The sequence below is a fragment of the Desmodus rotundus genome, chromosome 12 (genome assembly GCF_022682495.2).
Source record: "Desmodus rotundus isolate HL8 chromosome 12, HLdesRot8A.1, whole genome shotgun sequence".
In the NCBI taxonomy this organism is placed as follows: domain Eukaryota; kingdom Metazoa; phylum Chordata; class Mammalia; order Chiroptera; family Phyllostomidae; genus Desmodus; species Desmodus rotundus.
Window position 1 is genome coordinate 99,236,350 of NC_071398.1, and position 282,820 is coordinate 99,519,169.

The 282,820-nt window shown below is 53.7% G+C and overlaps 5 protein-coding genes across 11 annotated transcripts; 3 read left to right on the forward strand and 2 right to left on the reverse strand.

Annotated features, from left to right (window-relative positions):
- Positions 1 to 13,700: 13,700 nt before the first annotated feature.
- On the forward strand, positions 13,701 to 22,076 carry CREG1 (cellular repressor of E1A stimulated genes 1). 2 transcript variants are annotated; one of them, XM_024579183.4, is made up of 4 exons: positions 13,702 to 14,115; positions 16,797 to 16,916; positions 18,573 to 18,757; positions 21,568 to 22,076. In XM_024579183.4, the coding sequence occupies exons 1-4, from the start codon at positions 13,762 to 13,764 to the stop codon at positions 21,569 to 21,571; spliced, it is 663 nt and encodes a 220-aa protein (XP_024434951.3). In that variant the 5' UTR covers positions 13,702 to 13,761; the 3' UTR covers positions 21,572 to 22,076. The 2 variants fall into 2 exon arrangements, with proteins under 2 accessions (XP_053771568.1, XP_024434951.3); XM_053915593.1 differs by lacking the exon at positions 21,568 to 22,076 and having other exon boundaries at positions 13,701 to 14,115; positions 18,573 to 18,761.
- Positions 22,077 to 30,320: 8,244 nt separating this feature from the next.
- CD247 (CD247 molecule) lies at positions 30,321 to 89,637 on the forward strand. Its single transcript, XM_024579315.4, has 8 exons — positions 30,321 to 30,534; positions 85,009 to 85,112; positions 86,103 to 86,159; positions 86,527 to 86,607; positions 87,485 to 87,517; positions 88,038 to 88,094; positions 88,516 to 88,557; positions 89,331 to 89,637. Exons 1-8 carry the CDS (start codon positions 30,477 to 30,479, stop codon positions 89,394 to 89,396), a joined length of 498 nt encoding a protein of 165 aa, XP_024435083.1. The 5' UTR covers positions 30,321 to 30,476; the 3' UTR covers positions 89,397 to 89,637.
- A 599-nt stretch (positions 89,638 to 90,236) lies between these two features.
- POU2F1 (POU class 2 homeobox 1) lies at positions 90,237 to 203,856 on the reverse strand. Of its 4 annotated transcripts, XM_053914585.1 has the most exons (17): positions 203,759 to 203,856; positions 139,997 to 140,062; positions 128,263 to 128,363; positions 125,733 to 125,786; positions 123,902 to 124,021; positions 121,765 to 121,953; positions 120,273 to 120,399; positions 119,205 to 119,299; positions 114,365 to 114,538; positions 111,116 to 111,257; positions 109,558 to 109,703; positions 108,548 to 108,727; positions 107,148 to 107,253; positions 105,054 to 105,408; positions 104,330 to 104,418; positions 91,395 to 91,531; positions 90,237 to 90,734 (listed from the first exon to the last, which is right to left on the reverse strand). In XM_053914585.1, exons 1-16 carry the CDS (start codon positions 203,817 to 203,819, stop codon positions 91,437 to 91,439), a joined length of 2,100 nt encoding a protein of 699 aa, XP_053770560.1. In that variant the 5' UTR covers positions 203,820 to 203,856; the 3' UTR covers positions 90,237 to 90,734; positions 91,395 to 91,436. The 4 variants fall into 4 exon arrangements, with proteins under 4 accessions (XP_053770560.1, XP_053770561.1, XP_053770558.1 ...); XM_053914586.1 differs by lacking the exon at positions 90,237 to 90,734 and having other exon boundaries at positions 91,464 to 91,541; XM_053914583.2 differs by lacking the exons at positions 90,237 to 90,734; positions 91,395 to 91,531 and adding an exon at positions 92,118 to 102,393.
- A 31,719-nt stretch (positions 203,857 to 235,575) lies between these two features.
- STYXL2 (serine/threonine/tyrosine interacting like 2) lies at positions 235,576 to 256,167 on the reverse strand. Of its 3 annotated transcripts, XM_045189965.2 has the most exons (7): positions 256,147 to 256,167; positions 253,561 to 253,680; positions 252,839 to 253,005; positions 243,309 to 243,403; positions 242,395 to 242,626; positions 240,439 to 240,656; positions 235,576 to 238,733 (listed from the first exon to the last, which is right to left on the reverse strand). In XM_045189965.2, exons 3-7 carry the CDS (start codon positions 252,946 to 252,948, stop codon positions 235,918 to 235,920), a joined length of 3,471 nt encoding a protein of 1,156 aa, XP_045045900.2. In that variant the 5' UTR covers positions 252,949 to 253,005; positions 253,561 to 253,680; positions 256,147 to 256,167; the 3' UTR covers positions 235,576 to 235,917. The 3 variants fall into 3 exon arrangements, with proteins under 3 accessions (XP_045045900.2, XP_024435206.2, XP_045045891.2); XM_024579438.3 differs by lacking the exon at positions 256,147 to 256,167 and having other exon boundaries at positions 252,839 to 252,964; positions 253,561 to 253,835; XM_045189956.2 differs by lacking the exon at positions 256,147 to 256,167 and having other exon boundaries at positions 253,561 to 253,835.
- Positions 256,168 to 256,581: 414 nt separating this feature from the next.
- GPA33 (glycoprotein A33) lies at positions 256,582 to 277,939 on the forward strand. Its single transcript, XM_024579552.3, has 7 exons — positions 256,582 to 256,898; positions 266,531 to 266,685; positions 267,248 to 267,464; positions 272,154 to 272,306; positions 275,826 to 275,945; positions 276,447 to 276,567; positions 276,961 to 277,939. Exons 1-7 carry the CDS (start codon positions 256,826 to 256,828, stop codon positions 277,070 to 277,072), a joined length of 951 nt encoding a protein of 316 aa, XP_024435320.3. The 5' UTR covers positions 256,582 to 256,825; the 3' UTR covers positions 277,073 to 277,939.
- The last annotated feature ends 4,881 nt before the right edge of the window (positions 277,940 to 282,820 follow it).

The following is a 282,820-nucleotide window of genomic DNA, read 5'->3' on the forward strand; positions in this document are numbered from 1 at the left end:
GAAACAGCAGATAGTATCTGCATGTTTGGAGATAATGGAACCGGAGCAGAGTTGCTTCTGGTTTGTAATTTTCTGTTTCTGTTTCCCTCATTGCACGTGGTGGGGGCTTTTAAACAGCAACAGAGGGACAGAGGTGGGCTGGGAATGAGCAGGGGAAAGGACGAGACAACCGCTTACCTGCAGAGACGCTGCAGGCAAAGGCGCCCAGGTGAGCGCTGGGATGCCGGGACCCACGCTACAGAGGTGCTTTCTAAAGGGCAAAGTCCCTCCACCATTCTTAGTTCCTGATTTGATTCCGATTCTCATCCGTCCCCCAGGGATGCGGGAGGGAACCCCTCATCTAGATGACACTAATCTAAAACCATCACGAAGAGAGCGAAGCACTAGATCTGACCTCACACAGCCCAGCTGGCGATGAGAGAAGGCTCGGATGGCCCCGGCGGAGGTCACGCAGGGGGGTGCTGGGGCAAGGGGGTGGCCCGGGTGGCAGCAGGGAGCGGGGTGGGTGGGGTGGGGTGGGGAAGGGGTTTGCATCTCATGGCTTGATAGATCTGAAAGCTAACATCCTGTTTTTCGGTGAAGTTGGGCACATGGGTAACAGAAAGCAGCCCCTGACCATGGCCAGCCTCAGGAAGTGAGGAAATGGGAGCCCAGCTCCCAAGCGGCTGTGCCTGCAAAGGCGGCCAGCCCCCCCCACCTCCCCCAACCCCCCGCACCAGGCCCCCTGCCCTCCCTCCACCCCAGTTCTGGAGCCCCAGGCCTCACCCCCTGCCCAGAGACTTATCAACAGGAAGTTCAGTAGCCAGAACACTCTGTCCCCTAGACATTATTGTTTTCTTTCTGCAGCTGTGCGCTCAAGGCTTCTCCAGTTCTCTCTAGCCCTGTGTCTGGGGTCTGTCTGTCTGTCTGTCTGTCTGGGGCTCCCTCTGCACCCACATACCACGTCACGCTTGCCACGGGGCCAGTGGGCCAGAAGGGGACTGTGGTCAGTGAGAAGGAAGCGGCGTGCTAAGAAAGCACTTCAGGACGGTCAGGTCAGCTGTAGCTGCCCCGAGGAGGGCCCCTGTGCCCTGGGTGACACTCGCTGCTGTCCTTCCTCGCCCTCTCCTCCCTGTGACCTCACATCAGTGACCGGGACTGGTCTTTCTGCCCCAGGCGGCCAGGGCGCCTGCTGGGCAGGTGCCTTGTTCTCACACGTTCTCTCTGAGGAAGCAGTAGGAAAAGGAATGAGTGGAGCGTCTCTCCTTCCTTTTAACCCAAGTCAGCTTCACACTTAGAAAACCAAGGCACAGCCCCTAAGGGCAGCTTGGCCCCACGCAGGGGGGTCTGTCCTTGTCTCTGCAGCTGGGACCCCCAGCTGCATTCACAGCCCGTGGCTCTGCCTTAGTCGCTTCTCCTTCCATCTCCTCTCATTCGAGTCTAGAAGGAAAAGGCCTCCAAACTTGGAGGCCTTGAGACTCTGCAGCCACGTGGGGCCTGGAAGGAAAGTGGTGGTCATTCTTTCTCCAAGTTCTTCTGCCTCAACAGGCTGGAGAACCGTGTCCCCCATTCCTGAGAGCAGCTGGCCCATCAAGGTCCCACGTGTGCACTGCCAGGGTTGGTTTCAAAGGCCACTTGAGGCGAAGGACTTACAGCACACGGTTTGGACAGGCTGTGCAAGCGACATGCTGGAGACCTGAGGCGGAGCTGGCAGACGGTGTGGTCCCACGTGTCTCCGTGAAGCCACCTCTAGAACACACACACACACACACACAGACTCCCGCTGCCCGTCAGTGATCCTGGGCTCCCATTTCAAACGCCTACTGGTGTCTGCCCAAATTTAACAGTTCAAAATTAATTCAAGAACCCTATATATTTTTTATTGATTTTAGAGAGAGGGAGGAAGGGAGGAGAGAAAGAGAGAGAGAGACAGAGAGAAACATTGATTTGTTGTTCATGTGTGCCCTGACCGAGGATCAAACCTGCAAGCTTGGCGAGTTGGGACGATGCTCTAACCAATTGAACTCCCCAGCCAAGACTGAAGAACTCTGTATTTTAAAGGTGAACTATATAAAGTGCACAGGAAACAGTGTACTCAACAACGGACAACTTAAAGCTTTTCCTCCAGGATCAGGAACAAGGCAAGCTTGCCCACTCTGGCCACATGTTTCCAACACAGTGCTGAAAATTCTAGCCAGGGCTCAGAGGCAAGAAAACGCAACACAAGACATCTAGACTGGAAAGGAAGAAGATTATCATTGCAGGGGAGATACCTGGTACCTAGAAAACCTAAAGATCCGCCCCCCAAACTCCGAGAACTACAAAATAACTGAAATGCAGCGAAGTTGTGGATACAAAGTCAACGCACAGAGAACAGTTGCATTTCTGGGCAGTGACAATGAAGAATCCGAGACGAGAATAAGACAACACCCTCACTTATGGTGGCATTGACGAGAATGAAATACTCCGGAGTAAATGTCACTGAGGAAGTGACAGACCTAAACACTGAACCCTACAGCACATCACTAAAAGAAACTAAAGCAGCCCTGGCAGGCATAGCTCAGTGGATTGAGTGCAGGCTGCGAACCAAAGGGTCACCAGTTCGATTCCCAGTCAGAGCACATGCCCTGTTTTGGGCCAGGTCCCCAGTAGGGGGCACCCTAGAGGCAACCACACATTGGTATTTCTCTCCCTCTCTTTCTCCTTCCCTTCCCCTCTCTCTAAAAAAACAATAATAAATAAAAAATTTAAAAAAAAACTAAAGAAGACACAAATAAGTGGAAAGACACTGGAAGGCTCACTACTGTAAAATGTCCATCCACCCAAAGTGCCTACAGAGTCAGCGCAACCCCTTGGAAGAAATCTCAATGGCATTTCTTTTCAGAAGTAGAAAAAAGTTCTAAAGTCCATATGAAATCTCTTGGGACCCCCAAATTGCCACACATACACAATCTTAAAAAAGAAGAACAAAGTTGGGGGCCTCGCACTTCCTTGATTCAACATGTTTAACAACGCTGCAGTAACCAAAACAGCGAGGTTCTGGCGTAAAGACAGACACACAGACAAACCAGTGGGGCAGAACAGAGCCAGGACACTGACCTCTGTGTGTGAGGTTGAATGGTCTTTGACAGGGTTGCGGGACCACCCCGTAGGGCAAGGACCTTCTCTTCAACAGTGTTTGGGAGCTGGGTACCATGTGCAAAGGACTGAAGTTAGACCTTAGCCTTGCACCACATACACAAAAATTAGCTCAGCCTCGGCTGGCGTGGCTCAGTGGATTGAACACCAGCCTTCGAATCCAAAGGGTCGCCTGTTCGATTCCCAGTCAGGGCACACGCCCGGGTTGCGGGCCAGGTCCCCAGTTAGGGGCACCCGAGAGGCAACCACACATTGATGTTGCTCTCTCCCTCTTTCTCCCTCCCTTCCCCTCTCTCTAAAAATAAATAAATAAAATCTTGAAAAACAATTAACTCAAGATGAATCAAAGACCTGACATAAGACTTAAATGATAAAACTCTTAGACTAAACCTGCCCCAACACCCATTGACAAGCAAATGGATAAAGACAACGTGTTACAAGTCTATCATGGAATACTACTCCGCCTTCAAAAAGGAAATCCTGTCCCATGCGACCTGTATGAACATCAAGGGCATCGTGCTGAGCAAAGTAAGCCAGCCATAAAAGGACGAACACCACATACTCCCTCTCTTACGTAGAATGAGTCGCCAGATTCATGGGAACAGGAAGTCGATGGGGTTGCAGGGCTGCGGGCAGGGGGAAGGAGCGTGCATTTTCACTTGGCAGGACAGAAACGTCCTAGCTACCTGTTACCCAACCACGCGCAGGCAGTTAACGCTCTCAGGCTGTGCACTTAGAAATGGTTACCAGGGGAATTTCATAGCATGTGTGTGTTTTCCCACAATTAAAACTAAAAAAGGGAGAAAAAAGTAAAAGGGCAAAACACTTGACTATGCCATACCCCCACTGGTACCTCTCCCCTGGGTTTACTTCAAAGCCCAAGCCTGTGACTTAGGGTGAAAATTTCCCAAGAAGCCTCTTTGGTATCAGCGGAGAGAGCGCGGGATGCTGAACAGGTCCAGGATGGAGCGAGCTCCGCAGCGGAGCACAGGTGAGCTCAGGCCGTTGTCCCAGGGATGCAACAGCCGCACCCCGTTCTCCTGGAGTGGAGCTGCTCCGCTCTCCGGGTAGTTTCCAATGTGGAGATGCTAAGATTGGAAACCACAAACTCGGGCTGCGGACTGGCGACAGGAGAGGCAGAAGCGCTTTATCTGACCCTCTGTGATCAGGGCTCGAGATGAACTGCTGAAACCACAGATGGAAGCCCCGTTTGAGGGGGTGAGGGTACGACAGCTTTCACAAGGAGGGTCTGATGGGTTGGGGGGCAGTGTGCTGTCCTGGGGTGGAAGGGGCATGGGGAGGGGGGTGTAAAGAGCAGAAGCAAGCTGAGCCCTGGGGGGGCCAAAGGGGGAGGCACACTTAGTCCCAGCGTCTTTCAAAGTGGGAAGTGAGACATCACACACCCGATAAGATACAGTAAGGAGCGCCCAGGGCCACCTGTGTTGTGATATTTGCAAAAATACAAAAATAGATCAATCCAAGCACAGAGTCTAATCAAGCCTCCCGTTCTAACTCCCAGTTTACGGGAAACACGGCCTACGGCCCCCGGATGACCTGTGCGGATTTAATCGGCAAAGCCTGGAATGTGGAAACTTTCCGGAGATCAAAGGAGCTGGTTTCTCCAACAAAGTGACATGAAAACCATAAAGAAAGAGAAAGAAGGAAGCGTTATAAATTTAAAGAGACCTAAGAGATGGATTGACACGGTTCAACCTGTGGGCCTTCAGACCCTTGAGCAAATGCTGAGGTTTTTGAGACCTGGGAAAACTGGATACACAGTTAGAGTAAATGTTAGGCTGCTGTACCAAAGAGACCCAAAATACAGTAGTTTACACTTAAATTTATTTCTGTCTCCCATACAGTTCCAGGTGAGTAGTTCAGAGGGGGTATATACCAGAATGGCTTCCTGAGCTCCCACCATTACATTCTGTATCCCTGGTGTCAGGAAGGAACAGCACATGCCTTCATTTTTTTTTAATCCTCACCTGAGTATATGTTCATTGATTTGAGAGAGAGAGAGAGAGACATGAACGTGAGAGAAACATCGATCAGCTGCCTCCCACATGCACCCTGACCAGGGATCGAACCCACAACTTTTTGGTGCATGGGATGATGCTCCAACCAACTGAGCCACATGGTCAGGGCTTGCCTTTGTTTTAACTGGCCTGGAAAAGTGCACACGTCTCCTGTTGGCCCACACAGAACAGCCTGAACAACGGCAGCTGCAAGGGAAGCTGGGAAATGTAGTTTATAGCTGAGTTGCCACAGGTGCAGTAAATACCTCTATTGCTAGAGAAAAAGAGAGTCGTATGAAGGAGAACAGAGAGCCACTGCCACACTCATTTGGGACACTCTTGTGTGAGTTCGAAGGCCATTTATGCTTTCTTGAAGAAGTCTGGGTTCAGAGTCACATTCCCTGGCCTTGAGCCAAAGCTGTGCCCCTTAGGTGTGCTTTTGGCAAGTGGCACAACTTCTCCGAACCTCAGTTTCCCCCTCTGCACAATTAGGTAACGATAGTTAGTCTGCCGGCCTCCCTGGGATCTGGGTAGGCCCGAACTTTGCCTTTGAGAGCCCAGCGGAGGCGGCAAGTTTAGCAGAAGTGTTTTTTTTTTTAAATTTAAATATTTTTTAATTTATTTTTAGAGAAAGGGAGGGAGAAAGAGGAAGAGAAATATCAATGTGTGGTTGCCTCTCACACGCCTCTAGCTGGGGACCTAGCCTGAAACCCAGGTATGTGCCCTGACTGGGAATCGAACTGGTGCTCCTTTGGTTCATAGGCCAGCGTTCAATCCACTGAGCCACACCAGCCAGGGCTGTTTTTACAATTTTTTTTTAGTATTGGGATCTCTTGGCTCTGATTCCCCAGCTCGGGTTAGGGTGAGGACCACCTGCCTGAAATTTCTCTGCATTGTACTTCTGCTCACAGGGAAAGACTGGGGGGAGTCCTACCTCTTCCCCTGTCAGCCTGCCTGATGTGACCAAGCTCCTGTCCCCGGGCTCCTTGGGGGGTGGGGGGTGTCACTGGCAACCCACCCACTTGATCTTTCTGCGTTCCAGCCCCATGATGCTGACAAAGGCCCTGAAACTTACTCCTCGCAAGGTGGGTTGGGTGGAGCCCAGGAGGGACTGGCAGGAAGGAAGCCGGCCAGCGGGCCCCAGTGATGCTGGTAGGTGCACTCAGCCGCACCCAGAGGCAGCAAGCCGCAGAAGGCGGCCAGGACGCCCTGTGCACCCAGGCTGAGCCCGTAAGGCCGTCTTCAGTGTGTGCTAGTTGTAGCAGAACCTGTTCGTGACCACCAGCTCTCTGCTCCTTAAGGGTGAGAGGAAGGAAGGAAGGAAGGAAGGAAGGAAGGAAGGAAGGAAGGAAGGAAGGAAGGAAATCTTTTCTCAGCATCTATTCTGCCACACAGACAACCCTCCAGCCCTAACCCCTCACCCAGCCTCACGGGCCGGTACTACGACTTCCTCACTGACAGGTGAGGAGCAGGAAGTTGGCCGATGACCTTGCTCAGCACCAAGCAGCCCGCAAGGAGGGGCCGCAAGATGGGAACCCGACCCCTCTGACGCTGCCTCTCTCTGATACCATGACTCCCTTTGTTATCGTTGAGCGTGGAAGGGCTGAGACCCCGTGTTCTGTCACCAGACCCTCTCCTCAGCACCTCCTCATGTCACGCGCACAGTAGGGGCTCAAGCACGTGAGCGGCGTTTCTCATCATTTTCTCTCTGGCAGGATGCAGCACCGTCCCTGACGTGGGAGACAGGTCACTACCATATTTACTGGATATACTTAAGTTGTTGGATTGATGTTTTGAAAAAGACTCAACAGTTTTTAAAAACCCACAGGAGCGGGAGCCCCTTGCAAAGCCTTCACAGGGCAGGGTCTTCACGGAGATAACACAAGTGAGAGAAATTGAAGGTGGAGGATTTCCAGATGCAACTGTTTGTGCCCCGCTCCCGGGCTGGCCCTGAGCAGGAGTAACCGATGGCCGGTGGCCGGTGTCCGAGCCACGGTCCCAGCCATGCATGGGCGGCAGGTGCAGGTGGCACCTTGGGCGGACATCCCCCAGAGGAGACAATTGCCCGGGAGGCACGAGCCTGGCGGCCGTCCATCCTGGCACCATCCATCCTGGCACGGGCCGGCTCCACGCCTCGTGTCTGAAAGTCCCTAGAAAGGCTGGTGTCCCCGTTGGGTAACGTGTCCTGCTTTTGAATTTCAAAAATACGGTTCCAGCAGGCGCGTGGACAGTGCCTTTTATTGCTTCCTGCTGGCGGTTCACTAGCCCGGGGCTGGGGTGTCCCAGGACAGCCTGTTCTACAGGGGAAAGCAGGGGTCCTCGGGCTTGGGGGTCTGGGCCAGGAAGCGGGCGAAGCTGCTGACACAGAAAGCCAGCAGGGGACGGTCAGGGCTGTGCCCCAGAAAAGACAAAGCAAGTGGGAACAGGAAGGAACGGGAGCAGAGGCAGAAATTGTGCTTTGCTTTTGCTGCTCACAGGAAGGAGGAGACCCACAGTCCCTTGTGACACCGGAAGAGGCATATTTGGGGAAGTGGGACCTCTCCCTGCAGAGCTGTTCGGCTTCAAGGCCACCCACGGGTGGCCTCAGGGCAGGCCAAGAGGCTCTTCTGTGGTTCTGGCTCTTTCCACACCGGGGCGGGGTCACCGCTGGGTGAGGGTGCTCCGTGCAATCCAGATCGGGCAAAGCAGACCGAGAGCCTGTTTGTGTTTGGGGCTCAGTCCTCTGAGGTTTCCCCCACCCCACATTCTTCTCCCCTTCAGATCCCAGTCCCTCAGGGGGTTCCTGAGGGCCCAGCTCTGAGCCAGCACTCCCGAGACTGAGATGGGGTGGGGTGGAGGCGGGGCTCACCCCGACTAAGAGGCAGCTCTGAAGCCTTGGGGTCAGCACCTTTTCCTCTGACCTCGGCTTCCTCATGGGCAGTTGGTGAGCAGAACAGAAAGACAGACTTGCAGGACGCTCCTAGCAGGCAGACTGGATGCTCTGTCGCCAGGTAACTCAGCTAGCCAACCGCACACTAAAAAGGCTTTAAAATGTTAGTTTTCCTCCATCCAGTAAAATCTTGTCTATTTCACACACCCCATCCATCCATCCATCCGTCCTTTTAAATGTATACTGGGCACCACTATGTGCTGGCATTGCTAAGTGTTTGTGGCTATTTATTGAGTCCCTACTGTGTGTCCCATGCTGTGTTAGATGCTTTAGAAAGAACATCGATGATACCCCTACGGTCCTATGAGACAATACCTTTTTTAGCAAGAATTTTTTAAAGATTTTATTTACTTATTTTTAGAGAGAGGGGAAGGGAGGGAGAAGGAGAGAGAGGGAAACATCAATGTGTGGTTGCCTCTCATGCAACCCCTACTGGGGACCTGGCCTGCAAGGAGGCATGTGCCCTTACTGGGAATTGAACTGGTGACCCTTTGGTTCGCAGGTCAGCACTCACTCCACTGAGCTACACCAGCCAGGCTGAGATGATACTTCTGTTTTGGATCAAGTTTAAGCATCTTACTCTAGGTCATATCTCCAATTCCAGGTCAGACTCCAAAACTGGGGTTTCCACTGGTTTTGTCCTGCAGAGATACATTGTTCTGGTCTCCCGGAGGTCCCAGCCTGTCGCCCTGTGGCCAGGCCAGCTTGCAGGCTTTGACACCTTTGTCGTCATTCATTTGGTACATCAGAGCATGTCCCATCCATTGCAGAAAGCCCACCCCCATTCAGGCCCCAGCCGGAGTCCCACAGAGCTTGCCCCAGTATTTCTGAGCCACCAACATTACAAACTGTAGGAACAGCACCCTCGTGTGTCAGCAGTGGGACTCACACCTGAACTCAGGAGAAAGGCACATTTTAAACCCCTGACTGCGGAAACACTGTAGTTTTGCTTCCTCTGTCTTTGAAACATGTGGGGAGAAGTGATGAAACGTGCCTCCAGCATCCTCTCCCCACACCCAGCTTAGTCACATGACGGGCAGCTGGGACTCAGGCCTGGCCATCGGCATAGTCCATCCCCTGCTTGGAGTAGAGCGGGGGGGGGGGGGGGGGGGGGGGGGGAGGGGGGGGGGCAGGGGACCGAGCCTGAGGACACAACAGGAGCCAGCCCAGCCAGGCCGGGGCTGGCAGAGGCTCCCTGGGGATGGTCAGTTACAACCACGCCGACGTCCCCTTCACTGCGTATGTTTCAGCATCGGTTCGAGTGGGAGTTTGCTGACCCCATGGCCCAGTGTCCTCACCGGTCACACCACCTAAAAGAATAGGAGCAAGTGGGGCTCCAGTGTCACCGCAGATGGCAGGAGCACCAGACAGGAATCAGGGGTCTGCTGCAGTGGCCCCCCTGCAGATGCCTCCGGAGGGGTCAGCGGAAGCGGCAGTCCCCCTGGAAAAGCCGGGGTGTCTGAGGGAGGCCCTGGCAGGGGGGCTCAGGCAGGACAAGGGGGAGATGGTGGACAGTGGGGTGCAGTAGTCACAGTGGGTCCAGTGGGCGTGCCCCACCCCCTCCTGCTCTGCCCCACCCTCTGTCTCCCCCTTCTCACTCTCTCTCTCTTACACACACATACACACACACACCCTGCCCTCCCCAATCAATGGCCAAAGGAAGATTTCTTCTACTCACGACGCTTCTGACACCAACTGAGGGTTGGTTTCCCACACCAGCCAGTTCCCTGCAGACGCTCCAGCTCCAGTGGGGTGTCCACAACCCAATTCTGACACCAACTAGTGGAGTTAGCACAGACCCTCCCCCAGGCTAGGGGCTCCCACAAAACTGCCCCCCACTTCCCATGCCAATCTAAAGGAATGGGTGCCCTGAGAACCCACACTTCTGTCCAGCTTGGCTCCCAATCAGGGCTGCCCGGAGCCCTCCCCCACCTGATGACTGGTTGCATCAGGTCAGGACTCAGAGACGCTTTCGTTTCTGGTTTATGATACAGGGTTCCCCTGAGGATGGAGAGGTACCGAGGACGAGGTCCAAGAGGCAGGAGGCTCTGTCCCCATGGGGTGGAGGGCGTGTCACCAAGCTTGTCAGTTTGGCTCCACAGGCCCTCGTTTTTGTTCCCGACGTGAGAGGCTGGCTTTTAGTCCGAGGTCTAGTTACATCGTTTCTTCAGCCTCACAGTTCACTTCCGTTTCCCCATGAATATCACTGAATCATTGAAACGCTAGGAAGACTCCACTTCTAAAGCTTAGTGCATATGTTTCTGTTGACAAGTATTTAATCCCCAATTGTCCATGTGTCCCTTTCTGTGCCAAGGATGCTCCAGGAATGTGGAAGCCGTGCCCTCCAGGTGCAGAGGGGTCAGCACTGTCCCCCAGGCCCCTGGACAGTGGCTGTTCGTCGGGCGTCAGTGTGCATGAAGCTCAGGGTGGCCAACAAATGGGCAGGTTTTCACGACTACTGTTTAGAGTCTGGGGACAGTTGAAGCAGGTGAGGGCTGATGATAAGGAACGTGCAGGAACCTGCCTGTGCTGAAGGCAAACTACCCCACACAGGCGTTTTCTCCCTCAAAACGAGGTACTCCTCCTCTGAGCTGCTGGGGGAACTCCCGGACACCTTGCAGTTATTTGTTTGTTTGTTTTTATTTTGCTTTGTTTTTACAGAGGTCCCAGTGGAAAGCATCCGCTCTCAGAAAGAGATTAAATGAAGCAATTGAAGTGGGAACAGAGTGAGGCGAACCCTGGCAGTCACCAACCTCGCAGCTGGGATCCCTGCGGATTGGCTACGTGTTCCCGGCGTTTTCTCATTTAATCCCCATAAAAGCCCTAGGAGGTGAGAGCTGGTATTTCACAACTTCTAATGATATGGAGCTCATCCTTTCCAAGTCACGCTTAAGTGGCTGACTCGAAAGACTCCAAATCCAGCTTCCTTAAATAAGAAAATTATTCATTTTTACAGAGAGGAAGGAAGAGAGAGAGAGAGAAACATCGCTTTGTTGTTCCGCTTATTAATGTATTCATTGGTTGATTCTTGCATGTGCCCTGACCAGGGTTCAAACCCACAACCTTGGTGTGCCAGGACGATGCTCCGACCAACGGAGCTACCTGGCCAGGGCCCAAAGTGCGCCCTCTCCACCACCCAGCAGCGTCCTGCTATTTGAAACATGCGTGCCTGCCGCAGGCAGAAAGTCCCCGAGCCACGGAAGACAGCCTGAGGACCATCAGCGGTTGGTGCAACCGTCCTGCTACCAGTCATTTTGTGCGCAGTGGATGCCTGCTGGACACCTGGGATGTGGACAAGTTCAAGTCAATGCTCCTGACCTCGATGACACCAGGGGTGGTAGGGACCCAGACAAACGAACGAGGGTCACACCACATGAAAGGGGAGCCTGCAAGGTGGGTTCTCAACCAGGACTGCACCCCGGTGAATGGAGAAGATCCTTATTCCTGGTGGGGACAGAGCTCAGTCCAGGTCGTTCAAACACAGACAGAAAGCCCAGGGGAGAAGCAGCAGGACCCGGAAGGCGGATGCATGCACTCCCGGCAGGCGAGGGGCTTCCCCCAATTCTCCAATGAAGAGGCCTTGCTAACTGAGAGCCAAAGCACCCCGTTGCTATTCTTGAGTGCCTCCATTCCCACTGTTGATTTTGTAAGAATTTCATCAGCTGTTTATTAAGCCAGGCAGTCATTCTGTAAGTATTCATTGAGTGCCTGCTCTATGTGTTGGGACATAGGACAGAGGTGGACAAGACAGACAACATTCCTGGTCTCCTGAAGGTCACGTTCCAGCCAGGGACTGAGTAGCAAGTCACTAAATAAATTCACACGGTGACCACACTGTGTGATGATTGCGGTGACAGAAACAGGCAGGGTGTCCATGGAGAGGAAGCCCCCTTAGAAAGGGTGACATCTGAGTGGAGATCCAGACTGGCAGGAGGCGGCCATATCTGTAGCTGAGGGAACAGCATTTGGGGCACAGGGAACAGCCAGTGCAAAGACAGACCCTGAGAGGAGGTGTTTCATGCTGGTTGAGGGGGGTGCAGTATAGACCCCAGTGTCCTGCTCCAATGCAGGAGACCAAGCCCCAGGCACCAGTTTGGCGATGCAGGTAAAAGGGGGCCATTGTGGGTTTGTACACCAGCACCAAGTGCTACAGCAATAAACAAAACAAGCACTTTTTTACCTGCTTGCAAAATAATGATTCACATTATTAAAACTTACAAAAGTCGCGTTAATAGACAAATTGAATATAGAGCCAGAGGAGGTGTCCAATCATCTAGCCCAACCAACTCCTCATTTTTGATGAGAAAACTGAGGCCCAAAAAGGTGACACGAAAACCCCGTAGCCACATAGTGGCCGCGGGGAGATTGGAACTCCGACTCGGCAACTATGGATCTCTCTTTCCTCAACAGGTGCAGGACGCACTGTTTGCCATTGGCAGCCACTCCCACTATTTGCATTAAGTATTTGTTTGGAAAATGATACACCTGATTTTCCTCCTCTTAAATTTCCCCCCCGTAGTTTCCCATCCAGCCTAAAGCCCTTCCAAACTCAGCTGTTAAAAAGGAAACCAACTTTGGGTAAGAGTGGTTCACACGTGTGACACCCAGGCCCCCCACTAAAGACTCTTGCCGGGGAACCTGGGAATCTTGGCTGCATTTAGGGAGCTAGTTTGAGACAGGAAGCAGAGACTTTGGCTCACCCACTTGTCTCCCACACTGCTCACCTGACTGGCCACCAGCTGCTGAGTGAAATGACTGCACCTCTGTCGCACTACAGCCTCCGAGGGCCGGCCAGAACCAGACTTACAAGCTGACAAACTCCGACAGGGACCCAACGGGCAGCATTCAGGGTGACAGCCACGAGGGGGACTTGAGGCCAGGCCCAAAAGGTTAGGATTCACTGTGAGGAGAGGGGACCACAGCTTAAGATGATAAAGGATGAGGTTCGGTGGGAGGAGCTCATTCACCCATTCCCAGAATATCAGAATGAGGAGGTACCCCTGAATGGAGGGGACCTTGTTGGGAAGAGCCAGCGGAAATACTACTTAGGTGGACTGAGAAGGATCAGTAAGGACAACTAAAACCATTGGCCCCCAAGCCTGATGACTGAACAGATCCCCGAATGGTTCCAATGAGTTTAAATTCGCGCACGGAAGGAACACAGAGGACTAACCATGCCTTGTAGGTCCTAAGTTTGCGGGCTTCTGCCCCTTACCCCTGGGACCCTTGCTGCACTTTGGTGCAGAGAGTGAAGGACACAGAAAAGGGGAACTTGTGCAGAAAATGCAGCATTTCCTCTGCGATGCCACAGACTCGTATCCAAAAGTATTCAAGGAAGGCGCCCGCGTGTGCGTGTGTGTGCGCGCGCGCGCGCGCAGAGGCTGGTCCCTTCCCAGAAGGATGACTTAGGCAAGTTGTTTAATTTCTCCGAGCCTCCGTTCCTCCTCGTGTCAAACAAAACAACGTCCCACTGAGGAGCGTTTCGCAATCCCTACAGATCCGCGGGTGGAGCTGCCCGCAGGCAGGCAGACCTGGCACGCAGGTTGCTTGGCGACCAAAAACCCGCCCCTCCGCCTCTGGCTCCGATTGGCTCTTCTAGGAAGGGGCGGGACCTGCCCCGCGGTGGGCGGGACCCGGGCGCACTGCTAACACTAGGCAGCTGGAGGTCGCGGGCCCCGGACTGTTGCCGGAGTCACCGCCATGGCCGGACCTGCCCGTGGGTCTGCGCGCCCGCTGCTCGCCGCCCTGCTGGCGCCCGTGCTGGTGGCGCTGCTGGTGGCACCGGCGCGGGGCCGGGGCGGCCGGGGCCACGGGGATTGGGACGCCGACGCGCTGTTGCCGCCGCTGCCGCCCCGCGAGGACGCGGCGCGCGTGGCCCGCTTCGTGACGCACTTCTCCGACTGGGGCGCGCTGGCCACCATCTCCACGCAGGAGGGGGTGCGCGGCCTGCCCTTCGCCGACGTCCTGTCGCTCAGCGACGGGCTCCCAGGCAAGGGCAGCGGCGTGCCCTACTTCTACCTGAGCCCCCTGCAGCAGTTGGCGGGCGACCTGCAGGTGAGCGTGGGGCACCCCAGCCTTTCCAGGGCCGCCGGCACCTGGCCGGGGGCGACTGTGCTCACGCCCCTGACTCTGCGCTTTCGCGCGGGCGGACGGGCTCTGCAGCGCCCCAAGTGGTGGGCAGCTGACTACGGGGAAGGCTTTACATGGAGGGCGTCGAGATCTTTGGGAATTTCAGCCCTTTGCGCGGCCTAAGGGGTGTTTTTCTTTCTGACCCCTCCTTTGAAGTGAGAGTTTTTCCCCTCTGCACCAAGAAGCTGTAGGGCGATTATTGCCATCTTTAGCCCCCGCGAGCACACTGGCTACCTCGGCAGGAGGCAGAACTGATGGGAAATCCATCTCCTCCTCTCCCTTGGCCCACCTTTTGTGGGCAGGGGCCAGGTTCACAGCTCTGCTGTCCCAAGAGACCTGTCTCAGACACTTTGGGAGGCCAGAGCCACACAGGGTCTGGGACTGAATCCCAATTGGGTGGAGGGTCTTTTTGACAAAGACCTGGGATTTGAGGTTACCTGGGAAGGTACAAACGTCACTGATGAGATACGGTGAAAGAGAAAGTGGTATTTGATTAAGCACCTGCTGTGCGCCAGGTGGACCGTCACTCTCCAGTCACCCTGTCTTTGCTGACCCTTTGAGGAGGTTTTCCTCTCCTCATCCGAAGGCCGAGGTAGGGCAAGGAACTTCCCCAACGCCAGTGGCCAACTGGAGTTTCACCCCAGTCCACCTGCCTTCAAAACTCAGGGCACAGACGGGCGGCTCAGAAACTGAGTATGTCAACCAGCCAGTTTTCTTTGGCTCACACAGAGTTCTGTTTTTATTATTATTATTGTTATTATTATTATTATTATTATTATTTGAGTTAGTCACCATCATTTAAAAATTGAGAGTTCAATTAAAAATCTAAGTTTGTAACTTCCTGAAAAATTGGAAGGCCTAGTGTTGGGGAAGGAACCACATTTTCTGACCAAAAACAGCAGCAGCTGCCTCCTCAGCCTAGGTGACCTGCCCGTTCACCGTTCACCGTCCTCCCCCGCCCAGCCCACTTGGCTCCCCGAGTGTGAGCTCGAAGCAGGCTCATTCCACCCGCCAGTGGGGCTCAGACTTGGCTGCAAATACACTTGCCTGGGGAGACTAAAAAATGCCATGCCAAGGCATTTTGTGGAAATACATTTTACTAAGCCTCTCCCCCAAACCCTTCCCTGATGCTTCCGATGGTGGGGGGAGGGGATTGAGAACCACCGTTCTACACGATGTACTTAAACTCAGAGGTGCAGGGACTCTGCTGTGACCAGTGGTTGGCAGGTGGGGCTCCAGCCCAGGTCTGACTCATCGGGGAAGAGACAGTAGGGAGAGCTCCACCCAGGACTTCTGGTCTCCAAGATGAGGTGAAGAGGTGTAGCCACATCAGAATCAGTCTGAGTCCATCCACTATCCAGTCGAGGTTGGCTTACAATTTCTACTTCTGCTCCCACTTCTGACCTCTGTCCACCCTGCCCACCAGCTCAACAAGAACCACTCACCCCCTCCCCTCAGAAAGCCCCTCCTTCAAGCAAATTGGGTTCCTCACTACTCTCGGTCATGTCTTGCACGGTCCCAGTTCTGTCTTCTTTCAGTCACAGGCCCCTCGACTTTAGAACCCTAGTTTTGGATACCTTAGAGGCTCCCTAGGCTTCCATATCGCTGCAGGCTATGCTGACAGCTATTGACACTGACCTTGAAAACCACTGAACTGTACGGGTCACTGGGCAATCCGTTATGTGCTGCCTTTTGATGTCTTCTGTGTTGTTGTTTTGCATTATTTAAATTTTATGTCTGACTTTCCAACCAGATTGTCAACTCACAGAAGGGAGAGACCTTGTCCCCGTGCCATGCCCCACTCTTTTTCTGCCTCTCCTGGGGGCCATGCCGAATAATGTGTTGACGGCAAGCACTTGGCTCCGTGGTTTCCAGGAGACCTCTTTCTGACTCACTGTTTGGACGGGTCACCGTAGCGTGGCAGAATCCCCCACCCGAGACCCTGGGAGTCTGAGGAGCCGAGCGGTCTCAAACGCCACGTGTGTAGTTTGCTGCGATCTGTCAGCAAGAGTGCCTTTGGTGAACCTGACTTCCGAATAAGAAAGAACTAGGAATGGTGCTTGCCTCACTCTCTGAGTGTAAGCTTTCTTCTCTCGGCGTTAGGGCGAGAAGGAACAGCTTATCCCGTTTTGAAATCCCGTGACCAGCTGGGCCGGCACAAGATAACCAGGAAGCGTGACTCAGCTGCTTTTCTTGCTGAGACTGTATCATTAGCTAGTGGAGCAACTGGTGTTTTCAGGCACTAGTTTCTGGTTAATGTCTAACCCTTGAGATATGTCCGCAAACGGATAGACCAGCCTTGTACTTGGGTGGTACTGTAATTATAATTCCTCTGGGGAATACAGGACAAGTAAAGAGTTGAAAAGGCGTTTAAAGAACTCTCACTTAGTTCATTTAAACCACGAATGCCCCTCCCCCTCTTTGGAGAGAGGGCCGAGATTATTCTCTATCCAAAGAGTCATTGCCCCAGTGGAAGGTGGTGTTTTATGACTCATTGTTTTATGGGAGACCGGTCAGGCTGGGGGACAGTGTGTACGGGACTTGTGAAATTGGCTACCTCTGCAGAGACAGTCTTTTACGAGGGGGTCTTTGTTTCCGCCCTGCAGGAGAGTCCATATGCCACGCTGACCATGTCTTTGGCCCAGACCAACTTCTGCAGGAAGCACGGGTATGACCCCCAAAGTCCCCTCTGCGCTCACGTCATCCTGGCCGGGACCGTAACCAAGGTGCGTGGTTACCTGCAGACACACCGACTGGCTGCAAAGGAGCACTGTCTTGCTAACTATGAGGGAAGAGACAATTTGGGGATAAAGTAAAACGGATTGGTGATTGAGATGCAGAATCAGAGTATGTTCTAATGTGTAAAGTAATTTCATAGGCAGTAAAAGATTTTTTAAAAATATTTATTTTTAGAGAGGGGGAGAAACATCAGTGTGTGGTTGCCACTCACACGCCCCCTACTGGGGACCTGGCCTGCAACCCACGCATGTGCCCTGACTGGAAATTGAACCGGCAACCCTTTGGTTTACAAGCTGGCACTCAACCACTGAGCCACACCAGCCGGGGCACAAGCAGTGAAAGTTGTGATCAGCTGCTTACCTATTGGTTTTCAACAAGACATTTGTGAGCAGAATGAACTATTTTTTTGAGGGCAAACAGAGCTAATAGCTATAAAGCCCCTAAGTAAAGAACAGCTGCCAACAAAAGCTTACTCCCTGGCCACTGTGTGCACTGGGCCACATTTGCCGGGTTGGGGTTCCCATCTCCCTATTGTGGTGGTGGCTTAGAGCAGAGAGCGCCCTCAGCAGGTTAGAAGGGGAGAATCCGTCGGTACAGTGAGTCCTGGGTGTGCATCTCCACAGTTTGGGGTGAGTGCTGCCAGGAAGAAGTTCAGTCAGACCTTGGGAAGGGCAGAGGGCAAGGTGTCCTGAGCCCCCAGCTGATGGTGAGCCAGCAGATTAGCTTCTTGATCTGTCAATCACAGTACCAAGGACAAGTTTGTTTATGGTCCCTAAGTTCTACCTGTTGGCATCTCTGCAGGTGCCCATCCTTCCCCAGCAGGGGGCAGCGAGGAGCCAATGGTCCTGACTTCTAAGTGTGTCTTCTAAAGGTTTCATGTCTGCCTCTCGTGTTTGACACGTGCTGGCCCTGGGACAACTGTGCTAATGGTGCAGGTCCCGAGCCTGGGGACACTTTGTTCTAGGACCTTGTGCCGGTTAGTCTGATGGCTCAGAATTACTGCTTAGCCCTGAAAACTGGGACTCGGGATGGTATCCACCTCCTCATGTCCGTTCTCGCCAGCTTCTGAAACCTCCCTCGTTGTCTGTGTTTGCCCAAGCTTCCTGTATCTCCTCCGGATTCCTTAAGTGTGTGGTCAGGATGTACAGTAGATCTTAAAAGTTCTCAACACAAAAACAAACAAAAGGAAAACACGAGGAAAACATTTTTTTTGGAAGTTCAAGTGGCGATGGATATTAACCAGACCTGCTGCGGGTGTTAACGGTTCCACGGTTTTTACAGGGGTGGGCAAAACAGGTTTGCAGTTGTGAGGGTGCGAGACAGAGTTTGTTTGTGTGTTGTTGTTATTATTTCTTAATTCTTCATTATTTATTAGGTACTGTGTTGCTTTCCATACAAACGACTGTAAGCCTACGTTTGCCCACCCCAGGACATGCCTCCGAGCATGGAGTTGTGGGAAACAAACACGATGTCATGATTACATAGTAACTGTTACAAAGTGAAAATGAAACAAAAGATCAAGATCTGTAACTAAGTCAACGCCGTAGGATTTGTATGTAGGACGCTAGAATCGCGCCCGGTTAGCAGACGAGAAAAGACAGTGTCCCCGCCGTGAGAACGCTCATCTCCCGTGTGTCCTTTAGGTGAACGAGACAGAAAGGGACGTGGCGAAGCAGGCGCTGTTCACCCGACACCCGGAGATGACTTCCTGGCCTTCCAGCCACAACTGGTTCTTTGCCAAGTTGAACATAACCAACATCTGGGTGCTGGACTACTTCGGCGGACCCAAAATAGTGACGCCCGAGGAGTATTATAATGTCACCTTCCAGTAAGTCCTCCTTATTGCGCAGCCCTGATCGGGTCCTTAAGCCAGGGGTGGGGGGTGACCACTTCAGGTGCCATGGACTCCTGCGACAGCATTTTTGAAATGCACACAGTGCGTAGCATAACAAAGGCGACTACTGTGTTGGAGCACATTCATCAAAATGTGCCTTGTGACCACGGTATAGTAACATGTGGCTCTTTAAGGAACACACTAACGAAGATGTCTCAGGGCTGTGAGGGCTGCCAGCAGGGTTTCGAGACATCTGCACCAGCCCTCCTGTGAGTCTGGCATTTGTCACAGATATGCCATCCACAGGTGGCTTCTCACCTCTGTTCACCGAAGGAAAGGATACGTTTCCACCAGAGCTCGGTGCCAGTGCAGCCTTGTTCCCCGCCCAAGTTCACAGATGCCCTGAATTCTCTCTGCAGTCTAGACGTCAGGCTGGGACCCACTTTCAGGCTGTGCCGCGAGGCTCTGCATGGAGCCCAGTTCTGACCTGTGACTCTCACGAGAATCAGGCACCTCGCACCGAATGACCTTCACCTGAGTCTGAGCATGTGACCCCCATCCCCAGCAGCCCCCATCCTGGGAGCACCTGTGGGGCAGAGTGGTTTACGCCCCCAGAAGTGGACAGCAGAGGGGAGGAGGCTGAGACCGCAGGGGCCTGAAGACAGCATTTCTGAAAGGGCGGGAAAGGAGGTGTGCCCAGAGCTTTGCAGTTCAGTCAGGGGTGCAGCGAAGGAACACGGGCACTGGTGCCTTCCCAGGTGACACAGGTAACTAACTCTGGCCTACCTGACATCCTCACAGCCTCCGGGATGGTGATGACCTCCCCAGCAGCAACAGTAACTGCACACGTGTGTTTGCTGAGCTTTGCTTAGCGTCTGGGTGCAGCCTGTGTGGCTGCTTCGTCTGTATCAGCCCACTGACCTCCCCCTGCACCGCAGTCCCCGCACTCAGTCACCAGTTCCTTGATGTCGGTGAGACAGGGCGCAGCCAATGAGTGGTGCTCAGGGCTTCCAGCTCAGGTCCCCCCTCCCTTGGTGGCTTGCCCGGCACAGCCTCCTCGCCATGGTGACGGCTGTTGGCAGAGGTGAGGGGGAGGATGTTGAGCCGGAATGGGAGGCAGAAGCTCACGTTTGGGCTTCCACTGCCAGCACTCCCGTCTCCAGGCCCTCGCCGACCTGCTCACTTCCCACCACGGCTGTAAATGTCTTCACAGCCAAGCTCAGCTTTTATGTTGCTTTAAAAAACAAAAACAAAAAAACAAAAACAACCCTAAACGTGGTCTAGGACAGTGCAGGGCACAGGGCAGGTGCTTTGTAAATACTGGCAGCTTGCCAGCCGGATGGTTTGAGACGGAGATTCTCAGCCTCCTATTTGAAGAAAGAACCCACGAGCATGAGCAGAAGGGCCACGGGCCAGTGGTTGTCTTTTGGGCTGGCAGAGCCACCTTATTTTATGGGGACACAGCGGTGGCAATTACATGACGGCCGGCACCAAATTACCAGGGAGGGCAGCCAGTAGGGTGACTGGCCCGCTCTTCAGGGTTAAAGCTGACTTTTACGGGACAGAACGCCCTCTGCAGTACAGTTATCTTTGTGTAAGTAACATGCCCGGGGGCAGCGCTTGCTGCAAGAACGAGATAAACACGTGTTTTCTCGTAAGTCTCCGTGCCGAGTGAGTGAGTAAGGTAAGCCCAAGGTCCCCACTTTATTGCCCTGGCAAGTGGGCCTTTTCTGCAGCTCAGAGATAAGATGGAGCCCTTTCTCCTCGTCCTTTGGACAAGGGGACCAGAGCCGACACCAGGGCGTGGACTCCCCTCCTCCACTGACCCAAGGCAGCACTCTGGAATTCCCGGGGAGTGGATGGTAACATCTGTTAGGGCCGAGGGCCTGCACATTCCCTGGTAACCCCTCCAGGGGCCTCTCGGAGCTTCCCCAGATGTCAGCCACCTTGAGGGCTCGCCCGCGTTAGATTTGGGGGATGTTCTCTCTCTAAATACCAGAGAGCCATTTACATCCAGGAATCTGTCACACTCAGAGGCGTCTGTTGCAAAGGCTTCAGCACAAACGCCCCTGGGCAGAGCAAACGAGGGCCTAAGGGAGTGTGCTTTGCCGCGCCGGCCTGCTGGGTCAAGTCCCCATGGGCGTATCTGCACAGGGAATCAGGTTTTAGGGTTTGCGGAAGTGTTTGCTGACATCCTTCCATAAGCGGATCTCACCTCCACTCCTGGTCGAGTCTCAGCACCAGGCCTGTCCCTGCTCCTCTGCACCCACCTGGCCCCTACTGAGGACGGAGGTAAGGAGAGGCCATGGACTACAAGCTTGCCTGGTCTCCTGTGCCTGTAGACAGAGTCTCTGGCAGCCGTGTCAAGGCTGCAACAGGAAAACGGGTCACGGCCTCCCCCCACCCCCGACGGTTTCAGCGTCACGGGGCGCTGGCTGATGGGGCTCTTTTGCTCTGATGTTCGGGACCCTTCTGGTCTTAGCTGTTTTTGCCTTTTAAACATTCAGATAGTCTGGAGTGAGAGAACCACACGGCCCGAATGCTGGGCACTCACCAACGCACCGGCATCATCCTTGGACCAGAGGGACGCTGGCTGCAGCGGGGGCTTCTCGGCTCATCGGTGGCAGACCCCAGGAGTCTTGGGCGATGCCGCTTCAGTACACGGAAGTGGCTGAAATTAACTCAGAAGCCTAAACTGTTAGACCAGGAGTTCCTCTAGTCCTTCCCTAGAGCGAAGTAACTTTTAGGATTTGTCAACTCAGTTTAATGAAATACCTCTTCTTTCTCTGTCTCTCCCTGCTCAGGTGAAGCAGAATTGGCCGACTGTAGCCACACAGGTGACGTTTTTGGGAAGTTTCAAACAGACTTGAAGGGCGTCGGGGTTCTCGGTGGACCGAGCCCCAGAAGATCCGCCCACTGGCTTTCCCCCGGGGGCTGGGGGGCTCGCTTGTTTGCAGAACCACGTTGCACTGGTGCTGGATTTCTTGGAAGATGAGGTTGCTAACTTTTGTAAATGTGAACGCGTAGTTTCGGTACCTAAACACACAGTTTCAGAAGACGAGATAAGATCCCTCCTGAAGAGGTGTGGCAGGAATCAAGCCCCTGAGCCTTCCTGTGGCTCAGAGACAGGACTCGATGCCGGCATTATGTTTGAAAACAGCAAAGAAATCCAGCAAACAGCTTCTGGCTAAGAAAAAAATGAGTTGCGTTACACTTGGCAAAATAGGCTTCCCGTTCGAAGCTCCCGTGGTTGAAAGCATTGTTTTAATGGTGTGAGTTGGATGCGTTTTTTAAACAGATGTTCATGCCCATGCCCTCTTGCCCAGGCCGCTACTGGGACACTCTGTGTCTTTATTTGACGCCAAACACCAGCTGATTCAGAGCTTCACGAGTCATTCGACTCTTCCCCTTTGGTGACCTGCTCACCACATCCTAAAATTGGGCCACGGCCCTGGCCGGGTGGATCAGTGGGTTGGGGCGCCATCCCCTACACCAAAAGCTGTGGGTTCAATCCCCAGTCAGGGCGCCTACGGGAGGCGGCCCATCAATGTTTCTTTCTCCCTCTCCCTCCCACTCTAAAATCAATGAACATGTGCTCAGGGTTAAAAAAGTTTTTAAACATATTTGTATTAGGTCAGATGCAGTTATCACAGAGGAAAGCCAACCCCTGCGTCCCAGCAGGTGGTACTGATCCAACCGGCTGAGTGTGTTCCCGTTATGTTCTGAAGGGCCACGAGAGGGCAGACTAGACCACTTTTTGGGCCATGCGAGTTCCTTTTCCAGCAGAGCTGGTCAAGTCCCTATACGTAACACTGTCGCTGGGGTTGGGGGTGCCTGGCCTCGATGAGATGACACCAGGGCAAAGGCAGCTCCTCGAGGATGGGAGGAGACACCAAGGCCCCCAAGTCACATGCACATCCTACAGAAGAGGGACAGAGCCCTGGCTGTCACCTGCAGGGGCATGAGTGTCTTGGAGGAGGACTGGCCTTGTCCCAAAGGGCCAGGCAGCTTCTCCCGAAGAAAAAATGGCCCTGGCTGGTGTGGCTCAGTGGACTGAGTGCCAGCCTGCAAACCAAAGGGTCAAGGGTTCGATCCCCATCAGGACACATGCCTGGGTTGCCAGCCAGGTCCCCAGTAGGGGGGCGCAGGAGAGGCAACTACACATTGATTTTCTCTCCCATTCTCCCTCCCTTCCCCTCTGTCCAAAAATAAATAAATAGATCCTTAAAAAAAAAAAGAAAGAGAGAAAATGCCAATAGAAGGAGGGGGTGACGGAGGAGCCTGGGGTTCCCGAGCCCAGCGGGCCGCATTTGGTGGAAACCATCTTGGCCTTGGATCTGTGCCAACTGCCCAAGGCCATTGTCTTTGCCAGACCACAGCCAATGATCACAGTGGGCCCTGTCTTCCAGTCCAGGGTCCTTGCAGGTCCGTGGTGGGGTGGAGAAAATCCTTCATGAAGCGGGGCGGGACTCGGCGAGACCCACGCAGAGACATCCTGTCTTGCTGCTGTGATGTCTCTGCTGTTAGAGCTGCGTCCCCCTTCTTAGTGATACTCAGACCGAAGACACAAAGCGGTCGAAGAGGGGACTACTTTCCTACAACCGGGCGCGTTTTCAGTTTTACTACTAAAACCAAAACCCAGCATTTTACTCCGTGTCGAGCTGGTAAGTCAGTATGTTTTAGGGAAATTCCAAATTGTCACTTCAGGCCTGGGCGCCCCGCACCTTGTCATCGACAGGACAATTCTAACTTACGTCCTTTGGGGAATTCAGGGAGGTGTACACCAACCAATGATACTTCACCTTTTTCCTAGTTTTCCCTTCGTATTTATAAGATGTGTGGGAAAGATGGAAAATACGACAAGTTTTAAAGATGTATAATCTCACCAGCCAGCGAAGCTGCTGACATTTTCACGGGTCTCCTTCCAATCTTTGCTTCGGAGAAGTGTTTCAACATCCTGACATTAGGTAATGAGATCGGGCTGCACGTCAAGTGTGCCCCAGGCTTCTTTTGCTTGTCACAAGCTGATGTCACTAGAAGCTGTCAGGGCGGCTTAGGGTGGCTGCAGAATATCTCATCGGACCGTCCTCTGCGTCCACCAAACGATGGCCTGCGTTAGCACCCTGGTGCTGGACACGGAAACGCTAGTCGAAGTCATTTAAGCAACAAGAGGAATTCACAGACCTTAAAATAATCCTTCAAGACTCGTCTTTCCCCCACTGCTGGGTCCTCTTTCTGCCACGTGGGCTGTGATTGCAGTGGAGAAGGGCAGCCTTCTGGCTGGGGGGTGGGGGGCTGTTTGTGAAGGGTCGCTCTCTCAGCAGTGAGGGCTCTCACAGGCCCAGCCCGGGTTTCATTCGGGTGCTGCCCTGAAGCTGGGGGTTCGGCTCAGCGGGTCAGAGCCACGGGGCCGAGGGCAGGGGGTGCTGGAGAAGCTCTGTTGACAGAGGGACCCTGGCCAGGCTGAGCCAAGTGCCGCCACCGCCCTGTCTGCTGCTTTAACATTTAAGTCCTTTCCAAGTTCTCCCTGTTGTGAGAGACGGGCGTGAAGTATTGGGTGGGCCAAACAGTCCACAAAATAAAAGACACACTGTTCATTTTCACCAATAACTTCATCGATTTGGGTATTTTGAGTATGTCAGCTTTTTCCTGCTACTGGCTTCTAGTGGGTAGAGGCTAGGGGTGCTGCTAAACATCTTCCAATGCCTAAGACAGCCCCACAGCAAAGAATTATCTGGCCAAAATGTCAACAGTACCAAGAAACTTCCCAAACCACTTTTGACACATTGGATCAGTCATAACACCTTTCTCCATACACCGCACAAATCTTGTTTTGCATTCCGGTTGTGTTTTTACCTTTCTTGAAATAATAAAGCATACTATGCCCAAAATGTTGCTTATTTTATTCCTTCTTCAATATTAAAATGGCTACACAAAAATTCACCAATTTTGATGAGTTTTTTAAAAATGCACGTTGATAGGACGGCTGTCACAAGGCAATCTAACAAAATTGTTAAGGATGAAACTGAAACAACTCAGCGCTATGAGAGACATCGTAGGAAATAACCAAACGGACTATTTGGCCAACACGATACTGTCAACATCTGCGTTTATTTCCCCAGAGGGATTCCCAGCAGCGGGACAGAGCTGCTGGCACACGTCACAAATGGCCCTGAGGAATTTCTGTCACTTAGTCCCGTGAGAGGGATGTGAGTGCTCGCCCAGTGCCCCGGACTTGACAGGTGAGGATGGGATTAACTTTAGGTTACTGGTGACTTTGGACACCTAAAAACCCAATACACACTAGCTGCTTTTCTTCCCTTTGCTTCAAATATCAGTGAGTAACCTACAATTTGAGTTTTCTCAAAAGTAAGAGTTATAGCCCTGGCCGGGTAGCTCAGCTGGTTAGAGCATCGTCCTGGTACATCCAGTTTCCAGGTTCGATCCCCAGTCAGGGCTCACACAAGAATCAACCAATGGCCCTGGCTGGTGTAGCTCAGTAGATTGAGTGCGGGCCTGTGAACCAAAGAGTCACTGGTTCGATTCCCAGTCAGGGCACATGCCTGGGTTGTAGGCCAGGTCCCCAATAGGGGGCACATGAGAGGCAACCACACATTGATGTTTCTCTCTCTCTCTTTCTCCTTCCCTTCCCCTCTCTCTGAAAATAAATAAAATCTTTAAAAAAAGACTCAATCAATGAATGAATAAGTGGAACGACAAACTGATGTTTCTCTCCCCTCCCCCCCATCTTTCTAAAGTCAATAAATAAAAAATGTAAAAGTGTTATTATTGCTGTGGGACTTAATTTTATAAAGTGTGCTCATACATTACTCTCCTCCTCCAGGCAGGAGGTCAGGGTCCCCAGATGGTCCCCAGATGCGGGGAGTTCACAGGTGGTGTGGCAGACCTGGTCCCTAACGCTGACTCTGTCTCCAAGAATCCAGGGACCACCAGAGAGCTGCTGGCCACACGCGGGGTCTTGGAAGAGAGGCCCGGCCCCTCCCATCCAAGATGTGTAGGGTAGATGGCGGAAAGGAAGTTTCTGGAACGGTGTTCACAGGGCCCCAGACCATGAGCAGCTCGGGGGGCAGCCCCAAGCAGGAGACAGGGAGCAGATGCTCCCCATGTCGTATGGCTCACCCAGGATTTCAGTGCTGGGAAGAGAGCCACCGCTGATGGACCGACAGCCTCACCGAGATGGAAGATCCAGCACAAGTGACGCGGTGGCGTCGGCAACACGACTCAAGAAGACACCCCTTGCTCCTGGCTCGCCCTCAGCAACGACGAGTTGGCATTCGTCTGGGGACAAAGTGCCTTTGTGGGACCCCTGGGCCCGGCACCCTAGGCCAAGGGGCTCAGGAGTACTCTTGGGCACTAGCTAGTGGGGTGATGAACACAGACCTCAGGCTCGACCCGACAGGGGCCCAAACCAGCTCCAGCCCTTCTCGGCCAGGGTCTGGGAGCCCCTGAGAGACCTTCACATCCATGCCCAGGTATCGGGTGTGGGGGAGGTGGGTGAAGTCCCAGCATCCCTCTGGGACAAGAGGTCAGAGCCAGGGTGCTTTGGAGCAGGAAGAGGAACAGCCCGAATTTCCTGCAGCGCCCTCATCTGAGGCACATGCACAGCTGAGGCCCAGAACACCCTTCCCAGACCTGGGCACACGACCTCTCCCACGGGGGTACGAGGCCAGGTGAGCCCTGGTTCCCCAGCCCGTGGATGAAGCTGAAGATGCTCACCCTCTCTCTCTCCACCAAGACCACTGAGTCGCCCGCTGCATGCCTGGGGGACCGGTGGAGACGCAAAGTGGCAGCCAGCACTCTAAGGGCATCGAAGGGGCGGGGTCATGAGCCCCTGGCGGGGAGGTCTTGTCTGTAAGTCCCTGACTGGCCCACGGGCACCCCAGCGCATTGCGCGCGAGGCCCCTCACACCTGGCTCCCCGGGCGCCCCCGATGGCTCGGGGACAGCGAGCAAACAGCCAGTGATCACACCCAGAAATCCCACCAAACCTGTGGGCCAAGGAGAGACCAAAACAAGGGTAGGTCAGAATGATTCTTTCACGAAGACTCACTTGTTTAAAGAACTGCGAGATTTCACGTGTCATACTGGTGTCTCATCACGTCCCTTTATGTTTGGTTGGCTCCCGGCCCCTGCCCTCGAGGGTGGCCTGATTTACTTTTCTGGAAGGTACTGCTGGCTGTCAGCTGAGCCAGCGAATCCAGGGGCTCAGGGCAGCAGCAGCAGCAAGCTCCACCGTGCAAATGCTTCTCACACCCTTCAGAGATTGTTAAAAGATGCTTGCGTGCTGATAAGAGTGATCCAATTTAGAAGAAAAAATAATAAAATTCCAGAGAAAACTTCTGGAACGATGTCCTTGGGAGGCAAGAAAGGATGGAACCCGGGGGAGGGGTGGGTCCAATATTTAGGCAAAGGAAAAGCCCATCGTTGACATTTTCATTTCGATGGATCTTACTATGAGGGATGCTGAGAACGTCCCATTCGTGCCAAAGCCATTCATTACTTCCTCTCCCTTGGATTTTCTGCTCATGCCCTTGGCCCAGTTTCCTGATTTGTTTTTATAGCTTCAGCATGAAACATTGGCTGCGATTGGATGATGTCTAGACGCCCTTGAAGTGTAAGAGAACGAAGCCCTTTGCCACAGCGCCCGGATTTCGCCTAAGCGGAATCTTTTGATGCGTAGCCCGCCTGGCTTCTTTCACTCGGTACAATGACTTTGAGATTCAGCCACGTTGCTGCGTTGCTGGTGGTTTATTCGTTTTTATGATTAAGCCTTAGTTTGTCGAATGGATACGCCAGCGCTTGCTTATCCTTGCCTCTGCTGATGCGTTACTTCGGTGGTTCCAGTTTGGGGTTCCTACAAACACAGCCGTTGTGGATGTTCACGAGGAGTCTGTCTGTGGACGTGTATTTCCTTTTGCCTTGGGTAGCTGCCTGGGAGGGGGATGGCTGGACCGTGCGCTCAACGTATGTCTAACTTCGCAAGAAACCGCCAAGCTGTTCTCCAAAGCGGCTGTCGTTTTCCATCCTCGTCATCGGTGCCTGAAAGTACCTGCACGGTCTGGCCAACCTTGGTGTGGCCAGTTGTCTCGTTTTAGCTGCATGGACAGCTGTGTGTTTTCCTTCGCGTTTCCTAATTCCTAGTGGTGCTCAGCATCTTCTCGTGGGATTTACCATCACTGGTTTATCATCTTTGGTAACTTTCTATTAAAATATTTTCCCCCTTTTCTCATTGAATTAATTATTACTAAGTTGAAAGAGTTCTTTGTATATTCTGGATGAATTCCTCTGTCTGGCAAGTGTATTTGCAAAAAACTTCTCTCTGTCTAGGGCTTGCTTTTTCATTTTCTTAATGGTATTTTCAACGAACAAAGTTTTTCATTTTGATACAGCCAACTCTATCAATTATTCTCTCTTATGTCTTGTGCTTCCTATGTTAGATCATAAGGATGTCCCCCCTGAGTTTTATTTCAGAAGATTTATAGTTTTACGCTTTGCATTTAGGCCTATGAACCATTTGGACTAACTTTTGTGTATGGTGTAAAATAAGCATTGACATTTGTTATCTTTTCCCGTACAGATACCAGTCGGTCTAGCGCCAGCGATTTAAAAGACTACCGCTTGTCCTTTAATTTTTCCTTGCGCCTTTATCAAAAACCGGTTGACAATACACGCTGGCGTCTGCAGGACCACACGTCCCAGGCGGTGACGGTGTCGCTTTGTAAGGTGTGATGTGGGGCTGTTTCACCCTCCTCGCTCTTGCCTCCGTTTCCCTGGCTGTTCTTTTGCTGGCGTGTTTTAGCATCATTTTTGTATGGAGGTTTACCTCCCGTAACATACAACGCACCATGTTAAAGTGGTTCCTGTTGTATTCACTACGCTACGCACCGTCCCCACGATCCGAATCTCCACATTTCCATCACTCCCCAAAGAAACTTCACACCTGTGCGCGTCGCTAACTTCATAAAATGTGGTCAGACAGCATGTGGTCTTCGGGTCCAGCTTCTTCCACTTCGTAGGATGTTTTCAAAGCTCGTCCATGTTGGAAGATGTAGCAATGCTTCCTTTTTCCCTTTTTATGGTGGAACCCTATTCCATTGTTTGGGGGGACTCCCTTCCTTGGTTGGTGGGTGTTTGGGTTGCTCCCAGTTTGGGGCTCTTAGGAATAATGCTGCCACCAACATTCGTATATGAGATTTAGGGGACATATGTTTTCTGTGCTCTTGGCTATATGCCTCGGAGTGGGGTTGCGGGGTTCCATGACAGCTCTGCTCAGGTGTTTGGGGAAATGCCAAACTGTTTCTAGGGGGCTCCACTGCTTCCCCTGCCCGCCAGCACCACCAGAGCGCCCATCTCTCCCTCCCTCGCCGACACCTGCCTTCTGCTTTGTGGGAGCCACTGTAGCATCTGAGTGGTAACAGTTGCTGTAGTTTTTATCTGCGTTTCCCTTACGGCTGACGCTGTTGAGCATCTTTTCCTGTGCTTGCCAGCTCTTCGTGCATCTTTGGAGAGATGTCTGTTCAGATCTTCGGCTGATTTTTTATTGGGTTACTTTTTTTTCCTGCTGAGTTGTAGGAGTTGCTTATGCGTTCTGAACACTACTTCCTTACCGGTGTGCGATCTGCAAGTATTGCCCCCGTCTGCTGACTGCCTTTCCAGCTTCTCGATAGGCGTCCTTTTTTCCAAAAGTTTTAAAATTTTTGATCAGTGTGTCCAATTTGTCAAGTCCAATTTGCCTATTTTTTCTTCGATTGTTGTCCTTTTGGTGTCTTAGCTGTTATTATGCATTACTTTTTTCAATGGTAACTTTGGAATCGCTTTCCCTTGTTCCAAAGCTTTTGCAGGTATTTTTAGAGGGGTGGATTGATTACTTTAGGGAGAATTGTGGTCTTTTTTAGGGGGAACTTTTTATCAAAGACCCGGCTGTCTTCCATTGTTCAGCAATGTTTTAAAGTTTGTTGCACACAGATTTTATACTTTCCATTAAGTTTATTCCCAGGTATTTATCGTTTTTATTATTGGGAACGACTCCAGTGCTTAACTGTCAACAAGTAACGGAAGGGTTTGACATTGTATTTCCAACTACCCTAAGGTTCAAATTCAGGTCAAGTTCAGGACTGCAGGCTCCGGTCTCCTCCATCAGTTTGCTTTACAGATCAGGACGCTGAGGTCTAGAGATGCTGCCGCCACACTCAAGGCCGCGCAGCCAGCGGGTAGCAGAGATGGCCTGGAAGCCTGGGCCATCTGTCTCTGCGTTCAGCCTCACTGAACCAGGGCTCTGCCGTCTCCCTGGCCCCCGTAAAACACCCGAGTCCAGGAACACGGCAAGTGCCCGGACACGTGCCGGGGGGCTTGCATTTGCCTCGGGACTTATGCCAGCAGTCCAGGTAGGCATTCGGCAAAACCGAGACCAAAACCAGGGGCGGGCAAAGGCGAAGGAGGCAGTGGTTAAGGGGGAAGAAAAGCAAACTGCAGGCAGGCAGGCAGGCAGGCACACACCCCAAACCCTCAAACCTCCAGAGCTTCCTGCCTGTGAGCCAAGTGGGGGTGTGAAGTCAGGCCTGCTGGCAGCCGCCCGCCTCGCAAAGGCCCCTCGTCCCCACTTCCTGAGGAGGCCGCGCAGAGCACAGCAGGCACACACTCCCTGTCTCGCCTTTCTCCCGACACGCTCGCTGGCCCCCCGGGGAAAGGACACCATGAAGTGGGAGGCGCTTGCCATCGCGACCCTCCTGCAGGCTCAGTTCCCGGGTACAGGTAAGGCTGCCGCAGCCATGGCGAGGGACTTTGCAAAACTCTCTGTGTCCGTGGCGGGGATGTGGGGGGGCCGCGGAGGGCTGGAGAGGGCCCAGTGTCTCCTCCGAACCTCGTCCTTCTACGATCAGTGGGCAGCCGAGCAGGGCAGGACCCGGCTCCGTGCTGCCGTCGGCATCTTCACGGCAACCGGGGCGTCAGTTCAGAGGCAGCAGCTCCAAAACACACTCACTCCAGGTGTGGACATTTCCAGTGATCAGAGGGGCGGGGGGGGACGAGGGGGGGACGAGGGTGGGCACCTGAGGTGGGCCCAGGGCTGGACAGAAGCTGGGCAGGATCACAAAATGTCAGCCAGGCCAGGTTTTGTGCTGCGACGTCGCTCTAGTTCCTGCGTCCCCTTTCACCCCCTTGCTGGCTCTGCTGCTCGGTCCCTCTCCTTCTTCCTTCGCCAACAGAGAAGAACATTTCACTCGTTGGTCAGGCAAGGTCATGGCTGTGGCCCTGGCCGACATGAAACGCCTCGATGGGCCAGGGACCAAGTGGGGTTCACGGAGGAGGGACGTGGCCTTCCAGAGTGGGGGGGTCCGTGTCTAGGCTCAGCTCCACACCCCACGACCGGCGCTACCCACTCTCACACAGGCAGCTCCTCACCTGAGGCCACAAAGCCAGACATGCTGCCGGAACACAGGGGGACAGAGGAGAGGATGTGACTTGTTATGCTAACGCCATGAGTGACAGACCAACCAACAAGAGCACTTACTCCTCGCCTCACTCCAGTTCATGGGAGGGAAGCTGTGCTAGCATCCTTTCACCCCCTGTGATGAGGAGGAGACAGGGTGGGCTGTCCTGGGGGGCTGGCGCCATGCATTTTACCAGGAACGGGACGAGCTGTGTTTGGATCTAAAGAAACAGGGAGGGGTGTCCCAAACGTCCTCCCACACCTCCCTGTGGGACGGGTTCGGTGACAGCAGTGGGAGGCAGGAGGCCATCGGCACTTCCGCTCCGTCCCGGGGACCCGGCGCTGGCCTGGCCCAGGGCCTGGGGTTCGAGGTCTGAGTGCGTGTGGGTTTCCTGCAACATCACGTCTCTGTTCGCAGAAAGGCCTGTCCGGGTAGGATTCGCACGGGGCTGTGGGGAGGCCGTCAGAGCCAGCCCGCAGCAGCCTGCAGCAGCCCTCCTGGCATGCAGGGGACAAGAGGACCCCGGTGCCTAGCAGCTGGGAAGTGACTGCCCAGCTGACGGCCGTGGATGCAGGCCCGGGGCCTCGGGCATGGGGGGAGCTATATCACTGTGTGGCCTTTCCTCACGGGTCCACTGAGGACAAGGTTGGGGCGAAGTGGGCTTAGAGGGGACAAAGAAAAGCTACTTGAGTGCTGGTGGCCTCTGAGTGCAGAGAATAAAACCCGCCCAGCAGACAAGCTGGGGCCACGGCATCTGGAACAGCAGGAACCATTCACATTCGTCTCTCCGTGTGGCCAGTGCACAGATGGAAATTTCTGCTCCTTGTAGACACAGCGCAGGGACACACGTTTTTCTGGGTCCTCAACCCACTGCCGTGAGGGGACGGAAAACTCTAAGGCCCAGGGCCCTGAGCGCCCCGTGCAGCCCTGCCACTCTCTGCAATTGGAGGGCAGGCTGCTGCTGGCGGAATTAGATGCCAGGTTCCTCTCTTTTCTTGCTCGGTGAAGTTACTCTCCCCAGACCCTTCACAACATCGACCTTTCTCTAAGCTGCTTCCATTCACATTCGCTTGGAAACGCCCGGGTCACTAGGGTCCAGGCAGAGAGTGACCCTGCGTGTCTACGTGAGGTCTCCCTGGGCTGCCAGGCAGTCACCGTCCCCAGGGCCTGAGGCTGGCGGCAACTGGGATGACGTGCGGACATCTGCCCGCAGAGCCCTCAGCTGCTCGGTGCCTCTAACTCCCCACCCCACAGCCGCCCTTGTCCTTTGCCAGGGGAGGACAGACAGCTGTGACACCAAGCCTCAGGAAACGCAGGCTCCCGGGCTTGTGACCGGCTCTGCTTTTGGCGGGGGGGCAGCTGGATGTGGTTGCTGGGGAGAGTCAGGCCAATGATAGCTCTGCCGCTGGCCTGGCTGTGCAACCTCAGGCCAGTTACTGAACCTCTCTGGGCCTCAGCTTCCCCGCCTCTAGAGGAGGAGAACTCTCACTGCAGAACCGTGGAATGAGATGTGACTGTGGCGTGCCTGATAACACGCTAGACAGCCCATCCATGGTCGCACCAATGATCACAATTGTTACCTCTTGGCCTGTTTCCTTGTTCTCCGTGCCTGGGAGCAGGAAACGGAGCCCCACACTGGGATGGCTAATCTGCTCTCCACTGTGTGGTGAGGCAGCTCGGGCACTTTCTCTGTCCCCTCTGGATTCTGAACGCGCCTCCAATGGCACAGGACGCTGGCGGGCTCCATCCTGGCCCAGCCGAGAGCCCGGGGCCACAGCTGCCGCCCATCCCGGGATGGCCTCCCGGTTTTGTTCTTTAAGACATTTCCTCTGTAGGGGATGCCTCCCACCCCCCACCCCCCCACCCCACCCCCCGCAGAGTGGGAACACGCCTGAGCAATGTGAGCTATCAGCAGTTAGTTAGGGGGTGGACAGGAGAGGCAAAGCCCACCTGGCCACCCCGGGTCAGGGTGGCCCCGAGATCCGAGGCCGTGGTTGGTATGCGTGGAGAGATCCAGGTGCAAACTTCCGGAACAGCAGGTCCCTGTCGAAACTTGGAGCTGGACGGGAGGGGCGCCTTTAAGCGACGCTGGGACAAGTGTTCCGTCGATGGCATTTTCACCAGTGGCTTATTTCCACCTCCAGTCCCCTGGCTCTGCTCGTGGAGGTGAGGGGTTTAGCTTTCTGAATGGCCGCTAGTGTATTTATTGTTACATCTTTCTCGTGTTTGCCTCTGTCTTTAAAAAATGGATTTGAATTTGTAGTGGATGCTCATTTTTACTGTCGAGCCCCCAGACGTGGCGTCCCGTGTTGTAGTAGTGGGAAGGTTCGGTCGCTCCGGGCATGGCCTGGCGTGAGACACGCCCGAACACACACTTGGGGCGTTCCAGCTCTCCCAAACCTCTTCACCTGCGGCTCCGCTGATCGGTCACGTAAACATGGGGGGCAGTGGAAAACAAACTTCTCTCTGCTTGTGCCGGGGCCAGTTCCTCTCCGCGCCAGTGTGATGGCAGGCAATCCGCTGGAGCAAACAGTCAGGCAGTTTGGTTAAAAAATAATGAAACCGCTCACTTGACCTGTTCGTTGAGACAAGAGGGTCACCTGAGTCACCACGGGTACTACGCAGCCATTTCTGCTGGCCTGGAAACCCGAGGACACGCTCCCTGAGGACGAAGCCACCCCAGTCTCGCTCCTCCGTGTGCCCCAGCCCTTAGCCCGGCACCTGGAGTGGATCCCCGAGCAGTACATGGAGGAAATCTAGACGTTTCCATTGAAACAACGTTCTAATGGTTCCCTCTGGGGGAGGGTAGATTGGAGTGGCATTATCTGGGCCTTCTCTCTAGAGGACATGGGATTAAGGTTTTTTACATGAGAAATTAGACTGGTGGGGGAGACACGGCGGTTTGTGTAAAGAGAAGTGATTTGAAGTAGTTGTAAGGATGGTTCGCAGCAGAATCCTACCGTTGCTAAAACATCCTGGGTGGATCCTGTGAAATCCCCTGCGTTCACTTATTTGGGACCTGCGGAAATGGTGATTTCATATGGTGCAATATCTCAAAAATAAATACGTGAGGAAAGATGCTCATTTTTCCGACGTGGCTTTAAAACAAGGGCTAAACAGAAAATAATGAAGGCTAGCCTCGGCGATAGGTAATGAACTAAAACGCGAGTGAAGGGAACCGAGGAGAAAAGTCAGAGTTTGTGGATTATAGTATGTATCACGTTATTTAGGTTGATCCAGTTGCCTAATTGCCTCAAAATATGGAAAAAAAAAAACCCCTCATATTCAGTTTGGTCTGGGTTACTAAATAAATGTTCCACATAGCGATTAGCTTTTTTTTTCTGTGTTAATTTGAAGTATTTTAACAAAAATACCATAAAATCCTTAGAGGAAGTTACAAAACCTTAAAAAGCCATACTCTTACCAGGCTAGCCTAATAGCTTTTTACTTTCACTTCTTTGCATTCCATTCCGATATTTTTTGACAACTGTATATATATCTTTATATAGTTGCTGCTTTAAAAATGGTTTCACGTGCTTGTTAAAAAATTCTATTATGACTTTTTTTCATGCTCGGACTTCCTGGTCGCTTTTAATTGCTCCGTAAATGTTCATAATTCATATATCGTGTTTCTCCACTATTTCCTTATCATTGGGCATTTGGGCTGGTTTCTAACTTTTGTTATTACAGCTAATCCTGCAAGAAAAGCTTTGTGTACGCAGCTTTAAAAATTTCTTCTCCGTTACTCCCGGGGCTAATTTCTCCAGGACTCACAACGGAAAGGTTGAAATCTAAGAACATTCTGCAGGGTAATTTTGGTCTTCAGAGGCAAACAATCCCATGGAGGAAAGAGAGGTTCTTTTCTTTCCTCTGTGCCCATCCAGGAGCACCTCTGTCCTCTCTGGAGCTGGGGGACCTGGGCCCAAGTCCTTGTTCATCCCTAGGCGGTCACTGCCACCTGTCACCACCCCCTCTTCAGAGCCTCTGTCGGGTGGTGGCCACACCGTGAGGCTCAGGACGTGCCTCCACACGGTGCTCGAAAAGCAGCATCCATGACCACACATGCCTCAGTTTCCCTCCCTGCAAGAGAGAAGCCCATCTCTTTCCCCATGCTGTAACGGAGAGCCCGGCCCTCACCTGCCCTCTTTTCCTCCCTTTGTCCCTCAGCTGCAGTGCGAGTGTGGTCAGAAATCTCCCTCCGGCCTGTAGTTTCCTCAGCTGGGAGGAGACAAAGGAGAGGGTTGAACGTCCCTTTCAGCCACCAGATGAACAGGGGATGGCAGAGGTTTAAAGGACATTCGCGCCCTAGCCCCCAGCCCTCCAGTACTGGTGCGCAGCCCAAGGAACCTGAGCCTCCTCCTTTCCCACAGTTCCCTGTATTTTTGTTTGTTTTTTTTTTTAAATCTGGATTTCCACCTGATCACAATGGTTTCCCAAGTGTCCAGCGAGAGCTGTTGTTGGGAAAGGCGCAAAGGCGAAGCTCACCTTTTCTGGCTTCTTCGCTATGTGCTTGCGCCGGCTGCAGACTCACTGAGGCCACCCGGGGACTCTTGGCGGATCTGGCTCGGAGAGAGGGCCCCTGCTGTCTGAAGCAGCCCACTCACCATGGCAGGAATGCTATCCGCTTTGCTAGCCTGTGAGGGTGTGTGCTGCTCAGCAAGGACTTCTCAGGCTCACGGGGGAGGAAATAAGTAGAAAGCCTTGGAACAAGGACAGGCACGGGGTGCCCGCCCGGTCCGGCCTGTTGTCCTCCCTGCACAGCCACAGTCTCTGTTTGCCAAGTGCTACCGACCCCTTCACGGACTGGGTCCTCGTGGCCGTCCCCTGGCGAGCAGCAGAAAGGTCGCAGGGGTCTCCTTTTGTCAGCAAAGGAAAGGGGCCCCTGAGGTCTGATGACGTCCCAGAGAGGGGAGCGCGGCCCCAAACCGGCCAGGGTGCGTGCTCCTGCAACCTCTGTGCCGACTCTCCACCCCGCCTGTCAGTTTGCAGTGTCACCCACCGGGTGACTGAACCCTGAAGCAGGCTTTTGAAGGTACTCCCCTCAGTAAGCAGAGCACTATTTTCCTCTCCATTTTTAAAGTAAGAAATGCTTACCTTGATGCTGAATACCCACACTGAATGTACCTTTTCTGCTGAGCATGAAATATTTGGTTGTTAACATAGAGTTGTTTTCTCTGGCACATTGTTACAGTTCGGAACTCAGGTTTCCCCTTAAATCTGGTGAAAACCCATGTTTTCGGTTTTTCTCTTCATAAATATGTCTATTTTGGAGCTTTTTCTGTTTGCTGTTCAACCTGTTTCCATAAGTAGGTACCCACTCCCACCACTTCCACTCTCTGCCTGGGTGGAAATCAAATGTGTCAATGAAAATGAATTCTACATCAGAGGCTCTGATCCTAAGTAATAGTCCGCGATCCATCTGTTCGACGGGAATGTGTCTTTGCCCAGTGCGGAAGGTTTTGCACACCTGAGGGTTTCCGAAAGAATGGCTCTGGGTTGGGATTTGGTTTTTATGCGCTCCCGGAGGAGCAGAGAACGGCCTCTGAAGGACAGGTGTCCACAATCACATCTCAGCGTTCCCGTCGATTTCAGCCTCGCGTCCACACGCAGCCGCCTGGGCTGAGCCCGGGGGGCGCAAACCCCAGGCTGTCGCCTGGAGCGAAGCAAGCCGAGATGGGAGATCTGACGCTGAGAAAATACAGGAAGCATTCGAGAGCCAGGCACAGGGTGGGGCAAAAGGAGGTGTACAGTTGTTCGTCCGGAAACTAATGCAATGATTAATCAAGAGTACAAGCATAAACCGTGTCCCGCACACTCGCAGCTGTAAACCTACTTTTGCCCCACCCTGTCTGTGACTGTCTGTGACTTAGTGCGACCACTCCTGGAGCTGGCTGGGGTGGCGGCCTGGGGAAGGGGGATGCTCAGGGGTTTCGTGGGACATCGGTAGGGACGCTGGCCTGTTTGTAGGGACACCACCTTCGTGAGACCTTGGGGCTGGGGGATGACTGGCATGTCAACTGACACCCCATGAGAGTCGAACAAACCCCTTGGTGTCTATGGCCTTAGACTCTAGAATGTCCACTGTGTGTTGCCACATTGGCCACTCGCACCCCGTGGCACCGTGCTGGCTCTGAGACGTGACCTGAGCGGCTGTCCTGAGGTAGCACGTCCTTTGTCCTGGAGGAAGGCAGCGCATCCAGGGGTCCAGTCTTGGGAAGAGCCGGTGCTCAGCCTGTCTCGTGGGTTCCAGCTCAGGGTGGGTGCTGGCAAAGAGGTGTGTCAGTGTGTGTTTGCCTGTGTGCTCTGGCGGGTGTGCAGGTGTCTGTGCACTGGTGTGCGTGTTTGGTGTGCTCTGCTGTGTGTGCGTGTTCCATGTGCTCTGCTGTGTGTGCGTGTTTGGTGTGCTCTGCGTGTGCATGCACTGGTGTGCCTGTGTGCCATGGGACACATCCAGCACCTGCAGGCATGTGTTTCTGTGTGCACTGGTGAGTGTCTGCGTGTGTGTCACAGGAGGTTGGTGGCAGCAGCTGGCTCTAGAGTCGGAAGGCCAGACGCTGCTTCAACTCAGAGCCGGCGACCTGGGTAAGGTGCACAGTGGGGCTGAGGTGTCACCGGGCACCTTCCAGGGACTCTGTGAGGAAGGGAGGCAGGAAAACCTCTGTCCAAATCCCAACCTCCAGCGCCCAGGGAGATGGGTACACCTTTCTCCCAGCTGCAGAGGCGGGAGGCCCAACCCCCTCAGAGTCCCCCACACCTCAAGTGAGCTGGGTCCTCCCTTCTTTGCATCTTCCTTCCTCCCAGTCCCCTCTACGTAAGATCTGACCCTGTCCCCACCTCCCTGCTGTGGAAACCCTGCCCACCCCTCCGACTCAGGCCCAGATGTGTGGGGACGTCCCGGGCCACTGTTGACACTGTCAGCAGAGGTTAGGTGACACAAGACAGTGGAAAATTATTGTTCTCGGAATTCAGGCCTAAACCCCAATGCAGACAGTTCCCGAAGGGGGGCCTTTTTCTGATGGGGCCCAGCTGGAACGCAAGCAGCCTTGGGAACCCTCACCCATCAGCAGAAAATGTTACCGGCCCCCCAAGTCCCCACAGCGGCCGGCCTGTGAGTTTTGACTGACTTAGACAGAATGCACTGGGCACATTTCCTGCTCTCTGCCCTCAGAACAGACCAGCAAGCAATCTGCTCTCACGGCTCCTGGTGACCTACTTTGGCCATGGACTTGGTACGGCCAGACCGAGAGTTATTTTTAATATCTAATTATTCAGAGCACGCGGTCAGCCGCTCGATTTACCAATGAGTAAATATTAATCCAGCACTGCCGTGAGCCCCACGTCCAACACCCCGTTCTGCCGCAGGTCGGCCACCCGGCCCCTGGACCAGGCCAGCATCTTGGACGTCACGTGATCGAGCGCCCATAAAGTCACGGAAATCCTCCCTGGTCCTGTAGGTCGCATTCTTGGGTTTTATGAAAAAGTCTTGGTTTGCCCAGAGGCTTGCTTCTCTGTGGTCTGGTTTAATTTTCATCATTTTTGGAGCCTGTGCTAATTTCCACGCTGGGTTTAGTAGCAAAGGAGTGTGTAACAGGAGAAAACCACCCAGCACTGTCTTGGGTTAGGCTAGAGAGAGGCAGAAATCCGCCCCCCGCCCTTTGATTTCCTCAGATTAAACAGAAATTTTTGTCTTTTCTCCCACTTAACTCTGGACGCTTCAAAGCCCGGACCTCTATGAAATACACAAATGCTTTCTGGACAAAATGAATCTTGTCCGTTTTCTTTGGACTGTGATGGGAACAATAAAGATGGAGCCACAAAAGGTTGGCAAAGAGGATTATTCTTTTTCTTTCTATTAAGTGTGGAGGCTTCAAAAGAGCGGCTCAGAAAGTTAAATAATTGCGCAGCTCATCCACCCATCTCCCCGCTGACCCGGCCTGTGAAATCCTCTTTGAAAACGTGGCCGGCCCCCACCTGCCCATGGCAGACACTTGTATTGTTCTGCGTTCCCATCCACGATTCCACCGGGGCAGGGCGGCAGCTCGGAAGCAAATTCCTCCCCTTTGAACAGAGCGCCTCATCGGAATCGCTCCTCGGGGTGACAAGGGGGCTGCGCCTGATTTTCAAAGCTTTGTAATCTCATCTTGGAGAGGGCGCTACTTGGCAACCAGAAGTGGACCGCGAACACGGTTATAATCCAAAGGGACCTGCAGGGAGGACGCGGAAGGGGCAATTCGGAGAGCAGTTTTTGATGTGTATGGCCATGTTTGGACATGGTTGGTTTGGAAGGAAAGCACCTCTGCTAGTTTCTAGCCGTGGCTCTAAACGCAGAGTCTCAGGCTTCAAGCTGCCAGAGTCCTGGTTTGGTTTCAGGCCGCAGATTCCCCAGAAAATTCCCGCCAGCCATTTCGGTGAGCACAGAATGGGTCCTCTGTGCTGAGAGATAAAGAGAGGATTTGGCTATTCTGGCATTTTTAAGGTGGGGTTGAACATTTCCTGGCAGCTTTCGAGCCTGGAGTGATTTCAACTAAAAAAAAAAAAGAAGAAGAAAAAAAATCTAACCTCCAAATTAGCAAGCGTCTCAAATGCAGCGTGGAGCCGCCACCCCAGGGGGATGGGGCTGTGTGCTGGCCCTCTCTATGGTCCTGAGGACCCCCCGCAGGGGTCCCTCAACCCCGAGCTCTTCCTCCATCAAGTCCAGCCCTGCGTCTTCAGCTCTCCCTCCCGTCACCTCTGTTCCTGGTCTTTGAAGATTTTAAAAAAGTCCTTTCAGAGGGAACATACCAGTCACATTTAATGGGCTTTGGAGTTGTGCAAATTCAAAATAATACAATATAATAACACGGTCCCAATCCATGTGCCCTATTTAAAATTCAGTGGTTGTTATTTCACACTCCTTCCTGGGACACACTAGCCTGGAATGTGCCAAGTCCTTGGAAACGCACCTCTTGGGCCGTGCGATGGGCGGGCTGGTCGTTGCCCTCGGCTGCGGTGCCCCCCGATTAGCTTGGGTGGGTGCTGGGGGTACTGCCAGTGAATTTTACCTCCAGCGACAAGAACAGGAAGCAGAGCCCCTCTGGGGGGATTTTCTCTGGTCGAAGCGGGGCTGGCCCCACATGGCAGAGTCACACACTACTGGAGCTGGAAAGGATACCCAGCTCCAAATCCCGCCTCCAGATTTTACCAGCGACAGAGCGCTGGTCCCAGAACCCAGTCAACCCACCGAATGTCACAAAGCAAGCAGGTGGCAGAGTCAGCACTTGAGCTCAGGACTGTGGATTCTTGCTGCAGCCATCTGTCCCCTGACTACCAGGCCACCCGGTTGTAAGTGACACTTCCTGAGCTGGCCCCCTGGGTCTCAGGGGCACGTGAGGAGGCCTTGAGTTGAAATGGTGACCACAGCTCGCACGGGCGGCTGGGCCGTGTTAGCTCAGCCTGCCCGCGAGGCCCGGAGGTGGCAGACCGGCCACAGCCCCGAGCAGAAAATACTCGTGTGCTTAAAAAGGTGTTAAATCATTTAGAATGCAAGAATTTGTGTTCTAACTTGGCGGTTTTCAGGAGGCACTGGATTTTCATAGAACGGACAGACACAGTTATTTTTTTCTGAAAGAGAGATAAGCCCAGATTTTCTTGTCGCTTGTTCATAGGCAGATGGCCGCCCCCGGCGCAGGCAGCAGTGGCTCCTAGGATTTGGGAGGATTTCCTTTTAAAACCTTTCTGTGATAGGACTCCCCCGCCTTGCGGGCTGTCCCTAAGTCCATGGCATCGCTGACTTGTCTGCCGAGCCTGTCCAGGGCCATCGTGACCACAGGGACAGTGACCTGCCGATCCAAGGCCCTTGCAGCCGAACGTGCCTCTGATAACAACAAGGCATCTGCTGGGTTCACCTCGTTGGGGAGAGAGGGCTGAGGCGGTGAGAGGAAATCAGGAATTTCCCTCTGTTCCGATGATACGGGGCGCTGGCAGAAACATCATCAGCAACAGGCGCTAGACTCAGCGTGCGGCCCCGCTTCATTCCCCCCGACAGGTTTTCTGGGCGGGGGCCCAGGGGCTGTGCTTGGAGAAGTTGAATTTTTGCAGGCTGGTGGACATGTCTGACCAGCCTGGGCAGTGACGGTTGCCACTTGTTCAGAGGAGTTTGCTCTGAATGCTGTGACATGCAGGTGGGGACCTGAGGCCCAGGGGTACAGGCCAGCCGGAACCAGAGCTGGGCTTTGACCCCCGCAGCCTGGCCCCCACCATGAACCTCATTGTTTCTGGGTCGGAGTAAGAGGCTGACATTGGTCATAAACTTGGGAAAGGGGTTAAGGTGTGTCTGCCACATGGAGAAGGAGGGAGGGGGTGGCAAAGGGCAGATCTGGTGGAGGGGGCAGGGTCTCACCTCTGAAAACCAGGAAACACTGGCTAGGGTTCCTGGGACCCCCACCCCATCCCTGGATTTCACCCCCCACCCTCAGGGGGGTTCTGGGATGGGAAGCCCAGGGCATCTCCCACCTACAGCCCTTGGCACTGACACGGGGCCCTGTGCCCCTCCAGGCCTGGTTCTGACCTGCCTCCAGGGCCGGCCGCCCACGGGAGCCGCCCTTCCCTGTCCAAAGGAGCTGACTCCCACAGGACCCATTCAGTGCCGCTGATAACCAAGACACTGGTCCCAGCTTTGTTCTGCAAGGTGGGGACACCATGCTGCAAACGGGGGGACGGGCCTTTCGGGACACTGTGTAAGGAAGGTTTGTTTGCTGGCCCTCTCTATGGGGGAGGCAGGGCTTCTCAGGACCATCTCCCCCTTGCAAAGCTGTGCGACGTGGTTCGGTCCTGGCTGGCATGTGTTTGTGTTTTCAGAAAACACCTATCCAATGGCCCGCAGAACCCGGGGTGAGGAAGGGGCCCAGTGGAGAACTGTACGGAGTGGGTCGAAATGGAAAAGGCCTCACCGGGGGTTCTAAGAAGGCAGCTGGAGGCGTGACCGGGTGCATCATGGGGGACAGATTAGAATGAGCGGCAGTTCAGGCGAAGAGGAGGGGAGGACACCCAGGAAGGGGAAGCTCTGCGGGCAGAGGCCCGGCAGCCGCATGCGCACGCAGGCACCAGTGATGGCCTTCTGAGCCATCACTGGCCTTTTCAGCGGCTCTCACGTCCTTCTCTTGTCTCCATGGATGTCAGGGTGGACACACGATTGGGGGTTCCCTTAGGGGCGCTGACGGGCAGGAATGCCCCCCTAAACAGAGGGATCAATGATACCTCACCCTTCTCAGGTTACCCATCTGTCACTCTCTGCCACCAAACCTCCCCACGGCCTGGGGAAGACGCGGCGTGGCCTCTCTGGCGGAGACCTCAGGGAGCTCTGTCCCCGTGGTCTGCCTTCCAGCTGCCCCCCTAGGGAGGCCTGGCTCTGGCCTTGTGGCCAGCTCTGCCCTGCATACCTGCAGGCTGGACGTGCGGGGCCGGGGACACCAGGGGCAGAGTTTGAGAGCAGCTCTGTGCACCCCCCAGGCAGCCTACCCCTCGAGTGTGGAGCACCTGGCTCGCACAGTTCCTTGGAATTTGCCTGCACAAGGCGGGGCCCGGGGTAACTGGCTGGTAATGGTCCTTACGGACTTTCTCCCGTTTCTGCTACTCTCCCTGGTGTTCACTGTCACCAGTAACAACCTCCCACTGAGTGGGAGGCTTGAAAAGAGATCATTACTCGCTTTCTCTCTGGAGGCTGGAAGTCCAGGATTGAGGGGGCTGGTTCCTGCTGCAGGAGAATCTGCTCTGGGCCTCTGCTCGGCCTCTGGGGGTTTGCCTGGCTCCTTGGACCAGGTTTCCTGCAGAAACTGTGATTTGAGTCAACACGTGAATTTGTTACCTAAGAACGCACTTCTCCACGTTTCCTCCTGCCATCTGGCAAAGCTGCTTCGACAGTGGCTCAGTCGGCTTGTTTTATACGCCGCCAGTCCCCATGACGTGGGTCGGTGACGGACGGGGAGAGACGTGTTAACAGAAGTAAATGCACAGGGGGCTTTGCTACTCGGCATCACTGGGGGAGGGATGCTTCCAGCTGAGGCAGGGACAACATCACCCAGAGCCCTGGTGACGACTGAGGCCCAGCCGTGACTACAGGCCTGGGCCCAGGCTGTGGGCTTGCTGAGCCAGTCCTGTCCCCTCCCTGCCCACACAAGGTGGAATAAGTATGTCATCAGGGAGGGGCCGCCCAGCCCGGGAACACCAGGGTTCCCCTTCACAAAAACATCGCCAGCACATCCTGTGATCTCGAAATGAGTCTGAACAGGCGATGTGAGCAGCAGGGCTGGTTCTGGATTCTAGATGGTTCCCCTGCCTCCTCAGAGCCCCCTCCCCTGCTCCAGCTGGCCCAGGAGGTCTGCCCTGGTGGAGGGACCCTGTGGCGGGGGGCGGGGGAAGCCGAGTGGCAGCTGCTGGCCCCTCCTGCCTTCTGCAGGTCCTCTAGGCTGGCGAGGAGGAAAAGTCGGTTTCCAGGTCACAGCTGCCAGGGGCCCCAGCAGGGAGGAGGGGTGGTCCCAGCACTGGGTTGAAAGTTTCACACGGGTTCCCCTTGGGAAGAGCCATGAGGAAAGGCCGCTGCCCTCTGGACCTTTCTGGGGTCAGTGAGCATTCGGGAAACTGGATGAGGGCCCAGCTGGGGCTTGCAGAGAAAGACTGTGTGGGGTCATCTGCGTTATGAATAAAATTTAATTCCAGTGGGGCCTGCTTGTTTACAAACAGGTGTATAGTTGGGACTAGGGATGACCTCGATTTTCTCTGCCGTTGCAAGGGGTGTGTGTGTGTGTGTGTGTGTGTGAGAGAGAGAGAGAGAGAGAGAGAGAGAGAGGAAGGGAGGCAGGGTGGGACAGGAAGGTGTACTAGGAGGGTGTTCCTGGGGAAGAATATAATTTCCACGACTCCTTTGCTCACTCGGCTGAGCTCTGCCCGTGGTTGAGGGAGGTTGCGTTGACCCGCAGGGACACTGCGTTTGTCCCACAGTGAGAAAATGGCCCCTTCTTTTGGGGGAAGGGCCATCTGGGGTTTCCACATCCGAGTCTCTCCTCTGGGCGACCAGGGTGCCCCGACCACATGTCTCCCCATGGGGCTCTCAGGCAGACCTGACTCAGGCCCTTGCCCGGGACACGGGGGCCCTGCCAAGCCCCGTGCAGCCAGCACCACTGATGTCTGGTGGCCGCAGGCTGCCTGCCAACACGGGACACTCTGAACTGTCCGAGGAGCGAGCGGTTAGTCCTAGGAAAGCCCTGTCCTCAGGCCACTCCTGTCCCCGTCTGCCTGGCCATGGGTCACGTGGGAAGCTTGTCTCTCAGGCCCTCCTCTACCAGCCCTGTATGGTGCAGCCCCCGCCTCTCCTGCTCTGCCTTCAGGGCCCACCCCAGCCCTCAGTGATCCCCCCAACGGAGCCACTCACCGCCTGCCCCTCTCAGCGGATGGTGAGAACAGGGGTCCCGGCGTCACACTTGCTGGGCTCCCGTCCCACCCTCAGTGCCTCAGACCACAGAGAGGAACTGTGGGGCTGGGCTCTCCCCAGTGTCACGCGGGTGGACACCCACTGCTCAGACGTCTGAGGAGGGTGGGCCTGGTGCCCAGCGCGGCAGTGCCTGGTGGGCACGGGCTCACGGGGCCGCTGTGTCCACTACCACAGATGGCCAGCTCACGCCCCTCCCGGCTCTTGTCCCGTTAAATGACTTTCTGTGAAGTTGCACTCTGCTTCTCCCTGGGAAGCTTCCGGAGGCAAGGGCCCTGCCGGCTGTTTCTTGCTGCTGTTTCTTGTGCTCTCTCCGTGCCTGAATTATTTGCCACTGGGGGCCTGGCTGGGGAGCTCAGTGAGTTATAGCATCGTCCCGATACCCCCAGGTTGTGGGTTCGATCCCCGGTCAGGGCACACACAAGAAGCAACCAACAAATGCATCGATAAGTGGAACAATAAACTGGTGTCTCTCCCTCTCCCCCTCCTCCCTCTCCCACTTTTCTTCCTCTAGACCAGGGGCGTCAACCTCAGGTTCCCCGGGGGCCGCATCAGCCTCACAGTTGCCTTCAATGGGCCGAATGTAATTTTAGGACCGTATAAATGTAACTACTCCTTAACAGTTAAGCAAGAGCTCGGCGCTGCCGCTGGGTAGAAACAAGGTGCCGGGCCCGATAAAACAAGGTGGAGGGTCGGATTTTTTATTAATAAATAAAAAATTTTTTAAAGTAAGTGTTCCCCACTGGGCTCCCTCTGGTGAAACCCCCGGGGTTAGCAGGGGTCAGCACGCTTTTTCTCCGAAGGCCCAGACAGTAAGCATCTTAGTCTCACAGGCCAGGCGTCCTCTTTTGCGACTACCCAGCTGTGCTGATGCGGCTTGGAAACGGCCATGGAAAACACGCAGCCAGTGAGCATGGTGGCGTTCCAATAAAACTGTATTTACAAAACAGGCAGCTGCCCAGATGGGGGCCTCGGGCCAACCCCTGGTTCACAGCAACAGGGTCAGAGGTCAGCTGCCTGGGTCCAGATCTACTTCTGCTTCCCTCGCACCCAGTTGTCCCTCTCTGCATTTGAAGGGAGGCCCTGACCCTCCGTGTAGGCCTGCCTCTGCCTGTTGCCACCCCACCGCCCCCAGGGGGACACCTGACGTGTCCCCCTTTGGGCCCCGCACAGCTGGAGCGAGGGCTTGGCTTCAATGAGCAGAGAACACAGGTGCCGAGCCGAAAACGAAAATGACACATTTGCAGGGGGAGCTCCTTCGGGGTGGAGCCCGCTCCCTGCGGGGAGGTGGAAAACCCGGGGTGAGCTGCGAACGCGTCTGGTGTTATTCTCTGCCTGGCTCTGTTCTCAGGGAGGTTAGTCACCGCAGTTTCTGTTCTCGGGAACTCACAGCCCATCACAACACAGCGCGTCGGTCCTCAAAATCCCTGCCCGCACAACCAGCCTTTCCAGGCAGGGGTGGCGGTTACCGGAAACCACGTGTCAGAAGGCCAGCCGGCGCTTGGGCAGGAAAGAGCCGTGAGCCTGGCTCCAAGGGGCCAAGTAATGGGAGGACATGAAGGCATCAGGTGATGTCACCATCTTGTCACCTGTTAGAAGGCGGAAAGGTGTGTCATGGACCTTGTCTGCATACTCATGGTGACGGGAGGCACTGTCCTCCCAGAAGCAATTGTCCCCTTTGGGTCACATGTAAAGGAAGTTGGATCCAACGTGTCCACCTCGTGAGACAGAGCGGTATCGCCCAAGAGGGGTGAATGGGGGCAGCAGTAATGTGGGACCATCTCAGACAGGGGACCCCACGCCCCGCAGGGAGCAGCCCTGTGTGTGTGGCTGCCATCCCGGAGCTGACGTCACACTCTGTGGTCTTGCCAAGTGCTTGTCAGTCTGTCACTTCTTGCAAATGCAGAGCCCTCGGGGGCGGGTAGGTGCAGCCCCTGCTGACTGGGGGACCAGGCGAGCTCACAGAGGGTCAGCGACTCACTCAAGGTTAGTTGCTGGTCGAGCTGGAATTTTAATTCTCACTCAAGGTTAGACCCCAACCTGAGCAATCCTCCCCCTGTGCCGTGTGGGTGACCGGGGCGGGAGGGGGGGTGAGCAGCCTCATGGGCGAGAACACACTGAACGAAAATTGGCTCGTGGCTTCCAGTATTACACATACTTTTTCATTTTCTGCTTGCTTTCCACTTAGAGGTTAGATTTTCCATTCCTGCTTTTAACCCGAAGACAGGCTAAGTAAATTCCAGGGCCACTCTCAAATAAGGCAAACTGGAAAACACACACACACACACACGACCTCCACAGACCAGCCCGACAGGATGTGGACACCTTTGGTCACAGCCAGCCACTCTCAGACGGTGTCAGCCTGGCAACAGTTTCCCTAGAATAATAGCGGCTCTTTCTGGTACGGGGCTGGTCTCTAGTCCCGTCAAATCCCTTTTGGCCGTGTGCTCGGAGCAGGGTTTTCCAACTCTGCACTGTGACCGGGCGCTGGATGATTCTGTGCTGTGGGGGGCTGTCCTGTGCATCGTGGGAAGTTTAGCAGCGTCCTTGACCTCTACCCGTTCAAAGCTGGCAGCCTCTCGAAGTTGTGACCACACAATATGCCTTTAGACACCGCAGAAATCCCGGGGGCAAATGCAGCCCTGGTTGAGAGCCAGGGACTGAAGTCAGGATCGGTTTGAAGGTCCCTCTCTGAGAAATGATGGGCCCCTCTGACGCTCGAGGGACCCGAGCCTCCCGGAACAGAAGTTTGGAAGGAAAGACCTGGATTCGTGTGGGAAGATGCCAGAGCATTGTTGTTTTAGCAGCTGATCTGATCTGGGGTGTGAAAAGCAACCAAAGTCCCCAGCCGCAGAGGGATGGGGACTGACGGGAAGATGGGAAGGCCGCTCTTGGCCTGAGAGGCATGGAAGCCACCCAGAGGAGAGGCCAAAGGACAAGGGGGGGTGGCAGAGAACCTCCACGGCCAGGATGACCACAGCTGAGTCCCAGGCACCCACTACCCGTCTGTGCTGGCTCCCATCTCCTGTCGGCAACACGGTTCGCACCAGGCACCAAGAAGAAAGGGCCAGGCCCTCAGGAGATCACTGGGCCAGGACGGCCCTGGGTAAAACGGTGAAGGGCGTGTTTTCGGCAGCACCAGTCTGTGCCAGGGAAAGGACCTGGGAGGTCCCTTCCGTCCCAGTTTCTTTATTGTGCCGACTCTGAGAACAGGGGTGGCAGAACCATGAGTCTATATAGGCCGAGCCGGAAGATACCGTCAGCGGCATTCAAGATGGGTGCCCCTGCAACGGGGGGCTCTCAGCTTGTGGCAGTGGAGGGTGGGTCAGTCCAGCCTGCACCCCAGGACTGGTTCCCAGCCCCCTGATCCTTCTGCTGGGCCAGGCCGCTGCTGTCACTGTGTCGTATTTGGGCTCAAAGTTCTAGCAAAACAAGCCTTCAGAGGTCGGTGCTATTTCCAAACAAAATACCAGCCACCTCTACCATCCTTGTGCCTGTATTTATTCGGTGCTGCCCCTAAAAGGGGCGATTTACCGCTGAGAAAGGCTCGCCCACCGCGGATGCCTAGGAAAGGGAGAAGTAGGCGCAGGATGACGTCAGCAGTTCCACCACGACCAGTTCCAACGGGACGGGCTGCATTTCCTGTTTTTCCAACCAAAAGCACACGCACTTAAGAAGATCCTATTTTTCATATTTTAATGATTACAAGGTCAAAGCATGCTTCTTGTAGAAAACTTGGAATACGTTAAAAGAACAAAGAAAGAAGTTATTTGTAAAACCTTTGCCGCCCAGGCTCATCGGTATGTTGGTGACCCTCCGGGGTCTGACCACGTGCACTGGGGTCTCGGACCGTGTGTCCCACATCCTGGCCGATCTCCCTGCGGCGGAATGTTTCTCTGCACCTACAGCTCTCGCGCCACCGAGCACCAGGTCATCTCCTACCCCGCCTGCTGTGGCACACACAGGTGGCTTCGCGCTTGGACACACTGTGGACAGGGCTGCTGCGGACACCCCCGTGCATGCATCTCTGCCCACACCGGGGTTATTTCCTTGGAAAACGTTCCTGCCAGAAGAACTGCTAGGTGCCACCTCTCGGCCCCACCAGGACACTCTGCTTGTCAGCTGCCCTGATAACACCCCTGTTAGCCAAGCTCCTCCGAGATCCAGCTGCCTCCCCCACCCTGCCCCGCAGCTCTGCAGAGAGTCAGCCCCACTGCAGGACAGAGCTTCAGGTCAGAGTGGGGTGAAACCCCATCCTTAGCATTCAGTGATGAACTATTGAGCAGAATGGTAGCCAGAGAGGCCCAAGTTCTGACCTAGGAGGACGGTTAGAGATGGGGGACTTGGGGGATGCACAGGACTCCTGAGATCCCGCCTCCGCCCATGCAGGCCCAGCCCAGGAGTGGTGGTCAGCGCTAGAGGCCACTTCAAGGTCGTCCAGGCAGCTCTCACTCAGTCGTGTCTGGGAGGAGGGGTGGGGCGGGGTGGGGGGGGACACCCAGACCTCTGAGAATACTTCTGAGATGAGCAACTCATCACCTGACCCCTTTCTGCTTCATTTCACCACTGTCACCACGTAAAAAATCAACAAAACAAAACAAAACCCACCCCCAATGCTACTTATTAGTTTATTTATTCAACAAATATTCTCTGAGAGTCTCCAGGCGTAGTTCTGGGGTCAGGACGACAACGCCCCCCACTCTGCCATGTAATGAACTCCCCCCCAGGCTGAGCCCACCCACCCACTGTGGCACTCACTCCTCGCAGAACCCCGTCCGGTGACAACCCCGCCGGGTCCCCACTTCTCCGATGAGGAAACGTGGGCTCAGAGAGGCTGCACAGCTCATAAGCAGCCAGCCTGGGTTCAAACCAGGCCTGACCCTCTCCGAAGCCCGTACTCCTCTCCGCGATGTTGCCAGAAAACTTTTCGGACCCTGGATTTGGACAGCTGCTGTGAGACAGTGTGAGGGTCCACTGAGGTCCCTCAGGTGGCCCTGGGCCCAGGGCTCTCTCCTCAGGGTCTGTCCTGAGTGGCAGGACCCCACACTGCTCTGAGGACCCGAGAACCCAGCGGGGAAGAACTGAACTCCAGCCCCACCAGGGCTAGCCACGGAGCCCTCTGGACCCCGACGTCTTTGCCGGGGAGCCAGGCCCGGGACTGGGTCTCTAACGCCCTTACCTTCAGCGCCGCAAGCCAGTGAGCACAGGGTCTGACCTGGTCAGGGCCTCGCCCCTCACCTGTGGTTTTGGGCAAGACCTTCATGCTGGATGCTGGTTGCCTCCATCACTGCTTCTCTGTGAGGCAACGCTCCTGCCTTCCGAGAAACACACGGTTCATTCCTGAGTCCAGGGGCACAGGCGGGGTGAAGCACAGTGCGGAATAAAACTGGGACAACGCTGTGCTCGGGGACAGCGCTCTCCACTGGTCACCACCGCCCCACACAGAGCCGAGGAGGGGGTGGCAGGGTGAAGAGATGGCACCGTGTCCAAGCACAGCCCGGTGAGCGGTGCGGTTTCTCCCACGGTCCTGCTCACACCGTGCAGAGCAGCCATTGTGTTTTTGAACTTCAAATCCTCAAGCCAACCCAGCACAGTTGATAGAATATTCCAGACGCCTGCCATTCACCAGGTAGCAAGAGAACACCCGACCCTTTCGGAAATGAAACCAATCTGATCAAGCCCAGCACCTCATCTGCTTTCCTCCCCACCTTACGTGAGGTTCGCACAGGAGTCCTCAGCAGGTTCCTTCCCGCCCGGCACTCAGCCCTTCTGGAACGAGGCCTGCAGGGAAGCCAGGAGCGGAGCTTGCGTCCTCGGCGCTCAGCCATACTTCTCCCCTGTGCCCTGCTGGCACATCACCGCCGGGCCCTGAGCCATAGGGAGAGGAAGGGGAAAGGGAGGCCTGGACAAGGAATGGGAGGAGGAGGAGGGAAGAGAGCTTCAGAAAATACAGCAACATGGTCAAGGGGCTGGGCTCTGAAGGCCAATGGTCAAGGTCCGAATCCCTGCTCCGCCGTAGCCTTGCCGGGTGACCTTGGACAAGGTACTTAACCTCTCTCAGCCTCAGCATCTCCATCTGCAAAAGGAGCTCCTTATGGCTGTTGGGAGGATCCAATCAGATAACCCAGGGTAGGTGGCTGCTTCCTCTGTGAGTCAGGGAGGAGAAGGGAGGGGGAGGGAGAGAAAAGAGGAGACAAATGATGAAGATGGGGTGGGGTGGGGTGGGGTTGTTGGGGGGGGAGGCAGTGGGATCCTGTTCACCGACCCAGAAACGGAATGACATGTACGTTGTCCAAAAAACACCCGCCCCTCCCCACCGCCTCCCTCTCTGTCTCTGCAGACCCCGGCAGCCCATAAGGAAACCTTCTAGAATGGCAGAGCCAGCTCCTCCTGGCTGACACCTAGGCCAGGCCACTGTCCCACACACCTGACTCCCCGGGAGGTTCCCTTTGAGACAGAGCTGAGTGGTTCCCACCTCCCACCAGGGATGAGCTGTCAGTTCAGGAAGGAGGTTTTGGGGAGCGGAGGGTCCCCCACCCGGGGCTCACCCTGGCCCAGGAGGTTGTTTATGATTTGCAGCTGAAGCCAGCAGCCCACGCCCAGGAGAGGAAAGCTCCCCTCCCTGTTTGGTTGGGGCTTTGCAGCCGCTCGCTGGCCTCTCGAGTTCTCATGTGTTTCATTTCTACACACCAGCTTCTGAGTCGTGCAGGCCTTCACCTCTGAGACCAGTGGAAAAATGCTGGACTCTCAAAAGTAAGTCAAGGCCAGCCGAAGGCGAGTAGAAAAAGCAGATGGAGGCCGGGGCTGCTTCCTCAGCCCACGCTCAAAGGTTAAACCTCTCCCAGCCCCACGTGGGCTCCCCTGCCCACCCCCCGCACAGATGCGCAGCGTGAGCCGAGTCTCGCTGGCTAAGGCAATTTGAATAGTATGTGCTTCTAACTCCCGCCCAGTTTTTATTGTGGCGACACGCACACAAAGTGTGCCGTCTCAGCCACTTTTACGTGAGCGGCACAAGTGCATTCCAATGCTTGCGTGACTGTCACCAGCACCTCTTCCAGTCTCCAGGGCTCTTTCATGGCGCAAAACCGAGACCTTCCCCCTCATACACTAACTCCCCCACCCCACCCAGCCCCTGGCCCCCACCGCCCTGCTTTCTGTTTGCACGAATTTGACTCCCCGAGGGACCTCAGGGCAGTGGAATCCCACGTGTTGTCTTTCTGTGCCTGCCTATTCCCTGAGCACGCTGCCTTCAAGGTTTATCCGGGTTGTGGCAGGTATCAGAAGGTTCTTGTTAAGGCCGAACAATATTCCGCTGTATGTATGTGTCCCAGTTTGTTTATCCGTTCATCTGTGGTGGACGCTTGGGTCGCTTCCACCTTGTGGCTATTAATGATGCCGCTCTGGACAGTGGTGGACAGACGTCTGTCCTAGTTCCTGCTTCCCGTTCGCTGGGGGCACAGCTAGAGAAAGTGGAATTGCTGGGTCACATGGTAACTGTGATGCTTTCAGGAACTTGCAAGCCGTGTTCCATGGCGGCTGCCCATCTGCCCCCACCCCCCCAGCAGCGCCGCAATGGTTCCCCGTCCTCACCAACACTCACTTTCTGTTTTTTGATAATAGCTGTTCTAATGGTGTCATGCAAGGTTTTTAAGAGGAAGAAATGACAAAACCAGGATTTCAGAACGTATACATGCAGGATCAAACACACCATTTTAAATGTGGAAAATTAACGTAACAAAGTAATGATGTCCACACGCACACACAAAAACACAGCCGCTTCTCTAAGTGCCTTCCGAGGCGTCAGCAGGACGCGAGAGAGAGGGAGGGGGAAATAGAGAGAGTGGGAGAGGAAAATTAAGTGAAATGGGGTACGATGGGGGAAAAAAAAAACAGTTTGGAGGGCCAGCGGGGAATAGGTATTTGGAAAAGATGGGAAGCCACTGCTCCTTCCTTGGGCCAGAAGGTCGGAACAAGGGGGTGGGATTGGGGGTATTCGACAGTTAAGCCCCGCGGTGAAGCCCCCTTCTCCCTGGGCCTGGCAAGCCCCAGACAGGGCTGGGAAGTATTCAATACTGTCTTGTCCTTTTAAAGCCCCTTTGAGGAAGCGAGTGCATCCCAGGTCTTTCCTTTTAGGGAACCGGCCTGGGACACAGGGGTGGGGGTAGCCCAGGACGAGCGGCCCTGGGCTCTGGTCCCGCAAAGCCCCGCTCCTCCGCAGCTGCAAAACCTACGGCCCTGGAACCCCTCGGCCCCCGTCCCGCCGCCAGTCACATCCCATTTTGCAGATCTCAAGAGGGTCAGTCCCCTCTGGGTCTGCAGCCCCGGTCTCCATGTCTCCTGCACGCCCAATCTCTGGGCAAACAGGGCCTGGAAGTGAACAGCGGCACTCCGCTCCTCTGGTCTCTGAATGGGGTGAGAATCCCGGGCGGGGGGTGGGGGGTGGGGGGTGCCCCTCAGACCCCGATGAATACCAAGGGAGCCACCAACCAGACAAGGCTCTGCCTGCGTCTCAGCGGGAATGTCACCTCTCCACAAAGCCGGCAGGAAACCTTTAATTAGCCTTGTTTCCAGACACAAAAGCCGTGAGAACCTTCCACCCCGTTTGAATTCACATCTTCAAAGAAGGGGAGGAGGACCCCTTGTATTTTCGGGACTGCAGGGTCAACCTAACGCCCTCGCGTTGTAAACTGCCTCATGGGAGCGGGAAACCTGTCCCTACAAACACAGAGTTTGGAGCGGGGTCCTTCTGGAAACTTCCCTTTATCTCTTGGTTTTTGTTCTGCAGGGACACGTCTCTCTTGGGAAAACCCTGTCCTGGATTTTCCCCAGGCTTTGTGGGCCGTCCGGCATCCAAACCTCACAAAGCCACTCTGCGCTCCGCAGCCATTGCCTCTGAAGTTGCCCTAATGGGGTGGACTGGTGAGGGAGGGGCAGCTGGCCTCTGTCCGCCCGGGACTGCCCGTCCGCTCCCTTCCCTGGGTTTGTACTCAGAGCTTCCACGTGCCGCCCGTGCGTGCCAGGAAGGAAGGGCTTGTTTTGTTCATCAGACGGGGTCACTTTCCTATCTCTTTAAAAGTCTCAACACTGCCATCAGGTCGGGCTAGCAAGAAGCTCCAGTTCAAATTCTCTGAGAACAGGTCAGCGTGAGGCCTCACGGCCGGATCCTATGCGCTTTCACCGAGTGCTGTCTGAGGGTTCCCGCGTTGGGCCTCGTCCCGAGCCCTCTGGAAGTGACGGTGGTCTCCATTTGGCAGGCCGGGACTCTGAGGTCCTGGGAGGCTGCGTGAGTTCCTCAAGGGACCTCAGCTAGGGAGGCATACTGGGGGACCCGGGACACATTTTCTAACATCCAGGCCAGTGCTCCCTCCATTTGCATGCTGCCTGTCACAAAAAGGCACAAAAGGCACGGTGGCCCTCTGGTGTCAGCCGGCCCGGTTTCCTCTGATTTGCAGAGAGGTGAAGTGCCCTGCCCGGGTGCCCAGCACTTCTGTCCCCCAGAGTTACCTCTCCGGAGCTGCGGGGACTGGGGCAGGTGTCCCTTCTGAATCTGCTTTCTCAGGTGAGGGGGCTGGTGCAAGGACCAAACCCACCCACCTCTCGATCTTGCTGGATGAAAACCTGTTTTCTTTCCGCTGACTTTGCACGGTGCACACATCTCCAGCTAAGACATGTGCCCCTTCTCCTGCTAAGTCTTGGAGCTGCAGAGCTGAGGCCGCTGGCAGGTGCCCTGGCGGAGGCCCTCGGGCCAGTGTGGATGGCAAGGGGTGGAGGCTCGGGGAGGTGGCTGAGGACAGCTCTGATCCCACCCCCACCCCAGTCCTCCCATCAGCTTCTTTTCCGTTAGTGACCACCTTGCTCAGCCTGGCCCCCTCCTCTCCCGGCCACCCCCAGCCACTCTGGCCCCCTCTGGAGCTCAGCTGAGGGAAGCAACTGCAAAACTCCTATTGCTCCTGGTGTGAAATGTTTAAGAGGAGTCACAGCCACCCAGGGCATCTGTGGGGACTGGGGACCAGAGACAGGACTGAGTGGAGGGCTCCCCGGGCTCTGCTCCTCATGTCCCCACCCCTGCCGAGGGGTCCTCCCCACTGGAGCTGGGAGCCTGGCTAACCCCATCGGAGTGACCCTGGCCCTGACTGCAGGGAGCACACAGCAGCTCGGGGAAGGAGGCAGGTATACTAACAGGTCACGTCCCCCGGTCCCCCAACACTCCTCGCCCTGGGCTGAGTCCCTGCTGCTGCTGAGCTGGGAGGTGAGGGGTGGCAGGCGGGAAGGGGCAGGGCCAGCAGCGGCACCCTGGGCTACCTCTCCTCAGACTCAGTCCGCGTCCCAAATGCAGAGCCTAGGAGCGAAGCCGCTAAGGGCTGTGCGAATGTGAAACACTTCCCTTGTCATAACTGGGCACATTGTGCCCCCCACACCGGCCTCTGGGTCCGGGGCTCTACGGAGGTGACGTGAGCCTCGCCACCTCACAGAGCAGCTCCCCTACCTTCTAGCTGGGTACCTGGGGCAAGTAACTTACCCTCTCTGAGCCCCTGCCCCCCGTCTATCGGCTGGGAGAAGGCGGTGTATGTCCCTGAGCGGGCTCTGAGGCCTGAGTGAGAAGAACACTTCCGACAGTGCAGGGAGTGCAGTGGGTAGCAACACGGGCTGGTAAATCCCAGCCCCCTGGTGCGGAGAGTCCAGCATGAAGGGTTCAAGGGACCCCCACAGCTCGTGATGAAGCCCAGCAGGAGAGGAGAGGGCTAGTTTTAGGGCCTGGGCGCCAGATCCCCCGGAGGGGGGCTTGATTTTCTCCCCTCGGCCCTGTCGTCTGTGAGCTAATGGTGTTAGAATGTTGGGGGCACTATATCAGGTCAGGGGATGCAGAGGGGGCTGAAACCAGGAGCGGAACAGGGCTCACCCGAGGCCTGTCTGCCCTCCCGCCCCACTCCGTTTTAGCTCCTCCGCACCCGTGGGCTCTGTCCTGGGGGGCTGGGGCACGTGAGCCAGATGCACAGCCCCCTTCCGGCCCCCTTCCCGGGTGGGGGGCAGCGCAAGGCTCTCTCCCAGGACAGGACCCACAGAGATCCCTTAGAGTCACTCCGGTGGTCTGCAGCGCTGGGGGACAAGGTCTGGGCCTCCCTGGGCTGCTGCGCCTGGGGCAGCCGGGCTCTACTGCCGTCTGGTCACGGCTCCTCGCCCTTGGAGGTGGCTCCCGGCCCGGCCTGCAGGGCTATACTCCTGTGGTGAGGACCACAGGTGGGGAGGAGTGTGGACACAGCAGAGGGGAGCGGTGCTGACCTTGGGTATGGAGGGCGTTTGGGAGACACTCGGAGAGGAGAGAGGCGAGATGAGGTTCGAGACAAACCCCAGATATGCGCTGCCAGTCGGGGCTGCACGGGAGGACCTGCCTGCCTCTCTGTGTCATCGGCACCTGCCGGAGCCCGGCGCTTTGCGAGCTCTGGGCTCTGGGGGGTCAGGAGAGAGAGAAGGAGGGATCGCTCGACCCCTTGTCCCAGAGCAGCGGGGCACTGACTGTCCGAGTAGGGCAGGGAGCGGCGTTCACGGCCTTCCGTAGGTCAGATTCTCCCTGAGGAGCCTCCTCCACAGAGTGGTCCCGAGGGTGACGAGAGTGGGCACCCAGGAAGGGAAGGGAGGGGACAGGTAGCTTAGGCAGAGATCCCACCTGCTGAAAGGGACAGGCAGCGTGCTGCAAAGACCCGAACCACCTTCAACAGGGGCCGGGGGCCCCTCCCACACCTGCGCTGGGCTTTGTCCCCTCTCTGCCCTGTGCCTCAGTGGTTCCCCTGGGCACTGGGCACACGGGAACTCCTGACAGCCACCCCTGCCCTTCCTGGAGGAGGCTGGGGCAATGGTGTCAGGTGCCACGTGGCTCCCTCTCAAGTATTAGCTGTCGACACTGCACAAGCTATTTCTTAAGGCCCTGGGGCTCCGTCCAGGGTTGTACCACAAACCTGTTGCGTCCAAGGTTTCCCAGCTTCTGCGCTGAGCTTTCGGAGCCGGGAGACACCTTACCTCGACTCGAGGGCTGGGTGAGTGGGGTGCTGGGAGAGCACTGGGGACAGCACTAGGGACAGCAGTGGCCTCTGAAAGCCGACATGGCCGCCAGAGTCTTTATTTGTGTATGAACGACGAGTGTGGGCTCCTGGCGAGTCGTTTCCCTTCACTTTTCATTCCACTTTCTAAGCTGTTGCATCTCTTCATGAGTCTGCTGAGACCTGTACTGGTCATCTGCCCCTGGCACAGGCTGAGCACACTAAAGTGAACACGTGTGTTCAGAGAGAGAGAGGGAGAGAGAGAGGGAGGGAGAGGGAGGGAGAGGGAGAGAACCGTGCGTCCCTCACTGCAGGGCAGAGTCGTGTCTTCCTGGCAGGGGCCACCCTGACAAGGTGCCTTCAGACCCTTGACCAGACGTCTGACCCCTAGCGGGGTCTCGGCCACTGCCAGGTGGGGGCGTCTGACCTTGGGCCGTGGCTGTTGGGTAACATGGTCCAGCCGGTGTGCTTTGCAGGCTGAGACCCGCTGTGTGTGGAGCTAGCTGCTGTGGTTTGGGGCACGGGAGACAAAGGAGGGGCAGCGAAAGAGGCCCCCCGTGCTCGAGAACCTCACCCCCATGTGAGAGAGGCAAGACACGGTCGGGGTCAAGCAGCAGCACAGAGAGCCTTCAAACTGCTGTGCAGGAAAAAAAGGCTTTTGCAGGGGGTGCTCGCTGCCCTTGAAGTGGAAGAGGCGGCCCTGGCCCATGCATAGGTCGAATGTGATTGACAGTGGGCAGGGGGAGCCAGAGGAGGGGTCAGTGACCGTTCAGACATGGGGGACAGGTGTCAGCAAGGCGGCATGGAGGCGCGCCTGGCGGGCTGGGAGAGCCATGGACGGGGGCCTGGGTGGAAAGGTGGGTGACCAGAATGTGAGACCCTGAAGCCACATGGCGGGGTGGGGGGAACAGAGGTTTGCAATGTGATGCAAAAGGTGTTGGAGCTGGTGGGCCGCCTCGGGAGGTTGGGGAGGGAGGGCCGGCCCGGCCCTTGCGGGCTGCCGTGCGGAGCCTCGAGGCGGATGTGTCCTAACCGAGTAGCTGACACCATCTTGTGGGCACAGATTCAAGGTCGTGGAAACTAGACCGGCAGGTCCACGGGCCTTCGAGCTCACCTAGACTGACCTCCTTTTCTTTGGGGTTTTTTTTTTTTCTAGTTTACTTTACATCCCAGTTAATCCTGCATCTCCCCCCACCCCCCCAATTTCAAAGTAAAGCATATTTCACTTAGAAAATGTAACAACTGCAGAGAAGAATAGACACCGGCCAGCCCTCTTCACTGCCCAGCTCTTCAGGGTGGCCCCTGCGACCAATGTCCTCGGCTACCTTCCAGCTGCACTCCTACGTGCTCGCTTCGCTACGTGGCTCGCGTCCGTCAGCCACGTGGGTCGAGTGTGTTCGGTGACAGAGCGGCTGGAATCCTTGTCGTGACCTGGGTCTCACGACATGTTCGAGCATACGGTGCTTTTGAAAAACAGAGATAGCATTTAAAAAAAAAAAAAGAGTTTTCCCATTTATGAAATAATACTTGCCTCGAACACAGGCAATGTTTTTACACGTAAAAATCAAAACCATTCCAAATCCGACTGTTCAGAAATCTTCTAGTCTATGGTTGGTGTTTTTTTGTAATTTCTTCTACTATTCTTCCAAATCAACGTGCACTTTAACAAGAAAACAGCGGGTACGGTGTGGTCTTGCTCCTTGGGTTTCCCTGGCACAGACGTTTCCATTCTCGGGCGGCGGGAGCGTCATATCCACATTTATGGAGGCCACTCAAAGCATTTCGCACGTACGGACTCCCTTGCTCTTCACAGTAGCCCTCGGACAGGGCGCTACGTTTTAGTCCCACTTCACAGACGTGAAAACCGAGGCACAGAAGGTGGGCCTGGAAGCCAGACCTCCCAGGAAGCCGCCTCTACTGACACACACACACACAAGCACACATGAGCCAGCCTTTCCCATCCTGAGGGCCTCGCTGCGGTCCCCCAGCCTTGCCTGTTCTGGGGCGAATGCCTCATCCGGGTCACTGTCTGCAGCTCGAGGCCCTTGGCCACGCAGGTTCTTTTCTGAGCAGCTAGAAACAAGCGCGTGTGGGAACTTGCCCCAGGGCGGCTGCCGCCAGCCTGGCCCCCTGTGTACCCCGGCCCTCGGACCCCCGCCTGCACCGTCGGAGATGCGTTGGCTTCTACGTATAACAGCTTGGCTGCTGCCAACACAGTGTTCTTCCCAAGGCTTGAGGCCCCTCCCAGCTCTGCGGCCTGGCTCCTCCAGCCTTTGAGTCCTCTCCTGGGTTTGCCGAGCACAGCCCTCGAAGGGAAGTTACTGGTCTCCAGGGCCTTCGTGCGGCCGGGCTGAGAACTTCTGTGACTTCCTGGTGGGGACCCAAATGACGGCATCTGGCTTGCCTGGGCCAGTGGGGCAGGGGCGGGGACCCCGATGTAGCAGCAAGGCTGGCGGCTGTCCTGGGGGCCCATGGGGGTGTCCAGAGAACAGCCCACATTGGCACCAAGAAGTCAGTGGCAGCCTCAAGGGCCAGCTGCAAGGGAAGGAGCGGGCGGGAGGGGTCGGCCAGGAAAGGGTCCCTGGGCACCCCTGAGAGGACCCTCCCTTCCCTGCCTCTGAGTGACCACAAGAAAGGCAGCTTTGCTGGCCTGTCATGGGGCAGTGACCACTTGAGGTTGGGGTCCAGACAGGCTCCCGGTAAAATTGCCAAGGTCCTGCACTTTGTCCCTTTGGGTGTCTCCTATCCCTAGCAGTCCTGCTGTCTCTCTCTCAGGGTCCCCACAGAGGAGGGAGAGTCCTCTGAAAACTAATTTCATGCCACGGCCTTAGCGGTGTGCAGAAGCGTAATGCGTTTCCCTCTCTGGGTAGTTTCCACATCACCGCGGCCACCTGGAGACGGACATGCCTCCAGCTGGAGGTATTTTCAGTGCAGGGAGGACTCTCTGCTTCCCTCAGAACCGGGAACAGCACACGCCCGCGGGCTTCTGTGACGCTTCCCTGAGATGGTGCCGTGGAGCTCTTCGGGTGAGGTCGGGACCCGGCGGGTGCCCTAGGAACGCAGATTATGTCCACCCATGTACGCGCTTCCAGTGAGGCAGGAACGTGGCCACCTTTGACACACGCTGCCCCAGCCCACGGCGCCACCGCCCCAGTGAGGCCTGGCTCCTCACCCCCTCTCGGTCTTCTGAACGGGATCCCTGGGACTTCTCTCTGTTCCAGACATAGAAGAGAAAAAAAAAAGTCATGTAACAAAAATAATATACTGACTCTAAATTTATTATAAAATGAAATGTATGACAAAAAGCTCATGTATCTTTCAGTATGGATCTCTGAAAAAAAGGCACTCTTTTTTATTTTTTAACATAACCACGATACCATTACCCTACCCGCACGATTTACAATCATTCCTTAATGTCATCAACTATCCAGTCGGAGTTTCGATTTCTGCAGCCGTCTCATTTCTTAAAACGTTACAGGGGTTTGCTTGAACGAGGAGCCAATGGGTTGGCACGGTGGTGAGCCTCGGTATCTGTAGCTTCCTTCCCAGCACCCCCCACCCCCACCCCCACCGTCTCTTTATTTCCTTGAACTGTGTTTGTTGAGGAAGCTGGGTTGTTGGTCCCCCTAGAAGTTCCCACAGCCTGGACCTCGCCAGGCGCATCCCTGTGGGGCTGTGTGGTGTGTGCTGCACCTCATTTTTTATGAAGGGGCCACAGGAGCTGGAGGCCCGGCTGGGCGGCCGCCGCCGAGAGAGCACTCCAGGGTGGCTGCGGGTGTCAGGCCAGGGGGCTGATGGGGTCCCAGCGCTTCCTTTGTGGCCTTGGGAGCCCACAGGGGTCCCTGCCTAGAGACGCAGTTAAAGTAGGGGTCAGCTCTTTTTCCATCGATTTGGTGGCGTATTTACCCCGATAAATACCTGGGACCAATGCTTGATTCCCCCCCCCCCTGCTCATTCGCAATGATTTGTGATTTTTAGATAAAAGGCTGCCTGTGATTTGAATCCAAAAAGCCCTGGGGGTGTGGGGTGGGCAGGCCAGATGGCCGTGAGCCGCTCACGACGGGGGACCCAGCGACGGGTGTGTGGAGGTTCACCAGCTTCTGTGTGTGTCTGACGTGTTTTATAACAGAAGGCCTCTTTTGTTTTTTCAGTAAAACATTAAGTAACGATTTGTTCCCTGACAGCTCCCACACGCGGGGCGGTGGGCAGAGCTGGCCGGCTTTGGCGCCGTGGACCTGCGTGGACTTGACCCCACGGCAGGGTCCTCACCCGCTGTAGACATTTCCCTGCCGACGCCGTGGGGCTCCGTCCCTCCAGCCGGTGCCTCTGCACGCTGGCACCTGGGCCCTTTCTGTCAGAGGCCCAGTGGCATGGGAGTGCCCTTGCCCATCTGGGTCGGGCATTTCCTACCCAGACCCCGGACATTTTCCAGGGCAGGGCTGGCCGCTGTCTGGCGCTAAGGGTCTCTCTCATGCCGTGGCGTAAGGAGCTCACGGGGGCTCTAGCCAGACTCTGCAGCGGGAGCAGAATCACCCTCCCCCTCACCAAGGCTGCCTGGCACCCCCTCCCCTCTGCCCCCCTGCCCTCCCGCCCGCCCAGAGGAGCAGGTGAGCAGGTGTCTCCGCCAGTTGATGAGCTGGCGGGTGGGTGGAGGGGAAGGAGATTAAAATCTCACTTTAAAGGCCCCACAGCCACTCGCTGGAGGCTGGCTCCCCCTCCCAGCCCCGCCAGGCCCAGACTCTGAACCAGGGAGAAGGAAAGGGGGGCAGTGACAGGGCCAGTATCTCTGTCCATCTGCATTTGGGCAGGTTTAGGTGGCAGACGAAATCAGAGAAGCACCCACGGGGGAGGGGGGCAGGGGTGCCTCTATTTGCATCACCGTTATCCGATCTGCCCGAAGCCTGGTGGGGTGGGGCAGGAGGAGCCCTCCAGAGACAAGAGTGAGGTGGACAAAAGGGGGTGCGGAAGATGAAAGGGGTGCTGGCCCCTCAGCTTTGGGAAGTGACAGGGAGAAGCCAGGGCCTGTTGGTTGACATCTGAGGGCAGAGCTGGACCCCCTGGGCCCGTGTGACCAGCGAGCAGGCTGGTGACCAGTGAGGCGCCCAGCAATGCAGTGGCGGGGGGCTGCCAAAGGAATCAGGGGCCCCCCCTCACAGGGAGCATTCCACAACATCTGGGAGACCCGGTCAGGGACTCTGGACAGGGGCGTCCTGGGGTTGATGGCCAGGCCCTCACTCATGGAGGGACACGGGCCTCCTGTGGTAGAGGAGGGAGACTGGAGCTCCCGGTTGACGCCCCATGGGAGCTCGGTCTGGGCAGGTTCTTCCCATTCATTTCCAGTGGGTGCAGGAGTCACCCCCGCCCACCTCATCCTGGGGTTAAGGGTGCGGTGGGCTGAGTGTGACTGCACATCCCTGTCACCTCCTCTGTGGTCCTGGCGCACGGCAGTCGCTGAGCAAGAAGCAGCCACGCTTGCGTCCAAAACCAGGTCCAGGTGGAGTTGCTGTCGGGCAGAGGTGGGGTGACAGAGGGCAGGCGTCGGGGTGCAGAGGGAGGGAGGCCCACGCATGTCCCCAGGCTGTGGATGGAGGCTCAGGGCGCTGGGCATGGCCGGGGAGAGACATGGCCAAGGGCCCACTAGTGATCTGACTAGAGAACCGTGCTTTCCAAGGGAAGGTCTTGGAATAGACGTCTCAGGAGGGTGTGTGTATGTGTGTGTGTGTGTGTGTGTGTGTAAATTTTGGGTAAACACACAGTGTCAACAACAGGCTTCCTTCCAGGCCTGAGCTCTAGAGCATTATGGGTGAAGGGCGAAGGGGTGAAGAGGGTCAGGCTGCAGCCAAACGTTCCCGGGCACCAGCATGTGCCCTGTGACCCCACATGCCCGGCTGCGGGGGACACAGACCAGTCAGCTCCTGGGCCATGGGGCCACCCAAGCCAGGCAGGCGCTCACGATGTGTGAGGGGTGCGTGATCACACGGGAGACAGGCCGCTGTCTCCTTCCCGGTAAATACACATTTAAAGCCTTTTCGACACTCGCCTCTCTGCCCCCGTCGATTTTCAGGTCTGCAAAGGCCGCGGTGTTGAGTTTAATGTACAAGCGGCAGGAGGGCCCGATTTCAAAGTCGGCAAAATGCCCACGGAAGAGTATCGGCGTCGCTCCCTGACCCGGCTGTGAAACAGTGATTGGAAAATAAAAAATTATCCAGGAGAAGAAAACAAATAAAATTAACCAAACAAGCCGTGGCTCAGCTGGGCTGTCACAGCCCCCTTGAGGAAGTCCTCACTTTTTCCTCCTCCATTTCTCCACCGTTCCACAGATGTCACCTTCCCCTGGGCACACACTGCGGGCATGAGTGTGTGCACACATATACTAATCGGTGTGATTGTGCCAACCCGGCTGCCGCCTAAACACCTCTGAATTTTGTGCTGTGAATGCCTCTCAGAACATCATGGAACACAGCCCCTCCAAGAAAATGTCAGGGAATACATATTTGATCTCTCTAAATGAGGAAACATTTTCTAAGCGTAAGAGAAAAAAACAAAAAACGTGACTCCTTTCATTTCTAAGCATCAAAGACACGAAATGGCAGTGGGGACAGAGTGGGCAAATACCCACAAAACACGTGACAGGGAAAGGGACCTACCCTCCGTGCGGAACGTGCCCCTGCCCATCACTTCCTAAGGCCCAGCCAGCAGGCCTCAGGAAAAGCGGCCGCCGCCAGGGCCACGGTAAAGGCGGGGAGTCGGGGACGAGAAAGCGCACACCCCGCTGTCCTCGGGAGCACGCGGTACCGTCAGGATGGCGGATTCTGAGCAGCTCTCCATCTTTTCAATGTTGACGAGACGTCATCTCTACGCAATGCATAAAGCGGACACACACAGGGTGGAGACATTGCAGGAGGGGTGTTTGACGTCACCGATGACCGTGGGAATGCAAACTGTAAAATTAGGTTCTGGGTTTGGCTTGCCAAGTAGGTTGTTTGGGGCTCTGTGTGTGTGTGTGTGTGTGTGTGTGTGTGAACACCCAGGGTTGGTGAGAATGCAATAATTAGTCTCTTAAAACCAGTTGAGTATAAATTGGCACCGTCCTTCTGCAAAATAACTCAGCCCTAAGCTTAAAGAGCCTCAAAAAATGTATTTCCTTTGGGTACGAATTCCTATGTGTCTTAATTTGTTTGTTAAGACAGAATTAGAAGGCTAAAAATACCTATGTCCCAGGATGTTTATTTCGACACTATAATACAATCAACAGTAATCTATAGTTCGAACAGGGGAGTGGCTAAATAATGACATAAAGAAATACCTAAAAAGAGAAAAAAAATAGTCCTAAATAAAAAACAAATAAACAAAAACATTAAGAATACAACCCCAATTTTGAAAAAATGCGATTAGAATAAACATTGAAATGTCACAAATGTTAACAGGGATTATGTTTGAGTGCTAGTGTTGTGAGTAATTTTTGTTTTCTTTTTCATGCTTTTCTATATTTTCCAATTTTCTATTAATCACACTTTTACTCCTGTAATCAGAAGAATTATATAGAATATAAAAATTCTTTCCCCCAGTTTTGACCTGGAAGGTCAAATTCCTCCTAACGTCACCCAAAGGCCCCAGAAAGAGCAGGCTCGGTGGGGGAGGAAGGGGTTCTGTTCAGGGCAAGCTGGAGCCGCGTGGTCCGCCGGCCGTGGGAGCGGATGCTCGAGTTGGGATTCCAGGGACCCCGGGGCTACAGGTGCAGATGTCAGGGTCAACGGCAGGTGGACCGCATTTCACAGCCCTGAGCGTGACTGGAGGATGTCACAGGAGGCGTGAGGTTAAGATCAGAGAAAAGAGCCAAGGCCTGACCCTCGAGTCTCTCCACAAGACAGAGACATCAGCAGAGGAACCACTGCACCAGTGGCCACCACAGAGTCCCAGTGACCACCACAGTGTCCCAGTGGCCACCACGGAGCCCCAGTGGCCACCACAGTGTTTTAGGGGCCACCACCATGTCCCAGTGGCCACCACAGAGTTTCGGTAGCCACCACGGTGTCCTAGTGACCACCACGGTGTTTTAGGGGCCACCACCATGTCCCAGTGGCCACCATGGTGTTTTAGGGAACACCATGGTGTCCCAGTGACCACCACGGAGTCCCAGTGGCCACCACAGAGTCTCAGTGGCTGCCACAGTGTCCCAGTGGCCACCATGGTGTTTTAGGGGCCACCACCGTGTCCCAGTGGCCACCACGGTGTTTTAGGGGCCACCACCATGTCCCAGTGGCCACCACAGAGTCTCAGTGGCTGCCACAGTGTCCCAGTGGCCACCACGGTGTTTTAGGGGCCACCACAGAATCCCAGTGGCCACCATGGCGCCCACAGCCGGCACTGAGCAAACACATCTGTGTGAACTACACACAAGTGACCTCGGAGGGTGGGTCTACTCCGGGCGACGAGGGGCGGCGAGCACACAGCACACAGACAATGTCTTACAGAGCCGTGCGCCTGAACCCACGTAACGTTATTAACCAAAGTCACCCCGGTCAAGTCAATAAAAAACAACCCTCACATCATTTGCCAGCACACTCTCTCTCTCCTTTCTTAGAGGAAAGGGGTGGGGTGGGGACATGCATCATTCTTCAGAATGAACTCATGTTTGGGTAACAAGAAATGCCAGAACAGAAAGGGCGAGGTCACCCTTGGTGACCAGATTCATAAGCCCGAGTCTATCAGCAGCAACAGCGGCCACCTAGCTGCGCCGAGGGGTCACCCAGGCCTGGAGGGCAGGCCAGACGTGCCCCCCTCCTCCCATGACCTTACAGCCTCCTTTCGGATCTTACAGCCGAAATCGGGTGGGTGTCCACCCTCCAATGCAGCCGGCTGGTCCTGGGGGCCCGGGGGAGGTCAGCACATTTAGGCCACTGAAATAGACACGCCTTGCTTGGCAGACTTTTCAAAGATTGATTTCAAAACAGACGGCATCGTCTCAGCGTTAGGTGCTCCTGTTTTTGAGTGCCGTTCACTGTATGCCTGGGAGGGGATTTCGCTTTTGGTACCTCCGTGCACCAGGTGGGGGCGAGAGGTTCAGGGGGCGCGGGGGTGTGGGGGTCGGCCCCTGCAGACAGTGGGTTTCGATTTAGCACAAGGCAGGGCTGGGAGAACAAAAGGGAGAGGGTCCCACAGCCTCGGTTTCCCCTTCTTAGGAGCTAGGTAGGTCGTGAGGGTGGGAATGCCCAGGTGAGGCCCTGATGTGGTGTCCCCAGCTAAGTCACTGGGCATGGTGGAGGGACAGCAGCTGAGATGGTCCTGCTGGGTTCCCAGGAGGCTTGGGTTCCAGCAGTCACCGTCCTTTTAACCCGCCTGGTGGCCTCTGCACGTTGGGACGGGTGTTCCGGCTCCGCGTCTGAGCTCCCCAGACAGCCCTGTTCGGAGAGGTTTGAAAAATGCACCCTGTTCAATAGTAAATTATAATAATGCTTTGTATTTATAGCGCCTCCTTCAACCGAGGGAGCTCGGCGTGCTTTATGGTATCAGCTCTCCCCGCTCACAGCACAGAAAGGATAATGTTGCCAGTTCAGTATCTGTGCTATCCTGCTTTTCCTGTACTGGGAGCGAGGCTGGCTATCACAGGTGTGCTTTCTTATGTTCATTTGGAGGCTATACATTTCCCTGTTATTTTTCCCCCCCGGATCGCTTTCCTTACTGGACATCACATAAGAAATTAAAAATGAATCCTGAGGCCTGAAGTGTGCGTATGTGCATTTATGTCTATGTGGATGCGGTGTCTATATAAATATTTAGTTTTTATGGCCTAAGCCCTCTCCTGTGGTTTTCATGGGCTAGAATTTATTAGCCACAGAGTAGTGAGGCTATTATTATTTGCTTTTTCACCTAAATGATTTAAAAGTCAATTAGGAATTGGCGAAGGGGATTGGAGAGTGGCCCCGTGTAATAGGGCTCCCGGGACTCCTGGGTGTTACCCGGCGTCTGGAATGAGGATGTGCGGGGTAGGAATAGCGTGCAGACACACCCTCCAGCCATTGGCAGGCCAGGCAGAGCCCTGGGCCAGGGGGCGTGAGCGGCGGTGCTGTGTCCCATCTGGGTGGGTTAGGGGTGGGGGCAGAGGGTGCTGGGGGTGCACAGGCAGACACTTTACTCTGAGAACAAAGTGGGAGCCCAGGATGGGCCAAAAATGTCACTGAAAAATCAGACAAAGTCAGGGAGAGGCTGGTCATACACTCCGTCTGTGCTCTGCGCCCTGACAACAATGAGAGCAAGCTCCAGGCCGCTCGGGGGTCCCCAAGATGGGTGTAAACAGACCCCTATGCCCTTCACCTGTCCCTCTGCGTCTCTGCAGCAGAGCAGCAGGCTGGAGGTGCTAATAACCTCAGGCAAAAGGCATGTTTGTCGAATGGAAAGTTCCCTGATTGAACTCCCGCCCTTTGAACATTCCAGAGGGGAAATGGTAGTTTTCAGGGGGTAAGGGCAGGTGGACAGAGCCAGGGACACCCTGCTGCTGGGCCCTCCACCAGGCTCTGTGACTGTGTCCCGTGCGGGGCTGCGGAGGTCAGACTGGGTCCCGCTGAAGTCAGCCGGCGGCAGAGGGCGGTCTTCATTACCGAGCTGGGCTTACGCAGTGAATCTCAGCAGGTGAAAAGGCACCGCCACGGGCACTCCAGGTACAGCCCCGAGAGCCTCCAGGTGCTGGTGTGGGGGCTGAATGGGATGAAGTGCTTCGAACAAGAGCCAGGTTGCCTGGTGCTCCTTAACTTGCTCTTCAAGTTGCCCCACCTGCTGGGCCTGCACTTGAAAACCAGAATTCCTGGCCCTGGCTGGTGGGGCTCAGTGGACTGAGCACTGGCCTGCGAACCAAAGGGTTGCCGGTTCAATCCCCAGTCAGGGCACATGCCTGGGTTGTGGGCCAGGTCCCTAGTAGAGGGCGTGTGAGAGGCAACCACACACTGATGTTTCTCTCCCTGTCTTTCTCGTTCCCTTCCCCACTCTCTAAAAAATAAATTAATTAAATCTTCAAAAAAGAAAAGAAAACCGAAATTCCTGCACAGCATATATTACACACGTGTATGTTTATGTACCTGGATGTGTATACACGTGTATCCACATGTAGCTACGTGTGTATGTATATATCCACACACATACATTTCCCTTGTAAATACACTTTATTGTCAGGAGCTGGGTGACCCTAAGGGAGGAAGTTGGGGCTGAAAAGGGCAGGAAATAGTTATTCTGAAGGTTATAGCTACATGAGAATTTCCCCAAAACCATTAGTTCCAAATTCCAATATTGAGAAAAAAATCTCAAGTAGGGCCCACAGAGAGGCGGATGTCACGTTAGTTAACACAGGCCTGCCTAGCACCTCGGGTCGCTCCAAAGACACACGCATTTCTTTCTCCTAAATGGGGTCAAATTCAGTGGGCAAATGGTCCCAGGAGCGTGCAAGGCAGAGGGTTCCTCCTCGGCGTCCGAGGAACGCTGGGCTCTGGCTCCTGGACGCCGGAATCGATCTCACGCAGAGGCAGCCAGCGGGGCCAGAGGGCAGCGGTCCAGCGAGGAGTGTCGGGCAGTAACTACCACTTACCTTCAGCTCACGGTCGTAGCTGGTGTCGGAAAAAAAAAAAAAAAAGCAGGCAATATCCCACAGCAAGGCTGTGTTGGGAGCGAGCCCGGCCTGGCCGTGCATCATCCCAACGCCAAAATTAGCAGGCAGGACAGAGAGTGAGCTCAGACCGCCCCACCGGCCGCTCCGAGGACAGCCTAACTGTTGCCAGAGAAATACGGCAAGGGTGCGGCAGGCCATCAGTGCGGCCCCCACCCCACCCCATGCCGGGCGGCCCCGAATCTTTGGCAGCTGGAGCTGGGTAAATTATTCCCACTGTGACAGAAATATTTCAGGAAGACCCAGGCAAGCAGCAGCAGGAGAGGAAAGCCCGTCGGGGTCTCTGAGTGGCCCCCTACCTCGGGCACTGTCCTCCACCCCGTGTGTGAGGGGCTGGCCACCCGGGGGCAGGCGGGTGCTGGGGGCTGGGGTTCTTCCAGGAACCCTGATGAAATTTGGGAACTGGTTGTCTGTGTGTGGGTGGCTGGCTCGGACGGGAAGGAGGGAGGGAGGAGATGTGTGGAGAGGCAGAGATACTGAAGAAGGGGGACAGAAGCAGAGGGAAAGGCGAGGAACGGTGAAATCAATAAAAAGGAAATAAAAGATGGGAAGAGAGAGCAGGGGACCAGAAGAGAGGGAGGAAAACCTTTTATCCAGAGCACACACTGAAGATAAATATTGCGATCCTGGAGCCATTTTAAGGCTCTTGAAACTGTCTATTATTCTTCCCTTCTGCTCCCCCCCCCCACTTAAATGTTTTCCCTTTAAACCAGGGACGATTGAAGTTTTGGGTTAGCACAGTCAGCCTCCGCTTCTAGGCTTTTCAGAGCTACGCCATCTCCAGGCAAAACTGTTCCCTTTGTCCCCACACCTCTTCCTTCTCCCTGCCCCACGGCTCCCAGCTTCCAGCTTCCTGGACAGGGACTCTGCCCCAGAGAGCAAGGGCTTGCAGGAGCCCCAGGAATTCGGACCCCCGGGGGCCTTGGCAGCCAGCACCCGGGCCCCAAGCCTGGAGGAGCTGCTCCCGGGGTTGGCTAAGGGGACTCTGTCTGAGCCACCCTTGCAGGAAGCCGCCCCTGGCAGGGCTCAGCACTAGAAGTTTCTCTTGCCCTGGAGCAAACGAGGGGCATTTAAGAGCCCACCTCTGGGTTTGGGGCTTGGCAGCTGTGAAAAGCCAGGCCGACAGGTGGGCTGCAGTCAGACATGAGCTGCCTGTCAGGGAATTATCAACGTGATGTTTCCGTTTCTAAATGAAGCGTCTAGAAAGGGAACGTGAACACAGGTTTATGGCTGCCCGGTGAGCTGGCTGCGGGAGCAGCTGGAGGAGGCAACCTGGCACAAACACACACAGACACACACACACACACGAGCCTGCCACGGGGGCTTCTTCCCCGCCGTTACTGAAGGCGTGGGACTTAGTAGCTCTCCCAGGGCCTCTGGGGGGTGCTCTGTTGTCTCCTGGAACGAGGAGGCTGCCTTGCTTCTTAAGTCAGGGAACCAGACAGACAGACAGACCGTCCTCTCTTGCGCACCGTCTCCCGGAGCACCCCTTTACACGCGCAGGACACGGCGTTCTCTGCAAAGGGAAACGCCATCAGCTGAAAAGAATCCCTGGTTTTACACCACGATCCACACAGGTCGACGTGCTCCTTAATTTAATGCTGTTAGGGAATCAGTAGAAGGGAGATTCAGGTCAAATTCCAACCATTCGTTTCAGTGGGATCAACTTTGTGTTTTTTTTAAGTTTAGAAGTTTGATTTCGTTTCAAAAAAAATAATGACCCTCTGGATTCGGTGGTCAGCTCCCAGATGAGCGCGGTTTTGCTCGAATCCCTGCCGCACTGGGGCTGATCAAGGGAGGGAGGCGGGTCAGAGCCTCGATTCCAAATGTCCCGCAGACGCACGCCACGGCTTTTATTTTTGGTGAATAAGTGTGTACGCGGCTGCCCTCCCGTCCCCCCTTCTCCTTTTTAGAAAAGAAATGGTGGCTTTTTCGGGCCTCTGCTTCCAGACGTGACTGTTTGAAGTCGGGAGGGGGCAGGCCGAGCCCTGCTAATTGGGCGCACCTGGCAGCCGGCACAAAGCAGAGCCTGCGGGGCTCGGGGCTCGGGGCTGGCCCTCTGCACCTGTCCCGCTCGGAGGGAGAGGGGCCTGCGAGCCCAGGTCACAGGTCAGGCGCCTGTCTCGATTCCCAGGAAGCCTCCTGCGTCGGAGTGGACAGTGTCACCCTCGCCAAATAGCTCACAGCAGCTCACACAGGGTGGACACGTGGGAGAGCCACACACAGACGTCAGGAAGGATGGCCAGGATGGCAGTGACCGCCCATCCTCCAGACAGAGCTGTGTCGGGTGGGGGCGTGTCCCTGGGGTCAGGGCTGCCAGGCAACATGTCACCAAGGCCACTGAGGTGACAGGCAATGACGTGGGAAGAAGGGGCCATTTGGGACAAGGAGAAGAGTGGGCCTGTCTGCCTCCGGGCTCGAAAAGGACCGGGTGGGGGAGGGGACGGGGGGGCTGAGCAGGCCGGTTGCTGACTGGTGACTCACTGCTGCGGGTTTCTGCTATGCCGTGACTGGTGGGAACCAACTCCGAAGTCCTGCAACCCCCCTCCTGCCGCTGTGTGCCCAAAGAGTGCAGACCGACTTGTTCACGAACCTCAAGTGCAACTGGGGGTGGGGGCAGGGGGCGGTGAGGCTAACACAAGGCATTGAAAACGTACTTGGACTAATTTCTCTTGACTGCAGAAGTTGGAAAATAGGGAAAGACGAAGAAGACTGAAATCACCCAAAATTCACACACCAGAGATGTAAACACTTTGCTGTGTTTTCTTCCGGTAGCTTTTCTAGAGTGACGTCACTGTCTGTCCCCGCTCACAGATCCAGCTGTGGAATCAAACAGGGATGTCTGGGGGGCTCTGTGGAACGCGCTGACCCCGGGCTGTCCTAGCCAGTGTCCCTAGGACCCAAATTATGGGGCCATAATGAGGGGAAGGGACGTGCTCACTCCCTCCCCCTCCTGAGAAGGGGGCCAAGCTGAGTCTGGAAGCTGCAGGGTGAACCCCCTCCCAGGGAGCCTGCAGCAGCCCAGCGGGCTGGCTTTCAGCCCACCATCGCCCACGTCCCCCCGCGCGCCCCCAGCACCGCAGCTGCAGGGGTGGCAGGCTTGTGGCGCCTTTGATCCAAGCAAACCAAGTACGTCACAGGCGAGCGCCGGCAGGCGTGGGCTGGGCACACGGAGGGCTGCCAAACTGACAAACACCTCTCCAGGAAAGCCTTCCAGCTCCCGCCGGCCCCAGCCGGCTGGCAGCCCCACCCACTCACAAATGACCCTCAGGGGACACGTGGACGTGCCAGGGGCCCTTCTCCGACGCAGAGCTCAGACCGATTGCTGGGGAAGCTGCTCCTTCTCCTGCACCGTCCTGCACGCTCAGGGCAGATGTGTCTGATGCTCACTCACACCCCCCTTGGACGTCTGAGGTGTAAAGCACCTAGTCTTGCTATTCTTTCTTCTTGTCAAACTTTTGGGGGGACTAGGAAGAGTCGAAAACACAGGGAAGAGGGAGGCAGCCCCCTCTAGGATCAGCCCCAGAGCAAGGGTTTGGGAGAAAGCTGTGGGACTATCGCTTACTCATTCATCAACCCCTTTGCGCTGGGGACAGCAGAGTCAGAGAGGAAGAAGACATCGTCCAGACCTCGTGGGCCTCACTTCCAGTGGGGGGGGGACCCGCCATCAAATAACTGGTGAGAAACCTGCCAAGAAGGACGGCGTGTGAGAAGTCTGACGTATTTCCACACGCTCAGCTGCGTTCTCAAACCGCACGCCCCGTGCGGCTTTCTCCAACCTGCACACGGCTCCTCGGGAAGCCCCCCCAATGGAAAGCAACGAGGCCAGTCGTTAAAATCACAACACGTGCACTGCCGTCCCCGAAGCCTGGAGACGCAGGGAAAGGATGGAGTTTCTGGGACCTTTCTGACACGGTGAACAGCGGAGTCCACGTCTTCCACGGAGGGGTACTCCACCTGAACTGGTGCCCGAAGGGTGGAGGAGCACATTTGAACATGCCACTTATCACACCCCTAGTGCTCTGTGTCACCACCAACTCCCTGCAGGTCGCCCTGCAGCACAGACACAGGGCCCGTCGGGGGAGGTGAGTCCGGCCCGAGGGGAGGTAACGGTCTGTCCTGCTGAGCCTTGAAAGATGAGGAGAAGCTTGTCAAGCCAGAGATCTCCCTGGAAGGGGGGGGGGCTCCTCGGGAAGGAGGGAAGCCCAGGGCGAGCCTTTGCTCCGGCATCAGTAGGGGTGGCAGCCCTGCTCCCTGGCCTGAGCCCGAGCTGGACGCGGCGCAGGGGGCCTGCCTACAGCAAGGGTTCCCTGCCCCTGTGTGAGAAAAAGCCCTGCCAGCCTCCTGGCAGGCTCAGGGGTGGTGACGTCCCCACGGCCCGCGCTCAGGCCAGTGCCCCCACCATGCATGTGGGACCCCAGGGAAGGCGGAGGGCACGTTCGGGAATCTGACGCCTTGTCCCGGTCGCCCACTGAGAAATCTGAAGGCATTCCCTCCCTGACGACTCGGGGTCACAGAGCAGGCATGGCTGGAGCAAACCGTGGCGACTGCTGTAGGGTTATTACCCTTGTCTTGGGGGTGAAGGAGCCTCCCTGGGACCCACTTGGGACGGTAGACGTGGGCCCGTTCCAACTCGCAGGTTCTCTGAGACGCAAGGGGGGAAACTGACCCATCGCCCGGACGGCGATCTATCAGTCAGCCATCGGCCTGTCCGTCATCCAAGCGATGGCCCTGGGTGCTGCCGCTGGGCTTCTGGCAGTGCTGGAGATGGTGATGGTGAGCAGCCTGCAGCCTCGGTGGGCCGGGGAGGGCCCCTTGGGCACCACACGTGACGCAGTGCTCTCTGCACCGAAAGGGGTCACGTCCGTGCAGGGAGGGGTGGGCAAGACGCCAGCCCTGCTGGCAGCCAGGAGGGACACTGAGACCCTCCCTCTTCACCGAGAAGTAGCCCATCTGACATTTTCTGTCCAAGTTCTCTGCGCCTGTATTTTTCATAAGCACCTGGTCACAGGACCCGTCAAGTCAGAGCAAACCAGAAAACGCCAGCAGTCTCTGGGCCCTCGGCCCCCGCCGTCCCTGTGGTGGCCTCTCCCCCTGGGCTGGGCAGCAGAGGCCACAGCGTGGACGCAGGCGTGGGTCCCGGAGCCCCGTGCAGACATACCCACCACACGGCACGGGATGCCATGCTCCGTGTTCAGGGCGCTGCACGCCAGGCACGCCTGGGACCGCGTGCTCACGGGGTTCCCGAGAGAGAGCAGCCAGCGGTTCTGGGAGCGGTAGCTTTGACGACATGTGGGGTCCCCCGTGCGAGAGCAGAGAGACCCCCGTGCTTCCTTCCTGTTGTCTGCAGCGAAAGGAGGGCTGAGGGAGGTGGTCCAGCCCTCACGCTCCCATCCCCTCCGCCTTCCAATGGGGAGGCGGAGCCTGTGTGCATGTGCCTGGTGACCCAGAGTCAGGCAGTCCCGGTCACTGTCCCCTCCCCAGGCAGGCCCTGGGGCCTCTCGAGGGGACCCTTGAGGAAAAGTCCCTTTGACCCCAGGACCCCAGCCTGGCTGCGGATCCATGCCACCCCCAAGCTCTGGGCCAGCAGACCTGCCCAGCAGGGGCCCGGGGGCGTGCAGTTCGGGGAAGGGGACCGCAAGTGGGGGCGGGCGCCTGAGTGTGTGTGAGCGGTGCAGATGGGAGATCTCAGGGGACCGATAACCCAGGTCCTGGATGGCAGCTTGACAGGAAACCTCGAGCGAGGAGACAGCTGTGGGCCGGAGGGAGGGGCCGTACCCCCTGTAACCGCACCCAGAGGGCGCTGGGACAGCCCGGAGCCCACCCCAGCTACGTGGGGGGGACGGCCTTGAGGCCCTTTCTTTGGGTCCGCCTGGCCCCTCCTGGGGAGGGCTGTCCTTCCTGAATTTTCTCGGTGACTTGGGGGCTTCGGGTGTGGCTAGAGAGCAGGGTGCAGCCCCTGAGTGCACCCTGGGGACTGTGCCAGGCTGGGCAGGACCCCACCCATGTCAGACAGCGGGGGGCCGGAGCCCAGGGGCACGGCAAGCATGGGCCCCTGTGGAGAAGCCGGAATCTGCGTCCCTCCTCCACGAGGGAGGGTGCCCGTGGCCTCGGGAGACGCAGGCCGCCTCCCTGAAATCCCAGCGGGCGGCTCACTCCGTGCCTCTGTGAGGTGTCTGTGTAGGGTTCAACGTCAAAACAGTGTTTCCTCCCCCACCCTCCTTCCCCCTAACCTAACGGTGCAGGGGGAAGGCCTCGCCTGTGCCTTGTCCCCACCGTCAGGCGTCTGCAGGGTGACAGGCCGGGCAGCGGCCTGCAGAGGTGGGAGGCACGGCCCCAGGCTCGGAGTCCCTGCCCCAGGGGCATCAGCCAAGCAGACGGACCTGCAGATTTCTGCTGTGGGTGCTGGAAGCCCCGAGGAGGCAGCCTTGACAGCCTGGGGCTGGCAGAAGGCTCCCCAACAGCCAGTGGGGGCTGTAGGTAGCCCCCTGACTCCCTCCTGCCCCAGGGGCCCCTCAGGTTGCCGGGGCAGGCCTGACTCCCATAGGCCCCGGCACTGGCCGGCACGAGGCCTGGGTCAGAGCCTGCCTCATGTCATCCCACCGGCCTGGCGGGGCCGGCGCCCCAGGGGGGACGGCAGAAGGAGGGGTGAAAAGTCCTGTGCGGAAGCCTGCATTGCTGACAGGTCGCACACTTGCCCACGTATGTAAATGCAGTCGTGTTCCCCAAACAGCATCCGAGTAAGATTTTCTGTACATTGGAGATGCTCCCAAACCCCACCAGACATCACCAGAAATGCACGGGGACACAGCCAAGCCCAAGGGGCTCGGCCGGCTGGACAAGCCTCTGTCCCTCCATTTCCCGCCACGCCCGGAGTGGTGTCTCACACCGCATGTTCGATGTCTGGGGTGCTCAGGGCTATGCACGCCCTGTGCTCTCTCGGGGTTCCAAAGACTACCTACCACCAGGTGCCGAGCGGGAGACAGGCAGGATTCCCCGACCTCGGCCGCCTCGGCTCCTCCCCAGAGCAGGGAGCACTGGGTGTGGATTCAGCCACCCACACTCAGATCTGCACACATACCTGCGATTTTGTGATAAAAAGCATTCCTACTATGAAGTCGACCGTTTTAACCATTTGTAGCACGCAATTCAGTGGCACGAAGTACCTTCACCAGGTTGGGCAACCATTACCACCATCCGCTTCCAGAACCTTCTCACCCTCCCAACTGCACAGGCCCGTCTTTCTGTACGTGGAAGTCCACACAGGCAGCCTCACGACGTCTTTTCTGTCTGTGCACAGGCGTCACCCACGGTCCGAGATCTGCCCAAGGGTCTCGGGGACCTGCCCCCTGCAGCACCCACAGAACTCTCTGCTGCGTCGTCTGCGTCTGCGTGAGCAGCCGCCCTGCGTGAACGGGCCGGCAGTTGCTGACCAGGCTCCCTGCTGGTGGGAATCTGTGCTTTCTTCTCTTTCCTGCTCCTGCAGATAACGATGCGATAGACATCGCTGGGCTCGTGCGTCTACACACCGTGAGGGGGTATCTGCAGAACAGACGCAGCCTCCCAGAAACAGCAAAATCCTGCCTGGGATTTTTCCATGAAGGGGTTAGACCTGGGGCGGATTTGTTTTAAACAGTGCTCGAGTTCAAAAGCTGCCACGTGAGGGCTGCAGGTGGTGCTGTTGGGGGGGGAGAACAAAGGCCTGGCAACCCCCCGCCCCCACGCACCAGGCCCTGCTAGCAGGTGCCTGGGATCCTGGGGGGAGTCACGTCACTGCTGGACCTCTAGCCTCTTTATCTGCCAAGTGGGGCAAATGCCACGTGCCTGGCTCCCTGCAGGCTGCTGTCATCAGGACCCAATGAAACCAGGAATGGAGAGGTTTTGCGAACTGAAAGTGGGGAGCACAGGTTTGGTGCAGCCAGGGTTTTTATAGGTCAAACCCTGGGGCCAAGCCGGAAAGCCACGCATCTGAGCTGTCCGCCAAAGGGACAGAGACGCGTCCACTGGCCTCGAGGGGCTGCTGAGAAGAGGGGTTGAGGTCAAGGGGTCTCCTCCCCGGGGTGACTGCTGACTTGCCCCCCTGTGCTCAACTCGGAGGTGAAGGCTGTGATGCTCCCTTGCTCCTCAGCGCCCAGCCCAGGGCCGGCACTGTCTGCTGGTCACGGAGGCCCCTCCGTGTTCTGAGCGCCGCGCCCGGCTCCTCCTCCCGTGGCCTGCGCCTGCTTCCTGACTGTCCCCAGAGGTGCGGGCCTGTGGGGGCTGTTGCAGGAGTGACTAGCAGTTAGGGTGACCAGCAGTGTGCTCGGCTGGCCTAACGCAGGCCCACAAGCCGTGCAGCTGAAACAACAGACGCCCTTTGTCTTCCAGTCCTCGGGGCTGGGAGCTGAGAGCCAGGTGGTTGATTTCTTCCGGGGCCTCTCTCCTGGGCTTGTGGACGACAGTCCTCTCCCTGTGACCTCCCGTGGTCGTCACCGGGCCTATGTCCTGATCTCTTCTTACGAGGACAGCGATCGTATGGGGTGGGGGCCACCCTAACAACCTCACTGTAACTGAATCGCCGCTTCAAAGACCCCACGTCCAAATATAGGCACATTTTGAGGTCCTGGGGGTCAGACCCACAGCCTAGGAATTTGGCGGGGGGACGACACAATCCAGCCCACGACAGAAACAAAGGCACGGTGACCAGCATGTGCCGGTGAGTGTTTGCGCTGCTGCTGTAGAAAGAAAACCGCTTTCCGCGTGGAGACCTGGCTGGTTCAGGGGCGCAGGCAGGAACGCACAAGCGCTCTGCTCCATCTGCGCGAATGCAGCCAGGCCGTGGGGAGGGGCGTGGGGGGCCGTGGCGCCCTGGCCTGGCAGCGTGGCCGGGCTCAGGCCTGCCCTGCAGTCTCGGACAAGCCAGCGGCCCAGGGCAGCCGGGAACCACCTGCATTCCAATGGGCTTTACAGTTTTTTATATTTTATGCACATTTCTTAAATGACAAAAGTCTGATGGACTGATTGTTAAAACAACTGCTTCCCATCTTTTCAGAGTGAAACCCACTGGCGAGGGGGATCTGACTCACGTCCCACCCTCTGGTCACCTTCATCCTGCCACCTCCCGGCTGCTCACACACTCCAGGCCGGGCCTCCCCACGGGCCCTTGGCCTCTGCTGCTCCCGCACCGCCCTCCCCGCCCCTGAAAATGCGGCCGGGCTCCTTGTCGCTTTCGGGCTTTCATTTCCCTGCCCCCCCACCGCCACCCCAGCCATGGAAGTGGTCTTTTCAGCTGTTTACAGGCAGATGGTTTTCCCTCCTCCGCACGTCGCCTGTTTGTGTCTTCGGCTGGTTCTTCTCCTTCTGCACTGCTTGTCTTGGCTTTCATTTTTCTAAGCATTATGGAGCCAACTCTCACCCTGTAAAAAGCTTTAGAACAAACCTGTTCATCAGAGAATTATTTACAGCACTGAGAAGCTGGGAGCAAACGAGCACCGTTGGTTAAGGGGGAGGGTTCTCGCGCAGCATTAAGGAAGACTCAGCAAAGCCATGTGAGAGCACGGAGAATGGAGCACTAGATTGTAATATCATGCTAAGTAAACGTGATCCTGTAGGGACGATTTTTGTGTAGAATGGCTACAATTTGTTTAAAAAAACACCTTGAAAGGCAATCTGCCGTCACATCCACAGTGGCTGTGTTTGGAGGCCGTATTATAAGATGATTTTGATTTTTTTCTACTTTTCTGCACTTTTATATGGAGTTGACTTACTTGAAAATAAAAATGCAACCACAGGAAATTTTATAAAATTATTGCACAAGCCCTGGCTGGTGTAGCTCAGTGGATTGAACACAGCCTGCGAACCAAAGGGTCGCCGGATCAATTCCCAGTCAGGGCACAGGCCTGGGTTGCAGGCCATGTCCCCAGTAGGGGGCACACGAAAGGCAACCACACATTGATGTTTCTCCCTCTTTCTCCCTCCCTTCCCCTCTGTCTAAAAATAAATTTTAAAAATCTTTTAAAAAAATTATGGCACAAACCACATATGTTTAATGGAAATAAAAATACAAGCAGGGAAATATTGGCCCATAGTTCTGTTTTGGTAAGAAATCAGAGAGCTCCCTCTCTCTGTTTTTTCTTTGAAATTTTAATGTATTGATATAATTAATATGATAGGTGGGAGGAAAGAGAGAGAGAGAAACGTTGATTTGTTGTTCCAGTTATTGGTGTTCTCATTGCTTGAGTCTTGCATGTGCCCTCACCGGGGATCGAACCTGCAACCCTGGTGCATACACATGACACTCTGACTGCCTGAGCTCCCTGGCCAGGGCCTGGACAGCTCCCTTTCTGGCCTGGGAACCCTCGTCCGTGGAAATTCGTAGAATCAAACATGAGTATCTGGACCCCACCACGGTGGAGGGGCTGAGGGGACCTGTTCCCTGGGGAGCGGTGATTATGTGGATGTGCCCCACAGGCTGTGGTGATGAAGGGCTCCAGGTGGGTCTGTCTCCGAGGGCCCTGGCCCGAGTGGGGCCTGGCTTCACATGCAGTAGCAGCCCAGCTGTCCCTGTTCCGCCAGCCAACGGCAGAGTCCAGACATTGTCTGCTAATATGGTTTGACCCCTGGAGAAGGAAGGACCCCACAGCCTGGCGAGGAGCCCTTCTCCCTAGCCCTGAGGACACCCGAGGACGGGACCCAGGGGTGTCTGGCCTGGGCTCAGCCCTGGCTCTCGCAATGGGGCTGTTATTGACTCCGAGTCTCAGTTTCCCCAGATGGGAGGCCACAGTTGCTGTAAGGGCCGAGGGAGAAACTCCCACGTGCCTCCTGGCACAAAACACCCCTTCAGAGAGTGGTTAGCATCCTGGTCTGTGGGTCTAGCCTCCGTCTTTCCCGCTGCAGAGAAAGCTGGCTGCCCACCAGTGGGATCACCGCCCCACGGGGTGGCCCGGGCCCCTCCACTGTGCGTGCTTGGTCAGGGGGCGGGCCTCACACCCAGCTCCATGCCCAGAGCGGCCGCCACTGCCTGGTTAGGCACACGTGACTTCCTGTTTTCTAAAGTCTTGGGTGGCAACATCATCAATGGTGGTGTCTGAACCCAAGGGGGGTGGGGCAGCAGCAAGACGTTAGCCTCAAGGTCGGGGTGCAAGAGGAGGTGGGGGTGCTCGGAAGCTGGCCAATGCCACCTGCATTGTGGGTGTTGTGATTGAGAGTGATGCGTCGAGGACCTATGTGCCAGGTAGCCAGCCCATCCCGTGGCAGCGTCCCCCCTGGAGGAGGCCACCCTGTGGTCACACCGCCGGTCATGTAGCAGAGCCCTTCCAAGGATTTGCTCTTGCCTTGATCCTGAAGTGCTTCCTGAGAAGGGGAGGGAAACGGGAGCTGGTGCTGTTGGAAGGCTGCCCGCGGAAGTGGGAGAGTCTATGCCCTGTGTGCAGAATTGGGACCACAGTTGACGGGTGATGAGCTCCCCGTCACCCGGGATATTCAAGCAGAGGCTGGAGGTGCCAGAGAAAAATTCTTTCAAGAGATGCGATGCCCTCTCTGTGGGAGCAATCCCGGAGCACTGGGACGAAGTGCAGAGAGGAGCCCTCGTCCTCGCCTGCTGCTGCTGCAGAGCGCCCTCTGGTGGCAAAGAGGGCCACCTAGGGCCGGTGGGCTCAGCAGGTGCCACTGAGCAGGGCACTTCACACACACTGTCCCCTTGTGTCACTGCATAACTAGCCCCCCCCTTAAGTCAGTCTTATTAAACCCCCTTTGCAGAGGGGAAACTGAAGCTCGGAGGGGTGAAGGAAGTTGTTCCAGGACAAAGCCAGGAAGAGGCCGATTCAGAATCTGAATCTTCGTCAATCTTCGTCTTTCTGGCTCTTGGGCCTCTCTCTTCCTTCCTCCTCTCAGGTGGCCCGGGGGCATGGCTGGTGAGGAGGGAAAGCAGCCAGTGAAGCCCAAGTGCATCCTCTGTGCTTTTCAGGCCTTGCGGGGTGGGGCACTCTAGTGAAAACCTCGCCGGCTGCTTCAATTCGATGTCAAAACTGCTGTGGATTCAGAGACGGCTGAAAGCCGTGTGTCCTGTCCCCAAAGGTGAGGGACACCTAAGACACCTGGGGTCAGCAGACCCCAAAGTCCCATTGGGCTCCGCCACTCAGGGGCAGGTGTCCTGAGGGGACAGCTTTGTTTCTCTCTTTATCAACCAACAAAGAAACGCAGTAGCTCCCTGGTGATCCCCTGCCTACCTTCTGGGCTCCTGTGGGAATCAAACTCGACCGGGCACAGGAGGTAATTTAAAAAGTACAAATCGGGGTTCCAATGAGAGGAACCATTACCGGTTGGTAGGGTGTGAGGGAGGCTATCCTGGCGGCTACGGCAGGACTGGGCTGAGGGAGACCCGTTCTCCCTGTTCTGCAAGCTCGCAATCTGGCTGGGAGACACACAACACAGCTCACCGACCGCCACCCAGAGAACCCAGATGCCACGGGGCAGTGCCTCCCCCTGGACCTCGCTGGGACGTGGTCAGTGCCGTGAAGACGGCCAGAAGGCGTCACGCTGAGAGGGCTCAGCCGCTGTCACTAATAGCCATGACGCTCAGGACGGGATGAACCGCAGGGAGAGGTGCTCTGGTCCTCTGGTTGCCCCCGGCGTGTCCTCTGGGCATCTCCCAGCTTACTAGGCTGAAAGTAAAAATCAAGGCCACTGCGAGGGAGCTTTGGACCCGGACGTTACACCCTGGGCTCGAGGTGGGGAGGTGGGGGACATTGAGGCTGAGGCCAGGCTGAATGGACAGGGCTGGGGGTTGCTGGGCTCCGGGGACAGGCTCTGGGGACGGTATCCAGGCAGTGGGCTGGTTTCCACAGGGTGATGGGAGGCCTTCTGGAGGAGGGTGGGGAAGGAGAGCCCTGGAGGTCGGTCACGCCTGCATGTCTGTCCCCTCCAAGTCCAGCACAGTCCCATTTGTGGGACAGGAGGCCAAGCACAGCCCAGGCTGCACCCTGCTGGGAAAATTTTCAAAGATGTGGTGTGGCTGGGTTTCTTTGTCACCTTATCCCACATCTCCTGGGAGGAAAGGTTTCCCTGGGGGGCTGCAGCCTGCCGGACCCCTCGCAGTGTGAGGGGCACTCCCAGGGGGGCTGGGAAAGGGCCAAAACCCAGGTTCCCTGTTCAGCCATGCGACAGCCAACGGAGCTCCCCCAGACTTGTGAGGGGGATCGCAGTGAGCATGCTGGCTGGGGGTCTCATGGCTGCTAACCACTGTGGGTACAGGTTCCTTCCCAGATTGCAAACCCCACTCCACTGTGCAAGTGCCCGAGTGTGCAAACCCCACTCCACTGTGCAAGTGCCCGAGTGTGCAAACCCCACTCCACTGTGCAAGTGCCCGAGTGTGCAAACCCCACTCCACTGTGCAAGTGCCTGAGTGTGCAAACCCCACTCCAATGCTGAAAGTACCTGACTGTGCAAATCCCACTCGGTGGCTGGAAGTGCCCAAGTGAGCAGGACCAGCTCCTCTGCAGCGCAAGCCTGCTTTCCTGGCAGGTGTCATCGGGGCCGTGCTCCGCCCTGGACTAACCCGAATCACCTGCAGAAACAGGCTGTCTCAGCCTGTGTCCTCGCAGTGGGCAAGGCCTGACCCCCCAGGCGCCCACTTGAGGACACCAGCCCAGCACACTGACACCTCCCAGCCCAGAGAGGCTTCGTGTCCTTACTTGCAATCTGTCCAGATGTGGGGGGTCCCTTGGAGGTGGGGCCGTGCCCGGGGGACGGGTCCCCCAGTAGAGCAGGGTAAGTTGGAGTGGGGCAGGAAACCAGGCCGAATCCTCTGACTTCAGGGTTTGCTGACTCTGCCTTGTGCGGGGCAAGCCCAGGTCGTAGGGGCAAAGGCCCCTGGGGCCGGACCTCACCCCACAGCTCAGCTGGGAGCAGGGCGCCCTGCATAGGGAGGACCTCAGGTTCTCACCCAGCCCTGAGGGTAGACTTGATTAACCTCCATTTTACAGATGGAGAAACTGAGGCCCCATGATGTGAGGCAACTTGCCCACAGCTACTTAGTGGGGGGGAGGGGGACAAAACCCACCTGCTGCCCAGCCCACGCTCTTTCTAGTTCAATAACCCCTGATGTCAAGCAGAGGCTCAATGAATATTTAATCAGTGACGTAAGTGAACTGGGCCCTGGGCTCCTCATGGAATTTTCTGGGCTCCCCCTGCCTTCCTCAGGCCCATCCCCCTCAGCACAGGCACTGCTGGAAAGGGCAGAGGGAGGTCCCTTCCCCCCACCCTGGGCACACCACATCTGTCATTGGTCACAAAATGAAGCTGCTCTTTGGACAGAAAAAAAGACAACCGGCCCCCATCACTCATCTCTGGGGAGGCACCCAGTTCCCCTCCCCCACCGCACTGGCTCTGCACAACCCGAAGAATCGTGTCTTCTTATTTGTTCTGAATTTACTGTCCAGTAAGTTTTCTGTCCTCATTTTATGTGACAGGCAGCCAAGCGATTTTTCTCCCAGCACTTCCTCTGAATCCTAACCACTCCCATAAATCGCCTCGGGCAACTCCTCTCCAGTCTTGAAAGGAACAATCACGGGGGCTTTGGTGGCCTTTGCAGGGAGGGGAGCGACTTCTCCCCTGAGAATTCCACCCCGCTGCTCGCTGCTTGCGCCGCTGTGGGGGCAGGAGGATGGGGGATGGAGAGGAGGCAGCCCCCTCCCAGCTCCCATCTGCAGCACTAACAGCCAAGGCAGGGGTGGGGGGGTTGGGGGAGCGATGGACCTCCTGACCCGCGCACATTTTGTCTGTGGGGCGCTTTGTGGGACCCAGGCTCCTGTCCTGAATGTTCACGAGGGACAAGGTGGCTGGACTAGCCCCACTGGGCAGGTGTTGGGTGCAGGGGTGGTGCCCATACTGGCAGGCAGGGTGGGAAGGACCCGGGCCAGAGTCATGTAGGCAGGTGAGTCAGGGCCCTGGTCAGGGCTGGGACAAGGGGTCTGGACTTCGCTCACAGGACAGGTGCTGCCAATGGCTTCTGAGCAGGGACTTTGGGGAGTTTACAAGGCTCCCAGCTGCCCCAGCCGGGAGGGGCCCTGAATTAGAGAGTCAAAGGTTTGAGGACAGAGGGACTCAGGGGGTGGGGTACAGCTCTGGGGGCGGCCTTCAACCTCCTGCCTGTGGGAGAAACTAAGCATGGCCCCTGCAAAGGGTGGGCAGGGACCCACGGAGGAGGAGGGGAACCCCTGAGGGGGCATCTCAGGCAGCACCCCCCCCACACTGGCAATGTGAGCTGCTGGATAACCCTGAAGTTCTCTGGGCCTCAGTCCCTGTGGGGTGCCGCTGCGGGGGATCTCACCAGTGACTGCATTAAAGTGGGGTCTGGCACAGAGTAAGCACGGAAGAAATGTTACCATTTCCACCACGTTTAACACAAGAAGCCGCTGAAGAGGGTGAATAACTTGCCCCAAGTTACAGTCAGTAGGGATAAGACAGCAGCACTCCAGGGCACATTAGCCACTCCCTCAGTGGCCACCAGAGGGCGCGCTGGCCTCAGGACGACCGCCAACCGGGCGCACCTGGCACCTGAGCGCCAGTAACACGGGGCGGGCAGGGTGGGTGGCAGGAGACAGCCGGTCGCTGCTCCCGGGCTGCAGGGTGAGTCGCCGCACGCATCCCTAGTAGGAAGGACCATCTAGGCTCCAGTCCTCACCCCCTCACTCACAGTTCAGTGAGCTTTCATATACAATCTAACTTTTCTTTAACCTCAATGTTCACGGTGCCCCCTTCCCCAGCCCTGCTAGACTCCAGTGCCAGGGCCAACGAAACCTGCTCTCCTGCAGCCACCCAGGGTTGATGCAGGATAGGGGCCCCACAGTCACTTGCAGAGGGACCACTGAGCGGCTCTGTGCGGCTGCGTAGGTTCGTCACCAGATGGTGGCAGGGGTGCAGGGACGGAAAGGGAGAGACTGTGCAGAAGGGACTGTGCAGAGGGAACTGCACAAGCGAAGGCACAGAGGCGACGGTCAGATAGAGCAGGTGCGTTCGGGCACGTGCTGTGGGGCTGAGGCCTCGAACTACCACTGTGAGCAGGAGGCCAGAGGTCCGGGTGGGGAGGGCCCACCAAGGGCTCCTTGGTCTGCTGCTCACGAGACCACTTGGCCCGGGAGGGGAGCCAGCATCGGACCCCACTGCCCTGGGCAGTGGGGGTCCAGGGGGGGCTGCTTGGTCCCTGGCACTGAAGACGTCAGAGTCAGAAAGGGAGGAGTTACCCAGATCCTCGAAGTTCCAGTGAAGGCAGAGGCTGGAATGACCTCATCTGACCTTTAGTCCTATTCTGTCCCTGCAGCGGGGCCTCAGGCAGCCACACCTCTAAACTCAGGGGTCACCACTCGTCCAGAAGCAGGCACGCAGAGGCTTCCAGAGTCCATGGCGCATGTGGGGCTGGGGCACAGCGGGGCCCCGTGGCACCCAGGCAGCTGTCCTGAGTGCGTGGTCAGCTTCACTTACTACCACCCTCCCTCCGTTTCCACCTTCCTCCCAGCTCTGTGGCCCCACAAGGTGTCGCGGCACTGTGGGGGCCGGCGAGGTTTTCCCAGGAGTTGGTCCAAGGGGGTGGGAGGAAGATTGGGGTCAGAGAGGAGCTGAGGACATGCCTGTCACCTGGGCCTGGCTAATGGGTCTCCTCTCCGGGCACAGACGCACAGAGCTTCGGCTTGCTGGACCCCAAACTCTGCTACCTGTTGGATGGGATCCTCTTCATCTACGGCATCATTGTCACCGCCCTGTTCCTGAGAGCAAAGGTGGGCGCGCCTGGCTCTGGGGGGAGGGCGTGGGCCCCCCTAGGTGGATGTTCAGAGGGGCCTTGGTCTCACAAAGTCTCGAGCGTGGGTACCTATGGCTTGGCATCCATGGGCCGAGCAGGGACCAGCCCCATGGGCACATTGGGTGGGCTGGGGGGTGGGCAGGGACCCCCGTACTGGCCACCTTAGTGAAGAGCGTTGACATGTGACACCAAGGTTTGGGGTGGGGAGACAGGTACTGCTGGAAGTTAATGGCCTTATACCTCGGTCTCTCCCCAAGTCCACTGCCCGTCTGCTGGCACAGGTCCCTGGAAGGAAGTGGGAGGTTGGCCCCAGCAGGATTTCTGTGGGGCCTCATACTCCGGGATTCCTTGGAGGGGCGGGGCTGGGGGGCCCTGGTGGGCGGAGGGCGAGGGAGGTCCGGTGGGGATGGAGGCTCCAGTCGTGTTCTCACTGCAGCACCCCAACCCAGGCTGTTTGGGAGTTGAGACTTTGGCATTTTATTGGAAAAGCAGAATTGTGCGGACTTTCTTTTTAATGTCTGAATGAGCCGCCCGAGGTCCCTCGGGTGGGCCCCCAGCTCTGACCTGCGGGGCCTGGCAGTTCCCAGGCTGAGCGGAGAGCGGGAAAGGGGTGGCTCACACCACGCCCTGGGCAGGTCTTCAAGACCCTCCGCCAGCGCCAGGCAGGATGCGGGCAGCACAGGAGTGGGACCTTGAGCAGCCACTGGCCACCGGTGGGGCTGTCCCCCGAGGTGCTGGGAGAAAGCCTGAGAACATTCTGCTGGACCTCCCCGAGGAGCTGGGGAGGGCACTGTGCTGGGTGGCTTGAAGTCTGCCGGGGCCAGCATGGCACTGCTCGTGCCCCGGGGGAGGGGGAGGGTGTAGGGAGCAGTGGGGCTCAGAGTGGGCCACCCGGTGGGCTTGGCGAGGTGGTGGGTGGTGGCAGCCCCGCTGGGGCACTCACGCTGTACGGTCCCCTCTCTTTCAGTTCAGCCAGAGTGCAGACCCCATGGCGCAGGGGCAGGGCCCTGGTCAGCTCTACAACGTGAGTCTGCTCAGCCGCGCAGCCCGCGGGGATGCGGGGGGGGGGGGGGGGGGGGCATGGCCGGCAGGGAGAAGGAGCGTCCCCTGCTGCACCCCAGAAAACCCGGGTGGTAACGCACCTGGGTCGGGGGTTGCTGCGAAGCCCACAGGCTCTCAGGACCGAGTGCTGGAAAGGCCCGCTTTTCGGGGCACCGGTGCGCACAGGGCTGGTCTTCCCATGCGGCGGGGCTCCCTGCGCACCCGGAGCAGTCTAATTGAGCACCGCCCCCACCGAGGTAACATGACCCCGAGGTGTGCTCGGACATGCTGAGACCCGAGGGACCAGGCAGCACCCCCCACCCCCAGTCCCTGACATGCTCCTATTTCAGGAGCTCAACCTGGGGCGGAGAGAGGAGTACGACGTGCTGGATAAGAGACGCGGCAGGGACCCGGAGATGGGAGGAAAACCGGTAGGCCTTTCCGTCCCTGCCTGCGCCAGTGTGCGTGTGCGTGTGTGGAGGCGGGGGTGGGAGGGCCCTTCAGAGCCACCGGCACACACTGTCACTGCCTGGGACCCTGCCTGCAGGGGGCCTGGGCCCAGCAGAGCTGGGAGCCCCTCTCCAGCTGCCCCCCAGCCGCGCCTCTGTTCCACAGGCCCCTGAGATGCGCTCACAGTGGCACTGTCTGCCCCAGGGGGACCCAGGGAGCCACAAAGAAAGGGTTCTGGGTGCCAGGTACCCCTCAGAGCAGGGTCACCGGGCGGCTCTGTCCCCTGCTGTGTCAGGGGAGCAGCTGGATGAGGCCAGGACCATCCTGCCTGACACCGCCAGGGACCCTGACGGTCCCTCCAGCACCCCCTCCACCCTCTGAGATATGTGTAGAGTGTGTTGTTAGAAAGAATGGGAGGACCCCATCCACCTCCTTGATGCCCTGCCCCCCCAACCTCAGCCCTTCTCTCCTTACCTGGACCAGGAGGGGTGAGTGGGTGGGGACGGATGGGTCAGTGGGTCCTGCTGAGCAGCAGCCGGCCGCGATCCCAACGGGGCACTTGGTGTCTTTCACCTTCAGCAGAAGCCCCACTTGTAAGCTTGTGCTACAAGGGCCAGCACATCAGCAGGTGACAGACGGGTCACAAGCAGACATCCGGCCTGTGTGCAGGGGACCGTGTGGGGCACCTGGGGCAGTAGGACACACCGCTCTGCTGCGAGGGGCCCAGTGTGGGGGCAAGGCTTCGGAGCCAAGGGGGGCACAGGCCACTGCAGAGCCCACAGACTTGGGGGGGGGGCGGGGGCAGCTCACCCTCGCAGGACGGTCCCACACCTGACCCTTGCCTGTCTCTGCCCGCAGAGGAGGAAGAACCCGCAGGAAGGCGTCTACAACGTGAGTAGCGCTGCAGGAGGGTCCTCCCCTGTCACTCCCTGGGCCGAGGGCCTCCTGTCCCTCAGCACCAGCCCGTGCTGCAGGTCCTGGGGGCAGTGGGGGGCGGGGTTCCTGCAGGTCAGGCTGGGCTGGTCTTCCAAGGGCTCCTGTTTCTCCTCAATGTCTCCCTTGATGGGGACGCCGACCTCACCGTCCCAGTGGGCCTGACGCTGCTTACAGATGTCAGTTTGGGTCTGCCACCGGGCGGGGGGCCACGAAGAGGGCCCCTGCTCTCTGCAGTTGGCCGACAACTTGCTCAAATGCGTGACTCCGGGGGTGGGGGGCCCCGCGTGGCCTGCTGTCCTCGGCTCCAGGCCAAGGGCTGGCGGCCAGAGCCCCTAGGGTTGAAGAGGGAGGGCAGGAGCTGGCTGTTGGCAGACTGTGAATAAGGACCCTCCCAAGTCGGAACCGAGAGGCCTGGTCTTGGAGGGGCCCGCGTCTGCCACAGTGGGGAACCCGTGTCCCGTGCTCCCCCCTCTAGGCGCTGCAGCGGGAGAAGATGGCTGAGGCCTACAGCGAGATCGGGATGAAGGCCGAGGTGGGTGCTGCTTGCTCTCAAACCCAAGGACTGGGGGGCGGGGGAGGGTGCCCCTGAGAGGAGCCTCCTGGTCTCCCCCTCCCGTCCATACTGCCTGCTAAAGCCACATGGTGACCTCGGGGACAAAGGTTAACCTGCTCCTCCCCACCCGTCACACGGAGGGCACTGCTGAAGAGCCCTGAAGGACACTGCGGAGACCCATGTATTCCAGCAGCAAACAGCAAGGCCTGGACCCCAGGAACCGGGTGTCCGTGTGGACCTGAGTGGGCAGAGCAAACCCGGGCCAGCGGAGCCTGGTCGCTCCCTCTGCAGAGGCCCAGGCCTGGCCGGTGCCCTTCAGCCACTTCCTCCCTGGGGCCCTCCAGGGGGCGGAAGCCACGGGGGACAGCCTGACCCACCCCCTCTTGTGTCTCCCCTGCAGAACCAGCGCCGCAGAGGCAAGGGGCACGACGGCCTCTACCAGGTAAGGGCCCGTCTGCGCACCACGCAGCCTGCTGGTTGCCTCCTTCACCGATGGCACCACCTGGCCAGGGCGTGGCCAGCCTCCTACCTGCTCTTGCCAACAACTGGGCAGGGCAAGCAGGGCGGGGAAGCTGGGGTCCCATTATTCAGGCAGATGACTGGGTTTCCCCTAGAGGCGGGGGGCGTCCTAGGCACTGACCCCCAGAGCCAAGCAGCCACCGCCTGGGGCTGTGCCATCCAACCCTCTGCCACCACCCGGCCGGTGAGGCCTCTCCCTGCACAGCCGTTCCACCTAGGAGCCTCAGACCTAGGGCGGTGGCAGGAAGGGTGCGGAGACTGAAGGGAAAAAGGGAAGTGCTGCTCCAGGTAGCTGGTTTTATGCGAATTGGGGGGATGACTAGGCAAACGTCGCCCCAGGGTCTCCCCTCACCTCTGGCTTCCACTGGCTGCCTGGGCCAGGTCCCGGGTTGGTTCCCCCACTGACTCCAACCTGGCAGGCTGGCCCCACTCACCGTGATGTCACAGGGACCCCGGGACATGGCCTGGGAAGAGGTCTTCCTGTGACAACTCTCTGGCTAGGCACAGAGCTGCGGAACACCGTGGGGGTTCAGCAGGAAAGGAACTGCCCCCCACTGTGCCCAGTGGGGACTCCACCGTCTGGCACAAGGGGTGGTCCCCAGGCCTCTGGAAGCGGGTGGGCGCCTCCTGTTGGGCTGGTGGGCTTGTGCCCAGATGGGCGCCGGCCCACTGTCTTTCCTGGCTTCCTGTCCCCAGGGGCTCAGCTCGGCCACCAAGGACACCTATGACGCCCTCCACATGCAGGCGCTGCCCCCTCGCTAGCGGCCGGCACGTGAGGCCAGCCCTGCACACACCGAGGCTGTAAGGCCCAGGACAAGCCGATTACGACCCTGGCTCACACCCCTCACCACTAAGGTCTTCCTCTTCTGGAACAGGACGCCTCAGGCTGTAACCGTTTGGTCCCTCCCAGTCCCAACCCCTCACTCACAGGACATCACCCCGCAAGCCATGAGGGAGAGCGACCCCGGGCTGTGGCCTGTCTTCTGTTCGGGACTGCGGCTCTTGCGGGGGGCGGGGAGGGGGAGGGAGGGGAGGGTGGGCACGGCCCCAGTGGAGCCCCACCTAACAGTCTGCCCTGTGCTGTCAGTTCACGCTGCTGTAAATTTGGCTTCTGTTGTCAGCCGTCCGCAGCCTCCTGCAAAGGTCTGGCCGAGGGGCAGTGGCGGGAGGAGGCACCACCGTGGGGAGGCTCCAGAGCCCCAGCCTCTGTCAGCCAGTGCCCTGCCCACACGGTGGTCTGGGGCCAGACACCCTGGGGCTGAAGGAGGAACAGGCCCATCTGCCTTCACGGGGGGCGTGCTGGGAGCAGACTGGTGTAAAACCCTGTGTGGGCCCTGATTGTGACTGAGCAGGGGAGCCAGAGCAGGGCCGAGGTCGTGTGCGTCTGGGGCACTCGTGCCAGTCACACTGAGTTCGGGGCACACCTATCGCCGTGCAGGTCTGCAGGGAAGAGTCCGCACCACCCGGACCCGCAGACACCCTGGCGGACAGGGCCCCCGGATGGAAGCCCGTCTGCTCAGGCGGGCTGAACGCACGCCGGTTTGCTAAAGCCACCTCTTTGCCCAATAAACGCTTCGGTGAAATTGCTGCTGTAGGCTGAGCTTTATTTCGGCAGTCAGTCCCCGGGTAACCGGCCTGCCACCAGCACAAGGAGACCGCGGGCACTCGGCACCGGGGCAGGGGCAGACTGAGAGGGAGGGGCCCTGTGGCAGGGCTCCGGGAGGTGCAGCTGCAGGGTGTGGGACAAGCCTGAGGGGCTGCCCTCAGAGGGTGTTGGGGGCATGAGGACAGTGCCAATGACACAGCACAAACCTCAGGCCACGGGGATGGGGAAGACGGAGGAGGTCAGAGGGCAGGGGTCGGTTTCCCTCACAACAGGTGGCCTGTCCCCAGCAGGCAGCCCTCCCTCTCTGGGCAGTGGCTGTGGACCAGCCCGCCGCTGGTGCTGGGTGAAGGCTTTGGGATCCGCACCTTCACTTGTTCACAGGAGGAGCTGGTCAGGGCTGTCAGCGGCCCAGCGTCTGGGACCCCAACAGGAATGACGTGCGCCACTGCGGGGCACACACATCACCGCTCCCGGCAGCTCCTCTGTCCCAGCACCTGGCGAGCCACCGGGGAGGAGAGAGAAGTATCAGGAATCATCACGGGGTCAGGGACTTAACTAAGATTTTGTCCCTGATTTCAGCCCCATTTCCCGAAAGGACGCAGTACCCTGGGCGGGGCGGGTGGGTGAGAGCTGCTGCCGGGGAGTGCAGAGGGGGTGGGAAGCCTGGGGGGGGCGACCTCCAAGGGGGCAGGAAGACTTCAGATGAGCTTGGCCAACTTGAGCTCACCCAGGCGCCAGCAGCCTCCCCTGGGCTGCGCTGGGTCTTCTACTCACGGGCTTTCTAAAGGCCGGTGGGGGGCTCACCCCCCCACCCCCGTCAAGCAGAGGAAGCCTCACGCCGCACTCTAGTCTCCAGGTCTGCTGAGCTGGGCGGCCGGCGGGGCTCGCTTGACGTAAGAGAGTTTGATCCACTGTGTTAAGAAGTTGGAGGCAAGGTGGGGGGTGCGGAGCTGGGGGGAGGGTGCTGCATGCAGGGTGAGCAGAGAGAGAGGCACCCTGGGAGGGGACTGAGTGGCACGCTGACAGACGGAGCCCCAGAGCCAAGGTGAGAGGGACCCTCGCATTTGGAGAGAAGAGGCGGCAGCAAGAGAACTCCCCTCGTGCGCAAGTCACCGGGTGTGTGGGCCACTGTGAGTGGGTCAGGGCACACGCACCTTCTAGGAAGGGCGGCAGGATCCCAGAATCGCACCGGCCCTTTATCCTCCCTCCTGAAGGTGTGACCAGTGGGCTTTGCCTTCCAAAGTCCTCGTCACCCTGGTGAGCACACCACCGTCTCTACCAAACAGGACTCCTGTCAAAAACTTGAAATAGTTTTAAGGGAATAACGTCACCCACTTAACTACAAGCTGTGAATACAACAAGTGGGGCTGGAGAAAGGTGGGCGGGGGACCCCACGCCCTCCCACGGAGCCGCCCTCTCACTTGAGTGGGCGCACCAGTTAGCTGCCCTCCCAGAGCTCCGCGGCCGCGGCAGCGTGCCCCTGCGAGGAGTCGTGCGGAGGGCGCAGTCCTCCTTGTCCTGCAGTCCACAACGGCACGGAGACACTGCGTGCCGAGCAGAACCAGCGAGAGGGCTCCGCTGGGTGCCCGTGGGCAGGAGACCAGGTGCCGCATGCGCAGGGCAGCTGAAACGGTGACACTGGCAAGTCGAGTTTGGGGTCAGTTCTGTGGTCAAGTCCCCAGGGCAAAGGGGTCTGTGGAGAGCCCCATCACGGGGCCTGTCAGGGGCCTGTTGTTCGACAGCAGTGAGCCCTGGGGTTTGAAAAGCCTCCTACTGCTGGCTCCTGCCCCCTGGCACATGGGCCAGGGAGGAGCGGGTAGGGGCGCAGCACCCAGGTCTGGACCCGACACCGTCAAAGAAACTCAAGACAACATGGAAACACTTGGAAAAACGGTTTAATGATGTTTTACAACAGAAAGGAGCTGTACAGTTACAGTCAGGTCTCATATGTATAAAAATCACAGCAGACAAACGCACCTACACAGACCGAGCCTTTCCTGCGGGCTCGCCGCCACCTGCGCAGCCTCTCCCGACCCCGCAGCCCCGCGGGCAGCCTGGGGAAGGGCGGCTACAGGAGGGGAACTTTTAAGGAGACAGCACCACTCATACCCCACCCACCCCCCGACTCCTCAGGCCTCGGGAGGGATCAGTGAGCCCCCCTAAATGAGAAGCTGCTTGTGTTTCCCAGGGGCCCAGGTAACAAAGCCCCCGATTCCAAGTTATCTGCTGATTTTTATCAAATGTTCCTCTGTGGGGGGAATGGCTCCCAGGCGTGGCGGGGCTGCAGTGAGGCTGTACGACAGCCACCCAGACTGCAATGCCACCGCGGGGAGACGTGGAAGGACCCCCAGTCCAGGACTCTGGGACTGCCATCGCCTCGTGACAGCTGCTGGACAGAGCGGGGAAGAATCGTTTACACCACAGCGGGAGCGTCCGCACAAGGGAACTCACACTCACATGGCCCAGTGCCTGAAACCAGAAGCTCGGGGAGGACCGGGGGGCCAGTCCCGCCCTGTGTCCTTCCCCTGACAACAGTGGGAAAACACCCCTGAATCAACATTTAAAAAAAGGAGCAAGAAAAGAAAAGGTGGGGAAGTCATTTAAAGGCAGAGAGAAAGAAAACATCTTCAGAAACACACGATCACTAGGTCTTCAAAACAGAACAGAGCCCCGGCTGGGAGCAGGAATCAGCGAAGCAGCACTCGGGTTGAACGGTGGAAGTTTATTACTGAACAGTATGTACACGCAGAGGCTTTCATTGTCTCTGTCACCGTGAACCCCCAGGCAGTGACAACTGTTATGTTAATACATACGCGGACACACCCCAGACATACAAAAATACTAGCATTTCAAACTACTAAGAATAGGACAGTTCAGTTACCTTCATGCTATGACTTTACACGAAACAAATGACAAGTTAAACGACATTTTCTTAATATCCCAGAAATATACCAAAATATACATCTACGCTTTGGAATCACTGAGGTTAGGCTAATGCGAGTGCTGGGCAATCGTACTTCACACACGAGTCTAAGGTTCTGCGGGACAGAGATTATCTTTGGTATTTGCATCAGGCTAACATCACTTATTAACATTTGGATTTTGCTTTGGGATAGAGCTTGTATGACCCTAGAACCAACCCCCCCCAATCAACTGAGAGTAAAAAGGTCCGTGTAAAAAGCCCCTTCACTTGCACCCCCCGCCCCCCGGTAGAAAGTCGCAGGCATCTACCTAGCGCAGGCGGCTGTGACAGACGATGCATAGCTGCACAGTGCAGAAAGGAGACCAGCTACGTGGGGAGATGACAGCTCAGGGATCGCCTGCACGCTTCTCAAACCCAGGGCGGCTGCCTCCACGCATCCCGGGAAGGGACAGGGACGGAAGGCCCCAGGGCCCTGGGCACACGCCCGGCCAGCACCCAGAGGTTAGCACCCGGCAGAGCGGCCAGGCCTGCGCCAGAGTCTCCAGCCCCCCACCCCCCGCTCTGTGGAGACCTGGGGCCGGCAGCGCCCGCCCTGCCCGTCCCGGGCCCAGCCTTGCCGTGACCGTGGCGGTGTGGGTGGATAGCCGCGAGGTGGGGTTCTGTCTGCTGGAATGCCAGTTTGTGCCACGGCACATTCACACGCTGGCCAGGGCCCGAGCGCACACCTCTGCGAACCCGACGGGCAGGGCAGTGCCTGCCGGCCGTGCTGCGCTGCAGGCCGGGACACCACAGACTGGATCGGACCGGAGACTGCCCTTCTCTTTGGTTTTTTTGTTTGTTTTGAGTTTATACAATCATTAAGAAATCTTTGGTTTTGGCTGGAAATTTAAAAAACAAAACAAAACCAAACAAAGAAACCGCCCTCCCTGGCAAACGGCGGCGGCGCGAAGACCTGGTGGCACTCTCCCAGGCGGAGTGGGGGCCGAGGCTGAGCTACATTCGAAGGAAAGGTGGCCGGGTGTGGGGCGCAGCTCCTGAGAGCCATGGGACATAAGATTGTCAACTTATAACAACAACAACAACAACTTAAATATTTGGGTCTCTCTCGGTCACGTCAAAGGGACGACAGTGATATGCGTGTGCGGCGGTCGGCGCCGAGGGGCCTCTTTGGTGCTGTCCCTCCCAACCGAGGTCCTGAACACAGCGGAGCCCGGCGGCCTCGGCGGGAAGACACGGGCAGGAGCTGATGTGCGGCCAGCGGTCAGAAAGGGGGCGTAGCTGGCCAGCCCCGGAAGGCGGTGGGGGCAGCAGGTGTAGACCTGTGCAGACCCCTTGCAACAAAGAGAAACGGAAGATTGCAATTTGCCCTCAGTTTGCAGTAGCTTTCAAGCAGCGACATTCAGAGGCGTCAGGAGGCCCCACCCCAGGCCACAGGCCCCCTGGTGCTACAGGCCAGCGCTCGGCAGGACTCTAGGAGGGAGGGCGGGCTTGGCAACTCTGTGGGGTTTAGAGGAAGTTAAAGCGAGCTACTCAGTCCCGAGTTAGAATGAGGTATGCGGCGGCCCTGGGCTGCAGTAGGGAGAGGCCTGCGCTCACTCGCCCAGCCTTGGCCGCCACCACGGAGGAGGGGATGGATGGCCAGCCTACTGTGGGAGGCGGCATCTCTGCGGAGGGCAAGGGGTGCACACAGGCCTGCTCCCCAGAGGTAAGGAGCTGAGAGTCCGTCCGTCTCCCCCGGACCTAGCCTCGGGGCCGGCGGTGCAGGCTGCGGAAAGGCCATGTTGCAGAGGCGGCGGGTCTCCAGCTTGTAGCACAGGGGCACAGCGCACCCCCCTCGGGCCTGTGCGGGTCAGAACCGAGACAGGGCACCTGGCCTGCCAAGGTCCATCCCTCACTAACAAAACTGTCACCCTCTGAAAGTGCATTGATTTCCTGCCACATGGCTCCCACAGAAACGTGGGGGGCCAAGGGGAGCACGGGGTCCTTTCTACACCTGGCTCTGTCCTGTCCCTCCGAGGCCCCTGACCGCAGAAGCATCTGGACACCTCACTTGGAACAGCGCCACGTCCGGCCATCTGCCTGCAGTCTTTGGGGTGCACTGTCCTAACTCAGGGTCCCTCAGCAGCACAAGGCTGCTGCGTGGCCCACTGAGCACAACGATGAGCAAGTGACAAAGAAAACCCAGGGGGACTTTGCAACAGACCTCGGTGTTTTTCACAGGGAATAAGGTTTGGGGTCTGAACTAACTGAGAGTGCCCCACGTCTGAGCCGGAAGGTGGGGCAGGGTGGGCAGACTCGGGGCACAGAGAGCACCCACCCTCTCCAGGCCCCACAGTGCCTCATTCTGTGCTCAAAGTGGTGTCCACTGAGCACGCTTGTTTCCCCTAACCCCCATTTCAAGTGCTTCCATCTCCCACATCCCACGTCCCATGTCCCACCCACACGCCTGCCCAGAGGTGGGGGAAGTCACACAGCACTGACATGCTTCTGCGTCGCGTCCGAACAGGCCTGTCAGAAAAGCTTTCATGAAGTTCAACAACCTCACAGTCTTAGACGAGTATTAAAAGAGCGATGCATTTCTTGTCCCTCTCTCCCTTTCTGGGTCCCAGCAGCGGCACCTGGGACAATGAGCTCCCCGACTCCCAGAGCTTGGCGGTAAGAGCACCCTGGAACAACATCCAGGAGAGCCAAGGGAGGCCTTGTGGTTTCCCACGCCACCCTGCTCTTGAAAACACCATCCTCTATAAGTGACAGAACAGAGGCAGCACGTGGAAATGTCACCTGAACTCAAACCGGCTCTACGAATGTTTAATGAAGATAAAGAATCCCACCCGCCCCCCACACCCACGGTCTCCCACAACTCCAAGCGCCTCACGTCGGCCCTGACCGGCCCCGCCTGCGCACAGACCAGCAGAGTGGGACGAAGGACGCTCTTCCAGAGCTGGGATGACCACCAGGGCTCCCTTCAGAACATGGGGAGGGGGCGGGGAAGGGACAAAAGGGAAGCGGCTCCAAATGCTGGCTGTTTGCTCCCAACCCACTGCCTGTCCAGAAAGTGTGCATCCAAACAAGGGCTGGCAGCGTCTGTGGCGGCCACACCAGGCCCCTGATGTCCTGTGAGGTTCTGGGTTCCTTTGTAAATGGCCTTCCTGGGACACACTCTAGGGAGCTGAGCCAGCCTGCCTGCAGCTTGGGCTGTAGGTCTCTTCACTTTTCCTGAATGTGCATCCCACCCCCCCGCCACCCTCCCCACCTACCCCGTCGGGAACAACACCCTCCTCAGTCCTACCCACCAACCATCCCCAGAGGCCACCCCCCTTCACAGGTGGTAGGAAACAGGTTGGCCGCCCACCTTCAGGTTTGGTGCTCTCCGTCTGCAGGTTCGATGTGGAGAGGACTGGCCCTGGCACGAGAAGAGGAAGCCTGGGTCCGCAGTGCCGGCTGCCGGCCCGACATCCAGCAACCGGGCACAGGGCGACGAGAAGAGCCTGTGTCACTCCCCCTCGCCAGCCCCACGCGCCATCCACTCCTCTCTGCCCTCCTCCCCAAGTTAGAAGGGGCACTTCCGGCCACGCACACGCGCGCGTCTCTGCCCGAGGGCCTGCTACGCAGGGGGTAAGAGTCCTTCGGAGAGACCAGCAGGATCAGTCTGGGGGCATGGGCAGGCAGAGCAAGGGACACTGATGCCCAAGGGGACCCTAAACCTGCTGGACGACCCTGCAGGCCAGACCACAGCGAGGCCAGCAAACCCTCGACCCAGTCAGAGGGATGCACTGTCTCCTCGGGCAAGTCAGACACAGGGCAAGAGACACACACGAGCAACAGTGTCCTCCTCACGTGGTCACCCCGCCCCCCCCGAACCCTATACACTGTCACGTACAGACAGGACCCCAGCACACCCCAACACACACACAGCATCAGTCATAACACACACTAGTTCCCTAAGTGCTACAGCTAGAGTCATTCCCACTACTATAAAGTTTCTTCTTATCTACTTGGGTTTGAGTTTAAAATCAGTTCTGCAACAATTCTACCCTATGCTGAGGTATTTCACGGAGGTGCTGGAGCTCACTGCTACCCTCCAGCATTACCCTCACAGACTCAGGTGTCGCCATTCCAAGACAGAAGGGAGAAAGGAGCAGAGGAGACCAGACTCCAGGCTCAACCCAGCTTCCCACAGGCTCCCTGCATCTGGCAGAGGCCGGGGTCGGGAGGCTGGGGTGTTGAGAAGCAGTAGCTCACAAGCCAAGTGGGAATCTGGGTGTGAAGTGGACAGCTCAGAAAAACACCCCCTGCCGGCGGACAGAACCGTCTCAAATAGCTGCCCGGGAAGCCCAGGGGCTGGCGCCCCCCACAGCGTCTTTGGGCGAAGAGAAGGGTGAGGCGGACGGGACTCGGGCCCGCCTTTAGGGGTGAATGGGCCCATGCCCACACGGCTGCCCAGTCCCTGGTGTGCGCCCTCTGCACGGTCGGTCTGAGTGCTTCCTGAGCGGCCCGGAGGGCTTGTTTTCTCAAAAGTGAAGGTGAGCACTAAGGAAGACTGACCGTTTCATAAAGTGTTGTCCTCAAAATGTCTAAAGACTGAAAATGACTTCAAAATGGCCAGGGCCAGGAGCACTGTCACATGCTGAATGCTTCTTACACACACACACAAGTGAACTCATAATGGTTACAATCGGATTAACCCATCAATTCTTTCTCACTGGAGTAATTTTAAAATTCAGATCTTTGGTCTGTTAACCCTCTCAGCTCTGTTCAATGTGGCTGGAGGGCGCAGCTTCAGAGGCGCCCGCTCTCGAGCTGACGGAACAGAAAGCACTGGCCAAGCCCTCCCACTGCACCCCGCCGAGGCTCTTCTGCAGCCCACTGTCCTCACGTCGCGGACCAACCTCTGGGCCTCCCGGGCTGAGTGCGCACAGCCCGAAGCAGCCCCATGCGGACAGGTTTTCTCTGCCTTCACAGATGAAGGAAAAGAGGGCAAAGTAATATTTTTTTAAAAAGAGGTATAATTGTGCTTCTTCCCCCATCAATGAATTATGGAGAACCAATTAGCAAGATAATCTCACTAAAATTTTTAAATTAATCTCCTTTTCCCTCTGAAGAAAGATCCTGGTCTCCAGCAATGCTAGCAGGGAGCACACACACGGCAGCTGGGCCCGTCGGTAAGCTGCATAAACGGGGTCGGTGCGGAGCTTTCTCATGAAGTGCGCACAGGGAGTGCCTGTGAGACCAGGAATGGCCTGCGGCCAACTTCAGTAACTCCTTATTCGGCACTGCACTTAAATGCACGCAGCACTCGGCTTCCTTCCGAAGCCGGGAACCAGACCTGGGCCCCGTGGGCAGCCCCTGCCCAGGCCCCGCTGGCCCCACTGGCCCCACTGGCCCCGCTCAGACTTGCACAGGGCACAGCTGCAGCTCGTGACCAAATGCACCGCTGTGAGGAGCTGGAGTGGATGGTCCACTCAGCACTCCCCAGGGAGGGCCCGCCCCACGGGCCAGCGCACGTGCACCAGAGTTAGTTTTTGGTTTAACATGCTAACCAAACCCAGGGGTGAGGCGAAGCCAGCATAAATACAGGGGGAAAACAGGAGACGGATGCGCTGAACTGCAATGGCCCATCTGGCCCTTCCTCCCAGAAGCACAAGAACTCGGACTGACACCTCTTTTTGGCCAGATGTCCCCCTTAATTTCCAGACTCCCCCACGAGGTGTCTAGTAGCTACGTCTGAGCAGCCAGCTTTGGAGATTCAATCCATGCAGAAAGCTCTTCTTGAGACAACAGAAAGGCAAGGCAGAGGGAGAAAGGACAGAGGCGGAGCCGGGGGAAGCACGGCCAGCGGACCGACCACCTAGGGACAGGGCGGGAGTCTATTTTAAGCTCACCACCACCAACAAGCTGTGTTAGTGTTCCACACGGACAGACGGATGTGTATAATGTATCTTTCATCTCGCAGCTTGTTTTTAAATAATAGAAAAAACTCAGTTAGCTTTGTCTAAGAATTTACTTCTTTTAAACGCAGGTTTCCAAGCTGGTTTCAGGCTTGTGTGTCCTCATGGGGGTTCCCTGACAGAACCCCTTGTCCCAAACTGACTGGAGGGGATGGACAGGGCCGGGGACAGAAGGCCATCGCCCTGGCGGCTGAAGCTGAGTATCTGTACGAACGCTCCAGTCGCTCGGGAATCACAGTTGGGAGAGGGAGCATCTTCTGAGCCACACAGGAAAACAGAAGAACGCAGACTGTCCTTGTCCCTCCTCTTAGCCTTTGGGCTTGAGTCCCTGGGGACTCGACGCTTCCTTTGGTAGCCACTTTGGGAAATTAATGCTATCACCTCTAAATCAGTATTGGGGGCATCTGCACCCCCTCCCTGAACACTGCCTCCGACACTGCCCCCTCCAGGGAGCCCCCCACGGGCAGCGGCAGGAGGACTGCGACAGCCCGACATCCGTGCACACAGACTGCAAGAGAGACGTGGAGTCGGGAGAAGGGACCACATGACCACGTCAGGGGTGGGGAGCGCGGGAGAAGAGTGTGTCGCTGACGCTGCCGTTCATTTACACACCACGTGAACTGAACTAGGGGAACTCAAGTTCACGTCTGCCCAGAGGATAGTACAATTTACCAACATAAAAGATTAAAAGAAGCAGCAACTTTTATATAAAATTAATAAAGACAATGAAAAGGAAATTGTCAGTAGCATCTAACTCTTCAATGTGTCTGAACCGCACGGTATAAACTAGTCCATTAGTACAGCAGCTTGCTAAAAATTGACTTTGGTTCAAGCTTAGTTAAAAAAAATACAACATAAAAACACACCAACGTCAAGAAGGTGGATGGACGTCTGCTGGTCTCCCGGCCTGCAGGTCGCTGACTCGGGAGGCGCCTGAGGGCAGGTGAGGGAGAGAGGAAGGTGCCGAGGGCGGGAGGTAAATACTTCGTGAAGTATTTCAGGAATACAACGGGAAGACAGAGGAACAAAGAAAACCAACGACTGACGAAAGTGTTTCTGGCCTTCGAACTTTAGCCGCCTCCCCCCCGCCCCCCCCTAAGACCGCAAACAAACACGCACTTTGCCACATCTGCTTGCCTGGGCCGCTCCTGACGCCACAGAGACCCAAGTGCACAGAACCGAGTTCCCTCCTCCCCAGCCCGGCGATGGGAATGGCGTGACCTGCAAGCCCATGGCCCTTGGCTGGAGAGGGGAAGTGCGGGCTCGGACAGGCGAGGTCAGCAAGCAGCGCGGACGCTGGCCAGCCGGGCCTCGCCTGAGTCCAATGGGGCGCAGGGGCACAAGGCGGGGGCCGAGCCCCGCGGGTTTTGGTACAGATGCTACAATTATAACAGGACGGGATGGAAAAGGGATCCAATTCCCCTTCACCTGCTGCATGAACTCTTCCTTTTCTTGGGCTCAATTACACAGTCCAGAAACATCCAAAAACAGTGCCAGAAGCTCACCAACCTCCCACCCCCCACCGGCCCAGAGATGTTCCCACCATTAGACCCGCCTCACAGGGCGTGGCTCACCAGCCCAGGCCACACCTGCGGCCACACCGCAGGGCGGAGCTCCTGCTCAGAGCCCTGCGGAAGCTCTGAGCCCCAGGGCCGCTAGCACACAGCGCGCGCCTAGTCCCTCAGAGGACAAGGACAGTCTCGGGGGGACAGATCTCCAAGCCGCCTGGGGAAAAGGAAGTCTGTGGCCAGAGGAGAAGGTGGAAGTGACCTTCTGAAGGTCAGTCACCGTCACCGGGGGAGAGCAGTGCAGCAGGGCTCCTTCAGAGAACAAAGGAGGGAACGCACCCCAGTCTCAGCAAGTCAGCTTGTTCTTGGCCAGGCCGGTCCTCGAAAAGTCTAGACGAAAACCCTCCCACACAGTGGCACAGACACACACACAGCAACAGCAGGAGCATTTCTCAGGAGACAGGAAGTCAGGAGAGCCACCCAGTCAGGTGTCTGCAGTAGTCTTTGCCCTCGGGCCGAGCCCCACCTGCACCACATGCGCCCTGTGGGAGGCGGGAGCAGCGCCGGTGCACCTGGGGCCCCGGCCGGGGGTCCTTCAAGATCAGAGTGAGAGCCACAGCCCAGCAGGCACCCCTTCCCACACAGAGTGCTCGGAAGGCGCCGCCTAACGGGGGTTGGGGAGTGAGGCGTCCGCGCACACCGCCCTCAGCTTTTGCGCTGAGCCTCTTGCATAAGTGGCAAAAGAAAATAACTTTCTAGGACCTCTGTAAGAGTCATCAGGGATAAGGAAACCAGCAAGAACATTCTGCAGTTGAGAACTCAAGTTCCCCTGACCCCAGAGCCCCCCCCCCACAGCGTGGGGGCTCACTGAAACAGGATCCAGGAGCAGAGACAAACACGTCCAAACTATATATATATATAAAAACAACAACAGTAATAATAGAGATACAGTAACACAGGCCTGCCTAAGTTGTACCAGTTAAGAAAGGAACCCCCAACACAATCGATACTATTATAAACACCTTGTTAGGACTCAATGGCCTATACAACAGACCCATAAAAATGATTTTTTTAAGAAAAACAGGAATTTAGACAAGCGAGAACCCCTTCCTACACTGGAATGGTCACCCACCTCCACTGCCATCCTGACTGCTGGAAATGATAAGTAGTAAGTAGTCCTTTCACTTATTTTTCATTTGTTTTTGATTTTTTTGTTTCTGCTTTTTTTTTTAATTTTTCATTAGAAAGTTCTCCAATCCATGAAGCCATCCTGAAAAGACAGTGTTTTATTACAAAATTAGGCAAATGTTGTCCGGTCTCCATTCTGTCTTTCCGGCACGTGTCTCTCCTCCTCTCCTCTCCCTCACCCTCTCCCCAAGGCAAGAGGGAGCCCGCCACACCAGCGGCCCTGCCTGGCTGGCAGCCTGATCGCACTGCGCGTGGAAGAGGCGGGTGGCAGCCGCTCACTGGGCCTTGGAGGCGGTGGTGGTGGTGGAAGCAGCCCCGCTGGCAGAGGCCACTGTGAAGAGAGAGTTCTGGATGGACTCAGCCGAGGTGGAGGTGGCGTGAAGGCTGACGACAGGCCCAGAGCTCCCCGCAGAGGCTGCGGCGGCGGAGACCAGGCTAACCGGGTTGCTGGTGAGCAGAGAGAGGTTCTGGGGGTTCAGGAACAGAGGGGCGGTCACGATGTTGGGGGCTCCTCCCGCATTGGCAAAGACCAGGTTCCCAGTCGCATCCAGTGATGTTATTGGAAGAGAGCCACCAGAAGCAAGAGCTATGGACAGACCCCCGACAGGTGGAAGCAGAACGTTAACACCGCCCCGGACAGGCCCGAGGACGCCCCGAATGGACCGGACTCCCCCACAGCCCAGCTGGGAAAGGGCAGCCGTCCACCGACTGCTGTCCTTAATCAGGGTGCTGTCTTGTCACCAACTGAAGTTCTGTCTTAGTTTTGAAAGAGCCTCAAGGACTGACTGGCCTAATGATCAGAGGCTGGACGTGGACCCGGGCGGGGGGCTGTCTGATCCATCTAATCCATCAGTCCCATCTCTAGCAGAGAGCTCCACCTGATGCCACCTGCCTAGACGTGCCTGGTAAGTCCAGTAACTTTTTCAGTGCAGATGGCCAACTTTCAACTACCTCCATGCAACCTAGCTCCGGGGAGTACAGCACTGAACGCTAGTTAGCCTTCCCCATCCGCCTGGCACTGTTAGCAATTTGAGCACTCTATGGTTTCGTACACAAGATGAAAAGCCATGTTTCAAACGGCTTTAGTTTTAAAACAATTACATGTCACCGGTCAAGCGTAACGTGTGACCGAGCCCTCCCTTCCCGAGGCACGCGGCTGGCCTCCCTGACTGCGCGGAGCGCGGGGAGTGTGCAGGAGGCGGGGGGACGCAGGGACGCAGGGGCTGAGGTGGGCGGCTCAGGTGCAGACTTGCTTTAATGCCTGAGACCTGTCTGTGATGACGGCATCAGCAAGGTTTTCTTTAAAGTGATTGGGTACTCTCATCTACTAAGTTTTCTTGTTATGTGACAACCCCCCAAAGGCTCCTGGACCCATAAAACCATGCCCCCTACATGGGATTTGAAGGCTTCTCTAGGCTTCAAAAATTTGGTTCGTTTCTTACGTAACGTATAAAGAAAGCCAAAGGGACTGAAGGGGGTGTCCCTGACTCGGCCACCATCATATGCAGAGTCCACAGCGACAAGGCCCCATGCGTCTGGATGTTTTCTGAGACCCCAGGCTTAGGGAGGGTCACAGACGGGTTCTAGGTCTGCCCAGGAGCCCTGCTCCCCATCCCGCAGTGACAGGAAAGCACCCTGCCTCTGGCGCACCACTACAGCCCAGAGGCATCCCTACTGCGCAAGAACAGTGACGTCTCACAAATCTGATTCCAACGAGAACCCCTTGACTCACAAAAGCTTTACAGACCTCACCACCGACTCTGCGTCACCTGGCTCGTGCCCGGGCTGTAGCTGATGTTTCCTATAGTACACTGTGGAAATGTCGCCCTGGCAACACCAGCCTTCACTGACCTTGGCTGACAGCTCATTTTCATCTCAAGAGCTCTCATTCAAGCACAAACCATCTTAACTTCAAGAAAAAAACTCTCTCTGATTAATACAGGGAAGTCTCTCAAAGTGCTTCCCAGAACCGCGTCACGGCGAGCATCCTCGGACACAAGTCAGACGCCACACCAGGTGCGCCCTACGGGATGGGCCGAGCGAGGGGCTGAGACACACTTGAGACTGGGCCGCACACGAAAGCCAAAAGGGGCCCTTGGGTGTGGGGACACATTACAGCCCAAGGGTGTGCATGCTCCGAAAAGCTGGGGCTCCCAAGAAGTCACCTCCTCAGGTGTGGCTGTCTTAGGATGGAGGTGAGGACGGGGGGGGTTTCACTTGGTCCAGTTTGCCTGGGGGTGGGTCTTAGATAAACTCAGGGGGAAATTCTGCCCCCAAGTCTATGCACCTAAGAAAATGAATACCAGCATAAAAGTCCTCGCTTCTTACAGTACACCCAACAAGTGTGCTTCCTGTCTGAACTCACAGACTGGCGCCCCCACTTCCCCACACAGCTGTTTTACCAGGGCACTCTCCCGGGCCTCACATTAGTGGGCGATCCAGTCCCCCCGCTCCCCTGCCCCCAACGGTGACCTCCAGCAAAGCCCCCGCCCGACGGTGACCTCCAGCAGAGCTGTACTGACCTTGAATAGTCGCCAGTGTGCTGTTGCTCATCAGAGCTGGGCTGAGCGCGCCGCCCAGGGTCCCTGGGTTGAGGCTGAGTAAGGCACCTCTGCAAGTGAAAGGGGCAGACAGGCTGTCAGCAGCGCTGTGCCACACCCACGGGGTGAGGGGGTGGCCAGAGGGCTGGGGGAGCACAAGGGGCAGGGGCTCATCTGCTGCCCTGACGACGTAGGGCACACAAAGCAAACAAGCCTGTGGCCCCAGTGTCACCTCTCAGTCCCTCTGACCCTCCTTTGCAGCATCTCATTCTCTTTTTCCAAAACAAAATGCCAGAGAGGAGGACAGTTGCAGAGAAATTCTTGATGTCTGGTACTATAAAAGCGGGAACCTATTGTACCAGCTCCTCCACCTGCTGCAGAATCAGGAAGCCGCCAGCTGAGCAGGTCAGCAGGGCGCAGCTCCCAAGAACAAGAGGGGGAGCTTGGGCTCTGTCCCTGGCCCCACCCCACAGGCAGGCCAGGGCCCGCTACTTGGTGTCTCACTGGGAAATACAGGTGTGACTCCTGCCCTTTCAGACACAAGTCCACAATGATCAGCACCCCTGGGCTACTACAGAGCAGCCCACTGCAGAAAGGTGAAGGCAGGAAGAGTTTTACTTTGACCTTTGCATTGAAGACCCCAATGGAAAGTTGCCCCACCCTCCCAGGGGCCTCTCAGGCACAACAGCAGGGGTGAAGCCCTTACCCAGCTGCGAACTGCGACGGGGCCATGAGGCCCGGGCTCAGCCCCGCGGCAGCAGCCATGGCGGCGAGGCTAGCACTGGTTGGCAGCTGCGCGGCTCCGGGCAGGGTGGCGGCCGTGGCAGTCTGCAGCCCCGCCGCCGTTACGGTCACCTGGCCAGTGCCGAGGGCAGAGGGCAGAGGGGTGGAGGCGGTCTGCGTCGTGCTGGTCTCACCGGCGGCACTGGAGGCCTCAGAGGCGGAGGCAGAGGCAGAGGGGGAGGGGCTCAGACAGGGGGGCGTGACGGCGGGAGCAGCTGCGGGGGCGGTGGAAATCACGGTTGCAGCAGCTGTGCTGTTGGCGGAGGCCTCGGTGGTGCCTGCAGAGAGAGCCAGGTCAGGACCGTGCGGTCCTTTCTGCGGGCCTAGTCAGTACTGCTAGGTCACTGACCCGCAAAAACGCTTTCGGACCACAGCTCAGGAAAGAATGAACTGCAGGGTGCTGGGCAGCTGGACAAAGAAAACGGACACAGGTTCGTATGGGTGAACCCATGTGCCTGCGTAGACAGCTGTGCATCTTACACACATGCCCACGTATGGGCGTGCACACTTAGTTCTGCTGAGATGCCCTAGAACAGGGTCCCCCACCTCCAGGCCTAGGACCAGTACTGCTCTGGGCCCGTTAGGAATCGGGCCATACAGCAGGAGGTGAGCTACAATGTAATGCACTTGAATCATGCAGAAACTATTCGCCACCTGCCAGTCCGTGAAAAATTGTCTTCCACAAAACCGGTCCCTGGTTCCAAAAAGGCTGGGGACCGCTGCCCTAGGAGTCATCCCACAGCATCAGTGAGTGTGTCCAATGCCCACATCTTGCCTTGAACTGCCCTTCCTCACTGAGAACTTGGACCTCTTGGAGTAATGTGAAGGTGAGCCTGAATGTCTGGTGTCAAAGGGAAAGAAGCCACTCAAAGGGTGACAAGGATGTGCTAAGGGGCACGGGAGCCAGCCAAAGGGACTCTAGCTGGACGAATCTGGGACAATTTCCACACCGAAACGAAGAGGGGCACCATTCTAACTTGTGGGGTGCAAAAGTGTCTGAGTCCATACTGACAGAGAGAGAAATGGGGGAAGTCCATCCTTAAGTCTAATGGCAGAATAAAACGTCTGTTCCCTTTTTATGTCATGGTTAGGTCCTGGAGCCAAAGAGGTGTTATGAAGCTCAACCTGAGCACCTGAGCGCAGATTCAGAACCCCGCCCAGGGCTCACCAGCACACAACCGACCAGAGGCGAGGAACTATAGAGCACCCTATACGCCATGCATCCTTAGGAAGCTCCTGAGAACAACGCTGTTAATTTTAAATGTATTTGGGAAATCTGATATTTAAAAGGAGGCCACAGGGGAAAAAATTATTCGTTTATTTTATAGTGAGTGTGTCAGGCACCAAGCAAGAAACAGAAATTAAAAAAAAAAAAATCCAGATCTTTTGAGAAGTACAAAGTCTATGGGCAAAGATAGAATAAACTATAAAACTAACCATTTATGACACCGGCAGGTAGGAATGACTAGTTCCCGGGGGAGCTAAGAAGCTCTTGTGGGGGGGGGGCCACCTGAGCCAGTCACTCTGGGGGCCCCAGGAAGGCACAGGGCTGCTCGGGCCCACCTCCGAGGCTGCTACCCCCGCCTGTGTGCTGAGGGCAAGGGGCAGGGAGGCCAGTGGAAGCCAGGGCCCACAGGGAATCACCCTTGGTGAGTCACAGGTGGCTGTGGGTGTTGTCTTGGATGCAAAAAGCTGCAGTTAGCCAAGGTTTTTAAGAGGAGTCACTTGAAAAGAAGTGGGTGTTTTGAAAGGTAACTGCGGGAGTAACGCAGAAGACAAAGTAAAGTGAGAAAGCACAAAAAAGATGATGTTTTTATGTGAAAGTATTATTTCTGACAAAATTGATTGTGCCTGATTTTTCTGGAGTTCAGGTTTTCACACGTAACCTGAGCAAAAGAAGCCCTTCCGAGCTACACGTCACTGCACCACGGCTGTCCCACAGGCCTCTCGCGGGTCCCCACCTGCCTCAGTGCTGCAGAGCCAGGCCGCAGAGCCCCTGGGACAGAGGGGCTCTTACCTGGGACGGAGAGGTTGGTCACCGTGGCGCTGGTCAGAGGAAGGACGGGGTTCACAGCGAGGGTGGTGGCTGCGCTGCTGGTCACAAGGCTTGGCGTGGTTGCCACCTAGAGGTCAGAAATGAAAATATGCAAAAGCATTTAAAAATGAAGACTTAACAATTTTTAAGTCCATATTGTAGACTTACTTTGCCTATAAACACTTTTAAAAACTGGCATATTTTGAGAGGTTGCTTCCCTGACAGTACACAGCTTCGCCCAGGTTTTAGAAAGAAATTATTTAAAAATCTATTTCAATACTGCTGACTCCGGTGTAACCTCGGTCAGTGCGAAGTATCACACTAATTGTCACCTTCCCCGAGACCAGCGGCTCTCGGCTCCCTGTTTTCTTTCACTTCTGACTCGAGTGGGGGCAAGACTGTCCTGCTTCTGTTCTTGATGAAATGATATGGAACGAACATGAAAATTTTTTAAAAAACTGACAGTTTCTCTTTGAAATAACATAAAGTATTTCTACAGTGTTGTAGGAAATACTATCTCTGTTCCAGTACAAACAAGTCCCAAACACAACCACACAGCTGCCTGCGCAGAGCAACCCGGCCCCTACAACCCCGGTCCCTACCCACCACCTCAGCTGTCAGCGATCGCAGCCCCTCGAGGCGGCTACAGCCTGCCCTCCAACCCCTGGGCGCCGCCCTGCAGACCTGCGTCTGAAAAGCCTCCCAGTGCAGAACGACATGCAAGTGAAATAAAGCCACTGCACAAGAAAGGGTCAGGGACGCACCCTCGGTCTCCCCGCCACTGGGGACTTGGTCCGATGTGTGGAGTCACCTTTAGGTCACTCTAAAGGTCAAAGGTGTTACACGGGCACCCTGTGTCCCTTCAGTCTAGGAAGATGGCCCTGAGATTCTGAACAGTGAGCCTCTAAAGGCAAGGCCACAGGTCTGAGAGTGAAGACCCAAGGTGACCATTTTAATACAAGTTCAGAGCTCTTCTTGAACAAAGGCCATCTGGGAACTGACCATCCCTTAGTCATGTAAGTTCAATACATTGGGCTTTAGAACTCAACCTGAATAAAGAGCAAGGACTGAGTTTTTCAAGTAACGATAAGCAGCAGCAAACTTCTGCAGTTAGAGGAACCTAAAAAGCTACACCAGAGAAGACAATGGAAATGCCCGTGAAATGGGGAAGAATTGAAATTGTTCCCTTTAAAAAGGAAAGATCGATGAGTTCTTGGTTTAACAGCATGAGGCTTCGTTACTTTGTAACATCGAAAATATGAATGTGTACGTGTCCCCTCAGCGTGGAGAGATGCAGCAGACATCCTGTGACGAACTCCGTGGAGCAGCCAGGCCAGCTGTAGAACTGAAACGAGCCCGTGCGGCCCCGCGCCCCCGCTCACCAGTGAGGTCGGGCTGGGGAAAACCGCCTTGATGGGCGAGCTGCTGGTCCCACCGCTGCTGGGCGGGTTGATCCGCTTCTCCTTCTGGCGGCGGTTACAAAACCACACGCGGATCACCTCCTTCTCCATGTTGAGCTGCTCGGCGATCATGGTGATCTCCTCCGAGGTAGGCTTTTGATTCTGCAAAGGAAAGGCACCTTTGGACTCACCTTCGAACTCCTGGGTCAGGCCCCCCTTTACCAAACCTCCCATGAACAAACATATGTTTATTAAAGTTATTCCTGTTAACTTGGAATAAGTTATTCTCGAATGTTTGCATTTCTTCCTTTTAAGGGCTATTAATCTTGACTAAAATTAAAGATCTCCACAGCTTCCCACGTCAGCAGGAACCTGAGGGCTTTCTTGAGGCCCAATGCACAGACCGCAGCTGGGCCCTGTGGGGCAGGCCATCAGCCTGTGGGCGTGGCAGGAGGCGTCTCCCAGGGGGAGGGGCTACAGCCTAAGGACTCAGGGGCTGGCCAGGGACACAGGTCCTAAGTGGCAGACACTACAGACTCCTGACTCAGTGCTCCTTCCCCTGCACTCAAGCCTCTCAGGATCAGAGTCAAAAGTGTGTTGGAAGCTTTGATTGTACTACCTGGTACCAAAAAAAGCCAAATATCTGCTGAATTAACTTGAGCGACAGCCTGACGTCCAAGACCCTTGGGGCTCTGGCCCCGAAGCGCTATTGTAGGCACAGGCGCCAGAACGCAGCCAGACTGAACCACTCTGCTTTTCACACCGCCTGTCCAGGAGTTCTTGAGTGCCCCTGGCAGCTGCCGCCTGTCCCGCAGAGTGCTCTGGGGATGCGAGCCAGCTCTCTCCGGAGCCCCGGGGCACGCTCGTTCGATCGGTGCGGTCTCCTTTCCTCCAGCAGTGCACGCACGTCGGGGCCGGGCCGTGGCCAGCAGCACTAGAGCTAATGCCACACCGACAAGCCCATGCACACGAGAAGGGGAACCCCCACTGACCTCCAGGAAACTCTTCTCTAAGGCCACACGAATGTTGGTCTCTATGCTGGTGCGTTTCTTCCTCCGGCGGTTCAAGCCCTCAATTCCCTGCCCTGGAGAATTCAGGGCACTAGGGCTGGAGAGAGCGGAATCGGAGGAGAGGTTCTCTGTGAGAAAGCAGAGAAAGGAGGTGGCAGGGGCTGAGCGCGCGCCTTGTGTGTGTAACACACATACTAACACAACAACAACAAAGCTGACCCAGCGGTTTCAAGCTGCAGGCAAGTGTGCAAAGGCACTCACGACCTACGGGAAAACACAGCTGCCCCCAGGTTCCCTCTGCCACTCTGGCGGGGGCCTGCCACCGCGCCCTCTGACCCGTTCCTAAGAAAGCGGGACGGGACCCTTTCTGCCCTTATACTCAGCTGGACCTCTGCTGGGTTCTGTTCTGTTTTGGTTTTGCTTGCTTGTTTATTTATTTATTAGCTCTAGAAATCAAAGAAAGCTTGTTGGAAATTACTGAACATTTACTATTTATTTATCTTGCCAATGACCTCTCATTTTATTAGTAAAATCTAGGGCATCACCTCTCTAGAAACCAACCAATGAAACACTTCTGAATTCTTGGAAGCTGGAACAAGGCTTTGTCCTGTAGTAGTAGAGCGGCTCTGGGCCTCTTGGGGCCAGCTCTGGGCATCCTCTGCTCCTTGGAAACAGGAGGAGGGGCGGAGCAGTGCTCTCATGGTGAGCGCAGTGAGGTCTCAGAGCCATGGACCCAGACTGCCCACGCGTGGGGCTTATAGGGCTGTCTTCTCCAAACACCTGTTTGTGTCCACAGCTAAGTGAGAGCCATCGTCTGGGGTCTCCGTGCTTCCTTACAGCGCTCACAGCCTGTGATATCTATGCCTCAAACTCCAAATTTCCCAAAAGGAAACCTCAGCATAAAACATGCAAGTTAAAACCAGTCCTGGCAGGTGTGGCTCAGTGGATTGAGCGCCAGCCTGGGAACCAAAGGGTTGCCGGTTCAATTCCCAGTCAGGGCCCATGCCTGGGTTGCCGGCCAGGTCCCCTGTTGGGGACGTGCAAGAGGCAACCACACATTGATGTTTCTCTCTCTTCCTCCCTTCCCCTCTCTTTAAAAACAAATAAATAAAATCTTTAAAAAATAAACAACCTAGCTGCTCAAATTCTTATGCATGAAATATGTGGTCATTTTTAGTAACAAGCAGAAATATTACCAAGGACACATTTATTATAATTCCTTGAGGAAAAATCAATGAACTTGCTTTTCAGGTTTATCTAAACGAATAGGCCTTCTCTCCTCTTCATTCCACCATCCCTAACCCTGGCTCAAACGCAAGAACTGCTCCAAGGCCGGGCATTGCCGGTGGCTGTGTGCGCTGCAATCGCTATTTAAACGAGCCAGCGCTCTGATGTGTGGAGCTCCACTCATGCAGACCCTCCCGAGACGGGCCGCACACTGGAGGTTCTGCAGCACCAACAAAATGCAATACGAAATGCAAACCCCGATTACGCAATGACCCCCTGAAAGATGCCCACGGACAGCGGGGCCGTTTCTCACCTGCATCGTTGAGCCACTTCTCCAAGAGGGGCTTTAACTTGCACATGTTCTTAAAGCTGAGGTTCAAGGCTTCAAAGCGAGAGATGGTGGTCTGGCTGAAGTCATTCCCGTACAGTTTACCCATAGCGAGCCCAACATCACCCTGCACAGGAACACAGAGCAAGGGGAGGGGATGAGGGACGAGGGCGTCGGCTCACTGACACCGAGGGCTTCCCTCCGCAGCACCCCCCCAGACGAAGACCCCCCCGGCCCCTCTGAGGGCTCCCACAGCAACAGCCATCCCTGAGCAGGGCGCCGCATGCCAGTGAGGACGTTAGCCCCGATCCCAACAACAATCAAAACTGCCCCACACTCTCCATTTTGAATCTCTTCTTGCCACCTCGTGCGATAGTCAAGGTTACCAAATATTTGTGCTAAGTCTCAAAAGATGCTGCTGATATCCTAACAAGCCCCTGAACTGATGTAACCGAAGTTACTTAAGTAATTTGTAAATTCAGTTTACCTATCTCACCTGCAGGGTTAACAGATGAAACTGCCTACATAACTTCAGATGTTTCTGCACTAACCAAACTTCCCATAAATCACTTTAAAATCTAGAGAGGATGCCTAGTTCTTTTTTTTTTCCTGTAAAGTATTTCTGGGAGCATTGAAAAAATCTATTTTCCGCCCTTAGTTTGGATTTCAAAGTTGGTTACAAAAAACAGGTATTCTAAAAGACTACTTTTATAACTGTCATGGAGATAGAAACTCACAGTAGAGAAGTTTGACCCATTTAGTCAAACCTTCGCGGGCACAGAAACCCAGTCAGCTCACGGCACCGGGGCAGAGACGCCCTTCTCCACAAGCCCGTGACCTGTGAATGCACACAGCGCTTTTCTTCCAGCCGCGTGTGTCTCTCTCGTTAAGAGTGGAAAAAGCCACGTCTGAATAGTTACTTTTCATATGGGTAATGGAAGCTCCTGGAGCTTAAATGGTGCACCCCCTCACTTCCGCTCCCTCAGTGACAGGTCCAGAGGCTTGTCTCGGACCCAGAGCGCTGTAGCGCTCACCCCACCCTGAGACGGCCCACACCCAGCTGCCCACACCCAGCTGCCGCTAACTCTCACTGTGACGGGTCCCGGGCCCCTGGCTCCCCTACAAGCTACCTTTTAGACACTATACTGTTTATTAGCTAGGTGGTACTCAGGGAAAGGAAGGAACATTTTAACTCCTTAGTTGCTGGCCATGCCACCAACTAAGTAAAACTTAGTTGGCTTGTAGACAAATGACCACTCTACCTGAACAAGATTTACAGTCTCACTTTGCATATTCAAATTACTTAAGGGAATAAAAACAGCAGGGGAGGGGAGCGTGGCTCCGCACAGCACCGGAGCCCTCCCTCCCAGCAGCAGCATGTGGAGCAGCCAGCCCACAAATAATCTGAACTACATCGTATGCCTTGATGTGTTTTAAAAAGCAAAAGGGAAGGAAGACCAGGGCTGGGAAAGGAGGAGGGGTCCCATGGGTGGCAGCGTTACCTGGGGGCCTCCTGAGCAGGTGACGGTGCCCACAGTGACCCTTCTGTAGCCAGCGAGGGAGTCAGAAAATGCCCAGCAACTGGGTGTTTACTCAGAGAATAGGGACTTTTTTGTTTCACCTAATAATGTGCACACTGTGTGTGAATAAAATGAATACAAAGCAGGCTTTGAACACCTACGACTGGGTACGGGACTTGAAACAAAGGCGACTTTCCCGTGCTGTGCCAGTAGCTTGTGCTTCAGTCCACACGGTCAAAGGCAGTGAAACATTGCCACTCCTGGGGCAAAGTCATCTTAGAAATATGGACAGTCATGCCAAGTCACAGGACAAAACCATGAAGCATAACACCACATCACAGGGAAGCTCTTTCAGGAGAGAGACAGACAGACAGACAGACACAACACTGGCAATGCGCTGGGTCAGGTGCCACAGAAAGGCAAACCACTATTTGGGTAAACATGTAAGATTTTTAAAAGCCTTAACACCCTGGGCATATCACTTTAGCAACTGTCTCCTAGGGAACACATGGGCACACTGTGCTAACAGCTTCCAGCCCAAGCACTGAGAACCTCACCAACCTGACACTTACTTAAGCTCATTAACGAGCGCCGACCCATCTCGCTGTGTCTTTGCTTTCATTTCAAGAATGAGCCAGATCATTACATGTTTCAATCTTTCTTCATTATAATTTGTTTCTTCACAACTGAAATGCCTCATAAATACATAACTGCATTCTATCTAAAATTGTATCTACTTAAAAAATCATTTTATGTTCCTAATATGTAATTCATCTCTTTGAGCAAAAATAAACTGCCCAAGAAATATAAGGAGTAACGAGTCTGTGCCCAACAACACCCAGAGCACATCGGGGAGGTCACCCCTGGTTTCCGACCCACCCGAGCGGGCGGCCCCTCACTGTACTTGCAACACAAAGGAAGTGGCGCAGTGTTCAAGGGCGGCTGGTGTTTCCAACAGTAGCCGCACTCTCCGGTTTCTCCTGATGCCACAAAAACACCCAATCTGACTACACTTCGGTAATTTCTCCCATCTGATGATCTTCTACCATTTTACGTAAATATTCGGTTTACTTCTTTTCCAGCTGCAGAAGTATTATTTGTGACAGGTTAACCAATGAGTAATTAAGTCAGCGGTGGTACTGTATACTGAGACTCCTGTTTAAATCACTCGATGTATTCTACTTTAAAAGCCCTCGGTTACATACATTAACAAAATTAATTTAGGTTTTGATTAATTTGGATTTTCCATCTCAGATTCTCGTGTCGTTAACTAGTTTCAGTTTGGGCTTGCTGTGTGCGCGTGTCTGCCTGTGTCTCCATGCCCCCGCTCTCCACCCCCCTTCGCCCCCCAAAACGATGTCAAGCACGTCTCTCAACCTGTCAGCTCCTATGCGAGACCCTGCAACCTGGAGCCACTCGACCTCACACGCACGGCAGTGAGGTCAGAACCAGATATCCTTCCAGGGATAAAACCCTCAGCAGAGTCACATCGTCCCCAGTGTAACCTTTTAACTTCTCACCTACTTGTTGGTATAGGGTAATTTCAGAGGCCTGTGTTCTGAGAAAGATCTAAAAGGTTTTAACCTTAGACCATAAATCTATAGCCAAGCAGACACACTGGTCTGTTCTCACACGTGCAGGAGAAAGTCATAGCCTGACGGACACGTGAGGCCGAGGAGGGAAACGCGTAAAGTTCAGGGTGAGCTCCTCCTACCTGAGTGAATCCCAGTTTGATTCGTCTTTGTTTGAAGGTCTTGGCAAACTGCTCAAGCTCCTCCAGGTCACTGGGCTCCTCCAAGCTGGGAGTGTCGATGCGCTTTGGTGTCGCCTGGCTCTGTGGAAGTGTCTGAATTGGGGTTGCGGCTATTGTGCGTGTCGGGGTTGCTGGCTGTTCGGGAAGGAGCGGGAGGGTCAGAACAGACACAAAGAAAGGGGTTTAGGTTGCAGCTGGATCGTGCAGCAAGTACCCAACCAAAGGCAACAGCTGCAGCAGGGGAGGTCTCTGAAGACCCCGTAATATGGGGAAGCCCAACGTCAAGTTCAACGAGAAAAGCAGAGGGTGCAATTATGTCCGCTACAACCACAGGTAAGGTTAAAGTGCAAGTATTCATAAGGAACTCGACTACCCAAAAATGAAACCCAGTATATTCAGGCCTTCAAATGGTCTGACTACACATCCTTTATGCCTTTTAATAGATTTGTCATCATTTTTTTTAAGGTTTTATTTATTTCTAGAGGCAGGAAAGAAAGGAGAAAGAGAGGGAGAGAAACATCAATGTGAGGTTGCCTCTCACGTGCCCCCTACTGGGGACCTGGCCCACAACCCAGGCATGCACCCTGACTGGGAATCGAACCAGCATCCCTTTGGTTCACAGGTAGATGCTCAGTCCATCGAGCCACACCAGCCAGGGCTCAGTCTCGGTAATTATTTTCAAAGGCTGATGGAGGTAATGCTATCATGATTTATTGGACAATTCCTTCACTGCTCAACACTTTTTGTCTTTGCTAACACAGGCAACACAAGGAGCAATGTTGTGCGTGTGGCTCTTTTTCCACCTCCGGACTTAGTTCTTCGAGACACAGTCACAGCGCACTTCCTGTAGCGGATGAGGACAGAGCAGAGACAGGTTTGCACCTTCTGACCCACGGCACTTACCCCCTCAGCAGCTTTCCACGTAGCTGCCAATCAGGGAGGAAACGGTCTTCACTATTGCCCTCGTTCCTAGTTCTCTTCTCACACAAAGTCACAATTTTCCCAAGTGTGAGTTTTCATCTGTATCTCCTTTGAAGTGAACTAGTTTTACATCTGAACCCATTTATATATTAATGATATTCTCATTCTTATCCTTAAAGAGCTCATCAAATGTTAATGCTGTGTTGTATCATTGAAAATTTCTCTAATCTGCTTTTCCCTTTTACTTTTCAATGTATGTAAGTTTTAAATTATCAAAAGAAAAAAGGTTAACTTTTTTCCTTTCTAATATCATCTGTTGTTTCAAATCTGGAAAAACCTTCACTTATTTCTAACTGGGATAAAATTTCTTTTAATACTCTGCTGGCTTCTTCTATGCAATGTAAAATATTTAACTGTTGAAATCCATCTAAAGCTTATTTGGAAACGTGAACTGTCCTTATTAAGCAAACACAAGCCCTGAGCAGATGCCCTGCTGAGTGTCACTAGTGTCAGCGTTGCAATGGCTCGGCTGACCTTTCCCAGGCACAGTCGCCAGGTGAGCACGTGACCACAGGCCACAGGTACACACCAAGTCTGGGGCTGTTTCCTCCTGCAGGCTGAACAAGTCACACACACTTTGCTTGGCCCTCACGAGTAACATGCTCTCTCCAGCTGAGCTAACTGGCCTGGAACACCACGCAGTAGGATTCTGCAGGCCTGCAGGGGGGTCGGCCCCATCCCCCTGCTTTGGCACTTGATACCAGTAATTTTAACCTGGCCGTCTTGGGGGGCCCCAAGCAGCGGCCACCACATCAGACACCCATGCAACTGTATACTTCCCGGTCTCAACAGTCAGACTGTTACTTCATTTCCAGGATTGAGGACTAGAATAAGAAAGGACTAAAAACCGCTCCAGTCTGTGTAGGTGGGGGGGTTACAGACATGGTACCCCAGCTCCAAAGCCCAAGGCCAGGCTGGTAGAGTAGAGCTTATGGGCGTGGCACAGTGCACCCAACTGCCACCTTGTGCAGAGCACACGGGCCAGGAGGGAGTCGCTCGTGTGGGCTCTTCTCAAAACTCCAGCCTTTCAATACTCAGCACATCCACAGTGACACACACCATTGAAAAGCGCGCAGCTTGAAGTGTTTTGACAACTGCATAACTGCTGTCACGACTGAAATGCAGGAGACCCACATCCCCCAAAGTTCCGAGTGCCTGTCCGCCCTGACCTGAGCCCCGGCCCTAGCAACCCTGACAGGCCCTGTCCTACACACTCTCACACAGCGGGCAGTCTTTTATGTTTGGCCTCCTTCTCTCACATAATGCTTCTGAAACCCACCCACGGCGTTCACTGCACCAAAGCACATCTCTTGTACTTCTGCGTATCACGTGGATATGCCAAATGCCATGTTATCTATTCACCAGCTGATTGGCATTTAGATTGTTTCCAGTTTGGAGTGATCATGAACAAAACTGCTACAAACATTCATGTACAAGGTTTCATGGGCACAGATGATTTCATTCCCAGCGGCAGAATTGCTGGGTCAGAAGGTACATGGATATTTAACTCGATAAGAAACTGCTAAGCTGCCCTGGCTGGTGTGGCTCAGTGGATTGAGCACTGGCCTGCAAACCAAAGGGTTGCCGGTTCGATTCCCCATCAGGGCCCATGCTTGGGTTGCAGACCAAGTCCCCAGTAGGGGGAGCGTGAGAGGCAACCACACACTGATGTTTTTCTCCCTCCTTTCCCCTCTAAAAATAAATAAATTAAGTAAAAAAAAAGGAAACAAACAAACCACCGCTTTCCAAAGCACCCGTACCGTGTTGCAGTCCCCCTGGCTATATGAAAGCTTTAGCTGCTCTGCCTCCCTGCCAACCTTGCTATTGTGACAGTCTGCTCCACTCTGCCCGTTCTGATGGGTGCGTGGTGATATCTGCACTCCCCTGATGACTACTGACTGCGGCGCCTTTTCAAGTGCTTACTGGGCATTTATACACCTTCTCTGGTGAAAGACCTTCAAATATTTTTTATACTCCCTTTTTAAAATATCATGTTATCATATTGCTGAGCTGTATAAGCTCTTTATATATTCCGGAAATGAGTCTTTTAGCAGATATAAGTTTTAAGAATATATTCTTCCAGCCTATAACTTTTTTTTTTTAACAAAAGCTTTTGCTTCTTGCAAAATTAAATGTACCAATATTTTTCTTTGATGGTTAGTGCTTTTTGAGCCCCATGTAAGAAGTTATCACTTTACCGAAGGACACAAAGATTCTCTCTTAAGTTCTCTTTTAGAAGTTCATGCCTTCCACCCATTTCAAACCAATCTCTGCACTGTGAGGAACAGGGTAGGGCTCTTGCCTGCACCTACGGGCAGCTGACGGTCTCAGCACCACAGGTGGGAAAACTGTGCTCTTCCCACCGAGGCTGTGGCGGCTGCGGGGACAGTCGGCCAGCCATGGATGTGTGGGCCCCTGGACCCTCGCTCTGCTCCTTTCCTGCCCGTGTCGGCATCACACAGTCTTCATCACGGGTGTTCATAACAGAAGGTTCTTCACACCAGGCGGTCCTTCCACGTTCTTACTCCTCAAAACTGCCTGGCTGGTCTGCACCCTCCACAGTTCCATACGAAGGTCAGAAGTGGCATGCCAATTCCCAACAGCAGAGTCAGCTGGGAACTGCCTGGCACCGTGTGGGGCCCACCGATCAGTGTGCAGGGAGCTCGCACTTTCACCAGCCCGTCTTCTGAGGCAGGAGCACAGTGGGTCTCCCCATCAACTTGGGTCTCCTTTAATTTCACTCAGCAATATTTTGTAGTTCTCAGTGTAAAGGTCTTACAAATATTTGTTAAATTTATCCCTAGGTACTATAAATATTTTTCTTAATTTCAATACCCAAATGACCTGGAGAGCACACAGATTTTTTTACCTATCAACTTTGAATCCTGTGTACTTACTAAAATCACGTTAACTCCAGCAGCCTTTGTGTGCCTTCCCTAGGGTTTTCTTCATGGGCAATCATGCAGTCCACCAACCACGGGTTTTGTTCCTTCTTTCCAGCCTGCGTCCTTTATTCCCTCTCCTGGCCTTACTTATACCGCTAGGACCTTCAGGATGAGGGTGAGTGGGCAGTATGTGCTCTTTATGATGCTGGGTTTTGGTAGGTTGAAAAAGCCCCCTTCTGTCCCCAGTGTGCAAGCGCTCTTATCCTGAGCAGACGCTGAGTTGTGTACAGCCTGGTGGTGTGGTAGTAAGAAGTGGACACTCCATGACTACAGACAGAGTCAGAGCTGGAGGGGCTCCGGGGCCACCAGCTCAGAGCACCACCTAGTGGACAGATGCAGAAGTGCAGACCCAGAAGTGAACAGAGCTCAGTCACAGCTAGGTGAGGAGCACACCTGGTCTAGTGTCCGGGGCCCAGACCGGTGCTTTTCTATGGCTACACTCAGGTAGAAGTGAGCTAAAGCGACACCGGAATGTCGAGAGGAGACAACACAGAGGTCACCGGTTCTCTGAAGCTTCTGAGAAAGGGTCGAGGGCAGCACAGGGCCTCCAGGTAAAGGGGCAGTCTCTCGGGCAACGTGGGGGCGGGGGTCAAACAGTCGGAACTCAGTACTCACTTGCCACTAACACTGCCGTTCTTTACGAACACGTAAGAAAACAGGGACTCCTTGGAGATTTTCAAAGACTACATCAATTTGGTAGCGTCACTTTATCAAGCTGAGAAGCCCAGCTTTGAATTTTTGATCAGGTTTTGAATACCAGGACTATTTTAATTAGGATGTTGTGTTGTTTGTAAGAGTGTGTTTTGATTGAACAAAGTCCCAAAGTCCCTTCGAACCGCAGGGCCGGGGTGGCGGCACCCCGGGAGGAGGCTGACCTGGGAGGTGAGTGCGATGCCGGGCTGCGACTGCAGGAGGTTGGCTTGGCTTTGCTGAGGTAGTTGCGTTAAAAGGTTCTGCGCTTGCAGGAGACCTGTTAAAACACAACACGTTACGCTAGGAACATCAAGGACGACTTTGAACATATGGCTTAAAAGAAAAAGAATAAGACAGTGGAGTGGAAATTCCAGCTGACCTCCTGATAGCCCTATTGGCCTTAAAACTCTTAGTGTCTTACTTGACTGAAGTTCAACATCATTAACACGACCTAGGCAACAAGACACAACACACTGGACTGAGACTGCCAGGTCCCTAGTGTGACCTGAATAACCCTCTGACTGGCCACCTCTTTGCTTCGGAGAGGAACGGATGGCCGCTGGACATCCCCAAGAGCTCAGTGCCACCCAGAAGCCTTCACAAATGGCCAGAGAGCTGTCCAGTCACGAGGGGAGCAGGCTCCCCTTTAGGTGGAGCAGGTAGGTATTCATGCAGCAGCAGACTCTGGAGTGAACCATCAAGAAAAAAGGCAACAGAACAGATGACAAGGAGTCGGAGAGAAGCACTCGTGTCCTTCGGGTGGAAGCCTGGCCACCCTGACACGCTCTTCACTGACCCCATTAACCAGCTCTGCAGACACGAGTGGACCTCATCACTGACACAACCTTCACCACTAAAAGGCCGCGAAGGTGGTTTTTACAATTCACAAAATGCGCACAACTTCTAATGTAACGCCTTCTCCTTCCCAAACTTTAAAAGAAACCAAACGGTTGTTGGAAGCACTCCCACTCAGTGCTCAGCCCACACCCCTTGAATGCATCCCCGTGGAATCTACCAGAGTGCCAGAAGCAGTCACTCCAATTCATGCTGAGCAACTTCACTTAGACTTCTGGCCAAACCCTTGGTTTCTCCTTGGTGATCAAAGAGATGAATGGCTGTGAAGGACCACCTTCAATATCGAGGCACACGTGACTAAGTACGTTTTTAACACGAACACCGAGTGTAAAAGTAAGTAAAGTTCAGTGGAAACGCTGTTCTCACGGCCAGCTGCGGGCCGGGCACAGGCTCACCCTGCTGGCCCTGGGGCGTCTGGGAGATGATGAACTGTGCGGGTTGCAGGTTGGTGGTGGGGTGCACCAGCACGAACTGCTGCAGGTTGAGGTTCTGCTGCTGGAGCTGCTGGAGCTGCTGCAGGTCCTACAACATCAGAGAGACAGCGTGGGCTGCAGACGCTGAGAGAACTCACCTGGGCAGAAGGTTGCCAGGGGAGGCAGCACCCCCCACCCACGCAAACAGGCGTGCCGCTGCGGTGCAGCCCACAAAGTGGGCCAGACCCTGGGGCCCTGCAAGGTCTGTTTTTGTCCGCGTGCGCTGGGTCGTGACTTACGCTGAGCCTGATTTCCAACAGCTATTTAAAGTCCCCACGGAACAAATGGTTAGAGTTGTGTGTTTTAACATGTAGAGACCAATACGGGTTTTAAAAATCAAGTGAGAAAAGAATGTTGAGTTTTTAAATAGCTGACTGATTTTTCTCTAAGTAAAAATTGAGAGTGCTCTCTGAATTTGCATAAATAAATTTAAAACTCTATAATGATTTATGAAATTTGGCACCAGCCTATTGCACTGAACTGAGAAATCACTGTAAAACAATTTAAGTTACCTATGTAAAAATCTGATCCATGACCTGTCAGTATCACCTTACACTGCCCAGGGTTTACAGTCGTCAGTGTGCACCCACTCGTCCTGCTAGACAGTGTCAGCGCAGGCGCTCACAGCGCTCCCTTGGTGATGAGGGGAGTGGCCACGTGAAAAGGTCACCTTGAGAGAGACTGTAACAGTCACTGAGATTGGTCCGACATCCACTCCCCACTCTCCTAGTTCACTGTCTCTCCCCGATGTCACCACTGAAGTCCATTTCCGAGGCCGCTCGGGGGGGCGAACACAACTGCCCCGCCTGAGGCTCGTAACGCGCCTCACGGGTGTTCCTGACCTGACTGCTTCCTCTCTCTCCCTCTCCTTGAGGTGAGGGTCACGTTTACCTTTCCTCCCTGCTTGCACTGTCTATGCCTCTTAAATAAATTTTTATTACTCTAGCTACTTTGCCCTAAAATGTGAAAAATGAAAGCAAGCAATGTCCCAACGCAGTTCTGCACCAAGCTCATCGCTCTGCTGCAGGAACGACTCGCTGGCGCTCACGCAGTGGCTGCCTTCCCTGCGGGCATGCAAGAGCGCCCACGGCTGCCATAATGAGTTAATTAAAACCACTATGGTAATCCCCTGCTTCAGAAATATGCCAGCTAATTATTCAAGAATCGTCACTTAATATGAACAGTTGTTCAAATAATCACATATGTGTTTGTAATATCACAACCCAAATAAGCAAACAAATGTATCATTTCTAGTTCGGTGGCAGGGAAGGCCACCACTCCCGCACTGATCTGGAGTTCCTCAGGCCTGTAAGGGCCCAACCAGTGCTTGGAGGGTGGGTCTATTGTGCTACGGAAGCCCGAGCAGCCCTCCTGTGCCCCGCCACCTGCCTGGATGTGAGAGCTCCCTACTCACCTGTGCAATCTGTATGGGCTGAGACAGGGGGATCTGCGTCATGGGCGTGGCGGCAGAGGCGGAGATGGTGGCCCCCGCGGCGCTGTGCTGCTGGCTGGCGGAGTGCTGCTGCACGGCGGCGGCCAGCAGCTGGGCCTGGGCCTGGGCCTGCTGCAGCAGCAGCTGTTGCTGGGCCGGCGTCAGAGCGAGCTGGACAAAATCGGGACAAACAGTTGGAGGGGACTGCGGAGAGGGGCCCCTAAAGCAAGCCCACGGCTCTGAAGTAGAAAACTCAAGTGCCTGAGACCTTAGCCACCAGCCTCACAGGGCGCGCCCGAGGCTGAAACGGTCAGCAAAGATCGAGCTACAGTTACTAGTGCGGTGCTTACGGGAAAAGGGTACAGCTCACTTTGGACTTAATCACTTAAGCTTGTCCAGGGCCCTAGGGTTCAGGCAAAAAAGGAATTAACTAGTAGGCAAGAAGGAAAAAGAAGAATCACTGCTGACAGGATGTGAAAAGAAATTTACACCCAACAGAACAGCAGGTGATTAGTCAGATGAATGAGGACCAAGGATGCTGGATCTGCCCATGCAAAGGACCGCTAAGGCCCGGCTGGTCCCCATCCCAAGGATCACGCCACATCCCCTTGTACCCATTGCGTCTGAGGAAGTGACTGAAGAACATGCACTCCATTTGCTTCTTTCCCATGTCCCCTGCAGCCGCCCCTCCCAACACAGGCTTTCTGTCACTGAAAGCAGTGGGTCTCTGTGGCTTTACCTCCCCTTTCGGAAGCATTATCTCTGAGAAAAAGGTGGTGACAGCTGCTCTCTCCACATGCAAATGAGTCCTCCTAAGGCCCAGGTTTAATAGAGGTTCCAGCCACATAAACCTGGGATCCCGAGTGTCTCTTACACTGTTACAGACGCTCGTCACCCAAAGCCAAATCCCAGCAGTGACACAGGAAATGCCTTCAGAGCAGATTTAAAGGGGCTTGCCTAGTGCCCCTCGTTTCAAGCACACGTCAAGTGATTGGCGTGTTCTCCCTCCCTCTCAGGGACACACTCTGCCCCCGCGAGGGGGAGTGCTGTCCTGTCTGAGGGGCAAGTGCTGGCGCTCGGCAGCTCACCCTCCGTCTCTGGGGCCCCGCACAGCCTGTGCCTTCGAGACGGAATCTGAATCAAGCTATTCAAAACTCAGCACCCTTCAAGATATGTTACAGAGATTTTACACAACATATAAAATGTACTAATCTCTGCTAATGGGATTCTGTAAAAAATTTTGGAATAATACTTAAAGGAGCCTCCCACTGCCAAATGAAAATGAAGGCTATAAAAAATTTGTGGGTCGCTGTGCAACTGAATAATAACTAACTCTGCCTTGCCACTCCCCAATCCCCTCCCCAAACAGTAATTTAGTAGAGGAATTTTCAGCACTGGAAAAATATTTTAAATGGTGTCTTAGAGTAAAGGCAGTTGGAAAGTTCAAAGCTCAAGATATTTGCATAAGCCAATCTATGGCCAGTAAAAATGAATGGCACCTGTTGCATGTCAGTGCCAAGGACTGCCCCGTGGGTCTGACACACACCGCCGCCCTCACCCTTCGCAACACCACTGCGGCCTGGGCGCCGTTAACGCCTCCACCGAACTGAACACCCAGGCACAGGGAGACGCTAAGCAGCCAGGACAGCAAAGTGCAGAGCCAGAATTTGAGAGGCGAGGTTTCATTTTAGAGCACCACACAGTAACTTAAAACATTTTCCTTTTGCAGGCTCTAATTCGGTCTTGAACTTCTGCTCCACAGTGATGTCATAACTCAAACTGACAGCTACAATCTCATCCATGCAGGAGTCTCAACCATAGGACAGCGACTTCCCTGCGTGACAAAACCACAGTTGAAACACGGGCTTAAAAAAAGCCCTTCGTTTCCCCAGAGCATCTGCACTTGTAAGAAAAGACACCCTGAAAACTAAAGAAATCCCCTTTTCAGAGCTGCCTCCCGAGCAAGAAGTTCCTGGAAGCCGAGCACAAGCCGTGAGTGTGCCAGGCACAGCCGTGACCGCCTGCCGCCTGCTGCAGCAGGACTCCTGCCGGATCCGGGCCAGGGGCTGTCCCGGCCGGAAAGGGGGAAGGCCAGCGCAGCACTCTCAGGGACACTTACCCCCGTGATCTGCCCTCCAGCCAGCATGAGCTGGGTCTGGGGGAGGGCTGCGGGCACCGATGGCTGCGGGGAGGGCTGGCTGGGCTGCTGGGCATCCCCCGTCTCCTCACTGGATTTAGACTGAGGGGGGAGAGTAAAGAGATTCCAAACCGTTCATTAAAAGAAGCATACTCAGTACCCCATAGTTCAAGAATTACTTAATACATGAACTTATTCAGCCATGAGTTTTCAGCTTTTGCTCTTTTCCTTTCTTATAAATCCTCATAATTTCCTAATTTTACATACTAACTTTTTAGATTTTTTTTTTGTTCCACTGCCAGCAAAACTGCAATTATAATTTTTAAGAACAGAAAATAATTTGTCCTCCACAAAGCAACAGAACTCGCCCACACCCTCCCCTCTAGAAAGGGGGCCGCATGAGCAAGTCTCCAACCCCTGCGGCCCAGCCTTTGGCCTGCATTGGGCTGTCAGCCTGGGACTTGCCACCACCTCCCCAAGGGGATCACTGGGCCCAAGCAACTCCTCCTCCACTATCTAAACAGCCGCAACTCTGGTGTGCCTGTCAGGTAACGCACAGGCACAGAGGGCGACTGTGGGCAGGAGGGGAGGACTCACTCCTGGAAGGCCACCCAGAAAAGTTTCCTGGTAATTAGTGCTGGTTATGCGGAGCATTGAAATTCTGCATAGATCTGCATATTTCCCACCACCTGTTTTGGGGACTGCAGCAAGGCTAATTAACATAGAGGCTCTGATTAATTCTGCCAGTCAGTGAGAGATAATTACAGAGCAGGACTGTAAACACTCAACACTGGAGACACAGACTGTTTGCCAACATCTCTCTATGGGATGGAAGTTTACCATGGCAACCAAGGCAATTTTCCACCTCCTCTCCCTCAGAAAGGAAGGTCACATTATCTCCTTTTCTTTTCCCTACTTGTTTCCATGTGTTACTAGGTCATATTCCACTGAGTTTCATGGAATGTTCAACCCAAGGTCTTTAGTCATTAGCAACTCTGAAATCAATCTTCCAGAATACCGTTTTTCCCTCTTGACTATTAGTTACCTAAACACTCAAATGAAAGGAAGCAGCAGGTCCGCTGAAATATTAAGGAGTCCGTGCCTAGTACTTGAACTTGGCATGCTTTGCCATATGATTCATAGAAGTGATGGAGCCAGATTTGTTTTGTTTGAAACTTGTGCATGTCTGAAGCCATCCTTTCTACTGATGTTATCTATAAACAGGTTTCTTTACAAGCCGGAGAGCCGTAACATTTTTAGAGCAGAAAAGAACCTTCACAAGCCTCCGAACCTTCCCACTTAAGTGCAGATAAGAACACGTGAGTCCCGGGTGGTGAAGTGACTAGCAAAGGCCGCGGAGCTGGCTAGCTGGTGCAGAGGGGGACTGCAGCCTAGGGTCTGCCTCTCAGCCCTGCGCTGCCACTCCACACCACCGGGCCCCCTGAGACACAAGGGTGATGATGAAAAAGACACCTGGGGACAGAGGGCATTGAGGACACGCTTGGCTTTGTGTTTAGGGCCGTGTTACATCTGTGTAACTTAGAAACACGTGTCCTGGACTTATGTACAAAACTTTGGAAGTAGACTTTTCTTGGTCACCTTCGGTCATCCACAGTGGTGCAATGTCAGATTCATCTTCATTAACAGCAGTGACTGTCATCACCTGGACCTTCATGAGAATCAGTAGTAAAAAAGGTAACACTCCTAAGTACTCCCTATTATACAATTATTGCACGCTCACTATATGAAATTGGAAAACCACGGGGGAAACAGAAGACTTGCCCCCACCCCGCCCAGCCCACGTCCAGCTTACCTGTACATTTAAAGACTGGGCGGCAGCCTGTAAACCCGTCCCGGCGAGCTGGACCTGCAAGGAAGCACCGGGGGAGTTAGGGTCTGACACGCGACATCACCACTGGAGCTGCCATCAGCAAGGACATCAAGAGCTTAGGAAGTGCGTCCCTGAGCTTCTGGGTCTCTCTCCTGGGCTTAGAACTGTGCGGACCAGCGTGCCTGCCCCCACCTCCCACGGGAAACTCCCACGGGAAAGCGCAGCTCCCACTGCGTTTGAAGGGTGTCCCGCACAGACACGCTAGCTGTGCAGGGGTGCCACGCTTGCATCAGGCATGCCTTGTGCCACCACTCTGCTTGGTCGTGGACACGGGGACACTAAAGACTCAACTCACCCCCCATGTTGTGCTGAAGAACAAGCTCCTTTACACACATTATTTTTATCATTGTAAAGTCTCAGGATTATCTGCTCATTCTAATTTCAAAATCTCCACGTACACGATGCCTGAGTAGAAAGCTCACATACATACACACCTACATAGTGAAGTCCTTAAGGCATTTATAGTCATAAAACTCTAAACTGCTGGCTCTGGTGAAGACTCTGTCCCACTGACCACACACGAAAGTCTGCCATATTTCAAACAGGCATCTCATCACTCAGGAAGTTCCAACCACGGTCACATTAAAATAAGGACCACCACCTGGCAGTAATGGTAAGAACTGATTCCAGCATGTCATTGATGCACGCTCTGTCACCTGCGGCACGACACGAGGAATAACAGGACATCCACACAACCGCAGTGACCTCTCCAGAGGTCCTTCCTTACTCATGACCGGGGGAGCAGTGACTTTATTCGGAGGCACCCAGAAGACGACTGGCCACAAAGCTACCAGTGAGCACACGTGCCTCTGGTGTGACGCACTAGGAAGAGCGTGACGCCACTCCTGAGGCCTTCCCATCCCGAGTCTCATCGTGATGAAGCACCGGACAGACTCGGACTACGCAACAGCTCCCAGGATAACCGGTCCGCACTCCCAAACACGCCGATGCCCAGCAAGCACAGACAGACCGCGCAGGGCTGGCGGGCTCAGCCCAGGGCAAGGTGACGGCAACCTGAGCCAGAGCTGCGGCAGCAGTGGGAGTGGCACGCAGAGCCCACAGTGGGTCCTGAGAACCGCCGGGACACGGATGGAGGGAAAGAGCAACGAGCTATCCCGAGGCCAACTCCAGGTGACTGGGAACCAGCAGGGTCGGTGGCAGGAGGACACGAGCTCCTTTGGGACCTACCACAGAGCATCGGCATCTCCTGACATTAAACGCTGGTGGCGGCGTGGAGCTCAGCACAGTGCAGAGCTGAAACTCTGACGAGCTGCTGCGTCCTTTATTTAAAGCTGACTGTCCCCAAACAAACTCACAGATAGGAGCAAAGGCTGGTGGTCAGTCGAAGGGTGGGGGGGTCAACGGGGGTGAAAGGCAATGACTAGATTGGATGTGGTGACCACCCACCCTGCGGACATGGAATTACAACGTAGCAAACCTGAACTTTATGTGTTATACCAATTTTGCCTCAATTAAAAAAATACCCTGATAGCCCCATTAGTAGATAAGAATCCTCAAAAAATAAAATGCCAAACAAAAAAATCCAAAGGTTTGTAAAGAACACATTTCAGACACAGGGCCACCAGGGAGGGTGACCAGAAGGGAGATAAGTTTAAGACCCAAAGCGCAGAAGCCAGCCCTGGGGCAGAAGAAAGGGCTCCAGGCACAGAGACCTCGTAAAGCAGGCGCAGTCTCTAACTCTGACCCGAGACAAAGCCCACACCTGGCATCCGGCTGTCACGTCTACTCCGTGGTCAGAACAACTCCCCGGCCTGTCCCTTGTCTCTCACGGCACGGACAGCTCTGAAGGGTGCAGACCGGCTGATTTACAGAAAGCCCTGGGCTTACGTTTGTCTGAGTCTGTCCTCATGGCCGAATAGAGCTCTGCGTCTCTGTCAGGAGGACGCAGAGGGTGTGTGATACCAGCCGGTCAGGCCACTGTGCAGCGAACTCGGTCATTCGACCAGGGATTCAGACCCATCCACCGCAAGGGCAGCTGGGTGGCCCGCGTGATGGGGAGTGGTCTGTGAGGAGACACTTGAAGGCTTGTGAACGTCCTGTCCCTCACAGGCTTCTACCCAGAGGCAACATGACTGAAATCCCCTAGCAACAACCAAGCATGCGCTCTGACCCTGGGGCCCCAGTCCACTTGTGCCAGCGGTCAAAGGGGAGGGGCTGCGCCCCAAGGCCACAGCAGGTGGGGGCGGAGCCGCAGACAGGCACACACAGAGACTGCAGCCCTGCTGGCAACATGTGACACTCACAACAAGGAGCCGTCTGTCCCCACGTAGCTGCGGGGGCGATCGCTGTACGGCCACCGGAGCTACAGGGCTGTGGACGTGCCGTTCAGAAAGGCTCAGTGAGAAGCGAGGAGTGCCAGGATTAATCACCCTACCCTACCCCGTGATGCTGCCCGGCCCAGCATCCACGCTCCTCCCCCACGCCTGCCTACCTGGTGGAGGTGTCCGAAGAAAGCCTGGGCCTGCGCTGTGGAGATCGCACCTCCGACGGGCACCGGCTGCTTCTGGAAGTCTAGACCGTTCGTCTGTGTGCCTAGGACACAAGCAGAAGAGTGTACCAACAGTTCTCAGGTGTGCGTTTTGTACGAGCCATTTTCTAATGCCCCCGAGGAAGAGAGAGATGGGACAGGAAGAGGGACGCAGGGAGGTGACTCCTCCTCTACACAGCAGACACGCACGGGGCACAGGGAGGGCCTGAGAAAGGAGCAGAAATGTAAGTGATGGGTCACAACCTAGACAGTGTCATGAACTCAGACGTGGACACGGCGCACGGGAAAGGGGTCAGACGTGAGAGGCCACTGTCGCCCACTGCTGAAGGGAATGGTAGAGACAGGGCTCCCAGCGGGTGCCAGTTCACCCAGGTATCACCCCTCTCGGTGTGTGGGCAGAAGGAACTCAGGGGTGACTCTGACAAGACAAGACAGACTTACCCTTCACCGCATTGATAAATGACAACCAGAGGCAAAAGCAACCACTTACAGGACAGTCGCGATGCCAGTGGCAGAGCACAGACCGATGCCTGTAACAGTAGGCAAGGGCTCTGCGGCAGTTACAGTTTTACAGACGATGTTGGGCTAGGACTAACTTATGGAAAGACACACCACCCCAGATAGTTTCTAAGGCATGTAGCACATTGTTTTCAAATTACCACATCCAGCCATTAATTAGAAATTACCAGAATACTTTCTACTGAATAAAATGTAACGGGCTACAGGAACCCGCAAGAATCATCGAGACACATGATCGGGGCACTGCCCTTCCATCTCCCATCGCCGGGACACCCCATCTTCTTGTCCTCACCCCTCTATGTGCGCACACACACAGCACCGCAGGGAGGAGGACACAAGCTACAGTCTTAAGCAGTATTCTAAAAGAAGGAACGTGTGCCATTATACATCCTAATTTCTAGTAAATGTCTCCCTTTCCCTTCAGACAATTAGAAAAGGAGTGTGTGTGTGTGTGTGTGTGTGTGTACTTCACCTCCTCAAAATCTCACAGTGATTGTTCTTTTAGGGTTTCCCCCTCGAGTCTCCATAGGCAGGAAGCTCCAGAGCCGCCCAGACACGTGCAGCTGAGGGAATGGCGCAGAGAGTGCCTGCTGGGTCAAGCGGTGCTGCACTCGCAGGAGATGAAACCTAAAGTGTCCAGGGTCACTTGCAGGAGCCGCATACTAGAGAAGTGCCACCCTCTTAAAGTCGCGCACTTTGTCATTCTCTCCTGTCTCTACCTCTACGCAGGAACGCACGACTTAGGTTAAGATTTTAAGCAGCGTTATTTACAGTTGCCAAGATATGGAAGCAGCCCAAGTATCCATCACTAGATGAGTGGATAAAACAACTATGGGACTTTTACACAATGGAATACTATTCAGCCATGAAAAAGAAGGAAATCTTACCCTTTGAGACAGCATGGATGGACCCGGAGACCATTATGCTAAGTGAAATAAGCCAGTCAGAGAAAGACAGATACCTTTTGATTTCAGTCATATGTGGAATCTGATGAACAAACTGAACTAACAAGCCAACTAGAGACAGACTCACAGATGGAGGGCAGGCGGACAGCTTGGGGAGGGGGTTGGGGTTGGAAGGGTTGAGCAAAAAGGAGAACGAACTCATGGATCCACATGGACAGCAGAGTGGTGACTGCCGGGGGGAATGGGTGTAAGGTGACTGAATGGTAATAAAAAAATATAATAAAAATAAGTTAGTTAAAAAATAAAAAGTAAAAAAATTAGAAAACAAAACAAACAAGTCCACACAGCATTAGAGAAACCTATTCAAGGCATGTTAAAGAGATCGAGAAGGTCAAGGAAGACACGGCCTGGAAAAGCAGAGACCAGCCTGGAGACGAGCGCGCCTTCCAGGACTACGCGCTGCACGGTCGTGGAGACCAGGGAAAGTCTACGTACACACCGGTTCCACTTTCACGTTCCCACAAAAATGGTCACGAGCCCCTTACAGATCACAAAGCACCCAACAACACAAGACCGACGGAGGTCCACCCAAAGGCAGTGGGGCCAGAAGAACACCCCTAGACAGCCGCTGAGGGAAAGAGACGTGAGCTGCAAAGGCAGGTCGTCCTTTAAGAAGGTGATGACCAGGAGGTGGAGGGCAGAGGAAAGCACACGTGGCACAGAAGTCGGTCTGATGACACAGACCTGCACTCGGCTAGAAGGGGAGGGACACGCCCACGACTGGAGTGTGAGGACAATGGGGGAGACAGGGATGTTGGGAGCCAAGACCAAACGTGTGCCTAGAGAACGTGGGGACACCCACCTAAAAACCCGGGGCAACTGACAGGCTGGGGGAGAAGGGGAGTGATGCAAGCAGGAGGGTGAGCGTCAGACAGAGGGTTCAGAAGCCCCGACAAACGGCAGGAAAGTGACCCCGAAGGCGTTCACGAAGGGCAGGGCCAGAGCTACAGCCGCTAGGAATGAGCCACTGGGACAGCACCACTAGGTGAACCTCGGAGACCTCGCATGCAGCCTCCAGACCTCATGGGTGAAGAAACAGGTTCGGGGATCTTACGTGGTCGCTCAGGATGTCACAGCTAGTTTATGGAAGGGCCAAGACATGGAATGGTTTCCCAGACTCTGTCTAATCACTCCCCAAGAAGCAACAGCCAAAATCGGGAGAGCAGAAATGGCGATCAAGTAAGACTGGACACGGAGAAAAGGAGGTGGAAGAGGCCAGAGGCCCCTGACAGCACTGGGAGGTGCTGCGTCAACCCCCGGAGAGCAGCGCGCCCAGGAGGAACTGGCCGGCCATCGGGCTGCAGGAGGGGCAGTCTAGCACCGTCCCACGTGCGGAGAAGGGAAGCTGAGGGAGAGTTAGCCCAGAGAGGCAAGAGGAGAGGCAATAATGCAGTTAAGGCTGCAAACAGTGAAAGAGCAACAAAACCCATGCAGGGGTGGGCAAACGTAGGGTTCCAGTGTGAGTATGCGCAACACAGTGAGTATGCGCTTGTCTTATTATCTATTAATCATTGTATTTATTTGTATTGCACCTGTAACCCTACGTTTGCCCACCCTTGTGATAGAAACACCAACTTGGTTCTTTCTGAAGCATCACATAACCTACAAAGCTCTGTCAAGATGAAACGAGACGGGAAAGCAGGAGAGGGGCAAGTGCACCACTGAGGGCTGATGGAGGGCGCCCTGCCGACGCCGCAGCCACTGGGAGGGGACGGGCTGTGCGCCAGTGCGTTCACGCCAACAACACAAAAACCGAGATGCGGCGACTCCGGAAAAAAGAGGTATCAAGACTGACCCAAGAAGAAACAGATAATCCAAAGAGGCTCATAGCATTTGAAGACATTAAATTAACAAATAAAAACACCACCCCCCATGAAAAGCCGAGACAATTTTCCTCTGTCTGCTTCCAAAAATCTAAGGAAAAACAAATCCAATCTCACACAGCTTCCAGAGTTGGATGAGGGGGAAATACTTCCCAATTCATTTTGTGAGACCAGCAAAACCTTGATACTAAAATCTGACAAAGGCAAGTATAAAAAAGAAAAAACCAGACAAGTCAGTTTTACTCATAAATATATATATGGAAACTGCCTAAATAATAGTAACAAACATAACGTAGTGAGATAAAATATTATGACTAGGAGGGATTTATTTCAGGAATGCAAGGTTGGTGTGGAGTTAAAACACATCGATTAACATGATTTACTACCACATTCATTGAAGGAAGGGAATTGCTATCATCATCTCAGAGGAAAACCCTCAGATAAAATCCAATACCCACTCACGAGAGACTTTCCAGGCACAGGAATAGGAAGAAACTCCCTTCCCAGCACCAGGCGCGCCAGGCGCCGCCTTGAGGGCTGAGACGCACAGGCAGGAGGGAGGAACCAGAGCTGTCTTCTCAGCCGACCTGACCACACATGCACGCAGCCCGTCCCAAGGAGTCTAACCATCTGTTGTTAGAATACGAAAGTTTAACAGGTCACAGCACACAAACTCCACTGAAGCTCTATCAAACTATAGCAAGTTCTATAGTTATGCAAAAAAGCATAACACTCTACTTAAAAATAATAAAGGCATAAATAAAGACTCATCAGATGACTCCACATTGTAAAGATACATGTTCTTCCCAAACTGACCTGTGGATTCAAAGCCATTTCAGGTCAAACACTATCCTCCTTCTCCTCTCCCTTCTCCTTCTCAGGGTGGGGGCGTGTACCTGACAGGCTGATGTGAAAGTGTAGATACAAGAGCGAAGGGCCCAGATGTTCTTTGGAGCAAGGTCCTAGAAAAACAGACTTTTACCAACTTTATCCTCACCTGTAGGAAAATGAGTGACTTGTGACCTGCCCACTGTGGTGACCACGTCTTTCTCGAATCACTTACACACATCACACAAAGGAAATACTTTGAGGACCGAGGAAAGCAGAAAGAAAGTCCTTATTCTAAAACTCTAACATCATATGAACAATTTTGTTGGCAAAAAGAATTTCCACCAAACATTTACGCTGCCCCTCACCTAGTCGAACACTGCTCCCCCGGCCTCACCTTGAAGATGTGAGCCAGTTGGGTGGTAGCAGCTTCCCGCCCACTCTAGAAACACGAGGAAGCCCCTGAAAAGCTGCAGTGAGACCCCTAACCCTCTGGTTTTACCTGGTGCCGGCCCCCACGTTCAAGCCTGACCCTCTGCCACGGCCCTGCTTGTACTGCTCACGCACCTGGACGGTCATCTTTGCAGCACTCCGGCCCCTGCGCACACTTCCCCAACGCCACAAGGACACCCCCAAGGCCTCTGTCCCTAGCCCTGTCTGGAGTGCGTCTTCCTACCTGGAAACTTGCTTATCGGCATTCGTTATCTGTATCTACCTTTACCGGCTTCCTTCTCCCACTGCTCTCCCTTAAAGGGCGAAGGCCCCTTCTACTCCACACTGCCTCATCGCCCAGTGCCCTGAAATGTGCAGCTGTCCCTCCCTGGGAGCTTCCCCCACCTTTCTTTACCACTCCTCTGCTTCTCTTCCCTTCCCTTTCATTAACATTGTTACCATTCTGGAGCATTTACCGAGCAGAGCATCGGGTCGCTCTCATGGGCATGCAACTCTGCTCGGCGGATCACTATTCCGTATCCCTCTCTTACAGCCGTCCCGACGATGGAGGCACAGGAGGAGAGAGTCTGCCCAAGGTAACACCCCTGCCAAGCGAGAGAAGCAGGGTCAGAACCCAGGCACTGTGGCCCCAGGGCCCCAGCTCTGAACCACCGGCTGCACGGTGTCCCTTACAGAGTCCCCTGAGTTTATTGTCCCCATTCCACCACCACTCACTCTGTCCACAGCAACTTCTTCCCCTACCACTTACCTAACACCTTTTAAAAGGTCCCCCTCTAAAGGTAGAAAACTGTGCTTGAACAACAACTTAAAAATAAATAAATAAAAGGTCCCCCCTCACCACTAACTGTCCAATCCACAGGCCACGTGTTAAGCTCCTGTGCCCTGACCTCTCTGCAGGACCCGCCTCCCCGAATGCTAAGGCCATGGACCCGCTGTCAGCCTCACTCCGATCTCCACGGCTGCCCTTGCCCAGTCATTTCTGTGATGATGGGATGTTTCAGGTCTGTGCTGACAGACGTGGAAGCAGCTCCTGGGCACTGTGGTGTGGCCGGCAGGACTGTGGTCCATGGCCTCCTACAGGGCAGCACGGGCACTGCAGGCCCCCCACTAGGTCGCAGCAGAGCTCTGTCCTTGGTCCTTACTCCGCTCTTTCTAGCAGGCTGTCTCTGTGAACACATCCACACCTACTGGAGGAGCCCGATTTCCTTCTTCAGACATACTGCTACCTTCAGGAGACCACTTCTTCACCCGCAAGTCCCCCAGGGTACCCCAAATGCAACGCTTTCAGAACCGAATGTGGAGTCTCCTCCCCCTTCAGGCAGTCCCCATGCAGAGGGCAGGGGTCACCCCGTCCAGCCTGGCCCAGAGATAAGCGCAGGTACTCAGTCTACATCATTCTCCCTTTCCCCTTTCTTTCTTTATGCCTCCTCAAAGCCCACCCCCAGCCTCCACTGCCACTGCCAGAGCCTGGGTGGTTGGCGACATCAAGTGCCACGTGGCAGGAAAACGCCCTCGTGCTTGTTAGGGAAACACAACGAAAGGAGTGACAGGACTGGACACCAGCTGCCCTCCAAGGAGGGGAGACAAGCGCAGACAACCCCACACTGCGTGCGGGAAGCCACCTCTTAGAAACAACCCCTCTAGTAGTGCCCGCATTTCTACTGGTCGCCAGTAAAAACGAATGCATCCTCACCTTACAAAATCTAAACCTGTGCTCAGGTTATCTCTTGGTGAAAGGGTCATTTGCTGTCATTCATTTAACAAGAGTATAATCTTAATGTAAATGCCACTGAGTATTCTCACAGATTTAGTAATTACAGCTCCCCGTCCCAAACACCTAAAAAAACCTACGTGCACCACCGGCAGGGCCAGGAAAGCCCTCACTGTGCCTCTCAGAATCTCCTAGAGGCCATGCCCCACAGCAGCACTCCCAGACCAGCAGGGGCAGAGTGCACGCCGTCCCCGATGCTCCTGGGGCTCCAGCTGGTGTCCACGACCCTGAAGCCACCGCCATTCAGCCTCACTCCCTGAGGCTCCAGGGACACTTGGCGTGGCATCTCCTCCCTTGGGCTTGTGAGCACTCTGGCCAGCACAAAATGTAGTAGTCCACACAGTAAAATGTGTAATAAACCTAAATGATAAATCACAGTAACAGCAACAGAGCATTAGAAATGGTCCTTAGATAAACACAAGTTCAAGGGGAAGCAGCCCTTCCGAGTCTAAAATCTGGATCGCTCCCATTTCGGTGAGAACATGGCGTGAGGTCTACTCCCCAGCACATTTCGGCACACACCGCACACACCGGCGCTTTCCGCACATTCTCCTGCACACACTGGCACTTTACCCGGAAATGGCCTCCAGCCCCAGTGCTGCCAGGGGATGCCAGGATGCCCCAGCTCCTTGGAGGACGCGCAGGAACACTCCTGGTGGCTAGTCTTTCTGGGTCCTCCTCTCACCTTGGAGACAAGGACATCTAACCATGGCACTAATAAACCCCGCAGAGCAACTCATCACCAGTTGCCAGGAACCTCTGATAATAATAATTTTTAAATGTATCTCATGAATATGTATTACGTTGTGTTAATAAATGTCTTTGGCCTTTTCAGTTGCCAAAAAGATCTTGATATTATCCTGGGGACAAAAATAATCTGAATGAAAAATCAAGTGGACAGGAGAGCCTTACTCTATCATAATTCAGGTGAAAAAAGACTTACATGTCATTTAGTACAAACTCAATGAATCAACAGGTGAGTCAGTTGCTTTAAAATAAGTTGTAACATTTCAAAACAATTATCAGAAAAAATAACATTTCATATTTAAAATTTTAAATGTAATGTCATTTTTTCCTTCGTTAATTATAAAATTATTAACACTAATGAGCGATGGTAATGGCAATGGCTGCCCTGAAGCCTGAAGCACTGGGTGAGCCTCCCTCTGAGGGTGAGAGAGTGGCACTGGATCTAATCCCCAGACGCCACGGAAGAGTCCCCTCGCACGGTGACGTAAAGGACGCTGTGACTCTGACTGAGTTAAGGTCTCCAGACGGGAGACCCTTCTCAAGTGTCTGGGTGGGTCTGATGCAACCACAACAGTCCTGTAAGGGAAAGAGGGAGGCGGGAGAGGCCGAGAACGCGTAGTCATGGACACAGGGGTCAGAGGGGGAGCCTTGAAGATGCTGCACTTCCGTCTTTGAAGATAAAGAAAGAGGCCACGCACCCAGGAACGCAGGCAGCCTACAGAAACTAGAGGAGGAAGGAGATGGCTTCTCAAAGAGCCTCCAGAAGGAGCACAGCCCTTCCAAAACCTTGACGTGGGACCTCCAGATGCATGATGGAAAAGCCGTGTTGTTCCACCCAGAACCCTCACTGCCAGCCGCGGAGCTCGCAGGCGCGACAAGGAGCTTGGGCACCTGTGTGACAAAGCTCGCTGCACGCCATTCTCCGTGGGTGGATGGAGGAAATCAGCAGCGCCCACCCACAGGCGTGCGGACAAAGAAGTGCGGCGTCGGCACGCAGTGGCACGCTACTTATTCAGCTGCGCGTGCCCCAACACGAATGGCCTGGACCCCGGGACGCTGAGTGAGGCCGGTCAGTCACGAGAGGACAAGGACTGTACGGTCCCACTCACGGAGAGTGTCTGGAGCAGGCAGACGCAGAGACTGTCAGCGCACTGGGGGTTGCTGCGGGTGAGGAAGGAGGAAAGGCAGTCACTGCTCCCCCAGGGGCCTCAACCTTGTCGGAAGGACTATGTTATGAGCGACATCATTGCCATTCCCTTTCCCAGATGGGGCACTTGTTGAAAGGACACTGATTTGGCAAAATACTCCAGTCTCCCACTGTGCTCCCTCCTGACTTTGGGCTGCCTGAGCTGCCCCCAGGAAGGCCACCTAACCTGGTGGGCGAGGTGGGCTGCACCTCCCTCTTTTTCATCTGAGCCTGGCCCTCAACATGCATATTCCCCCTTCTTGGTATTCACTTTAATCCGGTCCTTAAAAGTAACAGCATCCAAATGCATGCACTGTACCCTGCCCCCAGCCCATGCTGGCCGGCCTGAGGCCGTGTGTGGCCATCGGGCACAGGAGAGGCCATGCTGTCACCAGTCCCGAGCACTCTGGGTTCACACCCCTTCTCAGTGAGACGCAGAACGGTGCTCCCCTTGTGGGAGCTTCAACAGCCACGGTACGCAGTGCATGGAACAAAGCAGCTGGCCACGCACGGTTGCGAATTGGAAGTGCCGTGCTCCTTAGGACTGGCCCCCCAGCGACATTGTGGGGAAATGGGAATAAGGACGCGATCTAATGTGTGAGTCGGTCCTCATTCTGCTTCTCCCTTCCACCTCAGTTTTCTCTCATTGGCTCATTTTACCTTCTTCTCCCCAGTTTGAGAAAAAAGGCCTATGCCCGTCCATTTCGAAGCCAACCCTCCACTCTGTACTTCTGATCCCAGCCCTCTGCCCACATTGGCTCCAACCGTTGTTCTCCTTCCATCAGCCTCTGTCTCTCCAGTGCTTCCTTCCTGCCGGCCCATAAACACGCGTCATCCCGAAGGCTCACCACTGTACCACCTCTCTCCACCTCCGCCCACACTGCCCCGCCGCACCCTGACCTGACACCTCAGGTCTGCCCCATCTCCCAGGGACGGCTAGCTCTTCGGAGACTAGTGCACGTGACACGCGCGGGGACAAGCACGGACTGAGCATGTGCAGGAACAACCCCACGTGGCAGACTTCCTGTGAGTGCACAGGGGCTGTCCGATGAGAGCGTGTGCCGGACCTAGCTGCTCCGCTCAAAGAGGCGGCTCTGGCCGAAGACAAGAGAAGCAACAGCACAGTTTTAACTAATTTTACAACATCATTCTCCTTAAATTACCAAAAATCAAAATTATTTCCCTAGAAATGTTTAAAATTGTAGTAGTCTACACAAAAGTATTAACATACTCTTTATAATAAAGCATTCTGCAGGCTTGCTTGTTACAGTTTTAAATAAAAATCAATTTGTAATATCTGAATAATTTCACAGCCAATATATCAAACAGTAATTTAACACAGAAACTGGAACCCAAATGTATTTTGATGTCCTAAGCTACTGAAGTGACACCAACAGGAGATGCTAAGGACAGCCGAGAAGCCGACATGGAGGTACCAGCTATTCTCCAATGAATGCAGAGGCCCATAACATGGAAAAATCTAGAATTTACGAAGGTCGCTCAAGCTGCCGTGGACAGACGGAGTGAGTCGCTGCGCCCCAGAGTGAGGATGGCTGACCACCTCGTCTCTGATGCGCTTCTCTGGGCCGTCGCACTGGCAGTGGCTGGCAGAAAAGCAGCGCACTTTCCCACGGCCGGCCGGCAGGGGAATGAGGGTGCCGCCACCCCTGCAGCGCTGAGGTAGGGGGGCCTGAGAGCATGCTGGTTCCCAGCCAGAGTCCGAGCTTCAGAGGCAGTAACAGGGAGGTACCCGAATGGATAACTGCCAGACTCTAAGGTAGGTGTGGCTCCGCACGCATTTCACAGGGAAACAGGGCAAGGAACTCCTGAGACAGTGTCAGCAGGGCTCCAGCTAGAATTTGCAGTCTCATTTCATCGCAGTTCAAGGGAGAAACCACAGGCAGGGGGCACCTCCTGGCCCTGCCTTCATTTCCTGGCTGGCTCTGGGCCCCAAAGTCCTATTTCTTGGAATACTAACACCTCACTGGCAGGGCGGGCACAGGAGCACCCTGCGACCCGGGAGCACAGGCAGAGTGCACGCCCAGGAGGGCTACTCAGTGTCAGAGGGGCCAGGCAGCAGGCAGAGTCCCAGGGCCTGAGGTAGTGAGCGTTCCGGTGTCATCCAATCACTCTGAGAACGTGTCTTGTGCCTTGGGTACGCATGTCTCCTCTTCAAAGGTGTCTTTTAGGCACGGGTGCACTGCTCTCTCTCCCTGAGCATCTTACTGGGACCCACTGGCCGGCTTCTCCCTGTGAACATGGCCCACACCAAGTCCAGGTGGCAGGGGAGTGTCGCCGAGAGGGACAGGTATCCTCCAGAGACTGAAGGATTAGCGAGTGCCCCCAGGAACAGGGCAGTCTAGAACGAAAGCTGCGTAGGCCAGAAGCTGCTGCATTGGCTCAACTCATCTGCTTCAAATTAAGAGGCTGCGTGGCCGGTGGTGTGGAGACCAGTTTCCCGAGTGACTCTCCCCTCCCACCGGTGGAGTGGGGCCTTTTGAAATGACAGGTCACAGAGGCCACGGTCCCTGCACCTGGACAGCCTGGCTGACTTTAGAAACTACAAGTTTCTGTGTCTCGCTGCCCCAACCTCCACGCGGCTGAGCACTCTGAGCTCTGCTGCTGCCCCTGGGCCTGCTCTCGCAGGCTGACACTGAGTCCCGCGGCCTCAGAGCCCTGTGCTCTGTGAAGAGCGTGGGCCGCAGACTCGGTCCACCCTCAGGGACTGAGCCTTCCTCTTCTGGGAACTTGGTTTTCTTATCCATTTATTAACTGTCTCCTGGGAGAGGGTTTAACCCAGCGTCACTGTGTAGGGAAAATCACCGCCAAGCAGGATGTGTTAGAAATAGGGTTCTAACAAGGTGCAGACACCGTGATGGCGTGAGCACACCTTACTCTGAATGTGGGTGGGACGGGTGACTGTTTTGGTAACACGTGTAGCAAGGGCAAATTTTCACTGAACGGTCAGCGTGTGGCGCACACGTGCTTAACTCTTCCTCTTCAGTGCTCACGGTGTGACCTCGGAAACATATCACCCCACTTCACAGCTGCGTGAACGAATCTCAAAAAGACCGGGAACTGCCTGACACCACACAGCTAGTAAGCAGCACCTCCATCGTTCATCCCCAGAACTGTGGGCCTGAGGACAAGGCTCTGAGCTGCCCCACGCTTCGCTGACAAGCGGCAGCAAGAAGACAAACCATCTGCAGGAGAGGGCAGGCATCGAGAGCACAGACAACCCCAGGCCCTGCAGTGCGGAACTGTGTCTGACCACTCAGCGCTCAGCCAGGTCTGCGCCTGCGTGCCCACCTGAGCCGGGCCAAATGGAAAGCCCCCCTTCCCGCACTGCCTCCAGGTAAAGAGTGTGCCCGGAGGGGCATCTTACCTGTGCTGCTGTCCCCGCTCTCCAGAGACGCTTTACCATTTTCTGACGGATTGTTCATTCTTGAGTCTGCAATAAATCAGAGGTGAATAAAGTTTTTAAAAATTGAGGATGCAGTGAGGGGGCAAAACCGTGGCAGAGGAAAGGTTTGAGAATACTGACCGATGTCACAGCCCCACGGGGTGAGGGGACAGAGTCAGTGTGAAAACACTGGAGATTCAAGAGTCCATCAACCCTGAAGTGACCCAGTCATAAGAAGTCTAATTTATTTTAAGATTCTCCCACGAAAGACGGCAGAAATCTAACCTAAAAGGTTTAGAACAGTGTCTGATGCACAAAAGGAGTAGGTGCTTTACAATACAAATGTAGAATATGTTAAAGAAACAAAATCCGTCACAAAGTAAAATATGTTATTACCAAATAAAGTTTCTTTTCCCACAAGCAGAGATGTTTGTTAATTTTGACCAAAACAACCCACTGACACCCTGACAACAGACTGGACAGGGCGCTCAACAGAACAATACTACCGAGTACAGCTAAGGACAGCGCCTCCACTTTCACCCCACCCCCGCCAGGCTCAGCACGTGTCAGAGGGCTATGCTGGGTCCGGGCCTCCGTAGGAAAGCAGTGCGAGCTGTGGCACGAGCACGACAGACACATCTAACACTGGCAAGACTGAGAGACAGCCACACACAGCCGCACCCGCTCACAAACCATCCCACCCTTGGTTCCCAAATGAACCTGCTGGTGGGGTTCCTATCTTTCAGGGCTATCTGTTTCACGAAGACTTCCACAGTCGTAAGTTTTTACCAAGCAACATTAGGTATCCCAGAAGACAGGCGACAAACAAGAGCAAGCCTGCCTCTCTCCTACTTCTTCCAAAGGGTGAACACGCAGCATATGTTAAAGGTGCACCTTATCCCACATCTCCTGTAAACGCAAGCTCAGCACATTTACAAATCAAATGAGTCTACTCTCAAGCAAGTTCTGCCTCTTCCCACCAAGTAAGAACCATTTAACTACTGGTTACTAGAGAATAAACACTTTAACTATGTTATATTTGATCTTTTGACCAAAAAGCACATTTTGTCATGTTTAATGTTTAAACAAGAAATCAAAACGATCACTAGAGTCCCACCCATGCCGTCGCAGTGGCATTATCCACGTGCACGAGGGATGAGAAACTTCAGAAAGAAGCCCCCTCTGTAAACTTCATGCCCATCCAGAAGCCGTGGGCCTGCCGCTCTGACACAGCTTTTTAAACAGGTGCCTGTCCTGGGTGCTTACGTGGCTCTGTCATAGTTTGGTTTGTTCTTCATAAGTACAAAGCGTTCGGATTCTTATGTCTTTGGTCATAAATGAGGGTTGTTCTCCAACTTCCTTCCCCACACTGTCCAGAAAAATGTAAATCTCTTCTGAAAGCACACTAAGGTTTGAAAGAAACAGGTGTACGGCTTAGAGAAAATCAGCTTTCTGAATGACGTAACCTAAATCCTATAAAAGTCAACAGAGACTACAACGAACATAACAGAATGTACCATTAAGCACACACGTTGCTCGATGCTTCCTTTAGACAGTGTCTAAAACAGAGGGAAAATAATGGACCAGATGACATTCATTTAAAAAGATGATAATTTTCTGCACGCATGAAATAAAGTAGGCTTAATTCCTAGTGAGTCATGAGCCTAACCACGTACAATTCCTATCCTCATTTTCATATTCCTAAATTAAAGATTATGTCACGGGCATTCTGTATGAATCTTCTAAAGATTTTCTACTGAACTGTCAAGAGCTTCAAAACATTTGACAAAATTACTTCACATACAAAATAATAAATAAAAATTCTGATTACCTGTACAACTATGGGAAGGCTGTTTAAACACTTATTGTTAACAAAAAAAAAAATAGGTATAATTTCTTATTATAAGATATAATACTAAAAATGTTTCAAAAAGGTATTTTCCTTTCCTTCCTTGATTCCCAACTTAGTAAATGTAAGGGTAAATAAACACAATAATTTTGTTTTTGATATTCTCTGGGCACGTTAAACCCACTGTATAATGAGTCTGAAACACACTCGGCAAGTTGCTCTTGGACTGAATTCCTGACAGCAGTTTGCTGGTTCATTCATTCACCTTCATGCTGTGCAGACTTTACTACTACCCTGGGTTTAGGCCACACCTTCTCCCTAAGAATTCAAACATATTCAGAATTATCATTTTATTCTAGCCTTGGCAACTGCAAAGGTGACAGAGGCAGCCTCAACTTTTCAGATGGGAAAGACGGCACACAGGAGAAAAATCATTTGCAAAGGTCTGAAAGATAGCGAAGTCCTAGATTCCTACCGCCAATCTGACTCTCCTGGTGGCCAGACTAACCACAGGGGCCACCACTTTGCTTATGACAGACAGACCTCAACGCAAAATACGGCCGCCATGAGCCATCCTCTGTCTAAAAACCAAAGCGACCCAGTGGAGTTTAAAGCTCAGTTACCAAAGGCAGTTTACACATTGCAGCCAGACAGCCCTCACCCCAACAGGCCTGTTGTTCTATAAGGAAAACTCTAAAAGCAGGCTTTCCAGGACTTAAAACTGTTTTCCTGAAGAAGAAAAGTTAATTTCTGAACAAGGAAAATGCTAGTATCCGTCAAAACCCAGAAAGCCCTGCCTCTGGGGTCTGGAACTCGGCCTCCACTGGGGGCGCTGCCCAGGGCAGCCGCCTGAGCCGGCGCTCCGGGAGCCGTCCTGCACCGGGCTCCTCATTTTCACCAGGTCCTTTGGTTTTATATAAGACATTCGAGCCAAGTATGCAAAACATTTTTATTAATATACATATTATTTAGATACACTTTAGACCTTGTTTCAGATCTAGTTTTCAGACCTATATGAAATGCTCTCAAAAGAAATTTCAAAAAAAAAAAAAAAGCAAAAATCTCCATTCAAGTTGAATCCTAAATCCACACTATTTAATGAAAATATCCTCTGAACCAGAAGAACTAGTGGTAGGGAGGGACCTGTGCTTTGCAAATGCTCCCCCTTCCCGCTCCAACCTCCTCTCCCCCACCCACAGCGGTGGCCTGTGCCATTAAGCATTTCTGCATAGTCAACCGCAGGGCCGCTATTTCCATATTACAGCTCCATATCACAGCCCATCGCGAGAGCCGGGCGGGTACCCACCTAGAGCAAAGTCACTGCAGTCCAGCATTGCTGTGAGGTCTTCTAGGTTCACACAGTCCAGGGCAAGGAAGAGACAGGTAGCGGTTTGGGTGGGGTAAGAAGGTACCACTATTTCTAACAAATCTAAGAGAACAAGGGTGGGAGGTGGAAAGTGGATGGGGGAGAAGCAACTACTTCAGTCACACCACAGCCATCTTCAACTGAATAAGGAAACTTCAGTTGCTCGGAGGAGTTTTAGTCTCTCCTACCAGTGAGGACTGACACTGTCAAGGCAACTGAAGCATGAAAAGTTCCCCTTTTTGTAATAAAATAGAAACAAAGATTGCAGCTGGCAGTTTCCATAATGAAGCTTAATCAGTATGCGCGTGATTAGGGCCCTATGCAAATCTCTCCTCGTTAGCACAGCAGCCAGCACTTTGAAGTCCACGAACAATTCATTTACAGAATACACTGAAAGCACTCGCTGCATAATTTAAATCATTGCATAAATATTTATCAGTCCATTTGCATATTAATTGGCAGTGCATGAAGAGAGAAATTATCTCCTGAGTGCCAGCATAATAATTAGGAGGATAAAATGAGATTTCTGCCAATGGCCTGGCTTCTCGGCCCTAACTTGTGATAGTGCGGCGGGGAGAGGGGAGGGACAGGAGATGGAGTTCTGTTAAAATGCCACTGAAATGACACATACAAATTAGAGACAACTCTACAGACTTAAGCACCTTTCATCTTATTCCTGCTGGCAACAATGACTTCAGTAATAAGGGGATTTGCAAAAACCTTTCTACACAACCCAAATAATCCCAAGGAAACAATGAGCAAGGTGGAAGCAGAGCGCAGGGCACAAGCGGCACTTGCCCGCTGATGGGGACGCTTCCAAATCTGACAGCGCCGCAGGGAAGGAGCTCCTCGGCACGAGGCCACGGCACAGGCACAGAAGCCGGGCAGGACCCACGAAACTGCCCCAGGAGAGGGCAGGCCGGGGCGCCACACTTTTTATATCACAGGTGACCACAGCCTGGGCTAGCTGGACTGCCACACAGTGTACAGGAGCCTTCCCCATCACTCGGTCTAAAGTGCAAGACAGCTGGTCACTTACAACAACAGTCATCAGAAAATGGGCCATGTAAATTGTGGAATTACCTAGTATTTCAAGTAAATTCTGCTGAACAGATATGAATACGTGTGTGTGTGTGTGTAAAACCCTGCTAAACAATACACCTATTCAACTTAAACTGAATTCACAAGGTAAAACGTCAATCACAACATGACAACACTCCACTTGAATCATCGTGGGTGGTTCAGGAGATTCATAAAACCACATGAAGTAAACATTATTACCTCTTTTACAAGTAAGGAAACTGTGCCCTGGCCGGTGTGGCTCTGTTGGTTGGAGCGTCATCCTATGCACCCAAAGGTTGCAGGTTCGATCCTCAGTCAAGGCACACGCCTAGGTTGTAGGTTCGACCCCCGGTCGGGGGCGTGTACAGAAGGAAATAGATCCATGCTTCTCTCCCACATGGATGTCTGTCTGTCTCTCTCCCACCCTCCCTCCTTCTCTAAGATCAGTGGGAGTATCCTTCAGTGAAAGTGCCCTTGGGTGAGGAGAGAGAAGAAACAACTAAGGATGCCAAGCCATATGGAGCTGTAGCACTCTACCCAGTGTCACACAAGTGACGCATGTCAGACCGCACAGCCGGACCTGGCGACACGGAAACCTGCGCTCTTGGCTCTCACAGACGATGGACAAGTTGTAGGTTAAGGGACTTGGTGGGCACGGGGGCAGGGGCCTCGAATAAGGCAAGACTAAAACAGCCTGTCTTGAGTGTGGCGTGTGAAGAGGAGACCGACAACGAGTGATGGGGATTTGTGTCTACAAGTCAAGTGTGCGCAGATACACAGACGCACGCAGCAGACTGAGGCATGTTCCCAGGAGTATCATCCCATTAACTGCTTTGATTGTGAACCGGTCTTTGAGCATGCCAAGTGTCTGATTTCTAAAAATATGTCATTTTAGCCAACACTAAGGCTGAAATTGAACTTGACATGCATGTGAGAAAATGAAAGACGAGACTTTTATAAGGATTTTTTAAAGATTTCCTTGCAAGTCAAAAACAGCGAGGAAGAGAACCAAGAATCTCAACTTCCAGACCAGCACTGTCTACACTGCTGGTTTTTCTGGTGCAGAATCACAACGAGCCTTCGAGGAGAGGGTGAGGGGAGCAATGGAGCGCTGCCATCTGGGACCAAGAGACCAAGAGCAGCAACTGCATCTGATCGCAATTCCTAACACTGTATTAAAACAAGCAAGGCTAGAGTGTGCAGCAGAAGACAAGCCTCCAATGAGGTTTAAGGCAGAACGTACCGGGCTACACAAGCTCGGCCCGGTGGTGGGGAAAGAGGGGCGCAATGATGAATGTGACTGGAACGCAGGAGATGCCAATCAGTGTTTCCTCCCCTCCCCGTCTGCCTCGTGGTGTCTTACCCGCACTGTCTGCGCATGCAGAGCGCCTCTGCTCCTCCCCAGCCACCTTTCCATGCCATCTGCAGGGACGCTCTGAACGCCATCAGTCCTGAAGGGCCGCCGGACAGCCACCGCCAACGCAGGAGGTCTGCTGACCGGCGCTGCGCAGGGCCAGGCCTGAGCAGTGCGATGACCGCCGGCTCGGCCCAGGGTCCTGTGAGGAGAGGGGCGCTCTGCACAGCAAGGGGCTGCTGCTCTCTGGGGGCTAGCATCTAGAAGACCCCTGTGCTCTAGTGCAAACCTCACCCTCTTCACTCCAGGAGTAGGGAGGAGGCAAAAGGAGGAAGCAGCCCTGACCTGCAGCGAGCCAGGGTGACAGGAAGCCTCACTCCCGTACAATGCGACGGCCAGGAAAACGCCCCTTCTGCCACCCATCATCTAGGTGCGCTGCACATTCCAGAGGGCAGCTTTTAAAATCCCACCAGACTGCCCAGGTCCCCAGTCACCGCACAGCAAGGCCCGAAGGAAGGGAGCTGCCAGACAGACAGCTTTACTCACAGTCTCAAATGTTCACCGCGTGTGGTCTCTGTCTGAGATATCAGAATAAAACAGGACCTAAGAGGGCACCCTGAAAAACAGTCTGGAGGTTCGTGGGATTGTCAGTCATTTACACGTCAGTATGAATTAATCCAAATCAACTGCTTTCACTTTACATCTAGTTTAGGAGTTGATACGTGATGTGATGTAATGGTTGTTTCCACTGGGAAGGATAGCAATAAATACTCTTATAATCTTATTTTATAAAAAGTAAACTGAGGTCTAGACCATGCCTTTTAGGTCACTTATTATTAAGTTGCAGAGAAAGGAGGGGTAGGGATAGGGGACTGGGAGAAAACAAGGAGGCATGAGAGGAAAATAAAATAAAATATGCCACAGCTCTTAGCCCACAACGCACATCTGTAGTTGGATCGTTAATTGGAAAGGCCGACTTAAAATAAATGCCATAAAACCACTATATACGTCTTCAACATCTCATTTAATGCAAAGTTCATGAATACACACTCATTCCCCAATTTTCTGATGTCGGACCACAACCTTTGCTTTTGGTTTAGATCCACTAGTTGCGTCTTCTCTTCTTCCTTGGATAAAAATCACACCCTTAATACACACTCTGATATTTCCAGTTTCGATTTCTTTATCTTTATCTTTCAAGCTTTTCACGTCTTCACATTTTACAATGTATACTATGTACAGAATAAACATAAACAAATTCGGGGAAAGTTTCAGGAAACAATGCTACTTCCTAGATGCAATACACTCTGCTATGTTCTAATACATTTTTTTTAAAGTGCTTTTTTCAACCTATAAGTTAACCTCATGACCCACAGATGGAAAACTGCTTTAAAAATAAGAACTTAAAAGACACATAAAGCCATCTGATTGAGAATTTTTTTCATTCTTTTTCTTTTAGAATAATTGATCCCTAAAATTTTACAGCTCTTCTATTCAAGTCTAATTCAACAGCATTTTTAGTAATTACCCTTTATCAAATCTTTTCCAAGCACTGAAGTTAAGTTTTCACAGAAACATCGTCTTTCTTTCCTTGGTTTATATAATAATTATTTAAATTGTGTAATTAAAGTAAGTCGCACAGCAGACGAGGGGCACAACCAGTCCGCTACTCGCGGCCACCACAGCGCCCACTTGTAGAAGCGTGTCTGCAGAGACCGCTGAGCTCAGGGTGAGCCCCCAGGAGGCCGTGGGACAGGGAAGGCACCAAGTCCGTCAATCCCGTCTGCCGGGAAGCGGGGGTTTGTGCAGAAAGCCCCCACGCTGGGCGGCATCGAGGGCGAAATGGCACAGTTTCTGATTCCCTCTCTGGCCCATGCTCCCTTGTGTTTCTGCAGCCGTGGGACCAGCTCCTCAGCTGCTCCGCCTCACACTGTGGCAACCGTAAGCACATCATTACGGAGTCCAATGCCACACCTCAGTTGTGAAAGCGTCCTCGCTGTGGGGCTCTGCTAGAGTCTCACCACTTCACCCCCACACCAGGCTCACTCGTCTGCTCCTCCCGTCCGCATGTCTGTGACTGTCTGCCGTCATCCCAGTTTCCCCCAGTCACTGAGCCCGGCCCTGATGCATTCAGTGAGCGAGCGCTTCCTTGGTGCTGCCGACGCTGGCGTGGACGTGGGGGGTTCGGCCGCTGAGCCACAGATGCTCACAAGGGAACAGGGGAGAGGACCACTGGACGATCACGCAGTAAGCAATGACAGAGCATGAGCACTCCGTGGAGTGGGAGAACGCGTGTTGGCCTAGACATCCATGGCCATTACTGGAGTTCCTCCTCTGATTTCCATTTCTTAAATCCAAGAAAACAGGCTTTGTTTTCTTTAAAGCCATATGCTGCTTTGACCAGTCCCATGCGTTTCCGAACTGTTCAGTTTCCTTTCCGATGCTGGTAATTGATGAGTTCTCTCTTACTCTCGGTCTTCACAAATTTGTGTGGCAGCACAAGGGTGACGAGCGTCCCAGAGTTCTGTGTGAGACACAAAACTTAAAACGCATTCTCCCACACAACTAACAACAACGTCCTCTAAGCTAATCAATGTTCGCACTATGTCTCAGCAACATTAACAGCACAGCGGCCCGCGCTCCTCGGCGTTTACACTCAGCCTGCCCAAGGCGGCCTTCCTCTCTGCACAGCTTGGGAAAAGCCTGCCTGTCCCACAAAGGCAGGTTCCCATGCTGTGACCGCAGATTTTTGGCCCCCTCGCTCTGGGACCCCACAGCAATTAAACACCCCTCTCTTGAATGTAACTTTCTACTTTGAAATAGTTAGAAACGTACAGGACTCAGTAAAGACAGGTCCCATGCACCCTTCACCCAGCTCCCCCGACTGGTGACACACTGTGTAACTACAGTCCTCTTCCAAGTCCTGGAAACTGACGTCGGCACATACTGTGTGTACAGTTCCAGGTCCTTCTACTGCCACGTGTGTATATTAGCATAACCACCTCTGCAATCGAAACACAGAACTATTTCACCATGAAGACGTCTCCCCTGCTACCCCGTGACAGGCATGCCCACTCCTCTCCCTGTGCTCAGCCTTGACAACCACTAATGTCACCCATCCCCACAATCCTGTCATTCTGAGATGTCACACAAACGGAATCAGACAGTACACGTGACCATTTGGGGTTGGCATACTGTACTCAGCATAATGCCCTTAAGATCCATCCAAGACGAACGTGTCAGTAGTCTGTCTCCTCTTATTGATGCACAGGGCTCCACGCTGCGGGTGGCCAGTTGGCTAACCGTTGTCCGAGAGAAGGGTTGGGGGCAGTCCCCAGGTTGCGGCTGGTACCACACCGCTGCTACACACCTCTGTGTGTGGGATGGACATGGAGAGGGGCACAAGCCCCACCCTGGGAGAAAGCCAGTGCAAAGAAAGCCCCGAGCTAATAAGTGACTCCCACCTACAGCACAAACAGCACATTTGTGTCCACACTTTGGTGTGGACATAATTTTTACTTCTCTGGGATAAATGCACAGAAATGAGGCTGCTGGGCCATACACTAACTGTATGTTCAGCTTTTGAAGAAATTTCCAACTATTTTCCAGAATGAATGTCCCATTTACACCCCCCAAGCAGCAGGACAGCTCCAGTTTCCCCAAGTCTCCACCAGCGTTTGCCGCGGCCATCGCCTTTTGCTCAGCTGCCCTCACGGGGTGCGGTGGCACGTCATGCTGGTCTTGGAGCACTCGTCCCCAGCGGCCAGTAACGCGGAACAGCTTTCTATGTGCCTGTGTGCCATCCATGTATCTTCCTCGGGGACACAGCTATTCCTTTCTTTTGGGTTTTCTAAAAATCTCTATTTTCCAATGGGCTGTTTGGTTTTTGTTAGGATTGAGTTTTAAGAGTTCTTCATCAGGTATATGTGCTTTGCAAATAATTTCTGCCAGTGAGGAGCTTGTCTTTTCGACTCACTTCAGAGTTTTAATAAAGTCTAATCAATTTTTAATTTCATTGACTCAGTTTTAGTGTCATGTTTAAAAACTGTGGACCAAGCCCTACATCCTGAAATTGTCTCCTATGTCCTTTTCATAATGTGTTGGGTCTAAGTCACAAGTTTTATTTTTAAATCATTTGTCAAAGAGCCTACCCTCCCCCCACTGAACTGCTTTTGCACCTCAGTCACGAATCAGCCAGGGAACTTGTTTGGATCTATTTCTGGGGTCCCCACTCTGTCCCACTGGTCCATATGTTCATCACCCCACCAGCACCCCCAGGCTTGACTCCTACAGCTACAAAACAAGTCTTGAAACTAAAGACTGATTCCTCCCACTTTATTCTTCTTTTCCAAAATTTCGTTAGCTATGCTAGCTCCATTGCATTCCCATATTAATTTTAGAATGTCATCTATTAAGAAGTTTGTGGGGATTTTGACTGGAGCTGCGTTAAACCTGCACATCAGTTTGGGGAGAACTGAGGCTTCCTACGCTGAATGTTCGAACCCTCGGACCCAGTGCATCTCTCTGTTTCTCTGTGTCCTCCTTGATCCCTCCCATCAACACCTCGGAGTTCTCAGCATCCAAGTCCTGAACATGTTCTGTAGGGTTTAAAACTAAGTAGTTCTTTTTTTAGTCGTTCCTTTAGGGTAGGTCTGCTGTGGATAAATTCTCTGTTTCCCTTCATCTAAGGATGTCTTCATTTCCTGTTCATTCCTGTAGGATACTTTTGCTGGATATAGAACCTGGAATTTTCAGCTCCTTCTGCCCTTGAAAAATGGCATACCAATGCCTCCTGGCCTCCATGGTTTCTTTCTTTCGTTTTCTTTTTCCCACTGTGTGGCCCGCTTCGGTGCCTGCAGCCCACGGGCAGAGGCCGTGCAGTGGCTCTGGGGCAGGGTGCTCTGGCACACGGGGCTCTGGCCTCCACGGTTTCTGATGAGAAATCCACTATCTCCAGGATGGTTTTCCCCGTAATCAACGTGTTATTTCTCTCTCGCTATTTTCCAGATTTCCTCCCGAAGGTTAGAAACTCAGTTAATTATTTTAAGTGAAATCTACCCAACATAAGCCCAGACCACAAGGTGAATACTTGGAAGTGTGGTGTTGCGGGTCTGTGTCACGCGCTGTTAAAGCCACCACTCCCCCGACACTGTCCTTCAATACGGCTACTTAGGAGAGCCCGAGCAAAGCAGTCCGCACCCGTTCCAAACCGAGTCCCCCCACAGGCCCGCCTGGCAGTCCCCGTCACGTGGCTTTACAGGAAATAGGGTCTTTCAGACAACGAGGTGAGATGAGGTCATGAGGATGGGTCCCATCCATCGCTGTCGCTGCCCTTCTAAGGAGGGGGAGTTCGGACGCAGACACAGAGGAAGAGGAGCGTGGCGGGAAACAGATTCCCTGGCTTCCCCGCACAGCCTTCACAGGAACCAACCCTGCTGCCGCCTTGCTCACAGACCTCTGGCCTCCTGAACTAGGAGACAGCACACCTCTGCTGTTCAAGTTGCCAGCTGTGGTGTTCGGTATGGCAGCCCCGGGACAGTAACACAAGAGCCGAACCCTCATTTCCTCACTGAAAAATTGTTGGTTGTTTTAAAAATTGAGATGAGGCTATAAGCTATTTTAAAAATAATCAGGAATTATTGAAATGATAATGATGTTATATAATCTCTTATTAAATATTTAATAAGTATAAGATTTTTCTCCTGTTATAATAAAAATCTTTAGATAATGCTCTTGAAAATTTCCATGTTTTTTAACTAACTTTCAATCCACAGGCCAGAAAACCACTTTTACTGTACACGGCAAGGACAGCATGTTAATAATGCTGGGACCGCCTGCACATGGCTGAAGTACACATGGGTTTTTTTCCTACTTCTTCTCATGCTTTAGTCCTTAAATTACATTTCTTAAGAAGTTTAAATTTTGTTTTGAAAACCTGAAAAGAAAACTTTATGGGAGATTGATATACAAAAAGCTGTACACATTTAACACACACAACCTGCCAAGTTTGGAGACCAGTATACACCCATGAGACCACAATGAAGGCCATAAAAGTATCCATGACCTCCAAACGTGTCCTTTTGCTACCCCTCCCCCCTTTGTGAATTAAAAACTTTTGTGTGTGGTAAGAGCACTGAATGTAAGATTTACCCTCTTAGCAAAGTTTTAGGTATATAACACAGCACTGCTACCACAATCTTCTGAAGACTTAAACTTGGACTCCTCCATAAAAAAGAGAAAATACCCGAACTGGTTGCCCCAGCACTGGATGCCGCCCCCGCTGGACTCAGGCACTGGGACAGTCTCCAGCACTGGCACTGTCCCCAGCATTGGCACTGCCAGGAGCAGGTGACCAAGATGATGGAGGGTCGGCAAGCTGACCAAACAGAAAGCAGGGCATCGTTTCAGACAGAAGGTTCTCTTTGCTCTACTGCCTGGACTCCCAACCCTCTATGAACGCTAACCACGCCAGCACGTGGGTGGGTGCGTCTAGCAGGTGACCAGCAGGGCAGGACTTCAATAACGGGGAGCTGCCCAGCCCTGCCTGCCTCCTTCCCTCCTAACTCAGAGGTGATGAGCAGCTGCAAGGGATGCTGGGAGTAGTCAGGCAACTCTCTACTCTCTGCATAATGTCAACAGCATTAATACATTTCATGTCACCTTTGCAAGCTCCAGTTAGTAGGAAAGAATTTAACTAGAAAAACAATAAAATCCATCAATGTATCTCACCTTTTAGAAGCCCTAACATGACTCCCCCAAACAGAAAGGTACCAGGCAACCTAATGTACATTACTCCTCATTTTGAACAGATCAGATTAAAATGCACACACATTACAATTCTGTGCAGTGAAATATCCACACTGCTAGCAACAAAACAGCTACGTGACATGAGCTACTCAAATGCATACTGAATATCTCATGCCTACTTCTGTGCGTCCCTCCCTCTTGGCCAGCCAGGTGGTAATTTGATGAAAGACTCCTGGGGAAAGGTGAATTTCAGGTTTGAGGGCAGAGATTCTCCTAATCTGGGCAAACTCAGGTACTCTGGGCATTTCACTAAAGAAGAAGGTAGTGCCTTTTAAACTCCTGACATTACAATTCCATTTAAGATAATGAGCTTTTATTTGTGCCCAACTTGAAATGTTGCATTAATTTTGAATAATACTCTTTGCTGTAGCACCAACTTTTTTCATTAAAGGTATCTTAACTAATTTTGAAAGGGTTGTTTTTAAAATATTTTGGGAAACTAATCATTTAGCGATAGGGTTTGAAACCAGAGGGAAGTGTGGTTCAGCTCCAGTTCTCACATCCTGAGCCCTAGGGCTCCCCACCCTCTTCCCCTCCGTCTCCTTCTCTCTGAGCCAGGTACAATGACACCCCTACGAGGCTCTCCTCAGGCACCTGGCAGTTAATGAAGGCTGTTACACTGTTGTTAATAGGGAAAATACTGGATGTAGAACAAACAACACCTTTGTCTTTGTTCCCACAGGAACCCTTGCAGTTAAGCGACAGGAGAACTAAGTGACCACACCGTAGTCAGAGACCCCTACGGAATCTCTGTCAGTCCAGACTGAAGGCACTCAGCAGAGAAGAATTTTTAAAGGCACTCTAGGAGTCAAAATAATGTGTAGATTCTGATCCCCTCTACACTGGCTAGATGAACTTCCAGAAGCAAGTTACTTGACTTCTCTGATCTTCACATAGGTCAATCTGTAAAGTCGTAAAATGCAAGCTATCATATTCCGATGACTACATTAATCTTATAAAGCTATTTTCTACAAAGTACTTCGATTAAACCACCATACAAGGATTACTGCTAAAATGATATGATAACAGAAGAAACTCTATCAGCATTAATTTCACAACGTTTTCTAAAGGAGCCAGAGCCTAACCGAAGTACAAGGACCAACCCTAACTGCCCCCCATTGCGGACCGGGCTCAGCACTCCCAGCAACGCTCCGTCACAGCAGTGCGGACTGATGTGGGTCCCACACGCTTCAGAGTCAGACGTGAGACACTCACATCCACGTGCAGGGGGTCACTTTACAGTCACCCCACGAAGTCAAAGGCAGCCATCGGGCCACCTGGATCCATCAGATGCTACTTAATTAAGAGCGTGTATTAGCAGAGAAACATTACCAGGCACAGAAAGACTGCATTCTTTCTTTTAACTGATTAATTGAAAACTGAGAGTAGCTGGGTGGCTAAAATGGCAGTCAGCTCTTCTGACCTCTGCAGTCTACGACAGCAAAGAGAGAAGGCTGAGCATGCTGCGGAGAGGAAGCTACCACTGTGAGGACAGTGCCGCACCGGGACAGGGGCTGGCTGCCCGAGGGATGCCAGCTGCCGGGTGGGCGGCTCCTGCCCACTGCCTCTCCCACAACACAGGGACTGGCGGCTGCCCTTACTCAGGAACGTGAAGGCCAACTGGAAAAGTCCCTGGAATATGTATCCTCAGGTATTCTTCACAAAGCTGGACAAAATAGCCTACTTATTGTTTTCTTTAAAGGGTCTATTTCTTTTTGTTTTCAAAGATTTTATTTATTTATTTTTAGGGAGGGGAAGGGAGGGAGAAAGAGAGAGAAGAACATCAATGTATGGCTGCCACTTGAGCGCCCCCTACTGGGGACCTGGCCCACAATCCAGGCATGTGCCCTGACTGGGAATTGAACTGGTGACCCTTTGGTTCACAGGCCGGTGCTCAATCCACTGAACTACACCAGCCAGGGCCGAAAGGGTCCATTTTACTAACACACACACACAACCCCAAATACAACATGAACCTCCCTCCAATTTACAAGTATCTACTTCAATTAGCTTTGGATATACAAGTCTGTCCGGAAAAAGTCCAGCTATTGTTAATATAATGAGAACAAGTTGTGCAACATCAATGTAACCTGGCAGCCAAGGAGAGTGGACTGGAATGCACACGCGTGAACAACGATGACATCACGGTACTAGTTAGTAGGGGCAGTAGACACAGCTGAGTGAGCCTGTGTACTGTGTAACCGTCACATTCAAAATGACCAAGTAGAGCAACAAATGAGCATCAGATTTTGCGTCCAGCTTGAACAGTCATCAGCAGAAACTATTGGGATGATTCGGAAGGCCGCGGCTACGGCAACTGCAACTTCATCAGGACAACACAGCTGCTTGTGCATCACGTCTCGTGCAGAGTTTTTTAGCAAAACATCAAACTACCCAGGTGACTCAGCCCCCCTACAGCCCAGATCTGGTGCCCTGAGACTTCTGGCTTTTCCCAAAACTAAAATCACCTTTGAAAGAGAAGAGATTTCAGACAGGTGATGAGATTCAGGAAAATACCATGGGGAGCTGTTGGCGACTAGGAAAACTGTGTGAGGTCCCAGGTGCCTGCTTTGAAGGGGACTGAGGTGCCATTGTCCTATGTACAATGTTTCTTGTATTTGGATCTTTTTCAATAAATGTCTTTATTTTTCATATTACATGGCTGGATACCTTCTGGACAGGTCTTATATACCTGGATAACAGGCATGGATGGATTGATGTAAGTTGCTATCACTGTAAAGCATTGTGAGAAAAGATACAAAATCACATTTTGTCTGTAGAAAATGAGGAAGGTCATTACTTGGCACATAGACGTGGAAATCCGTTCGTCATCACTGGCTGACCACCATACTCTTTGCTACAAGGCCCCCGAACCCGGACCGGCAGTGAGTTTGGCAGCCATGAGCAAGGAAGAGGGGTTCGGACACGCACTGACTCTTGTCTGTCACGTCTGGATTGCTGTAACTAATTAGTATGAATTAGTAAACAGACCAAGTGATATGACTAATTAATAAAAACCACCTATGTTTTATATTACTGTACAATAACTAGCCCATATAAATTTTCCTATACATTTGTGATGTTTCTAATTATTTCATGAAACTGAATCAAGTGAAGTTCGACAATGCAAACAAAAATCAAGTATGCAAACAGTTCAAACTGCCTTCTTAAAAAAGTTATTTTTATAACAGAAGGGAATCATACTATCTTATGACACATAAAAGTGAAGATCAACATGAAATTCTGCAACCGTTATCCAAGAGTGGGTAAAAGTTTACCAAGACATGTTAGGACATTCTGCAACTGAAAAGAAAGAAACTGAATTCTTCCTCTCTTGTGGGGAAAAGTCCGATTTGTATGCATTTTAAGTTCTTTAAGAAAATTTTTTTTAAAAATCATCAAATTGTAAGAGGATTTGCCTAAAACAAAACAAACAACACCTGGAGACAAATAAATACACAGAACAAATCTAAACTTCAGCACTCTTCCCCCTAAACCCTCTGGAGCAGAAACTGTAACAAATAAGGAAAACCCGCCCACCCGCTCACCTTTAGACCAGTGTGAGGGTCACGGCCTCCTCCCAGCTGGCTGTCCATTGGCTCACCCACAGCCCTTTGGCTCTTCTGAAATCCCCCCAACATAACTGGATGCAAATAAGCCAGGTGTGGCCCGTACAGCGGCAGTCCCGCTAGACACCACCCGAGTCCCTGCAGCAGCGAGCACAGCTGGCAAAGGTGGCGTGGCTGCGCTGGCCTCGGAGTGGCTGAGCAGGTTTCAACGCTCAGTGGGTGAAATAACAATTACTCCTTGTAAAGAACAAATACAAAAGCAAACCCATCCATCTTTGCTTGAAACACAAAGCAAAATAATGCCAAGTCTTCTCTACCTGGAAGAGCCTTTCTGTCCGGCAGCAGTGACACGTGTGTGTGAGGAGTCACAGGATGCCAATTACCAAATGGCGATGATTCTTTTACTAAGGAAATACAATATTTTAAGGTAGTATTCCCTGTGGGTCACTTAATGTTATGACCAATATCCACAGAGAGAAACAATATAAAGTGCAATCTGAACAGTAGTAAATATTGTGCATCTTTTCCTTAAACAAACTGAATATGACCATTTGCTGGTTTTACTTAAAGTTAATATTTTTGCATCAGTGACTCTCAAAGGGCAGTGCCGGGATCAGCATCTCCAGCACACCTGGGAACTTCCTACAGTCTCGGGCTCCTCCAGTTCCACCGAGGGCCTTCAGAGTCAGAAAACTGCGCAGGAGACCCAGCAGTCCGGGACCCACAAACCCTGCACGACAGTCTGAGGCCGAGGTTTGAGGACTTACATGTCCAACTTCAGAGCCTGAGGTATGAACTAGAAAAGGCAATGCTTTCTCTCACTCCGCAGAACTAATGAGGCGCCGCAACTGAACAAAATGCAAAGCAGAACTCGGCGGCCTCTGAATGGAGTCTGCTGGCGAGTGTCTCCGGGTCCGAGAGACACAGAGAAGAGCAGCTCGTTGTGTCCTTTCCACGCACGGCAGGCACAGAGAGCACGTGTGTACCTTCGTGATGACTCAAGGGAGTAGCGTCCCTGCACACAGGATAGCCACTACTGTCCCTGACTCACGACCAACCATTGAGGCCTGCAACCTGACCATTTATTATTTTATGATAAGAAAATAACTTTTCCAAGATGTTTAATGAGCACGTAGGGATGACTCTGAAGGTTAAGTCATAAACCCTAACATTCCTCACTACTACTACTACGAACTTAAAAAAACAAAACCGTACAGGAATGGCAGCTCTTCCTAGCATCCGACCCACGGAGGCTGCCTTCGTTGGCTACGACACACTTCTCGTCCCCCAGGCCTTCAGCGCACCCATTCACAAGCCTCCCTGTCTCCTGTAAGACATGGGCAGCGCTTCAAAGAAACAGCTAAGCTAGTGACGTGGAAGTGACCAGAGACGAACAGAGATCTAATGGAGAAAACACACTGGGTAAATCAAACATGGCCAATGCTCTTAGTATTGATGAATTCAAGCCAACTGAATAGTTTTCTGCAGCTCAAAATTAAAAATAAGCTGCTAAATACCTTCAGTATTATACTTGCAAAATGTACTTTTAAAACTATATTTTTAAGTTAATCGAAGACCAGCCACAATTAAAAAAAAACCCATGAAGTTCAAAGGAAGCGTTTGTTTACTTACTCCCAGGACTGTCACGTAACCCGTTTTATGACAGGGTGCACAAGGAGACTGCACTCTGTACTCTGAGGTCAGACTCTCAGCGCGGCACGCAAGGCAGGAAACAGAAAGACGAGATGCCGGGTGCGGCAGAGGTAAGGCCCGCGTGACTGGTTGGGAGGGTGATAACGTCGGTGTGATAAGTTATGGTTTTCATTGCAACATGTCACCTACAATGTCACACGGTGTGCTTGAGTGTGATAGTATGTGACTGAATTGCATGCTTATGATTCTGTAATAAATGATTTTGTAATTAAAAAGGGGTGCTGTTTGCTCCAGACCCCGTATTGGACTTTACTGCTAGTGGTCATTTTCTTTCCTTAAATTAGAAAATGCATGATTTTTAGGGATGGTTTTAATTTAAGTTCAAGGAATGTTTTTACTTAAGGAGAAGATTCAAATCTTAATTTCTAAGCTTGATGTGTTCCCAGTAATTACTCTCCAGGGAAAGAGAAACGCACGAGAAGGAAGCACACGGCCATGACTGTGCCCCACTGCACACCAACGCAGTGACACAGAATGAACTCGAGTTGGAGACTCTGGGTCGCAGGCCCCCTCAGGACACCCTCAGTGCCCTTCCCACGGTAAAGTGATCTCGAAGCACTGTCTGTGTGCCACCCGTGGGCCAGAACTGATCCAAAAACGCCGATCCTGTCCGGGTGCGGGCTGCACAGGCGCAGTGCATGCTGGTCGCCATCCCCACTCTCCCCACTTGGAGAAGGTCAATGACATTCAGCCAAGGGAAGGATCTGAGTGATTAACTGCAGCCCCACAGCTATTGAGTTGTTCTGGAATGGACTAGTTCTGGAATGGAATGTTCTGGAATGGAATGGCAGTTATTATGTCACTCAATCCTGGCCACTGAGATCAAGGAAAGAGCTCCTGGGTGTTTCTGGGCAGCTGTCCTCACTTTGCACAGAGAACAAGTGGCTACTCTCCTTCTCTGGACATGAGCAGGAAGCATAACTCCCTGGCTGCCGGCAGCTGTTTTGCAGCCCTGAGGAAGGAGCCTGAGGGCAAAGCAATACCTGGGTCTCAGTCCTACTGCCCCTGCAGCTTCTGGCCTCTCAGGCTGCCAGCCACGTGGATTCCCTTGTGTTTCAGCCGGTTTCAGTCTCTACTACCTGACGCTAAAAGCAACCCACCAATAACAAATATGTAAATTATTAAGGCTAATTTGGAACTTGTAAATTACAATTAGAGTTTTCAGACTATAAAAGGGTTTGTCTTCTGCTAACACATGTGGCTGCCACACAGTGTTTGCAACTTTGCTAAACTCCCATTGTACACGCACATCCTAGACAAGCTGCAATCTCCTAAGTTTGGTCTTAGCGATTCGCACAGGGCGGCATCAAGTTACGGTGTTCAGTCTCAGCCCTGCTCTTCCCCGCACATCAGTTCCGCTCCACATGTGCACACGTGCACCCACATTACTAGCTGACGATTTTCCAAAGGCTTCTGCCACCAGAAAACCACAGTTATTCCACACGAACGAGGTCAGGCCAGCGAAGCCGCCACGTGAACACGCTGTCAGCATGGACAGCACCACAGGCACACACCCCGTTCCTCCAGGCCTCACAGCCCTTTCAGGCCCTGATCCTTCGACCCCGGGTGCTTCTGCCCGGGGATATCTTCTCGCTGTTTGAGTTTCTGCCTGAATGCCATCTCCTCGGCAAGTCTAAAAAGCACCCCTTCCCAGCTCCCTGCCATGTCAGCGCACTTTATTTGCTCCCTGGCCTTCTGCTCTCTGCAAAACATCAAGCTCCCTGAGCACAGGCACCTCAGCAGTCCCGTCCACTGCCACCGCCTCAGTGCACAGGAGGGCCCGACAGGTGCCCCGAACTGGGTGTTAGGTGCACGAACGGAGCCTAGAGAGTCAATCAACACTAGGTCAGGGATGCTGGCTCCTTGAAAGAAACCATTTCCAGAAGAGAAGGAGTGTGTGCTGAGAGCACCCATCTACTAATTTGGAGGACAGGCAGCCCCTTTAACAAAACCCTCCTATACTCCTGATAGCATATCTGAATTTCAACAGTTAAAAATATTTTTAACTAGCAAATACTTCTTTTGTGAAGTCAGGGTCATAGGGAGAAAGAGTAGCTTCTGGTTTGTGATGTTCCTGGCTACTTAAAGAGTGCTAAGCTCTACCTTATTCATTCTGTTTAGGTTTCCCCTAGACTAGCATGGGTTCTCAGAAGCAATAAATTCAGAACTGTTTTCTAGTCCACTGATGGGAAACCTGAGAACACAATGAGCAGAAATTCCAGATTCCAACTATAAATCCAGACTGACATTTAGGTTCTCAGTAAATATGGGACACTTAGTTAATACCTAAATTAAAGTGTACTCAGCAGCCTATAAATAAACAGAAAGCTTCTAAGAAACTCAGCCGCTCCAAACCACATCCCAGAGAGAGCGCAACTGTGCCTCTGAACTCTGCAAAGCAAGGCGACTCCTGGAGGGAGTCCTACTGAGATTCCAGTTTCTCTTTGAAAAATTCGGAATAAGAAGTCACTTCCTCTGCTTGCCTTGGTTGAACAAGAAAGCACATATTTCAGGAAACTGATGACTCATTTACGTGTTAGTCGAGTACGTACTATGTGCCACGGTCTTCAAACAGGTGTGTGGAGTTTACTTAGATTTACTCACGTTACCAATCCCTCTGCTCACCATTCTCTCTTGCATCCCAGTCTTTCCTCCAGAGTTCAAGTTCCCCCTTTCATTAGGTACGTTAGTGAAAGGTTCGTTAGTGTAGGTGTGATGGGAGCCAATTCAGTTTTTTATTTGTGAGAAAATATCATTTCATCTTTATTCTTGAATAAAAGCATAGCTGAGGAAAAGTGTTAAGGCTGGCGGTCATTATTTCTCAGCATTGCTGAAGCCCACTGCCCGCAGGCGTCCACTGTCACCAAGCACGAGGAGACGTGGCTCCGTTACGGGCAATTATCTGTTTCTCCTGTCCCCTATTAAGACATTCTTTATATTTTATTTTCTAAAGTTTCATATAATATATCTAGGGACAGAATTTTTTTTTATCTATCCAGCTTGGGCTTTCATTGTGCTTCCTGAAGCTGAAAATCCAGGCCTTTCATCAATTCTAGAAAATTCTCAGCCAGTATGTTTTTGAACTGACAATAGCTAAGAACTACCACTATTCTTTCTGGAACTCCAATTAGATTCATTTTAAACCTCCTCATTCTGCCCTTGATACACCTTGACTTCGCTTTCACACTTTGTCTTTCACCTGTAGCCACTGCTGCTGTCTCTGCCGAATTTCCCGAGATCTATCATCAACTCACCCTTCAAAAAGTATCTAACCTCCTATTTAGCTTGTTCAGTGAGTTTCTGTATTTCAGTGACTATTTCCCTCCTCTCTACAGATTGTTACTTTGCCAGATCTGCCGGGTTATTTTTATGCTTTGTTTTTGGCCCATGTTTTACAACTAAATCCGAGTAAGTCCAGTCATCTGAAGTCCTCGGTGGGGGAGGGTCTGCTTCTACCGCTGGTTGCTCTGCTGCAAGCCTAGTGCTGGCTGGTTCCTCCCCGGGTTCTGTAATTTGGGCTCCAGGCTCACATCTGGAAAACTAACCTGGAGGTGTCTGAGAAGCCAGGGTCGCCGGCACCTTCCTTCAGAAAGGCCACGTGCTTGCCTCTGCCCTGCCCGAGCACTGGCCCAGGATCACTTCTACTGATCCACCACTAAATGAAGTAGATGACCAGAATGACCGCCAAATTCAGGCTTCAGCCAATGAGTGAAGTGCGGCACGATGGAGGGGAGGACAAGAAGGGAAAATGAGGGGTGACGGGAAAGGGGGAGTTGGGATATATTTAACTGTGTGACTAAGGAAGAGGTTCTGCAAACAGCAAACTCACAGTCTGGGGTGACAGGGAAGGGTCCCTGCCTCCGTCCCAGTCAGAGCGCTCCCGCACACCAGGCCTCACTCCAGAACTGCCTGAACGCCAGGCAACCCTCCACTTCCCTTGCCGACCAGTGCCTCTCTCCCTCATCCTAACCGTATGACCATTCTCTTCAACCTCCACGGGGACTTCAGAAACTGTCCTACAGGTGGATGCCAAGGATCTCTGTGTCTTCAAGCTTGGACTTTCCTTTATTCAAGTAATGAACTAAATTTTCCTTATTCACTGCTTTATTAATCAATCACCTTGCCTGGTATGCAAGAGTGCCTGCAAGAGAGAGCAATACAGTGAAGGAGGATGCAGCCGACCTAGCAAAGACGATCCCTGCTGACAGTTTCATTGCAACCTCTAATCCAAGGCCATGTTCATTACCCTTTCCTTCCCTCCAGGCTGAGAGGGTGGACACACGGTGCGGAGCAGGCCAGTGCCATCTGAAGTTCCAGACTGGACAGTGAAAGGAGAGGTCGGGCCAGGTCTGCACACACGTGTGTACCGGGTGGTGGGGCGAGGATGGCGCGATAAACACAGGCTTCCGTTACCCAGGGGCCTTTCCTGCACCTCCACCCCGCTGGCACTCAGGGCCAGGCGCTCCTTTGGTGTGGGGACTGTCCTGTGCACTGCAGGGTGCGCAGCAGCACCCATCTCCCCTCAGTTGTGGCAATCAAAATGTCCCCAGTCACCAAGTATCTCCTGAGGAGGGGCAAACTGTGTCATTTGAGAATAGGGCTCTAGACCCACACAAATGTACTCAGTACCCTCTTTTCTGAGCTTCCCTTTTCAGCTTTGAACTCTCTTCTTCAACTACCCCTGATTCCTGGAGTGCTCTTCCACCCTGGGCGGACCAATCTTCTACTATTCAAGCAATTCCTACCCGCCCCCACAGATCTAAGCCCTCAAGTGCGTCCCCGGACTCTCGACGCAGGGATCTGTGCGTGCTCCCAGGAGGCGTGCTCCACTGGGTCCTGTGGCGATGCTTTGGGGTCTTTGCTTGTCCAGTACCTAGTTCTCTGAGTCTTTCCGAAGGCCCAGGGTTATCCAACTTAGCAGCTGCCATTTAGTGAGCCCGTCCTTGCTGTAGCTCAACAAGTGTTCTTAGCACGTGGCACGTATTATCCTCAGAACAGTCCAATTTACAGACGGGGCAACCAAGACACAGAGAAGCAGGAAGCCAGGACTTGGGTGCAGACAGCCTGGCTCCAGAGCCCACTCCCCACCGTGGGCTCCCCGCCTCCCCAGAGCGGTCATCTAACTGCACCCACCCCGCCTGTTCAGGGCGGCGCCACCCGGGCTCGTGCGCAGTCTGCAGGCTGCACTCGTCTTCCGTTTCCCATCCTTCTGCTTCCCTGTACGAGCACAAGAGCACAAGAAAAGCAGACCAGCAGAACGTGCAGTACCAGACAGCAGTGGCATCCTGGCCGACAGGGGCGGCAAAGAGCACGGCGTGAGCCCAGCACAGGGCCTAGAACATAGCAGCTTCTCCATAAACTACTAGTTAAATGCAGGCCTAGAACACCCTACACATTTATAATGCAGGTCGAAGTGCTTCAGTTTCTTTGTTTTTCTGATCCGTGGTCATCCTGTCTTCTGGACCATCTGTTACTGATGCATTATGTCCACATCTATATGCTAAAAACAACACAGAGGATTCATTTTGTACAAGAGTAGGAAAATTTCTCGATGCTTTCAATAAACTTTCATTTAAAACCAAGACCTAGTCTTTTGGTCACAGCACACCAATCTGTCATCTTCAAATAATAAATACCAACTTCTAAATTCTTTTCCCTGCTGACAGCTTGAAAACCATAACCCTACAAGTGTAGACTGGAACCTGCTCCCCAGGCACACTATTTAAACTTGGACACTCTAGCTCTTCTGCCATTTTTCCTCATTCAGACAATCGTGCTCACAGACACCTTGCTACTGGCACGGCACTCCCGAGTGTTTTATGTAAACTCTAAGTAAGACCAGTCTAGAAATAAACCTCTGGAGAATTATGTCACTCACATTTCTTCACCTAAACCAGACCCAAATGAAGACTAACACCTCCACCCTCCTCCTATGGGGATGGAATCTTAAAGCATTTAAGGCACTTAGCTTGGTGGGACAGGGCCGGGGCACACGCCGTACAGGAGCGCGGCTGACCGTAGGCCCGCACTGTGGTACCTGGCACTTGAGACGCACTTGAGAGAGCCGAGGCCCAGGAGTTCTGCTCTAGTGCTTCCACACTGCAGACAGGAGCCAGCTCACACTGAGTAATGCCTCTGGCGTGAGGACTGCCTGAAACCCAGGAGACTGACAGTTAAGCACAACTAATTTCAGGGAAGGCTGAGGCAGGACGAGAAAAAAAGGCTGAGACTGTGGAAAGAACATGCGAAGAAAACCATCTCAAGGACGTGGGAAGGTCAAATGTTCACAAAAGCCTAAATGAAGTTCAAAGAAAAGAAAAGCAAAATTGGTGTATAACACACCTCAACCCTCACCTTAAAAAAAACCAGCACTAAGGGCCAGGTAAAAACCCAATGTCGACTCCCCTTCTCCAAGGTGCCTATCGCAGTGCTGGTCGTGCTTCTAAGTAATTCTGGCAGACAGGGGCACAGAACCACCACCTGCGGAAATGCTCTGTTGAGAGAATTAATGAAACGACCTACTAGAAAAAACACTGACTCCTGAACAAATCCAAGGGCACAGACAACAAAGTTACTGACGGCAGGTGCCCCTGTCTCAGGAGACACCACGCTGTTGGCCCTGAGTGACGCAGGCTCACTCTGTGAAGGCCAGGAGGCAAACGCTCTAGTCTTTGTGAGTCTCTTCACAGCCTCTCCACTGTGCCCTGCTGCACAGGTGCAGCCACACATGAACCTAGATGACACAGAGACATACCGGGATAACATGGAAACATGCCGGGATAACATGGAAGCATACTGGGATGGCACACAAACATACCAGGACAACACAGAAATATATACCGGGATAACACACAAGCATACTTGGATAACACGGAAACAGACCAGGACAACACAGAAACAAGTGGGTATAGATGTGTCCCAATAAAACTTTACGGACAGAGAAAGTTCAATTTCACATAGTTTTCATGTGTCATAAAATACTATATATATTTTTTTCCATTTAAAAATGTAAAGGTCAAAAGTTTCCATCTTGACTCCTGAGCCACACAAAACCAAAAGCATGCGGACTTTGGCTGGAGGACCACGGGGCACCTACCCTACGTTCTTCCCACAGGGCCTGCAGGAACCGACCGCAGCTGTCTACAGAAGGGCTGTCCTTCTGGACATCTCATTCGTTCCGTTCTGCAGCCCCAGAGCCCTTTGCAGTCCGGTGCATCGGAGTCTCCCCTCCTTGCACGGCCTCTCCCCAGGGCCCAGAGGGCCAGTCCCTTGGAGGATATTTTTAAATCAAAATCTACCCATGTCAGAAAAGAAAAGCCACCCATCGCATATTTTTTATAAATCCTACTTCCTTGAACTAGTGTAAAGCTCCCAATCTGTTCACGCCCGATCTTTCAGCAAATACGGGTTTGGCCAATCTTATTGCGCCCTTTCTCTTTCAGCCGCCACGGGAGTCTAATTCTATAAACACTGCGAGACCCTGCGAGGGAGTCTAATTCTATAAACACTGCGAGACCCTGCGAGGGAGTCTAATTCTATAAACACTGCGAGACCCTGCGAGGGCGTGGCTGTCGAGAAGGCAGGTTTTAGTCACAAACGCACTTAATGTTTAAAATCCTGCCCATAACTGCTCACCTGGCGTCACAAGAAACCCAGGGAAAGGGCTGGTCTGCTACTTTGAATGCCTCTCCCTCCACTTTCCCAGTTATGAACTTCTTTACTCTTATTTTTAAAATTTACTATTTACTTTATAATTTCCCTAATTACTACTATTTGCACAATGTTTCCAGATGTTTTTAAAACTTACATCTCTAAATTTCAAGCCACAAGCCCCTAAAATGCTAAAGTACTTGAATAAGTAAAGCAGTGGAGGCCTTCCTTCATCTCATCAGAGTGCAGTGTTTGGAGTACGGTCAAATCAGTACTAACTTGGAAGGTGCCATCAGAGACCTGGACAGTGTCAAGAAGGGGCTCCTTTCCTGGAAGTGAGCCTACCGGAGGGGAGGGGGGGCTGGGGCCCTCGGAACGGCACAGGAACATGGAAGTGAGTGCAAGGCCCCGTGGCAGGGGGGTGGGGGTGAAGGAGGGGCGGGAGCTATGTTCAGCCAGTGCCCGGGGCAGGAGATGGGAACTCAGAACAAGTTTCACTCTCCTCCCCCCATAACTACTGAGGGTGAACCACGCTGGACCGGTCCCCAGTGGACTCAGCATGGTTGTAACAGCAAGGACGCCGCAGTTCAGCAGTCCATCTGGCTGGGAAGCGACTTCTCCTAAAGATGGGTGCCGCCCCCAGGAACAAGAGCAAACAATCCAAGGGCTGACCAGAGACGCTGGGCCAGACAAGGTGAGAGTCTGGGGCTCTCCCTCGGAGACTCCCAGCTGCATCCTCAGAACAGCCCGCCCTTGCTGCACAGTACAAAGCAAGAAGCTCTTTGCCTTTTGGGGGGGGGTTTTGCTGCCAAGTATGTAAACCAAAGGATTTCTTGCAAACGACTATACCCTGGAAAACCAGACACCTAGGGACATGGTGTCTGAAAGGCAACATCACGGGCCCATTAAAGGTCAAAACAGTTCCTCAAGTAGTCAACACATTTAACTTTTTAAAAATATTTCAAGTGCGTTAGCCAGGTTTCAACATTCTAAGAAAACCCTTATGGCCAAAAGAAAGGGACTGAATATATGAGTACTGTGTTATTTTTATGTGAACACCATGTGGGGAAAAATGTAATTAAAAGAAATAAAAAACTAAAAATCTCCTCATGAAATTTTCAAAATACAGTGCTACTGCTGCTCTTACAAAGGAATTATTTCTTCACTCCTCTTAATATTCTTTTAAATCCCATTGAATCACTTCTATAACCCTAAAAAGGCTGGCCCGCTCACTGTACGTTGAAGTCACGAATCTCCCACCATGATCTCAGCATCAGATAAACAGAAAACACACTGTCAGAAGTTCAAGTATTGCTCTTCACTATATTAAAGGTTTTGATTAAAAAATAAAACTGAAAAAGAAAATAATATTCCTTCTCCCCCCTCTCTCCCATCTCTTTTGTCATCCCCAAACCCTACCGACAAACCAATTATCCAATTTCTTTGGAAGAAGAGAAATAAATAAAACTATAGTCCAAACCTCCAATGATTGATCAGCCCTGGCTGGCGTGGCTCAGTGGATTGAGTGCTGACCTGGGAACCAAAGGGTCACCGGTTCAATTCCCAGTCAGGGCACAGGCCTGGGTTGCGGGCCAGGACCCCAGTTGGGGGTGTGTGAGAGGCAACCACACACTCATGTTTCTCTCCTTTTCTATCTCCCTCACGTCCCCTCTCTATAAGTAAATAAGTAAAATCTTAAAAAACAAACAAATCCCCAAAGATGTTTCGACTTTGCGGCGCAGGTCTTCAGCTACTTCAACAGACTTGCTAGCGTTGAGCCGACCAACTGTAACTGCAGGCAAAGGGCTGGAATCCAACGCTGCTCTGCACACAGCTGCTGCTGTCGGCACGGTAACGCACTCGACCACAAGCAGGCTCATTTCAAGTGTGGGCACCACGAAACTTCAAGGGTTTTTCTCCCAAATTTTAAGTTTGGTCCCACATAGGTTATCCTTTTCTTATTTGCCATTTAAATCTCTTTTCCTGTCGTTTCTCAGTTCCATCCCAATGAAAAGTAACGGAGGACAACACCCCTGTAGCTAAGCCATCCACGTGACGGCAGAGAGCCAGGGCCCAAGGGGACACAGGACAGAAGCATGTTTCCCGTGCTACAGGGACTGTACAGGCTCGCAGCCCAACCTGCTCCCACGGGTCTGTTCCCTTACCAAGGGGGGAACCAGCTCACCAGTCTACAGTGAATGTAAAGCAAAGCGCCTATTTTTAAAACGCACGGCATTAAAAGGCACCGAGGAGCAGAAGAATGGCAGTAAGGTCTGCTTCCCTCCACCTGCCCAGGCATCTTGGGCTAATTTTGTCTTCTTGCGGGGCTTCACTTGGTGCGCGCTGCTCTTGCTCCCATCTCCCCTGGCGGTTTTCAAAGGAGCTAAGGCTACTGTGTGAGGACTCCCGAAGACATCAAAGCCCGCGGCCTCCTGGCTGTGGGTGGCCTGGGAGGAAAAGGAGGGAACGTGAGGTAATGAGGATCTGCGTATTTACCTTCTGTGCAGGGCATGTGGCCGACAAGAGGAACTGGGCAGGGTGCGCATTTGCTCAAAAAAGAACAGGGCAGCCTAACGGGAGGGCTTTGTTCTCCAACAGGGTCTCCTTCCCCCCTTTTGTGCTTCACCCAATTCACGGCATCTGAGCTGCTCTTGAACTTGACAGACTGGGAGAAAGAAAGAGAGCAGAGAGGGGAGTCGGACACACAAAGAGAAGGGGAAAGGGAGGATTTCAAAGAGAATTCATTTCAAAAAATTAATTCTACTGCCAGTTTTGATGAAGTTTTAGAACTTTAAAGGAGTTCAAGAGTCCCTTTCCTGTATTGACAGAAATTCAATTTTCCCAGAGATTGCAACAAGTACCAAAGCAGACAAATAAGGAACAAAATGTTGTAAGAACTTGTTACATATTTTTCTGTTACACTGTGTTTCTTGAAATAATGGTAAGAAAATATCCGGTTGTCCACAATTACGTGGAAGACAGCGTCCCACCAGGCAGACGGACCACCACGTGATTTCCCGATTTCCCGGTTTGGGGGAACTTGGCTGGGTGAGCACCACGAGCACCGCCAACCCACCAACACCACCTGCAGGACCAGCACAGATGAGCATCCCACAGCACACTTCGGGCCTAAGACTTTTGAAAGCAAGTCACAACTAACCTTGGTGGGAATTACAACATTTTTACGGCAGTGAATAACTTCACATGAAGAGCAAAGCCGTTGGTACCAGTGGACAATGCTAGGTATTCCCGACTGTAAATGCAGAACTGCTGGAAGAGCCTCAGCTGTGTTACGTGTTACTACAAAAGGCTCCTTCAAAACAGTGAAAGAGCGGGCTATAAAGCAAGATGACTGTCCCATGGCTTCAAAATAATTTATTCTCTTTTCCTGGTTGTAAATCATACATTCATTTGAAACACCCAAACACGTCTGGAATGTAGGAGGGGTACCGTATTTCCACAGTTAGACCAGTATTTTCCTTCCAGGTCTTTCTTCTACGCCTGTCTTACATACAGAATTTGGTATTGGATGCCAAACATGCTAGTTTTTGGTGTTTTTTCACCCCCCCCCCATTTAATATATTTTCTAGCCCGTCATGCCAATCCACACTCATTTTGGTGGTGTATAGGGTCCCACCCTAAGAGTGTACTAGTAATCGGTGACCAGTGTGCTGGGGACAGGTGTCTGGGTTGTTTCTTTTGGTTCACAGGCATTAAGAAACAGCACCATGTATCTCTGGTGTCAATATTTCCGAAAATCAATGGCTACAGGCAGAACTCCTAAATGAAAAGGTGCAAACATTTTAAAATTTAAACATTATCCAACTGCTCTCCGAATGTGTGCCGTGCCCCCTCCCAATACTCCGTGAGGGGGCCTGTTTCCCAGGCCCTAGATACCAACCTTTAAATATGGAACTCATATGAACTGCTTTCATTTTAAATCATTTTACAACTTTTCCATGTAAATACTCTCCTTCAAATTGAGATTAGAATAATACCTTTATTACCAATATTTACTGATGAAAATATTTTATAGAAGAAGCCTTACTTTTAAACTACCTTGAGAGCCAGTTATTACATTACAGTTTCATTTAATTTCATGTTACAACAGAATTACTACCAACTTCATTACTCAGCACAATCTATTCAGAAAGCACTGGACAGCTCCAATCTACCCTTAGAACAAAGTGTGCTACAATAACGAGATTTAAAGAATTTGCTGTGGTCTCAACTGAAACTGCAAAAAAGGCAGGGTCACATAAACAAATGAATAACCTTTGCAAAGGAACTATTCTGGAGACCACGCATGCAGAAGCACGGGCACGAGCATGCGTGTGTGCCAGTCAGCGTGTGCTCGTTTGCGGGTCAGTGCGACCGTGCTCATCACACCTGGTGTGGACACGAAGCAGGAAGGGTCTGTGGATGTGGCTCAGCCCGCGTGACTGAGTCTGTCAGCCCCCGAGCCCCAGGCAGGCTCTCCCAGCCTCCTCAGATGACACTCGGCCCAGTGACTTTGCTAGGGAGGAGCGCTGGCCTGTGCATTGCAGTGTTTAGCAGCATTCCCAGCCTCTAATGACTAGTGCCATTAGGGCCACCCTACAAGTTGTGACAACTAAAAATGTCCTTAGACAAGCCAAATGTACCCTGTGGGGCAAAACCATCCCCCCTGGAGAACCACTACCCCAGGCTCACTAACAGAACTATCATATACATTTCACCACTGTTTACAAATATCTTAAATACTTAAAGTAGTTATCAAATTCTTATCAACCACACTCTGCACCGTCGGTGAATACTGCAGCCCTGCAGACACAGACCAGAACACACACCGACTCATGCAATCACTAACGTCTCTCTAACAATGCTATTTCAAGACGGCCCCTGACCCTGGGAGGGAACAACTTGGCTGTTCTAACCACTGTGAACTGCCCTGTTGTTCTGCCTCCATGGTGCACCCTAACCCATCGTTTCTCTGCATCTCCCACAGCTTTCACGCCACCCAATAGCACCGCTCATCCCAAGAGGCTTTAACTGCTCTCTCGGCTCCCACTCTAGACTCCGGGCCACTGCCCACCAACCATCCATCCATCCATCCGTCCACCAACTAGGAGTCGCTGAGCGTCTGCTGGGTCAGGCACTCCACAATGAGCACACCTCAGCGCACAGGCTCTCACAGCCCCTCCCCGCTGGAGACACTGAGGCCCGGACAGAGAGTCTGATGGGCAGTGAGTGCCCTGGAGAGAAAGAAAGGGGGAGGATGGGCGGGGTTGGGCCTGGCATCACCCACGGTGGCCTGGGATGGGTTCCCAGTGCTACGCAGACCTGAAGAAGTTGGAAGTGAGCCGCGAGGACACTGGGAGAAGCAGCCCGGGCGGAGGGGGCAGCAGGCCACCATGGCCCCTGTGTCAGGACGGGAGATTTAGACCGGCTCGGGCAGTGAGGTAAGAGTGCTTGGATTTGGGGTATATTATTAATTACGTGATATTTTCAAATATAAATTGGATTGTATCATTCCTTTACTCAAAAGCCCCTGAACTGACACCTTCTTCCCACTGCACTTTGTGTGAAATGAGAAATCCTTAAGATGGCCCACACAGCCCCGGCTCCAGATGGTCTGCTAACCTCCCGCCTCATCTGACTCTGAAGGAAATCAAAACGTGTCCGGCCATGCTGACCTCTCAGGTCCTCTTCCAGCGAACTCCTTTCCACGTGGGGCCCGGGCGCACACTGCTCTCGGTCTGGAAGGGCCCTCTCGTTCCTGGCCTTGCCTATCCGCCCTGCTCGGCACACTTCAGTTCTCAGCTTGGAACTCACTTCCTTGAAGGGACCTCCCCCGCCCCACCACTCAAACTGCCCTCCCTCCCATCCCCCATTCATTTTCTCCAGTTCCCTACTTTTCCTAGATAGCACCCACCCCATGTAGTAACTGCAACTTAACTCTACCGAATGATCAGTGTTTGTCCCTCGAGACCACAGGCTGTAAAGAGAAGGGAACACTTCTGTTTCACTCCCTGTCACATCCTCAGGGTGTGGCACAACGCAGGTGTTGATGTGGTGAGAAACCCGCTTCTTGAACAAATGACGGAACTTTCATCCAGCTCTGCAGATATGAGCAAGTCACTGATGTCCTCAGGCCCTCAACGAACTTCTCACATCACGACTCTAAGAGAGGTCACAGAAACCAGAGTAAATGAGACAGAGAAAGGGGCCACCGACGGGAGTCTTCAGGACAGTTTTTCCAAGGCAGGCAGGGTGTGGTGGGAGACAGAAATGAGAGAAGGCCTGGATTGTTCGCTGCGAAGTCCGGACCTGTCCCAGTAGCCAGACAGAGGCACGAGGGAGGCTTTTTGGGCAGCAGCGCGCACGATCGGACCCGTGTACTCGGACGGGCCCTCCGTCTGTGATGTACGACTAGCTGAGGAAGAACCTGAACACAAAAGTTTAATTAGGGTCCAACAGGTGAACAGGGCTTTGACTAGTTTTAAAGGGTAGTTGGATATGAGAACATACACATATATACACATATTTTTATTACACACTAATTAAGAAATATTCTTACCATTATTGTCTAATAACTGAATTACGCCTTCATTTATTTTAGTCATATTTATACAGAAAACAAAAACATGACCCAACAATGGAAAATACATTTGCCCATTCATTCATTACTTGCCATTCAACAAGGTTAATCTTCCAAAAGTATGGCTCAGATCACATAACTCAAAAAACCTGAATGGCTCCCTACTGTGTACTGAACAAACCAAGTCCAAACACCTTAGCCCGATATTTAAGACCCTACACAAGCCGGCCCGACTTCCCTACTTTTCCTCCCCTGCACCCCAGCCAAGTTAAACTACTCTGCTCCCAACACAACCTGCATTTTCTGCCTCTGCCAGGCCGGGTGCACACTGCTCCGTCTCTCTGAAACGCGATGCCACCCTCCACTCCCAACCCACCCGTCAAAATCCCACCTTCCTCAGGCACAACCAGCCCCTCGTTCCTGCCCCTCTCGTCTGTCCAGCCTTCCACGTGGACACAATGGAGCCACCTCCCTCTCCGATGGCTGCCCACACTGCCAGCTCTGCGCCTCCCTGCAGTCCGCCGTGAATGGCCTCTTCCCAGTCATATAGTTATAACAACATAATTGATCTCCCCAATTAAAACCAAGTACAAACAACCTCTAGCCCACTTCTGTGAAACTAAGATGGGTACATATGTACATGAAAACAACTGTATTTACAACTTGTAAACTGATCCAAGAGCCTATTCCTTCTGAGGGCAAGAACTGTTTCTGATTCCCCTTCTGTTTCCGGCAATTCTCTGAATGAAGCATGTTCTTAAACACCTCTGTTGAATAAAACAGTCAAAAATGTAAGTTGAATTTGCCCTTGGCCCTGGCTGGTGTGGCACAGTGGATTGAGTGCTAGCCTGTGAACCAAAGTGTCGCTGGTTCAATTCCCGGTCAGGGCACAAGCCTGGGTTGCTGGCCAGGTCCCCAGTAGGGGGCGTGTGAAAGGCAACCACACATTGATGTTTCTGTCCCTCTCTTTTCCCTCTGTCTAAAAATAAATAAATAAATAATCTTTAAAATTTGCCCTTCCTCAGGTCTTAGTCATTGAGCCACATTAGAAGAAAGGAGCCTTCAAGCCCCCGCACTGCAGTGAGCTGCTGTCTGAGAGACCGCGGGAGGGTTTAAAGTGAGTGTGAAAGACCACCCCATACCAAGAAGCTTACAATATGGTTAGGACATGAGACATATTTCGAAAGCAATCAGAAAACAATCAAGTGCAAAGAATCAAATTCCGAACTATGAATTTCTAGAGACCTGGTACTGCTAACAAGGGCCATGGGAAGTCCAGACTGGAGGGATCGAAGCCTGGATGAAGAGGGCTTCTGAGAGGCTTGGCTAGACGGCAAGAAGAGGTGAGATTCCCCAAACCACTGTGTTCCCGAGGTTGCTCCAAAAGCCATGTCCATCCCTTTTGAAAAGCACATACATCTTGGTTTTCGCCCTGACAGGTGTGGCTCAGCTGGCTGGGCGCTGTCCCGCAAAGCGAAAGGTTGCCAGTTCCATTCCCAGTCCGAGCACATGCCCGGGCTGCGGGCTGGGTCTCCGGTAGGGAGCACATCTGAGATCCGTGTTTCTCTCTCACATCAGTGTTACTCTCCCTCTCTTTCTCTCTCACTCCCCCCTCTCTAAAAATAAAATCTTTTTAAAAAATCATATACATCTTGGTTTTAAAAAGAAAAATAACCCCTGCAGAGCACCTATGTCTGACCTAAAAACATCTGTGCTCACTGGCCCCATTTCCTGCACTGAGGTCCTCTACTGGTGCCGGAAGGAAAACCCAGAAACTCCAAAACCAGTCACTTTCTGTATTTCCTCACATGCAATGTGATGGGGGGAGGGGGCCTCGAACATAACCATTCCAGGAAGCCAAATTAAATTCTAAGAACAAACTATGTAAATCTCTATGGCCCCTACATGACTCATTCTAACAATTATGTCCTTAAGCTAAGTAACGGGATAAATTTTCAATAGGTCGTATTTGACTAGAAGCTGCTCTCACTTCTGTTCAAATGTTTCAAGTTAGAAAAGTCACAAACTCATGCAAACAAAAGCAGAGTGGTTTTAAATTGAGACCCTAAAGCCACCTGGCCTGGGTTCAAGTTCCCAGCACTAAGCAGGCTTCTGTACCTCAGTTCACTCATCTCTGAAATGAGACCAAAAATAGCTCATATAGTGTCCTGAGGTCCAAATGAATTAATGCGTCAAAGTGCTAATATACTGACCTAGCACACGGTAGGCACCCGAAGGCTTGCTTCTTGTCATCAGTATCCAAAGAAATTAAGGGCACTAATTCAGCAATAATACAGCAATAAACAAAAAGTGTTTCAAAAGCAAAACCTGGACACCATCTCTGTATGTGAAACAAGCATTTAAGGAAATGCAGAACCCACGGACACATGGAAACTCAACGCCACCTGGCAGAGCTGGCACTGCCTGAAGCAGGAGAAAGGAAGAAGAACTCCGACGACTGAGTACGGGACTCTGCACACACACAAAACAGCCCTGAGCTCAAACCACACATAAGCGTCAGTTCCGGGAAGAAGGACGACCGAAATGTGATAGACGAACTTTAAAACTGGGAGAGCATATGAGAGAATTTGAACATGGAGAAGAGAAAGGTTTCTTTAATAAGAAGTACAAGCCATTTTTTAAAGGCTGATAAATCTAACAGTACTAAAATTAAAAACTTTTGTTCATCAAGAGTCCACTTAAAAAAAATGCAACAACAGCAGTTTGGGCCAAGATGGAGGTGTAGGAAGAAACCCTTTGCTTCCTCGCACAACCAAAAAGAGGATAACAACAATCTAAAATCAATAAACAACCAGACATGCCAGAAAATCAAATTGCATGGAACTCGGACAACCAAGGAGTTAAAGAAACTTTCACCAGACCAGTAAGAGGCATGGAGGCAGGCAGCCGGGCAGGTGGGGAGGACCCGTGGCAGGTGGAGGACGGTGTGGGCAAGGCTGCGGACTGCACAAGCAAGGCGGGGCTGGCTTAGAGGACCCACAATTACCGTGGGGGTTGCCACAGTGGAGAAACTCCCACACGACAGAGTTCGTTGGAAAGTGGGGCTAGGGCCAAGCAAGCGCGCTGCACTATTCCCTCTCCAGCCCCTCCCCGACAGACAGCGACCCAACACAGCAAAGAGGGTTGCCCTGACCTAGCGAATACCTAAGACCCCGCCCCATTACTACTTAACAGGTGCGCTGAGACAAAGAAATATGGCCCAAAGGAAAGAACAGCTCAAAACTACAAAAAAAAAGAGCTAAGTGATGAAGAGATAGCCAACTTATCTGATGCAGAGTTCAAAACACTGGTAGTCAGGACGCTCACAGAAATGGTTGAGTATGGTCACAAAATGAAGGAAGAAATGAAGGCTATGCAAAGTGAAATAAAGGAAAATATACAGGGAACCAACACTGACAGGATGGAAATCGGGACTCAAATCAATGATCTGTAACAAAAGGAAGAAATAAACACCCAATTGGAACAGAATGAAGAAACAAGAATTAAAAAAAATGAGGAGACAAGTGAACCTAAACTGAACCTAAAAAAAAAAAAAAAAATCTAAGCAAACAATTAGAACAGGAACAGAATCAGAGAAATGGACATCACATGGAGGGTTTTCAGTGGGGAGGGGGAGGGGAAGAAAGGGGGGGAAGGTACAGGGAATAAGAAGCATAATTGGTAGGCATAAAATAGATAGGGAGAGGTTAAGAATGGGATAGGAAACAGAGAAGTCCAAGAATTTATATGTACAACCCATGGACATGAACTAAGGGGGTGAGGCTGGAGGGTTTGGGGGTACAGGGTGGAGGGGGGATAAATGGGGGAAAAATTGGGAAAACTGTAATAGCATAATCAATAAAATATACTTATAAAAATGCAACAACAGCCCTGGCTGGCATGGCTCAGTGGATTGAGCGCTGGCCTGCGAACCAAAGGGTCACTGATTTAATTCCTTGTCAGGGCACATGCCTGGGTTGCAGGCCAGGTCCCCATTAGGGGGCGTGGGAGAGGCATCCACACATTGATATTTCTCTCCCTGTATTTCTCCCTCCCTTCACCTCTCTCTAGAAATAAATTTTAAAAATTTAAAATAAACTGTAATTGAATAACAATAAAAATTTAAAAAATTAAAAAACATTTTAAATATGCAACAACAAATCACAGGCTAGGAAATTATATTAGAACATATAACCAAGAAAAGATTAGAATCCAAAAATTTCCTACAAATCAGTGAAAAAGAAAACAATCCAATAAAAAATGGGCAAGCTAAACAGTTGAATTTTAACTGCCAATTCATAGAAGAAACACAATGGCCAATAAGCATATGAAAATACATTTATCTCATCATTAATACAGAAAATACAGCCCTGGCTGGTGTGGCTCAGTGGATTGAGCATCAAACCTGAAGGTCACTGGTCCAAATTCTGGTCAGGGCCCGTGCCTGGGTTGTGGGCCAGGTCCCCAGTTGGGGGCGTGCAAGAGTCAACCAACTGATGTATTTCTCACACATGGATGTTTCTCTCCCTCACTTTCTCCCTTCCCTTTCTCTAAAAATAAATAAATAAAACCTTTACAAGAAAAAAGACTGAGACAGATAATAATCAGGATGTTCAAAACCTGTCCACGGCTCACACACACTGGGGCACACACAGAAAGAGGAGAAACAGGAGGGATAAAAAGGGGAGCTGCCGACTCTCGTCCCCTCCATCCTCTCACAGAAAAGAGGAAGAGGCGCCCAGCTGTGAGAAACACCTCAGCTGACACTCCTAGCTCAGCCCAGAAACCTTGGGCAAGGTATTTAACGTAAACCTCGAGCTTCCTCGTCTGTAAAGCGAGGCTAAAAACACTCCCCGCCGGCCCTCTGAGAACCCTGCACACGCAGAGAGAGTGCACCGCTGAGCTGGGCCAGCACAGGGCGGGCTAGGTAGGCGGGGCCCATCCTCATCACCACTATTTGCTGAAGTCCTGTCTAAACAGTTTCCTTCAAAGCCAATCATTTATGGTCTATGTTTTCCATCGTCTCTAATACTCTCTGCCTCAAATCGTGTTTAATAAAGCTTTTATTTCACTCCTCAGCAAATTTCTTTAGAGGTGAAGCTACTGTATATTCTTAGCCCTTTACATTGCTAATATTTTCCACTGAAAATCCATGATGGGCTCAGAAGAAAGGTATTTTTCTACAGGAAAGAACTGCAGTAATTGATCTTAGGCCAAAATGCCATCTACTTATCATCTGGACACAGTACATACAGCACTACTATGGGGCTCTTTCGTGGCTTAGTCTCTATAGAACAAATAAAATAGAGCCAATGCCTCAAAAAAGTTGTTTTTAACAACTATCTTTCTCGCGCTCATGCGAGCATTTGCCGGCTTTCCTGTTTAAATCAAAGAAAAAGCAGTGCCAGTGTCAGATTTTAACGTGCGCGAGCGCTTCATGCTCCAGACGAGCGCGGATTCCTCAGCACTGTCTGCTCGTGTACAGGACGATGAATGGTTCCCCGCAGGACAGTCTACAGCTCACCTTCCCGACTTAATAGCAGTCTGATCGCTGAGCGTGTCCTGAGCGGCAGATGGCATCGAGAAGCAGCCGTTATAAATTTAGGAACAGAATAAAGGTCCTGGGAGACGCCTGCACAGACGCCACGGGCACTCTGGGCTTCGCTGCTTTACAAGTAGCTCTCTCCTGCCGCAGCAGCAGCACGCGCGCGGCTGTCCCTGGGCACCCAGGCCTCACGTATCAGCGCACGCTCACAGAGGCTCTTCTGAGCAGCGAAGTCACTGTGCTGCCGGATCCCGAGGGGTTTTCCAAACACAGCAGCTGCAACAAAACCCTCTCTCCTTGTATCCACAGGCAGCTCGTCCTAGGCCGTCATTTCTCCACTTTTCTGGCAGCACGAGTGAGATAACCAGCATAAATGTCACTGAGCCCGAGTCCAAAATCTGGATTCTAGTCTCAGCCAGCACTTACCAGACGCTCGGGCCAGCCTCTTGGCCTCTGTTGCATTCCATTTCACTTAGGGACTCGGGGCTGTGCGTGTCGATATCCCATCCATTCTTCACCTAAAAGCCCACGTCATCTCCACCCCGTCCCCCCACCTCTACAGTAACAAAAGCCACGATGTTTCTCTCTCAGTTAGGACCCTAACAATTTCAAAGAAGAGGAAACCTTAACACAAACGGAGGTAAGTTGGGGGGAGGGGCATTTACTGGCTCAAGTGGGAGGAACAGCCAGAAGCAGGGCAGATCTCATTGCAGACACTCAGCAGTGTCTTCAGGACCTGGTATTTCTCCGCCGTTGCACCCCCACCCCATTTTGACTCTATTCTCAGGCTCCACGTGGGGGTCAGATAACTGAGGCTGCTCTCCCCTCCCAGCAGCCTTGAAGGTTGAAGTCCTGCAAGGATGTCCCTCCACCCCCCACTCCCCCCCCCAGCTCAAGCAAAAGCCAGAGCCGTGAGTGGCTTTACCAGGGAAGCTGCCCACCCCTGCCTGGGGATGCGATCCCAAAGGCGCTGCCTGAGAGTAGTGGGGGAACAGTCCCTGTGAGCAAAACCTCAGCTGTCCTTCACACCTTCTGCTTTCCAAGGCCAAGGCCAAGCCCCACGCTGAGACCCCCATTCCCATTCCCTCCCCTCCCTCATCAGCTCTATCCCCCACTTCCAAAACCTAATCATCCCCTTCAACCTTCACCTTGTTGTCTGGCACCTCATCCGTACTTGGACAATTGAGAAATCACCGGCTCCTCCTCAGCTCAATCCAACCAGCCACCGAGTCTCGGTTCCGGTTCCGGTGTCCGCGGGACTCTTGCCTGGTCATTGTGCCCACAGCTGATGGCCCTGCCTCAGTCTCACAGCACTCACTCAATCTGTGCCCCGTGTCGCCTGTGACCTGAAGTTCAAGTCTAACCGTCTCCTTTCTCAATATTTCTTAATGTCTCATTTCCTGCAGCATAAAAACTACCTTATAGTTTAATCATGCCCACTACAGGTAATTCCCAAAATTTAGTAAGCTGACTTTTACCAGTCCGTTTGTTCACACTGCTCCCAGACTGGAGTTTACCTGTGCCGCTCTGTGGGTTCCAGAGGCAGTCCCCTACTCTAAACCCGTGGGAGAACGAGATTCAGCGAAGGTGTCCCTGCTTCTAGGAGACCTGCGCCGAGTGCCCACTAGGACATCTTTCTTCATGCCCTCGCCCTCAGCCCCCCACCACTGCGCTTCCCACTTTACAGGCCTGCCCCCTTCTTAGGGTTCAACAGTAAACAAGCAGTGGGATGGTGTGAAAATGCAGAGGCCTGAACCCACACCACACTAACCACACCAGACCAGAAGCAGGGCCCCGGCACAGGCACTGTGAAAAAGCTTCAGGGTGATTAATATTACCTGCCCCATCTCTAAGGAAAGCCACTGACAGGCCTGCTTAAGAAAAACAATCCCCACTAAATACATCCAGTTCCCCAGACTGCTCCTGGCAGTGGGGAAGTAGTAAGTGCTGTGGGGTGTGAGTTACACTCACCACAACTCACCCAAAGGAAGACAGCGAACCACAGCACGCCATTTCTGGGCATTCCAACTTAAAATTCTTGTATATTTGGTGGGGGATGAGAAAGGGGACAAAGAAAAGACCTGAACCACCATTTTCTCTGATAATTGAGAATAAAACATTGCCCTACACAGTCAATCACTGAGGCCAAGAATAAATGTTTCTGATGAATCAGACTCTAAATAGGACTGACTGCATTTTAACAAAGAAAAAAACTAATATTACCTTCTGCATACGCTTTCTGTGCAGCCAGAGTCAAGACAGATACAGAACACAGCTCTGGTGTAGATTAGACTTCGGCAACACACAAAGAAAGAGAATTACTGCTAGAGCAAATCTAACTGAATAAATGTTTCCTGCCAACCTCTGGGGCTGTCCGGGAGCGCTGGTAAGGGGAGGAGAGGCACAGGGCACAGTGGCTGCCTACGGGTCGCAGAGAAACACCCGCTCCGCGGCCAAGCCGGTGGCCGTGCTTTTCTGTGTTCGCACTCAGCAGACGCGAGACCGCCCAGCGGCTTTCAGTGTGCCCTCCATAGCCTCGCCCTCAGAGTGGTACTCTAAAAATGCTGAAGAGTCATAAGGCATTTCCTGGTTTAAAGCAGCATTATCAGAAGCTTTCTTCTTCAAAACCTAACTAATGTGTGACCAGGCTTTAAAAAACCCCAGTGCCACTGAAGCTGTGTCACTTACCTATTATTACACAGGCCTGAAATATTTTGCCCAAGGGCATAACCCAGGCAGAAGAGATTCCATCCTACATTCTGGTCAAAAACCAAACCGACAGAACTTCCCAGGTGCAGCTGAGTCTGAGTGGTACTGAGTGGCCTGTTTCCCTAGCTGCATCATAAAAGCAAGGAGCGAAGAGGAAAAATGAAATGGTATAGTGAAGACATCAGCCAACTGGTCTCTTCTTCTCCTCAGAGACAGGCAAACCAAGCATCCAGTCAAAAAGGAAAATAACCTCAGAGAGCCTTTATTCCTTTAAATTAAAAAATCCCTAACCAAATATAGTTCCAAGTTTTACTAAAAAAAACCTATAAAACTATGGGATAGTAGAAAAGAATGATACCTTCTTCTGTACAAGAGGGCTGGTAAATCATCATATAACTTGTAGAGGCTGAAGTTTTGTTTCTGACCCCCAAGTACAAACTCTCGGGCTGATGAGAGCTAAAAGCATAGTAATTCAAATCATTAAAAGTACTCTAGGCTTTTCTTTGAAGTGCAACTCCTTCGGCCTCCTACGTGAACTTGTCCCCTGACATTTAAGTGTCTACGGTTTCAGAGGAATTTCACGAGCAAATTCATCCTAACGCGCTCTTTGCGCCACACCATTTTAAACGTGCACGGTACTGCAATAAAGCCAGGCCATTTCTCAAAAACCCAAACGCCCAATTAGATTATCTAAATGTGAATTAAGTGTACACGCAAATCAGTCAATACCCAAAGCCCCCGGTTAAATGCCTGCTGGCACTGTCTTCCGCACCCCAGCGAGCGGAGAAACTCGCGCTGGAGGCGCAGCACCATCGCACAGCAGCCTGGGGGCTACCGACAGGCCACCCGCGCTATCGGGCACTTCCCGGAGCAGGGAACCATCACATTCGGTGACATTTCAAAAGATGTTTTAAGTTTTTCTACTGGCCAGAAATACTCCGATTCATTTTGTATTTGTGCTCAGTTATGAACATTCTTTGGTTTAAAGTTTCCAAAAAAGTAAAAAACCAGATCTAATAAAAGCTGTAACTTAACACACACATTGTAACTATACAGAATATGAATAACAATCTGGTGTGTGCTCCTAAATGATCAACAATGGAGTTTATAATGGTGCTGATTCCTCTTCACAGTAAAGAAAAAATGAACACTGACAACAGATTTGGGGTCTTAGGCCCACCCCCCAAAAGTTCCTATCAGTGACTCCTGCTGGGGCCTCTCCCACGTGGAAAACTGCAGGAGCGCGTTTGGACGGCACTCTGGAAAAGCCCACACTCTGAGTCCTCGAACAACGGCCCGGGAGGGGCCGCAGGGCCACAGCGCAGTAGGCATGCCCTAGAAAGAAAACCTCTGTGCGTCTCCTCATTTGCAAAGACACAATGCATGAACCCCCACTGCTGGTTCTAAATACACTCTCTACGGGGACTGGTCAGACTCTCTGGACAGCAAACAGGACAGCCTGCGTTTGTAAGAAGCTTCTAAAGGGACCCTGGACAAAACAAAAGGTTTGAAAACATGGGAAAAATCGCCAACCCTTATAGAAAAGGCACATTTCATTTAAGTAATATAGAAAGAAGAAACAGGAAAAATATTAATATTCTTACATCATATTTCTTTCCTCTACATTCTCAATAACGGAATACAGATTAACATTTCCCATCAGGCACTGTGAGGTCTGCAACACCATTTACTCAGTGATGACAAAATAACGTGGTGTCTCCACCCATGCTGCAAACCCTACGCTGTCAAGCAAGAGACATACCCTTAGACCAACAAGCAGCCGGCTGTCAAACCAGGAGAATTTTCGAGAAGTACGACCTTTTAATGAAAAAATGTATTTTCCTAGTACCCAATACAAAGAGACATGAAAGAAAATCAAACCAATAATTTCCCACTAATATACTGAAAGTATCCCCTAACTTCTTTTCTCTCCCCACTCAGCAAAATATCGACAGGTCCTGGGCCGAATCTCCTGAAGTACAAATGAATGCAAGACTAGTCTTAAAGCCGAAAACCCCTTTGTCCAGCCATGAGGTTTTCTCGTAACGCCTCTCGTGTGCAAGCACAAGCACACACACACACACACACACAGATCTCACTATTATTAGCTGTCACTGCTGTTAGTTAAGTCTTTACTGATTTCTGGAGGAACACACTCTGAAGTCACTAATGTAACATATGAATTTGCTTTTGGAACCCTAGCAAAATAAACTGAAGTCTGTGTATGCATATTTATTTTTAATCTAGCCTAAAATGAACCTGATCAGGAAAGGTAACAAAATTTGAAAAAGTAAAATAATTCACAATAAAGAAAGCAGGGTGTTAGAATACACTTTTAAGTAATGCCCCAGTACAGCAGAAGCTTGAAGTATGTACTTCGTTGTGGGCCTCGGGTTTCTTCTGCTGGAGAGATTACTAGGAACTGTTTTCAGAGTCCATCTGATCCGCTCCGCAATTAAAAACAAGAGCCAGAGGCGCCGACAGTCTCTATGCCAAGGTCTGTGCCAGGCCCGTAGGACCCAAGCAGACCGCACTCCTCTGCCTGCATCGTATTTCAGCCCCAAGCAGATCTTCCCCCGGGGTGGGGGCTGGGGTGGGGGGTGCTAACGATAAACTAATTCTGTCAAACATAAATTCACATTTCTCCCCTGATGGTCTTGTGGTAACATTCTCAAGAATAAAAATACCAGTAAGCATCATTTTCCATTCTTACCTAAAAATTAAGCACCATACTTTAAATTCTGAGAAGCACCTACACCACTGTAACTATACCTAACTAAAACAAACACCAGCAAAAATACTGTGTCCCAAACCATGATCCCCGCTTCCTTTCCCCTCAACCCAGGGTGGACATGCCCTCCCCACACTCTCAGGCCAAAGCCAACACCTGAACTAAAGACGAGTGTCCGTCTACTTGTTCTTCATCCCTCTACTTGTTCTTCATCCCAGCTCCTTCTATTTGTTTTCTGGAAAGAAAATGCCAGAACAGATCGCCCAGAATGACAGGTGAGGTCAGAACATGGCTACCATAAGTAGGTACACTAATATACCAAAAAAGGTGACGCACACAAGAATAGGACCGCACAAAAATACTCCTTTTCACGGAAGCCTTCGCATTATTCTGCACAAACCAGAATAAAACATCAATCAAAAAGGTGAGTATAACCCGCTAAAATGAGTATCTGCCATCTGGCAGCAAGCGAGGGGCAAAGATGACAAGGAAAAGCACCTTGCAAATTATGGTGTCACCCCTTCATGACCCATGTGCGCCCGGCCTGTCCTCACCCGAGGGGAGTCGGCATCCATAGCCCGGATGACTGTCTCTGCAGTCACTGCACCAGAGGCCACATCTTGAACTCCATCATCGTCCAGGACTGGGCCTCCTCTAATACCTGAACTCTCTGCAACACCCCCTCCTGGACCTCTTCCTTTACTCCACTTATGACTAACCCATCCAGACTTCCTGCCCCTCCAACTCCCCCAACCATCAGTGCACTCCTGCCTTCACTTCCTTCTCAGTCCACTGAGACCCCAGGGCCCATTCGTGACTCCCGGCAGCACTTCCCGGTGCCTGGCCTCCTCGTCCCTCTGCTGCACAGCCCAGCCAAGCCCCCAGCCCTGGAGGACCCCACCTGCTGCCAGCCCCATGGCTGGGAAAACACCAAAAGGAGCACCCTGCAGGCTGGTCCTCCAGGACCTGGCAAGTTGCTTCATAAATCTCTAGAATCCAGACTTGAATGGTCTGAGGAGGGAATTAAAGGTGTGTAGCTGAGGAAGGAAGTTTGGGAGTTTACATTAAGTTCAAAGAAGCTTGGAGATAAGAGGAAGGAAAAGGCTGGTGTACAGAGCAAGCAGACTGAGATGAAGACAGGGCACGCTGGGGTTTAAGGGGCTGTAAGTAGGGAACTAAGTAGGGGACGTTTGGAGACACAGGCGGGAAGAAATGTGTCACAATTTCTGAAAATAATATATTTGCTTTAGCAATACATGTTAATTGACAAGGGTTTACCTCCAATGCAACCCAGAGTTCAACTTCTTGCATAGCCCGAATCCTGAGATCAGACAGCGTGGGTCTGAATCCCGGCTCCTGCAGTGCCAAGTTGTGTTTTCTCCTAGACAAGCTATTTCACCTTTCCTGCCTCAGTCTCTCACCTGTAAAGGGGGGATATTTTAGCCCTATGGAAATCTATCTGAAACATTTTAACAACATTACCCCAAATCCCTTCACTTTTAGAGTTGAGTTTTAGAGTCTCCTAGAGGATAACATACATATAAAATCCTCCCAAAAAAGTTTGAGTGTTTGGCTTTGTTTGTTTTGTTTCTGGCTTTGCAGGAAATTTTCCTGCTGTTCTCTCCCAGGCCACTCTAAACTAAAGGCATCAAAGCTAAAGAAAACTTGGACACAAGAACCTATAATCGAGACCTGATAACCTTATTTCATAACATAAAATATTTAAATAAATGTTGTAGCAAAATGATTAAGCACACAGTGTTTATTTGAGTGGGTTCCATGTGAGAGGAAAAAGAGGCAGCAGGAAAAGATAGGGGGGAAGGCAGAAAGGACACTAAGAAACTTCATATATTTACTTCTGAGATTTTGCCTGAAGTCACCGCTTTCCATGGGCTTAGCCGTTCCTTTTCTTCCCAGGCCACCAAGGACTCTGGAGACAGAGGCTTGGGCACCGCCCGACCTGGGCTCCGCGGCACAGAGGCCGATGCTTCAGCCCCCGTCCTGCTGGTCTTGCTGCTTCTCCCCGTCACTGTGGGATGCCCCGGGGCATCCACTGTGTCCCAGACCGGCTGCACAACTCAGAGCTGAGGCTTCAGCTCGGATAGCAGGAAGCACTAAACTGACGCTCCCCTGTTTGCCTACTAGTAGCACCCACAAGACATCACAGACACACAGAGGAACGGCAGCCCGGACCAGCATAACTGTCTCTAAAAATATTTCCCCACCCAACAGGTAGCTTCGTTTCTAAAGCCTTGAAAAAAGCAGTTGACAATAACAAAGAATTTCTGAGTATCTTCCTTAACCAATCAAATATGGAAGTTAACTAAAGTTGGCTGAAAACTGGGACCAATACCCTTAAATTATCTGAAACTGAGTACCCCACTTCTAGTTACGTCACCTTCAGGAAATTAACTTCCCTGTGCCCCAGTTCCCACATGTACGAAATGGGTAACAACACCTCCGTCACAGTGACGTGAGGGTGAAATGGGGTGGCTCCGGTACAGCACCGAACCGCGCCGGCACACGACTTGGTGCTGCCCGGTACCCAGGGCCAGATGGGCACCGTATGGCAGGCACCATCGTAAGCTGTAACCACCCACCGAGGTTGTCCGTTAACTAGTTTCAGTTGAAGCAACAAATGTTGCTGTTGACTTATTTATCCACAGCAAACTCAGCTTCCAAATTCTCGTAACAGTGCCACTTCGCCTCCACAGCTAATTCAGCTGCCGCCGCATGTTCAGAGCCCAGCACAGCCAAAAGCCAGGAGCTCTCTGGTCCCCCTTCAAACAAACATCTAATTCTTTCACCTGGCACTAGAAGAGGCTCTGCAGACCACGAGGAGTCGTGGGTGCAAGAAGACAATGGGTGTCACAGGAGAGATGGACCTGCTGAGGTCGTCGCTTCATGCTGGCCAACCAGAGGCAGGAGTAAAGAGAGAAGGCAGGCAGGCCGCTGGCTATCTCCTGTGCCAAGTTCGCTTCAAAACAAGGAGTCCTACCGTGGAAGACCCCGAAGTGGACTCTGAACGACAGTGGATACTCCCCCAGGGTCATTGCTGACAAGTTCTAGGGGAGGGCTTCAAACACCACGAGGAAGGCCCTGTTCTGGGTCGCGGGGGCATCTCTCATGGTGCGCATGCCAGGGCACAAGAAAAAGTGAGTAACAACAACAGCTGACTTTCAGCTACCTACCACACACTTATTTTGGAACAAATCAATAATGACTCCACTTGGCTTAGGTGAGGCACAGACTCAAATCATTTATCTGCTGTCCTCCATGTTAAATCAGGAATCCCTTCTCTCCTTAACTATTTCATGGTTTTAATTTTCTTCCTCCTTGAAAGTAATAAAATTACCAAACATATAAAAACACCCCTAAACTGACTCTAAATCATGGCCAGTCTTCATTTCAACTCCATGCTAACTTCCCCACTACCCCACTGAAAGCACACACTTCCCAATTTCTTCATCCTTTTCAGGTTCTTTTTTTTTTTTTAAAGATTTTATTTATTTATTGTTAGACAGAGGGGAAGGGAGAAATAGAAGGAGAGAAACATCAATGTGAGGTTGCCTCTCATGCGCCCCCTACTGGGGACCTGGCCTGCAACCCAGGCATGTGCCCTGACTGGGAACTGAACTGGTGACCCTTTGGCTCTCAGGCCAGCACTCAATCCACTGAGTCACACCAGCCTCGGTGGAGTTTCCCTGTTTTTGTTTTTTAACCTTTCTGACATGAAGAGGTTTCTATCTGCACAGTCGAGGCTGCTCTCAGGGCTCACCTGTTTATATTCCCACTCCAAGTGAACTGCCTCTTCACGCACTTTACCCATACGTCTCCTGGGGGGGTTGTCACTTGTTACCAATGTTTAAGAGTACTTAATGTATTAAGAATAAACTTAACTCTATCATTCATATAGGCTACTACTACTCTCTCCCACATATCACATAACAATTATATCCCTGGCATCTTTGGCATACAGAACCTTAAATATTTTGCAGTTAGTTAAATTTGCCCACCTCTTTCATGGCATCTGAGTTGTGTGTTGTGTCAAAATCCTTTCCAACCCTAAAACTAAATTAAATTATTCCTAATTTTGTTCAAGTACTTTTCTGGGTCTTTCTTTAAACATGCAAATCTTTAACCTCCCCAGAATGCATTTTTGCACATTTTATGAGGTGTGGCCCTAACACACTTTTTAAAAAAATAAGCAGCCACCCTCCTCACAGGACCTGGTCCCTCTACCCTAACATAATTTAAACCGTCCAGGCTCCTAAACTCTGCAGCGCTGACAGGAAACGTTCAGTGCTGCCTTCAGGCCATCGCTTTTCAAAGCACCCTGCTGTTCAGGGGTTCTGTATTCCGCTTCCAGCTCTACCCACACCTGCTGGAATGAATGACAATAAAAGGGAGGGCGGGGTGGGAGTATCAAATTTGACTGCAATGCCAAAGGAGAGCCAGTGCACTGCCCGGGCAGTTTGCCCTGTGCACCTGGGGCAGGCGCTAGGGCCACCCCCCGAGCCACTGCCCTGGGACGGCACTGTCCAGAGCGGTCTCGGACTCTGGCAAGGCCGTGAAGGCGTACCAGGAGGCACTGCACTCATGCTCGCTGCAGGCTGGCGCAGCCTCCCAGCACGGCCAACCCGGCCATGGGGGCTGAGAGTCTCCGAGTCCAGAGGCTGAATCTCAACTTCCCCCTTTCTGCAACAGGCTAGTTACCCTCCCGTTGTCCCTCTGTCGGTGGCAAGCAGTGTTTTTAGAGGACAGTGTGCCTAGGCCAAGAAAAGGTCAGCCCGGAGAAGAAATGGTCAGGATGTGGCCCGTGGCAGACAAGGTGTGTCCTGACCATTAGCATAACGAATGGATTTCCTTGGCCTTGACCAAGGAAGAGGCCTGAGCAACAGCTGTAATTACAGCTGGGCTCCTCCTAAAGCAAAATAAGAGACTGTGGAATGGCCAGAGCTCCACCCACTTTGTAAGTGCACGTCCCATTAGCAGGTGCACAGGTCAGCGTGGCAGGCACAGTTCCCACTTCTCTCCGTCCAGTCTCGTCCTTGCAGAGCAAGAGCCGGTTCCCTTGAACTCAGTTACAGCAGGTACGGCAACGAAACCAGGTTTCTGAGAACCAGGCTGGCCTGCCCTGAGCCACCAACGTGTCAGTACCCTTTCGGTGCCACCTGAGTGGCCAGCCGGTCTCCTTAAACAACCCTCTCCTCTCTCCACCTTCAGTGACAACGACCAACAAATACAACTTCAAATCCAATGCAGCGCAATCTTTGTGCTGAAACGATTCTTAACAGCCCACGCTGTGCCACAACCCCGCACTACCTCGCACACAACAAATGCACTTCCTGTCCTCATGGAGCTCACACCTGTAAAAAGCCGAGAGAGACTACCTATGAACAGTTGCCTAACGGGTATGCAGTACCTCCACCCTTCGCACTTCTCCCAAGTCTCCCCACTTTGAGGCAGACGTGGTGAGCGACGCTCGCCTCCCCACCCTGTCAGTGTCCTCGGGGAGGCGCTCTGCACGTGCTGGCCTGGAGGGGCCCGTGGCGGGGGTCGGTGCATCCACAGTAGGGCTGCTGCAGGGAGCCCACTGTTTATGCCGTCACAGGGACCTGCCTGTAAGGCCTCCGAGGAGAAATTCCCTTCTGATCCTAAAGTCAGAAACTGTGCTTTTCTTAACATAAAAGTCTGCTTGCTTTCAAATGTCATGACATAAACTGACTAGGTTTCTCTTCTGTGCTGCCTACTACGAAGCTTAGAGAAGTGTGTGTGCCCCACTGAAAAAAATTTAGATATCTATATTAGGCTTTTTATTTTATTTTACATGTTTATTCTGCATTTCTTATTAGTTTATGAATTCCTATAGGCCACCTTAAATTTGGGACAAAATGAAACAAATGAGTAAAATTTGCCTTAATGAATCATAAGCAAAATTTTCTTTTCAAATGTAAGGAGTAAGAAAAAAGTCACATGAGAAGTCAAGAGAGAGAAAGGATTTCAAGTATATGATATGTGGGTTTAAAATATAAAACCACTCAACTCTAACTAACTGGGGAAACAGGGAAGGGAAATTAGGAAGAGAAGGGAAACAGTAAAAAGATCAGAGAATTTCCCAAGTAATTTTTTTATTTATAGAAATTAGACAAATGGTAGCAAAAAAATGATTGTGTGTAAATTTAAACTTATTATATGGTTCAAATTATATACAATATTTAGAGATATTTATTATTCCACTCACGGTGATGAAAAATAAGTCACAGTTGATAAAGAAAACATAAAAATCGCTTTGTAAAAGTAGCCTGAAGGATACCGCCTGGGGAAACAAACAAACGAACAAACGAACAAACAAGCCGTTGTTACCCAAGCGCCCCGCCCCCCGGAACAGGAGGGAGAGCCCCGCGCACTGCAGTGCAGGGCCGACTGTCCTCTCCGCATCCGGGCGGCCAGCGTGGTCCAGGCGGTGATTCGCTCCACAACCTGCACGATCAGACCGTGTTCTTGTTAGACACCTCCCGCCTTCAAAGTCACTGTCATCCTTCCTAGCCACCAAGGACTTCCCATGCTGTCACAGCTGTACATCAAACTTGGTTCACACATAACACTGCTGAGCCATGCCCACTCAGAAAGTAAATTACCTTCCCCCTTATTGTCATCTTCCTTAAATGTCTTGTTCCCCACGTCCCAGAACTCCAAGCTTGCTGGGAGGCCCCGCCCCAGCTCCGAGCAGCACTGGGGAGACTCTGGTTGAGTCCTGCCGGCTGCAGGTCCCTAGGTGGTGAGTGCACTCCAGCCTCCCCTGCAACACACACACTGGATTAGAAATGAAAATGTCGTAAGAGCAGGCAGAGTGAAACATTAAGTGCACGCTGGCTCCCCTCTGCTACAACAAAGTTTTGTGCAGGGGCAGGCGCTCTCCAGGACCACAATGCCACAGCTCGGCTGCCCCCACCAGGACCCTGCGACCGTCCCCCTCTGTGAAAGAGCAGCTACCAGACGGCTGCAAGTACAGCACCTGACTGCTGAGGGGCAGGTGCACGAAGCACTGATGGTTACCACACAGGGCCAGTGTGAGCATTCAGAACAGGGAGACATGTTTGCCAACCACTTTTTATACTTCAAAAAATGCAGCATTTCTTTCAAACTGTGGTTAGTCTACACACCCATTGGTTCCAGATAAACAAGATGCAACTGTGGCTGAAGTTCTGCTAAGTGGACGGGAAATGGGGATCCAGGGAAAGGAGGGCAAATGTGTCAGGTCCAGGGGAAGAGCACCCTGGCACGTGGGCCAAGCCGCAGAAACCAGCACTGTGCCCGCTCCAATCACACTCAGAACACCGCGTAGTCGGGCCTTGCAAACTGCAGGCATTCAGTAGTGTCTGCTGCGAGTCAGCTCACTGAATGAAAGAGATTACTCCGTGAAGCACTACAAAGGAGCTAAATAACAGACCCACAGCCAGTAGGCGGCGAGGCCCGGCCTCCGGCCCAGGTCGGTCTGGTCCAGGAGTCAGTACTCTCGCCAACGGCTCTGGTAGGGGACCCAGTGTCACGAGAAAAACGCTCCATCTCCCTGGAAAGTCAATTGTACTCAAAGTTGAATAATCCTCAGGATTTGATATACACAACCAACACCAATACATTATGAAGAGAACACAGAATTCATAATTAGTCATTTTCGATTACATGGGCCATCCCGTGTCATTTTGTGACGGGCGAGGCTCTCTGAAGGACACCAGAGCACTTGCCTCCTAGACAGGCACGGACAGAGGAAAATCTGAGCATCAAAGCATCATTCCATAAACACTTGTGGAGCACCAAATGCATAGCACGCCTGTGTGAAATGCAGGAATACAATGTAGTCCCTGACCTCAAAGACCGTGAACTATTCTGAAAAGGAGAAGCAAGTCACCAATCATTAAGGGTGCTAAGACACGTGCCTGCAGAGGATCTACAGAAACGGAGAACAGACATCTAACTCGGGAGTCCCAGAACTCCCAGAGGGTGACCCCGGCCCCATTCTCACCCCTGCACCGCTTCCTCGAGAGAGACACAGGGATCGGTCTCCTGGGGAACTGGACTCGGGGCGGGCGGTGCTCCCGGGAGAGAACACAGGGCGCAGCGGAAGCAGGGCTGCAGCTGAGACTGCACTAAACACAGCTCATCCTTGTACTAGTGTTATTTACTGATTAACTATTGTATTATTTTCCCACACAAACAATGGTAAACCTACTTCTGCCCTACTCTGTATTTAACAAGTTATAAATTTTCTGGAAAACCACGGAATTCTAAAATGGCCAGAACTAGTACAATACAACAAGAGAAAGAAATCACATCACACCGGAAAAATGCACAGAAAAAGAAATAAAAAATTAATAAGATGCCCAACTTATAGTGAAACTATGCAAGTGAAAACATATTTTTCACCTATCACCATAGCAAACATTTAAACGAGACTGAGGGGAAACTCATATCGAAGGTGAAGTCCATTCTGTAGATAAAAGTACAGAATGTACGGTCTCTCTCTAGGGCAATCTGGCCAGAGACAAAATTTTCAAATGGAGACTTGTAACTATGGAAGAAAGCAAACATCCATCAAAAGGGATGGAGTAATCAGGGTGGGCCGTCAGCACAACAAAACACCGCGCAGCCATTACGAAGGGCGAGGAGAGGTGTGGTGCGGTGGGACGCCGGGCAGGCTCGTTTAGTATTTGGAGAGCTGACACCTGCAGACGTGTCAGTCTATTCCAGCTTTCCGGGACCAGACAAGGTGAAAAGCGCCCCCCTGCTGACCTCACTGGGCCTCTCGGATGGACCTAAGAATCACCAGTGCTTGGCCTCGGCCACCCTGAGTAAAAATTCCACAACCAACTTATCATTTGTTATGTAAGCCAGCAGAAATCATTCAACTAAATAAAGTTCAGAGATCTTGAAAAAGTCAGCCTTGAAATTACCCAGAGATTATCCCTAGCAAATAAAAAGGATTATTTACCTGGGAAAATCCCAAAGAATAAGGAGCAATGCAAAACACACAAGGGGCTGGGGAGCAGTTATGTAACAGGCTGTGCACTGTGATTCCTTCTCTAACTGGTGTGCACATTCGAGAGGGGCGGGGCGGGGATGTACATGCTGTGCGCCCATAGGTGTGTGTCTGCACACACAGGGGGGCGTGCTCCAGGAACGCGCTCAGAAACTGAGCAGGGAGCACCTGCTCCTCACAGCAGGACATAACCCTGAAGATGTGGCCCCAGCAGCAGGGGCGGCTCCAACACTAGTGTAATCCCCTGAAATCACACCATTTCTCCCAGCAAAACTCAAAATGGTCCATTCGTCCTCTCAGGCTAGAGCGACGTTGCCCTGCCTCCCACAATGTCAGACTTCTCACCCATTCCTTCTAACAGTGACTGGCACACGCTTGGACGTACATTACAGTTCATCAAAAGAGCATTTTTGCTGACTGCATGAGGAAGCAGGGGCAGGGGAGCTGCTCAGCAAGGTAGAGTGGAGAAAAACATTTCAGGCACAGGCAGCCTACCGACTAACAGTGATTCGGGGTGTGATTGAAGAGGGTGTTAGGGGCGGGAGCACCAGTGCCATGTGATGACTGACTTCTCAGAATAATGATCAGCTGTCACGTTTCCGCAACTGAAACCTACACCCCCATTTAACCACAGCTTGGCAGGGGAGGGAGCGTGGGAAAGAAAGCCATCCCACTGCCTGTATATCAATTTTAAGTACCAGCTCATTTGGGAAACATTAAAACATTTTAAGCACACATTAATCAAACTAGTATGAAGCCACAGTAAGGCCTAATTCTCTATCTAGCCAACTGGATCGTGAAAAATACGTCACCCCAAATGAAAATGGTCTGAATATTAACATCTGCAAACAGCTTCAGTTTAAAATAGAACTCTTACAAGAGATCCAAAAGGCTCGGGATTCTGGGTACCGGGGTCAGCAATCTGCACACAAACCGCTACAAAGTGTTTTGACCCTCAAGGCCTGCAGACAGCTGCGGGCTAGGTCAGCATCTGTGAGCAAGTGCTGGTCTCCCGGAACTGCAGAGGGCAGTGCACAGGTGAATCTGGACCCACGATCTGGCCCTGGGAGCCACCAGAGAGCACCAAGGACAAGCTCGGAAATAGCTGTCACCAAATACTGACCCTTCCGTTGACTTGGAGTGGACACTAATGGCTAGGAGCTTGACAAGGCTCTCGATTGCTTGCCTCCGTGCCAAAACAGGTCAGAGACCTGGGCGAGCACTCAGCCTCTTACAAGGCACTTTTCTCACCTGCCGGGTGAGGGCGACTACAGTACACACCTCGTGGGGTTGCTCTGAAGAGTGGGGTGGAAATGCCGTAACACACTCGGTACAGGAACTGGCACAGAGCACTCAAGAAGCGCTCATTACTGTTGACCCCGGAGATGAACGCACTAGCTGGGAGGTGCGGAATCTCTTCCAAATACCTGGCCACTGAAAAGGACAAGGTCTGGGAAATCATCTTCTGCTAACCCTACTCTTCCTGGACCAGCCACACCAAACTTCGGTTCCTTGACCGCACTGTGTTTTCACCAGTTTCAAGAATTGTGTTTGTGTCATTCCCTTTGCCTCGAACACTCTCAGCCCCACTCCCTGCCCCCGGCCTGGAGCGGACAGCCCTGCAGCGTTCTTCATGTCTCCAGGCACACCACTTCTCAGGAAGCCCTTCCCAGCCCCTTGGGAATGCAGAGGACCAGTCCGTATGGGTCATTTCGGTCCAGTTCATGTGCACATTAGGAGCGAAGACAGCTCCTGACAAGCTTACTGTCCTTGTTCACTCACATTCTAGTAAGATGTTCCAGGTTGAAAATCCAAACACCACCTTTCCAGAGAGGTAGGCCTGTTGCTAAAACAGGATCAAGCCTGTCCTGCTTTCTACTCATGACCTGTCTGTTAAAATGGCATCAGATGAAAGCCGACCTACTCGAAGTAGCTGTTGTTTACTGGTCCTCGCCCAAGAGATATTTCTGAAGAATTCCACAGCTTAAAGAAAAAAAGGGGCGGGGGTGAAAACAATCCCCAACTTATGGATGAGAATCCTGTGGGCCAGGAAAGTTAAGTAATTTGTTCCGCATGGAAAGCTAGAAAAGGCTGCAAACAGAGTGAGAAGCCAAGGGCCCTGGTTCTGTGTCTCCTCACAGCGCCTCTTCTGTGCGCTGAGAACCCTTCGGGACAGTCTAAGCAGTAATCTTGGAGCGCAGCTCATACTGACTCAATGCTGTGGATAGGCCTGCAAAGCTTTTTAAACTATGGACAGCTTCTGCTGCAACAGAAAGGCAGGAGGGAAGGCCTCGGCCTCTGCACATGAACAAAGTTTTATGGGTGATTCTTACCCCAGAAAAGATGCAGAACGCCCAATTTAATTAATCAAGCATCATTTGCTAAATGTCTACTGTCCCTAGCAGTGTGTTTCTGCCCTCAAGGTTCTTAGGGGTCAAGAATTACTCACATAAACTAAATTAGAGGGAAAAAGTAAGGCTGTGTAGAATTAAGCGCTGAATTTGCTAAATTCAGAGAAAGTAGGACAGGAGCAGAGGCTCAAGGGAGGGGCTATCTGTGGAGCTGGAACAATGGACAGATAGGCCCCTTGCGATAAACAGGGAGCGTTTTCCCCCAGGGCAGCGGGAGAGCCCTAAGGACCCCCAGGAAGGAGCCTGAAGGGCCCTAGCAGGGCGGCAGGTGGCCTTTCCTGGCCCGCACCCACTCCAACCCCCACGCCCACAGCTGCAGCTCGCCTTTCACACAGCAAGCTTGGCCTCCCATGCATTCTAAAAAGAATTCCGACGGCTTTAAAAGTTTGAAAACTCTGGCCGGGTTGCTGCTCAGTTGAGTGGAGCACAATCCTGTGCAGCAAAAGGGTGCAGGTTCAATCCCTAGTCGGGGCACGTACAGGAGGCAATCAACCAATGCTTCCCTCTCACATCGATGTTTCTCTCTCTCTCTCCCCCCCCACCCTTCCTCTCTCTCCCCCCCACCCTTCCTCTCTCTCCCCCCCTTCCTCTCTCTCTAAAAAAAAAAAAGAAAAAGAAAAGAAAAGAAAAACATGTCCTAGGGAGAGGATTAAAATAAACAAATAAATAAATTTTGAGAACTATCTTATTTACAAATGCGAAAGAAAAAGAAAAAAATCAGTGGAGAAGTATATTGTCCCAAAGTCACAAAGCTAAGCAGTGGCCTGGAGCCCAGGTCCTCGGCTTCCTGCGCCCTCTTCATCCCACCGCACCACCGCGTGGCGTGACATTCGGGGTGAGGGCAGGAACGTGGGAGCTTATCAGCAAGGTTCTCACTGAGCACCCCAAACGCCAGCCTGACCCACACAGAGGGTTTACCAGCAGGTTCTGTGTCTCAAATGGGGGCAGGCCAGCAAGGGAGAGGGGCCCAGGCAAGCAGCAGGATCAAACCCAGGCAACTCTCCCAAGACAGCTGGCCAACACAGTCTGGGGGAGATTTTTTAAAAAATTAAAACCTGATTAAGAAAACACCACCACTGTGTTTGTTGTGGGCCTGTCAGGGGACTTCCTGGGTGGAACTGTTCAGTCATGCTCCTCACGGAGGTAGTGGAAGATAGGAATGCACAGGAGGCTGGGGACAGACAGCAGAATGGGCTGAAGTCAAGGACACGCTTTGTTCGCTGCGACACAGCACCTCCACTGTATAAGGTTTTGGAAGAGGATTAGGGGAGCAGCCCCCTTTCCCAAGGTGGTGGCCGTGCCCCACAGGGTCCCTCTGGAGCTACCGCTTCTTCCCTCCAGCAGCACAGCCACGAGACCACTGGTCTAACCCTTGCGGGGCCGGACAAGTGCGCAGGCCTGGAAGAGGGGGCTGCTCTCCCCTCGCTGCTCCCACAGCACCCCTCTAAGGCGGGGGTCATCAGCGACTGGCTGCTGGGAGGCACAGACTCGCAGTCAGGAACAAGGCCACAAGGAGAGGTCTGCAACTTAGTGCTCAGGCTCCATCCTCAGGCCACACAGTGGCAGGAGCGCAACCCTCAGCCCTCACATTTCTGCGTCGATCACACACATAATTCAGTAAGAGTTCCTGACTTTCCCAGTGCACGTAAAACCTAGCAACAACACATCTGACGCTGCACTCCCTGCCTGGTCCCCAAAGGCTCCTCCGTCCAGCCTCCCCTCCCGTACTTCTCTTCACAGTACTGCTCTTAAGCATCTAAGCACAAACCTTTTCCTCTTTGACTCTAATTAGCTGCTGAACACTTTACATCAAGGGCTTTGATCACAGCTGACGTACAGAAACATTCAGTGATTCCCTTCCACTCCCGAATGAAACCTAAACTCCTGCAGGGGCAGCCCAGAGTCAGAGCTCTCCTAACAGAGCCCCCTCTGCACCTCCCCTACAGGAGGGCTATCCTGACCTGCCAGTTTGGCCATCCCCCAAACGCACTCGGTGCTTATTAAGCACATGACCTTGGGAAAGTCACTTAACCTGGGCTTTATTTTACTCACCTATAAAATGGGTATAATACTACTTGCCTGAAAGGATCAACTGAGGTAATAAAAACGAGAGTGCTGCTATAAATTTTAAGGTACTGTAAAAACACACACATTATCATTATGTCACAGTTATGGTAATTTTATTTTATTTTACACCTGCCTTGCTCCAGAAAGGATAAAAAGTAGCCCACATAAAACACAAAATAACAAGAGTTTAAGGGCAAAGCAATAAAAGAAATGCAAAACAAAATGGAACTGGGAATGAAGCTAAAAAAAACGCATACCACAACCGCCTATGTAATCTTTCGGGTTAATAATTTGGCCTAAACACTGTAGTTGGATTTGGAAAGAAAACTAAGTCAAGGAGACCATTCAGCGTCCAGAAAACTGGAAACCAAACCACTGGTCAGAAAGAACAGTCCCTGCCATAAGACCAGGACAGACGTCCCCTCAGGCTCTGACTCTGCGATGTAAACAGAGAGCGTCCCCACACGTCTTCCTCCTGGACTCTGTTTCATTACCTCACGCCAGATCGAAAGCCTCCAGAGGTCAGGTCATTGTCTTACTATGTTTGTGTGAGATCTGTAATAGCACGTACCGCAACCAGGCAATAAACAATGTAACTCAGCTTTCATGTAGTGGTTTCCACAGACCCAACCTCTCCCTTCCTGTTTCACACCATCCTGCACACCTTCTACCACGACTCCACACTTCAACAACCTCCACCGGCCTCCCCGCACTTGACCTTCAAGGCACAGCTTAGGTCACCACCTGCCTTTCCACTCCTCTAATGTCTTTTTGCCCCGTTAAGCTCAGCTTTAAAATCCCACCTTCTGCCAGAAGTCTGACTAGCAGCTACGTGGCAGAGGGAGACTGGGGTCCAGAAGGAGACAGGAAAGTCAAGTCTGGGGCTCTGGGTGGTCACTGCACGGTTAGGAGAGTGTGAGCCCATGACCGAACCACTGCGGGAACATTTCCTTGTCTGTCTAGTCGTGGCTTTGGAACCAGTCCACCCAAATCATCTGCCAGCCGTAGGGTTTTAGGGCGCGTGGGTCCCCACACACACAGACACACCCCGATCTCGCCTCTGGTCGCTATCACCTGCTACATATTTTCATATGTAATTGCACACACTGTGTTTCCAATTTCCCTGCTAAGTGAACATCAACTCTTCCATCACAAGCAAGTTTTGTAAGCCAAGAACTGTTTAAAAACCTATTTTTAAGAGACTGATTATAATATACTTGTAGTATGAATCAGCAAAAAAAGGGGGGCATTTTTTTCCATTAAGCAGACCATTACAATAAGCGTACTAAAACAAGCAAACAGTTAAGTTACATTTCTCTAAAAAAGTATATTCACTCCGTAGGTTACGAAGTCAACCAGCACAATTCCGTTCCTTCAGGTGGCCACACACTAACACAACTGCGCCAACACACACAATGTCACACCCTCGCTGCAGAAAGGACGCCCACAGCAGAACAAGGCCAACCGCAGTTTCCCTTGTGTCACTAACGTTACGTACACACTACTCTACGGTTCCAACATGTTTACAGAGTGACACAGAGAATTACGGAACGGGTCACGCGACACATCGAGCTGCACTTGCAGTGACTCCCTGTAGCACTGCCCGCTGCAGAGAGCTGCTACCGCCAGCGCTCACACTGGGCTGAGCTCTGTGCTTTCCATGCTGTCTTTTTAAAAAGTAGTATTATGTGCCCTTTTCTCGATGAATACTCAGGTTCCTGGACAGTACTTAAAAAAATAACCTGATAAACTGAGAGGCTGGCTGACTCTTGTTTTGCTCTTTACTAGTCCTGTCAGCAAAATCTAAGCAACACTAACAACCCGAGTGTTTGTGTAACTGGAAAAGGTAAATTAAAAAGAAAAAACAGAGCAGGTACATCAGTCACCGACTACAAACAAGACACCGCCGCTCGGTAAACGAGCGTCCCACAGTCAAAGCACACAGAGCTGTCACAGAACCACACACACGGGACGTGACGGGCTTCTTCGATCACGGGTCCTGAAGCGCAGGACGACTCTCGCATTCCAACTTTAAACACCCTGTAAGCGGACCAGCAAGTCAGGCCACGGCTCCGCTCAGCCTGTTTTTATTTTTGCTTCCAATGCTGTTACTGCTGAAGGAGTTTACGAGGGCTCACTGCCAGCCCCGAACACAGGCAGGAAGATGTCACCACAGAGTAAAACTGATCTGTTCCTGAGAAGAAACACAAATCCACAAAGTTATCCAATTATCCTCATTCAGAAAATGTCACAACGTACAAACACGCCCAGCGAAAGAAGACGGAGAAGGAAGCGGCCCTTCTCTGTGAACCCTAGTTACTGCCTCTCCCAACCTTGATTCCGCTCCAAAAGACACTTAGCTTATTTAGCAACACAAAAAGATAAGAATAAAGAAAAACTCTGGTCCAAAGAACTTCCTTTAAAAAGGCAGAAAAGACAAGACTTCATCCAGGAGAGATGCAGAAACTGGAGCACAAACTGAACTGCACTTGCAGTGTGGATGGTCCAGTCCACAGGCGGCCGCCCAGTATTACATCTCCCGGAAGGAACACACCAGCGGGCGCTCTGGCATTTAACGTGACAGGAGGCGAAGCAACGAGAACGGGGCAACCGAAAACGGGCACGTTTGGTCTGTGCCTTGTTCTGTCCTGTAAACAGGAATTATTTTAATAGCAAAATGCAAGCACTTCCATTAGGAAAACACGTTTCTGCTTAAAATTAGCCTTCACAGTCTTTATGAATTACAAAAACCAGGTAACTGAACAAACGCTGTCATATAAAAGCAAATTACTGACAGCCATGTGCCAGAATTTTAAAAGAAAGTTAATCCCAGGAGAGACGGAAAGAAGGCCAGCGCGCGAAGACGGGGGCTGCGGGCCTTCGGTGTCGGGCGCAAACCCAAAGAGCGGCACCCCAGGCGAAGATCGCTGCAGTGCGCTGCCGCCTTCCTGGTGCACAGGCAACACAGTCATGAACGTGCGTGGCCAATTTTAAAAACACAACTAAAGTCAAGATCAAGCAATACAGATTCAAAAACTTCTAATACTCCATTTTGAATGGAAAACACTATGAAAGACAACATTTAAATGGCCAGTTTTGTGGTTTTAGAACCACCTGCTTAAGATAGTAAAGGCTCCATTAAACATCTCTGGTGGCTTGATAAGAGCGATGTAATTTAACATTCCAGCCCTAACCTTCTCTCTGAATCCCCTGACCAGGTGAGTAACAGAATGACTTCAACCTCGGCCGCAATGAAACATTTCATTTTGCTGCTTCATGCTGCCTGTCGATGCAGAGAACAGTAAACTAGAGATACGACAGAATACCACGCCGTTTGAACCTGAGTAGCAGTAGCTGTTTGTATTTCCCTTAGCTGCGGGGATTTTTGACAATGACAAAATGAAAGGAATTAGAAATTAGTTTGGGGAAGAAGTTAAAAATTACTTGTATAGTAATGGCTTAGAAACAGAACAGTCCTTTTAAAAATTAAAAATGCTTGGTGAGCTGTGACATGAATTTTCAGGACCTGAATCCAAAAGCACCATTATAATTAACGGGCGGGGCGAGTGAAGAAGGAAGTGACGGTGGGTTTTCTGAACACTCCCGGGAAGCAGACAGACAGGCAGGTTCCAACTTGGGGGGCTGAGCAGCTGGAAAACACACCGTGGGGCCGGGCCACAAGTTAGGGTCGGGGATGAAGCTCCGCAGAGATGCCGCACTCCCAGAGCATTCTCCTCATCACGAGGATAAACTAGTTGGACTTTTTTAAAAAAGTCTAATAGGGTCCTGACTGGTGTAGCTCAGTGGGTTGAGCGCGGGCCTGGGAACCAAAGGGTTGCTGGTTCGATACCCAGCCAGGGCACATGCCTGGGTTGCGGGCCAGGTCCCCAGTTGGGGACACATGAGGGGCAACCACACATCAATATTTCCCTCTCTCCTTCCCTTCCCCTCTCCCTACATAAATAAGTAAAATCTTTGGAAAAAAAGGAAAAAAAAAAGTCTAATAGGAAATCTACTCACATGTCAAAAATCCTAAGTGAAATCACTACTCACAATGGGACAACTTTTAAAATCACTTATCAATCAAAATAAAATGCACAAACTTGTCCAGACTAACTTAAAACAAACCCAAAAAGAATTCTGAATTATAATTTTAAAAACTGTTTGCAAAGCACATGCTTTCCTGTGAGAATTCTACCTCACTTTAAACACTATAATTTCATCCTAGAAGATGAGCCCTCACTCTATTCAACTTCACTTCCTTCATGGAAACAGGCCCAAGGCACACATGGCCTCTCCTTCAGCCAGGGCCGTGCTCCCATTAAGTCAAGAAACACAGCTCCTCATGGGAGTTTGGGGGGTCACGGAAAGCCCATCTAGTAAAATGAGCATGCATATGGATCACTTGTAGGATGATCCATTTGAGCATCTGAGGAAATGAATTTTTACAATAGCATGGAAAGCCAACCAGAATAAAGGCCAGTTAATAATGCTCATCGTTTTCTGTATTACAAAAATTGCACCATGAAATTTTGTTTGTAAAATGCAAGGTACATTTTCTCCTCTCAGATAAAATACCTACGGCCTCGGTGGTGGTTAAATTGCAGCTATAAAGGAAATTGTCCCGAGATAAATGGCTTCCCTATGAGAAGGTTTCATTGCTACACTTCACCTCGGGACAGTAAATCAAATTAACTGCACGTTGTCCTCTGTCAATGACATCATCAGTTTGACCACATCTTGGGAATCGGGTGTAAAAACATATGCTACTTCAGGCATAAAATCATATTCCTGCTCTTTGTCCACCTGACCTCATGCTTCAGGTCTGGGAAGCAGTCATTCAACTAAACATTCTCGTGGAAGCTACATATTTTTCCCAGCTACATTTGGGGCCTGCCTACTGGAGGTTAAAGAAGAAAAATGGTGAGAACTGGTTATCTGAAATTGGCTTGCTTCTGGCCCATAAAACCTTGAATTTTGTTACAAATTAAACTGAAGACCAACGTCGCACCAAACCTGCAGGAAGCAAGTGACCATAAAGTGCCTTACCAGGGTCTCAGGGGGTTAACACATCAGGGTTTAACAATACTGCTTGATACTGTCCTCTACCAGCGGGAATAAAAACCACAGAAGCAACACCGCCATGATGTTGAAAACACACTACGACTATACAAAATAAAAGGGTTCAAAGAAAACTTTACCAAGGGACAGGCCAAAAGTCAAAATCATTGTTCTTACATGGCCCAAGTCAATCTGCCTTTCATAGATCAACTGCCCCAAGTCTACCTGGAACACAAAGGCAATGCTGACAACTCAGAGATGCGGCGGCGTGCTGAGAGGGGAACAAGTTCCGAGACCAGGGTGCACACTGTCCCTGTTTGTCCCTCCGTTTTTACCCACTTAACCACGACGCGAACACGCAGGGGAAGCAGACCCCAGGGCTGCTTTCAGGAGTGCCGCGATTAAAATGTGCAGGTCCCGACTGTGACTGGCACAAAATTAGTATAAGGCCCGTTTTAAATCTCAGTGAAGAGGCTGAGAAGGCAAGCAGCCCTGAGAAAGTTCTGAAAAGTGCTGTCAATTGGGATTTCTAAAATACTTATCTATTCCACAACTTCTGGAAAAAGAAAAAAGACTGCATTTGGAAACCCTGCAGACCCACCTCCACAGAGTGCAAGCTCTTCACCTGCGGGAGGGGCCCAGGGAGAGGGGTACCTATCACCAAAACCAAGTGAAACCCAAGTAGGCTTCACTTGGCCTCTGAGAATAGGACAGTTTCCCTCCCCCCCCTTAGGCCCAATATTACTGCAAACTATAGGAAAATCTTTTTAAAGAGAAAACAGAACAGGGCAGAGTTGATGCTCAGCTCAAGGCTGCCGTAACGCTGCTGAGGCCCCAGGGGGGTGGCCTGCGCCCGCAGGGGCGGGGGTGCGCGTGGATTGGGTGGGGGGAGTCCTTTTGGTTATTAGTAAATAAATCAGGCGGCAGAGAACATGAGGCCTAGGCGACTGCAGGAGGAGCCAGGCCTCGCTCCCCCTTCTCTTCTCGGCACAGCCTGGGTTTGATCTCAGAGCCCTGTGGATTGCCAAGGAAAAAAAAAAAAAGAATCATATCGAACCACAAAAGCACATGGGGCGAATGTAAAATATAAACACGGCGTTGGGCTGTGAGTGGCTGTTATTAAAGGTCTGAATTACTAAACATGAGAGGCGGGGAAAGCCAGGCGGCCATTTCAATAATATAAACCTCCCCGAATTAGACATTATTCAAATGAGAGGATCGGCGCAGCGGCGAGCGGAGAGCTGGGAGGACCCAGCCCCCGGGCGAGAGGACGCGGCCGCAGACCCGGGAGGGGATCCCCGCCTCCTCACTCCCCGCAGGAGGGAGACCCGGACATCAGCAACTTGTCAGGCCGAGGGGCCGGGGGCCGGCCGGCCTCACCGCCGCGCTCTGGGGACCTAGGGGCGCAGGGCCCGACCCCAGTTCGGCAGTGCGGTCAGGGAGGGTTGCGGGGGCCACACCACGCCGGCGCCTCCCACCCCGCTCCCCAGGGACTGTGCCCGACGGGGACCCACGGGGCTGCTGACGGCCGGCCCGAGGACATGCCTACGGACAGGGACTTCCGAGGGTCCCCCCGAGGGCATGAAGTGGCGCCCACCCGCCGCCCTGCGTACGTCGAGCGCGGGCCATCTCGGGACCCGCCGCCCCAAAGGGGACGAGCGGGTGCGAGGAGGTGCCGAGGCCGTGACCCCGGGCTAGACCCCCTGGGCCCAGGGCGGCAGCAGGCGCTCCCCGCGGACGCCCCCCGCCGCCGCGCCCCGCCCGCGCCGCTCCCCGGGGCACGCGTGCTCGGGTCCGGCCGCCCGGTCCGCTCGGGGCCCGCCGCCTCCCGGCATTGTGCCGCCGCCGCCCCGTCCTCCACGCCCCCCCCGCCCGCCCGCCCGGCCGGGCCGCCCGCCGCTATGAATATGTAAAACGTCTTCATTGTCCTCCTCGGCCGCGGACCCGCTCGGGCTCTGGCCGGCGAGGCGGCGGCGGCGCAGGCCGGGCCGGGCAGCCAGCGGGCCGGGCCGCAGCCCCCGGTGCCCCGGGTGCCCCTCCGCCCGGCCGCTCGGAGCCTCTCTCCCCCTCCGCTCGGCGCCCGGCGGGGGCTCTGCGCTCTCCGGCCCCCCAGCTCCCCGCCGTTAATTATAATAATCCTGAGTACTAATAAATTATGCTAAGTCGCGGGGGGGCCGCGGGAGCCGGGCTCGAGTATGAATATGAATATGTAAAATGCCGTAATGATTACCTGCTGCTGCTGCCGCCGCGGCTGAACTCTCATCTTGACTCGCTGCTCCTCCGTCCGCCATTTTGAATATTTTAACCAAAATCGCCGGGTCGATAAGCCCTCCCTCGCTCCGGCTCCCCTCCCCCCGCCCGCCCTCCACACCGCCTCCTCCTCCCCGCCCCTCACGCGCCTTCCCGTCCCTGGGCGCGCGACAGGGGGCGCGCGAGGCCGACCCCGCAGAGGAGCCCCACCCCTTTGGGCGCTCTGCGCACGCGCCTCTCGGCCAAGACAGCTCCTCCGTAGCTAAAGCGCCCTCAACCTGCCAGTCATCCCTGCGCTCCATTTTTTTCCCCCCCCCTGTCTTGGTTCTGCACATGCGCGATTCTCTCCACGCGCCTGAAGTGCAGTCGGCGCATGCGCGACCTCCCTGGGGCTCCCTCCTGGGGCTCCCCCCTGCAGGGCAACCTGTGCAGTGGGGTAGTAGAGCGTCCGTGCCTCGCGCAACGCTTCTTCCACTCTGCCTCGCTCCCTTCCCAGTTTTGCTTGGGTTCCCCCAGGGCCCAGGGGCACTCTAAAGGAAGGATAGGGTCCCCCGCGGCCTGAAGCGTGGAGAGGTGTGGCTGCACGTGGGCGCACACTTTTTCAGGCTTTCCGCGTGGTTGAAACACCGGCCACGAGGCGGGGCCGCGTCCCCGCTAGGTGACTTCCGGCCCTGTGAGCAGGTGGGGCGGGAACGTCCGCCGCTGGGCCGGGCCGAGGCACCTGCTGAGCCCCGCGCCAGCGTCCCGCTCGAAATTTGAATCCGGTCAGTCCCCGCCTCTAGCTCTGCCAGGGCCGTAGGCCCGAGGGCCAGGGCAGGAGGAGCGTCCTGTGTTAATTTAGCCAAAATTCCCTCTGCTCCACTTTGTAACACCCGCGGCTTCCGTGCGACCTGGACGTCATACCCCACTCATTCCCGCCAGTCCTCGGACTCTGACGCGAATCGGAACCGCATGAATAGACTGGCTTCCTCCCCTTCCCTTCTCTTCGCTTCGAAACTTCAGTTAAAACCCAGCAGTAAAGTGGAAATTGATGACCTAATAAATAATGTCGAAATCAACAATAGCTTCGTGAATCGTTGCTGCGTTTCTCAGGGTAAATATGATAGGCGCTTTGCATTTTAAATATCTTTCTTTGTAACTAGCCATAATGTTCTAAGATTTCTGTAACTTGAATGGTTAATTCTCCTGGACAAGACCCAGGTGTGATTATTTTATTAATCCCTACTAAAGCCCTAAGATTTTTTTCCCAGTTTTTTAATCTTTATTTTTTTTAATTACAGTTTACGTTCAATATCATTTTGTATTCTTTTCAGGTGTACAGCACAGTAGTTACACGATCACAGATCAAAAAAAAGAATCTATTCTATGGTCAGCAAAGAAAAGTTTTAAAAAATCAGCCCAAGATTGTCTGGCAGAGAGAGATGACTTTTAAAACTTGCAGGGGGTAGAATTGCAGCTTCTACACTGAAGAGAAACTGATCTCTAAGAGATGGTCAGCAGTTGCTTTAACCGCTGAAGTTTTCATCATGAGTCTTAGTCTGCTCATGGAACATCTTACACTGTGAGCGTATAGTTAAAGAAAGCTACTGTGAGTGACAGCCAATGAATTTGGGGTGGGGTTGATTTATTCACGGTAATGAAGCCTTAGGGTGTGTTCATGACTGTTTACAGCAAATAATTGGGCCACCCTGTGATCTAATTATTTCAAGCTACACCAACCACCACATAGATAAAGTAATGCAAAATTTAATCATGTTACAATTAATCTGGAAATATGGCCTAAATTATATTTACTAGCATTACTTACTATAGGGGAAGCCTCAGAATCATCAGTCAACCTCTTTAAAACAAAGTTAGGCACATGCCTGTGCTTTAAAGGCAACAAATTTAAAATCATCTCCACTAAGAAAAAGCATTCAAGTACCCTATTACTTAAATTCCTATCTTCTGTTTATTTGTTTTGCTCTTTGGTTGAGAAGTGAATGAATTAATGCCCTGGCTGCTGTGGCTCAGTAGATTGAGCACCAGCCTGCGAACCAGAGGGTGGCTGGTTTGAGACCCAGTCAAGGCACACACCTGGGTTGCAGGCCAGGTCCCCAGCTGGGGGCGTACAAAAGGCAACCAATTAATGCGTCTCTCCCTCTCTTTCCCCCTCCTTTCCTTTCTCTCTAAAAATAAATAAATTAAATACCCTAAAAAACAAAGAAAAGTGAATTAATATCATTCTTTATTATTTCATTTCAATAAAAGGAAATTTTCATGGAATTGAATTTTTGTTTAAGAATAGTTCTGAGAGAAAAAATAGTTTAACACAGTCTGCATCAATGGTTTATTTTCCTTTTAATGAAAATATTTATGTTTCCAAATACGTGCCCAAAGCCTAGCACAATGTCTGGGCATAGTAGGTGTCCATAAATACTTGTTAAATAACAATAATGAATGATACATTTATATATGTTAGGATTATTTTAAAAATTGATGGTCATTCAACCAATATTTACGAACATCTGCATTCCGCCATAAACTTCACTAGGTGCTAAGGATACAAAAATGTGTAAGACACTGATTTGACCTCAACAACTCATGTGAATCAACTTTTTTTTTCATCCTCACAGCTCTGCGTGTAGGAAAACTGTGTGTGACAATTTTCTAGGATGGGGAAACGGACACATAGAGATTGTATATGACTTAGCTCTATTAGCATTCTCCAGTGGAGAGAAACAACAGGAGATACAAAGATATGTATGACTTTTATTTTATATATATGATCTGTTATAAGGAATGGGCTCACACCATTATAGAGGCTGAGAAGTCCCATGATCTGCGGTCAGAAGGCCTGACGAGTGGGAGAGACAGGGGTGTAAGTTCCAGTCTGACTCCAAAAGCCAGATCCGACATTAGGTTCCTACCACCATTATCCCACACACGTATTCCTGTCTGTAGAAGTTAGACAGCTCAAGCAGTTCTCACAGAGTGTAGTGGACTTCCTCAGGGGTCCGTGAACACCCAGCTCACGCTGGGAAGCCCAGGTCCCACGGTAACATGGTGTCCCATGGTTAAGTATGCAGTCTCTGTTAGCGTCCAGTAGCAGGCCGAGTGAGAGCTATTTCTCAGAAGAAGAGCAGTTGTTCCTGGAGGATGCAGGGCTTGGCTCTAACATCCTGAGGGTCTGAGCTGCCACTCACCTGTGAGGACTGCCAAGGGCTCCTAGCAGTACCCCCAGCAGCCAGGGACACTTCAAGCACCATCCGTGTGCTGAACCAGATGGCCCAAGGGCGGAGCAGTTCTCACAGCACTCTGGACTGACCGGTATTTTGCCGTGTATAATGCCCATTTTTATGTCCAAATTTTTGAGGGAAAAGTAAGGATGCACATCATACATGGGTACAATGATTACATGCCATGGGTATGATCATCCAAGTATAATGTGCACAGAAATGTGGGTGCGCATCATACACAGCAAAATATAGTATTTCAGAGCCTTCTATTTTTCTGGGCATCATTCAAAACTAGCAGCTCTTTGGGCCACTTGGTAAATGGGTTGGAGGAACGTGTTGCCTCCAAAATCCAAAGAGGCCCACTTACCTTTCACCACAACACGTGCAGCACTGGCATCTGCATCTCCTTTCCCTCCATGTCTTACAGGAAACCCAGAAGCTTTTCCAGGAATGATTTTGAGCCTGCCTCAGGTATTTCCACGGTCTTCTTCCTGGAGTGGGTGGAGAGGGCGCCCATTCAATTAATGGATATATCCTGGTCACCTATCCTAACATTCCTAGAACTATGTCATACCTACTGACTGACTGCTGCAATTGATGTGTCTGCTGCCAATGTACAGTGTAGACTATTTGTACTTCTCAGAGAATGCACAGTGAAACCTTCCCAAGTCATTACTTATCAAAAAGCTCAATATCATTGACAGAGAACTCTCCGATGGATACACAGCCCATTTTTCCCTTGGGTTCAGGGTCAGCAAATTCACAAGTATCCTTACTACCATCCCTTCCAAGCTGCTGGCCAACTTCTTGAATCCACAGCCCTTTCTGATGCTGCACCTACACTCTTTCTTGCTCAAATGTGACTCTCCCCGAGGGGTGCTGCAGGGCCTCATTGGCATCTCATCAGCATTGGCACGCAGGATGAAATCCATTTGTAATTCCGATACTCTTAAAAGCCAAACTGTCAGAAAGCCGTGCACTTGAAATAGATTATTTTGTCCCCTTGCAAGATTCTTTCCTAGAATTATGCTTTCAACTGATGTCATCAGCCTACATTAAAGTCAAAAGAAGAAGAAGGAAAAAAAAAAAACTCTGAGAAATGTATCATATTTACTGTAGGAGAGCTTCTGGAGTGTCTGTCTTCTTTCTGAGGATTCATTCTTAATATCTCACGGGCACAGGATAAGTAACTTGTCCAAGCTCAAAGAGTAAGGGACAGAGCTGGGATTTGAACCAAAGATGGACTGAACCTATATCCTCTCTGCCTTCCCTCCCTAGGCCCCTAGATGTGCTCCCTGCCTGGGCCTCTGCCTACCTCTCACCCCCCATCTTTGTCTTGCATCCATTCAACCCTTTGCTTTGTTTCCATGAGTGTGGGCGCCTATTTGCTCCCCCTCACCCCGTATTCATTGATTCCATTTCTGCCCTTCCTGCTTTTTTTCCTGCCTCTTCCTATCCTTTCTCTCGAGCTTTTTCTAGATAAACTCTTTCTGCATTTACTCATCCACCCATTCCAGTCTGACATCTGCTCAATCACGCTCCCGAAGTGACTTCATTGGAAGTCACCTCCTAAGTGCCACATCTTCACTCCTCCGCTCGCCCCATGTCAGCAATTGGACAACGGGGACCACTCCTCCCTTGTGAAAGCCCTCTCTCCAACACGGCTTCACTGACAAACTGCCCTCCCATTTCCTTTTCTCATTTCTCCGACCGCGTCATGGCTTTCTTCACCGGCTCCTCTTCCTGACACCGCGTATAGGCACACTTGGATCTGCTCCCACTGCCTTTACTACCTGTCCCCACAGCTGCAACAGTTATTCTCTGAAGACAACCCTGAAATCTACACCTTGTCAGACTCTTTTTACTGCCATTTGTCTTTTTCACTGAACTACGCAAGGGCTGGGCTAGATCATCCTCCTTGCTTTTTGTTATCTTGTTACACCTCGTGTTACAGCACATGGTGTGGACACAGTCTACGCTTAGCAGTACAAAAACAGACGTCTTGCACACTCCCCCCAAACTTCAGCGGCCGTCCTACCTCGTGTCAGAAGGCCGGTTCTCTCACGAGCTGTCGTCGGGCACCTACTGTGTATTTGGCGTTGCTCTAGACGGAGCATTTCCTCCTGGTTTTGGAACATCCTAGGATCAGCACACATGTAAATCAACCTTTTTATCTTCCAAGTCTACATCCATAACTTTATATTTTATCAACTCTAAGATACACGTTTTTTTCCCACACTTTCATATCTTTGAAATCAAGATGCACCTTCCAAGGGATGTGATAAGAAAGTGTCATGTCATAACTGGAAACATTTTTAATGATATGTAAAATAATGGTACATCTTAACAATCAATGGCATTTTAAATTCTAGGAAATGTGATATTTTATATTGAAATTAAGGTTAAGAAGATTCATTCTCCTGTGTTTTATCATCCAAGAAATACTTAAATATTTTGAGGATACTAGACTTCCAAAATCAGGAAAAGAAATATTTTTAAGGAATTTTCCAAATAAGGGTTAAAAAAAAAAAAGGCCTTCTGCAGGCCCAGTTGGTTTATATACCCAAGCATTTCCTCTGCTGTGAACGTACAGCAGTGATAGAGCAAAGAACAAAGGGAGCCCTGGCTGCTGTGGCTCAGTGGATGGAGCGCGGGCCTGCAAACCAAAGGGTCACTGGTTCGATTCTCAGTCAGGGCACATGCCTGGGTTACGGGCCAGGTCCCAAGTGGGGTTGGGGGGGGGCTGTGAGAGGCAACCATACATTGATGTTTCTCTCCCTCTCTCCCTCTGTCTAAAATAAATAAATAAATAAAATAAATAAAATCTTAAAGAAAAAAACCTTGAAGTTGTAATCTAATTAAAACACCACTTTAAAAAGAGTACTAAAATACATGATAACCAAACGCTAATCCATGGAAGAGCTGTAACAGTTATGAATTTGGACGCCGCTAGCAGCCTGCCTTGAAATGCAGAGAATAAAGCCTGGCTCCGCTACCTAGAGAGATCAGCAACACAGGCGTGGAAGACTTTGATAGAAAAGAAGCTTCTCCCTGTTGTGACTGAACCAGAAATGCAAACTGGCTGCGGTGCCCCCTCCCCTCTCATTACAACTGTGTGGGCTGGGCCCCGAGGACAGAGACCAAGCTGTGTGCACCACTGACGCTCAGCTGGGTCCGGCCACAGCTGGCAGAGTGACACAGAAGGAGCAGAGGTCTGGTCACTTGAAGGTCTAGAAGTTCTGGGAGAAAAACTGTCCTAACTCGTCCTGGTACTGACCACACATCTCAATCCATCTTGGTCTTTTAAGGGGACAGGCAACTGTGACTAGAGCTTGGCGAGCGTGATGCAGGTTCCAGTTCCGGCTCGGAGCCCTGGAACGTGCCTCAGTGGACCCCCGAGGAGCCAAAGGCCTGGAAGCAGGGGTGATATTCGAAATGTTTACCACCCGGAACAACACAGGCATCGACCAAACAGGACACACAACTGCCCCTCACCAGGGCACACCCGATGAACAACATGAGCCCCGTCTGTGACACCATCTTGTGACACTTTGTATAGGACACCGAGGCTCCTGTGATACAGCTAAATGCACAAAGGAGAGGGAGAGAACTCGGACCAACCTGGCAAATCAGGGACCTCTGTGCTTGGGGAAAGGGGCCAGCTGCACCAACCCAAAGCAATGTCAGAGTTTGGAGAGGGATGTGTGATCTCATTTAAATATAAAATGTGGGTTGCCGTGGTAACGATCCAATGTATTGAGGAGGGAGCAAAGTATGGTGTTACGTGAGTCCCAGCATCAGCTGGATGTCGGCCGGATCCCATTTGGTCCCTCACTCACTGTCTGACATCAGGCAAGGGACTCGAACCTCCGGTGCTCAAGGGTCCTCCCCTGTGAAGGGGATCGCCATGCTCTCTCGGGACTGCCTGCTTTTGCAGGGTGGTGGGACACTGGGACACACCCAGAAGCTCCCACCAGGGACCAGTCTTCTATGGAGGGGCAGTGCCGGAGCCAGGGACATGAGAGCCACACACATCCTCGACTTGAGCAGGGACAGGGAGAGAGCCAGCTGGGACCCGTGGAGCTAAGGCTCTGTTCTTTCGCTCCAGTTCCACAGATATGTTCCTTGAGACAAAAATGGCAATTCCTTCCCTCAACAAAGTGGTAGGCTATCGAGCCTTCACCTCTGCAGGTGAAGCACACTCTAGGAAGTGTGCGTAGGTCAGGTGATCTCTCAGCAGAAGCCTCTGGCTCCCAGCTCAGGACAAGAATGGAGGTGGGGAGGGTGTCAGGGCCTGCGGGAGGCAGGTGATGGAGAAGGCTTGCAGGCCGAGGGGCTGGGGGCCCCTGTGCAGGTAGGACACAGCGAGGGGGGGGGGGGTGAGGACCAGTGCACAGTGGGTGCAACCCCGCCATTTCCAACAGAGGGGGTGTAGGGTGGGACATAAATGTACACCATCACATTTAGACATCAGGCCACCCTTGGGGAGGAAGGATCCCTTCCACAGCGTGCTCGCAGAGGCACTGAGGTTCAGGGAAACTCAGCAACTTGCCCGAAGTCACGCAGCACAGAGGTCTGAACCCAGGACCACAATCCATCGGCTTTCCTCACGCAGCGAGGCTGCCCCAAGTCGGGAGAGGGAAAACCTCGCATTTCTCATTGCCAGGCAGTTCTGAAGGCTATTTATTTTCTCATCTATTTCATATTATGGTAATGTTTTCCTGGAATTGGATGATATAATCCTAGAAATTGAGGATGTTTATTCACTGCAAAGATTACACACGCAGCCTTCCTGTCACAATCAAGGGGCATTGCTCGCTTCACGCGCGACTTCCAGTCTTCTCTGGGTATGATAAACGCTTATTTTAGGAAATCTGTTTTTACTACGCCTGCTGGTCTTCAAGAGGAAAACAAGCAGTGGCAGGACAGCGACAGACTTTCGATATTTATCAAGTCTGGAGTCTCTGAAACTTCTTTTCTGGGAAGCACAGCCTGTGAGGCACGGGTCAGTATTTAAATGACACTGTGAATGGTGTGTCTTGTAAGAAAGCAAGTTACTCTAACAAAACTGTTTTGTTTTATTTCTTCATACAAAATTCACGTTTGCATTTCATCTAGGCCCCAACATCTTCAATTGCCTCCCCAAGTTGTTTGCATTATTCAATTGTAGACACCACCGCATTCTGCGTAAGACCAAAGTTAATTTAAAATTCCTCCAAAGAGACAAAATAACTCTCTTAAAGACTTCGTCACTAGGCAAAACTTTGCCACCCTCTGTCAGAAGTTAGAAACTAATTTTTTTTTTTTGCCTTTTTAAGGCAGCATTCTCACAAGAGTCATGTGACGTCTAGACCCAAAGCAGATTACATATCAAATTAAAAGCATAATGGGGGAGAGTCCTAGAAACGGCCTCCTCTTGAGAAGCAAGAAGTGTCTCTCGACAGCCTGGTAACAGTGGGAGAGAAAAAACGTGGACCTGACATTCAGAGAGCGTGGTGGTCTGGGTGCAGTTTATCTCAGGAGAGCATAGCCCTGCAAATGCCCCCAGGATCACGTCGCCATTCTAGGGCACCAAGTCAGCGCCCTTGAGGACTTGGAGGCACCAAGGAACAACTCAAGTTCGTCTGTTTTCTCTGTTTAAGAAAGTAGCAAAGGGTACAGTGCGTTTCCGCAGGCTTTCCAAAGCAGATATCATAAATCATACAAGGTTGTTTCATTCCTTTGGAAATTTGGCTTAATTGCAATTATCGCATTTCCTAACAACGGGAAATAACTAAGGGTGTTATTATAGAGCACAACCAAATTCTCTTCCTTCTGCTTAAAAGATAAACTGTGTAAACCACGCTGATACTGTATAGCCCAGAAGTCTCAGGACCGCACTGCCTGTGGGTACAAATTATCACCAGTAGCCCCAAGTTCCCCTTCCCAGCGCCTGACCCTGTCGCTGCAGGGCATCCCAAGCTTCTGCCCCAGACCAGCTTCCCAGGCAGTCCACGCGGGCCTGGCCCCGTATTTGGAGACCGCTCTCCTAGACATGCTTGCTCTACAAAGGCCAGGAGCACTAGAATATGTTATTAGAATAACACGTCAACGGGATGCAAACCACCCTCCTCACCCTGCATGTGCTGAATGCAACCCGCACTGGCCTTCTGGAACCGGCGGATGTAATGGCAACAACTACCCCTTACACGTGTACAACACGGAGGCTCTGCGAAGCACCTTCACCTGTCACCTCCATAGACCGTAGAGGGCCTGCACCTCAACATTCACACAGATTTCAACCCCAGCGTCAGTTCCAATGACGCGGGGCAGCTGCCCGGCAATCTTTACCGAAAAGGATCCTGAGGGTCATTCAAGGATCAGTAAGAATCCTGCCACGATCGATTACTCATGCCTGCCAGGGCGAAGCATCTGCGGGGGGTGGGGCTCACTAGTCCAGGTTGCTGCCTCTTATCTGTTCTAGTCCACTCTATACAAAGGAAGCAATGACCTGACTCTGTCACATGACAAGCGCCTACGCTGCAACCAAAGCGGAGGTTTCCTTTGATCTGTGATCACTGCTGTTAAACCACGTTCTATCCAGGGGCGTCCAAGCTTTCCGCATCTCTGGGCCACACAGGAAGAAGAAGAGTTGTCTCTGACCGCACATTAAATGCACTGCGACACGTAATCACACAAAAAATCTCATAATGTTTTAAGTAAATTTATGATTTTCTGTTGGGCCGTATTCACAGCCATCCTGGGCTGCAGGTCGGACACCCCCCTGTTCAAGGAGAGGCATTTAAACCCTCTGACGTTTAATATTCAAAAGGACTGGAATTTATTACAAAGTTTTGAGCTCAATAATGTTTACTCTAGAGCAGAATTAGATGCTGTCTCCAGCAAAATGCAGATGTAGTGTGCTCCGACTCGGGACTCATCACGTGGGACTGGCCTCAGGTGCGTGGCGTGACCCACCTTCTTGTGTTTTGTCTGCCCGACAACATCTGGGGAGTCCAAGAAGCTCAAAGCCCCTGTTGAAAGGCCGAGAACCTTTTGGAAGTGCAGGGGCAGGATCAGCAGGACGCCAGACATCCCATCAGGTCTCCCCACTGACGTGGCGGTACGTGTGACCCAGCTCAGAGCTGCGGTGTTCACACAGCTTGGCATCAAAAGCAAAGAGGAGATGACTGACTACCCGTGGGCAGGTTACAGCACATGGAGGACCTTTGGGAACAGTGGCAAAACCTCCAGGGGGTGACGGCTCATTGACAGTGGAAGTGGCCCCGGCTGGGCAACAAGGGACAGCTGCCCTGAGGTTTGTGCAGAAAAGCTAGACAGCAGAGAGACTGCCCGGTCCCCAAGGCAGGTCGCAGGCTCAGACGCTGTGGGCACAGTCTTCGCTGTCAGCCCTGTTATCTCCGAGTACAGAGGACAAGGGGGCACGTATTATGCAGTCAGCAGTGGCCATCAAAGGCCACATGGGGGTTTTTTCCAGTGGGAGCAGCTGCCGACCTGCATGCTCCCTGAGCCCCAGGGCGGTCGGAGGCAGGGGACCCCACCCCACTATGCAGCCCTCACCACCGCTCTTCGAGCAGACAAGGGTTCCTCATGGCTGCACACTGCCTTTGTTGGCTGTTTCCAGGGTGACAGAGAGTCCTGCCCTCTGCAGTAAATTCAGGCAGGAGCAAAAGGAGGGACCCTTTCTCCTCCTCTGTTAGCTTCTGTCCACTCAGCTGCACGCAGATGTCAAAGCCCCGCTTCCCAGAGTCAGGCTGTCCTCGGGTGTGTGTTCGTATGTCTGTGTGTTTGGTGCATGTGGAACTTTGCCGTTGCTCCCGTGGCCTGGGCATCGGCACCTCAGAAGCCCCCTCTCATCACTACTCACAACGTTTTCTCATCCGGAGAGAGACAAATTCAAATGCCGTTGGAAATCGCATGAGATGTTCCCAATCAGTTGCTGAGCCTCCTCGGGGGGAGGACTGTATTTTCCCGACCTGCTGGCGGTGCCTCGCTCTGGCCAGCTGTGCTCCGGGAGGCTGAGACGCTGAGGCCCAGCAGAGGGTTTAGAGCGCCCGGCGCTGCATCACCATGAGGGAGAGAAGGATGGGAGACGGAAGCCCGAGACTGGGGGAGTGTTTGTTTCCGCAGCCACTGCTCCCCTCAAAAAAGAGGAAGTAGACAGTAGCACCTTGGCGGGGACGGCACCAACGCGGCCGCCACTCTGGTCTAAAGGGCACAGTAGCGATTCAGCTTCCAGGGACTTTGCAGGAATTCAGGCCCACTGCTGCCAGACTTTCCGATTTTTTTTAAAAAACCCTCACCCGAGGATATTTTTTTCATTGCTTTTGTAGGGGAGAGAAACATGGATGGAGCAGAGAAACATCGACTGGCTGCCTCTCTTAGGCTCCCCCACCAGGAGGAACCCACAACCTGGGCACATGGGCTGCTCCGACTGAGTCACACTGGCCAAGACAAGACTTTCCAATTTTTAAGAAGCTCTCAGGAATCTAGATGTTGATGTGAAGCTACCAGTTTTTCAATATTCAGACTACATCCAGCCCAAGTAACTCACATTCTGCAGCCCAAAGCCAGGCCTCAGGCTTCCGCTGGTAAACTGTTTTAGACTCGCCTTGTGCCAGAGCCCAGCTGGTCTGACCACCGCTCTGGGGTACCCTCGCCCCTCCTCCCTGCTCTCACCCGCTCCGGGGCCTGAGAGCAGGAGCCTGGGCCTGCCCACCGCCCTCCCACCCCTCCTGGAATTCCCCTCCAGGCCCAGGTCTCTATCCTCTGTGTCCCACCGAGCCTTTGCACGCTCCTCCAACACTGTCTTCTCCCCCACAAACGCCACCCTTTCTTTTCTTTGCGTGTCCACAACCCAGTGAAGACAGACCGACGCTGACACTCTGTAGCGTCCTTAGTGCCTTCCACACTCGGCAGTGCAAAGTGAATGTTCCTGTGCCGACCCCCACTGTCAACCATCGGCTTGGGAGGGTCTTGAGAACAAAGCCGGGAGCTCCGGAGGAGCCCGATTCTACACACTAACTGGTCTCCTTTTCACCTACTAAGGGTACAGCTCCTTAAAAACAAACAAACAAACAGAGACTCAGGTTTGAACGCCCCTCCCACACACACTGACCTTGTGAACCCGGAGCTCCTTGGTCTGCAGTTAGGGGTCCGAGATCCGGCTTAATCCCACACAGCAGGGAGTGGGTTAGGGTTCGCGTTGCCCATCCCTCTAAGACCCCAGTGAGAGCTCGTTTTATGCCTCGACGACCAAAATAAGTTATGACATACAGTTCAGTTCTTTAAGGAGGACATTTAATTTTTCAATCTGCAGGCAGCGCTTGTCAAGCACTTTGGCGGGGTCGGGGGAGGGGGGGTCCTACCCCATGACACAGCCGCTGCCGCATTTGTGGTGAGCCCCAGTGGAAGTGTGTTGAATGAGCAGACGGATTAGTGAAATGCTTTAAATATTGCAGGTGTTGTTATTCTCCGACACAGGAAGATTAAATCCCCGCCGCTCTCCCCAACTCCCTCATAATCCGAACTGGCTGAAGCCCTGGACTTTTCATTACTTTGGAAGCAATTCTGTGCTTACTCCTCCTAATTTCCCCAAGAACCTAGTTTAAACAGTAGGAGAAGCTAGTTCTTTAATTAGCAAATACTTAATAACAAGTGTTTTCTTAAAGTGAGTTGTTCAGTGCCTATGTGAAAAAAAAAAAGGCCAAATAACACCCAAAGGTATTAAACCAATTACTAGAAGACATACGACCCAGGCTGTGCTAGGAAAATGTATCAGCAGCAAAACAAATCACTCGGAAGTGAACCACTTCCCTTTGGCAACTGAAATTACCTTAGACAATCCCCCTCCCCCCCCACCCCCACCGCGCCCCTCCCTGCGGTTTTGTCTGGCATTTCTTTCAAATGCTACTGAGCACCTCGCTTCGGTCCACTTAGATGAATCCAGGATGCTGGTATGATGCGACTTCGTTTCAGAACACTCTGAGTTCACGTAATTTTAATCTTTTTAATAAAGGCAATTTGTTAATACATAACTAAATACAAAGGCACATTACATAATTGTAACACCTCACACAATTTAATTTATAAGTCAGAAAACATTCTCTTTTTATCATTCGGTTCAATTCAACCAGTGGTTACTGACTGTCCTATGATATGTGGTCCCTAAGTTAGATCTAGGGGATCTAGAGGCAAATCTGACATCCTCCCTGCCCTCAAGCATCCTACAAAGTAGGCAATAAATTACAATTTGGTGATGTATGTATAACGAGCAAAAGATGTTCCAATCACAAGGCAGCGTATAACCTGATTTCATCTGGAAGGGGGGGACAGTGGAGGGGAGGCTTCCCAGAAGAGGCAACTCCTTGGCTGGGTTTTGAAGAATGAATAGGAGTTTGCTGAGTGCATCAGGGGACAGGCCCTGCCACTCCAAGCAGAGGAATAGCCTGTAGGAGCCCTGATTTCTTACTTAGGAAATTAGGATTATCCTGTGGAGATAACAGCACCCAGAGCCTAAAAGAGAGGAATCGGCTTAGTGATACTTATTGTCCTTCAGAAACATCCCTGGAATTTTAATTTCGGCTTAAAATGTTCTCTAGCTAGCTTCGGTTGGGGAGAAAATTTATTACTGGGTACACTTTTGTTTGTTTAAAAGCGAAGTAAAAACCACTTCTTAGATTTTATCTTTGTTGGCTGTGAACAAGAAAGATTACTGATGCCTTATTCTTAGAGAAAATACAGGCCCGGAACAGTAAGTCAAAGGAGGCGACATCTCTCTGGGAATCTTCAGTTGCTAAAGCGCCATGTGGACCCCGGGCTGGCAGGGCCCACCCTACCCTGTGTGGTTCGGCCCGAACCCGAAATGCCTCGCTCCTTCCTGACACAAGCTCCTAAGGGAAAAAAATGAGTAGCTATAATAGCTACGCTCTTGACCTGCAAGAGAGTAGCTAGTGTAGTAATGGAACATGAAAAGATATTTGCATAATGACCTAAAGACAAATACAATTTAGCGAAGAGTCTGACAGTGAGCTTCTCAAAGGTTTCGTGGGAAAGGCCTGGTTCACACAGGCGTGCTCATCACTGACGCCAGCGCGTCACTGGGGAGCCCCGAGTGCCCGGCACAGAGAGAGAGATGCTCCGTCCTAGCAGGTGTGTGCCACGCAGCCTTGACGAGGCCGCTGCTGTTCAGCGGTAAACTGCCGACCCACACACACTGGGAAGAGTTCAAGTCCCCAAGTGCCAAAAGACGGTAAGAAGTTTGGGGGTTGTTCTTGCTCTGCCCCTCTGTATTGCTCTTGAGTGGCCAAACTGTTGGCTTTATTTAGCGAAAGAAATATATATATGTACATATGTATGAAATCTTGCCATTCGCGGCATGGATGAACCATGAGGACGATACAGTAAGTGCAGTAAGTCAGACAGAGAAAGACAAATACTGTACGACCTCACTTCTGTGTGGCATCTAAAGACAAAAAAAATAAAACACACCAACAAAACCCCCTGGAACTCATAGATCCAGAGAACTGAGTGGCAGCTGCCGGAGGCGGGGTGAGGGGTGGGCACGGTGGGCGAAGGGGGTCAGAGGGTACAAACTTCGGTGAGAAAATAAAATCCGTTATGGGATGTAACAGATAGCATGGTGACGTTAGTGAATAACTGTATTGCTTGTTTGGAAGTGGCTAAGAGAGTACATCTTGAAAGTTCTCATCACAAGAAAAATAATTGTTTGAAAGTCCGTGTGGCGACAGACGACAACCAGACGTCCCGCGGGGTCATTTCGCCACGCACACGATATCCGACCACTGCATTGCACACTGGCAACGAGCACAAAGTACATGCCAAGTACACCTCAATTAAAAAAAGAGAAAGAAAGTGACAGGCAATAATGCATTTGATAATTTCCAAGATGTTATAAAGTGGCCTAGACACAGCTGGGTTAACCAGCTCTGACAAACTTAAAAAATGTTTGCACAGAGTTTCAGATGTTTACATTAGTTAAGTGAAATAATCCTATTAAAAATGTTGCTTCTTATTCTGTACCAGCTCATTTGGGCAAGGCTTAGGCCTCCTTTTTTTTTTTTTTTTTTTTTTGAGGTTGAAATAAATATTTACAGCAAGTAAAAAATGAAGAAGAAGAAAAAGAAATGCCCCTGAGCTGGGGAAGGTTACATTCCTTCAAGGAAAGAAAACCAAACCAGTGGAGAGGTAACGTGGACCGTCGTGGTCTGTGCTACGAGGAAGCACAGAGCCGGTTTAGCGCCGAAGGGAGTGGATTTTCCAGGGGCCCGCACGGCAGCCTGGCTGCGGGCAGGGGGCCCTGGAGACGACGGAGAAAGTCCAGCCGGTCAGGCCAGTCAGTGCACAGGCCCCGCCCGAGGCAGCGTCTCTGATCCCGACACCCCAACCGGGAAAGGACATCAGGACCATTGTTTTCCCTTCTTCTTTTTACCTCTCTGCTTCTCCTGTGTCTTCATTCTCTCCCTTTTCCTTTCTCCAGCCTCTCCCCACGTTTCCTCCCTCCTTTCTCTGAAGACCTCCCTCTTAACAGCACCCCAAGCTAGCACTCCCTGACAGGGAGGGAGCCTGACAGCCGCCCATAAAATACTGAATTTTGTGGAAGGTGGGGAGAAGGGCAGAGAGAGGAAGTCTGTGTCACGGAGTGACACACTCAGGCTCCTTGCCGCCACTGCGGCACCAGTGCATGCTGATAAGAAAGTCCTTCCCTCGCCCTGGGCCACCCCTGGAGCAAACCCTGCCCCCCTCCCCATCTGCAGGAGCCTTCTGTTCCTCCCCCTCCACGGCCGGTCTGACCCGGGCTGGGGACGAAGGCGCTGCAGAAAACACCTGTCTCGTCTGTCAGCAGCCACCTGAAAACTCACCGAAACCCGCCCGGTTCCCTTACCCTGCTCAGCTCCTTCTGTGATAGAGGAAATCAGCACTGTTTAGCTTGTCTGCGGTTTCAGAATCCGCTCTACATTTTATACAACAAAGGGAAAAGTCACTCAACAATGGCATGTTGTCCCCACCCTCTTGAACCTCCTCTGCGGTTCCTCTTCCCCAGGCTCCTTCCCAAGCTCCCCTCTGAACCTGCCCCCACACCTCCTCTGCGCCATAGGTCTCTGTTGTGGCTTCTGCCGCCCTGTAGGGGGACAGTTAATGACCACAGGGACCCCCCCTGCTGGCCTGAGGGCCCTCTGGTCTCATTCAGCTCCGTAGGGCCCGCCCACTTTGCCAGTGCAGACCGGCCAACTGATTGAGCGATAGGGCAGGGGGTTAAAGCCCCAGGAGGATCTCTGGCCGCAGGGGTTTTCCCCTCTCCTCTTCTCTTATCACTTCCAGGACCCAGCTTGAGGCACTTCTGGACCTGGACGCCTGTGCTGGGGGCTGGTGCTGATCCACCTCCCAACCTCAGCCTTCCTGCAGACACAGAGGCCCCCGGCTTGCACGTACAGGGCGCTCGAGGCATCTCAAATAGCAAAACCCAACTCTGAGCTGACACGGTTGGCAAGTTGTAAACTCTCAGCACGTTGGGGACTCATCTGCCGGCCTTGGAGGGGTGCCCCGGACGTCCTGGCTAGTCGTATGTCATAGGAAAAAAAAAAAAGGAAGGAAGGGTGGAAGGAAGGACGGGAGGGAAACGACTTAAAAGGAAACAAACACCTGGAAAGCAATTTCCTGTGCTCACTCACTGCTTCACGCACCGATCGCACGGGAGAGCTCACGGGAGGAACGTGCGAACTGTTCGCGGACCCCGCCGGCGCGGGTACTGCTGTGCGTGGTCGTAGGCTTCGCGGTATCTACGGTCCTGCGCCCTTTGGGAGCCTGGGGACACACAGGCCCAGGTCCTGCCGCTGGAATACCTAGCAGCTGCCCCCCCGTTGCCATGGAGACCCCAGGGCAGGAGGCGGGAGGTCCTCTCCCGTGTCACCCGGAGGCTTCCAGAGTTCTCCCCTCCTAGCCGATCGGCAGCCCTCCCTCCGGCTATGGCCGCCCTGGGCCTCCCTCTGGGGCTGCACTCGGAGCTGAGGGCGCGCGGAGCCGGAGGAAACTGGCCCTGCCGCCGGCCTGGCCCCGCAGAGCTGCCAGGGAGAAAAATTATGAGGGGAATTAAACTTTCATTTGGCTTTTATTTGGTTTCAGCCACCAGGACAAAGGGACAGCAATTTCCCAAGTCTTGTCACTGGTTGGAGGATAGCTGGTTGGAGAGCGTCTGCTTTATTAACAGCTGCGACAATAAAAGCCAATCCCGTGTTTGTGGCGGGGCTGCCTTCCAAGCGCTCTGCGCACTCGGCGACCTTATCTGCTCCCCTGCCCGCAGCGGCCTGCACCGGGTGTTGACTCTAATTAAGCTGAAAGCTGACCTCTCCTGCAGCCCCTCCCCCACCGCTGCCTGCTCGGCCACTTCCCCCGAAGGAAGGTCAGCTTGGTGGAGCTGGGGAGGGGCCAGGGGGAGAGAGGGAGAGAAGGTGGGGGCTCCATTCGCTCATCTTTCATCCTTTCTTTAGCGCTTACAGGGGACTCGGCACCCAGCGGGGCCGCACCGGCGTTCTGAGTTTTCAGGGCTGGAGAAAGCGCAGAGAGAGGTGTGAGCACAGGGAAAAACGTTTCTGGGCCGCACAGCGTTCCATTCTGCGCCCCTCCCCCAAGAATTTAAAAAATACAAAACTTCTCTATTTTTCCTGCAAATCTTTTCCCTTCCTTTGGCTTAGATGCCTGAATTGTTTTTTTTTTTTTTAATAGATGTAATTTCTTCTGATCACTCAACAGAAACTATATAATGCGATTTCAACATTGACTATAGTTTAGGAACTAGAAGTGATGCCCTTGGAATGCCAGAGGCTCCGTGAGAAACAAAATGCGGAGTAGTGACACATTGGAAGATCACTTAGCCCGGAAAAGGAATAAAATACTGATACTTTGTTCCATTGTGGGTGAATCCTGAATGCGTGCTAAGTGACAGAAGCCAGTCACAAATCACGTACTGTATGATTCCATTTACACGAAATGTCCAAAGTATGCACTTTCAGAGACAGAATGGCCTGGGGACTGCCGGGGTCCGGGGGGAGGGGAAGGGAGGGTAGTCGCTAAGGGTTTGGGTTTCCTTGGGGCGCGGGGATGCAGGGAGGGGTTCTGGGATTAGATAGTAGTGACCATTGCACAGCCTTGTGACTGTACTAAAAATCACCCGATCGCACACTGTAAACATGTGACTTCTGTACCATGGGAAATACATTTCAATAAAGCTTTACAAAAATTCTACAGAGTTCGTAGCTGTGCGATCCCCGGATCTGGGCCCTCTCTCACAATTAACCAGCCCCTTCGCAGCCTGGGCGAGGGACCTGAGGTGCCTCAGTGTCCTCCGAGACAGGAAACGGGAAGGGTTTGGTTACAAGTCTTTAAGACACTGCGTTCATCGGCTGCCTGGTGCAGAACAGCCCTGTGCCCGTCGCAGGAGCGGGACCAGCGGTGGCCACGCATTGTGGGGGGCGCGTGTTCCAGGACCTGCAGAGAATGCAGGGCTCCGGGGGGCTGCGGTGGAACAGGGTCAGGGGTGAGGGGAGGCGTTGATATTCATGCTCCCCAACTGAAGAGTGTGCTTCCCCTCGAAGGTCACTGCGTACTGCAGAGAAGAGTCTTGGGAGACAGACCGTCTCAAGAGCAATGTGAGGCGAAAGGAAGTCAAGCTGAGTACTGCGTTGCTCAGGTGATAAGTCACCTGGGAAATGCAGTCCCTTTTTAAGCAATTAAAGTTATTCTCCCTGTTACAGAATGTCATATAAATCACAATGAACTGAATGCATTGCTTTCTGTCGCTCACTCTAAGTCTGGCCCAGAGGGTCCACATCCCATAGGCATACACGCTGGAATCGGTGAAGGAGCGACACCCACCCCCGAAACCTGGACTACAGTCAGGCTGCATCCACGTCCCACCCATGCACTGGGGGTTGCAGGGGCCCCAAGCAGGAGGTGGCCATGGGCTGCTTCCCCGCAGCCCCGTCCCAGGGTAGCTGTGACCTCTCCTCTGACTGTCCCCTCTCCCCTTCAACCCCAGGCCTCCTGCAGAGGGGGCGTGGGGCCCACACTCGAGGGACACATGTACGCACATCACTACATACCCTGCTTCCTGAGAAAGTGGTGCAGTTTCTGGTGGCAGGGAAAGGGACACTTCTGGAAGGTCCACTTCTCCTGTGTGCGTATGCATCTGTGTGTCTATGTGTGTGTGCACGTCGGTGTCTGCATGTGTCTGTGTGTGTCTCTGTGTCACTGAGTGTGCCATGTCTGCGTGTGTCTGCATGTGCATACCTGTGCACCTGCATGCGCTGTGTCTGTGTGTGCCTGTGTGTGCATACCTGTGCACCTGCATGTGCTGTGTCTGTGTGTGTCTGCATGTGCATACCTGTGCGCCTGCATGTGCTGTGTCTGTGTGTGTCTGCACAGAACAAGCCCCTGTGTTCTTTTACCCACAAAGGAACCAAGCCCAGTAGTTGAGACACTAAGAGTAACTACAAAGCAGTGATCTTCAGCCCGTGCGTCAAGAATGTTTAAAACGCGCAGCACCTGGCCATTTAGTCAGGGGCACTGGCCTCTTTTCCCTCAGATGGTCAAATTAGAAAAAAAATGACAGCAGCCAACACAACCATAGCCGTCCGGTGCAAATGCCTGGAAGTTAGACCTATTTTTTGTCAGGTCGGCAGAAAACAACGCGTTTTTCGGTGTGCGCGGAATGTTAGTAATGCGTTTGTGAGCCCTGAGATGGGAAGGGGCGACCGTCAGCTCTGCAGGGACAGGCCTGGCCTGAGGCTGGACGATGTGCTTTGTGGGCAGTTCAGAGCGCTAACCGCTGATGTCGTAAATTAAGCCAAGACAGAGGGCGAGGGCACTCAGCGAGTCACCGCCCCTCCAGCGACCCCAAGCATAAAACAACAGAGGCCCAGAAAGAATTTTTTTATAGACCGATCCCCAGCATTCTGCAGAGGGAATAAAAAACGTCCTTCCAGGAAGGACAGCCTCGGAAATCATGTTCTCTTCAGAATTGATTTAAAACCCGGTGCATGGTGGGGTGGGGGGCAAGTCCCTTCTTGTCACCTTACACATCACAGGATGAGGTTGCCCTTCGGTGGCCGAGTTCCTCCCTCACGTGGCCTGAAGGAAAGGGGAGACCAGGTGAGACACACACGGGAGCAGAGAAAGGTGTTGTGGAAGGGGAACGCTGACACGGATTAGAGAGGCCTGAAGAACAAGGATCTCCACCTCCCTCGGTGAAGTGGGGCAGGTGAGCTTCCAGGCAGTACCTAGGCTCCGCCTCCCACGGCCCCAGAGCCCACCAGGGCAGGTTCTCTAGGTTCCCACCAGGAGGCCTTCAGTGAGCAGCTGGGGTACAGGAAACCAGCCCCAGGGCTGGCACGCAGCCTTGGAGATCACTTGGGCTAGGGACACAACATGTGTTCATGCATGTGCATGGGTCGTTCATAGGGACACAGCAAGGGAGGCAGTGGCTGAGCCGTCCTGACACAGAGATGGAACCTGGGCAGGCCTGGGCAGGGCCAACCCAACCGCAGCCCCATTAACCTGTCCTGCCACTCAGGCACCAGGGGCTTGGGTGCACCTATTAGTTGGGTCCATTTGGACGTGGTATCTTTCTGCACCAACCAACGAGTTCTGTTCATCGGTGACGTTATGCGATTTGTTGACAGGAGTGACCATATCCCCGCCACTGGGACTTTCACGGCAGTATACGTCCATGACCGTGAGCGCCAGACTAAACCACGGAGCATGCTCTCCTCACAGCGACGGTTCGAAATGCCATCCCCGTTTGAAGAGTGTAAAAGTGACTCTGCAGTGCGGTCAGTTCACAGCCCAATAATAAATAGAAAGATCTTGTTTTCTCAGACCCAGGACACTTGGGAGCAGGCGACTGATACCTCTCCTCCCCAGCCAGAGAGCGAGGAGCTCCAACCGCCCCGGGCAGGGAGAGAGAACAGAGGCCTGGTTAGTCCCATCAGTGCCCGCCAGACCCCAGCACGGGGGGTCACGGGAGTAAATGACAAACAAACGACAAACCAGTCAGAGCCAGACAAACCCAAGACACACGCGAGGCAGTGTGCCTGGCCGAGAATGACCCCACACTCCCAGCACACGCATTCTGCTGCGTCGGCACACTGAAGAACACACCTGGACAGCCGTTGAATAGTCTGTAGAGACCCTCCCTGAGGCCTCCCCTGCAAGTCCCGCCTTCAGAAAGCAGATAAGGACCCCAGAGACAAAGGAACCCATGTGCACGCTCTCCCTTGAGCAGGTTCATGGCCTTCTTGCCGCAGGCCTGCCCCTTTGCTTTGTCTCCTGAGCTCTAAGGGTCCACAAGAGACCTGCAGCCAGGGGAGCAGTGGGCCGCAGCAGCTCGTCCCGGGCTCACCCCCTGAACCCGTCTCCACGGGCCCCCCGCTTTGCCCCCATAACGTCCTTTCTGAGTCCACGCAGCCCAGCCTCAGCTCATGCCTGTCACTGTGATCTCGACTCTTCTATCTTAAGCCCTTGCTTGGTTCCACTGTCCCCAGCTTTAATAAACGTGCTCGCAAAGTCACCTGAACTCCTGTCATGAAATCTTCCTGCACAAAGAATTCACACCAGGTTGGGGCAGGCGTGACTCGAACCCAGGCCCTCTCCAGAGACAATGGTGAGCTTCACATTTCTCTCCCTCCAGGCTGGCAGGATAGGTCGGGGGAGCCCAGGGCCCCTTCTGCCTGCTGCTGATGGCCCTGTCCTCCCAGGCTGGGAGGTTCTACATGGCTTCCTGAGCTTGTTGACCTCCAGGCTCTGCCTAACCATGGGCATGCCATTGTCTAGCTGGGCCAGGAAGAGGCTTCCCTGAGGCTCTGAGGACTGTGGTGGCAGTGCGTGGGGCACACCAGGCAGCGCTGCAGGGTCCCAGGTCCCCTGCAACGCAAAGGAGCTAAGGGAGGCACTCCCCACACACCCTCCAGTGCAGACCTGCCCGGGTCGGCAGTGAAGCCCGGCCTGGGTACCTGGAGGCCCTGAGAGTACCTGGAGGTATATAGGACAACAGTAGGGGTGGCTGAGGACCTAGTCAGCACACAAGCACTCCTTGGGGGTGTCTACAAATAGCTGTGGGGGCTGTGGGGACTGTAGGGGCTGTGGGGGAGGGGCTGAAGCCCAGAAAGATGCAAAGCCCACCGTGGTAGAGGTTGAAGCCAGATCCCAACAAATCCTGTTCATTTCTGATAATGCGACCCCAGGGCAGACTCCCGGCTGACGTGGATCTGACTTCGGGCCGTTCATATAAAATATATCATGGACACATTTTATTCTCTCTGCAATTGTTTTATGTCCACTCCTTCAATGGAGCCTTCCCCCACTGTGAGTTCACAGACTGTGGAAACAAAAAGCAAAGGTGCAGAGCCACCCGGATGAGCTCAGGCAGACCTGGGTCTGGCCAGTACTCACTGACGCTGGGGAAGCTCATCTTCCCAGGGCCCCGGGGCGATCAGACTCACAGGCACTGACCAACACGCCCCAAGCTCATGGAATGCAGCCGTGGAAACAAAGATGACCTCTGGCTCGTGCACCTTCAGATTTATACCCACGCAGGTGACTCCCAACTCCCGGCCAACAAATTCTCTCTCTGCAGAAAGACTCCAGGGAAGCTGCTTTCTAACCAACCAGGGGCCATCACACAAGCGTGGAGCAGAGGGAGAGTTGGTTACGTGGCTCACCTGCTCCTGGCAGCTGGCTGGGGCCTCTGACGTCACAGGGGCACAGCTGGGCAGGTCAGAATTGAGGAGGGGACCCATGTTAAGAGGGGGTGCTAAGATGGACCCCGCCCCATGCCTGCCTCCGTCACTCTTTCATTTCCGACTCCCCTCCTGCCTGTCACATCACTCTTGTGCGGAGCCAACTGCCTTCGCAAAGCCAATACAGCGGCTGCTAAAAGGGACGGTGTGGACTGGGTCATCAGTGTGCCCAGTGGCCGCCTCACCGAAGCCTCGCTTCTGCTGACCGCTCGCGGCGCGCACGTCACTCACGGCACGCTACTGCTTCAGCAGACTCTGAGGAGTGGTTTTCGGTTTCCATCTGGCGGGCACTAGGCCTTCTCCTCAAGATGTTACCAAAAGAACAACAGGATAAGCCCGAGGAAAAACTCAGTGGAAGGTGACCAGGGAAACAGAGAGGTTGAACCGAGTATAAGCTCCCTGATCTAAGGGCCAAGTACAGAACGCCACACCCAACGAAAGCAGGACGCACGATGTTCTCCGCAGCACACCCCCTGTACGGGGTATAAGCTGGGCCAGAAACGAGACCCAGGAAACTTAGAAAGATCTCCGACAAAGCATGCTCTCCGACCAAGGTGGAATTAAAGGAGCCATCAGCAACAGGTGGACGTGGGAGAAAGTTAAACAGCACACTCCTAAGTAAGCACTCCACGGGTCAAAGAAGGAATCGAAAGAAAAACACGAAACACTCTGCGAGGAATGAAAATGAGAAGACGATGCACCCACGCAAATGGGGTGCAGCCATGGCAGCACTGAGAGGGGGGCTTGGAACGGTAACGATCCGTAGTAGGGAAGCGTGCCTGCACATGGATCACCCTGCCTTCCGCCCGAAGAAACTAGAAGAAGGAAAAGAGCAATGAAAACACAAAGCCAATAGAAAGAAGGGAAGGAAATAATAAATATTAGAACCGAAATAAATGAAATAGAATAGGAAAACACTAATCAATAGAAGTCGGTTCTTCGAGGAGATAAACCGGAGTAACGAATCTTAAGCTGATTGGGCCGGAGGAAAAAGAGAGAAGACAGAAATTACCAAGGTTGAGAACTACAGAAGGGCATCATTACCAATGTTACAACAATGACAAGGGTGGTAAGGGAACACTATGAACAGGGGCGTATGTAACCATATTGGGACTGCATCCATAACCACAAATGGGAATTAAGGCAGAGGAAAGGACTTTCAAAGCGGAAGCCATGAAGAAAAAGCCTGGCGTTTCTAAGACGAAAACATGAAACTTTTGCATGTAACCATAATGAAACAACGAGAGCATAACCTAAGGAGACAACACAGCAGGTATATGACAAAGCACATTATAACGAAAGAAAGCATATGGATTAATCACGAGATAAGTGTCCCAAAGTGAAAAGGGCATAGCGACAGAAATGATGCCTGGCACTCCTTACAAATATGAACTGCCAACCATCAGCAAACGTGGGGAAAAGTCAAGTTCAGCAAGAATACAAAGAAAAAGCAAACCAATGAGATGACAGTTTACCATGTGATTCGGCAACTTATGGATGCTTTCTACACCCATTCTTTTCTTTTTTACAATTTAATTTTTATTTTATCAAAGTAATGCATATGTAGCTTTTTATAGCCAGTGACAAAAGTTTGTCTCCACGAAGACGACATCTTGGCCCCAGGGGTGACCCAGAAAAGCAGCAGAACCAGGGGGGGCAAGGCCAGGACCAGCTGCAATGACTAAGGACCCCCTGCCCTGCTGCTGACCAATCAGGGGAGCCCGTGACCTTGAAAGGACACACCTGGGGAACTGATGAATGTTCTGCTGAGACCCTCCCCTGAGACCTCCCCCAGGGTCCCGGCCTGCAGGAGAGAGACAAAGGCCCCAGGCACCAGTCCCTTCCCTTCCTTCTCCCCCCACTTCTTTCTTCCCAGGCAGGCACCTCCTGAGCTCTAAGGCAGCTGCTCCCAGGCTGATCCCCCGAACCTGTCCCCAGGCCCCCTTTTCTCCGACTTACCAGTGAGCTCAGGCAGCCCAGCCTGGGCTCTCCCGTTGCTGCTTCCTCTGTGCCGAGCCCTCCCTTGGTTCACTGTCCCAGCTTCAGTGGATGTACCCACAGTCAAAAAAAAAAATCATGTTGGAGGGAAATGTCTTATATGGAAAAAATACTAAGTGAAAATTAAGTTTAAAATTTGTCTGTATAATATGATCTGAAAAGCATATATTTACTTATGCATAGAAAAATATCAACAGTGATTCATTACGTCCAGGGGGTGTGATGACAGATAGCTTTTCTTCTCCTTTTGTGTTTTTCTGTATCTTCCAAATTTGCTTTCGAGAAGTTTTCTATTTTTTTTCTCTTTGGTAATGGAGGAAAAGGTTATTGACAAAGATATAGCTTATTGACAAAAGTATAAAGGTTTTTATCACCCAAGTTCGCACTTCTTTTTTTTTAAGATTTTATTTATTTTATTTTAGACAGAGGGGAAGGGAGGGAGAAAGAGAGGGAGAGGAACATCAGTGTGTGGTTGCCTCTCATGCGCCCCCTACTGGGGACTTGGCCCACAACCCAGGCATGTGCCCTGACTGGGAATCGAACTGGTGACACTGGTTCTCAGGCCTGCACTCAGTCCACAGAGCCACACCAGCCAGGGCTATCTACTTTTCAAATATTCTCCAACTGATTCTCCAGTTGGCCAATGAGTGTTAGTTTTCCAACCTAGAACTCATACGTCTTACAGGAAACCCTTCTGACAGGGGGCCCCTATTCTCGATATTTCGTTCTCTGCTCCCAAACACAGCAGAAGCCACTAACTCACCCGCAGCCTCGGCTGCAGCCCCGCTGTCCCAGTGGACGTGGGTCCCCCCTGTGGGCACTGTGACAAAGCACCTCCTCTGCATTCAGGGGCTCCATTCCTCTTCCGTCCCCTTCGAAGGGCCTAGAGTACTGAGCACCAGCAACTTAATTAAGGAAGCCGACAGTGGCATTGCTAACGAAGGCCATCGTTGCTTCACGCGGACATTCTTGAGCAATAGGCGTCACCGTTTGGAGTGCGCACCTACAAACCTGAGGAAGCACACCCCGCACCCACAGCAAGCTTCGAGCCAAACCAGAAAGTCGTCCCAGACGATCACAGGTGCGCTCACAGCAACAGTCTCCCCCCAGAGGAAAAAGGAACAAACGGAAGACCACCCAGCCCTAACATCGGTGTTAGAGACCATTCGATTTAAAATGTGTGCCCAGGCTTTGGTGCGGATGCTAGTCCTTGATGTGGGGACCTGGGAACGGTGGGTAAAATAAATCAGGGGCATCAGAAACGTCAGGGGACTTCCAAAGTCCCAGCCCAAACCCGCCAGGGCATTTTGTAATCGGGAGGCCACATAACCGGCGGGAGATGGGGTCGGCTCCAGACTGAGGCGGAAATGGGTTTGCAGCTCCAGCCCTGCCTGTGTGACCTCAGGCGAGTGATGAACCTTCTCTGAACTCTTCTCCCCATCTGTGCAGAGGGCGTAGAAACGCCCATCTTGTAGGATGTTGGGGACATGCAATACAAGAACGTACAGCAAATCTCAGGGGCAGGGCCTGTGACCCTCCACCAGCGATGGCACTGAGCACTGGGGGGCGACGTCCAGGGACCAGTGCCCAATACCTTAAGAGAGAAGCAGAGCGGACTCTGAGAAACAGACAAACACAAATGAGTGGGTGCTTTGAAGAGGCAGCCAGTTCCTCCCTGGAGAAAATACCAGAACAGTTCTAAGAGTAATCATGGGGCTAGACCCCCGGGGGACCAGGGGCAGCGGTCACATCCAATTAAACTGACACTCGTGTTTACGGGGATCTGGAGTTCATCTCTTCCATGTGGAAGCCCACACGCAAAATGTGGCAAAAAGAAATCGCCATCCCCAAAAAAGGCTGGGGGAAGGAAGTGTTGCTTAGAAATTTTAAAGATATTCTTGCAGAAAACCGGAATTTCCTTGAACAAGGAAATTCTAAGAATTACCTCAAAGAAACTGACAATTTTCTAGAAAGTTGCTGCTGGTTAGAAGGTGAAAAGGGAAGTGAAAAATGTGGAAATTCATGTTGCTGGTCCGTAACACTTAAGAAAAGAAAGAAAGCCCACGATGCCGTAGGAGGCACATTTACATTGTAATTGTTAATTACGTTTTTAGTTAAAAAACTGAAACGCCCTCACGGCTTTCTTTGGATCTAGAACTAAAACCAGTCAGAGGGCGTAGTGGAGCGGTTGTGGGTTCGAGGGTCCGAGTTTTCAGACGGATTTCCTACCCTGTGTTTCCTAGTTGTCTGACGTTGAGCAACTCATTTCCATTCGCAGAATGGCTGAAGAGGCCTCCTTTTGGTCGCTACCCACCCCTGAGATCGCGTGGTCACAAAGCCGGGGAGGTGCCGCTCCAGCCTCGGTGAGGCATGCAAAGCTGGGGGAGTACGGGCTCTCGAGGCTGAGGCGAGACTGTGCAGTGGCGGGAAGAGGGAGCTGCAGGCACAGTTTGGGGTGTAGCTGGTGCCGCTGAGTCTTGGGGGGAAGTCAAGGGAGGGGCTTCTGAAAATAGACTTAGAGCTTCAGGTGTGAGGAAACATCATTTTATGTAACAACAACAGCAAATATGGAAGTATAGTGTCTGATGTCATTCAACTGTAACACTTCCTTCGTCATTGCCCAATTTTATCATAATGAAATAAACACAGAGGGACCGTCATCCTGCACAGATGACACGGCAGTGGGCTAGGGGGAAGGAACGCTGGAACGCTCTCCAGGGAACTGAATCGTCCCGCTCCCTCGCCTTCCGTAGCTGGGTCTGCCCGGCATGGCGGCCGAGAGAATGGGGGGGTCCCCGTGGGGACGCGGTGGCCAGCTGTCACTGGCACGTGGCACTCACCTGGACGGAAGTCAGTCTACAGCCGCGATCCGACTGGCGGTCAGGCCAAGCATGACCAGAGGCCAGGCTTGTACAGTGCTTCGTTCATACTGTTAGTGTCACAGGACGGGGGGAATATTGCATTCCAGTAAGTGCAGTTTTTAAAAAAATCTCTCAGTGGACAATCATAGCAGAGTCGCTATTTTTGTGTCCGGTGAACGTATCACCTAAAACTCCGCAACCGTCACAGTCAAATAAAAAGCCTTGGTCAGCCTGGCTGAACTGCTGACCCACAGCCTTCTACAATTTTGCAGCGGACGGCCAGTGTGCCCAACGGGGGCTGTACTCTGTCCTGCGATTCACGGCCGCTCGGAGACGTAGATCTTGAGGCTTAAAATAATAGACAAGAAGGAGGGGGAAGGGAGCCTCCCCTTGATTTGCAAACGGCCTCACCTTGCCACAGCTCTTCCTTTGACACAAGTTACGGGTTCCCGGACCTTTTGATATTCCTCATCAAAACGCACTTTCTCGGTGTCTGTCTCATTTCAAAGGGACATCGGCTAATCCGTGCCACTGAGTTCTCTCTCATTCACAGACCTTTTAACTGCGGCTGTTGCCTTAACTCAAAGGAAAGCGTCCAAGGCTGGGATTTCAAGCCAAAGGAGCTCCCGGCTCTGAAGTGCCTTTCTTTGTTCCGGGACGCACGGGCCTGCATTCAGACTCTTCAGAGGAAGGCATCGCCGCGTTTCATCTGTGTTTGCGTTTCCAGCACCCAGAACGAGGCCCGTCCCCCAGGAAGGGCTCCACGAATGCTCGAGGAATGAAAGCAGGACCGCGTGGACGGAGCCAGTGCGGGAGACCTTCCATGGCAGGCCCCGACCGTCCTCGATTATAAGGAGAGTGTGATGCAGGTCTGGTGAACAGGGCTGGTGTTAGGCCTGTTTGCTCCAGGTGGGCTGAAGTCCTCACTCATCCCGACCGCAGAGCTATCAAACAGGGAACAATTTTCCCTCCATTCGAGAGACTGAGGGTGGAAGATTTGCCCAATCTCTCTCTCTCTCTCTCTGTCTCTGTCTCTCTCTCTCTCTTACACACACACACACACACACACACCCTCCAGCCCTGTGCCATCTCCCCAGCAGCCTTTATAATCCATCAAGAGCCTCACAGCTTCGCGTGCCTCGCAGTGCTGAAAGGAGAAAGCCGCCCGCATTCACTGTGACTCCCCGGAATGAAGCCTTCCCCCCAGGAGGCCGGAAAAGAGCGTGTGCGGACACCTTCAGCTCTTCGAACGTCCCGTCCTTGAAGTAAAGCTCCACGATTTCACGCAGTCCCCAGGGGCCTGGGCTTGTCCTCTTCCCTGCGCTCTTGCCCTGGACTGTTTATTAGTGAGCAGCTAACTCGGAGCCAGAGGGCAGCCAGCCAGGGCCTGGCCTTATTCTGGCACCGGATCTTCCGGATGGCCAATCCGTCAGCAGCCCCGCAGCACCCCCCTCTCCCCAGCACAGATGGTTCTCAAAGGCAAGAGGGTGTGGTGGAAAAAGCCACTCTAGCACCAGGTCCAGGTGCGTGTTTGCCTGCTCCTGCTGTGATTCGGGACACGACATCCAAGTCTCAGTTCCCCCATCTGTAAGGTGGGAGTGCGGACCCTGGCCTTGCCTAGTTGTGTCGGTCAGCAGGGCTGCAGGGAGCAAGGCCGAGGGGCGGTCTGTGACAGGGCTACTGCAGAGCGAGCAGAGCAGAGGGAAAGCTGGCCTCAGAAATGGACCCAGAAAACTGACCCTTGAGTCAGTTGAAACCTGAATCCTGAGTGCAAACTCCCAGGTGCAGCTGGTCCCAAACTTAGGTATAAATTTGCATGAAAGAGTTTTCTCACAAGAGCAACTTTGTGTCAAAGGCTTGAAGGCAGGTGGTGGCCGGGTTGGCTACTTACTGGCCCTTGGCTAATAATCCTCCCCAGCTGGCACTAGGGATAAGGGTTTCAGGGCGTCTGGAGAGGTTCACTCCCTCCCTTCGGGTGGTGTTCCCAACGCCAAGGGTCTCCAAACCCTGCGTCACCAACACCATGTCACAGCTCACTAGGTGCTGGCCTGAGACTTGGCCCTGGCTGTGGGGTCGCTTCCAAGTGCCCTTGCAGAGCTGCATGGCCACAGTCCCCGCCCTCCTCTGTGCCCTTGAGGCCGACCCAGGGGACTGTGTGCACCTGTGGGAGGTGGACAGGAGGCCAGCACAGGGAGACTGACGTCCTATGGGTCCCGTCCTGTGTGGGCTCCCCTCGGCGGGCTCCTGGACCAGGGGTCTCAGCTCCTGCAGGACAGCCTAGTGCACAGGGTCTGTCTTCAGGGCCCAGCACAGTGCCTGCCCCGGCCTCTTCCCTGGAGGGAAGGAAGCCCTCGCCCTGGGCAAAGTCTGTGTCTGCCCACACCTCTGCGAAGGGCTTCCTTAAGAAACGCCCCTTCGAGTCACCCTCATTTGGACGGAATTACCCTCACTTGGATGGCCCTGTGTCCTGCCGTCATCCTTCCGATGGCCTTGTTTCTTCCCAGCCCGTGTGTTCCGATTTCCCTCCAGGACCTTGTTGCTGAGGGCCTCCCCAGAACATTCTCTCTCTCTCTCTCCCACACACACTCATGCACACGCACCCACACACTCCCCCCCTCAGAATTCTGTGCAGAACATCCGCTCTCGGGGGCCCCTTTCCAAACACCATTCTCTCTTGTCGGGCTAGTTTCCTCGAGCGAACGCCTTACATAACTCAGGAGTAGGCGAAGGCCTATTTCTTTCCTGTAAGACAAGATCACTGACCCTACTCGCTGGTTTTGCGTGGCCAAAGCCCCACTGCAGTCGTTAATTAATTCGCGAGAGTGGACGGACCGTGTGCTGGGCGCACGTGCTGTCTGTCTCTGAGAACGAGTCGGAGGAGGCGCTCCGTGGCGCTGGCCTTTCCGTGTTACTGTGTCACCTTTGTGCTGGCCGTCCTCTATTTGCCCCTCCAGATCCTCGTCTTGTCCCTCCCGGACCACAGGCTCTGCTACGCACTGGAATGCGGTCCCGTATGGCCCCGGGGAGTCCCCAGCATTAGACCAAAACCCCGGAGGAGAGAGAGCTCCTGGCCCTCGCCCCGCCCTGCCCAGTGCTCTGATTGGCCAGGACTTCTTGGAGCCCTGTAAGGACCCCGCCCACTGATGCTGAAACCGCGCCCGCCTGCTCCGTCCCAGTTCTGGAGGGATGGACAAGGCTTGGGAACGAAGGGGGTAAAGCCCTCACAGCCAAGCCTATCCAGAGCACACGGGGGGGGGGGGGGGGGGGATCAAGGGGAGACCCAGCGCACTGGGCAGTGACCCCTGACGGAACAAGCAAGAAGGACCACAAGGTCTCCCAAAACTCCGCTTCCCTCTCCTGGTAGGGGCTTCCTGTCTCTCTCCCCAAGGTTTGCTTGTACTTTCTTGCTTTTCTGGAGGGGCCCTCTCTATACCCGTCTCTGCCTCCAAGATAAAACCCCTGCTCTTGCCCTGGCCGAGTGGCTCAGTTGGTTGAAGCATCGTCCCCAAAGGTTGCGAGTTCAATCCCCAGCTGTGGTGTGTATAGAGGCAACCGATAGATGTTTCTCTCTCTCTCTTTTTTTTTACCTTCATCTCTCTAAAATCAATAAACATACTAAAAATAAAGAAAATAAAATCCGTCCTCGCTTTCTCCGTTCCCTCTGTTACTCTCAAGGGTCTCTCTGGTGTCTTCCCGCTGCCCTGGATCATACACAAGAGGCGTCATCATTTGTAACGAGGCAGTGAGGGTGGTGTTGTCTGGAACCAGGAGAAGCCGGTTTACGATAACAGCCGTGTGTGCAAAAGTTTGCCCTACCATCCCAAGAGCTAAAAGCGACCGGAACGAAGAAGACATATTGGACAACGTGCCAATTTAATGCAGATCCTGAGTGCAAACGAAACGAAAGAAACGAGCAGGACACAGCACCGCCGGGCAGGGCGAGACTCGCCACGGGTGGATTTCCGGGTCCTGCTAGAAAACCCCGCCCAGAGCGCATCCCGCATTCACAGCCTCCCAGGCCTTGGCGAGCTCAGTGCTTCGTCGCTTCGTCTGCATTACACCCTGTTCAATATGTGAGTGAAGCTAGGAAACCGTGTCAGCTGGCTCTGCCTTTAGCATCCCCCTTCCACAGCTCTCCTCCTTCTCTGCCCTGTCTGGGACCCCTTATTTCAGCTCTGCCCCTTCGACAAGCCTGTGTACACCCTTGTCCCTTGATGGGCGGTGACACTGTGTGCCCTGTGCCCCGTGTCCTCAGTCCCCCCCGGGGCCACCTCCCCGCTGATCCTCTCTCCTCCTCTGCAGCTTGGTCCTGGTCTCCTCCTGCCGGCGCCTCCAGGCCTCAATGACGGCTTCGTCGTCCATTTCTTCCTCCTCCTCCTTGTCCGTGCTTCGCCGGTACTGGGCCCGCCGCCCCGAAGCAAACCTCCCTTCTTCTCTGCTTTCCCTCCTTTCTCTCTCCCCCTCCTCTTCAGACCTCACAAAGCTCTGCGTGAACTTCCTCTTGGCTCCGAACTCTGAGAAGTCTGCCCTGCGGGACTCTTCCACATCCTCCCAGTCCCTGGGCCTGGCCCAGGACGCACGCTGGGGCTCCGGGGACTCTTCCCCTGCGGAGGGCTCCGGGCTGGCCTCCGGGGAGCTCGAGGCCTCACTGAACAGGGCCCTGGAGAACCGGTGTATCTCCCTGCCCTCCCTGGTGGAGGAGGAAGAGAAGCGTGAAGTGCTTCTCACGGCACTGCCGTCGGCCGCCTGGTAGGAGGTGTCTTGTTCCCCTGAGCGTGACTTGGAGAACTTGTACCGGGAGGATTTGGACTCTGTTTCCCGGAGCAAGGACGACCTGGTGTGCTTCCCCCGGGAGCTTCCAGACCAGTCGCTCTGGGGGGAAGACCGTCCCTCTGTCCCGAGGCCACTGAGCCATTTAGTGACACTGCTGTCCCTCTCGCGGCCAGCTCTGCTGCTGCTGCTGCCATAGTGATCAGAGGTGTCCAGGGAGGACCCAGCGTCTGTGTCAGGTTTTTGGGAGTCCCCGCGGGAAGAAGGCTGGAAGCTGCCTATGGCGCTGTCCGTGTCCTCGTCTCTGTCACCCGTGTCCCTATCCTCCTCTTCCCGGACCTTCTTCTTCTTCTTGAAGAGGTTGCTGCGTTTGTGGTCGCAGGCCAGCTTCTCCATCTTGTACTCCGACATCTTCTCCCTCAGCTCCATCTGCATCTCCCTCTCCTTCTGGCCAAGCTCCTTCAGGTTGACGTGGTCAGCAAAGAGGCTGTACGTAGGCTTGCTGGTCCCCCTCGCTCTGCTGCCCGTGCCCCTGGCCCCGGAGCTCAGCGCACTGTGGTCGGACAGCACAGACTGCGTGTCAAGGTTGGGTTGTGCGTGGCTCTGAGGCGGGAGGTCCAGGGAGGAGGCGCTCTGGGTGCTGAGTGTGGATGCCTGGTCGTCCCCCAGGCGGCCAGCTGCAGGGGCCGCCCTGACGCTCGCCGCAGATGGGGCACGGGACAGCAGCTGCAGCTCATTTTGCTTCTGGGCGAGAGTTTCGCTGACTACGTTGGCAATCCAGTTCTGGATACTGGCAATGGAAATGGTGTCTCCGGGCCCCACGGGCAGGTCGGGCAGTGGTGTGGTGGGGGCGGAGGCCAGGCCTCCGCCTGCGCTGCTCACGGCCCGAGACGGGTGCGAGCTGAGGCTCTGGGTGCTGAGCAACGATGCTGTGTCCCCATCAGCGCTGACTGAGGGGGCTGCGGACCAGAAGGCAGACAGGGGGATGCTCCCGGTGGCCACCGAGCTGTTGCCCTCCCAGCTGCCCAGGGACTGGCTCTCCTCCAGTGTCTGCCTGCTTCTCTCCAGCAGCTCCAGCCTCCGCTGCCTCTTCTTGGCTGACAGAGAGGCCTCCTCCTGGCTGAGCTCTGCCACCTCCTCCTTGTTCTCGCTGCCCACCTTCTGCTGGTGTTTCAGCTTCCAGACCTGGTAGGCCGTCAGGTTGACGTCAGAGACACGCTTCTCCCGCGCGGCCTGCTCTGGGCCTTGCTCGCTGCTGCTGTCTCCCGCCTCCGAGTCCCTCTTGTGAAACCCAAACTGGATCCTCTTGACCTTCCACCTTTCCAGGGCAGTGAGCCGGTCCTTGTTCCTGCTGCAGAAGTTGTAGAAGGAGCTGGCCTCCGACAGCACACTCTCCTCGTCGTCCTCTCTCTCCCTGCTCCCTGCCTCTGAGCTGGCGTCCACCTCTTCTCTCCTGCTCCGGGAACGGTACCTCCGGGAAGCCTCCTCCTCAATCTCCAGCAGCCTCTCGTTCCACATGTCCCAGGTGCTCTCCGTGGACGCCGAGTCGCAGCGGCGTCTGCCACCCCGGTTCTGGCGGCTGCCCTCCAGCTGCTGCGTCAGGACCTGTCTGTCTCGGATGCTCACGCTCTCCGAGGCGCTGCTCTCGCTCAGGGTCAGCCTGCGTCTGCTCTCCACCCAGGAGCCGGCCTCTCCCTCCTCCGTCTCCACCTCCTCCTTCTCCTCCTCCTCCCGCTCCCACCTCCGGTGCCCTTCTGCCTGGAACCTCTCGTTCCGGCTCTGCCACTCCCGGATGATCCTCTCCACATCCTCGTCCTCGGGCTCCTCCCCACCCTGGGCTGAGCGCCTGCCATCCCCACCCCGGGGGGCCGTGCCCGTGGGGGGGCCCTGCTCCTTCTTCCACTGCTCATAGAGTTTCTCCTCCTCCTCTTCATCGATAAGGGGGAGGGGCTTGGAGGCCAGGCTGGCCTTCCCCAGGGAGGAGCCACTCAGGTGGCTGGTGGCATCGTCCTCCTCCTCCACGGTGAGGCCCTGCACTCTGGCCCCGACTGCTTGCTCGCCCTCCTCCACCCCATGTGCGTCCCCCTCCGGGCCAAAGTCCTCTTCTCTCTCCTCCATCAGCTTCTCATTGAGCTCCCGGAGCTGCCTCAGGAAGCCGTCGTTGGGGTAGATGGCCCGCTTCTTCCGCACGGTCAGCAAGGCCTCCAGGATGGCCATGTGGTGGAAGACCATCAGGTAGGCCACCACGAGCACCGCCGAGCGGCTGACGCCCATCTCGCTGCTGACCAGGACTTTCCCTGAGGAGAAAACACGTGTGTCACAAGGCGGCAACAACAGGGCGTCCTTTTCATGAGCACTGTTTTGACAGCTGGGTTTCGCATGTTGACTTGGCCTCTGGTCTCCCTCCATGCCTGAGCCCACCCCTGCCCTGGTCACAGATGTCAGACAGAGCAGTGGGGTGCCCTGTGCCTGTGGGGAGGTTTTCTGCACTGTTGGAAGGCGGGCGGGGCATGGGGACAGAGCAGGGGAAGGGGCAGACCACTGTCCCCACTGAGAGACGCTAAAGTGCACTTCTTGTTTCTCCCTGCCAAACTGGGCTTCAGAAAGAGGAGAAATAGGAGAGTGGGGGATGGGGAAGGAAGAAAAAAACGAGGCCAAGGTGAGTGAACCACAGAGACGTGGAATCTCGAGGTTGGAAAGCACCGAAAAGCACAGGCGAACCTGAAGCATTGCCTTTACCACATCCTCCGGGCTGGATCCCCCACCATCTGGGCTCTGCTGGGTGTTTCCGGTGACGGGGAGCTCAGTACCTCACACACCACACACACCATGTACACTCATGTATACGTGCACACACACCACACATCACACTCACACCCACATGCACACATACACCACACTCCACACACTCGCCTCCCTCCGTGTTTATTCAGATCACTCTACGTTTTTGAAAACGCCTGCACCTGCTAGGTCGGAGCATCGCTGTCTGTGCCGGGCACTCGGGGCTCCCCGCTGACACTCTGGGGTCAGTGTGTGTGAGCACACCTGTGTGAACCAGACCTTTCACATGAAACCTTTACGAAGATCACTATCATATTCTTTGCTAAACTTTACTTTTATTTTCCTGGCTATTCTGAGTCTGCCAATCAACACTCAAACCTCTTTCGTGTTCTCACAGGCATCTTTAATGTTTCAATCCTTACAGCAATTTTAGGAGGATTTGATCTCTTACCTTCGGTCTCTGGATAAGGTCCCTGGGGTCCCAGGGATACAGGGCATGGCCCGGAGGCCGTGGAATAGAGAGAGTTCAGCGAGTCCCGACCCGCCCCCCCCACCCCTGTGCTCTCCCTGCACCCAGTGCCCGGATCCATCCCAGCAACACCCTACAGACGAGTCTCCTGTCAGCTCCTTTTGGGACACAGCACCGCTCTTCTCCCGCTCCCACCTCCCAGCCTCCCAAGGTGGAGCCTCCCAACTTGAAGATGTGAGATTTGTCAAGGGGCTTTTTCAACCCCTGGCCTTGGTCTTCACCTTCCTGCGTGCTGGGGCCCCTGTACCCTCACCTGCACCTGATGGGCTCTTCCACACCGCCCGCGGCTCCTGAACAAGCTTACCCCCCTTGGGGTCTCTGCTCTGGCGCTGTCCTTGGCCAGGTGCGCTTTGCTTCTGATTTTCCCACGGCTAGCTCCTTCCTGTCACTCAGCTCACATGTCCCCCACAACCTGCCGCTGCAGGAGCTCTGTGTGCGTCCCCCCACCTCTGGGCCGGGAATAGCAGCCGACACCGGCCGGCTCCTCAGTCAGCACCTCCTGGACCCACGATTGTCCTTTCCTACCCCCTCTTCTTACAACGAGACAACGACCTTCTCGGGACAGATGACCCCAGACGTGGCAGACAGTCCTGAGGTCTCCTCCACATCATGCCCACCTTGCTTCTCCCGTCACCAGGCTGGGGGTCTAGCTGCTCCGTGCAGGTGACCCCCGCCCCCTGCCCCCAGCTCACCTCGGTAGGTCAGCAGCGCTTCGTCCAGGAACTCGGCGGCCTTCCGGAAGTGCCGGGAGATGTCCACCTCGGGAAAGTCGTCCACCTCCAGCCCCAGGTACTGGATGTCCAGGCCCGAGTAGAACTCGGGCCCTGTGTACACGCCAGTGCCGTGGGCGGCATTCAGGATGTGGGTGATTCCCAGCCTCTTCAGCCTGCTCTTGTTCACAGCCACGCTCCTGAGGACAACGAGGCAGGGATTTTTATTATTTATTTATTTTTGCCAGACTCAGAGCTGGAAAGGTGCGTCGCACTGAGAGAGGGGGTCCCAGCGACAAGGGCCTCCTTCTCTGCTCCCCCGTGCGTGGAGGCTCAGTGCAGGGACAGTTACAAAAAGGGACAAGTGACTTGGTCCCAGCAAAGGAGAGAAGACGCGGGAGCTGGCCGAGGAGGGCAGGGGGACGAAGAGCGCAAGGCAGATGTGGAAGGAAGCCTTTGAATGGTCCAGAGCTGTCGCGGTTAAAACCCCAGGCCATGGGAACAGACATTCCCCAAGACACGTGAGAGGCAGACAGAGGTAGTAATCCGTGCGTGAGGCTTCAGGTGATCCAAACGCTCTACCTCCCGAGGTCCCTTCGCACACATTATTTTATCTTATCCTAATAACGCTCGGATGAGGCAGACGGAGAAACTACTTTTGTTCCCGTCGGAAGGTTATAAGAATGCCCTGGACAGCTTTGGTGACTTCCTGAGGTTGACTGGAGAAGGGGACACACAGACCCGGGGACAGGGGTCCGGCTCAGAGCCCTCATGGCTGCAGCGGAACGGGGAGCCGAGTCTGAGGAGACCCTGAGGACAGGGTGGCCCAAGACGGAGCAGAGGCCGGTGCCACCTGCAGATGCCTGGTGTCCCTGCAGCTCTCGATGTCAGTGTGCCTGGGTCCACAGAGCTAATCACTGGTCCCCTGGGGCTCCACGCCCAGCTCTGGCCACCAGGCTCTGGGCAACGGATTACACCATGGTGCAAAGCAAGACCCAACGTCCACAGCCAGTTTCCGCACTGTCCCCTGGAGCCCCGGGGCCCCTCCTTTGCTCCTAGATAGATGGCTAATTACGTGGGGAGAACCTCAGAGTGAGGAGTGAGTGGATCGGCAGAAATCAGGTCCACAAGCCAGCCTTTGGTTCCAGTTACGCCCCGGCAAGGCCTCGAAGGAACGGGGCGTGAGTGAGCTGCTTGGGGGTTTGTTCTGGAAACCACGGGTAAACTTCCTAACACAACGTTGTTGCTGATTACAGCAACAACACGTTTCCTCTAGGAAATCTGTGCCTGTCAAAAGAAACCTAGAGAAGAAAATAAAAATCACTTGCAGAGCCCTGTCCTGGCGAGAAGCACCGCTAACACGTCATCACATCTGGTTCAAATCCGTCCTCTGTGCGGAAGCTGCACACGCACCCACGCACATACATGCACATACACGCACATACACCCACACGCACACACATACATGACTCAGCTCTGCCCGGTGTCTGTACTGCCTTGTACCCTAACTCTCTTCTTGCTCCATTGTGAGCCTTTTCACCCACTGGAAAACGCACGTCCAAGTCACCACCGTCGATGGCTCCAGCGGTGTGTCGGGGACAATGGTGACAATGGTTTGTGTTGGCAAGGCTCTGGGTGGGAAGGAGGCCCAGAGAAGGCACCTGGAGGGGCAAGGCTACGACAGAGAGCCCTGGCGGGGGGCAGAGGGCAATTGTGCCAGCACCTCGCCCCGCTGACCAGGAGGTGAGGGGATCTCTGGGTGCAGATAGGTGGGTTGGGGCCTTTCTCCAAGGCAGGGGCTGGGTGGGTGGCCAGGCAGCATCGGTTTTCTGGATGGAGCTCTTGGGGTCTTGGGTGAACGTGGGGGGACTGTCCCCTTGCCGAGGCACTCCCCAGAGGGCCAGGACAAAGGGTCAGGGCCCCAGCCATCAGACTCACTTCTCTGCTATGAAGACGCCCGGCCAGACCTCGTCCACCTCGTTCCAGGGGGCCTCCTGGCGGTCTCGGACCAAGGCCCGCTGCAGGTCCAGGATGCAGGGTGTGTTGTACAGGCTGCGGTCGTCCATCCTTTCCCGCACGCGGTTGTACAGGTCCTCCACCAGCAGCTGCTCGGCGGACTCCAGCATGCCTGGGCACTCGGCCCCGGCCTTTGGCCCTCGTGGCTTCAGTTCTGGGGGGACAGGCAGCGTCCTCATCAGAGCGGGGACACCACAGCCTCCCCGCCCCCGGGGACAGCCCGCTCTCGGCCAGTCTGCTGCCAGGACTCTGGGCATGGGCTGAAATGCTGGCCGAGTCTGCTGGAAGGACTCCTGGACCTGTGGCCATGTAGGGGAGGGGACACCGGCTTCTCTCATGCCCCCGTAGTTCCCTAAAACCCGGTGACGATTTTTGAGACCAAGGTTGTCGGTCTAGGTCTGAGTTGCTCTCATACCTCCCACAGAGCCCCGTGCGAAGGAGAAGCATCTACCAAATGAATGAACAGCATTCTCTCCTAACAGCTCCCTCTACGGCTGATCTGGCCCCTTTTCTCAGGGAACAGAGCCACCCTGGGAGAGCAGACCCTGCAGCGGTCATTCCCGCTCGATCACGTGCAGTTTACGTGTTTACTCCAGGTACTGCCCACTGCCCGCTCCCCACCCAGGCATCCGTGTCTGTGCTTCTCGGGCCCCTGCCTCGGCCAGGCGGCAGCCGCCAGGACAGTGCCAGGGCCCTTTGGACAACGGGCAGAAGGAGCTTGGGTTCCAGATACACCCGAGCCCTGGTCGCCCCCTCTCCAGGGAGCCTTGGTCTCCTCCTCCGTTGGCTCCCAGTTCATCAAAGCAGGACTCCTGCCCGGCTTCTGACAGCATTACCTTCTCTGATGATCCGTTTGGCCGCCACGGCCGAGGACAGGTGGATGGGCTCCATGAAGATGCTCTCGGTGTCTGCCTCCGAGAGCACGGAGCACCTGAGAAAAGAGAGGAGATGACCCTGAGAGGGAGGGGCCCTTCTTACACGGGAAACCCGGACCTGGGCTCAGCCACAGTGAGCAACAAGGAGACACGGAGGGAGCGCCTTCCCAGGAGCCCAAGCGGGCAGAAGGCTGGGGGTGGGGGTCAGCGGTCTGTCTGTCTTCAGACCGGAGACGTGGACACCGAGGCCGTGGAAGGCACGTCTCTGGCTGGCAGGACTCCCCCTGATGTGGCTTGACCGTCTCTGCTGTGTTCTCACCCCTGGATGTCCTGCTGTTCTGCTTTTCCTCGTGCCCCTGTTCTCTGTTCTCAGACCGAGCCTGTGTCTGCCCTTGCCCCTCCCGGGTTCCACTGGGCTGTGGCCAGGTGCCCCGTAGCCTGGCCAGGCTTGTAAGGGAGGGGCTGAACATGCAGGGCTGGTGCATCGCCGGGGCAGCGGGAAGACGGCCTGACTCTGACCGCGGACCCCCAGGGCTGGCCTGGGCCAGGACAGGAGGAAGCAGCTGAGGCGAACGTCGGGGCCATTCCCCAGAAACAGTTCAGCAGAGGCAACCCAGGGGGCTTTGGGGCAACCTGGTGAGTCAAGGGTGGGACAGGGTTAGGACCACACTATAGGGGTGGGTGTCCTCCTCCTGGTGGGGTCTCCTCTTTTCCAGTGCTGGGTGAGCTTTGGGTCTTTTTCTGCTTAGCATTTCCTAGGTCTGGAGAGGTTAAAAAAAAAAAGTGAGGAGGTTTAATGGATACCATTTTTTTTTCTGTCACAAAACTTCCCTCACTCTGCCCCTTTACAATCAACCCCTCCCTGCCCCTTGTCCCTGTGCCATCACCGACTGGCTTTATGTCCCCATAGTGTATGTGACCTTCTCAGAATGTTATAGAAACGGAGTCGTGTAGAAATGGAGTCTTTTGGAGATGGCTTATTTCACTCAGCAAAAGGCATCCAAGAGTCACCCATTCTATTGCATGAATCAATAACTTGTTTCTTTTTATTGCCCGATAATGTTTTATTATTTAAGCACCTCCGGCTATTTCGGCCGCCACGGTCACGCTGCCTGGCCTCAAGGCTGAGGGTTCCAGAGGAGAAAACGACACCCCGCCTCCAGCTTGGTGGCCCTCTGGATTCTGGTCTTCTTCCCTAACTCTGCCTGCTCTTGTTGACTTCCCACAGCCCTCGAGCCCCTGCTGTGTCACCCTGCCCAGGCGTGACAGTCCAGCGGGAAGGGGGGCGCCGTCACCATCACCCAGAGCTGGAACCTCTGCCCGTCGTCATATTGCTTTGAAACGTCTACAGTGAATGTGTTTCCCGATCTTTGTAACTGACTTGTTTTGTGGGTGAAACCCACAGGGCTCTGTTTCCGTCGCCAGCGTTTAGAAGTTTGCCGATGGCGTTCCCCGGTCTACTGTCACCCGTTGTGTTGGGAATGGGTATGACTGTTGAGTGCCTTCCATGAATTTAATGCTGGCACCACTCCCAGAAATAGGTATTATTACCCTGCTCCAAGACGAGAAACTGTTGCAGCACCGGGCGGGCAGGCAGGGGCAGGGCTGAGTTACGAACACAAGGGGGCGCTGCCCTAACTCCGACCTTCTCTCCCCCACCACCCACGGGTACCACACAGACTGGGCAGGGGAGGTGAGCCAGTTGGTAGAGGCAACCCCAGCTGGGTCCCCGGTTCCAACACGGACTTCGGCACAGGGAAGTACTAAAAAATAGACTTGCAGCCGTGGCTGGGGGGGTGGGTGGGCAGGTGTGGTGTGCCAAGTGCAGCTGAGCTGAACAGAGCGGGGATAAGCCGGGGGCACTGAATGGATTCGCGGATGATGAGTTCGTAGTCGGCATCTCTGTCAGCGTCCAGCTTCGGCAGAACGGTGGGTGCGCTCAGCGCCGGCAAGGCTGTTGAGGAGCAAACGTCTCTGCCGGAAGAAAGCAGCAGCCTGGACTCTACCCAGGACGTGGCCGGACCTGCCCCTGCCACTCAGGGCCAGTAGAACGTGACGTCATCATGGTGGTTCCTGAGGGACAGCCCTGTGCCTCGCTCCTACAGGACCAAGGCCCCCCGGGTTCCTTTCTGCCCAGGGACTTGACAGAGGCCCGTGTCTGCTGCCTGGATGCCCAGTGCCCCCCTCCTCACCCGCCTGTCCTCTCAGGTCACCCTCCACCTCAGGGCACCTGTCTCAGGTGCATGCTGGCATGTCCCCGTGAAGCCTTCTGGGCAGGGCCTGGCTCCTGGATGAGAGCCCCCACCCCCGCTGCCCTGCAAGGCAGGACCACGGCTGGGTCTCTGAGGACCGTGGGGTCCCGCAGCTGCACAATGTCTGGCACAGAGCGAAAGCATCACAGACACTTTCTGATTCACCTACTGCAACAGTATCAGATTTAAGGGTGTGGGTCACTGGCCCATCACCTGCCCTGGCTGCCAGGGGCAACACCGGTCCTGGCTCTGCTCGGTCCCCGCTCAGTCTGCCCTCCCGAGGCCAAAGAGTGCATGCTCTCTGAGTCTGCGTGGGTGGCTAGTGAGTTTCTCTCACAGTGGGTTAGAGACAGCCCCTGACCTGTGACCCTCCTCACTCAGAGAGGTTGGTCCACTCCCCTCGAATCTGGGTGGTTTCTCGACTGTTTTCACCAGTAGAATATTCTGGAAGCGGCACTGTGCTGGGGTCTGAGCCCGGGCTGAAGGGCAGCCTCCCTTGCTGGCTCCCGTCACTCTCTCTGGAAACCCCAGGCTGCTGGGTAAGAAGTCCGACCACCACGCTGGAAAGGCCACTGGTCAGCAGTCCCCGCCGGGCTCCCGGCCGACAGCCACCACATGCCTGAGCCTCTTAGACGCGGAGCCTGCACCCGTCACCCCCGCCCGCCCCCCCAACACCGCAAGAAACAGACACGCTGCCCAGTCTGAATTCCTGACCCACAGAAAGGGGAGCGAAGCGACATCCTGGTCTCGAGTTGTCACATTCTGGGGTGACTTGTTAATAATCAGCAATAAACAACCGGAACCAGCTATTCCGAGGACTGAGGAGTGAAACTTAGCGAATGCCAGGCCCTCTTGTTCCTCATCACTGCGGCCCAGAACCTCGTCAGGACCCGGGGCCGACCCCCACCTCCACAGGGGGCAGAAACCACAAGTGACACCAGCCTGGGGATGTCTGGGCCCAGGGTTCGGGGCACTCTTGATTTTTAAATTCCAGTATCTCATAAAACTACCGTCAGAGCCTCAACTTCTGTATAAATGTGAGTCCCATCTCCATTTCAACAATATTTATTAAGGGGGAGTTATTCCACTATTTATAATGATTAACATTACTTATACCGCTATTAAGAGGTGTTTTGATTATTAAGGGTCAGTATTATGTCAGATGAGGTTTGTGTGGAAGATCAGACAGAACCCTGACAGGCAGCGAGCTGAGTTCTTCCTGTGAGATGACCAGGCGCTTCCTCCAGGCAGCCCCCCCGGTTCCCACAGGTCAGCACCCTTTCCCTCTGCTGTTCTCCAGGGCTCTGCACCCTGGGGGGCTTTCTCAGGGCTGCGATCTGCACTCCAAGCTGGGGCACAAAGGGAAAGGGGCAGAGAGCGCCCTCCCCTGTTGGGTATGCAGAAAGGCCCAGGGAGAGCTCAGCAGGTGGTATCAGTGGGTGCCCAGCCTGGGACTGTCCACCCGAGAACCCATGACCCAGCCATTTCCCTTCACAGTGCTGGCCTCTGACGGTGCGGGTTCGGTTTTAAGTGGCTGGCACCGGGAACTGAGCCTCTTTCCCGCCTACACCTAAGCTCGGAGGCTGTGGGTTTGATAGGGAGCACTTGACACTAAAACTTGAAAACAGAAATGACAGAGAAGCGCCCTGCCTACTGTGGGAGGTACAGACGAAGTTCAGCTCACTCCTCCGCAAACCCAGGGGCTAACACACGAAGGCACGGCCCAGGACACTTTCAGGAGGTTCCCCTCCCCGGCCCCACAGCATGTCTGCTCCTGGCCACTGACGCAAACACGGGAGGCCAGGGAGCTCGGCCCCGTGCAGGGTGTGGGTTGTAGCGTTTTTATGAGACCGAAGCAGAGATGGTACCTGGCGGCCGTAAAACTGTTTTGCCGCCAACATAGTTTTCCAGTCTGCAAGGCAGTGTAGGGGGAGCACCTAGCAGGCCCGGGGGGAGGCGAGAGGAGCAGGGGCATCGCCCAGAACGGGGGAAGGAGGCCAGGCCTGAACACTGGCCCTGCTTCTACTACAAGGCCAGCGAGACGCACGGGGAGGTTTGATTTATGACCACGTCCGGGCCACGCCCGAGTCCCCCACATCCCTGAGACGGAGTGGACGGCACTCACACCCTGATGAGAAGTGGCAAGGCTGACGGGCGGTGACAGAGAGGACCTTGGATCGATACACACCTCATCACAGGACCGGGAAGAAGCAGCTAGAAAGCCTGGAGGATGAATTGAAGGAAAACCATAAAGCGAGCAGAGTTTGACGAACTTCCTGTCCAAGAGCGAAGAACGGGGGCAGCTTCCTTCAAGCCTGTGCCTTTCAAATCCACAGACTGTCACCCACGAGTGAATCACCAAACCAGTTCATTAGGTCGTGCCCGGTATCCGGGAAGAGACAAAGAAAAAAAAATAGAATAGCGCCATCCATTGGACGGATATCCCTGTGTACGTGTCCTCAGCTGAGAAGTAAATGGTGTGTCCTATCAGCAAGGTTGGAACACCACCGCTACAAAATGATTGACGGCTGTCAGATGCAGAATGAAGTGGAACTGGGGTCCTTCAAGTCAGCCCCTCCGACAGCTGGGCGCCTCCTTTCCAGGAGCCACCTGGAGATGAAATGGAGGCAGAGGCCTGGGAGGGGGTGTCTTTCTTAATGCGGCTTTTGCAGAAAAGGAATGGGTTTCTGAGCTGCCCCTGAATGTTCATTCACCCCCGAGGAAAGTGACCGCATGTCAGCCAAGCTCAGGCTCCTGGGAAGGGGAGGGGCCAGGGAACTGAAGCAAATCGATTTCTAGCCAGCTGTGTCCAGCAGGTTGAGAAAGCGCAGAGGCAAAAGATCATCACAGGAACAGAACTACCGGAGAGAAAGGAGGGACAGGAGGAGCCTCGTCCTGAGGACACCGGGCCTGACACTCCGCCACACACATGGCCCTCCCTGCAGGGGCGGCAGGCAGAGCACAGCTAAGAAATGCCACCGGTCACTGAACAGCGGACGGGAAACACCACCAGAGATGGCCTGACCAGATCCGCAAGGAATTCTAAAACACTGCAGAGGCTTGAAAAATTCTGATCCAAAAAGGCAAAGTGAGAAATGGATTTCGACTTGGCGAGAAATAAAGGGAAACAGAAAAAGGAGAGATCCACCCTCCTCCTTTGCTGTGGGTCTCCCTGTGCCCCTTCCCCAGCCCATACTCTGAGCTGGTTAACCTCACCGACGCGCCAGGCACTTAATAAAATGCCTGTGCTCTAGGGTAGTGATGAAAAACATACACACAGACACTATGTAGCCAGTCGGCTGTTAACTGCACAGTTCATCGTGTTGTTTACACTCTCTATACCCTCAACCACTGATAGCTCTAAAACATCCTTCTCGTGGACGTAACAGAGGTTCTTATTTCTGTTAAGTATGGGTCAGCAGTGAGCCCGCTGGGTCACAGGACAGGCATGTGTTCAGTTGTAGTCGATGCCGTGAAGTCGTTTTCCAGATGAACACACTTACCGCCACGAGTGGGAGTGCGCTGGTTTCATACCCTCGTTAACATTCGCTGTCACTGGACTTTAGCTGTAGATAGTGTGGTGAGTGAGTGGTGGTACTGAGTTGTAATCTTAATTTGAATTTCTAGTGTATGGTCTTTGTTTTTATTGGTTTCTAGCTGAAGTCTCAAATAGCCAGAAAACACATAGTACATAATTTAAAGCATTAAAAATTTGTTGATATCGGCAATGCCCAGCGTGTGACCTGTTTCGGTAAACAGGCCACGTGCCTGGGATAAAGGTGTGTATTCTGCAGTGTTGGGTACGCGGTCTAGAAATGCCAACTGGATTAATTTCGTTCACTGTTTCGTTCAAACTTCCTATAGATACATTTTTAAATTTACTTTCCAATTACAGCAGACGTACGACCTTCTCTCAGTTTCAGGAATACAACTCAGCGATCAGATATTTACGCCCCTTAGGAAGCGATCGATCACTCCGGCGAGTCTGGTGCCGTACACAGTCATCACAATGCTATCGACCACGCCTCACATCCCACGACTATTAATGGCCAGTTATTAAACTTCCCGCATTTTTAATAATATGTTGCCTCCTCCTATCAGTTGCTGAGATTGTTTTGTAAAAAATATACCTTGGACCGAGATGGGAAATTTTCATTTTTTTTATGGCATTCTGTCAGTTTTTTGCTTTCCGTATTTCGAGGCGACGTTACTAGATCGAAGACAATCTAAAAGGATCGTGTCTCCCTGGTGACCCGAACCCGAGGTCACCGTGGCACTCCCCGCTCTGCCCGCGGTAACGCCCCCCTGAGGTCTCCTTGGTCTGACATCAATAAACAGCGTCCGTGGCTGTTTTCCCACTAGTGTCTGTGGTGGCGGCAGCTGGCGTTTTCCAGAGGTGGCCGCAGCGTGTCCCACCCTTTGCAGTGGGACCCTGACCCTCCTCCTGTGTGGTGGCAGAGTGGATGGCCCTGCTCCAGAACCTCATGGTCCTTTAGGAGCCTCTGAGGACACATCATGGAAACCAAGGCCCTTCTGTCTCGTTCCCGCTGCCCCTTGGACTCGAGCTACTGGGCTCTGAGAAAGCCCACACGGAAGGGTCGTGCGAAAAGGCCATGCTCGGTGTGTGGCCCACGGCCCGGCTGCGGTCCCAACAGGACGTGCCACACACATGAAGACGCCTCTCCCATACCAGCCCCACCGTGGAGTCGCCCTGCCCCGCACCGCCTTTCCAGCGGAAGCCGGACACCTGGGAGGGAAGGCCAGCCCCGCCACTATCCCTTGCCTGGGTTCCTGATGGTGGACGTAACAGGACGGTTGTCTTAGGTCGCGGAGTCGTGCGGTCGTGAGTGGTGATAACTGGAACAGTGTGGTGTGAGCTTTCTCCCTTTTTCACCTTTGTACGTCTCTATTTTTGAGGCGCGTCTCTCGGAAGGAGTCTGTAGGCTGTTAAAGCACGGGGTCTGACAATTGCCTTTTCATTGCATTTATTCTCTTTGTGCTTAATGTGATTACTTATATAGTTGAGTTTAAGTCTACCACTTTCTTATTTCCTGTGCTTTTTCTAATTATTTGTTATGCTTTTTCACGTTTTATTTTCTTATTATTTTCTGTCTTTTTTCGTTCTTGCCTCCTTCTGCACTGATTACATTTTGTTACTGTATCTTCCCCTCATCAGACTGTTAATTACACATTCTGTTGTGACACTTGGCAACAGTCACACGAAACGACAGCAAGCATCCCGGACTTCCCGCCCAAACCCACTGTTTCAGAAAGCCTCTCTAGGCAACTTCACCAAGCCAAGAGTCGAAGCACATGGACCAGGAAGCGAAGAAATAAATCAGGGGGGAAACGTAGCTGAGAAAGAACTTGGGACGAGGCTCTGACTCAGGGAGTTATCTGGTCTGTGTAGCTCAGAAACGTATTAAGGATCATGTTTTTGAGGACACCAGGAGCCTTAGAAAAGCCCTTGGGTGTTGTAAGCCTTAAAACAGCGAGACCTTGAACTCCACACAGCAGGTGGTGAAGGGGACTTGGGGCTGTCTCCCTTGGGAGGCCGTCAGTGTGTCCCATGAGTGGGGAAAAGGGCATGTGAACTCTAGCTGCCTAGAGGGGTGCACTGTGGCAGGGGGGCTCTGCATCAGCAAACCCACCCGCTCCTTACTGAGCTCAGACTCCCGCCATCCACCCTCCGTACAAGAAACCATGGCCCCGCTGTTCTAGCGACAGAGGGAGAGTAGAAGCGAGATAGCCAATGGCCGCTTTCAGGCCCGGCCCATAGACTGACCCCTCCTGAGAGTCCTCGCTCTCTCCCACTGGTCTTGCTGTGGACGGGCACTAATTTTAGAAGTCATGCCGTGAAACAGAGGGCCTTCAAGATAAACAGGAGCCTCAGTTCCTAAGTCACGGCTCAGGCCCCTGCTCGGGAAGTTTCTGAGTGTGGAAGACATGTGCCTTTGCTGTGGCAACTGGTGTTACCCACGCCTACACCCACCATCACCCGCCCACCCACGGACCAGGCCTCCGTGGTCAGGTCTGTAGGCGGGGCGAACCCTTTAACCCTTTCCATCCTGGTAGTTTCTCTACACGGGAATCTAAGGCTGGATTTCAAAGCACAAGCCCCCAAGCTCCACTTGGACAGGTGCGCGGGTCCGAGCGTGACGCGTGCCTGCATTCACTCCCGTCTTACTCGGCGGGGAAGCCTCCCCAGCCCTGAGAAGCAGAGGCCTGCAAGACCCCAGGAGAACCGAGGGGAAGGAAGCAGGTTCATAGGCACTTCAAGGTCAAGTTACCTGGAGACACTCTAGCTGGGTCTTTTCTTCTCGTTTTACAGATAAGACTACAAGGGCTTAAGAATCAAAGTGACTCGTCATCTAAATGTGGTGGCCGAGCTCTGATTAGAAGTCAGGCCCCTACTACTACTCGTGGCGGAAGTGACATCACAGGCGCACACGATTGCTAGGCTGGCAATGAAGCATTTCTTCACCGTCTGGTGATGTGTGTGTGTGTGTGTCTCTCTCTCCCCCCGCCCCTCACCCAAGGATTTGAGAGAGAGAGAGAAAGAAACATCAATCGGTTGCCTCCCATACGTGCCCCAACCCGGGATTGAACCCACAACCTTCTGGCGTACGGGATGGCATTCCAACCCACTGAGCCACCCTGGCCAGGGCTCACGGTTTTTCTGAAAACATCGTGAAACTTTCTCACTCTACATAATACATTCCCTATGATTTTATGTAGAAGAAGGTGTTACGTTGTCATAAAATGAAGGGGACGGTCCAGGAATTGGGTTTATGTGCCCGGGGCTCACCACCGCTCGCCCCTAGGCAGACACGTCCCAGTCGGAAAGACCCAGCCTGGTCACGGATCAGAGTATGTCTGTCCCCAGGCCTGGTCCCAGGGCCTCTGCGTGTCCCGCAGCCTCCTCTTACAGTCTGCGGTCGCCACCCTCCGGGTCCACCGGCCAGACTCCTATCCACCCTTCAAGGTCCAGGCCCACCATCCCCTCCCCCAGGAAGCCCCCTGTGCCCCTTCTACGTCCGGCGGCCCCTGGCCCCAGCCTGCCGCACGTTGGACCCCACACACAGACTCTCACACCACACACCCCCCGGGGCGGTCGTTCGGGGTGTTTCCACTCCAGGAAGGACGACACGTAGAAAGGGCTCCCCGAGGTTTGTTGGATCAGTGAGCTTAGCGGGGTCGCTGTGGGATCCCCGGCCCACACCCCCAGGGCTCACTTACCGGCTGGGCGAGGGGCTGCGGAGGTACCGGGCCTGCACCGCCCTCACGTCCGCTTCATCCTCCTCGCTTGGGACGACCTGCTCCTCCTCAGGGTCCCTGCCAGTCGCCATGACGGCCTGTCAGTCTCTGTAAGTTTGGCGTGAGAAAGACCGTTCAGGAACCCGGAGCTGGAGGCATCGTGGGGGGAAGGGGTGTGCCAGCAATGTCAGCTCAGTACACCGGGGATGGGGACAGAAGACCACTGCGTGCTAATTAGTACCTCCTAGGGAGGAGACTCGTGGGGGAAACCAAGTCACACTTGGTGCAGCCACTGTCACTGGGACACCAAGATGCACGCCCTGGCCGAGCAGAGAGCCCACCTCGGAGCCACAAGATTTAAGAAGTGACAACCTGGCTCCTTCCACAGGTGCCAGCAAGGAGGCGGCGGTGGGGGCACCCAGAGGTGGATACGGAGAGTTCCCCAGCCCGGAAAGACCTTTCCGAGGCTACATGAACACACACACCCGCACTCCCCCACACGCGCTGTGGTCCCCGCTGGGGGAGGGGCAGCTGGCCCCTGGAGACACTGTTTCCCCCAATCCCACTCACAACTGAGAAATCCCCAGAGCCGGTCCAGCCAGGGCTGGGCCCTGACCCCCAGGACAGAGCTGCTGCCCTTGGCTTCCTGCCCTGGGCCCTGGGCCCTGGGCCCACTGGATAAATGGAGAAAGGAGCGTACTCACCGAGGAACGGCCTGAGTCTCCACACCAAGGGGCAGCCTCCAGGGGACTGAGGGGCCGGGATGAAACAGCCAGAGGCCCCACCAGGGAGGGGGCCTGACTCCTCTCTCCAGTGCCTCTTCCCTGAGGGGCAGAACAGCTGTTACCAGGAAACCTTAGCTGCCTTCTAAGTTTAGCCTCCGGCCCCACAGCCGGCAAGTCTCTGGGAAGAAGGAATGCAGGCCCCACTTAACCCCTTCCCTCTGGGCCGCCTTTTCCCTCAGACAGCGAGGGGCCACGTGGGGGTGGGGTGCATCCTCACTTTGTGGGTGGGGAGGCCTAGAGGAATGCCTTTGGGGGCGTACCCTCCTGCCTGGGGCAGCCTTGGCAAGGCTCAGAGGAATGAGACCAGCTGCACCCCACCCCATGTCAGCTTTGGGGGCAGGAACAGGCACCTGCCGAGCAGAGTGGGGCGGGGCTCCCACAGGCGTGGGGCGCACCAGGGTGACTGCTGGGAAGTCACACAGACGGCCCAGGAGAGGAAACTGGGCATTGGTACTCCCCTTCCAAAATCCCATCACCCCTCAGTGATGGTCAGCTGACAACCTGGATGATGTCAAAATTCCTCGAGCTTCATAAACTTCGTATAAGTTCACAAGTCACCCTGCCCCATGACACTGCCTCCTGCCATCACTGTGATCAGAGCAAAGCCCAATAACACCCCCCGATCCCACACATTCCACGATCACCCCTTCATCCATCCACCCACTCATCCACCCACCCACCCATCCATCCACTCATCCTCCCATCCACCCACCCACCCACCTGCCTACCCATTCATAGGTATCTACTGAGTACACACTATGTGTCAGACACTGTATTTGACCCAAGTTAGCAACGACACAGTTGCATACTTAAAATGGCCTTTTCTCCTGGCTGGGTGGAGCGATCCCTGACACACACACACACATACTATCATGAAAAGTTGGCTGAAGACATGAACGCACTCATTGTTTTATCAGCAGGAATGAGACACAGGTCAAAAATAACTCCAGCATCAGGCAGAATGCCGTCAGCGCCCTGAGAGACCGGGAGTGCGGCGGGAGGCTACAGGAGGGAGAGAGCCCTTCCGGCTGAAGAGGTCTGGAGGGCACTCCCAGAAGCAGAGCTGACACCTGAGCCAGATCTCAAAGGACAAGTGGGACTGCAACAGCAGACACCGTGGGGACAGGCGTCCCGGAGGGGACAGCATGGACACAGTGCCGGGCAGGGACGCACGACTCCGGGGCGTGTGGAGGTGTCCAGCTGGGTCAGAGAGCAAGCAACACGTTTTGGAAAAGACGCTTTGGGAGGCAGGCTGTGTTTGAGAACAAACACGACCATGTAAATGAGAATATAAACACAAAAAACAGCAGTGGAGACACCAACAGCCGCGCTACCCCACAAAGTGGGACCCGGTGGCTGGGAGACGGAACTGGGAGAAGACTTACTTTGACTCCCTATCGCCTTCGGGGGGGTCTGCGTTGTGTGTGTGTGCGTGTGTGTGCGGATGAACCAGTGTTACAGGAAATGTTTGCTGGCAGTGGAACAGGGCAGAGGGAGAGCCCGGTGCTGCCTGTCACCCAGGACTCTCCCTCATGCCACCCCTGCCTAAGGACCTCACCATGCCTGGCACACAGTGGGCTTCGATAATTTCCTTTTAATGAATGAGTTTCCTGGGGAATCCTCCTAAGACAAGTTACTAAGCGAAGCGTGGATAATGCTAATTCAAAAATAAAAAGGCCTTTCGAAGTGAGAGGCGGCAAGCCTGTATTTGAGGTTAGGAAGAACAGCCGTCCAGGAGGCGCCGATTCAGACGGACCCCCGAACAGCGTCCAACGAGGAGGCGAAGGCGGAGGGTACTTAGGGAAAGGGAAGGGGACAATGACATCGATGGGAGGAGGCTCTGCCATCAGTGCAGAGAGCGTGGCACGGTGACGTTAATTCTACACGTGTCTGAAATTTCCAGTCAGTAGTCGAAACAACTGCTTTCTTGCTCCCTTTGCAGACAGTTCTTTGGGACACAGGGTTGCCCTAGGCCCCGCCCAAGGCCGTTTCGCCCTGTTTTCATCCAAATACTTGAGGCATCAGATGTGCAAGGCGGTTCCTCTGGGGCAGCAGCTTCGGTGCCATTTAGTGGCTCTGCTTCTATTATTTTTGTTAATAGTGGGAATGGGGCAGGGAGGGGCGGGGAGGGGCGGCAGGGGGGCATCAGGCAGGGCCAGGCTCCGGGTGACTGCCCAGCATAGGGAAGGGGTGGTGGAAGGGAGGCGGGGGGTACATGGAGTGCTAACACAACAAGAGAGGAAACTGAGGAGGGGGGACCCCTCGGGAGGAGAGGGGACTGAGGGCCGCCCCGCTGAACTTGCAGAGTGACCTCGGGACCACTGACGTGGGGGACGAGGGAAACCACAAACAGCTCTCAGTGGGAGCGCCGGGAGAGCCCACTTCGCTTCTCTGAGAGGCAGCTGCCCGTTCGCAATGCAGAGAACCGCCCGCCCATCTCCCCATTCACTCTAAAGAGGGGGCCCCGTACCACCTCCCAGGCTGTGGTCCCTCCAGGACTCTTACTCCATAGCCGATGACCAGCCATCCCAGTTTGCCTGGGACAGAGAAGTTCCAGCATCCTGGGACTTCGGGTTTAAAACCGGGACAGTCCCAAGCAAACGGAGACCGGGTGGTGGTGGTTTTGCTAAGGTTGCGTTCCGTGACTGTCGGTGTCTCTCCACCTCCCTGACCAGATGGCCAGCTCTCCGAGGGGGCAGGCTTTCTGTCTCCTCGTGGTGGAGGTGTTGTAGACGGGGAAGAAATTAGAGGGACAGGTCATACTGTGCCTGGAGATGCTTCAGATTGTGGGCGACGCCCCTCTTTCCCTGGGTTCAGACCCTTCTCTGAGATCCTTTCCTTTTTTATTGCGGCTGGCAATTTCCTGTCCACTGTAGGAGGAGCCACACCTGGGTGAGACGCCTGGGACTTTGTACCTTGGAGGAGTGGAGAAAAGGCAGGGAGAGGCTGGTTCAAGGGGCAGGTGGACAGGTTCCTGTTGGGGACCTTTGGTGGAGGAGGTACAACTCAAGTCCAGTCCCCCAGGTGAGCTCACCTGCCAATCCAGGTGAGGGAGGGGTGTACAGGCCACGCTGGTCTGTGGGGAACAGGAAGAGGAAACCACAGGAAACTTCTGGGTCAGGCCAGAGGCTGGTGTAGCACTAAGGAGTCAGCCCGGCCCTGTCTGGCTGCCACCAGCTCCAGGATGGGCTCGGGGCCCAGAGGAAGCAAGAGCATGGTGGGGAAGGTGCAGCCTGTGCTGGGGTTGCTGTGCGCAGGTGAGTAGCCCTTTCCCGGTCCAGGGCCCGGGGGGTGGGGGGGGATTCTCCCAGAGCCGTCCTGGGGACGCAGCTGTGCTCCTGCTGGGCAGAACGACATTTCCTGTCGCTCGGGGGGCAGGTTCCAGTCCAGAACCCAGGATCAGAATGGTGTTTCTTTCACATATTAGTAAACAACATGCCAGCCCAGTCTGGAAGGAAGAGTTCGTACATTCTCAAAGACCGTGTTTTCTGGTCCCGAATAGGACACAGATTCAGACATGAGATCTGAGGGTTGCGCCGAAGGGTGTGAAATTATGTGCGTTCCGCAAAATCCAGGTTGCGTGGATTTGGGCATGTTCACTACTCGCGATTTTAACCTTTGCCTTAAAACCAGAGAAAGAGGCGATGTCAGGAGTGTTAACATCTGTGCCACATAGAGGGAAACTGAGGCAGAAAGACACTTCAACTCCCCAACATCATTTCCAGAGCAAGACTCAACCCTTCAACAGCAACAACAAAAACTAGACAAGACCTTTCCGGAAGCCCAAGCTCCTCAGCCTTCTGACACTCTGGTCACTAAAACCTCGGAAGACAGGGAACCCCATAAAACTGAAACCAGACAGTCGTCCATACCCAGCTACACCCAGGTCAAGTGCTCAACAGCCGAGTCTCTGTGCAGGGCCCGCGCAGTTTCTGGGGTTAGGATGGGAGGCTTGGCGTCAGAGTCCTGGGCACAGAGGGAAGGAGAGTGGGGACGAGAAGCTGAGAGATGAGGGTGGGAACTTTAGGAGCAGATTCCATTTGGTGTATTTGGCACCACTGAGAAATCCCAGCGGCCCGCAGTTCAGAAGCTCCCGAGGCCCCAGGGATGTGGGAAGGAAGGAGAGAGGAAAAGGGTTACAGCCAGAGTCCCCAGCCTTAGCGCTGGACCAAGGAGGCTGGTTAGATGGAGCTCACCTTTCAGCTTGTGCAGGCACCCCCGCTTCCCCCCACCCCCATCTCTCAGCGCCTGGCCGCAGGGCCCTTGGGTGGGGGGCAGCCTGGTGCTGGAGAAGGGCTGGGTCAAGATGGGAAATAGATGTGGAAAAGACCGATTTGCTCAGGCTGGCTCAAGCCAGCCAGGTGGTCCACCTGACTGGGGCCACAGGGCCTGGCGACCAGGTGATAGGGCCTGGGTGGTCCGTTCCTTTTTCCGGACAGCCCTTCACTGAACTCGCAGATCGTGGGGGCGCCGCAGGGGTGAGGGTCTGGAATACACGCAGCTGCCAGATCCAGGCGGGGAAGGACGTGACCGTCCACCTGGGGCTGGGCTAGTGATGCCCGCCTTCCCCTCCCCATCCCCACATTGGTAGCCTGGCTGCAGCCCTCAGGTGGGTAAAAAGAAAGGATTTTGGCTTAGAAAATAAACCCCAAACAAAAGAAAGGGAACACTCACCCAGCTTAGAGAGAAAAGTGGCCTTAGCCCTGCATTACCGGGAGGGGTCCAGTCTGCCCCTCCTGTGAGCAGGCAGGCAGGTGACCCCAGTGGGGGGCACTCAGCCAGGGGAACCAATTCTCAGGCTTGTGGTCAGAAGCAGCATGTCCTCTGCTCACACCCCCACCCCTCCATCCCCCCCAGGCTACAACCACATGCCCCCACCTTCATCTCCCTACCTTACCCTAGGGGAAGGGGCTGGGGCACAGGGATACAGGGACCTAGGCCTGGTTGCCTGTTTGCCGAGTGAAAACATTTAGGGGAGAAATAGCCATGGTCAGGTGCAACTGAGCAATGAAGGCCTTCAAAGGTCAACCCTAAAAGCAACCAGGTGGCCTTCCCCACCATGTGTCAGGAGAGGGCACCAGTGGAAGGGGCTGGGACAGGAGGGAGGGCTTCCTGCAGGAGGTGGAGCTTGAGCTGGGTTCGAACAGACCTCCTGGCCTCCGCCCTCCTTCCTTACTCTATCTGAACTTGCCCAGACATAACTTAGACGTTGCTGACATGCTGGGCAGAGCGACACCGAGCTGAGGAGCAGAGGCCTGGGGCCCCTCGGGCTTTGGGGAGGGAGAAGATATCACGGAAGAGAATAAGGAAGGGATGCAGACAAAAGGCAGTGCATTTGAGAATTTAAAAACAGTCCTGTGTGATTATCACATTTCCTGACTAGCGAATGTTGTGCCAGCCCTGCATTCCTGGAATCGACCCCACTCGATCGTGGTGTCTGATCTTTCGCTGCATTGCTGTGTTCGGTTTGCTAATATTTTGTCGAGGATTTTAGCATCCGTGTTTATCAGGGCTACTGGCCTATAATTTTCTTTTTTTGTAGTGTCTTTATCTGGTTTTGGAATTAGGAGAATGCTGGCCTCGAAAAACGAGATTGGGAGTCTTCCCTCCTCTTGAACTTTTTGAGATTGTTTGAGAAAGAGAGGTGTTACTTCCTCTTGGAATGTTTGGTAAAATTCACCCGTGAAGCCATCCGGTCCAGGGCTTTTGTGTTTTTTGGTTGTTTGATTGCTGCTTCCATTTTACTCGGTGTAATCTGTCTGTTCACATCCTCTCATTCTTTCCAATTTGGTTTTGGAAGATAGTATGTTTCTAGGAATTTATCCCTTTCATCTAGGTTGTCTGCTTTGTGGTGTGTAGTTGTTTGTAACATTTGCCTACAGTCCTTTGTGTTTCTTTGGTGTCAGTTGTTACTTCTCCGCTTTCATTTCCGATTCTATGTATTCGGGTTCTCTGTCTTTTTTTCTTAATGAGTCTGGTTACAGTGTTGTCAATCTTGGTTACCTTTTCAAACAACCCGCTGCTTAGATTCATTGACCTTTTATACCTTTTTCTTTTTTTAGACTCTACTTTGTTTATTTCCGCTCTGATCTTTATTGTTTCCTTCCTTCTACTCGCTTAGGGCTTCGTTTGCTGTCCTTTGTCAAGTCCCTTTACGTGTGAAGTTAGATCGTTTATTTGAGATTTTTCTTGTCTCTTGAGATAGGCCCTTGACTTCCCTCTTGGGAAATCGCTTCCCTGGGTCCCCCAGATGTGGGGTCATTGTCCTCATTTTCGCATGTTTCAAGGTGTCTTGATTTCCTCCTGGATCTTCCTGGATCTCTTTGTTGACCCGTTCACTGTTAATGACATGTTGTTTAGCGTCCATGTCTTTGTATATTTTTCAGTTTTCCTCTTGTGTTGATTTCTAGTTTCACAGCATTGTGGTCAGAGAAGACGCTTGATGTGATTCCAATAGCAATGCTTTATCTGATGTATCTCCTTGGACAAGGGGAACAAAAGAAAAAATTAATTAAGTGGGACAATGTTAAACTACAAAGTTTTTGCACAGCAAAGGAAAACCATCAACAGAATAAAAAGACAAGGCACTGACCGGGAGAACATATTTGCCGACATATCTGATGACGAGTTAATATCCAAAATTTATACAGAACTTATAAAACTCAACACCACAGAACCCTAAACAATCCAATTTAAAAAATGGGCAAAAGACCTGAATAGACACTTCTCCAAAGAGGAATACAGATGACATATGACAGATGCCAATAGACATATGAAAAGATGCTCAACGTCACTAATCATCAGAGAGATGGAAATTAAAACCATGATGAGATACCATCTCACACCGGTCACAGTGGCCCTCGTCAATAAATCAACAAACAAGTGCTGGAGAGGGTGCGGAGACAGGGGAACCCCTTTGCACTGCTGGCGGGAACGCAGACTGGTGCAGCCACTGTGGAAAGCAGTATGGAGACACCTCAAAAAATTAAAAATGAAACTGCCTTATGACCCAGCAGTTCTACTTCCGGGAATTTATCTGAAGAAACCCGAAACACTAATTTGAAAGAACACAAGCGCCCCTCTGTTCATTGCAGCGTCACCTACAATCGCCAAGATCTGGAAGCAGCCCAAGTGCCCATCACTAGTCGAGTGGATAAAACAGCTCTGGGACTTTTACACAACAGAGTTCTACTCAGTCATGGGAAAGAAGAAAATTTCACCCTCTGTGCCCAGCATGGATGGACCTAGCAGATATTATGCTGAGTGAAATAAGCCAGTCAGAGAAAGACAAATACCGTGATTTCACCCCTAGGTGGAATCTAATGAACACACTGAATAACAAGCCAACTACATACAGACTCACAGGTGGGCAGCAGGCTCTTTGACTGTGAAAAAGAGACCCGGGCGACTTTGATGGGCAGCCGGGTTCCCCGTAGTGGGTGGGAACGTGAGGCCCGTCCTCCGCAGGTGGCTGGCATCTCGTAGTCACACTGCCCCCCGTGTTACGGGAGCTGGGGCGCTTGACCCTCCGACCTAAGGAGTCCAAGTGCCCCAGGGAACGGAACCTGGGACAAGGGGCAGACAGTGGAGTGGGGGCCGGGCCAGGGGCCCCGTCTGGCCATGCTGGCAGGGGTGTGACTCCCGAGTGGCTTTGTAGGGAACTCTCGAGGGGGCGAGGGGAGGCAGGTGGTGGGATTTGTCCGAAACCACCTTGATGGGACAGCGTGCTGTTTGTCCTTGGCCCGTTCATATATTGGGGGCCACAGCTGGAGGCTCTGGGACATCACACAGGCAGGTCACACCCCCCAAACCACCAGTGGCTGTGCCGGCTTCTGGAACTCGCCCCGCCCTCTCCTCCCCCCACTCACCTCTCCTCCAATTGCTCCTCCTCCCCCCACCTCAGCTCAGGAGGCCCTTCCTCAGGACAGCCGCCCCCACCCCCACCCTCTGCTCTGTCCATCCCCTGATGTGTCACACTTGCTGCCATAAAGGTTTTAGTTGCCCTTTCTGGTGGTTACTTATTTACCACCGGTCACCTCAGCCAGAGGGCTGAACACTGTGAGCGAGGAACTGTGCCAGCCCCTGCTGGCCACGTCCCTGAGTCTAGCACTGGGCCTGGACCACAGGCTGCCTGCTGGGTGGCCGTCACGGAGGCATTCCTGCCCTTCAGCCTCCCCAGGCTGCTGGGCTGTTCTCAGGGGCTCCCCTCCCCTGTCCCCACGCTGCCCCTGCTTCTCTCCGAGCCTCCAACTGGCTTCCCCCGAAATGTCCCATCCTGAGCCTTCCTGGGGTCGATGGATAAGAGGGACAGTTAGGGAAATGGATTTGTCCCGCAAGGTAAAAGACAAGCGTGTCCTCCTGGCCCCCAAGTATCGCCTTCCTTGCTGGAGTGAACTGCAGTCTCCTGCAGACACAGCCAGCTGGGCTTGGAGGTCAAGGCAGGCTGGTGGCCTCCGACCTTGGCAGTGCTCAGGCTTTGTCCCCTCTCTGCCTGCAGAGCTTCGCTCTGTCCCCTGCGCAGGGCACCAACTGTCAGGCTTGGAACTGGCTTCCTTCCCGAGGCACCTCCCTGCCCGCGGCCACCCAGTGCCCTTTGGGCTGCTTTCCTGTTCTCTGCCCTGGTGAGTCAGCGACGCCATAAACACCTGGCACAGCATGGCGACAGGGAGACGCCCCCACCGAGGACCGTCATAAAGTTTGCAGGAGTCAGGCGTGAAGGGCGGAGGGCAGGGCACCCGTCCAAGCTCACCACCTGCACCTGCCCGCCCACGTACCCGTCTGCACACGTGGGCTCAGGGGACCGCTGTCGTGGACCAGGCCTGTCCTCCAGCGACGCCCTGACCCACCCCCACCCCTGGGGTTGGGGGCTTTCTCCATCTGCCTCCTCCTCTACTTTCAGTCTCTTTGTTCAGGAGCTCCGGCCCTCTATCCCACAAGCCCACTCATGCCTCTCCACCTTCTGTCCCTGTGGGGACCAGAGGGAGCTCCTCAGGAAGCCAGGGTGTCCCCGCTCCAGCTGCCCCATCTCCCTGTGGAAGGCCGGTGCCTTTGCGGAATGGGCCGCTGTGCTGCCTGCCTGCCTCGCAAACTGGAGCCGGTGCTGCGGCCCCGGGAGCCCCGCGTGCATGTCGGGGGCATTCAGAAACTCCAATTGCACAAGGAAGAAACCCCACACTGCCCCACGACCCCAGATCCCAGGGATAGCTGTCACTCGTCCTGAGTTCGGGTCCCTTTTCTTCCAGAATCCGCCTTCTCCCAGAGATAATGTAGCAGTGGGCGGGGCTGTGCCCACAGCCTTGCACCCTGATCGGACCCCTCACGTCCCCACGGTCAGTGCTGTGAACTGAATCACTTGGGGACCATTCAAGTCCCACCCTCTCGGGAAGCCTGTCCCTTGCTGTCCTGGTCCCACACAGCCCCTGCCCTCTGCCCGCACACTTCACTCCTGAACACTTGGTTTAACGCGCAATAAGGCTCCGGGTGGGTGCTGGAGGACAGCCGCCTCTGAGGGCTTCCACGCGGGGACTGAGCCGAGAACCACTCAATCGGCAGGGTGGTGTTACCGCCCAGCTCTGCGTCGGCCGTGGGGCAGGAAGGAGCACCGTCTAAGGAGGGGAGGAGGCCTGCACCCACCCACGCACCCTCATCAACATGGGAATCCTGTGCATGGAGAAGACACCGCTTCAGGTCGCTCCAACAAGCCAGCAGGAAACGAAGAGGCCAACTCGAAAAGACATCTGCAGCCCTGTGTTCAAGCAGCATTTTCCCAGCGGCTGAGCTGTGGAAGCCGCACAGGTGTCCATCGGTCAACAAGTGGATAAAGAAGGTGTGTACACTTGCACCGTGGAATATTACTCAGCCGTGAAAAAGAACGGCCTCTTGCCATTTTCGAGAACAGGGCTGGACCTCGAGGGCATGATGCTCAGTGAAAGGAGTCATCGGGAGAAAGACAAACACTGTGTGATTTCACTTACACGTGGAATCTACACACACACACACACACACACACACCCAAACAAACAAAACAAAACCAGTCTCACAGACTCAGAGATCCACTGGTGGTGGCCAGAGGGGCGGGGGCGGGCAGGTGGGTGAAGAAGGTGAAGGGGTCTACAGTCAGCAATACCGTGACGACTCTGCATGGTGACAGATGGTGACCAGGCTTGGGGCAGCGATCACATCGTAAGGTATATAAGTTTCAAATCACTACATTGTCCGCCTGAAACTAATGTAACATTGCACGCCAACTCTACTGAAATTAAATAACCAAACACAGTAAAAGCCGGCGCAGTGAGGGCCAGGCTGCTGCCGGTGGGTTTCCGGAGGAGGCGGGGCATGAACACACCTGGGCGGGTCCCTCTGTGCCTTGCCCTAAACTAGGGCCATAGGGAAAAGTCATCGAATTGATCAGCATTGGTTCCAAAGATCCACGTTGAACAAAAAGTTCAACAAATACTTACTGATTTCTCACCCCTCCTCCCTCCAGTGCCAGTCGGAGCCCCTGCCGAGGCCACGTGCAAGGGTGGAGTCAGGACAAACCCACCTTCGAGTGTGAAGCATCCCCCCCACCCCAAACCAGCACTTTCTCAACACCAGAGCACGTGTCTAGTCCGGGGGCCGGCGGGACCCCTTCTGGCCGGCGGCACCCATCTCCGCCTTCGCGGACACTGTGGTTTCTCCCAGCAGATGGGCTTCCTAAGTGCAGCCGTTACCACCCGCCTCCCCGGGGCTCCCGTAAAGCGCTGAGCGTGCCTCCAGCAGCCAGGCCATCAAGCATTTCATTATCCTCCGCGGGTGCATAATTCTCCGGTTAGCTCTCCGGGGACAGTTCAGCATCTCGTTAACGAACCTTAGTCATTCAGCAGCGATCACCGGGGCTTCCCCTCGCCAGGGCTCCTGGGGTCTCCACTAGTTGATTTGGGGGGACATTTTCTAGCAATCTGTGGGGCGGGGTCTTCAACCGAGTGTCTCTGGTCGATCGTCCGACCCGTGTTTCAAGCCTGAATCCTCTGCGACTCGGTCGTTTGCCACGGAAGAGCTCCTGTTAGAGCCCACGCTGTGTGGGAGGCACTTCATGGAGCCCGGGGGAGGCGAAGATGAGGAGTCAGCCCGCAGCCGAGAAGGGCAGGTGCGGCCCCTGGGCCGGGGAAGGGCGCAGACGCCACATACGTTAAGTCAGCGACCCCCGCCCCGGACACCCTGAGTTAGAGAAGAGGACCCTCGCTCTGTAGCGAGGAAACTGGGCCTCCGTGTCTGTGCCCCTGGCCCTCGTCCCACCTTCAGGAGAGAGAAGCTGGGGGTGCAGAAACTCACGGGCCGCGGGCAGCACGAAGGACAGAGCCATCGACTCTGCCTGGGAGAGTTTGGACATTTTCTCTTCCCACTTGTATCCTGCCCCCCCCCGGCCCCCCACCCCTGCCCCGAGAAGGTCAGCACACCACTGAGGAGCTCAGCCTCGAGAAGGAGCACAGGGAGAGGGGAGGAGGAAGGAACATTCTGGAGCGTGAAGGACACAGCTCCAGGGAGGCAAGTGGATGAGAGCTGCAACTACAGGAGGGGCCGGGGTTCTGGGGACACAGATGCCCAACGTCAACCTGTGCAAGGAAGTGGAAAGGGAGGGGCTTGGAAGACTCTGGAAATTTCTAGAATTCCTCCACTTCTTAGTTGCGCAATCACGGATTAGATGTCCCACCTGGGGCCCTGTCCCACCCTCTGAGTGGGGAGGCAGAGGAGGAAACCAAGGCCGCAGAGCTATGAACAGCGAGCCGATGGAAAAGGTGGAAGGGCCCGGACTTACTCCGGACGCAGCGGGGAGGCTGGTGTCGGAAACACCGGAAGCCTCCGGGCTCTGTGACGCCAGTGGAGTGGGAACTAGGGGATACTGACAGTGAGGGGGCGGGGGCAGGTTGCATGGGCCATGGAGGAGCCCCAGGGATGGCGGTCGGCCTGAAGTTGGCACACAAAGCATAAAGTCTCATCTAGGATTGAGGAAAACGTAAGGGCGAGGCTGGGTGCCGGATCCACCTGCAGGGAGCTTTCTCCGACTTACAAAGAGCGCGTCAGTAGCGCTGCACGTTGGGGGGCGGGTTTCCTTTTCTTCCTGGGATCTTTCTCAGCCACTCCGTTCGATCCCTTCCCTCGCAAGTCCACGAGCATGGAAGGATTTTAGCGCACTGTCCTAAGGAGCTCTGAAACCGACCTGTTCTTTAATCACAACCCTTGGCAATTACTCTCCTTTCCCGAGAGTCCTCCCGGGGGCTGGTGGGTTACCGCTTGTGATTTGCCTCGAGCCCAGGGGTCCTGAAGAACCACCCGCCCAGGAGAGTGGAGGCGGGTCCCTGGGACGCAAGCACACACAGGTGCACGTCTTACGCCACGTGCTCTTCCCGCAGCCCACTTTTCAGGCTAGAACGCAGGCACAGAGGGACTGTTGGGGGGGGGGGGTGCACCTCGGGGTCCTGCATTTAGTAAAGAAGGAAACCCTATTTAAACTTATTAAATGCCACACGATGCCACTTCCTCAAATGGCCACGGAGAAGCTGTGTGTTAATGTGGGGGCGCAGGGTTACGGGAAGGGAAGTATCAAAGGGATCGCGCTCTGCATCAGGAGAGTAGGGACCAGGAAGGGTGGGTGGGACGGGGTGGGCTGGGGCTGAAGCCAGGCTGGTCTGGTGCTGCAGGGCATTGGGGGGCAGTTGGGGAGGCCTGGTGCCATGCTGGCCCTTCCCCCAGCCCTGCAGGAGCACAACCGGGGTGGGGAGGTGGCAGCTGGGGCTGCAGGTGGAGTGTGTCAGCTGCAGCTGAGGAGGACAGATGTCACCAGGCATTCCCGCAGAGGTGTGTGCCCACGCTCCTCACTTTTCCCTCCCACTTCCCGCTTCCCTTCCAGTCTGGGTGACGGTGGCAGCCATCTCCGTGGAAACCCCACAGGAAGTTCTTCGGGCTGCCAGAGGAAGGAGTGTCACCCTGCCCTGTACCTACCGCACTTCCGCCCCTACCTGGCAAGGACTGATCCAATGGGACAAGCTTCTGCTGAGTCACACCGTAAGGGTCCTCAGAACATGAGAGTGTCCTGGGAAGGAGCACAGGTGGCCAGGTGGCAGAGCTGGGGTTTGCCTAGAGGCGGAGCTGACCGAGGCAGTTCCCTGGGAACTGTTTGGGAAGTGATGAGTGTGTCGATGGATAAACAAATTCCAAGGGCAAAACTCAAGGAAACTGAGTGGGGTGGAAGCTGAGGGTGGCTGCCTAGCTCCACACCTGGCACATAGTTCAATGAACACCAGCAGCCTGAGTGAGAAGAGACAGTGGGCTGAAATGGGAGCGAGATGCAGGAGGCCACAGAGGTGGCCGTGCTGGGACCTGAAGAAACCCATTCACTTGCACCCATGCCCACGCTGTGATTGGCCTGCCTGCCTGCCCCAGTCTTTCCATACGGCCATCGAGCACAGGCAGATGGTGCCCCCTGGGGGGGGGGCTGTTTGCTCTGGGGTCAGCTGCAGCGTTTCTGGGCTGGGCACCGTGGCTGAGAGCCATCGGCACTGACTGGAGGAAGCGCTGTGCCAGGGCCTGAGGGTGACCAAGTGGCACTTCTTCTTCCTCCTCCCAGGAAAAGGTGGCCATTTTGACACTTCCAGACCAAAGCCTCAGCCACGGTGACCGTTACCAGAACCGGGTCAACTTCTCGGGCGACGCCTGGCAGTCCGACGCCTCCGTCACCATCGGCCAGCTCACCATGGATGACAACGGTACCTATGAGTGCTCCGTCTCACTGCTGCAAGACCTGGACGGCACCTCCAAGGGACGCGTCCGCCTCCTGGTCCTCGGTGAGCGGCCCCGTGTCCCGTAGGGGCGGCAGGGAGGGGGTGCGGGGTGGACTGGTGGCCTGGGGGAGACAGAGCCAGAGGCGGCCGTGCCTGACCAAGAGCTCAGTCCGTCCGTCTGTCCATCGTAGGGCAGCGCCTCCCCTGCTGACTGAAGGGTACTCTTGAGTTCCCCAGGAGCAGGACATCTCCCCAGGGCAGAGGAGGAGGCCCCTTTGGAGTGGCCTCTGGCCAGCCGGGGAGGCCCTGTGCACGCTCAGTCCAGAGCCCATCCTGGGCACCTGTCCTCCCTTTCACACCGAACTCACTAATGAGGAGAGAAGAGCGGCCCCTGTCCTGTTGCAAAGATGCTCCTGGGCCTTACGTCAATGCCAAGGGCAAACTGTGACCCCCTGACAGGCCATGTATCCTTCCCAGTTGTAAGTCCAGCCAATGGGCACGAGCCCCTTACACTGCCTCCCACCCTGGACCCCAACACCACACCAGGGGTCAGGCCCTACTGCCTTTGAAATACGCCCCAAGACACCATTCTTTTCATGCAAATAACTTCTAATCAGAGTGCATGGTTTTGAAAGAACCTGAACCGCCATCGATGTGTCTTTATTGTGTGGACAAGGCTCGGGGAAAGGAGGCCCGTCCCTCACAGTCAGAGTCACTGGGGACACCTCGGCGAGCACCCGCTGCTCTGTGACCGATGGCCCGGCCCCCTCGCACCGGAGTGACAGTCACAGAGCCATCCAGCCTTTCGGCGTCTCTTGGGCCACACATTCAATACACAAACACTAACGAAACTGATGAGCAAAAAAAAAAAAAAGGTTTTAAGTGAATTTACAATTTTGTGTCTGGCCGCACTCACAGCTGTCCTGGGCGGCAGCTTGGACACACCATTTTTTTCCTTTATCTTTTTCCCTTTACACTACTTGCTGGGACTTACTTTTTAACCGCACACAGTGGCTGCCTGGCTCTTTGACGCACTGTAGGGACTCCCACAACTTAGCCCCGAGTGCGGAATGACTGTCACCGCTTCCACTCGCCTCCCAATGAGGCTGCCCGTGGCCGCGCAGCCTGGCTCTTCTGCCCAGCTGCCCTCTCTCTCAGCGCATGCGCGCACCCCTTTACGTTGTCTGCCTTTCTGATTCTTTTTAAAAAGAGAGCTCACGTCATAGAGGGCGCTCTGCGCCTTTCTGAGCTCAGTGCTTCACGCCCATTTCTCCAGCTGCACTGGAGTCCTGCCTGTTCCCAGCGGACGCTCCGCGGGGCGGATGGCTGATTCGTTCGGGGCCGGTGCGCATGGACAGCCCCGGGCCGCTGCCGTGTGGTTTAGTGCGCGGTGTGGACGTGAACACACACACAGACTCTTTCACGGCGCTGTTGTCGTTTCTGTGGGCTAGATTCTTAAAAGTAGGACGTGGGTGTGAATCCATGAGGGCGAATTACTTTCCCCGCAGCCGCCTAGGCCGCCGCCAACATTGTTTCAGCGGGCCGTTTGCCACGGCCTTGCCAGCGCTGAATGCGGTCAGTCTGCTCCATCGCCGTAAATTGTGTTAATTTGCTAGGTGAAAAAAATTCAGTCTACATCGGCATTTTAACCTAACATCCCGCAAGCTTCGCCCTCCGTCCCCCAAGCTAGCACCTGCCCCCCTAAAGCTGGGACCAGCAGTGGGGAAATGAGGGCGTGGCTCAGTTTCCTCACTCTCCTTAGCCCACCTTCCCCGCCGCCCCCCCCCCCGCATTTCTGGCTCCTCTTAGATCATGACCCAGGGAGGGGTTTAAAGGGAAAGGCACAGGCTACCTGCGCTCTCTCTCGGCTGTCACAGAACCCCCATCTGTCTGGATTCACTTAACTCTCAACGCACCTTCCCTTGCACTCCGCAGCAGGCGTCAGCGTGCCCGTTCTGAGGTTCGTGAGGGTGGGGAAGGGTACAGGGCAGGGGACAGAGCACCTGGACGTGCCCACTGGCCCTCCTGTGTCCACGGAACACCGCATGGTGGACACATCACTCACTGATCACTTCTGTTCTGTAACAGAAGGTCTTTGCTTAGAGTCTGGGAGAATGAAACCCCGCCCTGCGCATGCGTGGACAGCGGCATCAGGGTCTTCGCAGGCAGCTCTGAAACGTCACCATCGCACTTTATTGCTGTCCAGCACGTCCACAGCTGTTTTCTAGGGGCCCCAGACCCTGCGTGCAGGGCCCTGCTGTGTTTCCCCCCGGCCCCGCTCCCCTGCTCCACGGAATGGGGGGCTGCCTCTCCAGTGCAGGGAAGGTCGCCACCTGGAGTGTATCTCCGCTCTGTTCACCCACGGTGGCGGCCTTACTCCAAATGCAAATACTCAAGTGCCTGTGCTGGGGACGCTTGCCTCTTTAAAAAATACTTCTTTTACACGTAGGAAACTGAACAACTTCCACCTGTATTGCTAGGTTGTGTGTTCCTCCCAGTCCACCCCGAGTTTGCACCTAACGCGTTGGTACTGTTCTTTCCCATGCCTGACACCGCGCTCCTCCCGCCGTCTCAGCGCTCGACGAGAGCGCCCGTCGCGCGGCATGCCCAGGCTGCCTCCCACTCTACAGCTACTCGGATGGCGTGGCGACACCTCGTTGGGCGTGCGCAGCACTTCCTTTCATCTGCATTAGCTCCTTGGGGAGGGATTACCGAGCCAGGAGAATGAGTGTTTTTACCCAGTTTCTCTTCTGCACGCACTGCCTCCCATTCTCCCATTACCCCGACGCCCCCAGCTGAGTCCCCCGCTTCCCACCTGGTCTTCCTTTGGGTAATCCGGGCCCCTTCTGGCTACCCGTAAACGGCTCCCCTCTTCCAGCCACAAGCTGGCTGGGGAGGGCAGCAGACCCCACCTAGGTGTGACTGTCCAGTCCTCCCCCTCCCCTCCCCCACTTCCCACCTGCAGCCCTCCAGGGCTGCTGCACCTTAATTAACTTGAAGGGCAAGGGGACGCGCTGCATCTGAGGTTATGGAACTCCGTGAAACCCACGTTCTGCTCCAAAAAAAAAAATAGAGCGAGAGAGATCATTTCGTACTACATGTTAAGAAACCCAGCAAATTCTCTTTTAAAAAAGTTTTCTTTCCAAATGGCTTGCTTTTCAGGCAGAAAGGCTTTCGTTATGTGGGGCCACCCACTTGGGCTGGGTGACCTCGGGACTGAAGCAGGGCACGGAGTCCTGGTCACCACCGGGAAGCCACCCATCTGGCCCTGGGACACCTGTGGCAACTGCGGGCTCGGCCTCCTCCCGGCCTCTGGCGCCCCCTGGTGTCCACAAGAGGAGTTGCAGGCTTTGCAAGGCCTGGAGCCCATCACGGTCTCTTCTTGCCCATCACTCTGCCTGAAATAAGTATTCAGGTGACATCTACCTCCTGTCCCAAAGGAGATCTGAGATCTCTGTGGGCCCCTGTAGCAGGTGTAAGGGCTGCTCTGAACAGCTTCCCCAGAACTGCACCGCAGTCTGACTGGGGAATGGGCCGCGCCCTGCGGGACCTGTAAAGAAAGAGGCGGAGGGCCAGCTGCCACTGATGGCTCCAGCACAGCCCTGTCCCCTCTGTGACCTCCTGCTCACCCCCACACACACTCCCAGAAGTCTCAGGCACACCTGATGCTTCCCAGGGCCTCCCCACACACCCCTCTGCCCAGAGGGGCGCACCTCTGACCTCCACTGCAGCCTCCTTCACGCTCTCCCTTCCTTCCAGTCAGGGCCTGTGCTGGGACCGAGTCCATGTCCTTTGGCTGTGCCTTCCCTGCCCCTGAGCCTTGCCTCCTGCCTGCCATTGTCCAATCACGTCCTGTGTGGTCCCTCCACAGGACTCCCCGAAGGCAGGGATGCCCTCACGGTGCCACCCCTGCCCCCAGCGGAGGCACTCATCCAGCAGGCGCCCCTGTGGTTTGCAGAACGAGCCACACCACGCGGCTATGCCGACGGTGCTGGGTGGGGGCCCGGCTGGGGGTCTGCGGGCATTCTGGGAGACCAGGTCAGGCACACGCTGTGAAGGCCTGCTGGCTTTTGTGCCCCCCTCTCTATGGGCTTCCTTGTCCCTATCTCTGCCCCTCTGTCCCCTCCCAGCTCTTCGGCCCCCACTCCCACCCAGCACCTCTGTTGCCCCCGGGGTCTCTCCCAACACCCCGCCCCTCAGGACGATGGCATTTTACCAGTGAAGGATGAACGGGGGGCAGCGCTTAACCCAAAGTGAACACGGTGAGGGGCTTGAGAGAGGGGCTTGCGTTGGCCCCAGGGGTAGGCAGCCTGCCCTGTGTTCTCTGCGAGCTAAGGTGGCTTCTACATTTCTAAATTGTTCTTTAAAAGCAGCAGTGACCCTAGGGCATGATGTGGCCCTTCTCAGAGTGTCTGCTGTCCCCTCAGGGAACGGGACCTGAAACGGCCCAGCTGAGTCACTGAGCCTGTAGGGAGCCCTGGGCCTGGAGACAGCAGGCCTGGAGCCCGGGCCTGTACCCCCATCTTTACAAGGTGATGACTCTCTACTGGCCATGGTGGTGCTGCCCCTGTGACAGGGACAGACCCGGTGTTCCAGGTGGACTGACCTTAGAGCATCACACCTCGCGTCCAGGCTGTGACTTCCTCTGCCTATGAACAAACAAGGCAGGCGTGTGTGTCTGTGGGGGTGGGAGGGCGGCTGTCACTAAGCTCCCCCTGACTTGGGCCTTCTCCTCGGCCTCTCCCTACACAGTGCCACCCTCCAAACCAGACTGCAGCATCCAGGGAGAGACCGTGATTGGGAACGACATCCAGCTGGCCTGCCAGTCAAAGGAGGGCTCCCCCACCCCGCAGTACAGCTGGAAGAGCTTCGACCTCCAGAACCAGGAGCAGATAGGCCCGCCAGGTAACCCCAGCCGGGTGCCGGGAGAACCCGGGCTGACCCGTCGGGACCCTGAAGGCTGCCCCGGCCCCTCCCTGCAGCTGGCACAGTGACATCCTGGGTCACCTCTCTAAGAACCTTTTTCTCATAACCACACCTACCCAGCTCACAGGGGGCTGTGAGTGAGGACAGTGATTCCACGGGAAGCACTGAGTGGAAGCAAGCATGCAGGACAGGTTTCCTGGCTTTCCTTCAGCCCCAGGACGCAGTTCTCTGGACTGGGCATCATCAGCAGTCCCTCGGGCTGCAGTTTCAACTTTGACTGCGATTGTGTCCTCAACTGTGCCCACTCAAGGGTGGCAATTTCCTGTTCCCACGCGCTCCCCAGGCCGGGCCGTCTCAGACTCCCCCGACCCCCACCTTCCCAAATGCACCCCCATCTCTGGCCCCACACCACCAGACCAGGGCTGCTGTGGGGGCCCCATGTTCCCAGGGGCTCAGGGGCCGCGATGGAAGATTCACTTACAGCTGCCAGGAGACGGATTCTGTCCTAGGCAGCTTGGTAGTTGGCCTTCGGTCAGGAAACATACTAGAAAAACAAGGCGGAACAAAACAAAACAAAAAAAAACAAACTACATAAATATCTTCCTGGGGCTCACAGTGTGGGAACCCCTCACTAGAACCCCGCCCGGGGCCCCCGCTGCCAGCCAGCCACATCCAGAGCTCCAGGATACTAGGCCTGAGAGGTGCCTGTCAGTTCAGTTGTGGGCGGTCCTCCAGCTCAGGGTGGCTGGAGAAGAGGGGTGCAGGGGCTGGATGGGTGCAGGTGCCCAGCGAGCACCGACTGGGGCGTCCATCAAACAGGGTGAACTGGTTGCTCTACCATTCTTGACCACAAGGTGTCACCACAGCAGCAGAAACATTCGTTTTAGCCTAATTTCAGAACTATTAGGACCTCTCCAAAAAAGGGGTTGGGGAGCCCCAACTCGGAATCAAAGCAGGTCTTGGGACACCGGGTGGCATGGGCTCATCCCAGAGCAGCTTCCAATGCCCACTGTTTGCATGAGGGGCGGGGGAAGGACAGTGCTGACCCTGTGGGAAACCCCACATCCCGACCCTGGAAAACAAGCCTTCACCTGCGAAGGGTAAATGTGCCGAAGGGTAGGCTGAGTTTCACCGATGAAATAGTGGGGGTCTGGTAAAGGCTATTCACCCCCAAAGTATGTCCAGGGCCAGAGAGCACTTTCCCAAAGTGGGCTCCTTCAAGCTGCCTCTTAAAAATAAAGTCCCGTTAGTTTAGATGAGATCAGCACCCTCCCGACCGCCCAGCGCTCGTTAGCATGTTAGAAGCTCTGAGCGTTCCGTCCTTAAAACCTCATTGACCCCTTCACTCTGGTCTCTACACCCGTTCTGCTCACGGCTCACTTTCAGCAGAAAGTATTAACATCACTCGTCTGCTACACTTCAGAAGGCACGCTGCGCTGTGGGGTCCCAGGGCTTTAGGGAGGCCGGCGCCCGAGAGCAGTGCCCTGGGCTGCTGGGGCGGCGTCTGAGGAAAGTACTCACGCGTGGAGCGCCTGCAGAAACCAACCCAATCGCCGGCTGTTACGGGGGCGGTGAGAGCGAGGCTGATTCTACTTTAACCCTCTGTTCTTTACGGGGGCTCTCCCTGACCCTGCGAGGGAGAGGAAATTCCTTTACCAAAGACTCAGATAGCACTTCCTGCGGGACTCTCGTCACCCTGCCATCAGCCTGTGTCACGTCTGTCTTCCCTCGTAGACTGGGGACCTCCTCACCGTGTTTAGAGCGAGGGCGATCAGCAGAGTCTTCTGGATCGCAATGCATCGCGATAACCTTCCTGAGTCATGCACGAATTCCTATAATGAGCATACATTGGCCTAATAATTTCTCCAAAGAAGGTCGTCGGCTGTTCCAGAAAGTTCTAGACCTCCAAACGGGATTTTTGTGAATGCTTCCACACTGTGTCATTTCGTCACCTTGGGCACATCAGCTGCCCGAGTGACACTGGGCAGGGAAACATGTTCCATCTACCAAATGTAGAGACTTCAGGCAGAATCGGCGAGCCCGCAGCTGAGGAAGGGTGTCGGGGGGCACGTTGTCCACACAGGCGGACACAGTCTTGCAGGAGTGGAAGTGGGCAGGGGTGGGAGGGAAAGCTGGAGGGGTGGCCGCGCCCCTGTGGCCACGTGGACAGGCCTGGGCGTGTTGCTGAAGATCCCCGATGGCCCCTGAAATGTCAGAGCTGGGCGGCGGGGGGATGGAGTGTGGTTGCCTGGTGGCAGCTGGGACCACACGAGGCTTTTTGAGAGCACCAAGGTCTCAACCCTTCTCTCAAAACTGCAGTTACAACGAAGCAGCTGGAGCACAGGACATAGAGATGCCTGTAGGCACCGAGCTCCCCTCCCAGGTGAGCTGGTCATAGGGCCATAGACTCAGCAGGGAGGTGGCTCGTGAGGACACTGGACCATCGCTGTGACCTCAGGAGGGGCATGGGTGACGCTCCCACCCCAGGTTCGCAGCTGCGGCTCCAACAACTTAAAAGGCTCACATATGTGGTGGACGATGGAGAGTGTAGACAGACAGCCGCCTCCCACCCCCACACGCAGATGCACACGCATGCAGCAACACACTCACATGTACACTCACACACACCCTCACATACACACCTACATACACACACACACACCCTCACATACACACATACTCTCACACACACTCACACACTCACATACACACACTCTCTCTCTCACACACCCTCACATGCACACCTACATATACACACTCACACAGACACTCACATACACACTCTCACACACACTCACACACCTACATATACACACTCACACATACACACCTACACACACGCACTCTCACACACGCACACCCCCCACACCCCCTCACATACACACCTACATATACACACACACACACTCCCACACTCACATATGCACACATGTACTCACTCTCACACAGTCGCACACACAGTACCCATGGCAGAAAACCCCGGAGATCAGAGGTCGTGATTCCTGAAGTCTTCCTCTTCATGAGTCCCAGCTAAGGTTCAGTTTCTGAACATAAAGGGGTCACAATGACACCTCCTAACCAGAAGGCATTTCTGTGTGACGCGCTCTGTGTATCGTGCGTCCTGGGCACGTGCCGTACGGAGGGCCTTCTGTTTTGGGCCAATGGTGACTCGTTCCTCATCAGACGCCTCTGGTGTCTGCGAGCCAGATGCTGCCGTCACACCCCTCATAACTAAGGAAACGGGGCTCAGTGATGCTGAGGGACTTGCCCACTGCCCCACAGTGAACAAGCAGCAGACCCAGGCTTCAAACCCAGGGTGCCCGGCTGCCTAGCACACCCCCTGGAGTGGTACCTCCCACCCGGTTCCTGCCCTGTGGCCTGGAGATGGGTCTTCTCCCTGCAGGTGGGGCCACAGGTGGGCCGACCAGCGCGCCATAGGCCCCGCCACTCCCACTCCACCCCGCCACCCTCCTCTCACCCCGAGGTCCTCCTTCCCAGGCGTGGGGCAGACCTTGACCCTGAAGAACATCTCCACAGACATGTCGGGCTTCTACATCTGCACCTCCAGCAACGAGGTGGGGACGGAGTCCTGCAACATCACGCTGACCGTCAGGCCTCGTAAGAGCCGCTGAGGGTGGATGGGGGGAGCGGGGGCGGGGAGGGGCGGGATCGCAGCCTCCTTTGGGCCCCCCTTGCCTGGTCTCTGGCCACCACAGACCGGCCCATCAGCAGGTGGGGCCGTGCCCAGAGTCGGCCGGCACAGTGTGGACCCCATCTTGTGGGGTGGGACACTCACTACCTGAGGGACAAGCTGGAGCAGGAACAGCCTGGCTGACAGCTGAGGACTTTTCTGGAGCCTGGGGAACCCGGGGGGCCATCTGTCCTAGTCTGTGTGTCCACCCTGAAGAGCATCCCCAGGCCTGGCTGGTCACGTTCCCACAGGCCATGCCTTTCACAGACTCTCCCAGGGGCTGGCCCCTGGGATCAGGTGGGACTGAGGTTCCTGGGTGCTGGGAGGGGCCGCCTGGGGTGCCGTGGCTGTGGGTGACCCTCCCGGCCCGCTCAGCTGGGAGCCTGGGCTCAGTGGGGTCAGGATTGCAGCTGCTCTGCCCACCACAGCCTCCATGAACGTGGCCCTGTACGCGGGCATCGCCGGCGGCGCGGTGGTGGCCCTCATCCTCATCGGCGTCCTCATCTACTGCTGCTGCTGCCGGGCGAAGGGCGAGGACAAGTCCAGGCCGTGAGTGGGGGCGGCCTGGCGGCACGGGGCTAGGGCAGGCTGGGAAGAGGCGTCCCGGCTCCTCCCACCGAGGGACAGCTGTCAACCCTATCAGCCTGTCCCGAAGTGGCGTGGAAGTCCAGATGTGGCCCACGGCCCACGGATCTCAGGGCAGGGCCCCTGTGGGTGCCAGGGTGTGTGGGCTGCAGCCTTTGTCACCGGCGGGTCCCTCCTGCCTGTTCCCTAACACCCTCAGCTCAAGAGTGGAACAAGTCTGGACCACTGCCTGTCCCCTCTGAGCCCCACCCTTCAGCCCAGGGTCCCTCTGCAGCTGGAAGGGTATGGACGGCGGGCCAGGAGGGGGCTGGGCCCAGCTCCCTGGGGAAAACCGTCCCTCTGTCCTCACGGCCGCAGGAATCGGTCCATCTACCGGGAGCCCCAGGAGCAGCTGAGGGACCTCTCGCAAAGGCGGCAAGAGGAGGGCGACTCGGAGCACGGAGACTGGGGGAGCCGCCGCCACTCCTGACCACGCCGGCCGAGGGTGGCCAGGGCCTGCCGCAAGTCGAGGGTCCCTCCCCAGCCTCCCCACCCCCACCCCAGCCCATTTTCCTGAGCCTCCCTCCCGGTATTGACGGCAATTCCGTCCCCCCGGGTCAGCAGTAGAGGCCAGACTTGGCCTGGCTGAGCTGTGCTCACCTGCCAAGGGACCCCTCCCCACGGCCCCGCACAAGGGGACCGCAGTGTGCCCAGCACCAGGGCAGTGCCTGGCAGTGGGTTTGCAGGCAAAACATTTTTGTTGAATGAATGAATGAATGAATGAGCACACAAAGGCCTCTCTATTATTATTCAACTTAGGTGCCAACTCCCCGCTCCGGGTCCATGTGGCCTGGCCTTGAGCTCACTTTCCAGCCTCACCACCGCCTCCCCCACACACACACCAGATTCCCTCCACGGTCAGGCACTGCTGGCGGGGGCCACCTCCAGCCCCGCTGCACCCTTCCGAGTGGCTGCCCACGCAGCATCCATCGCTGCCTGTCGACATCCCCGCTGTCCCTCCAGGCCCATCTGGAACCCTGGGAGTTCTCTAGCTCTGTCTGGATGTCCCACCTCCATCACTGGCAGCGGGGCACAGTTACCTGAGCCCCCTGCTGGCTTTTCCTTGCAGGTAGGGGGTCGTATTGCCCCTCCCACAGCCCCTGCTTGTTGGTCGGCTGTTTCCCCCCACAGGAGTCCAAGCGCTGTCGTACCAGCTTAGGCCTTGGGCCGGTGGCTAGTCTCCCCCAAATGCTGTTAACTATTAAAGAAATAGTGTCTCTTCTGAATGATCAGAAAAGCAATCTTTAAAATCTACTGTGCATTTGTGATTAAAAATATCTTTTATATATTCGTTAAACTCTTCGCTTCATTCGAACGCTGTCAATGATGATAATACAGTGATCAGGGGAAATTCTTTCTTTTTTGACAAGGATGTGGTTCCCAACGGGTGGAGACTCCTTCCCCTGCCTCCCGAAGGTGCTTCTGCTTCCTCGCTGAGGCCGGGGGACCGATGGGGCTGAGCGCGGGGTGCAGGGGGGAACACACCGGCTTTTGTAGGACAGCTGCCACAGAGCGCCAAGGCTTTACCCTCCCTCGTGGGGAAGCTTTCTCCTTGTTAGGGAAGCCATCCGCTCCCCAGAACGAGGCGGAGAAGGGGACATCTCCTTCCAGAACCAACGAGAGCTAGAGGCAGGGAGGGGGGTTTCCGAGGGGAGGCATGTCAGGGAGAGATGCCCCCTCCAAAACAGCAGGAGTGGGCGGTACGGGGTGGGGGCAGGCCTGCGCCACCTTCTCCTCTGCTCTCCCACTGGCAAACCCCAAGGAGAAGCCCGCTGGCGAGGGACCGGCTGTGCCCTCTGTGGGGATCGGCCTCCTGCAGTGCCCAGTGGGGAAGACAGGGGGCAGAGGCGGGCAGGCAGAAAGTCAGACGAGGATAACGGACACATCTGCTGTCACCTGTAACCAGCCGTGAGTGCCCAAGGCCGGGGTCTCCTGCTCCTGTTGAAGGGGCGGGCAGGCTCCGTCTGCCTTCTAAAAGCGCATCAGCTCACCCACAGGCGACCCAGTCTATGGGCCAAAAAAGGAATTTCGGAAACACGCACCCCCTGATGCTGGGGGCCCAGAGAACATCCGCCGTTCAATGTTGTTCTGGTTCCAGAAAATGGGAGGTTGGTTCCGCAGACGGCTGGGCCTGCAGCCGTGTCACAGGTGGCTGGGACAGCCTGCAGGTATGGCCCGGCAGTGCCACACACATGCAGGAAGGCGGTGGATTCCACGGGTTCCCTCCGCCACATGGTTTCCCTTCTATTTTTCTGGAAGTAATCTCCAACTCACAAAAAACATGTACGCACAATACAACCCTAACCAAACCATTTGGGGATAAATTGTCAACACAATGCCCTGTCACCATAACCGCATCACTTGTGACGCATTTTCCTCCTTGTAACAAGGCTCTTCTCCACCACTACGCAGAACAGCCACCCACGGCAGGAAGTCGGCCCGACGTCCTCAGACCTCTTCTGGTTTCACCGGTCTTCCCAGGGATGTCCATGGGAGGAGCGAAAGAACCCAGTTCAGAATTGCCCTTTGCAGGGAGTTGCCATATGCATTTAGTCTCCTTCAACTGGAGTAACTCCTCAGTCTTCCCTCGGTTCCCTCATGTGGCTGGCGTTTCTGAGGTCACAAGCCCGTGGTTCTGGAGAACATCTCTCAAGCTGGGCTTGGTGGCGCCTCCTGGTGGAACCCATGCCTCTCTGTCAGGAGCGCCACACTGCATCCCAGCGGGGGGCTCCGGGTTTGCACCTTCCTGTGACAGGTGATGTTAGCGTGGATCCCGGGGTCAGGTGGTCCCTACCAGGCTCTCCATGCCTCTGAAATCACTTGTTTGCCCACTGCCATTCATAAGTACCATATTTTGCCACGGATAATGTGCACTTTATGCCCAAATTTTCAAGGGAAAAAGAAGGATACGCATTATACATGGATATAATGATTACGTAGCATGGGTGTAATAATGGGTAAAATAATCCCATGTACAATGTACACAAAAACCTGGGTGCGCGTTATACGTGGCAAAATACGGTACTTTTGTCGAGAGGTTCTTAGAGGCTAAACGTTGCTTTTCTTTTTTTTTTTTTTGAAGGAGTTAAAATACAAGTTTATTTTAAATTATCACAGTAAAATCTGCTATCATTTTGTATTCGTTCTCAACTCATGTTAATGAAGAGACTTTTCTACCAGGCACGAAGGACAGCCGCCAGCTGTTAATTTATTCATGAGTTTATTAAACCTCTACAGACTCAACCGTCTCTATGTTACCCCCTGGGTGATAACCCATGGTTGTCATTATTTACCTGGACGCTTAAATTGTGTCAGACTTGGCAGTGGGCGCCCCATTCTAGGCGGCCTCGTGGGCCTTTGGCACGGCCCTGTAATTCTTGGTGCACTTCCTCGCTTTCTGGCATAAGGTATTAGGGGCTCGTTGTGGCACGTTCTCTACTCCAGCCTTGAAATTGGCTGTTTTTCCAAGGAGCACCTGACCCTTCTAGTGGAGGGGAGGTACCGTCAGTTGCCCCCCTTATCCGCGGGAGATACAGGCCACGACCCCCGTGGATGCCTGAAACCGTGGGAAGTACCGAACCTGGATATACTCGTTTCCAACACATAAATACCTGTGATACAGTTTAATTTATCAGTGAGGCGGCGCCGTAAGAGGTCAATGACACCTAGTAACAAACCAGAACTGTAACCACGGACTGTGACAAACGCGACGGGACTGGGCCTCCCTAACACGTGACTATGCTGCACTCACCGCCTCCTGGCGACGCTCCGACTTGATGCAAAGCCCCAGTGACGTCATGAAGGGAGGGGAGGGACGTAGGCCTGATGACGTCAGGCTTCTCTTAGGCACACGGGGACTGCCAGCATCTGGCGCTTTGGGGCCCCTATGACATGAGGCCATGGTGACTGGAGCCCAAGCCACATGACACGCCACCACCCAGCTGGTGCCAGAGGCACCCCGGTGACAGAGGGGCGGGGGTGTCCGGAGCTGGGGCCAGATGGGGGAGGAGTCTCGTCCGAGGCAGGTGTAGGACTCGCGAGATTTCATCTGCCACACAGGACCTCCCCACGTGTCCGGGGCTTTCCCTTTATTATTTCTGGACCTCGGTGGCCATGGGTAACAGACCACAGGGAAGTGGAGCGGACTGCTATATTTAGTGTTTATCTTTTACGTGTTTTTGGAACCCACCTCAACCCTTTTGAAAACAAGATAGACTTGATTAGCGCTGATTAAGAATAGTAGCAATAGGTGCAGGGTTTGGGGAGACCCAGTGCGTCCAGGGGGGGGTCGAGTCACAGGGCAGGAAGCAGGAGCCCCCGGGGAGCAAGGACGCAGGGCTGTGGCGGCAGTGGGGGTGGGACGGGTAGGAGAGAGGCACAGGGCATCAGAGCCCCGCCTTCCTTCCACCAGGGGTGTCCAACCTTTTGGAGTCTCTGGGCCACACACTAAATAAATTGCGCTGTAATCACAAAAACTATCTGATAATGCTTGTAGGGTAAGTGGAGGCAGTCTGGCTTCCTCGCCCAGGTGTCTGGGTAACTAAGGGGAGCAGAGTTCCCTTAGCCTTGGAGGGGCCTGATTACCCGTGTTCTCATAGCCTTGGGACTGGGTCCCATAAACTGTTCCCATAACACGAAGTGAGCCCGCATGCGCAGAACTGGTACGTGATGTAAGGGTTTGGCAGTTTTCCAGCTTTGTTCCCCTCCAGTACTTAAACAGGGAGGGACTCCCCGCTGGGGGCGATGATGATGAGACACTCGCAAGGGGACAGGTGCCACGCTGGGTGCCACGCTGGGGAGCAGGGGCCATGATGTGAGACATGCCGATAGACACGCAGCCTGCAGCGTGCGTGCCTTGCCCACCCGTGAATAAAGGCGTGCCAGACGTCCCAACGGCTCCGTGAATATTTTTCCATCTGCAGGAATACCACGAACCAGTCTGGCCTTGGAGGGTGGCAACACGATGCTTTAAGTGAATTTACGATTTGTGTTGGCCTGCGTTCACAGCCATCCGGGGCTGCAGACACCCCACAAACCCACCACGAGGCAGGGCTTCCTCATCAGGCCAACACACACGTTCCACAGTTAAGAGTCCCAACGGGGTGTGGCTCAGCGTGCCCATCGTCAATTGTCTCCCCTGAATGAAGAGAGACAAGCCTGGCTGCTTCCACCTGAAGGTCCCCCCGCCATGGCCTCTACGGACACCTGTCCCCCAGCCTCCTGCCAGGTGGAGGAGCCCCCCAGGACTCTCCTGGCTGGGAGCCGGTGAGACTCACACAACCTCCAGGTATTGGGAGCCAGAGCTCAGGAGGCATGGGCAGCAGGAAGTGGCGTCTGCATCACGGAGGCCTAAGTGATTTCCTGCAGAGAGACACCTGGACTCAAACGGTGGCCCCTGTCCCTCCCTCCCCCACCTGGCAGTTGGGATGGAGACACTTTTGAGAGTCCCTTCGTGCCGCCAGGAGGAGATGGGCTCACTGTGCCAACGGCAATTATTTAATTTCTCTGCAGAAAGGGCACAGGTCGCATGCAGCTGCCTGTGAGCAGGGGCTCGGGAGGTGGATCCAACGCCTCCTCCTGCCTCGCGGCCAGGAATAGGCTTCAAAGAACCTGATCAAACACGAATGGAGCAACTTTCCAGAAAAACCAGCCCTGGGAACCACAGCCCATGGGGCTTCCCATCTAAGCAGCCCGTGGTCTGTGCCCACGTGTTTGGGGTCCTGGGGGCTCGGGGTCGGAAGTGCTGAGCTTGAAGAAGCCATGCACACACGGCCCATTTCAGTCCTCGCAGCCCGGCCGCCGGCCACGTGGCCACACCAGCCTCAGCGTATAGGCGAAGAAACCAAGGTCAGAGGTGGAAGTGCCTTGTCAAGGCTTCAGGCAGCTGGTCAAGTGACAGCTGAAGCCCAAAGTCAGGTCTCACTACTTCAGGCCTGGGCTTTATGTAGGAACTTCTTTGAGAGAAAGAGGGAGAGAGAAAGTTCCAGAACCCTAAATAAATAGTAGTGGCTGAAGTCCACATTCCGTGGGCCATAGTCTGTCCCTTCAGGAACAACCGACACGGGTTATCAGCCTCGGGCAGCCTTCCTCTACTCCCGGTGCCCTTTCATCTCCCTGCTCCCGTTTCTCTCTTGTCTCCCCCATGGACTTGAAAACATCCTGCCGTCCCTCTGAACCA

Excerpts from the sequence above, each read along its gene's own strand:
- CREG1 (XM_053915593.1), top strand. The coding sequence starts at position 13,762 with ATGGCCGGACCTGCCCGTGGGTCTGCGCGCCCGCTGCTCGCCGCCCTG. Across the intron at positions 14,116-16,796 it reads AGTTGGCGGGCGACCTGCAG|GAGAGTCCATATGCCACGCT; the intron begins GTGAGCGTGGGG and ends TCCGCCCTGCAG. Across the intron at positions 16,917-18,572 it reads TGGCCGGGACCGTAACCAAG|GTGAACGAGACAGAAAGGGA; the intron begins GTGCGTGGTTAC and ends TGTGTCCTTTAG.
- POU2F1 (XM_053914583.2), bottom strand. The coding sequence starts at position 203,819 with ATGGCGGACGGAGGAGCAGCGAGTCAAGATGAGAGTTCAGCCGCGGCG. Across the intron at positions 119,300-120,272 it reads GACGCCCCAGGGCCAGCAGG|GTCTCCTGCAAGCGCAGAAC; the intron begins GTGAGCCTGTGC and ends GTGTTTTAACAG. Across the intron at positions 114,539-119,204 it reads GCATCGCACTCACCTCCCAG|CCAGCAACCCCGACACGCAC; the intron begins GTCAGCCTCCTC and ends CTTCCCGAACAG.
- STYXL2 (XM_045189965.2), bottom strand. The coding sequence starts at position 252,948 with ATGGCGACTGGCAGGGACCCTGAGGAGGAGCAGGTCGTCCCAAGCGAG. Across the intron at positions 243,404-252,838 it reads CGCAGCCCCTCGCCCAGCCG|GTGCTCCGTGCTCTCGGAGG; the intron begins GTAAGTGAGCCC and ends CTCTTTTCTCAG. Across the intron at positions 238,734-240,438 it reads AGCGCTGCTGACCTACCGAG|GGAAAGTCCTGGTCAGCAGC; the intron begins GTGAGCTGGGGG and ends TTTTCTCCTCAG.
- GPA33 (XM_024579552.3), top strand. The coding sequence starts at position 256,826 with ATGGGCTCGGGGCCCAGAGGAAGCAAGAGCATGGTGGGGAAGGTGCAG. Across the intron at positions 266,686-267,247 it reads AGCTTCTGCTGAGTCACACC|GAAAAGGTGGCCATTTTGAC; the intron begins GTAAGGGTCCTC and ends TCCTCCTCCCAG. Across the intron at positions 275,946-276,446 it reads CACGCTGACCGTCAGGCCTC|CCTCCATGAACGTGGCCCTG; the intron begins GTAAGAGCCGCT and ends TGCCCACCACAG.
- CD247 (XM_024579315.4), top strand. The coding sequence starts at position 30,477 with ATGAAGTGGGAGGCGCTTGCCATCGCGACCCTCCTGCAGGCTCAGTTC. Across the intron at positions 85,113-86,102 it reads CCCTGTTCCTGAGAGCAAAG|TTCAGCCAGAGTGCAGACCC; the intron begins GTGGGCGCGCCT and ends CCTCTCTTTCAG. Across the intron at positions 88,558-89,330 it reads GGCACGACGGCCTCTACCAG|GGGCTCAGCTCGGCCACCAA; the intron begins GTAAGGGCCCGT and ends TCCTGTCCCCAG.